This window comes from Bufo bufo, chromosome 3, assembly GCF_905171765.1.
Source record: "Bufo bufo chromosome 3, aBufBuf1.1, whole genome shotgun sequence".
Classification (NCBI taxonomy): Eukaryota; Metazoa; Chordata; class Amphibia; order Anura; family Bufonidae; genus Bufo; species Bufo bufo.
Window position 1 is genome coordinate 566,907,033 of NC_053391.1, and position 236,842 is coordinate 567,143,874.

Genomic DNA, 236,842 nt, shown 5'->3' on the forward strand with positions numbered 1-236,842 from the left:
CCGTTTGCTTCCGTTTTTAGACGGAAAGACGGATCCGGCGTTTAAATTTAGAGATTAAGGATGCTATCTTTTTAAGCAAATATTAAAACTGTCTATAAAAGATAAGAGAAGGTCACAAAAAGATGCAATCTGTTAAGCAAATACTACAACTGGCTATAAAAGACCAGCAAAGTTCACTTACCACTCAGAAGTTCCTTCAGCAGAGTGCAAAGATGATGCCGGACCATATTCGTTTTGGATTTCAGGCTTTAATTCTGGTTTCACGATGGAGAAGACGTCTTCAAGCCAGGCGACGTAAAACGCGTCGCTATTGGGTGCATCCAATAACCTCTGCAAGAGTAAGAAGGGGAGTTTTTGAAACTCTATTTCCTGAATTGAGGGATTATCCAGAAAAATTCTTTACCTATTTACGGATGACGGTAGAAAGTTTCGATGATCTTCTACAACGTGTGTCACCTCACATTCAAAGGCAAGACACCACTTTCCGTCGCTGTGTTTCCCCAGCAGAACGCCTATTGTTGACGATAAGGTAAAGTTTATACTTTATTACATATTATACCAATATTTGGTCTAAATTTTCAAAAGCTGCTGTTTGGTAGTGTGAAGCCATACATTTTTTAATCCAAATCTACTTTTTCTGGGATCACTGTACTTTCTGGGATCACTGTACAAAGTGTTTTGGGCCCAATTGATGCTCATCTATTTTTTTTGTAATTATACATCTTGTTTTGGAAAAGTTTGAATCAATATACTCGTCATTGAAGATTTATGAACTGTGATGAATATTGTTCGCCATGGAGAACAAACATTTATTGTTGAATTTTTTTAAAAATTACATTGGCCACAAAAAAAATCTTGACCAAACTAATATATGTAGGGGTGCACTAAAATTGCGTCCAATTGATATACTGTACCTTGTATATTATCTTGTTTATTAATAATTTTTATACACTTATTTTTTTCTTTTATATTTTAGGTTTTTGGCAAGTGGAGAAAGTTTCAGTTCACTCCATTTTCAATTTCGCCTTGGGATATCAACTGTTTCAATAATTGTAAAGGAGACATGCCGTGTTTTGTGGGAACAACTGCATGATGAATTCATCCCACATCCAACTCGACAGCATTGGAAAGAAATATCTGAAAGATTTTGGGATGTTTGTCAGTTTCCCAACTGCATAGGGGCTGTAGACGGTAAACATATTCGTATCATCAAGCCTCACGGAACCGGATCCGAGTTTTTCAATTATAAGAAATATTTTTCTATAATACTGATGGCCATCGCAGATGCTCAATATCGTTTTGTTGCAGTGGACGTAGGGGCCTATGGACGCGCAAACGATTCAATGGTGTTTAAAAATTCAAATATGGGCCGTAGTCTATATAATGGACAATTCGATTTTCCTCTCCCTCAACCACTGCCAGGTACTGATGGCCCACCCATGCCGTTTGTATTGGTTGGTGATGAGGCATTTCAAATGTGTGGAAATCTAATTAAACCATATTCCAGCCGCGGATTAGATTTAAAAAAACGCACATACAACTACCGCTTGACCAGGGCTCGAAGAATGGTAGAATGCACTTTTGGAATTTTGGTCGCAAAATGGAGGATTTTCACTAAACCTATTCACCTGAAGGTTGAATCAGTAGACGAGGTTGTCAAGTGTGCTGTGGTGTTACATAACTACCTCCTTCATAAAGAACCACTCAATTTGGAACAGGTGCCCGAGGACAGCGAGATCGCGAGCATTCAAAGTTGTCGACATCGGTCAACTGTAGCGGTTGCACGGATGAGAGACTCGTTTGCAGATTATTTTTGTACAGAAGCTGGAAGGGTGGACTGGCAGGACCAATTTTTATAAACTATTTTGGATTAATTTTCAAATAACCGTTAATTTATGTTTGTTGTCCCGTTGGTTGATGGTTACAGTGTGTTGTATTTGATTTCAATAGCATTTTAGGTTAAATAAATATTTTTTATACGTAATTGTGATTTTATTTTAATATATTAATTGTGATTTTATTTTAATATATTGATGTGCTCACGCTGGAGTAGCGACACATACTTGTGTCGCTCCAATCAGTCCTGTTAGGAGACTGTCTGCCTACGCTGGAGGATCGACAATCTGTTTTGTCGCTACGCCAGTGCTGGGAGATTTTAATTGTCTGGCCTATAAGACACCTAGCTTTACAATCTACCAACGCTGGAGGAGCGACAATCTGTTATGTCGCTCAGCCAGTGCTGGGAGATAATGTCTGGCCTATAAGACACCTAGCTTTCTTACCAATCTACCAACGCTGGAGGAGCGACAATCTGTTATGTCGCTCAGCCAGTGCTGGGAGATTATGTCTGGCCTATAAGACACCTAGCTTACCAATCTACCAACGCTGGAGGAGCGACAATCTGTTGTGTCGCTCCACCAGTGCTGGGAGATTATGTCTGGCCTATAAGACACCTAGCTTTCTTACAATCTACCAACGCTGGAGGAGCGACAATCTGTTGTGTCGCTCCGCCAGTGCTGGGAGATTATGTCTGGCCTATAAGACACCTAGCTTTCTTACCAATCTACCAACGCTGGAGGAGCGACAATCTGTTGTGTCGCTCCGCCAGTGCTGGGAGATTATGTCTGGCCTATAAGACACCTAGCTTTCTTACCAATCTACCAACGCTGGAGGAGCGACAATCTGTTGTGTCGCTCCACCAGTGCTGGGAGATTATGTCTGGCCTATAAGACACCTAGCTTTCTTACAATCTACCAACGCTGGAGGAGCGACAATCTGTTGTGTCGCTCCGCCAGTGCTGGGAGATAATGTCTGGCCTATAAGACACCTAGCTTTCAATCTACCAACGCTGGTGGAGCGACAATCTGTTGTGTCGCTACACCAGCGCTGGGAGATTTTAATTGTCAAAAAATTTAAAATATCTATCTTAATTTAAAAAAAAAACAAAAACAGTTCTTGGATTTTTTAAACCAAAAAATAACATTTATTATAAATAACAATAAAATAAATAAAACACAAAGTTACAAATTGAGGAAATGGTGGGGGGTGGAGGAAAGTGATTGGTTTGGGTCCACTCTCTCCTGTTGTTCTTCTGCCACTGTGGACAACAAAGTGCGTGTTGATGCAAGTGGCACAGAGGGAGTGTGAAGACTGGATTGGGCAGGAGAAGGAGTTTCCCGAGCAAGAGTAGAGGGAGTGGTGAAAGAGGAAGGAGCATAGTAAGAAGGAGGAGAAGAAAAGCTTTGAGAAAAGAGCTCGGGGGTTTGGGATGGGGGTGGGTTGTGGGGAGGGGGAGGGGGAGGGGGAGGGTGGGAATGCTGAGCCTGGTGGGGCTGTAAAGTTGGATAGGTGTGGGATGGGGGATAGGTGAAGGATGGGGGATAGGAGTAGGATGGGGGATAGGGCTGGGGTGGGGGAATGGTTGTGGGGCGGTGTGCCAGTTGCCACAAAACGCTGTCCATCTGTCTTCTGGCCTCATACTGCTGGTCGGGTGATAAGCGTTCCAGCGCAGGTAACAACGACACAAGATAGTGATGCATCGGACTCATTTGTGTCGTCAACACCGCCCCCTCCTGAAGACGACGCGAATGATCCTCCACAGATGCAACCCTATTTGTGATCCCCGCCAAGGACTCATACATGAGCCTTGTGAGGTCTTCGTAGTTAGCCTGGCGGCTCCTACCTGACCTCTGGCGACGCATGAGGGCCTCAAAAAGTGGTGCCATGGTTGCCATCGTTACGTCGCCAGAGGGCACAAGTAGGGGAACATGGTGTTCCTGACAAGCAGTAGGAGCAGGGCGAGAGGGACCCGCGGCGGCTTGCTCTTCAGGGACCGCCTCCTGAGGAACTTCGGGCGCAAGAGTGCTGCTTGATGTTCTGTGAAGCAAAGAAAAAAATAAATTTAGAATTTTTAATGGATGGGAGAAACAGTCGGATAGAGGTTTAGCAAAGAGACTTCTGAAACGACATAGGAGGTTACATTCCAAAAAATAGAGAAACATACTGTACATAAATAGAGGCCATGAATTAAATGATTTTTCAAGGAAGTGTCTATGTACAGTATAGCCTTTTTTTTGGAAAACAACTTCTAATGAAAAAATCAGAAGCACACATTGCTACTCTCTACTACACTAAATACAATGTGGATGTCGAAGACAAAGTGCCTAATGACAGTCTGTCTGGGCCATACACCTAGTTTGATATTTTTTTTTTTTTAGAGACACCAAATACCTTACCTTCGCATCTCCAGGGTCCTTCGTAGGAACCCCAAGGCGGCAGAATAGCGGTATACGTGTCTTGAGGCTCCTCCTGACCCACTCGGGCGCCGAAGTTCCTCATTAAAGGCCTTCTTGTAGCGGTCCCTGATTGAGCGCCACCGAACCATGATCGTGTCTCCTAGAAAGAAATAAATCAAATTAGGATCTATAAAATAAGTGATTTAATCAAAGTTGGTTTACAATTGTACTTTAAACAGCCACAATAAGAAAAAAAAATTTTTTAAAAAAAATTAAGTGGCGCTTATAATAAAATTATACTGTAAACCACTTTTGAAAAAAAATTTTTTTAACATGTATGTCTGCTATCTACAAATATATTTATACTTACGGCATTGGCCCTGTTGCCTTTCTCGGAGGTCATCCCAGTTGGGGACAATGGCCGCACAGATCTCGTTCCAGAGGAGCCGTGTAAGATGATGGTCTGCATGGCGGCGGTCGGTGTGGTCCCACAACGGTGTACGTTCCTCCACCATATGGATGAGGAGGTCATTGTCAATATAAAATCTTTCAACGTCCTCCTCATGCCTTCTGGTGGAGGTTTGGGATCCCTAAAAGAAGAAAAAAAAATAGAATAACATTTTTTTGGAATATTTAAAAAAAAAAAAATAGAAAAATTAAAATAATTTACAATACTCACACGACCACGACCGCCACGTGCTCCACGGCGTCCTCTGGAAGATCTTTGATGACCTCTCTCACTGGCAACAGGACGAGATGGCTAAAAAAAAATAATAATAAATAAATGAATAAATATATATATATATATATATATATATATATATATATATACTCAACAAATGACGAGGCACAAAATTCCATCTTTTGTTGCCAGGGTAACGAGCCCAAAACTTTTTGCCCAGCAACGTATCGGCCAACTCAATGAGGCCTTTGTCAAGCTTGACAAAGGCCTCATTGAGTAGGCCGAAACATTGCTGCAAAAAATTTGTTGGGGTCATCAACCTGTCAACAAAAGCGGGAAGTGCTGCCTCGTCATTTGTTGAGTACGTATCGTGGGGAGAAGCCTACCTCTGTGAGGAATTTCAGCCAGTGCACGTGGTCTGATTGTGCTGCTGCGTTATTTGTGATTTTATATATATATATATATATTTTAAAAAAATACAGGCATAAAAAATTTTGAAAAATATAAACCAAAAATTAACAAACCGTTTCTCCTCCACCCCCAACTTCCTCCTCCCCTCTTCCTCTGGTTCTGGCTTGAGCAGGAGAACTCTCCTCCATAGAGTCTGACTGATAAACAAAGAAAAAAATAATTAATTTAATAATAAAATAAATATACAGTTTGGAATGCTAATGAACTTTACATACCACATCCTGGAGGTGTCGTGATCGTGGAGGAGAGCTCCCGGCCTCGCTCGCAGAAGAAGATGTGCCTTTAAAAAAAAAAAAAAAAAGGTGAATATTTGAACTTTAATAAACAGACATACCGACGAAAAAAATACTTACTGGTCATATTTTTTTTCTGCCTGGGTGGCTGGCTGGCTGGCTGGCTGGCAGGCTGCTAGCTGGCTGGCTATCTGGCTGGCTGGCTGGCTAGATAGCTGTCTGGCTGTCTGGCTGGCTGGCTGGCTGGCTGGATGGCTGGCTTGTTGGGTAGCTGGCTGATTTTTTTTTTTGATCAGTCAAAAAAAAAAATTGGACAGGTTGTCATATTGTCGAACGTAAAAATACTACTCCTATTATATTACCTGCAACCCCTATGCTACAGTACACTTAGGGGCATGCAGTTAATATAAGTACACAGTGGATGCTAGGAGTAGCAGCAGACAGGACTACTACTCCTAACATGCACTGGGTAGTTATATTACCTGCAACCCCTATGCTACAGTACATAGGGGTATGCAGTTAATATAAGTACACAGTGGATGCTAGGAGTAGCAGCAGACAGGACTACTACTCCTAACATGCACTGGGTAGTTATATTACCTGCAACCCCTATGCTACAGTACATAGGGGTATGCAGTTAATATAAGTACACAGTGGATGCTAGGAGTAGCAGTAGGAAGGACTACTACTCCTAACATGCACTGGGTAGTTATATTACCTGCAACCCCTATGCTACAGTACATAGGGGTATGCAGTTAATATAAGTACACAGTGGATGCTAGGAGTAGCAGCAGACAGGACTACTACTCCTAACATGCACTGGGTAGTTATATTACCTGCAACCCCTATGCTACAGTACATAGGGGTATGCAGTTAATATAAGTACACAGTGGATGCTAGGAGTAGCAGTAGGAAGGACTACTACTCCTAACATGCACTGGGTAGTTATATTAACTGCATACCCCTATGTACTGTAGCATAGGGGTATGCAGTTAATATAAGTACACAGTGGATGCTAGGAGTAGCAGCAGACAGGACTACTACTCCTAACATGCACTGGGTAGTTATATTACCTGCAACCCCTATGCTACAGTACATAGGGGTATGCAGTTAATATAAGTACACAGTGGATGCTAGGAGTAGCAGCAGACAGGACTACTACTCCTAACATGCACTTGGTAGTTATATTACCTGCAACCCCTATGCCACAGTACATAGGGGTATGCAGTTAATATAAGTACACAGTGGATGCTAGGAGTAGCAGCAGACAGGACTACTACTCCTAACATGCACTGGGTAGTTATATTACCTGCAACCCCTATGCTACAGTACATAGGGGTATGCAGTTAATATAAGTACACAGTGGATGCTAGGAGTAGCAGTAGGAAGGACTACTACTCCTAACATGCACTGGGTAGTTATATTACCTGCAACCCCTATGCTACAGTACATAGGGGTATGCAGTTAATATAAGTACACAGTGGATGCTAGGAGTAGCAGCAGACAGGACTACTACTCCTAACATGCACTGGGTAGTTATATTACCTGCAACCCCTATGCTACAGTACATAGGGGTATGCAGTTAATATAAGTACACAGTGGATGCTAGGAGTAGCAGCAGACAGGACTACTACTCCTAACATGCACTGGGTAGTTATATTACCTGCAACCCCTATGCTACAGTACATAGGGGTATGCAGTTAATATAAGTACACAGTGGATGCTAGGAGTAGCAGCAGACAGGACTACTACTCCTAACATGCACTTGGTAGTTATATTACCTGCAACCCCTATGCTACAGTACATAGGGGTATGCAGTTAATATAAGTACACAGTGGATGCTAGGAGTAGCAGTAGGAAGGACTACTACTCCTAACATGCACTGGGTAGTTATATTACCTGCAACCCCTATGCTACAGTACATAGGGGTATGCAGTTAATATAAGTACACAGTGGATGCTAGGAGTAGCAGTAGACAGGACTACTACTCCTAACATGCACTCAGTACTGACAGCTCCTATGTACTTATAGCTCCTATGAATAAGTACATAGGAGCTGTTTATATGAGTTATTTCTGTCATTATACAAGATATACTCACCTTCTATGGCTTGCACCCGACTCCCTCGCAGGCTGGATCCAGACAGGATGGCGCGAAACTTGCTCCTCCTCTATCCGACGCAGGCGCAGACAGGATATCCGGATCAGTCGATGCGTCATTCTCCGGAAGATTTAAAGTCGGATCCGTCCTTAATACAAATCAATGGGACTTAAGGACGGATCCGGCGTTACGGCTAATGATACGGCTTTTGAGACGGAGAAGAAAATTATGCATGCTACGGTTTTTCATTTCGACGGAAACGTCGAAAAGACTGAAGCGGAGCCATCCTGATGCATCCTGAAGGACGGACTCTCCATTCAGAATGCATGGGGATAAAACTGATCAGTTCTTTTCCGGATTTGAGCCCCTAGGACGGAACTCAACGCCGGAAAAGAAAAACGCAAGTGTGAAAGTACCCTTAGCAAACGTTCACATTGCCGCCACCTGAACTTGAACTGGTTCAGTGGTGTGAAGGGGTCCAGAATGATACTAGGGCAGCACTCTACAGGGAAGGCACACTTAAAGGGGTTGTCTCACTTCAGCAAGTTGCAATTACGTAGAGAAAGTTAATACCAGGCACTTCCTAATGTATTGTGATTACCCATATTGCTTGCTTTGCTGGCTGGATTCGTTTTCCTATCATATTATACACATCTGATTCCCATGGTTACGACGGTCTAATCCAGCAGCAGTGGCCGTGCTTGCACACTATAGGAAATTACACCAGCCGCTCTGGTGGCATTTCACATAGGCTGGCGCTTTTTCCAATAGATTGCAGGGTGGCCGTAACCATGGAAACGAGCAGTGTATAATGTGATGGAAAAATGAATCCAGCCAGCAAAGGAAGCAATATGGACAATCACAATACATTAGTACGTGCCTTGTATTAACGTAGTCTATATGATAAATGCTATTTGCTGAAGTGAGACGACCCCTTTTTCATCTACATAGCAGTATGAGGACTTCTTTTTTTTGCGGGAGAGGTTGTATTTTTTTTTTTTTAAATAGCGCCATGTTTCACCAGCTTACATCTAATGTACAACTATTATCCATTTTTTGAGGGATGATGCAGTAAGAATTCCGCCATTCATTTTGTGCTGTGACATGAGAACTTAATTTTTTGTGGCGGTATGACTATGCCAATACCAAACATACGTACCATACATTTCTACATTTTCCTTCTTTTGCATAATAAAATATCTGTTATTGAAAAGTAGTTTTTGAGTCATCAAATATTCAAAGACCCAAAAGTAAATGTTTCGTTAGGTTCAACCACTTGTGGAGACAAAACAATTATGCACAAATCCGTCCTGTACCCCTAGGTCAGTTGTATCCGAAATTCTAGACTCAAACCTCTTTCACAGGAGCTTATGGAAATCCATCCGTATTCTGGCTCTGTAATACGCATGGATTCCGGATGATATACCATCAGTATGGCTTCAGGATTTATATGCATATTCCTTCCTCCCTGCATTTTTTGATGCACTCCTGTAGACTGTAAGGGATGTATTTAGAAACAAGTCCGCACAACACTCAAATACTGATGGAAATTATAGGCCCATGGGACTGGCCCCATATATTAACATTAGCAGCAGATTCCAATACATAAAATCCAGACTTATATACAGATTGCAAATACGCTCGTGTGAAAGCGGCCATAGAATTTGGCTCTCCAGACACAATAATTCACACAAATTGGAATCAATATGGATATTTAATATACAAATACAGGATAAAAGTATAAGGTGAAAACATATAATGTGTAGAAAAACGTGATGCATGTTCACATCTGTATTCCAGGATCTGTTTGGAATCTGGCACAGTTAAAAATATTGGAGAAAAAACTGTTCTCCCAATTAGAGTCAAAGGAATCTATTCGGCTCCGTTCCTGTCCCCGCTCCTGGTCCCCGCACCACCGCTACTGCTGCTTCTCCCTGTACACGAATGAAAACCTCCGGTATCGGGGGGGGAGCAGCCATTGGCAGACGGGGACGGGGACAAGCCTCCATAGCATCGTGGGTGACGGCGGTGCAGGGACCAGGAGCGGGGCAAGTATATTACCTGTGAGGGGCCCAGCACGTGGGGGCGTTGTTTGAGAAATTGGATAACCCCTTTAAAGAGACCCTCCGGTTCAAGAAATAAAATTGACGTTAACTGGGAATGAACAGAACGTTTACATTTTTAGTTGCAGAGCTGCGAATTTTCAGACTCCTGCCATCCAAGATGGCTGCACGCTTCTTAGTCTATCTGGTGCACTCGGTGTGTCTACTTGTCCAGCTCTGTTCACATGAGCAATGCTGACCAATCCAAGGGCAGCAGGAAGTGTCTCGGGCTACCAAATGCACAGTATACATACATCAGATAGTCTGAAAAGCACTGCAGCCATCTGGGATGGCAAACGAGGAGTTTGGGAACTGATGGATCTAAAGATAAAAAGGAGGGCACCATGGTAAAGAAGTTATTTGGTAATTATTATTGGTGACACCCAGGACCCCTGCCGATCAGCTGTTAGCAGGCTGTGAGGAGGCCATGTGATGTCACCATACATCGGTCACATGGCCTAGTTGTAACTCTGCCCCATTTAAGTGAATTGGGCTGCACTGCAATACCAAGCACTGCCACTATACAACGCACGGCCCTGTGCTTGAAAAAGTTGGCTCCCTGAAACAGCCTGGGACTCGGATTCCCGCCGATCTGCTAATGATGACCTATCCTAAGGATGTCATCATTATTATCCATCATCGATAACCACTTTCATGTTCTATTAGGCCTCATACACATGACTATTTTTTTGGTCATCATATGATCTGCATTTTTTTGCGGATCACACACAGACTTATTCATTTCTAACTTGCAGACAGCACACAGATGTCACCTGTGTTCTGTCCGCACCCATGCGGCCGTTTCATAAACTATAGAGCATGTCCTATTCTTGTCTGTTTTGAGGAACGTCTTAGGGCTCTTTCACACTTGCGTTGTCCGGATCCGGCGTGTACTCCATTTGCCGGAGGTGCCCGACGGATCCGTAACAACGCAAGTGAACTGAAAGCATTTAAAGACGGATCCGTCTTCAAAATGCTTTCAGTGTTACTATGGCACCCAGGACGCTATTAAAGTCCTGGTTGCCATAGTAGTAGTGGGGAGAGGGGGAGCAGTATACTTACAGTCCGTGCGGCTCCCGGGGCGCTCCAGAATGACGTCAGAGCGCCCCATGCGCATGGATCACATGATCCATGCGACACGTGATCCATGCACGTGGGGCGCCCTGACGTCACTCTGAAGCGCCCCGGGAGCCGCACGGACGGTAAGTATACTGCTCCCCCGCTCCCCACTACACTTTACCATGGCAAACAGGACTTTAGCGTCCTGGCAGCCATGATAACCATTCAGAAAAAGCTAAACGTCGGATCCGGTAATGCGCCGAAACAACGTTTAGCTTAAGGCCGGATCCGGATTAATGCCTTTCAATGGGCATTAATTCCGGATCCGGCCTTGCGGCAAGTCTTCAGGATTTTTGGCCGGAGCAAAAAGCGCAGCATGCTGCGGTATTTTCTCCGGCCAAAAAACGTTCCGTTCCGGAACTGAAGACATCCTGATGCATCCTGAACGGATTACTCTCCATTCAGAATGCATTAGGATAATCCTGATCAGGATTCTTCCGGCATAGAGCCCCGACGACGGAACTCTATGCCGGAACCCAACAACGCAAGTGTGAAAGAGCCCTTAAGAACTATGCTAAGCGGCATATGTGAAAGCAGCCTAACTGATGCTCTAAAAACTCATTTTAACATATGGGGATTAAACAGGACACTTTCTTTTTTGTTTATCCGTTCCTCTGACAGAACAAAATAACACAAGTCAATGCAGATGTGAACAAGCTCTAATTATTCTGCGCCAGGGATGCCCAACCTGCGGCCCTCCAGCTGTTGCAAAACTACAACTCCCAGCATGCCCTGTTAGCTGTAGGCTGTCCAGGCATAATGGAAGTTTTAGTTTTGCAACAGCTGGAGGGCCGCAGGTTGGGCATCCCTGTTCTAAGCTAAGGAGTCCAGTGGTTTGATCTACTCAGTGACTTCTCGCTATCTCTGTATTCCCACTCATTGATGGACGGCTGTCAATCACTGAGACGAGGCAGCACGTTCAACGTGACAATTGTGCTTTAAAGTAGTTTATAGCTGATTTCACACCATCTTTTAATGCAGGCTTCACACCCATACCTACACCTGCACTTATTGCCCCAGAAACTCCCCCAGTGGCAACAAATAAAGAATCATAGCCTAGATCAACGGAGGCTTCAATGGCCCTGTCCTCTGCAAGAACAGAGCATCCTTGTGAGGCATAATAAATAGCACTTCCAGCACTGTAATAGCCACTGACCACTGGAATCCATTGCATGACTTTATAAATGTGCAATTCCTTTTCACTCTGGCACTCAGGATCAGTAGAACGTCTCCTCAGGTGTTCACCAATACAGCGATGCAGCCATAACTTTGATCCAGCATGGGGTACGATATACCCGCCGTTCCTTGCCACACTTTTATATTGCGCCAAGGTATCAGAAGAAACACCAGCACAAACTGGACCTAACCTACGACAGTGGGCCTGTGCATGATGTAGGGACGAATGGAACCCAAGAATAAAACCCTTCAGAAGAACGTTCTGCTCCTCTTGTTGGATACCAGAGCAATGCTTGTGGTGTGATGGATCCAGAGCATTCGGATAAATAGACTCTAAATTGAATCTCAGCAAGTCAAACCTGTGAAGATGTTGTTGGCTAATATGAGGGGCAGTGGTTTGGTGAATAGGGGTATTGAATTGCTCAGCCATTATATTAAACAATCTCCTGGCATCGTCATCTTTAATTAAATCCAAAAAGAAACGATCCTGTTCAGTTAAACATCCAACCTGCAAAAAGCCCAGTGCCAGAGCAGGTTCTAGCAGCCAAGATGAAGAAGGCAGGAGAAGGCCAAGAAACTCTTTGCAATCCTCCAAGAGTTGACTGCATGTCTGGTTTTCTTTTGCCCAGGAGAAGTCTTTTGCAGTGACGGCCTGGAGAGGTCTTTCCACAGTCTCAGCAGTCCCAATACCATTTTGTACCAAGCCATCTATGATATAAGGTTTGCTGTACAGATATGGATGTAACAGGAGAAAAATCACACAACGCAACAAGAGATTCATGTCTGAAAGAAACAGCAAAACAGGTGAGCTACAAAAACAAAGAACACAAATCTCAAAACCTATAGTACCTTAGGGGTCGAGTCACAAAAGGATTCTACATTTTTTTAAATCAGCACCTGGGACTGAATACTTTTGTAATTGTATGTAATAAGAAAATTAACATATCCTCTTAGTTATATATTTTTTTTTAAATGTATAGCACCCACCTGCTGTTTGCTCTTTTCCTTATTTCTTTGTCCACCTCACTGAGGTGGTCGCACACGCTCAGTTTAAATCTTCAACTGCCACCAGCCATATCTTCTGTACAGTTAGACGCTTTGACAGTTACAGGCAAAGAGCTGCAGCAGAAAGGGCATGTACCTTGAGCTCGATTAAAATCAATTGGAGCAATGAGTGGGGAGATCCATGGTTTCATGTGAGGTGCAGGGCTGGTTCTAGCTTTGTTAGAAGAAGATTGTCATGTACTAGATGATTTTTTTTGAATTTTTTTTTTACATCAGTCATGGCATAACCCCTTTAGGAAAACTAATGCAAAATGTGAAATAGATAAAATCATCTTATACTCACCACTTTATCCATCTCTGCAGAGAAAAAAGCAGCGGGAGGAGGACCAGACCAGCACCTCAGAGAACAGCGCTGGAGAAAAGGGCGAGTACAACATGATTTCTTATTTTAGACTATTGCCGGGCTGGTCCAAGATTTTTAACTATCTCAGACAATCCCTTTAACACAACACCATACCCAGTGTAGCACTAGGAGCCTGAGTTTGTATCAAACCCGCGCATTATCTACATTCTACAACTCCATGTAGGAGATAGGTTAAATTTGTTGAATCTGTAAGAAAACTCCTTCTCCAAACACAGCCAATCTGGAGATCAGCTGATTGCCAGGTAGAAAGGAACTGGACCCGTGGCAATCAGGTGCTGGCTACAGGGGAAGAGTTATCTGGACACATGTGAGTGAGCAATTGTGTAATACTTGGCATCAGCCGATTATAATTGGGGCGTTTGGGTCTGTAGAACCCAGGCCCGGCATCGCTGGGGGGCCCAATGCCGACCCAAACTGCGGCGGGGCACGGGAGCGCATAGTTCCCTGCCCCGCCGTCGATCACCGCCGTAGGCCTGAAGCCTATGCGGTAGTAAAATCCCGGAGCAGGCGGGCGTGATGACGTCATCGCGCCGAGCCTGTGCCCGGACAGAGCACACTGACGTGTGTGCGCAGCGCGCCTGCACCATCTATGAGTGAGCGCCGACTGAGACACAGGTAAGTATTAGGGGGGGGGGAAGGGGGGGCAAATTATTAGTGTGGGGGAAATTAATACTGTGGGGGAAAATTACTACCATGGGAGGAATTAATACTGTGAGGGCAGTGTGGAGAAATTAATACTGTGGGGGCAGTGTGGAGAAATTAATACTGTGGGGGGCAAATTACTTAATGGATTGCAGTGTCGGGGCAAATTACTTAATGAAGGGCAGTGTGGGGGGCAAATTACTTAATGAAGGGCAGTGTGGTGGCAAATTACTATATGGATGGCAGTGTCGGGGCAAATTACTTAAAGGGAACCTGTCACCGGGATTTTGGGTATAGAGCTGAGGACATGGGTTGCTAGATGGCCACTAGCACATCCGCAATACCCAGTCCCCATAGCTCTGTGTGCTTTTATTGTGTAAAAAAAACGATTTGATACAATGAAAATTAACCTGAGATGAGTCCTGTCCCTGACTCATCTCACATACAGGACTCATTTCAGGTTAATTTGCATATGTATCAAATCGTTATTTTGACACAATAAAAGCACACAGAGCTATGGGGACTGGGTATTGCGGATGTGCTAGTGGCCATCTAGCAAGAAATGCTATGATGTCCACATGCCACTATAGAGTATATAGGCAGGTGCTATGTTCATAAGACAACCCCTGAAAGCCATGCAGTGTGTGCAGGTCACAGCACAGCGTGCAGCATCGACAGAAGACCAGGGAGTGGTAATTACTGCCAGCACAAGATGCGTTGTATACACCGCTCCCTGGTCCTAATGGAAGTGCTCATTAATATTCGCCCTATGAGAGACACTGCCATTTTTCCCTCAATTTCTGGGGGAAAAGGTGACTTATAGGGCAATAAATACAGAATACTGTGTATAATGGTTTAGTTAGGATTTTTATGAATTTTCATATTTTTAAAACGTAATTAGAACATTAATGAAGATAAAATATGAATACTTATATGAGGGGCATTCAAATATAAGCAGGAATTTATGAGCTACACTTTATTTATTGAATTCAACGACTTACCATTTTTCTACGTAGTCTCCTGCCACTGCAATACACTTGATCCAGCTCTGAGGAAACTTCTTACTCCCAGTAGAGTAGGTCTTTTGACTGCATTTATGACCCATTCTTGCACAGCAATCAATAACCTCTTCGTTCAAATTTAATTTCTTTCCTCCTAAAATTTCTTCAATTTAAGAAGATCTTTAAGTATTGTTTCTACGTTTCCGAGACTTAGGCTTAGTTCACACGAACAAATGGCTTTTTCAGTGTTTTGCGGTCCGTTTTTCACAGATTCTTTGTTCCGTTTTTTGTTTCAGTTTCTGTTCCGTTTTTCCGTATGGCATATACAGTATACAGTAGGAAAATGCAAATGTGATCGCACACTACATCCAGCACTCTGCCCTCCATGCTGGATGAGACATTGGTTTATATTTTGGCCAAAGCATAGTAAGCCACTCACCGCGTCAAGGTTGTCTCATGAGTGGTCCCTAACTCTTGTTCCTACCTGTTCATGGGCCATGACAGCCACATAAAATCCAGGGAATGCAGGTCAGCATGCAAGCCAAGTACACTTTGCTTGTAACCCCGTCCGGTGCCATTACAGCTTTCATCGGATCCAGGGATGCAAGTACCAACATGCATGCTGAACCCACCATATACTTCTCCTGGAGCCAGATGGCTAATGGTAGGCAGAGGCGTATCTAGTGAAAATGGCGCCTATGGCAAGCACTGAAACTGCGCCCCTGTCAAAATATTTTAAACCCATCTTTCAGATAACCTTAACAAAAAAAAAAACACGATAGCTCTTTTGTAGAACCCCCATAAAAACTTACAGTTACTTGACTTGGCCCTTGGGGATCTCGGACGCCACTTCCACACTTTGGCCGGGGGCTCGGCGGAGCTGATGTTGTGCTTTAACCTAATGAGAAAGATTTCATAATAAGGATTTGGAGAAGGGGCAGAGGGATAGCAGAGCAGGGAGAGGCTGGTGCTGCTACTAGGGGGTCATACCATGGGGGAGTAATAAAGCCCACCATAATGCCCCCCCAGTAGTAATAATTCTCCTTATAATATGCAAAACATTTGTAATGCCCCCAGTTGAGCTAATGTTCCCATAATGTGCCAATATAAAATACCCCTTCTCAGTGCCCCCGTAGATGACCCCCATAGTGCCCCCCCCTTCCCCATAGTACCCACCATAATGTGTCCCAGTATAAAATGCCCCTATACAGAGCCCCCATATAAAATATCTTCTTTTTTAGCCTCAGTAGATGCCCCTATAGTGCCCCCCAATAATCTGCAGTAAGATGTGCCCCCATAGATGCCCCCAATCATGTGCCAGTAATAAGAGCCCCCCCACCATCATGTGCCAGTAGCCAGAGCCCCCCCATATCATGTGTCAGTAGCCAGAGCCCCCCATATCATGTGTCAGTAGCCAGAGCCCCCCATATCATGTGCCAGTAGCCAGAGTGCCCCCAATCATGTGCCAGAAATAAGAGCCCCCCCACCATCATGTGCCAGTAGCCAGAGCCCCCCCATATCATGTGTCAGTAGCCAGAGCCCCCCATATCATGTGCCAGTAGCCAGAGTGCCCCCAATCATGTGCCAGAAATAAGAGCCCCCCCACCATCATGTGCCAGTAGCCAGAGCCCCCCATATCATATGCCAGTAGCCAGAGCCCCCCCATATCATGTGCCAGTAGCCCCCCATATCATGTGCCAGCCCAGTAGTCCCCCCTTATCATGTGCCAGCCCAGTAGTCCCCCCTTATCATGTGCCAGCCCAGTAGTCCCCCCTTATCATGTGCCAGCCCAGTAGCCCCCCTTATCATGTGCCAGCCCAGTAGCCCCCCTTATCATGTGCCAGTAGCCCCCCATATCATGTGCCAGTAGCCCCCCATATCATGTGCCAGTAGCCCCCTATATCATGTGCCAGTAGCCCCCCTTATGTGCCAGCCCAGTAGTCCCCCCTTATCATGTGCCAGCCCAGTAGTCCCCCCTTATCATGTGCCAGCCCAGTAGCCCCCCTTATCATGTGCCAGTAGCCCCCCATATCATGTGCCAGTAGCCCCCCATATCATGTGCCAGTAGCCCCCCTTATCATGTGCCAGCCCAGTAGTCCCCCCTTATCATGTGCCAGCCCAGTAGTCCCCCCTTATCATGTGCCAGCCCAGTAGCCCCCCTTATCATGTGCCAGTAGCCCCCTTATCATGTGCCAGTAGCCCCCCATATCATGTGCCAGTAGCCCCCCATATCATGTGCCAGTAGCCCCCCTTATGTGCCAGCCCAGTAGTCCCCCCTTATCATGTGCCAGCCCAGTAGTCCCCCCTTATCATGTGCCAGCCCAGTAGCCCCCCTTATCATGTGCCAGCCCACCCCAGTAGTCCCCCCTTATGTGCCAGCCCAGTAGCCCCCCTTATGTGCCAGCCCAGTAGCCCCCCTTATCATGTGCCAGCCCAGTATTGTACCTATATAAAAAAATAAAAAAAAATAATACACTTATACTTACCTCCAGCAATGCGATGCGATGCAGGCCACCTCTTCCGTCTGTGTGTCCCTCGCTATACGGCTCAGGCGACGACGCGATGACGTCATCGCGCCATCACCGGCCTCTGATAGGCTGCCAGCACTAAGCCGGCAGCCTATCAGAGGAACAGGAGGGGACACACCTCTCCCTCCTCTGCCGCAGCACAGACAGGCATCTGTATTGCCGTCCTGAGGACGGCAATACAGATGACTATGGAGATGAGCGCTTCCGCAATGGAGGCGCTCATCTCCTGCTCTGCCCTGCCGCCGGCCGCGGCCGCCCCCACTTGTCACCAGGGCCGCAGCGCTGGGGTGCGGGGCCCGGGCACCCACTGCACCCCGTGTAGGATCGGCCCTGGTCGCCCCCCCCGCTTGGCGCCTATGGCACTAGCCATGGCTGCCATAGCTTGGATACGCCACTGATGGTAGGTTCTATACAAGCAGACTCAGTTTTATACTGACTTTAAAACCAGCCTCAAGGACAGATTAACTATACAGTAATTACATAGAAAAAATTGGGCTGGGCATAACATTTTCAATAGATGGTTCAGCAAAAACGGAACGGATACGGAAGACATACGGATGCATTTCCGTATGTGTTCCGTTTTTTTTTTTGCGGACCCATTGACTTGAATGGAGCCACGGAACGTGATTTGCGGGCAATAATATAACATGTTCCATCTTTCAACGGAATGGAAAAACGGAAACAGAATGCATACGGAGTACATTCCGTTTAATTTTGGGGGAACCATTGAAATGAATGGTACCGTATACAGAACGCAAAAAAACGGCCCGTACACTCGCAAAAAAAACAATCGTGTGAACTAGGCCTTAGTTCAAGTTTTTCAGTGATTTCTCCATCAGTAATTCTCAGTTTTTTTTTGTTTTTTTTTCAAATAAGTGTTTCAACATTAGTCTGCTTATCCTCACTGGGTGAGGTTCTTGGCCATGGGGACATGTGGTTCATTTTCAACTCCATTCTGACCCTCTCTGAATGACGAATTTAAACATGTATGTATTTGCCCAATAAGTCATGTTCACCTTGCACTCTTTATAAGAGCCGAAAATTCCTGTTTATAAGTGAACGCCCCTGCTATTTGGTGTTGTTTGCATTTGTTATAAATACAGTTTGACTTACGGTACTTGAAGCTGGCAGCTGTTCAGCCTTTTTGGGTGGGAGAGGATCCTGTGTGCCAGTCTGCAGCTTTATGATACCTGCTGGTAATGGTCAGTCAACCGCTCACAGGTTTCCACCCACTGTTTAAAGTCCTCGCAGTATCAATTTGGTAAACATGTAAAACGTCATTAATGCTAGTCAAACTCAAATTTCTAGTAACTTAGCAAGCAGTTTTGCAAGAGGTCATGTTTTTTTTTTACAGAAGAACTCCATTGAAAATGCTAAATTCCCATAATATATCAGGTTTTAATTTGTTAACTTGTTCAGTTCGGATCAGACATGGTTCAGACTGCAGCTAGGGCCATTATTGCATGACTATATAATTATTTTTTATTGGTCATTAACCACCTCAGCTCCCCTAGCTTAAACACCCTTAATGACCAGACCACTTTTTACACTTCTGCACTGCACTACTTTCACAGTTTATTGCTCGGTCATACAACTTACCACCCAAATGAATTTTACCTCCTTTTCTTCTCACTAATAGAGCTTTCATTTGGTGGTATTTCATTGCTGCTGACATTTTAACTTTTTTTGTTATTAATCGAAATTTACAGATTTTTTTGCAAAAAAATAAAAATTTTCACTTTCAGTTGTAAAATTTTTCAAATAAAACTACATTTCTATTTAAATTTTTCTCTAAATCTATTGTTCTACATGTCTTTGATAAAAAAAAAAAAATGGTTTGGGTAAAAGTTATAGCGTTTACAAACTATGGTACAAAAATTGGAATTTCCGCTTTTTGAAGCAGCTCTGACTTTCTGAGCACCTGTCATGTTTCCTAAGGTTCTACAATGCCCAGACAGTAAAAAACCCCACAAATCACCCCATTTCGGAAAGTAGACACCCTAAGGCTGGGTTCACACGGGCGTGTCCGGATTAGGTCCAGATGTGTCCCGGTGTGTTGCGGCAAACCCGCGCGAGTAGGAATGCAATTGCAGTCAGTTTTGACTGCGATTGCGTTCCAATGTTCAGTTTTTATCGCGCAATGTTTTTTGCACACGCGTGATAAAAAACCGACTGTGGTACCCAGACCCGAACTTCTTCACAGAAGTTCAGGTTTGGGTTAGTTGTAGTGTTGATTGTATTATTTTCCCTTATAACATGGTTATAAGGGAAAATAATAGCATTCTGAATACAGAATGCATAGTAGGTGATCAATTGAGGGTTAAAAAAAAATAAAAAAATTAACTCACCTCCTCTGCGTAGTTCCCGGTCTCTTCTTTACTTCTTTAATGATGAACTACAGGCTAGGACCTGTGGTGACATCAGATCACATGCTCCAATCACATGGTCCATCACCACTGTGATGGAGCATGTGATCTGACGTCACCAAAGGTCCTTTAGCCGACAGCTCATCAAAAGAGACTGGGAACTACGCGATCAAGAGGAGAAGGTAAATTAATTTGTTTATTTTTTTTAACCCCTCCAGCGCTATTTTACTAAGCATTCTGTATTCAGAATGCTATTATTTTCCCTTATAACCATGTTATAAGGGAAAATAATACAGTGAATAGACTGTCACCTAGCAACCATGCGTGAAAATCGCACCACATCCGCACTTGCTTGCGGATGCTTGCGATTTTCACGCAACCCCATTCATTTCTATGGGGCCTGCGTTGCGTGAAAAAACGCAGAATATAGAGCATGCTGCGATTTTCACGCAACGCACAAGTGATGCGTGAAAATCATCGCTCATCTGAACAGCCCCATTGAAATGAATGGGTCCGGATTCAGTTCGGGTGCAATGCGTTCACCTACCGCCTTGCGCCCGCGCGGAAATCTCGCCCGTGTGAACACAGCCTAAGGTATTCGGTGATGGGCATAGTGAGTTCATAGAACTTTTTATTTTTTGTCACAAGTTAGCGGAAAATGAGGATTTATTTTTATTTATTTTTTTCCTTACAAAGTCTCATATTCCACTAACTTGTGACAAAAAATAAAAACTTCCATGAACTCACTATGCCCATCACGAAATACCTTGGCGTGTCTTCTTTCCAAAATGGGGTCACTTGTGGGGTAGTTATACTGCCCTGGCATTTTAGGGGCCCTAATGCATGAGAAGTAGTTTGAAAATCAAAATGTGTAAAAAATGCCCTGTGAAATCCTAAAGGTCCTCTTTGGAATATGGGCCCCTTTGCCCACCTAGGCTGCAAAAAAGTGTCACACATGTGGTATCGCCGTACTCAGGAGAAGTCGGGCAATGTGTTTTAGGGTGTCTTTTACACATCCCCATGTTGGAAGAGATAAATATCTCTGTCAAATGACAACTTTGTATAAAAAAAAAATGGGAAAAGTTGTCTTTTAGAGAGATATTTCTCTCACCCAGCATGGGTATATGTAAAAAGACACCCCAAAACACATTGCCCAACTTCTCCTGAGTACGGCGATACCACATGTGTGACACTTTTTTGCAGCCTAGGTGGGCAAAGGGGCCCACATTCCAAAGAGCACCTTTAGGATTTCACAGGGCATTTTTTTTACACATTTTGATTTCAAACTACTTCTCACGCATTAGGGCCCCTAAAATGCCAGGGCAGTATAAATACCCCACAAGTGACCCCATTTTGGAAAGAAGACACCCCAAGGTATTCCGTGAGGGGCATGGCGAGTTCCTAGAATTTTTTATTTTTTGTCACAAGTTAGCGGAAAATGATGATTTTTTTTCTTTTTTTCTTACAAATTCCACTAACTTGTGACAAAAAATAAAAACTTCCATGAACTCACTATGCCCATCACGAAATACCTTGGGGTGTCTTCTTTCCAAAATGGGGTCACTTGTGGGGTATTTATACTGCCCTGGCATTTTAGGGGACCTAATGCGTGAGAAGTAGTTTGAAATCAAAATGTGTAAAAAATGCCCTGTGAAATCCTAAAGGTGCTCTTTGGAATGTGGGCCCCTTTGCCTACCTAGGCTGCAAAAAAGTGTCACACATGTGGTATCGCCGTACTCAGGAGAAGGTGGGCAATGTGTTTTGGGGTGTCTTGTGTGACACTTTTTTGCAGCCTAGATGCGCAAAGGGGCCCAAATTCCTTTTAGGAGGGCATTTTTAGACATTTGGATCCCAGACCTCTTCTCACGCTTTAGGGCCCCTAAAATGCCTGGGCAGTATAAATACCCCACATGTGACCCCATTTTGGAAAGAAGACACCCCAAGGTATTCAATGAGGGGCATGGCGAGTTAGTTCATAGAAGATTTTTTTTTTTTGGCACAAGTTAGCGGAAATTGTTTTTTTTTTTTTCTCACAAAGTCTCCCTTTCCGCTAACTTGGGACAAAAAGTTCAATCTTTCATGGACTCAATATGCCCCTCATTGAATACCTTGGGGTGTCTTCTTTCCAAAATGGGGTCACATGTGGGGTATTTATACTGACCTGGCATTTTAGGGGCCCTAAAGCGTGAGAAGAAGTCTGGAATATAAATGTCTAAAAAAATGTACGCATTTGGATTCCGTGAGGGGTATGGTGAGTTCATGTGAGATTTTATTTTTTGTCACAAGTTAGTGGAATATGAGACTTTGTAAGAAAAAAAAAAAATAAATTTCGCCAACTTGTGCCAAAAAAATGTCTGAATGGAGCCTGACAGGGGGGTGATCAGGGAGTCTATATGGGGTGATCACCTCCCCCCGTCATTGATCACCCCCCTGTAAGGCTCCATTCAGAGGTCCGTATGTGTTTTGCGGATCCACGGATCGGATCCGCAAAACACATACGGACGTCTGAATGGAGCCTTACAGGGGGGTGATCAATGACAGGGGGGTGATCAGGGAGTCTATGTGGGGTGATCACCCCCCTATCATTGATCACCCCCCTGTAAGGCTCCATTCAGACGTCCGTATGTGTTTTGCGGATCCGATCCATGGATCTGTAAAACACATACGGACGTCTGAATGGAGCCTTACAGGGGGGTGATCAATGACAGGGGGGTGATCAGGGAGTTTATATGGGGTGATCACCCCCCTGTCATTGATCACCCCCCTGTAAGGCTCCATTCAGACGTCCGTATGTGTTTTGCGGATCCGATCCATGGATCCGTAAAACACATACGGACGTCTGAATGGAGCCTTACAGGGGGGTGATCAATGACAGGGGGGTGATCAGGGAGTCTATATGGGGTGATCACCCCCCTGTAAGACTCCATTCAGACGTCCGTATGTGTTTTGCGGATCCGATCCATGGATCCGTAAAACACATACGGACGTCTGAATGGAGCCTTACAGGGGGGTGATCAATGACAGGGGGGTGATCAGGGAGTCTATATGGGGTGATCAGGGGTTAATAAGTGACAGGGTGGGGGGGGGGTGTAGTGTAATGTGGTGTTTGGTGCTACTTATTACAGAGCTGCCTGTGTCCTCTGGTGGTCGATCCAAGCAAAAGGGACCACCAGAGGACCATGTAGCAGGTATATTAGACGCTGTTATCAAAACGATCGCCGCTGGCAGGCTGTAGATCCACTCGCTTACCTGCAGTTCCTGTGTGCGCGCGTTCACAGGAAATCTCGCGTCTCGCGAGATGATGCGTATATGCGTTTAGGAGGAATGAATCGACCGCCGCCAGGACGCATCCCTGCGTTAGGTGGTCGGGAAGCATTTAAAGGGGTTGTCCCACAAAAAAATATTATATAGTTTTTAAACCAGCACCTGGATCTGAATACATTTGTAACTCCATGTAATTAAAGAATGTTTACAGCTACTGAGTTATTCAATAAAATGTATCCGTATAGTGCCACTTCTTCTTTGACTGGCTCATTAAGAAGGCCGTACATGCTCAGTTTCATCTTTCAACTGAATCCTGAGCTGTGATAGGGAGAGCTGAGACACGCCCCCTTAGCTGCAGCAGAAAAGACACTCCCCTTGAGCTGTCAGCTTGATATATTCTAGCAGAACAATGAATGGGAATATCTCTGGATCCATGTGAGGTGGTTCTAGCTTTCTTCGAAAAAGACTGTCATGTACTAGATGATGTCCGATTTTATATTTTACATTATTCATGGGATAACCCCTTTAAGGACACAGCCAATTTTAACCTTAAAAAGACTGAGCCAAATTTTGCAAATCTGACATGTCACTTTATGTGGTAATAACTTTGGAACGCTTTTACTTATCCAAGCCATTATGAGACTGTTTTCTCAAGACACATTGTACAGTCGTGGCCAAAAGTTTTGAGAATTAGATAAATATTGGAAAAGTTGCTGCTTAAGTTTTTATAATAGCAATTTGCATATACTCCAGAATGTTATGAAGAGTGATCAGATGAATTGCATAGTCCTTCTTTGCCATGAAAATTAACTTTATCCCAAAAAAACCTTTCCACTGCATTTCATTGCTGTCATTAAAGGACCTGCTGAGATCATTTCAGTAATCGTCTTAACTCAGGTGAGAATGTTGACAAGCACAAGGCTGGAGATCATTAGGTCAGGCTGATTGGGTTAAAATGGCAGACTTGACAGGTTAAAAGGAGGGTGATGCTTGAAATCATTGTTCTTCCATTGTTAACCATGGTGACCTGCAAAGAAACGCGTGCAGCCATCATTGCGTTGCATAAAAATGGCTTCACAGGCAAGGATATTGTGGCTACTAAGATTGCACCTCAATCAACAATTTATAGGATCATCAAGAACTTCAAGGAAAGAGGTTCAATTCTTGTTAAGAAGGTTTCAGGGCGTCCAAGAAAGTCCAGCAAGCGCCAGGATAGTCTCCTAAAGAGGATTCAGCTGCGGGATCAGAGTGCCACCAGTGCAGAGCTTGCTCAGGAATGGCAGCAGGCAGGTGTGAGCGCTTCTGCACACACAGTGAGGCGAAGACTTTTGGAAGATGGCCCGATGTCAAGAAAGGCAGCAAAGGAGCCACTTCTCTCCAAAAAAAACACATCAGGGACATTGATCTTCTGCAGAAAGTATGGTGAATGGACTGCCGAGTACTGGGGCAAAGTCATATTCTCCGATGAAGCCTCTTTCCGATTGTTTGGGGCATCTGGAAAAAGGCTTTTCCGGAGAAGAAAAGGTGAGCGCTACCATCAGTCCTGTGTCATGCCAACAGTAAAGCATCCTGAGACCATTCATGTGTGGGGTTGCTTCTCATCCAAGGGAGTGGGCTCACTCACAATTTTGCCCAAAAACACAGCCATGAATAAAGAATGTTACCAAAACACCCTCCAACAGCAACTTCTTCCAACAATCCAACAGCAGTTTGGTGAAGAACAATGCATATATATATAAACTACAGAAAGTTTTGAAAAATTTGTTATTTTCTAGATTTGAATTTCTCTACTTTTAAAGACAGATAGTGATACCTCATCAAATAGTTATTAACATTCACCATGTCTATTTTGAAGATATTACAAAGAAAATCAAGAGCACTCCCGCGCTCCCATACAAAAAATCCACCAACCTCCAATTGGAGGTCCGCTGCACAGTGTATATAATGGGCTTCGCTGCTGCCGCCCAGGACACAAAATTGATTGAATGTTAGTTACCTTACGGTATAAACTTACACTGGCGCTGGTAGGTAGAAATATAACAGATTGAGTACAGTGGCTAGACGAATGTTCCGCTATAATAGAAAATGAGTATCAATTGACGATGCGATGAAATAAATCACCGCGGTGGTAGTTACCTTTTCTTTAGATGTGAGCTGGCAAAACAATCTAGGTTCTTTGGATGCTTACACAGTTCCCGTTCCTGTGTGTAGGGAAGTGTGAGGAAAAGCAAATCTTCACTGCTCACCTACCAGCATTCACACTGCTCCGGCCGGTAGCTGTGTGGTGCGAGGGAGCAGACTACAGATTCGGCGTCACACGCACAGAAGATCCTGGACGCCGAATCTGTAGTCTGCTCCCTCGCACCACACAGCTACCGGCCGGAGCAGTTTGAATGCTGGTAGGTGAGCAGTGAAGATTTGCTTTTCCTCACACTTCCCTACACACAGGAACGGGAACTGTGTAAGCATCCATATGTCTATGTTGGCATAATTTTGTAAATGCCATTTTATTTTTTTTAGGACGTTAGAAGGCTTAAAATTTTAGAAGCAATTTTTAAAATTTGTAAGAAAATTTCCAAAATGCACTTTTCTAAGGACTAAGTCAGTTATGATGTTAATTTGTAGGGCTTACATAGTAAAAACTACCATAAATTACCCAATTTTAGAAACCATACCCCTCAACTTATTAAAAACTGATATTACAAACTGTTAACCCTTTACATGTGTTTTATAAGAATGAAAGTGGAGGTAAAATGTAACTTTTTTTTTTGTTGCAGAGTTTCCATTTTAATAAATTTTCCCCATAAGGCACCAAGGGTTAACAGCAAAACAGCCCTCAATATTTATTACCCCGATTCTGCTGTTTACAGAAACATCCCTATATGTTTGTAAACGGCTATATGGGCACCCTGCAGAGCTCAGGAGGGAAGAAACGCCATATGGTTTTTGGAGGGTAGATTTAGCTGGAATGGTTTTTGGGCACCATGTCACATTTTAAGAGATCCTAAGCTACCCCAACAGTTGAAACCCCCAAAATGTTATCCCATTTTGGGAACGACATCCCTTAAGTAGTTTATTGAAGGGTGTACTAACTGCTTTGATGCCACAGTAGTTTCATAGAATTTAGAAACAAAGGGCTGTGAATATTTAATTTAATTTGCTCTAATAAAATGTTGCATATTTCATTTTCACAAGGGGTTACAGGAGTAAAAGCACCCCAAATTTTAAGCATTTTCTCCTGAATACAGCAACACCCCATGCGTGGCTGTAAACTGCTGTATGGGCACACTGCAGGACTCAGAAGAGAAAGAACACAATGTGCATTTGAGATCTAGTTTGGTGACATACAAAACTAGCTAACAATTGCAGAGGCTCTGAGATAAAAACAAAACAAAACACAAGACTTGACCCCATGTTAGAAAGCACAGCCCTCACAGAATTTACCAAGGGGTGTAGTGAGCATTTTTACCCCACATATGTTCTGCAAAAATGAATGTACAGCAGATGGTGCAAACTGAAAATTGCTATTTTTAAACAGGTATGCCATCTCAGTGCCCAATATATTGTGCCCCGTGTATGCAGTGTGAAAAGTGAGCCTCTTAGTATGCTGTGCTTCCTGGTTTTAGAAACACCAGGGCTCAGGAGTAAATGAGCACCATACACATTTGAGGTCCAATGTGGTGATTTATGCATCTTGTGCCAACAATTAAAGAAGTGAAATAATAAATGGAACCGCCCAAGAAGTGACCTCAATTTGGAAACTACACCCCTAGAAGGTATTTATTGAGGAATAGAGTGAGCAGTTTGAAGCCACATATATTTTGCCGAAATTAATGCACAGTGGACCATGGACAGTGAAAATTTCAAGTTTTCCACAGATATGGCATTTCAGTACTATATGCTGTACCCAGCGTGTACCATCTGAGACACACCATGCACTTTAAATTGTTAGGTGGGCTCTACTGGGTATCAAAATGCCATAAATGTGGATGTAAACTGCTGTATGGGTACACTGCAGGATCAGAATGGAAAGATCATCTTTTGGCTTTTGCAGTGCAGATTCTGATGGATTGGATTATGGGAGCGATGTTGCAACCATACATTTATTTTTCTCTCGACAGCTGTGCTAGGGCTTATTTGGTTCTATTTTGGGACCCATACAACTTTTTGATCACTTTTTTTTAGCTTTTTGGGAATCAGGATAAACAAAAAGGCAGCAATTGTCACCAATGACCTACTAACAGCCAAAACCAAAAAACATTACTCTGTCCTCCTTCTCCTTGACCTGTCCTCTGCCTTCGACACTGTCAACCACTCCCTTCTGTTACAAACTCTCATCTCCTGGCATCACTGACCTGGCCCTCTCCCAAATCACATCATACCTCACAGACAGGACATTTAGTGTCTCCCACTCTCACACCACCTCATTCCTTCTCTGTTGGTGTCTCACAAGGCTCTGTCCTAGGACCCCTGCTCTTCTCTATCTACACCCTCGGCCTGGGGCAGCTCATAGAGTCCCATGGCTTTCAGTATCACTTTTATGCAGACATCACCTTACTATCCAGAATCCCACAATGCCTATATTACAAATCCTCCTTCTCCTCTCGCTTTCTAAAACTTAACATGGATAAAAACAGAATTCATCATCTTTCCCTCATCTTGCTTAACCCCACCCCAACAGACCTATCTATCACGATCAATGGTTGCAAACTGTCCACGGTCAACAAAGTCTGCTGCCTCGGAGTGACCTTGGATTCTGCCCTCTCCTTCCGACCACATATCCAAGCCCTTTCCACCACCTGCCGCCTCCAACTCAAAAACATCTCCCATACCAGCGCTTTCCTCAACATTGAGTCTGCGAAAATGCTTGTACATGCCCTCATCATCTCCCGCCTAGACTTCTGCAACATCCTCCTGTGTGACCTTCCATCTAGCACTCTCGCACCTCTCCAATCTATCCTCAACTCTGCTGCCTGACTAATCCACCCTGTTACTCGTCTGCCTCTCCCCTCACTGGCTCCCCATTGACCAGCGAATTCAGTTAAAAATACTAACAAATACATACAAGGCTGTCCACAACCTGTCCCCTTCCTACATCTCCACATGTAATCTCCGATCCTCACAAGACCTCCTTCTCTCCTCTTATCACAATCGCCTTCAAAATATCTCCAGTGCATCCCCCACACTCTGGAACTCGCTACCCTTAATATATCAGACTCTCACCTACAGTGTAATCCTTCAAAAGAAACCTGAAAACCCACCTTTTCAGACAAGCCTACAACCAGTGACCCTGCTGCCTCTATATTGCTATGACCCTCTCTGTCCTGCTTCCATACCATGTAGATTGTAAGCCCTCACAGGCAGGGTCCTCTCTCCATCTGTACCAGTCTGTAACTCCTTCCTTGTTCATGCATAGTGCAATTTCTGTATTATGTATGTAGACCTCTTATCATATGTACAGCTGGAATGAATGGCGCTTTATTACTAAATAATAATTCTGTCACAGCTTTTTGGAATTTCTTTATTCTGCTAGTCAGTATGATTAGAGAGATACCAATTTTATGTCTTTTTTTTCTTACAATTTACCACCCAAAAGCTTTAGTTTTTGTGTCATTTTCCAAGAGCCATATTTTTTATTGTTTGTCCAATTGTCTTGTGTGGGGGCTCGTTTTTTGCAGGATAAGTTGATGCTTTCATTTATTTTGTAAGACAAAGTGACAGAAAATGGCTGTTTTGACCATTATATATATATATTTTTACAGTGTTCAAATCATGTGCTATTTTGATAGAGCCGGCGGTTATGCACATGGCAATACCCAATATGAGTAAATGTAGGAGAGGATTGCGCTGCAGGAAAGAAATCTTTTTTGTGGATAAAAGTTCCCTTTTGAAAGTCTTCAACCAATGGGATCACAAACCAACCTCACAATCCTTCACTGGTATGGAAACCTGTGGTATAAAGAAAAACGCACTATGGTGTAGCGAGTTCAGGCACCTGACGCACCATGTGAATAGGATATACTCACAAGATTCCAGATAGGTAAGTGCACGTAGAGATCTAAAAGGTGTCTCCTATAGGGCTCTGCTGAAAGGAGAAAACTATAGTGTAGTATGTAAAGACACGGTGCACGCCTGCAAACAGATTGTACTCACAGAACTTCACTGGAAAAGTGCATGAAAGGATCCTGACAAAATCTTCACAGACAGCTGGGCAGATCGAACAAGCGGAGGTCCAGGGGCGTCGGTATAGGAAATCCCAAATATCAATCGACAGATTGAATACCTCTACACCTGGATGGCATCGAATCACAGCTTTCAAAAAGATCTCAGTGGAGGAATCGCAGATGTAATACGCACCAAAGGGTCAGATAAAAATATATTTAATAAAAACAAAAATTACAGCTAAAAACCATATAAAATATCTCTGTAAAGCCCGACCCGGGTTTCGCCGTGATGCTTCGTCTGGGGCATTGATAGGTAATAAGATACCGCTGGGTTAAAATTAGCAGGAAAACCTCCCCCATCCCATGTCATAGGCATCCAAAAAACAGGGCATGGAACAGACATACACAAACAGACTAAAATTGAACAAATAAAATGCAGCAAAGAGACAGAACCTAATAAGCTGGCGGAAAATAAACATTAAAATAAGCAAGCATTAACGTCGCACTCAATATTTAACCCTTGGGGTTGAATGGTGCCCAAAAGGAACATCCATTCCACCTCTTTTTTATTTATTAAGGCAATAAAATCCCCTCCTCGAATAGGGGTATGTACTAATTCTAATCCAAAAAACCGCAGACCTTTAGGATTTTTATTGTGATTAATCTTAAAATGTAATGAGACACTGTGGGTCTCAAGACCCTTTTTAATGTTACGAATGTGCTCCTGCACCCGAGTTTTGAGACTCCGTGTGGTCCTACCGAAATATTGGAGCCCACAAGGGCATTCCAACAAATAAATTACACCAACATTGTTGCAGGAAAAACGGCCTCTAATTTTCAGGGTAGTGTCTTTTGTTTTTTTGGTTGTGATGGTATCTACAGATCTTGCTCGGTCTTTTAAGTTGCGGTTTTTGCATGGTAAGCAAAAGCCGCACCATGTGAACCTGACTTTATTAGTACTAATATGTTTTTTACTAGTAGCAAGACTGGCACTACGAACCAATTTGTTGGTGAGATTGTCGGCTCTTTTAAAAACTACAGGAGGCCTTACTGGCAAGTCTTTACTCAGAACAGGATCATTCTGAAGAATATGCCAATTTTTTTGAATCATATTTTTAATACAGCCCATTTTGCTGTTATATTGGGTCAGAAATGTATATCTAAAATCCTTAATAAATTCTTTTTTATTATTGGTTGTCTGTGGTTTAGTATTGGTGCGTCTTTGTTCTATCTCATCCTTACAGTGATCTAAAAATTCTTTTTCGTATCCTTTTTCCAGAAATCTATTTTTGACCATCTGTCCCTGTTCTCTATAGTCCTCTCTCTACCTTACTACAGTTTTTTGAGATGCGCTGGAATTGACTTTTGGGAATATTTTTAAGCCATGATGGATGATGACAACTATTAAGCTCAATATACGTGTTCACATCCACACTTTTGAAGAAGGTCTTAGTCTTGAATCTGCCATCTTCCACAAAGATGGCCAAATCGAGGAAATCTACAGAAGTAGCACTAATACTGCTGGTGAATTTTAAATTAAAATTATTAACGTTAATGCCCGCTATAAAGGCATCTAGACCCTCCTTCTCACCTGACCAGATGAGAAGGCAGTCGTCTATATACCTTCGCCACACTAATAGGTGCCCCCCTTCTAAATCTTTTTTGAGGATCTGGTCAATATTCTCCCTCTCCCACATAGTCATAAAAAGGTTGGCGAGGCTTGGGGCGAATTTCGCCACCATCGCCACGCCAGAGTGCTGCAGATAAAAAATATCTTTGTAAAGAAAATAATTGTGAGTAAGACAAAAAACTACACACTCCAAAATAAAACTTTTTTGATCTGACCCCATATCTGGATCTTTATCCAATGCTTCCTGGACCCCTCTGATACCCAAAATCTGAGGGATGCAGGTATAAAGAGATGAAACATCAACTGTGGCCAACCACACTGGTCCATGTACCTCACCAATGTCATTTATTAGATCAATGACATCGGTGGAATTTTTGAGGTAAGAGGGAGCCACTGTCACGTATTTTTGCAAAAAGAAATCGATATACTCGGACACCCTACTGTTCAGGGAATTAATCCCTGAAACAATAGGTCTCCCTGGTGGATTGATGGGATCCTTATGCATTTTTGGCAAAAAATAGATGACAGGAGTAACAGGGCATTTGAGGAAAAGATATTCAAATTCTTTCTTGTTTAACACTTTCTTCTCCAAACCCTTCTTTAGGATAACCTCCAGTTGTCCCTTGAACAGAACAAGTGGGTTATTCTTCAAAACTAAATAGGTGTCTCCATCAGAAAGCAGTCTATCCATTTCCCTAGTATATTGGTCAACATCCATTATGACAACTCCTCCCCCCTTGTCAGCCGGTTTAATCACTATCGTATCATTCCTTTCCAACTGTTTTAATGCCTCCTTTTCCCCCCTAGAGAGATTCTGTTTTTTAGGTTTATAATCTATCTTCTCTAATTCGTTTAGGAGGCTACGTTTGAAAGCATCAATGCACTCGTTATTTTTATTTTTTGGGCAAAATTTAGATCTACTACGCAGATCAGTATGCACGACCCCTGTAGTAGTCACAATATTTGCCGGCAGGGATGGTTGTAAATTCAAATGATACTTAGCTATATTCAATTTTCTAATGTATCTATGTATATCAAGAAATATTCAATCTGTCGATTGATATTTGGGATTTCCTATACCGACGCCCCTGGACCTCCGCTTGTTCGATCTGCCCAGCTGTCTGTGAAGATTTTGTCAGGATCCTTTCATGCACTTTTCCAGTGAAGTTCTGTGAGTACAATCTGTTTGCAGGCGTGCACCGTGTCTTTACATACTACACTATAGTTTTCTCCTTTCAGCAGAGCCCTATAGGAGACACCTTTTAGATCTCTACGTGCACTTACCTATCTGGAATCTTGTGAGTATATCCTATTCACATGGTGCGTCAGGTGCCTGAACTCGCTACATCATAGTGCGTTTTTCTTTATACCACAGGTTTCCATACCAGTGAAGGATTGTGAGGTTGGTTTGTGATCCCATTGGTTGAAGACTTTCAAAAGGGAACTTTTATCCACAAAAAAGATTTCTTTCCTGCAGCGCAATCCTCTCCTACATTTACTCACATAGCGGACTTTTCCCACATTGTCTTTTGGATTTGCAGCGCTAGAGAGGACAAGTATTTTCAATAGAGACTTTATCCTTTTATTTCTGCAATACCCAATATGCCTTTAATTACACAATAAAACAATTTTTTCATTGCCATATTTTTTATTTTACTGCTGATCTTCTTGTGTGGGGTGAGTTAATGTTTTCATTAGTACCATTTTGGGGTACATAGTACTTTTTGATTGCTTTCTATTACAATTTTTGTAAGGCAATGTGACCAAAAATGGCTATTTTGTCTTTTTTTTTATGGCGTTGATCTGACGGGGTAGATCATGTGACATTTTATTGTACATGGCTTAATTATGGGAAAGGACACTTTATTTGCTTTTTTTTTTTTTACTTACTTTTTGTGTGTCCCCCAGTATGGGACTTCAACATTTCAGGGTCTGATCCGTTTCAATGTAGTACAATACATGTACTGCCAATGTATTACATAGGCCTTTGCAAGGCTTGAGGCATCCATGGCAAACATCGGGACCACGCAATCACAGCGTTTACAGAGGAAGCCCCCTCTGTCTGCGAACCTCCTATATGCCGCGATCAATGTTGATTGCAACATATAAGGGGTTAATCCACCGGTATAAGTGTTTTCAGTAACAGCTGGGCCCTTGCAGCTAATCGATGCTGCATGTCGGGAAGGGTCGGTTAACGGCAGGACGAGAACGCTCATCCTAATGCAGCAAGGACCCACTGTTTAGTACAAATATTCTCATCCTCTTTCGTCAAACGGTTAAAATAATGTGATGTGCAATTGTGTTTGGGTAACTGGCATAACCCTATGGGGAGTACTACTTCTCTAAAACTGCATATTCTGAACTATATTTAAAGGAGTTATACTGATAGAGATGTGGAAATCATTCTTCAGAAGTTAAGTTGGCTCCCATTTCCTCCAGCTCTCGGACAACGCCTTAGTCAAGTTGGAAACAAAGCACAAAGGGTTTGCCTATCTAAGAGGACTCTCCTCACTGATGTGTCATGACGTAGGCTACACTGCTGTTAGTGTGAAGCCATTACAATATGGCTGCTGGTACCTAGAATGCTTACATTTTTCACATACCAAAGATGCTAAGTGTTATCTCCTTCTTTGCTGATATCTTCTAACCAATGGAACGATGCCATGAGCCTCGGGGGGAAGCCCCCTCAGATGTACATATATACTGCTCATCTTCCTTTAATAAAGAGAGAACTACCTTGACCCTGCTTGGTGTCAGTGTCGTTTCTTCCATGCATGTAAAATCCTAGGATTAAGCTACCAATTTGGAGCAGCAGAGCAAACATCTTTGGCTCTAATTGAGAGCGACTTTAACAATACCATGATTGATGTAAAAAAATAAAATAAAAAAAATAAATAAATGTGTGTCCAAAATAATAACATACGAATGATTACACAAATTAATTTTCTTATGCTAGCATTTGTCAGATTCGGCAGGGAATAGCCTGCTAGATCTCTCTGTATCCAGCGTTGCCAGAAGCAACATGGATGCCGTCCGGCGCAGATCCGGCCGCAACCCAGCAAATATGCCGAGCGGTATTTGTCCGGCTGATTGTGAGCATATTTACCAGGTTGTGGCCAGATCTCCACCAGTCCCCATTATAGTTAATGGGGTCAGACAGCATCCATGTGGCCTCCGGCAATGCTGAAAACAGATCTGGCAGACTGTTCCCTGCTGCAATAGCCTTCCAGATCTGATGAGCTCTAGTGTGAAATTAGACTTATAATTTAATAGTACTTAATATGTAAAGAAGGCATTGATCTGTAAGCAATGACATACAGAATTTTATTGTCATATCCACTAAACATTTAATCCAGTTCAGAAAACGTAACTATAAAAACACAGAAGAACATTCTTGTTTGGCAATAGTAAAACAATTACTTCAATGGTATTAATATTCCAGACATATGGGAAAAATATTTTAAAACCGAACCATAATTTTTTTCGTAAAACACACCCAACTGGTGTTTTCTTCTAAGCAGTTCAAATGCATCGGCTCCCGTTACACGTCAGGGTAAAACATATACATAATGTAAGACAGGAGGCTGGGACATCTAGATAGCACACATTGGTCATCACTATTGCTCTAATAGCAGCAGAAACTAGTCTTCATCTTCATCCTCATCCTCAATGCGAAGACGTTTTTTCTTAGTTGGCTGAAAATCTTCATTTTCTGAATCAGTATCGTCCCCAGATGGCTTTGGTTGTTTGTCTGAATGAATTGAAAAACAAAGGTTTTTGCTCTATTTTCTCACATGACAAGTCTGACAACGTGGAAATAGATTATTCTTTATATAGAATATGGATTATAGAAGAGAGCTTTAGCTCCTTAACCGGGTGCCAATGGCGGATCACAATAAGTCTGTTTTGGGCGGTCATCCAGGGTCTGAGACTCCTGACAGGCCAATGACTGCCCAAAGTACAGATCAGTGTTGGTTCGTAACTTCCTGCAGGAGCAGCAGCAGCTTCATAGGAGGAGAGGTCCTAACCCTTCTAGCCAGCTACACAAAGAATCGGTACTGTGTAGCTGCACAACACCCCTTCTGACTGAAAATAAAGGCTCCAGCACTGCCCCTTGCTCTCCTCCCCATCCAAAGATAAAGGTTCCTCCCTACAAAGTGAATGTGTGCATGTTTGTGTATACATAGATGTATTTATGTAATTTATGTACAGTGCCTTGAATAAGTATTTATACTCCTTGAACTTTTCCACATTTTCACGTTACACCCACAAACTTAAATGATTTTACTTGGATTTGAGGTCATAGACCTGTGATGGCTAACCTCAGACACTCCAGCTGTGGTAAAACTACACCACCTAAGAGTACTTTCACACCAGCATTAAAGTTTTCCAGTATTGAATTCCCTCACAGGGGCGCAATACCGGAAAGAAACTGATCAGTTTTATCCTAATGCATTCTGAATGGAGAGCAATCCGTTCAGTAAGCATCAGGATGTCTTTAGTTACGTCAGTCTTCCGGAATTTTGGACGGAGAAAATACCGTAACACTTGCCATTGAAATGCATTAATGCCGGAACAGACACCGAGTGTTCTGGAAAAACGGATCCGGTTTTCCGGTCTGCGCATGGGCAGACCTTTAAAAATGCAAAAAAATAAATACCAGATTCGTTTTTCCGGATGACACCGGAGAGACAGATCCAGTGTTTCAATGTATTTGTTAGATGGATCCACATCCGGATCAGTCTACAAATGATTTCCATTTGCACACGGATTTCCGTATCCGGCAGGCAGTTCCGGCGACGGAACTGCCTGCCCGATCTTCACAACGCAAGTGTGAAAGTACCCTTAGATGCAAACTTGCTTGGCTGTTCTCAGAACTCCATAGAAATGAATGGAGCATGCTGGGAGTTGTAGTTTCACCACAGCTGGAGTGCCAGAGGTTAGCCATCACTGTCACAGACCAACACAAAGTAGCAAGTATGTGTGAAGTGAAAAGAAAATGATACATGGTTTTCAGAATTTTTAATAAATACAAATCTGGAAAGTGTGGAATGCATTTGTATTCAATACTTTGTAGGACCACCATTTGCTGCAATTACAGCTGCAAGTCTTTTGGGATATGTCTCTACCAGCTTTGCACATCTAGACCCAGAAATTTTTGCCCATTCTTCTTTGTAAAATACACTGCTCAAAAACATTAAAGGGAACACTTAAACAACACAATGTAACTCCAAGTCAATCACACTTCTGTGAAATCAAACTGTCCACTTAGGAAGCAACACTGAGTGACAATCAATTTCACATGCTGTTGTGCAAATGGGATAGACAACAGGTGGAAATTATAGGCAATTAGCAAGACACCCCCAATAAAGGAGTGGTTCTGCAGGTGGTGACTACAGACCACTTCTCAGTTCCTATGCTTCCTGGCTGATGTTTTGGTCACTTTTGAATGCTGGCGGTGCTTTCACTCTAGTGGTAGCATGAGACGGAGTCTACAACCCACACAAGTGGCTCAGGTAGTGCAGCTTATCCAGGATGGCACATCAATGCGAGCTGTGGCAAGAAGGTTTGCTGTGTCTGTCAGCGTAGTGTCCAGAGCATGGAGGCGCTACCAGGAGACAGGCCAGTACATCGGGAGACGTGGAGGAGGCCGTAGGAGGGCAACAACCCAGCAGCAGGACTTCTACCTCCGCCTTTGTGCAAGGAGGAACAGGAGGAGCACTGCCAGAGCCCTGCAAAATGACCTCCAGCAGGCCACAAATGTGCATGTGTCTGCTCAAACGGTCAGAAACAGACTCCATGAGGGTGATATGAGGACCCGACGTCCACAGGTGGGGGTTGAGCTTACAGCCCAACACCGTGCAGGACATTTGGCATTTGCCAGAGAACACCAAGATTGGCAAATTCGCCACTGGCACCCTGTGCTCTTCACAGACGAAAGCAGGTTCACACTGAGCACATGTTACAGACGTGACAGAGTCTTGAGACGCCGTGGAGAACGTTCTGCTGCCTGCAACATCCTCCAGCATGACCGGTTTGGCATTGGGTCAGTAATGGTGTTGCCTGGCATTTCTTTGGAGGGCCGCACAGCGCTCCATGTGCTCGCCAGAGGTAGCCTGACTGCCATTAGGTACCGAGATGAGATCCTCAGACCCCTTGTGAGACCATATGCTGGTGCTGTTGGCCCTGGGTTCCTCCTAATGCAAGACAATGCTAGACCTCATGTGGCTGGAGTGTGTCAGCAGTTCCTGCAAGATGAAGGTATTGATGCTATGGACTGGCCCGCCCGTTCCCCAGACCTGAATCCAATTGAGCACATCTGGGACATCATGTCTCGCTCTATCCACCAACGTCACGTTGCACCACAGACTGTCCAGGAGTTGGCAGATGCTTTAGTCCAGGTCTGGGAGGAGATCCCTCAGGAGACCATCCGCCACCTCATCAGGAGCATGCACAGGCGTTGTAGGGAGGTCATACAGGCACGTGAAGGCCACACACACTACTGAGCATTTTGACTTGTTTTAAGGACATTACATCAAAGTTGGATCAGCCTGTAGTGTGTTTTTCCACTTTAATTTTGAGGGTGACTCCAAATCCAGACCTCCATGGGTTGAAAATTTGATTTCCATTTTTTATTTTTGTGTGATTTTGTTGTCAGCACATTCAACTATGTAAAGAACAAAGTATTTCAGAAGAATATTTAATTAATTCAGATCTAGGATGTGTTATTTTTGTGTTCCCTTTATTTTTTTGAGCAGTGTAGTTCAAGCTTAGACAGATTGGATGGAGAGCATCTGAAGTCAGGCCACAGATTCTCAATAGGATTTACATCTAGACTTTGACTAGGCGATTCTAACACACGTATATGCTTTGATCTAAACCATTCCATTGTAGCTCTGGCTGTATGAAATGGTTTACAGCTCTGTCTGTAAGTCATTGTCCTGCTGGAAGGTGAACCTCCGCTCCATCCATCTTCCCATCAACTCTGACTAGCTTCCCTGTCCCTGCTGAAGAAAAGCATCCTCATAGCACGATGCTGCCACTACCACGTTTCACAATCGGGATGGTGTGTTCAGGGTAACTTGCAGTGTTAATTTCCCACCACACACATAGTTTTGCATTTATGTCAAAAAGTTCAACTTTGGTCTCATTTCACCAGAGCACCTTCCGCATGTTTGCTTTGTCCCCTACGTGGCTTGTGACAAACTGCAAACAGGACTTCCTGCTTTCAAAAATGGCTTTCTTCTTGCCACTTCTCCATAAAGGCCAGATTTGTGGAGTACACGACTAATAGTGATCCTGTGCAGACCGACTCCAGGTTCATGTGAGCCCTTGGGCGATAAAGCCTCAGTGGGTCCTCTTGTGGCATTTTGTACAACACACGCGGCAATGAAATTGCAAGTATTATAGATGTTGCCAAATACAATAGACAGAACACGCTACAGAGTGGATGTATGTGAATCAATCATTATGCCCCTATTTTTTTTATCTACCCAGTGTTTTAATCCCTTAGGTCTACTCACAGTATTCAATTTTTACTGTACACCCTCTAAAGATAAACAGACAGACATTGAATATGAAAATAAATATCAATATGAATGCCAATGGCACAATGCTGCTGCTTGCCCCTGTGCTCTTAATGCCCAAAAACAATAAATATGATGATATTTTAATTTGGGACACAGCAGGGCAGGCTGCAGACTACTATCAGCAGTCCAGCAGCCACAGATTTGCACAGGCAGTGTGCAGCAGAATAGGATTACTTTAGTACCTGCACACAGCTCGCGCCTGTCATTACCAATTACCAGAGGACAGTACTGGTAGAAAGTATGGCAGAGAACTACAAGTCTCAGCATGTCCAGCCTATCATTATGGATTACGAGAGGACAATACTGGGAGGGAGCATAACAGCAAAGAACAACAAAGCTTAGCATGTCCAGCCTGTCACTATTGGTTACAAGAGGACAGTACTGGTAGATACTATAGCTATAGCAGAGAACTACAAGGTTCCGCATGTCCAGGCTGACCTTACTGATTACCAGAGGACAGTACTGGTGGATAGTATAGCAGAGAACTACAAGGCTCAGCATGTCCAGGCTGTCATTATTGATTACCAGAGGACAGTACTGAAAAGAAGTACAAGGGCAGAGAAATATAAGGCTCAGCAAGGAGAGAACTACAAGTCTGTCTGAAACCAGTTAATCACCACTTCCTTCCCTCACAGCCCAGTTCCGCGCCACACACTGATAAGCCCCGCCCCCTCATGTGACTGGTCATCTGATCATAATACAACTCCTGGCTTCTTCGGCTGCTTTGCTGTCTTCTGCTCATAAGCTCCGCCTACTCCCCTGCTGTGATCCGTCTTCCGCATGTAATCTGTGCTTTGTAAATTACTGCTGATCCCCACCCCAGCAGTACAGGCTGTACTCACGCGCAGACGCTCCACCCGCCTAGACATCCTGCACAGTGACATCATGAACAGGCAGCGCAAGGGCAGTATGTCAAGGCCGGGTGATGTTTAAAGGGACTGTGACCGCCAGCAATTTTGTAGTGAGGAAACGAGTGGGCCCCCTAAAGAACAGTGGGCCCCGGCACTTGCCTGGGTATGCCAGGTGCTGACGCCGACCCTAATCCTGTGGACAGATTCTCCCACCTGAGCTGTGGATCTCTGCAGCATCTCCAGAGTGACCATGGTCCTCTTTGTCTGCTTCTCAAATTAGCGCTCACCTTGCCTAGGCTGTCAGTTTAGGTGGACAGCCACATCTTGGTAGGTTGACATCTATGCCATACTCCTTCCATTCTCAGATGATAGATTGCTCCTGGAGATGTTCAAACTTGGGATATATTATTTTTTTTTATAACCTAACTCATTACACTTTGCCACAACTTTATCCTTGACCTGTCTGGTGTGTTCCTTGGTTTTCATGATGCTGTTTGATCACTAATGTTCTCTCTCACTCTGAGGTCTCCACAGAACAGCTGTAGTTATACTGAGAATAAATTATATACAGGTGAACTCTATTTACTAATTAGTTGACTTCTGAAGGGAATTGGTCACACCATTTTATTTGGGGTATGCATGCAATTCTTTTCAGATTTTTATTTATTAAAAATGTAATCTTGTAACGTGAAAAAATGAGGAAAAGTCCAAGGGATATAAATACTTTTTCAGACGCGTCTGCGCGTCTATAGATAGATGTATATAGATCTAGCCCAATATTCCTTTTTCTTTACATTTTGTAAAGAATAAACACACTGGATAAGTTATGTTACTGATTTGTTTGGGAATTGAATGTGTAGCATTTCCAGTGCATTTGCATTTATGAAAATAAAAGTTACTATAATGATCTTGAGATTTATTTTCATTTTTTAAAAACTCACTGCTAATTTTTTGAACACTACTGTACCAACTAAGAGGAGACCATACTGGTCAACATATCAGAAGAAACTTTCTGTTTCAATGGTGATCGATACACAACACAAAAAGAGAAAAAGCTCTTCTCCTTGACGGCAGCCATATACAGTGGATATAAAAAGTCTACACACCCCTGTTAAAATGTCAGGTTTCTGTGCTGTAAAAAAAAATTTAATGAGACAAAGATAAATCATTTCAGAACTTTTTTCCACCTTTAATGTGACCTATAAATTGTACCACTCAATTGAAGAACAAACTGAAATCTTTTAGGTGGAGGGAAGAAAACCAAACAAAACTAAAATAATGTGGTTGCATAAGTGTGCACACCATCTTAAAACTGGTGATGTAGCGGAGTTCTGAATTAAGCAATAACATTCAAAATCATGTTAAATAGGAGTCAGCATACACCTGCCATCATTTAAAGTGCTGCTGATTAACCCCAAATAAAGTTCAGCTGCTCTAGTTGGTCTTTCCTGAAATTTTCTTAGTCGCATCCCACAGCAAAAGCCATGGTCCACAGAGAGCTTTCAAAGCATCAGAGGGATCTCATTGTTAAAAGGTATCAGTCAGGAGAAGGGTGCAAAAGAATTTCCAAGGCATTAGATATACCATGGAACACAGTGAAGACAGTCATCATCAAGTGGAGAAAATATGGCACAACAGTGACATTGCCAAGAACTGGACGTCCCTCCAAAATTTATGAAAAGACGAGAAGAAAACTGGTCTGGGAAGCTACCAAGAGGCCTACAGCAACATTAAAGGAGCTGCAGGAATATCTGGCAAGTACTGGCTGTGTGGTACATTTGACAACAATCTCCCGTTTTCTTTATATGTCTGGGCTATGGGGTAGAGTGGCAAGACGAAAGCCTTTTCTTACAAGGAAAAACATCCAAGCCAGGCTACATTTTGCAAAAACACATCAAGTCTCCCAAAAGCATGTGGGAAAAGGTGTTATGGTCTGATGAAACCAAGGTTAAACTTTTTGGCCATAATTTCAAAAGATATGTTTGGAGCAAAAACAACACCATACCCACAGTGAAGCATGGTGGTGCCAGCATCATGCTTTGGGGCGGTTTTTCTTCAGCTGGAACTGGGGCCTTAGTTAAGCTAGAAAGAATTATGAACAGTTCCAAATACCAGTCAATATTGGCACAAAACCTTCAGGCTTCTGCTAGAAAGATGAACATGAAGAGGAACTACAGCCAGAGCCCAGTCCTGAATCCGATTGAAAATCTGTGGGGTTGATCTGAAGAGGGCTGTGCACAGGAGATGCTCTCGCAATCTGACAGATTTGGAGTGTTTTTGCAAAGAGTGGGCAAATCTTGCCAAGTCAAAATGTGCCATGCTGATAGACTCATACCCAAAAAGACAGTGCTGTAATAAAATCAGAAGGTGCTTCAACAAAGTATTAGTTTAACCTGTTCCGGACATATATGACGTACCGGTACGGCATGATGTCCCGGTACTTAAGGACACATGACGTAGCGGTACGTCATGTGTAGTTCCGATCACTGCCGCCCGGCGGGCGGTGATCGGAACAAGGTGCCTACTTAGGCACCGGCGCTGCCTTCCGGTGACGAGCCTGTGAGATCCAGCCCCCTGGATCTCACAGGCCGGAAGCTGTATGAGTAATACATACGTATTACTCATACAGCCAATGCATTCAAATACAGAAGTATTGGAATGCATTGTAAAGTGGATTAGACACCCAAAAGTTGAAGTCCCAAAGTGGTACCAAAAAAAAAAGTGGAAAAAAAAAAAAGTGGGAAAAATAAAGTCGCCGCCGTTGCCCCCCCCCCCAAAAAAAAAAAATTATAAACATATCACATGACCTAAGCCCTCAGATGAACACCGTAAAAAAAATAAAAACTGCTAAATAAACCATTTTTTTTTTTGTTACCTTAGATCACAAAAAGTACAACAGCAAGCTATCAAAAAGGTGTATGCCCACCAAAATAGTACCAATCTGTCACCTCATCCGCAAAAAATGAGCCCCTACCTAAGACAATCGCCCAAAAAAAATTAAATAAAAAAAACTATGGTTCAGAATAGAGACACTAAAACATAATTTTTTTGATTTTAAAAAAGCTGTTATTGTATAAAACTTAAGTAAATAAAAAAAAGTATACATATTACGTATCGTCGCGTCCATAATAACCTGCTCTATAAAAATATCACATGACCTAACCCCTCAGATGAACACCGTAAAAAATAAAAAAAAGCCATTTTTTGTCACCTCACATCACAAAAAGTGTAATAGCAAGCAATCAAAAAGTCATACGCACCCCAAAATAGTGCCAGTCATATCATCCCGCAAAAATCATACCCTACCCAAGATAATCACCCAAAAACTATGGCTCTCAGACTATGGAGACACTAAAACAGGATTTTTTTTTTTGTTTCAAAAATGAAATCATTGTGTAAAACTTTATGACATAAATTAAAAAAAATTGTACACATATTGGGTATCGCCGCGTCCGTGACAATCTGCTCTATAAAAATACTACATGATCTAACCTGACAGATGAATGTTGTAAATAAAAAAATTAAAACGGTGCCGAAACAGCTATTTGTTACCTTGCCTCACAAAAAGTGTAATATAGAGCAACCAAAAATCATATGTACCCTAAACTAGCACCAACAAAACTGCCACCCTATCCCGTAGTTTCTAAAATGGGGTCACTTTTTTGGAGTTTCTACTCTAGGGGTGCATCAGGGGGTCTTCAAATGGGACATGGTGTCAAAAAAACTGTCCAGAAAAATCTGCCTTCCAAAAACCGTATGGCATTCCTTTCCTTCTGCGCCCCTGCCGTGTGCCCGTACAGCAGTTTACGACCATATATGGGGTGTTTCTGTAAACTACAGAATCAGGGCCATAAATTTTGAGCTTTGTTTGGCTGTTCACCCTTGCTTTGTAACTGGAAAAAAATTATTAAAATGGAAAATCTGCCCAAAAAGTGAGATTTTGAAATTGTATCTCTATTTCCATTAATTCTTGTGGAACACCTAAAGGGTTAACAAAGTTTGTAAAATCTGATTTGAATACCTTGAGGGGAGGCCAGGAAATGTATTATTGATCACTGGGGGGGGGGGGGGGGGGAGAGTGGTGCCCCCACGGTTAAAGAATGGGAGAGCTCCACCAGAGTCTCGCTCGCTAGAGAGGAATTTCATCTGGGAGGTAAAAAGGAAAAATATAGATTTGCCAGATTATGGCAGAAATGGTTAAATAAAAACTAAGCGGATTTTGGGAGAGTGGAGATCATGGGATGTGGTGGCAGGGAGATTGGAGACGATGAGGAGGAAGGAGAGCGGGAGGGGAAAAAACTTTTTTTTTTTTGGAGCATGCGGCGCGCAAGGGAGGGGGGTTGGGATATAAATGAAATAATTGAATATTGAATAATTTTTTTTCAATGATTGTAAAAATTTTATTAATTGTACATAAAGGTAATAATTGAATATTGAACAACTTTTGTAATCGGCTGAAAAAAATCTAATAAAGATTTATAAAATAAATAAATAAATAAAATGAATACCTTGAGGGGTGTAGTTTCTAGAATGGGGTCATTTTTGGGTGGTTTCTATTATGTAAGCCTCACAAACTGACTATAGACCTGAACTGGTCCTTAAAAAGTTGGTTTTTGAAAATGTCAGAAATATAAAGATATGCTTCTAAACCTCTAAGCCTTGTAACGTCCCCCAAAAATAAAATGTCATTCCCAAAATGATCCTAACATGAAGTAGACATATGGGGAATGTAAAGTAATAACTATTTTTGTAGGTATTACTATGTATTATAGAAGTAGAGAAATTGAAACGTGGAAATTTGCTAATTTTTCTAAATTTTGGGCAAATTTGGTATTTCTTTTTATAAATAAAAATGATTAAGTGACACTGGTCAGATTTTCAAAAAATGGCCTGGTCCTTAAGGTGAAAATGAGCCCGGTCCCTAAGGGGTTAAGGGTGTGCACACTTATGCAACCATATTATTTTTATATTTTTTTCTTCCCTCTACCTAAAAGATTTCAGTTTGTTTTTCTATTGAGTTGTACAGTTTATAGGTCACATTAAAAGGTGGAAAAAGTTCTGAAATGATTTATCTTTGTAAAAAAAAAAATTACATCACAAAAACCTGACATTTTAAAAGGGGTGTGTAGACTTTTTATATCCATTGTATATGTAAGATTCATCCCAACCCCCACAATTGTACACGTGGACACTTGTCTCAGTTGTGTATTATGTGCTGCAATGTTGTATTTGGTGCTGCTGGGGAGGTATTTTGTATTTTACTGTGGTTTCTGGCACTGATAGGAAGGTATTTTGTCCTTTGGAGATATTATGTGTTGCATTGTGGTATCTGATACTGATGGGGAGATATTTTGTGCTGTACTGTGGTACCTGACACTGCTATGAAGGTAATCTGTGTTGCCTTGTGGTATCTAGTGCTGCTGGGGAGATATTTTGATATATTGTTACTCTGGAGAATTCTGTGTACCGCATGGTGGCATTTAATAGGTGCTGTAGAGGGCAATAAAGGCACCGCACAGTGACATTTGGCGTTACCTGTAGTACATGTTCACTGCTGAGGGAAAATATGGATTGGCTGGTGACACCAGAGTAGTAGAAGTTTAAGAAACTTTAAGCAATCAAATAAGTTAAAGAGGAAGTCACCAATTAAAGTTAGTGCAATCTGCAGACAACATGTTATAGAGCAGGAGGAGCTGAGCAGATTGATACCATATTCTTCGGTCTATAATAGTATGGAAGCAGTTATCAGCATGCGTGAGGCACAGGGAGGTGAGGGCAGCGCTGCACTGGTTGTACTCGCCCTCCCTAGTCTTCCGGGTCCCACTCTGCACTGTGTTGTGAGCACGTAAGCATCAGGACGTAGTGCACATAGGCGCACACAATGACCTGACGCTGTGTGACGTCAGGTCACAGTGCAGCGCGGGCTGGAATAAGCAGTGCAGAAAGCAGCAAGTCCTCGATTTGCAGGGCTTTTTTCTTATTTATTTTCCTACTCCAAATAAGGTGCGTCTTCTAGTTAAAAAAAAAATACGGTACCGTATTTTTAGCCCTATAAGACACACGATGCCGCGCAGCGGGTGTATCAGCTGTGAGGGAGGAGGGGCTGGGGGCCGGCATCTACTTTTATAATGACAGCGGGGCCCGTGCAGTGACTGTATTCTACTACACGGGCCCCGCTCACTGTATAATCGTATCTCTAATAGTTAATTGTTATGTATATAATCGCATAATCAGCGCCTGTATACTTACAACTACAAGCGCTCGGTAGGTAGCAGAGAGGTGGGAGGCCGGGCGCTGGCAGCGTGAGTCACTACGTCACGCGCCTGCACCGCCCACTTTATGAATGAAGCAGGCGGCGCAGGCGCGTGACGTAGTGACTCACGCTGCCAGTGCCCGTCCTCCCGACCTGCCTCCTCTCTGCTACCTACCGAGCGCTTGTAGTTGTAAGTATACAGGCGCTGATTATGCGATTATATACATAACAATTAACTATTAGAGATACGATTATACAGTGAGCGGGGCTCGTGTAGTAGAATACAGTCACTGCACGGGCCCTGCTGTCATTATAAAAGCAGATGCGACCCCCACCCCCTGTATTGAGGGTCATTCACTACAGGGACACTTATGGAGGGGATCTGTGGATGTCACATATCATAAGATGCTATATATGTCATACACAGATCCCCATAACAGTGCCATCCAGAGACCCCAATAAGAGCCACCCACAGATCCCCCATAGCAGTGCGTCCCCCACAGATCCCCATAACAGTGCGTCCCCCACAGATTCCCCATAACAGTGCGTCCCCCACAGATCCCCCATAACAGTGCGTCCCCCACAGATCCCCCATAACAGTGCGTCCCCCACAGATCCCCCATAACAGTGCGCCATCCACAGATCCCCCATAACAGTGCGCCATCCACAGATCCCCCATAACAGTGCGCCATCCACAGATCCCCCATAACAGTGCGCCATCCACAGATCCCCCCATAACAGTGCGCCATCCACAGATCCCCCATAACAGTGCGCCATCCACAGATCCCCCATAAGTGTGTCACCCACAGATCCCCCATAACAGTGCGCCATCCACAGATCCCCCATAACAGTGCGCCATCCACAGATCCCCCATAACAGACCACAATTAGTTCAAAACCCACCAAAAGCACACCTTTTGGTTCAAAATATTTTTTTTCTTATTTTCCTCCTCAAAAACCTAGGTGCGTCTTATGGGCCGGTGCGTCTTATAGGGTGGAAAATACGGTATATCGTTTTATGGAAAAGATTTAATAAAACTTGCAATTTTATACACTTTCTGAGCTCAAGATGGTCTATTTAGCTGTTATCAGCAAGTTATAGCTGAGCCTTAAATGTTCTAAAAATGTAAAATTTTTGCTGAATATTTTCGCACAAAACTACATATCAATCTGCTCAGTTCTTTCTGCTTTGTAACATGTGCCTGAAGATTGCACTACATACAAAGAAATTATTCTGTGGCGATAGGTTTTCTTTAAAGAGGCTCTCTGGGATTTTGATATGGATGGCCTATCCTTAGGATAGGTCATCAATGAGATTAGTGGGGGCCTGACTCCTGGGACCCCAGCCGATCAGCTGTTTGACAAAGCAGTGATCTCCTCAACTTACCAAGCACAGAGCCATCCATTGGATAGCGGTTGTGCTTGGTGTTGCAGCTCAGGCCCATTCACTTGAATGAGACTGAGCTGTGCCTAAGCCATATGCCTGATTAACTTAATGTCAAGTGGCCTAGGCGTTCATGGAGTACCATGGCCTCTTCAAACAACTGCTCGGTGGGTGTCCCCAAAAGTCCCATCAATCTTATGTTGATAGCCTATCCTGAGGATAGCCCAAGAATATCCAAATCTTGGAGAACCCTCTTTAAGATGGATTCTACAGGTCTGGTTTACAGCAAAGATAAAGTGGTGTAACATCTGCATTTAAAAAAAAGGGTTTAACATACAGTCTTTAAATTCTGACTACAAACCTTGGTCACTCCTTTGTGGCTCATCATCATCACTGTCTGTGAATCGACTTCTTTTCGTGGCTACTTTTGGTCTATACAGGGAATAAAAAAGTGGTTTTCAGATTTTTGCACCAACTGGATACTTTCTAACAATGTAATGCTCTTGTCCATGTTCATGTCTTTAACACAATCAATGCTAGTGACGTCATATGCTTTTAAAGCCACTGACTGATAAGGATCTCTGAAGCGGTCCAGGGGTGCATGCACCTATTGTAAAAGCACCTTGTAGATGCTCCTAATTAAAACACCACAGACAGACTTTTGGGGATGGCTGAATGGGACTTTTAGTAGTGCAGCTGTCAAGAGAACTTTACCTTAGGACAGTAAGAAAGACTTGTATAAGGTCTCTAAGAGTTAAAGAGGACTTTTCACCGCTCCTGATATGCCTGTTTTAATAGCTTCATGCATTCCCAATGTAATAACAATTCTGGAACATCTATTCTTAGGTCTGTATGTTGTGCCATTTTCTACTAGAAGCTATGAATGAATTGCTATTAGCTTTCAGTAAGGGTACAGAGGGGAAGTAACCAGTTGGGGGTGTGTGCCTGCACAGATTCACTCTATCCAATCAGTGCTGCCGTTTTCAGACTGTGCAGGTACACCCCCCCCAATTTGTTACCTCCCCTTACTGCACTCTGCTAGCAATTATTCATAACTTCTAGTAGAAATAATAGAGGAATGGCAGAACATAGAGCCATAAGAATAGATGCTCCAGAATTGTTAGTATGCGGGGAATGCAGGAAGCTATTAAAACAGACATGTCAGAAGTGGTGACAGGTCCTCTTTAATAATATTACCTTAAAATTATTTTTTTTTGTAAAATGTTGACAGGTTTAATTTTAATAACAAAATATAGGGATAAAGAAAGTTACCTTTCACTACTAATGTCTGAAGAAATATCAGGATTCTGCTCCTCAGTTTCTAGAACATCTAAAATATGAAACCAAATTATGAGCCAAAAACACAGTAGAGTATGCAAGTTATATGACACTGGATCTGGTAAGGAAATCCTCATTTCACATACGTCTTACCTTCAAGACATTTATTTTTAATTTTTTTAGCTGCGGTTTCATATTATGACAATTTAGAAATAAATTATATCAAATATAGCTTTTAGCAAATTGCATAAAGCAGTAGTCCAGGTGAATATAAGACTTTGTAATATATTTTATCCTCCTTTATTAGCTCATTCCTTCTCCGGGCAGCAATTAATCTGATCCCTCAGTGAATGGAGTGTTCACCTAGTCCCTCCAGATGTATTTTGCAGAGAATGTTAGTTTTGGAGTTGGAAGAATTTTTACTGATAAGATATATTAGAAAGTTTGTATATTCAACTGTACTACTGATTTATGCAACATTTGCCCAAAGTTTAGAAACCAATTAAACAGCAAAAGTAACATACCCAGAAAGTACACTGACTTTTAATAATGCCAAAGGGAAGTAAAAGTTCGATGTCTGTCCTTACAATAAAATCCCATTGTTGTTGGATTAATTGGAGTACACAGAAATATGGGAATAGGTGCTGCCACTAGGAGGTTAACAATATGAATAAGTCCAGGTAAGCTTCACCCTCTCCACAGACACTAGGCTAATCAGTTGTACTGATCGCAGGAATAACATCTCGGGAGCAGGACAGGATAAAGAAGAGTGGGCATGATCTGTGTCCCTCAATGCATACAATGAGAAAGGGATTTTACAGTAAGTATAAATATCCCTGAGGGGGGAAAGAGAACAGCTATGCAGAACTGCTTAGTACACAGCCGCTGCAGAACTTCATGTTATGAATAGAAGTCCAGGAAACAGCTTTGCAAACCTTAGAGAGGGAAGGATGTCTGATGCCGAATCGCCCAGGAAGCCCTAACTGATCGGGTGGATTGTGCAGTAACACAAAACTACAATGGTTCCTGGAAATGGAAGATTTGGAGGTCACCAAGCCCTAAGCTTGCCTTTCGGAATGACAAATAGGAAGTCCTACTGACTCCACTGCCCTGACATAAAGGTAGTGAATTGAATGCTTCCTAAGGTGAGAGGGACTTGGGCAGAAAGACGGGAGGATAATGTCTTCACAGATATAAAAGGAGGAAAACAGCTTGGGGAGAAAAGACAAGACAGGGTGAAGGACCAACGTATCCTTGTGGATGACAAGAAAAGTGGGAACGTGTTACTCTGCCCACAGAAGAGATTGGGAGGATTCCCACATTGCTGTCCTGCCCTTGGTGTCCCTATGGAAGTTTAGATAGGTCACCAAGAAGGAGTTGCCCATCTGGAACCTGACCAGGAGACCCCAAAGAAAAAGATACCCAGTAAGAGAGTACCATTAAGATGACCCTGAGCTCTAGGTGACTGATCCAGAGAAAACACTCTTCTTGTACCATATCCTCTGGATGTGAGATTGCCAAAGAGTCCTTGTCAGCCATTAAGGATTGTATTGGTGGTGATCAACTGACGGCAAAAGTGCAAAAAAGATTTGCCCAGGGAGAATGAAGGAGAGGAGGGCTACCAGAGAAGGACCCGACAGACCTGGAGGGGAGGAAAAATTGGCTGATCCAGACAGAATGGAGACTTGTTTCAGTGGGAGAGAATTAACAGATTAAGAGAACGTGTAAGGAAATGAGCATACAGGACCGCTTCATATGAAGAGATCATTGTGCCCAGGGCTTTCAAGCAAAAGTGAATGGGACAAGGAGAGTTACTGCAAATAAAGGTCACTCCAGAATGAAGTGCTGCTGCCTGCAAAGGTCTTCCCTGGAAGAGGACGTGAAGATCAAGGATATTGGAGTATGGAAGAAAAAAAGAAAAGAAAAGAAAAGAAAAAATTTGCTTTCAGGGCTAACTTTCTGGACCAAGAAAGAAGATGCTACTGCAGCAGGAAGCTAATTTAGGAAGAACTGAGCTGATGAAGAATGGCAGCAGAGCATGAGCGAGCCCATGCTGGATGCTCATTGTACACAAAGGATCACCCTCCCGACTGCCAATGGGAACAATCGTGCCAACAGAAGTGCCCAAGAAGCAACACGCGGCCAATTGTGACCTACTGCCAACAAAATTCAGGGACTAAAGTAAAAACTATGTAATGTGTGACAAAGACCTAAAAAAATAAAAAATAAAAAAATAAAATAAAAAATAGTGCTCTTGTGGTAAAGCAGAAATGGGGGAGACCTAAGGGAAAAAATAAATAAAAATGTAAGTCCAGTGGGGACGGAAGGAGTCAACAGGGCACAACCCTGTGCTGAATCCAGTGAAAGGTCGGTCTCTTAAGGGCTTAATGCTACCGCTCACAAAATAGTAGAACAGAGCAGTGGAGTAGGGCCTGAAGTAAAGCAGAATTGTAGCAGTCAGGGAGGTGAGGACACAGAAGGGGACAAACGGTAACTGAGAATATGGTGAAGGACCCCAGGAAAGAGAACCCTGACATGGACAAAAGAGACCTGGGGGTCCATACTTACCTGGGCGGTGTTTTCAGGTGCTGCAGGGTCACCCCTCGTGTAAGCTTGCACAGTGTGGGGTCAGCGGCATTCAGGCTGCCGAGGCAGTATAGGAGGATTGGGCTACCCACTGTATAACTGAGCGTCTGCAAGTAGATCAACTAAGGTGGCAGCCTATGATTGGGATACAAAAAAGGGGTATAGGGTGGCTCTCCCTCTGGTTGGTGATGGCAAGGTGCTCCAAACTGATGCTGCACTCTGTTCACCAACGTCTAATAGCAAAAAAGAAAATGAGTGGGCACTCTTATATAGCACCGCTAAAATTAGTTTATTAAATGGATGTGTGTATCAAAGGTAACTAGAAATATAAAATATATGTATATATAAAATGTCCGTACAGATATCTTCAGGTAAAATAGGAAAAATATAGGAAATATATCAAGAGCAAAGCAATAGTAGCACTGCGATTATTCAATAAAAAATGGGTATCAACTCATAGGCTTGTAGGATAGCTACTGGGATGCAAGTTCTAAGATCCAGGCAGAGTTCATTCCGATCTCAGGCAAAAAAAGGTGAATGAATCATCAATGTGATGTGATGAACAAATTACTTGATACCAAAATAGTGTAAGAAAAAATATATATCAAATTCAAACTGTGACCTATAGGTAAATAAATAAATATCGTCCAAATCTGTGTAAATCAAAAAAATACAAAATATATATAAAAAAGTGAAAAGATCCAGAGTATTGCAGAGGAGATACAAGGAGTGCAACAGAAATAGAGGTTGTATACTCTAAAGTGCAGACGTGCTCACGGAAAAAATAAAAATCTATTGATCAAAGTGACGATATAGATATGCTGCCAGTTGTATGAAGGAACTCCGCAATAGTGATACCAAAGTCACTTCTCTGAGGCATGTAGCTTATAGTTCTCTGGGGAATATAGCTTATAGTTACTACTTCATGTTCATATACAATGTTACAATCTGGGACTTGAATTCACAGTATGGTCAAAAAAAGTTCTCTGGGGAATATAGCTTATAGTTACTACTTCATGTTCATATACAATGTTACAATCTGGGACTTGAATTTACAGTATGGTAAAAAAAAAAAGGGTTCCGTAATAAACAGTGCAGTTTGCCGAAGGCTAGTCCAGTACTCACATGTATGAAGGTGAAATACTATTTGTGGCGTCCCACATGGGGTGAGTATAGGGTAAGCTTACCTCTGACTTTTGTCTGTTGTAAATAGAAGGCTTCAATAATACCTCATTGCCGCAGATGCAGTCTGTTATGACTGGTAGCGTCCCTCATGTCTCCGGCGGTGCCTGTACAGGTGATTGAGCTCCGCTAGCTTCCTGCTACTTTCTGTAGCACGCCAATCGCTCTCATTGAGCCACTGAGGAAGAAGACAGTAGAGTCTTCGAAACGCGTTTGGCGTATAGGACAAGATATATCTAAATCTGGCATTATAATAACTGGCAACTGGATATCTAACATCGCTCTCCTAGCTGATGTTAAAGAAAGCGCTTTCACCTAAATAAGCCCAGACATCACGGCAGCAATTGGCGTGCTACAGGAAGTAGCAGGAAGCTAGCGGAGCTCAATCACATGTACAGGCACCGCCGGAGACATGAGGGACGCCAAAGACATACAGGGAGCCTTACCACAAGCTGATTCTGGGACAACTAAAGAACTACGATTTACAGCAGAGTTCTGTCTACCAGTCATAACAGACTGCATCTGCGGCAATGAGGTATTATTGAAGCCTTCTATTTACAACAGACAAAAGTCAGAGGTAAGCTTACCCTATACTCACCCCATGTGGGACGCCACAAATAGGATTTCACCTTCATACATGCGAGTACTGGACTAACCCTCGGCAAACTGCACTGTTTATTACGGAACCCTTTTTTTGACCATACTGTAAATTCAAGTCCCAGATTGTAACATTGTATATGAACATGAAGTAGTAACTATAAGCTATATTTCCCAGAGAACTATAAGCTACATGCCTCAGAGAAGTGACTTTGGTATCACTATTGCGGAGTTCCTTCATACAACTGGCAGCATATCTATATCGTCACTTTGATCAATAGATTTTTATTTTTTCCGTGAGCACGTCTGCACTTTAGAGTATACAACCTCTATTTCTGTTGCACTCCTTGTATCTCCTCTGCAATACTCTGGATCTTTTCACTTTTATATATATTTTGTATTTTTTTGATTTACACAGATTTGGACGATATTTATTTATTTACCTATAGGTCACAGTTTGAATTTGATATATATTTTTTCTTACACTACTTTGGTATCAAGTTATTTGTTAATCAAATCACATTGATGATTCATTCACCTTTATTTTGCCTGAGATCGGAATGAACTCTGCCTGGAGTAGCTATCCTACAAGCCTATGAGTTGATACCCATAATTTTATTGAATAATCGCAGTGCTACAATTATTGCTTTGCTCTTGATATATTTCCTATATTTTTCCTATTTTACCTGAAGATATCTGTACGGACATTTTATATATACATATATTTCTCGCCCAATTCCTTGGGGGACACAGGAAACCTTGGGTATAGCTCATCTCCATAGGAGGCGTGACACTAAGTGAAAGACTGTTAAGCCCCTCCTCCAGCAGCTATACCCTCAGCCTGGAGCGAGCGACTACCAGTTTTTTGCTTAGTGTCAAGGAGGCAAGACACTCTCTGCACTGCAGAGCTGTCTTTGCTAAAGATTTATTTTTTTATTTTATTTTTAAATTTTTTTGCTTTTTTTCAACAGGGACAGAGTCGCAATAGACCTCTCAGTTTTCCCGGGGTTGAGCTGCGCCAGTGCCGGTTATCCGCACTGCTGCCTCCCCCACAGAAGAAAAGGAGGACCAGGGCAGCCCAGCTCCCCTGCATCCTGCCAGCACAAGGGTCGCCCACCTGCAAGCCCCTCTCCAGCTCCCTGCCACTTCGGTGCCAGTGGCTGAAGGGGCGTCCCTGCTGGATGGACAGAGGGTGAAAACGTCGAATGGTGAGGTGGCTGTGCAGCCGTTCCTTACCCCCCCTCCCTCCCCCCCCCCGTTAGGGCCTGATCCTGCTGTCCCCTCTGCCTGACCTTCATGTCGATTACAATATACAGCTCTCTTAGCTGTGAGTCCTGCGGCTCCTTTGTGTGTGGGGCAGAGCGGACCGATGCTCGAGGGGGAGGGTTACAGCGCAGTTTACCTCAGGTGCGGCGGCCGTGGGGCCGCCTTTTGTTATCAGCTGCTGGATAGGCAGGCGCACGTGTACTGCGGCTGTGTTCAACTGCCGGCTGACATTCTGACAAGCGCACGCTCTTGTCCGGCCACCGGTGTGCGTTCGCCTCCGCTTATATGGAGGTGAACGGGGGACAATATTCTGTGGGTTTTTCGGCGGCATGTAATATTTTTGAATCGCGCGCGAAAAGTTTCATCGGTGGGCGGAGCTTCGTTCCGCTTCCACTGTACATGTTAGGCTTCAGTCAAGGGGCGGACGTCTCTTCTTCCCGCTCCTCACTAGCCCCGCCTCCTCTTCGTGCCTGCCTGCTCTCAGGACGGATTACCTCAGGGCTCTGAGGATCTACCTTGTTACCTCTGCTGTTGCCGCTGCTGTGCCGTCTGCTCCCACTGTGACCTGGTAGGACTGTTGACCCCTTCTAGCACTGCAGCCCTCTGGCCTGGACGTTTTGTATATTACTTCCAGCCAACATGTCTGACCCCTCAGTGCCTGCTGGTCCTTGGTATCATACCTGCACCGCATGTAAGGCGCCCCTTCCTCAAGGGCAGCCTGACCCGCATTGCTCGGCTTGCAAAGCCCCATTACAGGGTCCGCCATCTGCTGTGTCACCCCCTGGCCTCTTGGATCCCCCTGACTGGGCTAGATCCCTTTCCCAGGCTGTGGTCAGTCTCACTAATGTTGTGGGCCGCCTTGCAGATGCATTGCCCTTACCGCAGCCGGATAATTCCCCTGCTGGGCCCTCCGGGTCCGCTACCTTAGCTGTCCCGTCTGAGTCTCTCTCTCCAGGCGACACCTCCAGAGCCAGTCAACCCCAGAAGCGGTCTAGGGGGCGGAGCACCTATCATCCTCGGATGCTTCGGTATCACCCCCAAGGGTGCGCCCTCAGTCGGGTCCTTCCTCATTACAGGATATGCCCTCTGAAGGGGAACTAGCCGATTCTGATTGGGATATGGACTCGGCCTTGCCTTCAAAGCTGGCTTCTGCCGTGGGCCATCTTATTAACAATATCCGTGATACCTTTAAGATTCACGATGACCCTCCTAATTCTGAAAAAAACAGTGTTTCCTTTTTTCGCCCAAAACAGGCGTCTGCGGTTTTTCCCCTCCACGCTGACTTCTCGTCGGTGGTTTCTAAGGCCTGGGCCCGTCCTGATGCCCGTTTTACCCCGCCTAAGAAGTTGGATATCTGTTATCCATTCCCGGCGGATTGCATTACAAACTGGGCGTCACCACCTAAAGTCGACCACCCTGTGGCCCGTTTGTCCAAAAGCACGGCTATTCCCGTTGCAGATGGTTCTTCCTTACAATCCACTGAAGATCGCCGGATAGAGGCCATTACAAAGGGTATCTTTGCAGCCTCCGGTTCCGCCCTCAGGCCGGTCTTTGCCTCCGCTTGGGCTGGAAAAGCGGTTTCAGAGTGGGCGTCTCAGCTGGATCAGGAGCTTGAATCCGACGTCCCTATTCAGGACCTCCGGGCTCTGGCCCAACTTATCGTTCAAGCCGGAAAATTTGTCTGTGAGGCATCCCTGGATGCGGGGGTTCTCATAGCCCGTTCGTCTGCCCTGGCCGTTTCGGCTAGAAGGGAGCTTTGGTTAAAGGTTTGGACGGCGGACGCCACGTCAAAGCGGTCTCTTACTGGCCTTCCCTTCACTGGTTCTCGATTGTTCGGGACCCGCTTGGATGAAATCATCTCTGAAGCCACGGGAGGGAAGAGTACACATCTTCCCCAATCCAGGACTAGGAGCACCACTCGAGGCCGTCCCACCTTTTCTCGCTTCAGGTCTTCCCGCAGGGCTCCCACACCTCGCACCGCTTCAGGTCCATCCTCTAACCCTGTCCAAGACAGACGTAAGAAACCTTTTTTTCGGACCCAGCCCTCCTGGCGCAAGTCACAGCCTGCTCGCCCTCCCGGGACCAAACAGAACCCTACCTGAAGGTGCGCCCCCACCCACCCGGGTGGGGGGACGTCTCCTCCTGTTCAGGGACTTCTGGCAGGCGCACGTCTCCGACGCCTGGGCTCTCGAGGTGGTGTCTTCCGGGTACAAACTCGAGTTTGCGTCCCTCCCCCCAGTTCGGTTCTTTCGCTCCCGGGTTCCCCGGGATCCCCAAGGGGCGGCCGATTTCTTTACTGCCACTCGTACCCTTCTGGACAAAGGGGTCATCGCTCCGGTTCCTATGGAGGAAAGATTCAAAGGGTTCTATTCGAACCTTTTTGTGGTCCCCAAAAAAGAAGGCTCGGTTCGTCCCATTCTGGATCTAAAACGGTTAAACCGTTTTCTTCGTCTTCAGCGGTTCCGGATGGAGTCTCTCAGGTCGGTGGTGGCCTCTCTGGAAAAAGGGGAGTTCCTGGCCTCTATCGACATCCAGGACGCCTACCTTCATATTCCAATCGCTCGGTGTCATCAGTGTTTTCTGCGCTTTGCAGTGGGGTCCGACCACTACCAGTTCATTGCCCTCCCCTTTGGGATGGCGACGGCCCCTCGCGTTTTCACAAAGGTCCTAGCCCCTGTCCTCGCCTTACTTCGTTCCAGGGGAGTTTTTCTTCTTCCATATTTGGACGATCTCCTTATCAAGGCACCCTCTCTGTCACTGACATCTGCCAGTGTGGACCTCTCGCTACAAACCTTACGCCGGTTCGGTTGGATTATCAATCTTCCCAAATCCGCTCTTGTTCCATCCAGGCAACTGATCTTTCTGGGGATGCTGCTGGATACAGATGCAGCGGAGGTTCGGCTTCCGTCAGAGAAGCGCCAGCTCCTTCATCGGTCGGTTCGGAGCCTTCTGAACCACCGCCATCCTTCCTTCCGGTTCAGCATGCGGGTCTTGGGACAGATGGTGTCCTGTTTCGAAGCAATCCCCTACGCGCAGTATCACTCCCGCACCTTTCAGACTGCCATTCTGTCCGCATGGGACAAGTCCCAGGAAAGTCTGGATCAGCACTTTCCCCTTCCCCCCCAGGTTCGCTCCTCTCTGCTCTGGTGGTTACGGACCCCTCTCCAAGGGAAGTCCTTCCTACCGATAACTTGGTTGGTGATTACCACCGATGCCAGTCTGCGGGGTTGCCGATCAACGTTCTGGAGCTGAGGGCGGTTCTCCTCTCACTCCGGCATTGGACTTCGCTGCTTCAGGGTCACCCTGTTCGTGTCCAATCGGACAATGCCACGGCTGTGGCATACATAAATCATCAGGGGGGCACTCACAGCGCGGCGGCGATGAGGGAGGTGTCTCTAATCCTTCGCTGGGCGGAAGTTCATGTTCCAGCCATTTCGGCCATTTACATCCCGGGGGTGGACAATTGGGCGGCGGATTTCCTCAGCCGGACGACGATCGACCCGGGCGAGTGGTCTCTGCACCCCGACGTCTTAGAGTCTCTTTGCCTCCGTTGGGGTCGTCCGGACGTGGATCTCATGGCCTCCAGATTCAACCACAAGCTTCCCACCTTCATGGCCAGAACCAAGGATCCGGACGCTTACGGCGCGGACGCGCTCGTCCTTCCCTGGACGGAGTTCTCTCTCCTCTACGTTTTTCCGCCCCTGCCTCTTCTTCCACGAGTCCTTCGGAAGATCGCGGCGGAGGCCACGCCTGCGATCCTAAAAGCCCCGGATTGGCCTCGTCGTCCTTGGTACGCCGACCTTATGTTGCTCCTGGCAGACGCCCCCTTGCCTCTGCCTCTAAGAGAAGACCTCCTCTCTCAAGGGCCGATCTTCCACCAGCATTTAGGGTCGCTACGTTTAGCGGCGTGGCTATTGAAACCGCGGTCCTAACGCGGCGGGGGTTTTCTGCTGACGTGGTCCGTACCATGATTCGTGCGCGTAAACCGGCATCGTCCAGGATTTATTACCGAACCTGGCGGGCCTATTTGAATTTCTGCGAGACCTTAGATGTTCATCCCCTTCGGTTTTCTCTCCCCACGATTTTATCCTTCTTGCAGTCTGGTCTGGACTTGGGTTTGGGTCTCAGTACACTTAAGGGTCAGATTTCAGCGCTTTCGATCCTTTTTCAGCGACCTCTGGCTCCGCTCGGTCCAGTTAAGACTTTTCTTCAGGGGGTTGCTCACTATGCTCCCCCGTATCGCGCTCCCGTTCCATCTTGGGATCTTAATGTTGTGCTGACGGCTCTCCAATCTTCTCCTTTCGAGCCTCTGCGCAGGGTTTCCCTTCGCTTGTTGTCTTGCAAAGTTTTTTTCCTCGTTGCCATCACGTCTCTTCGGCGTGTCTGAATTGGCGGCACTTTCTTGCGTAGAACCCCTCTTGGTTTTTCACCAGGACAAGGTGGTTCTCCGCCCGGTTCCGGATTTCCTTCCGAAGGTGGTGTCCGCTTTTCACCTGAATGAAGATATTGTCCTTCCTTCTCTGTGCCCGTCCCCGTCTCATCCTCGGGAACGGGATCTTCACCGTCTGGATGTTGTTAGGGCTCTGAGGATCTACTTGGATGTAACTAGACCCTTTCGGCGCTCAGATTCTCTATTTGTGGTTCCGGAGGGTCCGCGCAGGGGGCTGGCGGCATCTAAAGTGGTTATTGCCCGCTTCATCAAGATGGCTATTGCTGAGGCTTACCGTGCTAAGGGCAGGGAACCGCCCTTTGGTGTTACCGCTCATTCTACCAGAGCGGTCGGGGCTTCCTGGGCTCAGCGAAATCGAGCTTCGGCTGAACAATTGTGTAAGGCGGCCACCTGGTCTTCTTTGCACACTTTCACCAAGTTCTACAAGGTGAACACTTATGCATCGGCGGATGCTGCTTTGGGCCGCCTGGTCTTGCAGGCGGCAGTGCCTTAATGCCTATGGTGCTTTAATTCATCTTGGGTTGTGGTCCCTCCCTATTTGTGGACTGCTTTTGAACGTCCCAAGGTTTCCTGTGTCCCCCAAGGAATTGGGCGAGAAAACGAGATTTTTGTATAACTTACCAGTAAAATCTCTTTCTCACTCTTCCTTGGGGGACACAGCACCCACCCATTGTTTTGGTTGCCCTGACGGGAGTTTTGACTTGTTGGTGTTAATTTGGTTGATCCTTGCCTTTGTTTTAACTACTTGGGCACATAACTGGTAGTCGCTCGCTCCAGGCTGAGGGTATAGCTGCTGGAGGAGGGGCTTAACAGTCTTTCACTTAGTGTCACGCCTCCTATGGAGATGAGCTATACCCAAGGTTTCCTGTGTCCCCCAAGGAAGAGCGAGAAAGAGATTTTACTGGTAAGTTATACAAAAATCTCGTTTTTATATTTCTAGTTATCTTTGATACACACATCCATTTAATAAACTAATTTTAGCGGTGCTATATATCGAGTCTATGTGAATCCATTTATAAGTTCCCACTCATTTTCTTTTTTATGATTGGGATACCCCTGCTGCCAGGAAATAACTTCTGTAGGCACGAACACAAGAAAAAAAATAAAAAAGCAGCAGACCTGAGCAAACAGGTCATGTCGTCTTCTTAATGACACTAAAGTAAAAGTTAAAATGATTAGTGTAGTGTCTGTGGCTCAGTAGGGCACTTTTTTATTTATTTTTTTCTAGTGTCTGCCTCCTGGTGGCAGGGCCTATACCCATGGTGCTGTGTCGTCGAATTACATTAATGAGAAAAGGTTATATTGTGACCAGGATTAGATACAAACCTTCCTTTCTCTCTTGCTCATCAGCCTCATCATCACTGTCAACCAATCGGCTCCTTTTTGAAAGCTTTGTTCTCCTAAACAGTTAAAATGTAAAATAAAAATATGAAATTGCTTAATATCACGGATATAAACTGACCCAGACTGTCACCCAACTGCAGGACAGCCTTGTGCCCATGGCAGGCAGACAACCTCTGTGCTACAGGTTTCCATTTTTTTAAATTTAGCTGTATTTTCCATTTGAGAAAAGAAAGCAGCAGCTTGCAGGGCAATGCAGAAAGACAGCAGATAATTTCCCTTGTCGATAAAGGGTCACTTAGAATTTTGTGGACCTATCCTGGCAATATTCTTACACGCCAGAGCAATATTTTACACTAAAAAGGCATTTTGTTTCATTTGGACATCAGGAATTTCTGCCTTTACTGGGACAAGGATTGGGCAATGTCTGATTTCAAAATGCCAACCTTTAGTCTACCAGAAGATAAACCTTTGCTAGCAGTGTCTCCTTCAGACATGATTCTACAAATTTGTAAAAAGTCACTCTTACAATCACACATATTACATGTTTACCTTGTACTTGGCATTTCAGGCAATGTAGACAAATCATCCTGCTGTGGTTGTGTCTCATCAGATTCTGTTTAGAATTAAGAAAATACAAATAAATAAATGGTTGTGTTAAAGGGTAAGGTGACAAACTGTCGAATATATTAGGATAGTAACATCTGCATGGATTTGTGTTCTTCCCGTGTTTGCACCTCCAGGTAGTCCAGTTTCTTCCCAAACTCTAAAAACATACTGATAGGATTTACACTGTGAACCCCAATGGGACAGGGAAGAATGTGAGTGATGGCAATGTGTACAGCGCTGTCAATAGGTTGGTGCTATAAAACGAGATTTTGTAAAACTTACCAGTAAAATCTCTTTCTCGCTCTTCATTGGGGGACACAGAGACCATGGGTATAGCTATGTCCTCTAGGAGGCGTTGACACTAGATAAAGCTGTTAGCTCCTCCCCTGGCATATATAGCCCCAACAGCCTGGAGAGAGAGCTTCAGTTTGTGAGAAGCAGTAGGAGAAGTAAACCAACGAAACAATGTGGAACAGCAACAATGCCAAGAACCGAACCAGGTTCTAACCAGCAACAGCCACAACTGGGGCCGAACAACAATACTGGGTGGGTGGTGGGTGCTGTGTGTGTGTGTCCCCCCCCCCCCCCCAATGAAGAGCGAGAAAGATTTTACTGGTAATTTTTACAAAATCTCGTTTCCTCGCCCATATTTATTGGGGGACACAGAGACCATGGGACGTCCGAGAGCAGTCCACAGGGAGGGAAAACCACAGACCCATGGAGCAAGCGCCCGTGCAGGCAACTAAGTGTCGCCTGCAAAGACCACGCGGCTCACGCAGCGACCATCGATGCATAAGTATGCACCTGGTAACTTCTTGCGAACATGTGCAAGGAGGACCGGAGCCACCTTACATTACTGTGCAGCCAAAGCGCGATTCCTCCTAGCCCAAGAAGCGCCCACCGCTTTGGGGGAGTGAGCCGTGACACCTAAGGGTGGAACCCTGCTCCGAGCGCGGTAAGCTGCAGCACTTGCAGACCGAATCCAACGTGCAATCGCCCTTTGGAGGCCGCCAATCCCCAGCGAGGACCCTCCTGAGAGAAAAAGGGGATCCGTACGCAGAGAGGGACTGGAGGCTGCTAATAATGAGTAGAGCACTGACAACTTCCATAATGTAACTCGCTTCCGTAGGGTGCGAAGGAAGGGACCGTGATATGGAAGTCAGAGACCACCTTCGGGAGAAGGAGGAATGCTGAGAAAACCATATTCAGATCCCAAGGCTGTAAGGACGATACAGAGGAACCATATGTGCCGCTCCTTGAAAGAAGATTCCCACGGGCACCAGGGAACCTGGAAGGCTGCCCAAGACGGAAGCGCCAACACCTGACCCATCAAGGAAACAAGGGCTAAACAAAGGTCCAACCCTTAAAAGAAGAAAGGAGAGCGAAAAACCCAAAGTGAGGGGGACGTCTCGGCTTCAGAGAAGCCTCAGAAGGACCTCCAGGTCCCATAATAGATCCTGGCGATGCAGACTTCCTGTCCTGAATCATAGCGCGGAAGATATCGGCCGAAAAACCCTCTCCAGGTTAGAACGGCGGTCTCAATAGCCACGCCGTCATTGAAAAGGTCATGTAAGACTGAACCCCTTGAAAGAAGGACGTCTCTGAGTGGCAGTGACCAAGGGACGTCTCCAAGAGAACGAGGTCGGCGTACCATGCGCGACGAGCCAGTTTCGGAGCGACTAGGATATGTCTGAATGTCCTCCATCCGGATCTTCCGTAGAACCCTGAGAAGGAGGGGGAAGAAACTCCCGCCAAGGAGAATCAGGACCTCCATGGCGGATGCTTCCGGAACTCTGGCTCTGGAGAGAAGGCGGGAAGCCTTTGTGTAGATACCGTTAGCACACCCGGACCAATGGAAGAGTCCCTGTAGGAGGAAGAATGTGGAGGGCGTCACAGCCCACCAGTTGGGACCGGATTGTGTCTGGAATGGAAAGCCACCAAACGAATACCCCATGCAACGCAGGTGAGGGAAGGTAGCAACGTAGGAACTACCAAGGCATACGGGGTGAATATGAACCATGAGCCAGAGGGGGAAAAGACAGGAGAAGCAATAGGCTAGGTCTAAGCCCATACCCTGTAAGAGACCGACGCTATACAGAAGTAGCCAAAGATCAAGTGGCCGTGCAAAAAAAATAACTCTGCCTGATAAGGAAGCCAGGCAAGGGAAGTCACACTGCAATGCTAGCCCCATATCCCAGCAGAGGAGGGAACACCCGTAGAAGCCACCGATCCGGTGCTAAAGAGTCCACCGCCTAGCGAAGGGCCGCACAGTAAGAACCCAAGCATGTAGGGAAAAGTAATACCGCTACCACAGTGGTAGCCAGCGCTTGCCCCGGCAGCGCAAAAACTGAGGGAGAGGCCCGATACTATCCGTAGAAACCACGTGCCACACTGCCCCAGTTACGTGGAGCTAACCTTAAAAATTCTACCTGGAAGGGCACTGAACAGGCACAACTGCCAAGCTAGCTCCAGGGTAGGACCCCTACCAGAGGGGGGATGTCCCACTGCAGCGACCATGAACTCTAACATTAGCGAAAAGCTGCACCTATGGAGGAAAACAAGCTGTAGGAGCTAAACCAGAGTCGCCAGCATAACCACTTCCCCAGAGAAGGGGGAGTGGTGGATAGAGAATACGGAGTCAGTGAAAAGAGTCGACCCGCTGGAACGTACTCACTAGGTAAGTGCAACGGAGTATGTATTACGTATTGACGCGGGCAATATCAGGACCGACTGGAGCAACGGAGGCCCATGGAGATGGGGGGGGGGGGGGGGGGGGGGGGGGGGTTGTGTCTGTAAGACCCACAAGTGATGCTAGGAACCCCCTGGGAAGACAGAGGATGCTATAATCAGGCGCGAAACCAGCACCAAAAGAAGGATGCAACGATGAATAGGCACCAATATAACACTAGGGTAAGAGTGTCGGTCACCTGCGAGAACCAACTGTAGCCACGCCCTCTTGGAAATAAGCGAAGGCACGTAGTGCCGCAGAAGATGTTTAGTTACTCCCCGCTAGTGGATCACTAGCGGAAGGGGGAAATGAGACAGAAGCACGGTGATGTGCAACACTCCGCCTATGGAAGGATAGCGCGACAGTCGGAACCGTATTCAATGGTAGAGAAATTAGCTACCTAAGGAAGGTGTGAGCATACGGCAAGTACTGATCAGTGGTAGGGAGGATACCCCACCTAAGAAGGGGGGCGAATGCCCACAGCGAGAACTAGCGCATATGGCGAGTCCTGTACCCCGTGGAGTGCAATAGTGCACCTAAGCAGGGCTCCAGACAAAAAAAAATATCAAGGAGCCATTGGCTCCTAACCTGAAAAATTTAGGAGCCAAATGAAATTTTTAGTAGCCAAATTTAAAATGCATATAATATAGCTGGGATGCTTAGGACTAGGAGCATGGGGTTTTCTAGGTTACAGCCCACGCAGTTAAAAGGGGTTGTGCACTCATTCCCATGACCTATCAGACTAGGCAGATTCACGTTGGTAATCCCTAGGGGCTGGGTCCCGGCTCATTCGCTTCCCGGCCTCCGCTGCTTGTCTTGGGTTTTTTCTATGAAAACGTTAGACTGCAGTGCCATCAAGACGATTACTGGTCACAGTGGAGATCTGCTTCCCTTGCATCACATGACCATTTAGCATAATGCAAGGGAAGCAGACAGGAGTCCATGTGTGCAGCCACTGGCATCTAATGTGTATGAGGACCTTAGTCCTGAAGAGGGGCGTCACCCGATACAGCGACTGTGACCGGACTATCAGACAGGGCAGAGGGCGGCTATGGCTGTGACCGGACTATCAGACAGGGCGGCTATGGCTGTGACCGGACTATCAGACAGGGCGGCTATGGCTGTGACCGGACTATCAGACAGGGCAGAGGGCGGCTATGGCTGTGACCGGACTATCAGACAGGGCAGAGGGCGGCTATGGCTGTGACCGGACTATCAGACAGGGCAGAGGGCGGCTATGGCTGTGACCGGACTATGAGACAGGGCAGAGGGCGGCTATGGCTGTGACCGGACTATCAGACAGGGCAGAGGGCGGCTATGGCTGTGACCGGACTATCAGACAGGGCAGAGGGCGGCTATGGCTGTGACCGGACGATCAGACAAGGCAGAGGGCGGCTATGGCTGTAACCGGACGATCAGACAGGGCAGAAGGCGGCTATGGCTGTGACCGGACTATCAGACAGGGCAGAGGGCGGCTATGGCTGTGACCGGACTATCAGACAGGGCAGAGGGCGGCTATGGCTGTGACCGGACGATCAGACAGGGCAGAGGGCGGCTATGGCTGTGACCGGACTATCAGACAGGGCAGAGGGCGGCTATGGCTGTGACCGGACGATCAGACAAGGCAGAGGGCGGCTATGGCTGTAACCGGACGATCAGACAGGGCAGAAGGCGGCTATGGCTGTGACCGGACTATCAGACAGGGCAGAGGGCGGCTATGGCTGTGACCGGACTATCAGACAGGGCAGAGGGCGGCTATGGCTGTGACCGGACTATCAGACAAGGCAGAGGGCGGCTATGGCTGTGACCGGACGATCAGACAGGGCAGAGGGCGGCTATGGCTGTGACCGGACTATCAGACAGGGCAGAGGGCGGCTATGGCTGTGACCGGACGATCAGACAGGGCAGAGGGCGGCTGACTGTAGGGACTGTCACCAGGTCCCCAAACGCAGCGAACACTCCTGACTGAACGTCACCTCCGCCCCACTGGCCGTATCCAGCACGGTAGGGGTTGTCAGAGGCACCTTTCAGAGAAAACTTCAGTGGGACACTTTACCTAGCACTGTGGCCCCTTGGGTCTATGGACTGGTGAGGACCCCAGTGTGAGAAAACCCCTTCTTTGCTGTAACACATGGCAGTTATGATGCACCCAGGATTGTAAAGGGGTACTATAAAATAAAAATACACTTAATTCTAAGTCGCATTGGCGACCATTTTGGTCGCCATCTGGAGCACTGCTAAGAGGGTAATGCATACAGCACATAATGTAACCAGTGACAATGTCATCGCGTCACAGATGGATCTGCATATGGCAGGTCCCGAACCCCAAGTCATTGTACTTAGTCCACCTATGGCAGGGGACAATGTATAAGGCAGGCACTGTATCCTGAAGTAGTGCAGTTACACCAAAGGAAGTGGGTAATGCATACGACAGTACTGCTGGCCACCTAGACGCAATCTCTGGAAGATTGCTTTGGACTCATGTCAGGGTCCGAATCAGTGATTCTCCCCTCTTCCTGGACGGACCCGCCGCAGTGAGAGAGGGTGTGTCTGAGCATGATTTAGGGAGGAAGAGTAGGGGAGCGGAAATATTCGAGGAGAAAAATGTCCTGCTGCGGTTCACTTGCGCGTAGAGCTACCCTTCAGAATCTCGCCCCTGGCAGTTGTGGACTGCGCAGGCGGGGACTTATCAACCAAACCACCCAAGGGTGGAACGGAAACTCCCAGATGTCTCTCCACCGGATTGCGAAAGCGGTGCATTATCAACCAAAGAACGGGAGGGTGGCTGGGAGATTCCAGCGGACCTCACTGGATTGCGCAGGTGGAGAATTATCAACCAACAACCAGGAGGGTGGATTGGGAATCCCAGAGGTCCTCCACTGTATGGCGCAGGTGGAGAATTTATCAACCAAACGGCCCCGTAGGACGGATTGGGATCCTGCAGAGATCCTTCACTGAGTTGCGCAGGTGGAGAATAATCAACTAAACGCCCCGGAGGACGGATTGGGATCCTGCAGTGGTCCGTCACTGGATTGCGCAGGTGTAGAATCAGCAACCAAATGGCCCAGGAGGACGGATTGGGATCCTGCAGTGGTCCGTCACTGGATTGCCTAGGTGGAAAATCATCAACGAAATGGCCCCGGAGGACGGATTGGATCCTGCAGGGGTCAGTCACTGGATTGCGCATGTGGAGAATCATCAAACAAACGGCCCGGAGGCGGTATTGGGAACTATGCAAGGTCCCCCTTACTCGAGATAGAACACGGCCCAGTGTGGGACCACACAGACCGGGTGGCCCTGTGGCTGAGGAGGGGGACCCGTATGGATGGACATGTCCTTTATTATTATTATAATTTTTTTTAAAACTAGGAAGCCGGCCTCAATGACAAGAGGCAGGAAGCGGTTAAATCCTCCACTCATGTACAGTGTACTTAGGGGAAGGGCCCCAGATAAACAGGTGCCTGCCTAAAAATGGTGGGTGGCCATGAAGGGTTAACGCAGTGGCTTAGCAGGCGATTGGGGGAGAAGGGCGGGAAGAATTTGCGCCAGAGTGCGCCCCCCCAGGGACGAAGGCTGCGGCCCAGCAAGCCGCAGCGCGGCTTTTCAGAGATTACCCCCCCTCCCCACCACCACCACCGAATGCTGCACCAGCCGTGTCAGAGCGGCCGGACTGAATGGGGGCGTCACCCCACGGGCCAGGCCGTTGATAGTGGGGGTCGGGCAGAGAAGGCGCAGGCCAGGGCACCGATGCGGAGCACGGCCGATCCCGCTGCAGTTAATCCCTTTCGGAGCGGCACGACGACGTCCGCTCCAAGGGGTGTAAATGTGGGAGGTGTCGAGGAGCGGAGTCTCCTCCGCATGTGTGACCATCTGCCCTGTTGGCCGCCATATTTTTTGAGCGGGGCGGCATAGATCATGGCCGGAGCACCGAAGCTGTGCCGGCCGAACGTAGGGTGGTTAACTCCCTCAGGATCGAAGCGCCCGGCGTCCACTCCCGAAGGGGTGGAGAAGGGTAAATGCCACCAAGAGGGAGGGGGAGACCAACCCAGAGGGTTAAATACTCACCTAGTCCCGTGTACTCCTCTCTTCTCTTTCCTGCCGCCATTTCACCCCTCCTCTGGTCCAGCAGGATCACCCCTTCAGCTACTGGCACCGTAGTGGCAGGACGCTGGAAAAAGGGGGCTTGGATGGGTGACCCCTTGGCTGGTGGGATGCAGGGGAGCGAGGCTGCCATGGTCCACCTTGTCTTCTGTGGGGTGAGGCAGCAGCAGTGCGGGTGACCAGCACTGGCGCAACTCGACCCCGGGAGAACAGGGAGGCGAGGCGTCCACTCTTTTCCCATCTGAAAAAGAAGGAAAAATAAATAAACTAGAATAAAAAAATATTCAGGAGATCCCTGCAGAGCAGGGAGGTCTTGCCTCCTATTGACACTAGAAAAAACTGAAGTTCTCTCTCAAGGCTGGAGGGGGTATAGCTGCCAGGGGAGGAGCAAACAGCTTTTACTAGTGTCAACGCCTCCTAGAGGACATAGCTATACCCATGGTCTCTGTGTCCCCCAATGAATATGGGGGAGAAAAAACATTTGAGCTTTCTAACCATCTATTGAATGGCACTTGTAACATTTCAAGTGTTTCAATTGAAAGATTAGAAGGATCAGCACTACTCTGTCATGTCCTGCTCTGCAGATGGGATTACGGTGCGTAGTGTAAGTCTTTATTCACACATCCTTGACAAGACAGTCAGTGTTTCATCAATGAAGATGACCAGGACGGGTCCGTGTGTATGTATTGCTTCATTTCTCCAGCTGCACTGTAATTTATATCCATTTCCCATTGGCTTACCTGTTGGAGCCTTCTTTTTACGAGCAAGTAAAAGTGCACGCAAGGCTTCAGCTCTCTGCTCTAAATGCGGGCCCTGGTCATCAGGCTCTGGGGGTGTCTCAATAGCCTCCTCCACAGATGAGAGAACAAGAGAAGAGGCCAATTTACGCAGCAGCTCTGGGTTTAGTTTTGCTGGAATGCGCCAAAATGATTCCTGCAGGTAGAAGCAAAAGAAAAACATCTTAAAGGAAATTGTTCACCTGGAACTACATTTTACCATATTCCACAACTGAAAATAAATGGGTCACCAATTATTTTTGTATGTCACCGGTGAGACCTGTGAATGATCCCTCTGGGAAAAGGTTAGTGGATTATTTACTTATGTACAACACTGTCCAGAGCTTAATTCAAACCGAATGCTCTCTTGCATAGATTTCTTTAGACATTTTGATTTTCTATTAATAACTGCAACAATAGTAGCAATCAGTACATTTTGCACACAGTAACGTAGGATATTTTAAAACATTCATAAAAACACACATACAATGATAAAGTAGGAAAAGTGGTTAAAAAAAAAAAAAGATAAAGAAAACCAATGTCTTCTACAGAAGAAAGTGGGTAAACATTCTTGTACATCATCTTGAGCAGTAAATATCTTACAAAGAGTAAACCGCAACACTTACCTGTTCGTTTGCTGGAGGACGGATTCCCACAATTTTTAAAAGTTTTTGGAACGTTTTGCTTTCCATGGCATCCTCATTGTCTTCAGTTAAAGGTACAAGAGGAACTGACTGAGATGAGCCTGTAATGCAGACAAGTTCTGTAATACTGTAATATTTAAATCAGCCAATAATTATTCCCAATGTTCACCATATCGTAACCGAGAACAGCTACTCTAAACAGTTATTCAAATCAAGAAAAAGATCCATAGCCATGACATTCCCATTAAAATCTTATTAATAAAATCTTAAAAATACCAAATACAGATAATATGATAAGGGATAAAGCTAGATTCCTGCCCTCAGATGTCCAGCAAGGTGCTATAATTGTTAATATAATCAAAAATCTATTGTCTGTATGGCCGAAATTTGCTACATGCTAATTATCTCACTAGGCTAGAATAATAAAAGGCAACTCCTAACCAATGCCATTATTGTTCCAGCCTAGTGAGATAATTAGCATGTAGCAGATTATTGACATAAAATGGATTGGTCTTTTTTGCTTTTGTAGTGACACGTGATGCATTTTCCAAACCCTTCATTTCCTCCTCACGTTTGGTCTCCTCTATTCTCCCTACAGAATATGCCTGTGTACCCATTATTTTCTTAATACCTTTATAATCCTGGCTACATCCTGTAATAAAAGGGATTGGTAGGGGTGCCAAGTATCAGACTGTTTCAGGCTCCTGTGGCAGTGGTGAAGCAGAAACAGAGGGCTCCCTACACGGTGTAGCTTCTGTGGCTGGCGCACTGAAGCTCAGCTCCCATTCACTAAAAATGCCAGACTTAACACTTTGAGATTTTGGTGGTTAATGTGGAAACATACACTGTAGCGTCCAAATGATGTTAAACCTATTTAAGACGGATGAATACAACACACGTATTAGGCAGTGCTACTAAGGATTATTGTTGTAGGACCATTTTTACAGATTAAGTAAATTACGTTATTCTAGAAACAGCCAATTAAAACTATATTGTGAAAATAAAATTATTTGGAAGCATCCTATTAGAAGCTCATACACTCACCGTCCTCTTCTCGGTCATCAGCAGTCCGATTTAAACAGTTCTGAAGCCACACAACAGGAGGGGCCAAACCTATTGATCACAAAAGCATAACTTTTGAAGGCGATCATATGACAAAGTCCTGACAGATATTAAGAACAGAAGCTGCTCTGTTACTATTGGAAATTTAAACTCATCATACAGCATTTGAGATATCTATCTGTAAACCATATAGATTGTACACAGTGGGAAAAACACTGTGCATACTAATTACACAAATTTGAATGACAAAGGATGTTTTTTTCCCCCCCTGGGATTAGTAAGCCTGTCCAAGGGATTCCATACAGTTGTCACCATTTCACTTTCCATGATCACTTCTTTCTCTAGCAGCACTGTGGCTTAGCATCACGGCATATGAAGCCACAGTTTCCTACCTAGTTTATAAAAGATATTCAAAATAAAATGGCAGATATACTGGCAATTTACAAAAGGGTTATTTCCTGCATTTCAGCACATTTCTGGTTACTGCTTTAAAATGTAGTCACCTTCTTCATGTAAACTCCTTAAAATGGTTTGTATCTTCTTATCCACAAACAATGCACTAATCCTGCCCGTTTTCTCTTTTGGTATATGTTCCAACTTGGTGTGCTCCTCCTCATCCTCTTCACTTTCATAATCTTCTTCCTCTTCATCATCTTCAATATCTACATCTCTTCCATCAACACCAAGATCATTCAGGAAATCCTCTTCAGACTAATAACCGTACAAAACAAATATAAATCTTACACACCATTTTGCTCATGATTTTTAAACAAGATTTTACAGTACAAATTTTTTTTTTTCTTCTTCTTCATTTCATGTTTAACGGACATAAAAGGAGAGGAGAAGAAGAAGAAAAAAAAAAAAAAACACTCCACTTACTATGCCTGAAGATTTTCCTTTTCTCCTCCTCTTCTTATAAAGCTCTTTCCGGTCAGACACTAATCCCATGCTTATTAGTTTTTCTACGATTCTAGCTTTGGAGCGCTTAGCTGTGACATGTTTCATTATATTTCCTAATATATCTGCAAAGAACAAAAACAATATAACCAAATTGGTTAAAAGGACAATAGACATCACCCGAGGTCTAATTGCCGTATACAAAAGTTTTATGGGACTGTCCAACATTATTCAACAAAAGTCCAAGGCAACGAAGACTGCAACAAAAGGTGGATGTTTATTAAAAGGGTATCGGTCAGCAGATTTGTTGTATATATATATATATATATAATAGATAATATATGCAAATGAGCATCTAGGAGCAATGAGGGGGTTTACAGTTACACCTAGAGGCTCTGCTCTCTCTACAACTGCTGAGCCCTCTGCACTTTCACTGACAGGGCCAGGCAGCGTAGACGTCATCACACATGGCCCTGTCAAAGTGCAGAGGGTTCGTCAATTGCAGAGAGAGCAGAGCCCCTAGGTGTAAAGGCAGAGCCCCTAGGTGTAAAGGCAGCGCCCCCGTTGTTCCTAGATAGATATATATATATATATATATATATATATCTATATATATATAACGCATCATTTTCTCAGCAATGCAGACACATATGAACATGGGACCAACACAGAAGCCTTCAGCTGCCAAGTTCACATGTAACAGGTCAGCCAGTGTCATAGGTACAAATCTGCTGACAGATGCCCTTCAATTTATCCAAAATAATTCATTTAGAAAAATCCAACGTTTCATCATGCAGGGCTTTTTTCATGCCAAAAACATCATCTTTTTTATTTGAAAAAGGCCCTGCATGGCTGAAAAACCTAGGACTCATTCAGGGACTGTGCAGTCTTTTGCGCTCCGCAAATTGCGGATCTGCAAAACACGAATACCACCCGTGTGCGTTCTTTCATTTGCGGAACAGAACAGGGAGCCCATGATAGAAATGCCTATTCTTGTCCGCTACTGGATATGGATATCTTTTTTGCGGGGCCTCGGTACAGAGCAACGGATGTGAACAGAATTGAAATTAATGGGTCCGCACCCTTTCTGCAAAATTGCGGAACGGATGCGGACCCATACATACGGTTGTGTGAATGAGCCTTTACCTGTTTGGATTTGAGTGCAGCTCAGTGGAATGATAGACCATGCAGTACAGGAGGGCAAGTTGTGCATGGAATCTTCATATCTAAGTTCAAAGCACAGCCAGGTGGCCAGGAGCAGAAGAATGGAAAAGCAGCTCTAAATTGGCTCATTGACTCTAAGGATTATGAGGCTTACTGATCATAAAGTGACAGAATATACCAGCAATATGCCATAATTTAATAATATGAGAATAACCCTTTGAATCACATCCAAAATGTGTTTATTCATACAAGATGAAACTGCATCTTTAAAATGTGTGCGACGTACCATCAGTCTCTTGAAACTCTTCAAAAAGCCGCTGTAGTTCCATCTCTTGGTCTTCAGTCCAGAGCACAATTCGAGTTCCTTTACTGAAATAATTTGGATAATAAAAAAAGTTATTGATGCAAGACAATAATGAACATATAGCTCCCCAAAATCTTCAGCTATAGCTAATGAACGTCCACATATTCACTAAGGCTGGGTCTACACGTCGACCTTAGATCGCAGTACCCTACTGCACTGAGATCCTTGGTGGCACGACATCTATTGTGCCCAAGATCGCTGTGTAGCCCTAGCCTTATACTAACAAAAATAAAAATATGTCAGTCACTATGTAATGCAATTTCAATTTACAGTATTGCATGTGAATACTCCATGGAAATTTACAGCAGAATCTGCATAAAACTAGAATATACTGTATTACATATGTAAACACTAGCCAAAATACCAGTTTCAGTGGGCTTTTAAGTTGGTGTGTGTAATAAACTCACATCTCTTTTTTAAAATCCTTGACACTATCAGCAAGACCCATCTGCACAAGATGGTTAATAATTTGCTTCCGAGTCCGAGTTCCAGGCTTTAGATTGGCCAAAATATTATCTACCACATCAACACCTGAAAGATATGGACATTACTCATGTTACTCCAGCTGCCAATACTAAACAGAAAAAAGGAGATTTTTGTGAAACTCACCTGTAAAATCTTTTTCTCGTAATTTCCATTGGGGGACACAGACCATGGGTATAGCTTAGAGATATTACTAGGAGGGACACTATGCAAAAAAAGAAGCTCCTCCTCCTCGGGCTATACCCCCAGGCACCTCCAGGAGAACTTCAGTCGTTGCAAAAGCAGTAGGAGAACGGAAATAAAACACTATGGAAACATCACACAGCACACCATAAGGCGTAAACCAAAAAAAAAAAGGGGGCGGGAGCTGTGTCCCCCAAAGGAAATTACGAGAAAAAGATTTTACAGGTGAGTTTCACAAAAATCTCCTTTTCTCGTTCATTCCATTGGGGGACACAGACCATGGGACGTCCCAAAGCAGTCCATGGGGTGGGAAAAAAGAACAAATCCAACACTGCCAGGAATAAACTGCGCCCAAGAACAGCATCAGCCGAGGCCAGAGTGTGTAACTGATAAAACTTTGTGAAAGTATGTAAGGACGACCAAGTGGCCGCCTTACACAACTGGGAAACGGATGCGCGATTGCGTCTAGCCCAGGAAGCTCCCACTGCCCTTGTGGAGTGAGCGGTAATCCGCAACGGCGGAACCTGGCCATGAGCGCGATAGGCCGCAGCAATAGCGGAACTGATCCACCGCGCCACGGTGACGTTGGAAGCCGCCAGGCCCTTACGGGACCCTTCAGGAATCACAAAAGAGAGAGTCTGAACGCCGGAAGGAGGCGGTAGCCCCCAGGTACACCTTCAGAGCCCTGACGACGTCCAGGGAGTGGAGAGCGCATTCCTTGGGGTTCGCCGGAGAAGGACAAAAAGAGGGCAGGACAAGATCCTCGTTAAGGTGGAAGGGAGAAACCACCTTGGGCAAAAAAGAAGGCACCGGTCTGAGCACCACCATATCCTGGTGAAAGACCAGAAAAGGTTCCCGGCAGGAAAGTGCGGCCAGCTCCGAAACTCGCCTGATGGAGGTTATGGCCACCAGAAAAACTACCTTCCAGGTGAGTAAAACCAGACAGACCTCCCTCAGAGGTTCAAAAGGCGCCGCCTGAAGGGCGCGCAGAACCAAGTTGAGATCCCAGGGGGGCAAGGGAGGCACATAAGGGGGAACAGAATGCGCCACCCCCTGCAGGAAAGTTTTCACAGGTCCCAAAAAGGCAATGGACCTCTGAAAAAAGATAGCCAAAGCAGAAACCTGACCCTTCAAAGAACTGAGCGACAGACCCATGTCGAGGCCGGACTGGAGAAAGGACAGCACCACTGGGACAGAGAAACGTAGGGGCGGGTAGCCCGATTTCTCACAAAAAAACAGGAAGGCCTTCCAGGTGCGATAATAGATCCGTGAAGAAGCCGGCTTCCGAGCCCTGATCATGGTTCTCAACACCGCATCAGAGAAGCCTCTCTTCCTCAGGATGGAGGTCTCAACAGCCACGCCGTTAAACGCAGCTGCCGTGAATTCTGGTGGAAGAGCGGCCCCTGAGACAGGAGATCCTCTCTGTCGGGCAGAGGCCACGGAACGTCCGCCAACATACGAGCGACACTGGAGAACCAGGCGCGGCGAGGCCAATCCGGAGCGACGAGAATGGTTGGTATCCCCTACGCCTCGATCTTGCGCAGCACCTTCGGCAACAGAGGAATCGGAGGGAAGACGTAAAAGGAGGCTGAACCGCTGCCATGGAGATACCAGCGCGTCCACCCCGCCCGCCCGCGGGTCTCGAGCGCGGATTAGATACACCGGCACCTTGTGGTTGAGCCGGGAAGCCATCAAATCTACGTCCGGACGGCCCCATCGGTGGCAGATGTCCTCGAACACCTCCGGATGGAGGGACCACTCTCCCGGATCCACCTTGGTGCGACTCGGAAACTCTGCCGTCCAATTGTCGACTCCCGGGATGTACACTGCCGACAATACTGGAACATGAGACTCCGCCCATAAGAGGATCTTCGCTACTTCCCGCATTACTGCCCGACTGCGGGTCCCGCCCTGATGGTGGACATAAGCAACAGCAGTGGCATTGTCCGACTGAACACGCACCGGGCGAGTTGCAAGGAGAGAAGTCCAATGGGAGAGGGAGTGGAAAATCGCCCTTAATTCCAAAACGTTTATCGGGAGACGGGATTCCTCCGTCGACCAGACACCCTGAACTGTGAGGTTACGGAGAACACCTCCCCAACCGATGAGGCTGGCGTCGGTGGTGACACTCGTCCAGGAGAACGGAAGGAAGGACTTTCCTGACGATAGGTTCAGGGAAGACTGCCACCAAGGGAGAGACGCTCGAACTTGCCGGGACAGACGAACAGGAGTGTCTAGACCCCGAGGGTTCTTGTTTCAGAGGGCAAGGATCATCTGTTGTAGCGGACGAGTGTGAAATTGGGCGTACGGAATCACCTCGAAAGAGGAGACCATAAGGCCCAGCACCCGCATGCACTCCCGAATGGTGGGACGTGGAGAGCGTAGAAGGAGCATCACTGCCAGACGAATCTGGGAAGCCTTGGAATCCGGAAGAAACACCCGAGAAATCGGTGTGTCCAAGATCATCCCCAGGAACGAGAGTCTCTGGGAGGGGTGCAGAGAGGACTTGGGGAGATTGATCAGCCACCCGAACCGTTCCAGGGATTGAACCGTGATTCGGACGCTGTCCTCGGCCTGTGGAAGAGACGGAGCTTTTATCAAGATGTCGTCTAGGTATGGTAACAAAGAGTTGCCCCTGGTGCGAAGAAGCGCCATGAGAGGCGCCAGAATCTTTGTAAAAACTCGAGGGGCGGTCGCCAACCCAAAAGGTAGGGCGACGAACTGGTAATGACGCCCCCCTATGGCAAAGCGCAGAAAGCGATGGTGTGACTCTGCAATAGGGACGTGCAAGAGATTGCCTTGACGTTCGGCAGACGGGCTCAAATAATTTTGTACAAAACGATTTGCCAAGTATCTCTAACTTATTAGTTCAGCATTTGATATTATGATGCAATTTTGTACCTTATTTGATTTGCAGTGAGCTGTTGCATTGCTTGTTTTGTTTAACAGTCTTGTTCTCAGCCATAGCAACGTGCCCCTGCGCTTTGGGATGTGCTGACTGACCCCCTTTTTCTTTGCACTCTGCAATAGGGACGTGCAAGTAGGCGTCTTGAATGTCCACAGACGCGAGAAATTCTCCTGGAAGCAGAGAAGCAATAACGGAGCGAAGGGACTCCATGCGAAACTTCCGCACCCGTAGAAACTTGTTGAGAAGTTTTAGATCCAAGATCGGACGCACTGACCCCTCCTTCTTTCGAACAACGAACAGGTTTGAGTAAAAACTTGTCCCTTGCTCTTCTGGGGGAACGGGGGAAATGACACCACGGTCCAGAAGAGAGGAGACCGCAAAAAAGAGGTCCGAGGCCCTGGCCGGATCCCCCCGGAACGCGAGAAGGGAAAAAACGTTCCGGCGGACTGGACGCGAACTCCAACTTGTAGCCGGACGTCACCACTTCCAGAGCCCAGGCGTCCTGAACGTGAGCCCTCCAGACCTGTTGAAAGGAGAGCAGACGGCCCCCCACCACGAGGGGTGGGGACACCCCTTCATGCGGAGGGTTGCTTGGGAGCAGGAGGACGGGCTGACTGCGCCCGAGGCCGCCAAGAGGGCTGGGGCTTGAAGAAAGGCTTTTTGCGGGAGTCCTGGGATCCCCCTGCTGATGAGGACGACGGCGTCCTGGCAGTGGAGAAGCGACGAAAGGACTGGCCCCGGAAACCTGAAGGCCGAGACCGAAAGGGACGCTTGGTCCTGGGCTGGGGTAGAGGAGTGCTCTTGCCCCCAGTTGCGGCAGAAATGAATTCATCTAGTTGAGCCCCAAAGAGCCTGAACCCTTCAAAGGGAAGGTTAGCGAGGGAACGCTTGGATGAGGCATCAGCATCCCACACCTTCAACCAGACCTCCCTGCGCTGAATGACCGAGAGGGCCGAAATACGGGCAAAGAGGGAGCCGATGTCCATTGAAGCCTCACAGAGATATTTAGAAGCTTGAGACATCTGGATGATAAAATCCAGAGTATCTGCAGAGGCGTCCTGCTCTGACAGATCCTGGTGGTGGTGCTGCAACCACGTCGTAAGGGCTCTGGCGACCCAAGCCGACGCAAAGGCCGGCCGCAGGGAAGCGCCCGCCAGGGAGAAGATGGACTTGGAAAGTGAATCCAAACATCTGTCCACCGCATCCTGCAGAGAGGAACCGTCTAGGACGGGAAGGGCCGTGTTCTTGGCTAACCTGGCCACCGGAGGATCTACCTTAGGGGAAGAAGTCCACTTTTCCACTGTGTCAGCTGGAAAAGGATAAAGCGTATCCATACGCTTGGTGGCCGAAAATTTTTGATTAGGTCGATCCCAAGCTTTTGATATGACCGCAGTGAATTCCTCATGAATAGGGAACACAGCGGACTCCTGCTTCTTGGGTGGAAAAAGGGAGAACTCCCGACTAGTGGAGGGAGGAGAATCCCCATGTATATTAAAAGTGTCACGGACAGCTGCCACCAACTCGGTTACCATGGTGGAAAGCTTAGGCAGGGGTTCCCGCTCCGTGACTTCGTCCGATCCGGACAATTCCCCATCGGATTTGCGCTCCCTGAAAGGGGGAGAGTCAACCGGGCATGCCTCAAGGCGAGGGGGAGAAGCGGAGTCATCCGAGGAATGCTGCCGCTCACGCTGCCTTTTAGAAGTCAGACGCCCTCTGTGAGAGTCACAGAGGGGATGGAGTGGTGGATGCCACTGGAGTAGTAGCCGTCATGCGCTCCATGAAGGACATGGCTGCCTTGGCAACTAAGGCCAGATCAGCTGCCGCATTAGACATGGCGGAGGCACAGGCGGGTACCGCTGGTTCCGCAGGGGCAGAGGGAGGACCGGGCTGAGCAAGAGAAGGAGGCTGATCCTGTCCAGGAGCAGGGCATGAGTCACAGGAACCAGTGACAGAAAAAGGCATAAGGCATATCTTACATGACCACAGTGGAGCCTGAGAGGAAGCCTTGGAAGACTTAGGGGCCCCAGGTTTAGGCATGATGGATTCCAAATGTAAACAGATTTCCTACCAGGTTGCTGCAATTCCTACCACCCAGGCAACAGCAGAAGTCTCCGGTCACCGAGAACTGAGGAGCTACACGGCCGCAATCCAGCAGAGTCTCCGGCGTAGGGAGAGAGAGCGGGACGCCGAAGCTCCGCCCCCTTGAACGCGTCATTGCGGCGCGAAATAAGCGCGCGCAATTTAAAATACACCCCTTCGCCTGATACGGCGCAGCGGGGGTTAATATAAGAAGGAGCGGTCCGGCTGGAGCTGCAGAGAGCGCAGCGGCCATAGTCTAAGTGAATACACCATCTGCAGAGGCGTCCTGCCTCTGCCGATACCAAGTTGCAGTTGAACTGTAGGCAGGTAGGAAAAGCATAAGGAATCACCAGCCCTACCCAGAAGGCCCCCTCCATAGGAAAAAATGCCCTCAGCAGGTCCTTTTCTAGCTCACCCAGGCGGCCTCAGAGCGCCAGACAGACGACATGAAGAGAGGGGGGAGGGGAGAGAGAGGAGGGAGATTGAAGCAGGCAATACTTATCTGCTCAGCATGCTCCCTCGATGTCTAGACCAGCAGGGATTCACCTCTTCAGACATCTGACCCCAACCTAGGAGAACAGTGCTCTGGTGGAGGGTAGGCAGCAGGTGTCCCAGCAGCTGGTGGGATGCCAGAGCTAACATGTCGAGCCTGGATCCACTTTTCTTCTGTGGGGGAATGGGAGGTAGCCAGGAACCTTCAGAAGACCGTGGCAGACACTCCACAGGGGCCAGGAAAGCGCAATGCTGACCTGCGTCCCCATCTGAAAACAGAAAATAACAAACAGGAGAAGAATAAGCGTCAACCTCCTTGAACGGACACTAAGCAAAGACTGAAGTTCTCCTGGAGGTGCCTGGGGGTATAGCCCGAGGAGGAGGAGCTTCGTTTTTTGCATAGTGTCCCTCCTAGTAATATCTCTAAGCTATACCCATGGTCTGTGTCCCCCAATGGAATGGACGAGAAATACATCATACTATCCTAATATTGTTAGGTTGGATTTAGAAGTTAGTTCACATAAACATGATTAACCAACAGCAATTTGGCGATTATGATAACATGCAAAAAAAATGAACCTAGACCATCTTCCAGGCCAATTATCAGGAATGCTTGCCGCAGATAACTGGCCCATATCATCATGCAACACATCAGGCAATAAATGAGCAAACGCTCATTTGTTTGCTGACTTGCATCTTTCATCAGCATAAGTATCAGGCAGCACATCTCTCTTTATAATCAGGGATGTGCAGCTAATAATCCATAGAACTGAATAAGGGAGGAACGACTGCAGTCAACTGTCCATCCTCCTAATAGGACAGTGCAAATGAGCACATATTGACATGTCTATTGTCCATTGGCGCTCATCCTGCTCGATCAAGCATTCTAATAGGGGGACAAACTACAGCAGAAAACACTGCTGTGGAAAAATCATGACAAAATCTTGCGTTGCAACACCAGCAATGGAGACCTCCTGCAAAAACTGACATGCTGCACATCTGCAATCAGCACTTTATGCCAATTTACGCAGATTTTTTTTTCCCTCTGTGTGGTTAAAAGTTCTTAAAATTTCATCCCGTTTGCTAGTACTGTGGAACTCTGCAGATTTTTCGCACAAAATATCTGCAACGGTAAGTCCTCAGCCACATATGTGCCATGTGTGAACATGCGTAAGGAGTCCGCTACTACAGGCAGTGTTGATGTGATGTCTTTACTGCAACTAGGTAAAAAAAAAAAGCCTAGCGCAATGAAATGGAGCGGCGGTACTGGAATCACTAGCTAAGCAATACTATATTTATTGTTTTAGACCATTTCCAGTTTATTAATTTTTTTCGCTGAAACCAGACAACCCTATTAATGGTATCCAGAGAGGACAGGTTGGATTATACCTGCCCATACCTGACCTAATCACTGACAGTTATTCTATGGATGATTAAATTGTTCATATGAATTTAGCCACAATTAAAATAACCCAAGCTTCCTTCAACAAAAACTACTTTGGAATGCTCACCTTCAACCTCTTTATATTGCAAGTACAGGCTTTGTAGCTCTTCTTCCTCCTGTGGTGTCCATTTTATACGTTTACGACCTACATCACTGTAAGAAAATATTAATCAGTAAGGAATGCCATGTATTCCACTGTTCTCTAATGACTGAACCAATTTCTCACCTCTCTTCCTCACCACGTTTTTGGTAGCCCTCAGTTATTTCTCTTATAATGTTGGTATTTTTCCAGAATAGCAGCTCCACATAGGCTTTGTTGTTTGTAGCAGCAAGTGCAAAGAACTTATTAATAATGTACTTGGAAAAAGCTACCAGCTCCTGGAAAATAAAAAATGCATATTATTACTGCTGTACTGAGACAGAAGCAGTTTCATGATGTTTTTTCAAGATCTACTGCATGTTCAAGTGTATTTAGGGTTTTATTTTTTTTTTTACTGATTCAAGGGTAACTAAACCTTTGTTTTAAAAAAATAATTACAAAAAAAAAAAAAAAAAGTGTCAGAAGTGCTGCTCAGGGTGCTCTGCCCCTTCGGGTTGCATTGGGACTGCCATTTCTGTGGAATACGGATCCATACTCAACACTATGGAAAAGCCAAGGAGAACCAATGCCAATGTGTTTTTTTTTAAAGGTTTAAGTACCACTTGAAACAAATTAAAGGGCACCTCCAGTGAACAATCTGAACTTCAAAGTGTTCTCATGCACAGTACCTTGTGAGGTCTTTCCCTTCCAAGATTAGCTACTTGAGCTGGACACAACTGCTTCCTAATTCAGGAGGTTGCCATCAGTATCTCCCATGTCACAGATTCAGATGCAGCCTAGTAACCAATTTTTACAAGCCTGCTAGCTCCCATCAAACTTTCCACTCCTCTGTGTTTACACACGCGGCTTGTAAATTAACTCTTTCCCAAAAAGGAAAGAAATCTGAGCCACCAGATATAAGGTAGCTAACCTATAAATCAGTATTCAACCTTTTAAACAGGCCTTGAGACATAATTGAGGATTATGGCTAGACTGCAGACTTTTCATCAGTGCAGATGACAGACCTGACAACCAGGTGAGGGGCCTCTTTCAGGATCCAGGGGGTACTATTTCTCCTTGTGGAGAGCACCCAATAGGCGAAAAGGTGCACTCCATAAGGAGAAACAGTACCCCGCAGATACACAGTGCTGAGGCTTATGTAATTTATTTACAGTACAGACCAAAAGTTTGGACACCTTCTCATTCAAAGAGTTTTCTTTATTTTCATGACTATGAAAATTGTAGATTCACACTGAAGGCATCAAAACTATGAATTAACACATGTGGAATTATATACATAACAAACAAGTGCGAAACAACTGAAAATATGTCATATTCTAGGTTCTTCAAAGTAGCCACCTTTTGCTTTGATTACTGCTTTGCACACTCTTGGCATTCTCTTTATGAGCTTCAAGAGGTAGCCCCCTGAAATGGTTTTCACTTCACAGGTGTGCCCTGTCAGGTTTAATAAGTGGGATTTCTTGCCTTATAAATGGGGTTGGGACCGTCAGTTGCGTTGAGGAGAAGTCAGGTGGATACACAGCTGATAGTCCTACTGAATAGACTGTTAGAATTTGTATTATGGCAAGAAAAAAAGCAGCTAAGTAAAGAAAAACTAGTGGCCATCATTACTTTAAGAAATGAAGGTCAGTCAGTCAGCCGAAAAATTGGGAAAACTTTGAAAGTAAGGGCTATTTGACCATGAAGGAGAGTGATGGGGTGCTGCGCCAGATGACCTGGCCTCCACAGTCACCGGACCTGAACCCAATCGAAATGGTTTGGGGTGAGCTGGACCGCAGAGTGAAGGCAAAAGGGCCAACAAGTGCTAAGTATCTCTGGGAACTCCTTCAAGACTGTTGGAAGACCATTTCAGGGGACTACCTCTGGAAGCTCATCAAGAGAATGCCAAGAGTGTGCAAAGCAGTAATCAAAGCAAAAGGTGGCTACTTTGAAGAACCTAGAATATGACATATTTTCAGTTGTTTCACACTTGTTTGTTATGTATATAATTCCACATGTGTTAATTCATAGTTTTGATGCCTTCATAGTCATGAAAATAAAGAAAACTCTTTGAATGAGAAGGTGTGTCCAAACTTTTGGTCTGTACTGTATATTAAGCACTTATATAGTGCTGCTATATTCCGCAGCGATTTACAGACATTAGCATCACACTGTCCCCAGTGGGGCTCACAATCTAAGTTCCCTATCAGTATGTCCTTGTGGCATGGGAGGAAACCGGAGTACCCAAAGGAAACCCACGCAAAACACGGGAAGAACATACAAACTCCATGCAGATGTAATCACATGACTTTACTAACCTGCGAGAGTTCCCTCTATATACAGCTTGCAATTCCCTGTTCAAGTGATTTTCAGCCCTCTCTCTCATAACAGGAAGAAAGGGCTGCAGTAATTCAAGACATTTCCTACTCTACCCGATACTTAAATTAATGGAGTATGCAGTCTGCCTGCATGCAAGTAAATTAAGCTACCAAACAGCATAGAGCACTCACTTCATAGTAACCTAGTATATAAGCCCAAAAAAACACATTTGCCCATCCAGTTCAAATACTTTAATTTACACCCACAGCGGTATAGCCAAAGAGGGTTTTAATTGGATCAATAACACATTTACTGAACTCTGAGTAAAAGTAACTATCCATCCTCCAACACGGCCGCTGATGCATGCGCTAATTAGCCAAGCCGTGCGCAGTGTTACTCTATGGGGGCTGCTGATGGACTATCCTCCATCAGCAGCCATGTTAAGGGAAGAATCGTTAAAGTCACACAGAAGCAGACTGTCAGCACAAGGGGCCAGTGTTGCAATAAAGGGGACAGCAGCAAAGATGCTCTTGTTCCAGCCTACCAGAAAGTCGATGATAGTGCTGGTTCTAGCACATTTCTAAAATTAACCATAAATTATCCAACCCCTTTAAACCTTATTGAACAAGCCCTTTTGAATAGCTGCAGTATATAAGAAAGGAAAGAACAAGAAAAACACTAGATTGAAATTTAGATGATTGATTAAAGCAGGTTATGGCACACATGGCTTACAGTGCGCACTAAACGTTATGATGTAGAGTTGGACAGCGTCTTCACTTCTCCTACCTTGTAGGCACTAGCAGCTGGATCACTGAGAATACGATTGAAAATGCAAAATACTGAAAGTTGAAAAAGAAATGCCTCCATTTTCAGATCATACGCAATTCGGTGTAACATTTTCACCGCACAGTGATTAGTGTGTGCGCCATTATGCTGATAGTTCTTTAGAAGAGCAACATAGGTCTTCACCACATTGGCGTTAGCAAACCTGAAAAAACATTCACAAGAAAACCTTGTAATAACAAAAAAAAAAAAACACATTTTCTTTGGAGAGACAAAAGAGAACATTTAAACAAACACAACACTGTTAAACCAGGCAGAATACCTTGCTAAATGTAATGATAGTTTTCACTTTGACCGATCCACTGCTTCATTCTGGAGTAAAAGTACTTTTAATCCGTATGCAAATGAATAGTTAAAAAGGTTTTTTCGAGAAGGTAACAGTATATGATCGATAGGCGTCCCACACCCAGGACCCATGCCGATCACTGGCACTCGCAGTAGCGTTGAGGCCATCTTGCAGCTTTTCCTAGTTCGTGTGACATCACATTCATTGGTCATGTGGCCTAGACACAGCTCAGCACCATTGAAGTGAATTGGAAAGAGCTGCAATACCAAGCACAGCTGCTATACAATGGATGGTTCTGTGCTTTGTGAGCTGAGAGAAGGCCACAGCACTCACAGGCGTGCCTGTGCCACCTAAAACAGCTGATCAGATACTGATGACCTATCCAGGTATCCTCACTTAAAAAAAACTCAACAAGAAAGAGATTTTACAAGGGGACACAGGACAATGGGTATAGAAGCTGCCACTAGGAGGCCGACACAAAGCCAAAAAAGTATTAGTACCTGCTAGCTATACCCCCTCGAACCAGGAGAGCTAAACAGTCTGTACACCAGCAGTAGAAGCAGTAAAGAGAAGCTGAGTAGAAAAAAGCCTGAGACAGGATGGAAACTAAGAACTGACAACCCGTACAGCGAACCATGAAAAAAAATAAAAAAAATAAAAAAAATAAAAATATAATGAAATATGAACAATACAAGACAATCGTGCAAAGGACTTGGAGAAAATTTTGCAGATGAGTACACAAAAAAATGTAAATTAAAAATCTCCTTTTCTAGCCAGTATCATTGGGGGGAAACAGGACTGTGGGACATTCAAAAGCAGTAAAGCAGTCCATGGGGAAAAAATAAAAAAGAGACCTAACAGACGTAGGCACACCAACAGACACCTAGAGCACAGTGGCGTGCAGTACCTTGCGACCCAGGGAAGCATCTGCAGATGCAAAAGTATGCATGTGGTAACATTTTCTATATGTGTGTGGAGGCAACCAATAGCTTGCACAGCTGATGCGTGATGGAGCACAGCCCAATAAGCACAATCTGCCCTGGTCGAATAAGCTGTGACTCGGAGAAGGAGTGTATTTGGTGTGATAGGCCTCAACAAATGGGCAACTGAACCCACTGGGCGATAATGGTTTTGGAAGCAGCCAAACCTTTCCGACGACTGAGGAAGAACGAAAAAAAAAAAATGAGTCTGTGTGGCAGAATTAGGCCATTAAGGACAAGTAAATCAGGAATGCCTTGACAACATCCAGTTGTTGGAGACAGCATTGCCTATTTGTTAAGATGAAAAGAGGAAACAACTTTTGAGAAAAAGGACGGCACCGGATGGAGAACTGCCTTATTCTGGTAGAGAACCAATTAGGAGGCTTTGCGGGAAAGGGCCACCAAGGATCAAGTTTAAATCCCATACAGAGATGAGGGAATGAGCTACCCTCTGGTACTTTTGAGGCCAGTGGATGTTGAACAATACAGAGGGCAGTTACCTGCCGTTTGAGGGAACTGAGTCTAAGGCCCAGACGAGAACCTATTAAGAGAAAATTGAAGTAGTGGGAGACGACGCTCCTGACGAAAGACTTCCAAGTCCTATTTTAGCTGAAGCAAGTTTTGTGGCCTTCATCATGATCCTTACCACACTATTGGAAAAACCATGATTCTTTAAGAAAGTGGAGTAACATCCACTCTGCTAAATGTAGTGACTAAATTCTGGTGGAAGACGGGTCCCTTTGAGAAATGGTAGTCTCAGAGGAAGCCACAATAGAGTTACCAATGAGAAGGATGAGGTCCGCATACCATGCTCAATGAGACAAAAAACAGTTCACCCAGAACAGTTAAGATGTTCTCCATTTCTTTGAAGAACCCTGGGCAGTAGAAGAAGAGGTGTCAATACATACAAGAGGCTATAGTCATCCCAAGGAGGTACCAGGGCATCCATTGCACAGCCCAGTGGGTTGCGCATTAGAGTCATGACAGTGGGAAATTTGTGGTTGAGGCTGGAAGCAATTAAGACTATGCCATGGTAACCCCGCCCAAGACATTGCCAGATCTATTCTTTCCCTGCTCAGGAAGTCCACTGTCCAATTGTCTAGTCCCGGAATGTGGATCATTGATAAGACCAGCACATGCTTCACCGTCCACGTCAGGATTTTGACCAATTCTGCCATCAGACCCCGGTGTGATGAATGTCCAGGATATGGGAAGGACTTCCCTAACCGCATGGCTGGATATGAGAGCTGTGTGCACCTTGGGAGGAAGTAGTATCAAGCTGTCTATGGGGGCTGGAGAAACATCCCATCGATCCAGGATTGCAAACTGTGCGTGTGTGGAACTGGGCAAATGGAATTGCCTTGATGGAGGAGACCATGGATTCCAGGAGTCTCATGCAGAGATGGATGGATACCTGGTCCAAAGAAGTTTGATGTTCGGCTGGAGTAATATCCACTTGTCATGTGGCAGGAGAACCCTGGCTGTTGGTGTGTTAATGTCTATACCTACATAAGAGATCCATCTGCTCAGGTAGAGAAACTTCTGGAAGTTGACTCACCATCCAAAAGGAGCCCGGACTTCCAAAGTGATGTGTATGTTGTCCAATTCTGGGAAAACAGAGCTTTGATCAATTTGTCATCCAAACAGGGAATCCGATATCCTGGTGGACTGAAGGAGGGGCAATGACTGAGGTGAGGACCTTTGCCAGAGCTGTCATCAGGCCACAGGGCTGCATAACAAACTGGTAATGAGAAAAACAGACTGTAAAACAAAGAAAAAGCTGGTAGGTGGGAGCAATAAGCAAGTGGAGGTAAGCATCCTTGATATCCACGGAAGAAAGGAATTCGCCCTGTTATATGGGGGCAATCACTGAACTAAGTGATTACGTAAAAAAAACAAAAAACTAGATTTTGTGAAACTCACCTGTAAAATCTGTTTCTCGCTTGATTCATTGGGGGACACAGACCATGGGTATATAGCTGCTTGCTGCCACTAGGAGGCGACACTAGGCTGAAAACTGTTAGCTCCTCCCCCGCCAGCTATACCCCCTTCGGCCAGGAGAGAGCCCTCAGTTTGTGCAAAAGCAGTAGGAGAAGCAGAAAGATATTACAACATCAACAAACTCCACGGTCAACAGACCCAAACGGGGGTGGGTGCTGTGTCCCCCAATGAATCAAGCGAGAAACAGATTTTACAGGAGAGTTTCACAAAATCTCGTTTTCTCGCTTATATCATTGGGGGACACAGACTATGGGACGTCCCAAAGCAGTCCCTGGGGAGGGAACACAAAACAGAGTGAAGGTAGAGAACCTCGTGACAGTCATCACACTGCGGCCTGCAAGACCAGGCGGCCCAGAGCGAGAGTGTGAACCCTGTAATACTTCGTAAAAGTGTGGAGCGAATCCATCGGGAGATAGTCTCCTTCGAAGCTGCCAATCCCTTCCTAGAACCCTCTGGAAGGATGAACAAGGCGTCCGAGCGCCGAAAGGGGGCCACGGCCGAAAGGTAAATCCGCAGAGCCCGCACCACATCCAAAAAGGTGTAACGACACCTCTCTCAGATGGGAGGGCCTAGGACAAAAGGACGGCAGGACAATGTCCTCATTGACGTGAAAAGCCGACACTACCTTGGGTAAGAAGGAAGGGACCGGACGGAGGACCACCTTGTCCTGATGAAAGACTAGGAATGGTTCACGGCATGACAGAGCTGCCAGCCCTGAAACTCTTCGTATGGATGTGGCAACCAGGAAGGCCACCTTCCAGGACAGCAGGCGCAGGGGTTCGAAGGGAGAAGCTTGAAGAACCCCCAATACCAAGTTGAGGTCCCACGGATGTAGCGGGGGACGGTAGGGTGGAGCGGTGTGCGCAACGCCCTGAAGGAAGGTCTTAACAGGACCCATTCCCGCCAAAGATAGTTGAAAGAAAATAGAAAGGGCCAACACCTGGCCCTTCAAGGAGCTGAGCGCCATGCCCAGTTCCAGTCCGGACTGAAGGAAGGCCAGAAAATACCGGCAGGGAGAAGGATCTGGGAGACAGGTCCCGCTCTTCACAGAACCGAAGGAAGGACTTCCAGGTTCTATAATAGATCCTGGAAAAGGTAGGTTTCCTGGCCCGAATGAGCGTCTGAACCACCACATCGTAAAAACCCCGCTGCTTTAAAAGGAAGGTTTCAAGAGCCACGCCGTCAAACGTAGAGTATCTAAACTCGGGTAGAAGACGGGCCCTTGCGACAGAAGATCGGGTCTGAGAGGGAGCGGGTACGGATCGTCCCCTAGTAGGAGGACAAGATCCGAATACCATGCTCGGCGCGTATACCACGCCCTCCCACTTGATCCTGCAGAGAATCTGAGGCAGGAGGGACAACGGCGGAAAGACGGAGGAACTTGAACCCGTCCCATGGCGCCACAAGAGCGTCCACCCCGCAATCTGTGGGATCCCTTGCGCGGGCGAAGTATCACGAGAGCTTGTGATTGAGGCGGGAGGCCATCCGATCCACATCCGGCCGTCTCTAGCGACGACAGAGGGCATTGAATACTTCCGGATGGAGAGACCATTCCCCGGGGTCCATCGTCGTCTGGCTCAGGAAGTCTGCCGTCCAATTGACAACGCCGGGAATGTGGACCGCCGACAGAGCCGAAACATGGGCCGCCCCCACCTGAGGATCCTTGCCACTTCCGACATGACGGTCGAGCTGCGTGTCCCCCCCTGATGGTTGACATACGCCACAGCTGTGGCATTGTCCGACTGGACCCGGACATGAAGGCCCTGCAGGAGGGGAGACCAATGGCGCAGTGAGGAAAATCGCACGAAGCTCCAAGACATTGATGGACAGTCTAGACTCCGACGGAGACCATACGCCCTGGACTGTCCGAATGCCGAAGAGCCCTCCCCACCTCCAGGTGAGTTGGGGAGAGCCACCAATGGAGGTCCGACCGAACCTGTTGAGGAAGGGAAAACAGACGATCCAAGGACTCCTGGGACTTGTCCCAGGCCGAGAGGATCGCTCGCTGAAAGGACCGGGTGTGAAATTGAGCGAATGGCACCACCTCGAACGAAGCCACCATAAGACCCAACACCCGCATACAAGCCCGGATGGAGACTGTGCGCTGCCGAATCAACCGGAGCGCTGCGAAGGTCCTTCACCTTGTCCGCTGGAAGACGCACCCGGGCTGCCCCGGAGTCCAGAATCATACAGAGGAACCGAATCCGAGTGGACGGGACCAGGGAGGACTTCCGAAGGTTCACTATTCACCCAAAGCGGGCGAGAGCGTCCAAGGTGATCTGCAGACTCTCCTCGCACTGCCGTAACGACGACGCTTTGATGAGAATGTCGTCCAGGTACGGAAGCAAGGTGATGCCTCCGGAGCAAAGAAGGCCCATAAGCGGAGCAAGCACCTTGGTAAACACACTCGGCGCAGTCGCCAGACCGAAGCTATAACGGAGCGAAGAGACTCCATGCGAAAACGGCACACTGGAAGGAAACGGTTTACCATCTTGAGGTCCAACACCGGGCGGACCGCTCCCTCCTTCTTGGGCACAATGAAGAGGTTGGAGTAAAAACCAGAAAACTGATACCTCGCCGGAAGCGGGGAGAACTCCCCTGACGAGCAGATCGTGAACCGCCTGAAAGAAGGCCCCCGCCCGAGACGGCTCCCTGGGGGACGGGACAGAAAAAAAAAAAACTGTTTGGAGGCATGGATTTGAACTCCAACTTGTAGCCCGAAGTGACCACCTCGAGCGCCCAGGCGTCTGAGATGTGGGCCTGCCAAACCTCCTGAAAATGAAGGAGCCGACCCCCCACCCAGGAAGGTGGGGGCGCACCTTCATGCGGGGACTGCTTGCCAGAGGAAGAGCGCTGAGGCTGCGCTCGGGAACGCCAGGCAGGCTGTGGCTTGAACGAAGGCTTCCGCCTTTGTTCCTGGGTGGGCTGCCTCGCGGTCAAGGGAGCCGCCGGGCGGGTGCCCGTGAAGCGGCGAAAGGACTGGCGTTGCGCGGAAGTACGCGGTCGAGAAGAACGCTTGGGTTTGGGCTGCGGAAGATGGGTGCTTTTGCCACCCATGGCCTCAGAAATGATTTAGTTAACTTTGGGCCCAAAGAGACAAGAGCCAGCGAAAGGAAGAGATAGAAGGGAGCGCTTGGAAGAAGAATCGACCTGCCAGGCCTTTAGCCAGAGTTCCCGCCGAATGGAGACTGCAAAGGCGGAGGACCGCACGACCATGGAGCCCGCGTCCAGAGCTGCCTCGCAAAGGTACTTCCCCACCTGGGATATCTGGACCGCCAGAGCCTGGAGTCCTGTGCGGGAAAGGTCCGAGTCTAAGTCCTGATGTAAGCGCAGAGCCCATTCAGAAACCACCTTAGCCACCCACGCCGAAGCGAAAATGGGACGGAGTGCCGAACAGGTGGCTGAAAAGACCGACTTCGCAAGCGATTCAACCAGTCGGTCCACCGGGTCCTGCAGAGAGGAGCTGTCCGCAATCGGAATAGTGGTATTCTTGGCCAGGCGAGCCACCGGCAGGTCCACCTTTGGAGGGGAAGACCACTTACCCACCCAATCTGGGGGGAACGGATAAAGAAGATCCAGCCGCTTGGGGATCAGGAAAAGTGAACCTGGCTGTTGCCATGCTTTAGTGGTGAGAACGGAAAAGTCGTCGTGGACCGGGAAAGATTTTGGAGTCTGCTTGGTACGCAGGAAAGAAACTCCCTGGTGACTGGAGGCGAGGTTCTCATCTTGAAGTTGGAAGGTGTCCCGGATTGCCGAGACAAGACTGTCCACTAAGGCAGCCATCTGGGACGAGCGGTCCGGATCCAGATCCATATCAGACTCTGAGAGTTCCACTTCGGACGAAAGGTCCCCAACCAACGAGGACGCCTTGGACAGCGAACCGGGGGAAGGAGGCGAAGGCGATGCATCCGAGGAGGAGAGGCGTTCCTGCCTGGGTGTCTGCTCCTGGATGGTACGCCCTGAGAGAGAGCAGGTTGCGCAGGTGACAACGTCTCTACCAAGCGACCCATTAAGGAAGGGGAGGATTGGGAGATCTTGGATAGGTCAATCACCACCCGGGACAGGGATTTGGCCCATTCCGGCTCCATACTTCCAGCAGAAGGGTGCACGTCAGTGAGCTGCGACTGAGGCGGCACCCTCTGTGTGGCCTGGCATGAGGCACAGAGGGTGTCCCCCTGACCCCTAGGAAACTTCACATTACATGAAGTGCAGGCATAATGGGTAGCCCTACCGAGAACCTGGGGCGCGGGATCCGCTGGGTTCGACATGACAGGAGTCAGGGAGCCAGAGAGGGTACAGAGGAGGGGAGCAGCGCTGGTCCTACCTAATAGGAGCAGAGTTAACCCTTGCTGGACGTGTCCCCAGGAGCAGGATGCAGCGGGTTGAGGTGGTCTGCGGCGAGCTGGACAGTGTGGAGAGGAGGGCTTTACACAACTGAGCCGCCGAGAAGATGTCCCCTCAGGCTGGGAAACCGCATGCACGGCCGGGTACTTCCGGATAGAAAGCAGGCAGGAAGGGAAGCGCGGCGGGAAAAGAAGGCTCCGCCCCCCTCCAGCCTCCCAGCGGAAGAACTGGTGGCGCTCCGATCCCACAGCTGAATCCTCTTTAGTAGAAGATCCTGTCGCTTGCTGGACTTTTTTGGACGCCCTGAAGCCTTCTTAACAAGAATTGAACCTCTTTCCTTGAAGTTCTTGATGATCCTATAAATTGTTGATTGAGGTGCAATCTTAGTAGCCACAATATCCTTGCCTGTGAAGCCATTTTTATGCAACGCAATGATGGCTGCACGCGTTTCTTTGCAGGTCACCATGGTTAACAATGGAAGAACAATGATTTCAAGCATCACCCTCCTTTTAACCTATCAAGTCTGCCATTTAAACCCAATCAGCCTGACAATGATCTCCAGCCTTGTGCTCATCAACATTCTCACCTGAGTTAACAAGACTATTACTGAAATGATCTCAGCAGGTCCTTAAATGACAGCAATGAAATGCAGTGGAAAGTTTTTTTTGGGATTAAGTTAATTTTCATGGCAAAGAAGAACTATGCAATTCATCTGATCACTCTTCATAACATTCTGGAGTATATGCAAATTGCTATTATAAAAACTTAAGCAGCAACTTTTCCAATATTTATCTAATTCTCAAAACTTTTGGCCACGACTGTACACTGGAAATGATTGGCTGAGTGGGCACTCCATAATGGTTTCAAGAAAGGCCAACCCTTTAAAAGGTTATGGATACCTTCAGGGGCAATGTTTTTAATTATTACATTTAACTCAGTTTGGTTTAATAATATATATTTTTTTCAATTGGTCTTTATTAGGAGTTTAGCTTATTAAGGGCTTATGTCCGCAAAACACAGATCTGGAATCCGGATGACATCCGCGTGCATTTCATATTTTGCAGAACGAAACAGCTGGCCCCTAACAGAACAGTCCTATCCTTGTCCGTATATAAACACAAATTACCGTTTCATGTAGTCTAAGAAGTTAAATTCCCTTTCAGACACTTGTACAGAAGTAAGCTCCTCTTCTTCTACTTCTTCCTCATCCTCTTCATCTTCGTTCAGATCTGCTTCTACTTGAGTAGATCCTGTAGCAATTAAAAATAATTGTATATAAATCTACCACAAATATTTTTACATTTGTTTCAAAACTGTATTATTAAGCCTACATAAAGACTTACCCCATGAATCATTTTCACACCTAAATTTCTCAAAGCAGTTTCTAGCATACAGATGTCATTTTTTGCTTCCATGTTCCCTTGTTGCTGCTAATAATCTGTGCTACTGAGGCTGCAATTAGGACAGAATTAGTCTTCTTTCCCCTCTGACAGCTGACACTATAGTGACAGACGGGAAACTGGTCTAAATAAGGAGATTTTTTTGTGAAACTCACCTGTAAAATCTTTTTTGCGTCTTTTCCGTTGGGGGACACAGACCATGGGTATAACAGGCCATTACTAGGAGGAGACACTATGCAAATAATAAAAAACAGCTCCTCCTCCACTGGCTATACCCCCATGCTCCAACAGGAGGACCTCAGTGCGTGCAAAAGCAGTAGAAGGAGATCAAAAACCAAATATGAACAAAGAAAAGCAGAACCAAGGAACACCGCCATCGGGCCGTTAACCATAAGGTCCCACTAGAATAGAACCAACCCCTCCTGCAACAGACAAGAATGGGTGGGAGCTGTGTCCCCCAAGGGAAAAGACGAGAAAAAGATTTTACAGGTGAGTTTCACAAAAAATCTCCTTTTCTCGCCCATTCCATTGGGGGACACAGACCATGGGACGTCCTAGAGCAGTCCATGGGGTGGGAAGACCAGCACCTCCAGAGGGAAGACGTCCAACGGTTAAACAGGAACCACAGCCTGCAATACCTTGCGCCCTAGAGCAGCATCAGCCGACGCCAAAGAGTGCAGCTGGTAGAACTTTGTAAAAGTATGTAAGGACGACCAGGTGGCCGCCTTACAAAGTTGTGATGTAGAGGCTCGATTGCGCCTAGCCCAGGAGGCCCCACCGCCCTGGTGGAGTGCGTGGTAACCCCCGCTGGGGGAACCCTACCCCGGGACCGATAGGCCATGGCAATAGTCGACCGAATCCACCGAGCCACAGTGACCTTGGAGGCAGCCAGACCCTTAGACCACCTTGGGCAAAAAGGAAGGGACAGGGTGCAGTACCACCTTGTCCTTGTGGAAGACCAAAAAGGGCTCTTTAGAGGAAAGGGCGGCCAGCTCAGATACCCTCCTGATAGAGGTGATGGCCACCAAAAAGACCACCTTCCAGGTGAGAAAACTCAGGGAAATGTCCCTCGGGGGCTCAAAAGGAGCCGCCTGGAGAGAAGACAGAACCAGGTTCAGATCCCAGAGGGGCAGAGGAGGGATATACGGAGGGACCGAATGCGCCACCCCCTGCAGGAAGGTCCTCACCGGACCTAGCAGAGCCAGAGAGCGCTGAAAGAAAATGGCAAGAGCAGAGACCTGACCCTTCAGAGAGCTCAGGGACATTCTCATCTCAAGACCCGACTGGAGAAAGGAGAGGACCACCGGAACGGAGAAATGAAGGGGAAAAACGCCCTTCTCGCAAAAGGCAAGAAAGGTCTTCCAGGTACGATAGTATATCCGGGAGGAAGCTGGTTTCCTGGCTTTGATCATGGTCTTCATGACAAAGTCCGAGAAGCCCCTCTTCAAGATGGTGGTCTCAACAGCCACGCCGTTAAACAAAGTGGTTGTAAAATCTGGTCCTTGAGAAGTCCTTGAGACAGCAGGTCCTCCCTGAGAGGAAGAGGCCACGGAACGTCCGCCAGCATCAGAGTGACCTCCGAGAACCAGGCGCGGCGAGGCCAATCGGGGGGCGATGAGGATGGTCGGGATTCCTACTGCCGCAACCCTGCGAAGAACCTTTGGGAGTAGAGGCAGTGGTGGGAAGACCTAGAGGAGTGCGAAGTCTTGCCACGGAGATACCAGAGCGTCCACCCCGTACGCCTCCGGATTCCGAGCTCGGGCCAGGAACATGGGAACCTTGTTGTTGAGCCTAGACGCCATCAAGTCCACGTCCGGGCAGCCCCAACGGCGACAGACGTCGTCGAATACGTCCGGATGCAGAGACCACTCTCCCGGATCCACCCTGTTGCGGCTGAGAAAGTCTGCCGTCCAGTTTTCGACCCCTGGGATGTATACTGCAGACAATATTGGAACGTGAGCCTCCGCCCACTGGAGGATCCTCTTCACCTCCTGCATCACCGGCCGGCTGCGGGTTCCGCCCTGATGATTGATGTAGGCCACGGCTGTGGCATTGTCCGACTGGATCCTTACTGGGAGACCCGCTAGGAGGGGGGTCCAATGAGACAGAGGGAGGAAAATTGCTCTGAGCTCCAATATGTTGATCGGAAGGCAGGCTTCCACTTCTGACCACACCCCCTGAACCGTCCGAGCACGGAGAACGCCACCCCACCCCAGGAGACTGGCATCGGTGGTGATGACTGTCCAGGAGATTGGGAGGAAGGATTTCCCCGATGTCAGATTCTGAGGGGACAGCCACCACTGGAGGTCCATGCGAACCCGAGGAGGAAGGCGGATCCGAGAGTCCAGACCCCTCGATGTCCTGTCCCAGAAGGACAGGATCGCCTGCTGCAGAGGCAGAGTGTGAAACTGGGCAAAGGGGACTGCCTCGAAGGAGGCCACCATAAGCCCCAGAACCTGCATGCACTCCCGGATGGAGAGAGACTGGGAATGCAGAAGGCGAGACACCGATTCCCGTATCCGTGAGAACTTGCAATCCGGGAGGAATACCCGGGCTGCAGTAGTGTCCATAATCATCCCCAGGAAGGTCAGCCCTCTGGGAAGGTTGGAGAGAGGACTTCGGGAAGTTGATCAGCCAACCGAACTGTTGCAGAGTCTGAACAGTGATCCCGACGCTGTCTTTGGCCTGGGGACGAGAGGGAGCCTTTATCAGAATGTCGACCAGGTAGGGAAGCAGAGATATGCCCCTGGTACGGAGAAGCGCCATGATCGGCGCCAAGATCTTTGTGAATACCCGCGGGGCTGTCGCCAGCCCAAAGGGAAGGGCGACAAACTGATAATGACGGTCGCCAATGGCGAAGCACAGGAACCTGTGGTGAAATTCTGCGATAGGGACATGCAGATAGGCGTCCCGGATGTCCACCGACGCGAGGAACTCCCCTGGAAGAAGAGAAGCAATAACAGAGCGGAGGGACTCCATCCGGAACCTCAGCACCCGCAGGGACTTGTTTAACAGCTTCAGGTCTGATCCCTCCTCCTTTGGCACTACAAAGATTTTTGAGTAGAAACCTGCCCCCTGTTCCTCCAGAGGAACTGGGACAACTACTCCCCTGACCAGAAGGGAAGAAACCGCTTGTAAAAGGGCCGAGGCTCGGGCCGGATCCCCCGGAACACGAGACGGAAAGAAACGTTCCGGAGGTCTGGAAACTAATTCTATCTTGTAACCGGAAGTTACAATTTCCAGGGCCCAGGCGTCTTGAATGTGAGCTCTCAATACATGCTGAAAGGATAGCAGACGGCCCCCCACGACAAGCGGTGGGGGCGCCCCTTCAGGCGGAGGATTGCTTGGGAACCGCGGGGCGGGCAGAACTCCCCTGGAACTGTGCCTGCGGGCGCCAGGAAGGTTGAGGCTTAAAGGAAGGCTTCTTGCGGGAGTCCTGAGAGCCGCCGGAGGAGGGGGCTGTAGCAGACCTGGAGGAAGAGAAGCGCCGAAAGGACTGGTTTCTAGAGCCAGAGTGGCGAGCTCTGAAGGAACGCTTGGATCTAGATTGGGGCAAGTGTGCACTCTTGCCCCCCGTAGCGTCAGAGTTAATCTCATCCAGCTTCGCCCCGAAGAGCCTGGAGCCCGCAAAGGGGAGGTTAGTGAGGGAGTGCTTGGAGGAAGCGTCGGCGTCCCAGACCTTAAACCCGGCCTCCCTGCGCTGCGTGACAGAGAGGGTCGAAATCCGCGCAAAGAGAGTGCTGACATCCAATGAGGCCTCACAGAGGAATGTTGTCGCCTGGGACATCTGGAGGATGAAGTTTAGGGTGTCTGCAGAGGCATCCTGCTCCGCAAGGTCCTGATGATGGCGCTGCAACCACACCGAAAGCGCCCTGGCTACCCAGGCAGAGGCTAACGCGGGCCGCAGACCTGTGCCCGCCAGAGAGAAGATGGCTTTGGAAAGAGTCCAAACGCCTGTCAACTGAGTCCTGTAGGCGGGTCGACCTTAGGAGGAGAAGACCACTGCTGCACGTTATCTACCGGGAAAGGATAAAGAGTATCCATGCGCCTTGTAGCAGAAAAACGGTGATTAGGGCGTTCCCAAGCCTTAGAAAGGACCTTGGCAAACTCGCCATGAATGGGGAATGTGACTGCCTCCGGTTTTCTGGAGTGGAAGAGGGGGAATTCCTGGCTACTAGTAGAAGGAGGTTCCCCCTGGATGTCAAAGGTGTCACGTACCGCCGTGACCAAGTCTGCCACCATGGTGGAGAGCTTAGGTGAGGGTTTCCGGCTTTGTGTCCTCGTCCGAGCCGGACCTTTCCCCTTCAGACCTGTAATCCCTGCGAGAGGGAGAGGCTGAACACACCTCCAGGCAAGGCGGGAGGGGGGGGGGGAAGCAGAGTCATCCGAGGAGGGATGCTTCTGCGTACGCTGCCTCTTAACGGTCGAGCGTCCTCTGTGGGGGTCCTCTGCGGTGCTAACCACAGGCACCGCAGGCGGTGGATCAGTGGCCGCCATGCGTTCCATAAAGACCATGGCCGCGCGCGAGATTTGGGCCAAGTCCGCGGCCGCCCTAGCTATGGCAGAGGCCCAGGAGGGCTCCGAAGGGGCGGAGGAGGGACTGGGCTGGTTTGGTGGAGGGGGAGGAGGAGGTGGATGATCCCATCCTGAGGCAAGGCAAGAGTCACAGGAGCCTGTAACCGACAGTGGCAAGCAGCAGACCTTACAGGATCCCAGTGGGACCTGAGGCGTCGCTTTAGATTTTTGGGGGGCCCCAGGTTTAGGCATGATGGCGGCAATCCCGGAGTCAGGGTCTCCTACCGTTTTGCAGAACACTGCCTGTCCTACCGTGACCTATGAGGAGCTGGAGTAGCAGTCAAGCGTGGAGAGGCGCTGAGGCAAAGCGGAAGCGTCGGAGCTGACGCGATAGGCTCCGCCCCCCAGACGCGTCACAGATCGCGCAAAATAAGAAAAAATGCTGACCCCCGACTCCAAAAATGGCGCCCACCGCCAGGATGCATGGGACAAGAAGGAATCCCTCCTCCCTCTCAACCAGCCGGCCCTCCCAGATCCACAGGTAAGCCCTAAAGAACCGTGTCACAGTGTGAGTCCTGCAGTTTTCACCCTCTGTTCCGGACCAGCAGGGGTTCACCTCTTCAGTCATCTGGCACAAGGAGTGGCAGTGCACTGGATAGAGGGCAGGACTAGGTGACCCCAGATCTGGTAGGCCACCGGAGCTGCTGGACGAGCCAGGTTCCACTTATCTTCTGGGGGGGAAGGGGAGGTAGCCGGGGACAGTCATTCGACCCCGGCGCTCGCTCCACTGAGAGACCAGGGACGCCCCATGCGACCCTGCATCCTCTGTTTAGAAAAAAAACAAACAGGAGAAGACAAAACTACAGGGACAACCCTGCAGGAGCGTCACCTCCTTATCAGACACTAAGCTAAAACTGAGGTCCTCCTGTTGGAGCATGGGGGTATAGCCAGTGGAGGAGGAGCTGTTTTTTATTATTTGCATAGTGTCTCCTCCTAGTAATAGCCAAAGCTATACCCATGGTCTGTGTCCCCCAATGGAATGGGAGAGAAATTTGATGTGCCTATGTTCATTCTAATCTTGTGAGTATAATAAAAAGCTGATATAAAACCTCTATTGCGGTGCTACACTATTCTTTGCTCCTTTCATCTTAACCACTATAGGAGAAACGAATGACAGTAAAGTGTGGAGCACTGAAACAGTGATTGGTGCATTTCTGAAAGCCTACATTTGCTGAAGTGGTCGGAGTGGCATTCGTTGGAGAGCAGCGTGGTTTTTATCTTGTGAAGTGAAACTCTGTGTGAACAGTACTCACCACACCTGTGACGAAAGCACCTTCGTCACTGGGATTTGAAGAGGCCTGCTTGCCAGCCTCTTGCCCTGTGACTATGGCCCCTGGGACACTATTTGGGCATATTGGATTTTAAAGGCACTGTTTCTGCCCCTTGTACTTTTAACGAACAGATTCACACGTGGCGTCGGCCATCTTAAATTGTCCAGCAGTGTTTTGCCGTCGAGTGTATGGAACTATTTTGGGCATGGGACCATGAGCACGGTGGGGCAAAAATAAGACTTCCAGGAAATTCCTGAACCGATCTGGGTGATTTTTGGATAGTTTGTTCACCCAGATCAAGGCCATCAGGGGATGTGACTTTTATGGGGATATGTGGTGTTTTCTGTGGTTGGGAAAAATGTGTGTTTTCTGCCTGTGAGTGATTAAGTTATCTCATGGTGTTTGTTAATTGTATCACAGGCAGAGCCCATTGTATTTTGTTATTTGTGTCACAGGCAATGCCCATTGTATTTGTTGATTGCGTCACAGGCAATGCCCATTGTATTTGTTGATTGCGTCACAGGCAATGCCCATTGTATTTGTTGATTGCGTCACAGGCAATGCCCATTGTATTTGTTGATTGCGTCACAGTCAATGCCCATTGTATTTGTTGATTGCGTCACAGACAATGCCCATTGTATTTTGTTAATTATATCACAGGCAGAGGGGGGTTTGTGTACATTAGCTGGGAGTGTCTAACTGTACAATACAGAGTTGATTGGCTGTTGTGACTTTGTGTCCTGTGCTCCACAAGGTACACGTGGGTGGTAACCTTGTGGGGAAAACTGGATATAAGAAATGCCTTTGTGCTCATTAAACAGACCTACTTTACCCCTTCATGAAGTCTTGGCTCATGTTTGGGGGATGGGATAACTACACTCTTGGGGATTGCTATATTACAATACTCCCCTGAGTATAAACTCTTGTAAGAGCTTGTTCCTGCCCTCTGGATTTAGGAGAGGTTCATCCACTGGGAGCTGAAGCCCGGTCTTAGGTCTTGTTATTAAAAATAACAAGTGCCCCAATGAGGGAAGTAAAGATAATTGCTCCCTTCAATCTACCGCAATGGATAAAATATAGTTAATGAAGGAGCAGTAGCCATTATAAAACTTTAACTTTTAATACTATATAAATAAAAGAATAATTGAAAGTGACACCCAACAATAATGAGGGTGTGCAAGTCTTTCACAGGGAGCGGAACAGAGCATGTCTACTTTATATGTGACTTCATTAATTGTCAGACTTAAAGGAGTCGTATATCTGATCACCTGGGAATGTGGGCTACAATATGTAGGCAAGACACGTAGGGAACTCTGCCGCCGCATTGGCGAGCACCTTAATGAAGAGACCGCAGTGGCCAGGCATGTGAATGAAGGAAGGACAACAGTTATCAGGTTCAAAGGAATTGAACACGTGAACAGGTCACCCAGAGGTGGTGACTGGGACAAGTGTACCGTATATTGAAGAGGGAAAGTTAGTGTATTTAATTTAAAAATCCACCAAGTCCTCATGGCCTGAATGAACAATTAAACTGTGGGTGCTTTCTTTGATTTATTATCCCTTTGTCGCTTTCTGTATTTTTCTATATTTATTTTCACTTTGATTTTTGTCTACAGCCTCTAAATTAGCTAGAAATGTCTACTATATGCCCCGCATATGTGTTTGGAAAAAGAGACACTACAGCTTCTGTATATACCTAGATATCACGAAGAGCCAAACTTTAGAGGATTTAGGTTGCGATCACACAGCAAGCTCTAGGTTGAGTCACATACTGTTTTACCACCAAACGAAGCGTGAACGAATTTTAAAATATGAAATTCTCTCATCTCTAATTGCTATGGTAGCGCCTCTGTACATCGCACGCCATAACCACGCCCCCATCTGTCCTCCTCTCCCTGCGCGTGCTCCGTTGTGGCGTCAGCGTGATGACGTATCAGACCTTCCTTGCTGCATTGTACGAGTAGAAAACCCATCAAAAGTTACAAGCCGGGGGTTCTATATAGATATGATACTCCAGCCTATGCACCCTATGTGAAACGCATTGTCTAATTTTTTTTTTCCTCCCTGGAAGTTTACAGGCTCCTCTAGATAGGGCCTCCTTAATAGGGATAGGTTCCGGACGGGGCCGCTCTTGTTAGGGCGATGACTCCATATTAGGAGGTCATTAGGGTGTTTTTTTTACTGCATTGGCCCCCTGCATCCTGATGGGTGAGAATAACTTCGAGTAACTTCCAAACAACTTTGAGCTACTTCTACCTTAACCCCTTCTACCCCAGGCCAGTTTTAGTCCTTCTGCCCTGGCCATTTTTTGCAAATCTGACATGTGTCACTTTATGTGGTAATGGCTTTGGAACACTTATTTATCCAAGCCATTCTGAGATTGTTTTCTCGTGACACATTGTACTTCATGACAGTCATAAATTTGAGTCAATATATTTCACCTCTTTATTTATGAAAAAATCCCAAATTTACCAAAAATTCTGGAAAAATTCGCAATTTTCTAAATTTCTATTTCTCTGCTTTTAAAACAGAAAGGGATACCTCATAAAATATTTATTACTTAACATTCCCCATAGGTCAACTTTATGTTGGCATCATCTTGTACATGTAATTATTTTTATTTTTATTTTTTTAGGAAGTTAGAAGGCTTAGAATTTTAGAAGCAATTCTTAAAATTTAAGAACATTTCCAAAACCCACTTTTTAAGGACCAGTTCAGGTCTGAAGTCACTTTGTGCGGCTTACATAGTGGAAACCCCCTATAAATGACCCCACTGTAGAAACTACACTCCCTCAAGTTACTTAAAACTGATTTTACAAACTTTGTTAACCCTTTAGGTGTTCTACAAGAATTAAAAGGAAAATGGACATGAAATTTCTAAATTTCACTTTTCTGGCAGATATTCCATTTTAATCCATTTTTTTCTTTAACACATTGAGGGTTAACAGCCAAACAAAACTCAACATTTATTACCCTGATTTTGCAGTTTACAGAAACAACCCACATGTGGTCGTAAACTGATGTAAGGGCACACGGCAGGGCGCAGAAGAAAAGGAGCGCCGTATAGTTTTTGGAAGGCAGATTTTGCTGGACTGGTTTTTAGATGCCATGTCCCATTTGAAGCCCCCCTGATGCACCCTTACAGTAGAAACTCTGTCAGAACTATTGGATATAAAAGAATCCATATTGTAAAAGGCCTCTATATAGATTACAGTTAAAGATGAGGATATGGAAAGTCTGGCAGCCATCTTGTCTGTTTTCTAAGGGCATTGTGAGTTCAATCTTTTTCAAGACAGAGAACTATAGCCAAGAGTAAGGAATGGTTGTATAAACATTCCCCAGATCGTAAATTGAGATGCAGAGACATACCATAGAACGTACAGGCCCTTACCAAACAATGGACTAAAGTTTTTTTCCATCCCCATAATTAGAAGAGGATAACTATCATATTCATTGTAATAATTATAAGTGATTGTATTGTGTATTATATGTTATGTCTTCTATAATCTGTGTATTTTAAGAAACAAATCTGTATGTAGAATCTTGTAATCCTGGTATATTCTTTGAATTGATCGCTTGGTGTTGCACTTTGTGATGTAAGGTGACGAAAATGGCTTTTTTTGACAGTTTAAAAATATTTTTTAGGTGTTTTATCGAATGGTTGGATCATGTGATATTTATGAGAGCAGTCATTATGGACGCGGTGATACCTAATGTGTTTTTGCCCATTTTTTTTTATTATAAAATCAGAGGAAAGGGGCTTTTTTTTTCTTTGATTAAAAACACTTTTTTTTTTTACTTTACTGTATGTAATGCATTTGCCTGTTAGTGTATTACACTGAGTAATACACTAACAGGTTGCCTAGGAGGACCCAGCTTGGAGCTGTATCTCCTCAGCCTCTGTAGAAGGCAAGTCCCGATGCCGTGCAAGGCGTTGGGCAGGCCTGGGTGTGGGGCATCAGGCTGCCTTTTCACCCATCTGGTCCCCGCCACAGTAGCGCGGGGACCCGATGGGCTCCCTCACCCACCGCAAACCCCTTCTATGCCGCGGTCAGCGCTGACCGCAGCATAGAAAGTGTTAATCCACCAGCATCTGCTTTTACAGCAATGCCGGTGGATATAGCAGGGGCCCGGCTATTAGGGACTGCCGGGCCCCTGCAGTGATCGGGTGCAAAACGCTCCAGTGCCCGCCCAATCACCATGACGCAATAGTATGTAAAAATGCGGCAAGTGACTTGCCGCCATTACGTACTATTACGTCATATGTCGGGAAGGTGTTAAGCAGACTCTTCTCACTAGTAAGATCTACCTATATTGTACCGGCAATTGATACTCCGGAACTGGGGTTATATTTTGTTTTGTTAATTTTTGTTTGGGGTACTGTCTTAGATGTGTGCACACCATCATAATTGTTGGGTGTCACTTTAAATTATTATTTTATTTATATAGTATTAAAAGCTAAAGTTTTATAATAGCTACTGCTCCCTCATTAACTATATAGTCCCTTATTACCTCACCTACATAATCTTCTCAGCTATACTGCCTTGTATCTGGAGAGGCTCAGGTCCTTCTCTGACAGGTAGGACAAAAGCTATTTAAATCACCATTAAAGAGGTATTGCGGCTGCATAATTTTAAATAAAAGTGGGGTTGTAGAGGTCTAAAATAACAGTTAGTACTCACCTTACAGATTCCCTGCATCTCTCCACCTTGGGCTTGACATACCAGGAATAACTTAAATCGCCACTCAGCCAATCACAGGTTGAGGTAGGGTCACAGCTGTGGGTAGTCCCAAGCAGTTTTTGGCATGTTGAGTTTGATATGGAGAGGATGGAACCCAAAGCAGTGACCAAACAGTATTCACGGTCCTGTTCTTTCAGCTCTTACCAACTCAATTTTCATTAAAAATTATGCTATTGGAACACTGAATTTTTAGTTTATGGGACAAAAATAAATAAAAAGAACCTAGTATTTAGGTGTGTGAATCAAATTTTATCTAATGTATTACTTACTGGGAAGATCAGCAAAAAGAATTTGCTTAAGGAGCGCAACCTCTTCATCAGGGCTAGACTCTGGAGAGCCAAACACATCCCCCTCTGGCCATACTTCTCTGTAGAAAAGTTACAGCTAGTTAAAATTCCTGTTAAAATTTGCTGCTCTGTTGTGTGATGATTATCACAAATTGTACCTTGCAGAACGAAGCCAAAACAAGCACTCTCCAGCTTGACCACTTAGAAGACCGTTCTGTATTCGCACCAGGGCTTCAGTTCTTTGCTCCTCATCTGGTATCTCAGAGGCAGCATCAAAAGGCACAATTTCATCTGGCAGACTTCAGAGCCCTAAGAAATTTACAGAGCGAGATCACAATAGGAATCACAACCAAGTCCTAAGTAGCCTCTCAACTATGGCAGACATTACCATTGCACAGCTCTTTAGCTTTTCTGAAAGAGTTTGCCAGGTTCCCTCCAACTCTTCAGAACTCCTAGGTTGTTCCTCGCGTCGACTTTGTTTCTTCTTCTTCTTTCTTCTCACCTTGCGGTTCTTTAAACAAAAAAAATTTAAAAACTTAAAAACACGGATATAACAAGCTTTTATATTTAGTCTACTTCATTCAATTACATCCATTTTTGTAATATGGCCCAAGACTGTCAGCCAATGAGACCAATGAATAGTTATGGGTTACCGCACATTATGACATTTTCTTCCATCCTTGTTATACATTTGAGGCAAACATTTTTAAACAACTTGAAACACACAATACAAATGAACACATTAGAACACAAAAACAACTAGATAATTTGCACATTTACAGATCAGCATGAAATCTATTTAGGTAGGCATAAGATCAAACAAATTAGAAGGACATGTCCTGATTAGCGTTTCAAGTTCGGCATATAAGGTTCGGGTTATCTAAGAATTCCGTTATGGATTCCTCTAGCACAGACCATAATAGAATTCTTAGATAACCCGAGCCTTGTACGCCGAACTTGAAACACAAAGTTCGCTGATCCCTAGTCGTGATGGAAAGCTGTGTAGAAGCATACTTGCTCAGCTCCCACCTAATCCTGTGGACTTTCCAGCTCATTCCTGTCTCCTCCAACCACAGACCAGAACAGGGCGCTCCCACCTGGTACCTTTGCCCAGATAGGGCAGCAATCCCAGTGCCATCTCTTCCTGGGCAAGGTACACCTTTGACATTAACCATAGCTCTCAGATAAGGCTACTTTCACACTAGCATTTCTATTTTCTTGTATTGAGATCCGTCATAGGGTCTCAACACCGAAAAAACTAGATTTTTGTACTTACCGTAAAATCTGTATCTCTTCCGTTCATTGGGGACACAGGCTAAGCACAAAAGTGCGAGCTCCTTTCTCCAGCTATACCCTTCCTAAGCTAAAAAGTTTGTGCAAAAGCAGTAGAGCCACTTGGCGGTGGAGAAGAGCAAGAGGAGCAGAGGGGATCCAACTGACCAGATGGGAATTTTGAGCAACAAGAAGCACATGCAAAATGTCACGGGGAGAACTCATGCCCAGCTAGCAGCAAGTGCCGCTTGGTAGATGGATGCCCTGGGAAATAGGGGTGCAGGAAAGAGTGCAACAGCACTGAGGGAAAAGGCGCCTTGTATTATACAGCTGCACTATCCAATAAATACCTATTCTTTTTGCATCATAAACGCTGGAGTATTTATCGTTACTTTTGCGCTTAGCGTCACCTCCTAGTGGCAGCAGCTATACCCACAGTCAAGCCTGTGTCCCCCTAATGATACGGATGAGGAAAAACAGCTTACGTTTTGTTCCCATTCATTGTCAATGTGGGACAAAACATAACCTGAACAGAATGCTCCAAAATGCATTCCGTTCTGTTTGGTTGCGTTCTCATACCAGAGAGCAAACTGCAGCATGCTGTGGTTTTCTTTCAGTCATGGGATGCGGCGCAAGAAGGATCCGTCATGACCCACAATGCAAGTCCATGGGGGACAGATCTGTTTTTTCTGACACAATCTGACAACAGATCCGTCCCCCATTGACCTTTCAATGGAGTGCATGACGGATCCGTCTTGGCTATGTTAAAGATAATACAACCAGATCCGTTCAAAAGCGTTTTTTTTTTAACCCTGCTGGATCCGGCAAAAACGCTAGTGTGAAAGTAGCCTAAAAAATGAGACTTCGAGAACCACGGCGGCTGGTAAGTGATCCTAACACAACTCACCCCCTGTATCCCTCCAGCACTGCTGTGTGAAATCACAGATTCACCATCTCTAAAACTTAACCTTTAATATAAATGATCCTTAGAATAGGGACATCTCAGGGAAAGGGATTAGGCATATTAGGACTGTTCCCCCAGCTGACGGCTGTCTTGTCAGTTCTGTGATTTGTAACAGTGCTGCAAGGCCTGTGGCCCATTAGATGGCCAGCTTCTCTATGTAATGTCCCTTCATTGACAGCTAACTTCTAGGTATTGAGTAACGGTTCCAGGCCTACAAATAGAAAGCCCACCAGGGTCCATATTCAGACAACTGCTGTAAAACCCAGAGCTCCATCTGCTAAAAACTTCTTTCCATCCGTGCTGAATCCGTTTTTTCTCAGACTGCATTACGTTTGTCTGCTTTCCCCCCCCCCCCCCAAACTGATTTCACTTTCAGCAACTCTTTGCAGCGATCCATGAAAAACACACCACACATGGGTGGCGTTCATGTACTGTTTCTTTTACTGACCCATTAACTTGAATAGGTAAGTCTAGGAGTAAAAAAAAATAGGACAAAATGGTCCATTCTATGATTTTCTCAGTACGGACCAATGGTATATTAAGTACATTAGACATGTGAATTGGCCCATTGACTTTAATGTGTCAGTGCTCAGTTGGTGTGCTGTCCGTTCTACCCCGACAGCACATGCACATTAGTAATCTAAATGAGACCCTTATTAACGGCACAGACCTTCCCAGGTCACCTGGATGACCAACTGCCTACCTAAAATTCCCCTGCCCGTCTCTCTATAGTACCAAAATGCCTTCAGTTCAAACACTAATGGACATGAGTCCCTCGAGATAAAGGATGCACAAAGCCCTTTTAACAGGCTGTTCACGTGTCCAATGGCCTGAAAAGACCCTGCTCATAAGGCCTATTGCACATTTTATGCGGCTCAAGTGCGGACCCATTCACTTCAATGGGGCCGCAAAAGATGCGGGCAGCAGTCTGTGTGCTGTCCACATCCGTTGCACCGTTCTGTGGCCCCGCAAAAATTATAGATGGTGTCCTATTCTTGTCCGTTTTACAGACAAGAATAGGCATTTCTATAATAGGCCGTCTTTTCCGTTCCGCAAATTGCGGAAGGCACACAGGTGGCATCCGTGTTTTGCAGATTCACAATTTGCGGACCGCAAAACACGGCACGATCGTGTGCAAGAAGCCCAACAGGACGTCTAAGCCACGGGACAGGAGTCCATTTGAAATACAGTCCTACAGTTCATGTCTTACCCAAAGAACTCTGGTTGTACTCTGCATCTCAAACAGCATCGCAAATTTCTTTGACCAATGGACTGGATATAGGGAATATTCTTCTGGTCTCCTCCCTATTCCAGCAGTAGTCCTAATATATTCCACTCTTCTGTGCATCATAGCTCACCCGTGCACATATAGCTAATCCTTTGAATTCACAATATCTTGTAGGTATTAAATTTATGGAGCCTCCAAAGAGATGTATTAACCCTACAGAGCTTCTAGTGAGGTTCGGGATAACTGCGGCACCTGACAACAGGGATCACCAGCCTGCATCGCAAGCCCTGACCCTCAGCCTACTACAGACATCAATATGGACACACAGTGTTATTCCTGACATTCAGCAGTGCCAGTCTGCTCTACCATCGACAGGGTGAGGAACCCACAGCACACATTTTGCTGACACATTTCCTACTTACAGCAAGTGTAAAGGCTTACCTGCACCATAACCGTGCTCTTTCCTTTACAAAACTTTTCTAGCATTCTGAGAAACAAATGTGCAGTTTCCACCAGATCTTTTAAGAATGACAGTGGTTGTTTGGTCTCATCAAACTTACGAAAGAGTGCCAGAAACAGTTCCCGATACTCCATCATGTAAAATATGTTATCTGGGTAAAAAATAAAAAAATGCATTAGAGTTATTTAAAAAGCTGGACAAGCATTAAGTATTTGTAAAAATCTCATAACATGAAGTAAAAAAAAAAAAAAAGCACAGAAAGACTCACTTTTAATGACTTTGCTACTTTCTCGCACAGATGGGTCTTTTGAATGATCCATTTCATTAATAGTCATCAGAAGTTCTTGATAGGCTTTTAATGCAAGATGCATTCTGTATTATAAGAATAAGTACAGATCAGCAAGCAGAACAACGGGCGGGTCAACTTATGTCCAGTCCCCAAGAAATTTCTGGCCACCATCCAATGCAAAACGCAGGGGGAAGAAGTGGTGGTGGCAGCACAACTTAAAATGTCTACCATAAAGAAGGAGATCATCCTCAGGATAGGTCATCAATATCAGATCGGCGGTGGTCCGACTCCTGGCACAACGTGAATCAGCTTTTTGAAGAGGAGTCCGCGCTTCTGCGAGCGCAACCTACTCTTCATTGTTTACCTGCTCACCGTTGCAACCACAGCGGTGAGCAGGAGTAATTACATCTCAGCAGACCCATTAATTTCAACGGGATGGCTCCTTCTAATGCGCTTAAGATGTAATTACACTGCTTACCGCTGCAGTTGTGATGGCACGAAAGTAAACGAAGAGAAGGCAGCGCTCGCAGAAGCACGGCCTTCTCTTCAAATAGCTGGACAGTGAGGTGCCAGGAGTTAGACCCCTGCCGATCTGATATTGTTGACCTATCCTGAGAATAAATCTTCAACACAAATAAAGTGAACGTCCCCTTTAAGGCAGCTGGGGACAGCATAGCAATGTACTATATTAAAGATCAAAAATTATACTGATAACTATTAACATTACAGCACTTTGAAATCCCCTTGTAAAATAACTTACATAAAGTGTATAAGCTCCAACCCCGAAAGAAAACTATCCAGTATCACCGCAATTGTAACAAGTGTGATAAAGTAGGGAGATATTACACTTACTAATATATCTTCTTAACCACCTCAGCCCCCAGTGCTTAAACACCCTGAAAGACCTTTCAGTTGTAAAATTTTGCAAAAAAAACGACATCCATATATAAATTTTGCTCTAAATTTATTGTTCTACATGTCTTTCATAAAAAAAAATGTTTGGGTAAAAAAAAAAATGGTTTGGGTAAAAGTTATAGCGTTTACAAACTATGGTACAAAAATGTGAATTTCCGCTTTTTGAAGCAGCTCTGACTTTCTGAGCACCTGTCATGTTTCCTGAGGTTCTACAATGCCCAGACAGTACAAACACCCCACAAATGACCCCATTTCTGAAAGTAGACACACCAAGGTATTCACTGATGGGCATAGTGAGTTCATAGAACTTTTTATTTTTTGTCACAAGTTAGCGGAAAATGATGATTTTTTTTTTTTTTTTTTCTTACAAAGTCTCATATTCCACTAACTTGTGACAAAAAATAAAAACTTCCATGAACTCACTATGCCCATCAGCGAATACCTTGGGGTGTCTTCTTTCCAAAATGGGGTCACTTGTGGGGTAGTTATACTGCCCTGGCATTCTAGGGGCCCAAATGTGTGGTAAGGAGTTTGAAATCAAATTCTGTAAAAAATGACCAGTGAAATCCGAAAGGTGCTCTTTGGAACATGGGCCCCTTTGCCCACCTAGGCTGCAAAAAAGTGTCACACATCTGGTATCTCCGTATTCAGGAGAAGTTGGGGAATGTGTTTTGGGGTGTCATTTTACATATACCCATGCTGGGTGAGATAAATATCTTGGTCAAATGCCAACTTTGTATAAAAAAAATGGGAAATGTTGTCTTTTGCCAAGATATTTCTCTCACCCAGCATGGGTAAATGTAAAATGACACCCCAAAACACATTCCCCAACTTCTCCTGAATACGGAGATACCACATGTGTGACACTTTTTTGCAGCCTAGGTGGGCAAAGGGGCCCATATGCCAAAGAGCACCTTTCGGATTTCACTGGTCATTTTTTACAGAATTTAAACTCCTTACCACACATTTGGGCCCCTAGAATGCCAGGGCAGTATAACTACCCCACAAGTGACCCCATTTTGGAAAGAAGACACCCCAAGGTATTCGCTGATGGGCATAGTGAGTTCATGGAAGTTTTTATTTTTTGTCACAAGTTAGTGGAATATGAGACTTTGTAAGGAAAAAAAAATAAAAATAAATAAATCATCATCATTTTCCACTAACTTGTGACAAAAAATAAAAAATTCTAGGAACTTGCCATGCCCCTCACGGAGTACCTTGGGGTGTCTTCTTTCCAAAATGGGGTCACTTGTGGGGTAGTTATACTGCCCTGGCATTTTCCAGGGGCCCTAATGTGTTGTAAGTAGGTAAATGACCTGTGAAATCCGAAAGGTGCTCTTTGGAATGTGGGCCCCTTTGCCCACCTAGGCTGCAAAAAAAGTGCCACACATGTGGTATCGCCGTATTCAGGAGAAGTTGGGGAATGTGTTTTGGGGTGTCATTTTACATATACCCATGCTGGGTGAGATAAATATCTTGGTCAAATGCCAACTTTGTATAAAAAAATGGGAAAAGTTGTCTTTTGCCAAGATATTTCTCTCACCCAGCATGGGTATATGTAAAATGACACCCCAAAACACATTCCCCAACTTCTCCTGAGTACGGAGATACCAGATGTGTGACACTTTTTTGAAGCACAGATGCGCAAAGGGGCCCACATTCCTTTTATGAGGGCATTTTTAGACATTTGGATCCCAGACTTCTTCTCACGCTTTAGGGCCCCTAGAATGCCAGGGCAGTATAAATACCCCACATGTGACCCCATTTTGGAAAGAAGACACCCCAAGGTATTCAATGAGGGGCATGGCGAGTTCATAGAAATTATTTTTTTTTGGCACAAGTTAGCGGAAATTGATTTTATTTATTTTTTTCTCACAAAGTCTCCCTTTCCGCTAACTTGGGACAAAAATTTCAATATTTCATGGACTCAATATGCCCCTCACGGAATACCTGGGGGTGTCTTCTTTCCGAAATGGGGTCACATGTGGGGTATTTATACTGCCCTGGCATTCTAGGGGCCCTAAAGCGTGAGAAGAAGTCTGGAATATAAATGTCTAAAAAATTTTACGCATTTGGATTCCGTGAGGGGTATGGTGAGTTCATGTGAGATTTTATTTTTTGACGCAAGTTAGTGGAATATGAGACTTAAATAATAATTTCCGCTAACTTGGGCCAAAAAAATGTCTGAATGGAGCCTTACAGGGGGGTGATCAATGACAGGGGGGTGATCAGGGAGTCTATATGGGGTGATCACCCCCCTGTCATTGATCACCCCCCTATAAGGCTCCATTCAGATGTCCGTATGTGTTTTGCGGATCCGATCCATGTATCCGTGGATCCGTAAAAATCATACGGACATCTGAATGCAGCCTGACAGGGGGGGGTGATCAATGACAGGGGGGGTGATCAGGGAGTCTATATGGGGTGATCACCACAGTCATTGATCACGCCCCTGTAAGGCTCCATTCAGACGTCCGTATGCGTTTTGCGGATCCGATCCATCTATCAGTGGATCCGTAAAAATCATGCGGACATCTGAATGGAGCTTTACAGGGGGGTGATCAATGACAGGGGGGTGATCAATGACAGGGGGGGTAATCAATGACAGGGGGGTAATCAATGACAGGGGGGTAATCAATGACAGGGGGGTAATCAATGACAGGGGGGGTAATCAATGACAGGGGGGTAATCAATGACAGGGGGGTAATCAATGACAGGGGGGTAATCAATGACAGGGGGGTAATCAATGACAGGGGGGTAATCAATGACAGGGGGGTAATCAATGACAGGGGGGTAATCAATGACAGGGGGGTAATCAATGACAGGGGGGTAATCAATGACAGGGGGGGTAATCAATGACAGGGGGGTAATCAATGACAGGGGGGTAATCAATGACAGGGGGGTAATCAATGACAGGGGGGTAATCAATGACAGGGGGGTAATCAATGACAGGGGGGTAATCAATGGCAGGGGGGTAATCAATGGCAGGGGGGTAATCAATGGCAGGGGGGTAATCAATGGCAGGGGGGTAATCAATGGCAGGGGGGTAATCAATGACAGGGGGGTAATCAATGACAGGGGGGTAATCAATGACAGGGGGGTAATCAATGACAGGGGGGTAATCAATGACAGGGGGGTAATCAATGACAGGGGGGTAATCAATGACAGGGGGGTAATCAATGACAGGGGGGTAATCAATGACAGGGGGGTAATCAATGACAGGGGGGTAATCAATGACAGGGGGGTAATCAATGACAGGGGGGTAATCAATGACAGGGGGTAATCAATGACAGGGGGGTAATCAATGACAGGGGGGTAATCAATGACAGGGGGGTAATCAATGACAGGGGGGTAATCAATGACAGGGGGGTAATCAATGACAGGGGGGTAATCAATGACAGGGGGGTAATCAATGACAGGGGGGTAATCAATGACAGGGGGGTAATCAATGACAGGGGGGTAATCAATGACAGGGGGGTAATCAATGACAGGGGGGTAATCAATGACAGGGGGGGTAATCAATGACAGGGGGGGTAATCAATGACAGGGGGGGTAATCAATGACAGGGGGGGTAATCAATGACAGGGGGGGGTAATCAATGACAGGGGGGTAATCAATGACAGGGGGGGTAATCAATGACAGGGGGGTAATCAATGACAGGGGGGTAATCAATGACAGGGGGGTAATCAATGACAGGGGGGTAATCAATGACAGGGGGGTAATCAATGACAGGGGGAGAGTAATCAATGACAGGGGGGTAATCAATGACAGGGGGGTAATCAATGACAGGGGGGTAATCAATGACAGGGGGGTAATCAATGACAGGGGGGTAATCAATGGCAGGGGGGGTAATCAATGGCAGGGGGGTAATCAATGGCAGGGGGGGTAATCAATGGCAGGGGGGGTAATCAATGGCAGGGGGGTAATCAATGGCAGGGGGGTAATCAATGGCAGGGGGGTAATCAATGGCAGGGGGGTAATCAATGGCAGGGGGGTAATCAATGGCAGGGGGGTAATCAATGGCAGGGGGGTAATCAATGGCAGGGGGGTAATCAATGGCAGGGGGGTAATCAATGGCAGGGGGGTAATCAATGACAGGGGGGTAATCAATGACAGGGGGGTAATCAATGACAGGGGGGTAATCAATGACAGGGGGGTAATCAATGACAGGGGGGTAATCAATGACAGGGGGGTAATCAATGACAGGGGGGTAATCAATGACAGGGGGGTAATCAATGACAGGGGGGTAATCAATGACAGGGGGGTAATCAATGACAGGGGGGGGTAATCAATGACAGGGGGGGTAATCAATGACAGGGGGGGGGTAATCAATGACAGGGGGGGTAATCAATGACAGGGGGGGTAATCAATGACAGGGGGGGTAATCAATGACAGGGGGGGTAATCAATGACAGGGGGGTAATCAATGACAGGGGGGTAATCAATGACAGGGGGGTAATCAATGACAGGGGGGGTAATCAATGACAGGGGGGGTAATCAATGACAGGGGGGGGTAATCAATGACAGGGGGGGTAATCAATGACAGGGGGGGTAATCAATGACAGGGGGGGTAATCAATGACAGGGGGGGTAATCAATGACAGGGGGGGTAATCAATGACAGGGGGGTAATCAATGACAGGGGGGTGATCAGGGAGTCTATATGGGGTTATCAGGGGTGATCAAGGGTGAATAAGAGGTTAATAAGTGACAGGGGGGGGGGGTGTAGTGTAGTGGTGCTTGGTGCAACATATTACTGAGCTGCCTGTGTCCTCTGGTGGTCGATCCAAACAAAGGGGACCACCAGAGGACCAGGTAGCAGGTATATTAGACGCTGTTATCAAAACAGCGTCTAATATACCTGTTAGGGGTTAAAAAAAAATCACATCTCCAGCCTGCCAGCGAACGATCGCCGCTGGCAGGCTGGAGATCCACTCTCTTACCTTCCGTTCCTGTGAGCGCGCGCGCCTGTGTGCGTGCGTTCACAGGAAATCCCGGCTCACGCGAGATGACGCGTATATGCGTCGCTGAGCGCAGGGCTGCCACCTCCGGAACGCGAATCTGCGTTAGGCGGTCCGGAGGTGGTTAAGCAGATCCCCTGGTTGCCCTGCTCTTGGCAAACCACGCCCCCTGGTTGCCCTGCTCTTGGCAAACCACGCCCCCTGGTTGCCCTGCTCTTGGCAAACCACGCCCCCTGGTTGCCCTGCTCTTGGCAAACCACGCCCCCTGGTTGCCCTGCTCTTGGCAAACCACGCCCCCTGGTTGCCCTGCTCTTGGCAAACCACGCCCCCTGGTTGCCCTGCTCTTGGCAAACCACGCCCCCTGGTTGCCCTGCTCTTGGCAAACCACGCCCCCTGGTTGCCCTGCTCTTGGCAAACCACGCCCCCTGGTTGCCCTGCTCTTGGCAAACCACGCCCCCTGGTTGCCCTGCTCTTGGCAAACCACGCCCCCTTCATGTGCTCGGCCGAGCACCTGAGTATAATGGAAGTCAATGGGAGACAAGCAGGCGCCCCCTGCTCTGAAGAGGGGAGGGTGCCTGGTCCATTGGAAAAGGTCAGAAAGTGACAAACACCAGCAAAATGGATTGGGAACAGCATGGGGAGGATGTCAGGATGCATCTTGGACTCCCAAGTTGCTGCTGGGAAGCATGTTGTCCGAGTTGTACGCCACTTTTACAGACTGACAAAAATACGCACAAAACCCCCCAGAAATCAATTTTACAAGAAAAATAGTTAGGAAACATTCTTTCCTGTATATTCAATTGTATATAAAGTGCAAGTGCTGCCAAAAATTACAAGGAACCGGTGCTCCAAAAACACCCTTTGTTACACAGAGTATGGCATTATACACACCCTTGAAAAATTATGATTAATGGCCTGCTGGTGACACTCAAAAACATTTGGAGCAAGGGCCTGCTGATCTGACCATCTAAAACCTTAGGGGCAAGGGTCTGCTGCCGCATTGGTGACTCTAACCTCTGGGCGATTGCACGTCCCCATGACGATCCATTTGGATGTGTGCCCTATCAACTTTCGATGTTCTTTTCTGTGCCTACCATGGTGATCACAGGTAACGGGGAATCAGGGTTCGATGCTGGAGAGGGAGCTTGAGAAAGGGATACCACATCCAAGGGAGGTCAATGGCTGAAATCTGATTGGGTGGGTCAAGTTATTAAAGTTCATAAATCAAAGGAAGGCAGCAGGCGCGCGGCAATTACCCACTCCCGACTCGGGGAGATAGTGACGATAAACAACAATACAGGACTCTTAAGATGCCCTGTTATTGGAATGATTCATAAAAAATTACAGGGAATGTCACTGCGGGATTTTGGATTAGGAAACGTTATACAGGAGAGGCCTTGCTGCCGCTTTGTTGACTCTACATAACTTCTGCCTGATCGCACGTCCCCGTGACGTCTACAATCCATTTGGATATCTTGCCTATCAACTTTCGATGTTCCTTATCCTTATGTGCCTACCATAGTGATCACCGATAACGGGGAATCATTGCTCGATTTCGGAGAGGGAGCCTACAGCTACTACTTCAAAAAGCAAGGCAGCATGAGTTGCGGGCCCTGCATGTGAGCTGACCCTGTAAAAGATTTTAGGTGCGAGCCTGCTGGTGAGCAGAGGTGGAACTGACAAACCCAACTTGAATTTGATGGCTGCATTATTCTGCAGGTAACGGTGATACAGCTCTACAGATTGTTTCCATCTGCATCTAAGAAATCTGTGGCCTGAGTCTTTTATCCAGACTCAGTCATTGTGCCGCTATGTGGGCTCCTTATGCTGCCATCTCCACACCATGTCATCTTGCCACTCATTTTTATCACCATGCTGCTGCTGATGCAGCTTAAAAGGGCTTAAAGTGTTTACCAGGCCCACAATCTAATTAAAGGTTTTACGCACAAAACCAAAGTAAAAAAAAAAAACTATTTTATATGAACAATTGATTGAAAAACATTCTTTCCTGTATATTTACTTGTATATAGAGTGCAACTCCTGCCAAACATTACAATGACGAGGCATTCGATACAAACTGTATATCACATAAGGAGGGCCCCATTCACATTGAGTTGCAGGCCTGCTGGTAAGTGATCCTGTAAAACATATATTAGTGTGGCCGACACGGTAAAACATTAGGGGCGGAGGAATATAGTCAATCTGGATGAGGAGGAGGAGGAAAACAAGATTCATCCATATACTCTTTGTGGTGGAAAAGGTGCATGGGAATACACTACAGTAGATTGAGTACATTATAAATGATAGATTGAAATTGTCTTTTATGTTTCTCATCAGCTCAGCCCTCTGGTGGACGTTGAGAAATCTGGGGCAATCCAGGACTTGTTCATTTTTATCTGAGTCAACTGTCAGCATTGCCAGTGGAAAGTGGATACGCTTATCTGTTAGGATGCCACCAGCAGCACTAAATACCCGCTCAGACAAAAACGCTGGCGGCAGCGGCAGGCAAGCACCTCCAAGGCGTTTAGAGAGCGCAAGTTTGTGCCACGTGTCCAGCTTGGACACCCAGTAGTTGTAAGGCACTGAGGGATCATTTAGGACGCCGACACGGTCTGCTATGTATTCCTTCACCATCTTCCAAAACTTTTCCCTCCTTGTACCACTAGGCGGCGCTTCAGGGTGAGGTTGCTGGCGGGGTGTCATGAAAATGTCCCATGCCTTGGAGAGTGTTGCCCTGCCTTTGTTGGAACTGCTGTGTGTTCCTCTTGTCTCCCTTCCTCGGTTGCCTAAGGAAGTATGGACTCTGCCGCCAGCGTTGTCAGATGGAAAATTTTGGAGCAATTTTCCAATAAGGATCTTCTGGTATTGCACCATTTTGCTCGTCCTCTCCACCACAGGAATCAGAGATGAGAAGTTCTCTTTGTAGCGGGGGTCGAGAAGGGTGAACACCCAGTAATCCGTGTTATCTAAAATGCGTATAACGCGAGGGTCGCTGGAAAGGCAGCCTAACATGAAGTCAGCCATGTGTGCCAGAGTACCAACAGACAAGACGTCGATGTTGACATCAGGATGACTCTCCATCTCCTCCTCCTCTTCTGCCCATCCACGCTGAACAGATGGAATTAAAGTTTCATGGGTACTACCCTCGGTAAGCAGAGGTAACTGTCTCCAGCTCCTCCTCTCCATTTCATGCTGAGAAGACGAACTGAGGGTGAGCCATCACCCTGTGTAATGCCCTCCACCATTTCTTCGTCTGCCACATTCAGAGCAGCGTCCTAAATTGTGAGCAGCGATAGTTTGAATAGACACAGCAGTGGGATGGTTACACGGATAATAGCATTATCGCCACTAACCATGTGTGTGGATTCATCAAAAGTTTTTTAAAACCTCACAGAGGTCAGACATCAATGCCCACTCCTTGTTTGTGAATAGTGGCAGTTGACTTGAAAGGCGACGACCATGTTGCAGCTGGTATTCCACAACTGCCCTCTGCTGCTCACAAAGCCTGGCCAACTGTGGAACGTAGAGTTCCAGCGCCGTGCTCACGTCGCACAACAGTCGGTGAGCTGGAAGCCGCAAGAAGCAGCGTTGACAGACCGGCTAAAGCTGTGGACGACTTGTGGAAACGGGCACACACGCGGCGTGCCTTTACTAGTAGCTCTGGCAAATTGGGGTAGATTTTAATAAACAGCTGAAGCACTAAGTTTAAGACTGTGTTATGGACATTTGGATGCTGGGCTGGGACAAGGACGTGGATGTTGTTGCTGATTGTTCATGCGAAGGTCCAGGTGCAGGGCGAGGGGCATCCGGGCCTGCACCATCGACAGGGGATTGGCCAGCAGTGCTTAACACAGGGGAAGAGGAGGCAGTGGTGTGACCCGTAGACCCAGATTGTGGACCCAGGCGTTCAGCCCACCTATTAGGGTGCTTGGATGCCATGTGGCGGATCATGCTGGTGAGGTTACTAGTGTTCACGCCCCGGCTCATTTTGGTACGGCACAGGTTGCAAACTACCACTCTTTCGTCGTCTGCACTTTCCTCTAAAAAAAAAAAAAAACGCTATACTGCGGAACACCTACCCCTTGGCAAGGTAGATTTATGCATAGGGGTGCTATGTGTAATGGTTGCTGGCCTGTTTGGTTGGGCCGACTTCTCCCTTTTGCAACCCCACTGCCTCTTTCAGCCTGTTCCGGTGCTGCGGATCCCTCCCCCTCTGTACTGCTGTCCTCGCTCGGCTTTTCACCTTCCCATGTTGGGTTAGTGACCTCATCGTCCACCACCTCCTCTTCCACTTCCTGACTCTGCTCATCCTCCTGACATGACCTAACCACAACCCCAGTGATTGGTAACTGTCTCATCATCATCCACCTCGTGAACGAATGATTGCCGTTCACCACTGTCATCTTCTTGAGACTGAAGGCTCAAGAGGTTGGGAATCAGGGCACAATATCTCAGGTCCCTCTTCAAGCATGCTGGGCGCAAGGGCCAAATGTAAAAGTGGCGCTGGATAGAGCTCCTCGGAATATTCGAGTGTGGGATCACTCGTTTGGCAAGCCTCTCCATGGTGGGAGGAAGGATGATCAGAGAAAGTATTCGGTTGACCAGACTCTTGGCTATAGAGACTGGACTTTGTGGAAGAGAGGGTGGTGCTTAACAACTGAAAGCATTATCTTCAGCAATCCAACCTACCAACTGTTCACACTGGTCCGACTTGGACAGTGTTGTCCTGCGCCACCCAGCTAAGTTGGACATAAAGCTGTGTACGGTGGATGTTTTAAATTTTTTAAATTTTTCTGGTGCACTGGCAGCAGGCAGTTTCATTGCGCCCAGGACCACGGCCTCTGCATGCACCATCAGCATCACGCTGACATCCCCGTCCGTTAGTGCTCGCCTTCTTCATATTAATGGTTTTGTCACTAGATGTGGGGCAGATTGTTTTACAGTCTGCTAAAGGCAGTTTTTGGATGCAGGACAGTATATATATCACAGAAACACACAGAATATGACACTAGATTAGGCCCAGATTTTTTGGGAATCTGCAGTACAGACACTGTTTTCTGATGCAGTTTATATTTTTCCCTATATCTGGGCCTGACAATCACACAATGTATTGAAGCGCAGATCATAAAATTCACGGATTATACCGTTGACAGCAAAAATGTGGCTAGATTATGGGAGGAAAAAAAATAGTGTGTTTTCTGTATTATCATTTTTTCCCTATATCTGGCTCTGACAACAACACAAGGTATAGCAACGCAGATCTGACAACTCACGGATGACAGTTTACAGCAAAAATGTGGATAGATTATGGGGAAAAAATTGTTTTTACTAATATTCTTCCTATCTCTGCCCCTGACACACAGAAGGTATTGCACAAATGTCACAAGTCACTGCAGACACCCTCTATAGAGAAAAAGAATCGCTATTTTGCAAAGTACGTAAAAAAAAAAAACATTTGAGTACCACTTTGATAAATAGCTGCCAACCACACACACAATAGTCCTTAAAAGGACTTTTGGGTCTTTGAAACGTTATTCACTTGAATAAAATGCGATAAACTCCCTACACTATCTGTCCCTTCCTAAGCACAGCTCTCCCTGACTCTCAATGAGCCGAACCTGCGTCATCGGGTGCTATATAGCACCCAATAACGCGTTCCGGCCAGCCAATCACTGTAATGCCAGTAGCCAACATGGCTACTGACATTACAGTGATGGCAGTACTTACCTGCACATTTATTGGTTGCTTAGCAGCCACAAAACGTGTGGGTAGGAGACTCGAGCATGGTGCTCGAGTATATGTGGTACTCAGCCGAGTACCGCCATTTGCCGAGCATAGCGATGCTCGAGCCAAACAAGTATTCGGCCGAGCATGCTCGCTCATCACTAAATGTGTGTCCTCTTCTTCCGGCACTCTGTATATGGTGATATGTGACCCCCACCACTGCATATAGAGATCCGTGACCCGCTGTACACCATATTCAATGATCCGTGCTAACGCTAGCCCACAAGTGCCGCCGGAAGTCCTCTCCGGCCCAAATCACATTCACTTATGCCAAGCACGCTGCGTTTTTTGTTTCATTCACTTTAATGGAGACAGGTCGGAGATGCGGGCGCAGCACGGCAAACATGCCGAGAGGTGGCCGGACAAAAAACGCAGCGTGCTTGGCATAAGTGAATGTGATTTGGGCCGGAGAGGACTTCCGGCGGCACTTGTGGGCTAGCGTTAGCATGGATCCGGCAGGGGAACAGCCTGCAAAACCCTGCTAATGCTAGTGTGAAAGTATCCTTAGTTGTGTGATAGACAGGATGCTCCTCTCTATCTGAGCAGATCGATTTGTACAAATATATTCATCAGAGCTCTTGTGCAACAAAGATCTGTCCCCCCGCTCAACAGCCCCCCTCCTATGGCAGTCCATTTAACTCAACAGAAATTTATGACAGCTCAGAGCTGCTGTGGATTTCTGGCTTCATTTGAGTCAGAAAACTGTCAAAAATTAACACAAATTTGTTGGTGCGATTGGTCACACCCCCTCCCTGCCATTGTCTTTTTTTTTTTTTTTTTTTAAAGGCATAGTTAAAATGTCGCAAACACAGTTTGCAACTTACTAACCACTTAAGGACCACAGGTTTATACCCCCCTAGTGACCAGGCCCTTTTTTACAAATCGGCACTCCACAACTTTAGCAGTTTATTGCTCGGTCATGCAACTTACCACCCAAATTAATTTTACCTCCTTTTCTTCTCACTAATAGAGCTTTCGTTTGGTGGTATTTCATTGCTGCTGACATTTTTTTTTATTTTTTTTTTTATTAATCGAAATTTACTGATTTTTTTTGCAAAAAAAATGACATTTTTCACTTTCAGTTGTAAAATTCAGCAAAAAAAAAAAACATCCATATATAAATTTTTCTCTAAATTTATTGTTCTACATATCTTTCATAAAAAAAAATGTTTGGGTAAAAAAAAAAATGGTTTGGGTAAAAGTTATAGCGTTTACAAACTATGGTACAAAAATGTGAATTTCCGCTTTTTGAAGCTGCTCTGACTTTCTGAGCACCTGTCATGTTTCCTGAGGTTCTACAATGCCCAGACAGTAGAAAAACCTCACAAATAACCCCATTTCGGAAAGTAGACACCCTAAGGTATTCGCTGATGGGCATAGTGAGTTCATAGAACTTTTTATTTTTTGTCACAAGTTAGCGGAAAATGATTATTTTTTTCTTTATTTTTTTTTCTTACAAAGTCTCATATTCCACTAACTTGTGACAAAAAATAAAAATTTCCATGAACTCACTATGCCCATCACGAAATACCTTGGGGTGTCTTCTTTCCAAAATGGGGTCACTTGTGGGCTAGTTATACTGCCCTGGCATTTTAGGGGCCCAAATGCGTGCGAAGTAGTTTGAAATCAAAATGTGTAAAGAATGGCCGGTGAAATCCGAAAGGTGCTCTTTGAAATGTGGGCCCCTTTGCCCACCTAGGCTGCAAAAAAGTGTCACACATGTGGTATTGCCGAACTCAGGAGAAGATGGGCAATGTTTTTTGGGGTGTCATTTTACATATACCCATGCTGGGTGAGAGAAATATCTTGGCAAAAGACAACTTTTCCCATTTTTTTATACAAAGTTGGCATTTGACCAAGATATTTATCTCACCGAGCATGGGTATATGTAAAATGACACCCCAAAACACATTGCCCAACTTCTCCTGAGTACGGCAATACCACATGTGTGACACTTTTTTGCAGCCTAGGTGGGCAAAGGGGCCCACATTCCAAAGAGCACCTTTAGGATTTCACAGGTAATTTTTTAAACATTTTGATTTCAAACTACTTACCACACATTATGGCCCCTAGAATGCCAGGGCAGTATAACTACCCCACAAGTGACCCCATTTTAGAAAGAAGACACCCCAAGGTATTCCGTGAGGGGCATGGAGAGTTCCTAGAAGTTTTTATTTTTTGTCACAAGTTAGCGGAAAATTATTAATTTTTTCTTTTTTCTTTTTTTTCTTACAAAGTCTCATATTCCACTAACTTGTGACAAAAAATAAAAACTTCCATGAACTCACTATGCCCATCACGAAATACCTAGGGGTGTCTTCTTTCCAAAATGGGGTCACTTGTAGGGTAGTTATACGGCCCTGGCATTTTAGGGGCCCGAATGCGTGAGAAGTAGTTTGAAATCAAAATCTGTAAAAAATGGCCGGTGAAATCCGAAAGGTGCTCTTTGGAATGTGGGCACCTTTGCCCACCTAGGCTGCAAAAAAGTGTCACACATGTGGTATTGCTGTACTCGGGAGAAGTTGGGCAATGTTTTTTGGGGTGTCATTTTACATATACCCATGCTGGGTGAGAGAAATATCTTGGCAAAAGACAACTTTTCCCATGTTTTTATACAAAGTTGGCATTTGACCAAGATATTTATCTCACCCAGCATGGGTATATGTAAAATGACACCCCAAAACACATTCCCCAACTTCTCCTGAGTACTGCAATACCAAATGTGTGACACTTTTTTGCAGCCTAGATGCGCAAAGGGGCCCACATTCCTTTTATGGAGGGCATTTCTCTAGACATTTGGATCCCAGACTTCTTCTCACGCTAAGGGCCCCTAAAATGCCAGCGGCAGTATAAATACCCCACATGTGTGACCCCCGCCATTTGGAAGAGACACCCACAAGGGTATTCAATGAGGGCCATGGCGAAGTTCCTTAGAATTTTTTTTTGCCATAATGTCTAGCGGAGATTGATTTTATTTTTCTCACCAAGTCTCCACTTTCCGCTAACTTGGGACAAAAATTTCAATCTTTCATGGACTCAATATGCCCTCAGCGAATACTTGGGGTGTCTACTCTTCAGAAAAGAAGTCACATGTGGGTGTATTTATACTGCCCTGCATTATGTATGGGGCCCTAAAGCATGAGATGAAGTCTGGAATATATAATGTCTAAAATTTTTACGCATTTGGATTCCGTGATGCGGTATGGTGAGAACATGTGAGATTTATTTTTTGACACAAGTTAGTGGAATATGAGACTTTGTAAGAAAAAATAAAAATAAAAAATTTCCGCTAGGGCTCTTTCACACCTGCGTTATTGTCTTCCGGCATAGAGTTCCGTCGTCGGGGCTCTATGCCGGAAAGAATCCTGATCAGGATTATCCTAATGCATTCTGAATGGAGAGTATCCGTTCAGGATGCATCAGGATGTCTTCAGTTCCGGTACGGAACGTTTGTTGGCGGAGAAAATACCGCAGCATGCTGCGCTTTTTGCTCCGGCCAAAAATCCGGAACACTTGCCGCAAGGCGGATCGGAATCAATGCCCATTGGAAGGCATTGATCGGATCCGGCCTTAAGCTAAACGTCGTTTCGGCGCATTGCCGGAGCCGACCATTTAGCTTTTTCAGAGTGGTTACCATGGCTGCCGGGACGCTAAAGTCCTGACAGCCATGGTAAGTGTAGCGGGGAGCGGGGGAGCAGTGTACTTAACGTCCGTGCGGCTCCCGGGCGCTCCAGAGTGACGTCAGGGCGCCCCAAGCGCATGGATCATGTGATCACATGGATCACGTCATCCATGCGCATGGGGCGCTCTGACGTCACTCTGGAGCGCCCCGGGAGCCGCACGGACTGTAAGTATACCGCTCCCCCGCTCCCCGCTCCTACTATGGCAACCAGGACTTTAATAGCGTCCTGGGTGCCATAGTAACACTGAAAGCATTTGGAAGACGGTTCCGTCTTCAAATGCTTTCAGTACACTTGCGTTTTTCCGGATCCGGAGTGTAATTCCGGCAAGTGGAGTACACGCCGGATCCGGACAACGCAAGTGTGAAAGAGGCCTAACTTGGGCCAAAAAAATGTCTGAATGGAGCCTTACAGGGGGGTGATCAATGACAGGGGGGTGATCAATGACAGGGGGGTGATCAGGGAGTCTATATGGGGTGATCACCCCCCTGTCATTGATCACCCCCCCTGTAAGGCTCCATTCAGACGTCCGTATGTTTTTTACGGATCCACAGATACATGGATCGGATCCGCAAAACACATACGGACATCTGAATGGAGCCTTACAGGGGGGTGATCAATGACAGGGGGGTGATCAGGGAGTCTATATGGGGTGATCACCCCCCTGTCATTGATCACCCCCCCTGTAAGGCTCCATTCAGACGTCCGTATGTTTTTTACGGATCCACGGATACATGGATCGGATCCGCAAAACACATATGGACATCTGAATGGAGCCTTACAGAGGGGTGATCAATGACAGGGGGGTGATCAGGGAGTCTATATGGGGTGATCACCCCCTGTAAGGCTCCATTCAGACGTCTGTATGTGTTTTGCGGATCCGATCCATGTATCAGTGGATCTGTAAAAATCATACGGACGTCTGAATGGAGCCTTACAAGGGGGTGATCAATGACAGGGGGGGTGATCAATGACAGGGGGGGGGGGGTGATCAGGAAGTCTATATGGGGTGATCAGGGGTTAATAAGTGACAGGGGGGGGTGTAGTGTAGTGTGGTGCTACTTATTACTGAGCTGCCTGTGTCCTCTGGTGGTCGATCCAAGCAAAAGGGACCACCAGAGGACCAGGTAGCAGGTATATTAGACGCTGTTATCAAAACAGCGTCTAATATACCTGTTAGGGGTTTAAAAAAAAAAAAAATCGCATCTACAGCCTGCCAGCGAACGATCGCCGCTGGCAGGCTGAAGATCAACTCGCTTACCTTCCGATCCTGTGAACGCGCGCGCCTGTGTGCGCGCGTTCACAGTAAATCTCGGCTCACGCGAGATGACACCAATCAGCGTTAGTGTAGCCTGGGAGCGCCGCAGCAATGACGCCTTTCGGCGTTAGCATAGCGGGAAGTGGTTAATACCACTTTTCAGAAAGAAGGGAAATAAATCTCCCCCTCTCTTCATTCTGTTCATGGCTTACATCCAATGGTGCAACTATAAATGACTAGGCCCTACAGCAAGTTTATGAACAGGGCACCCTCCCCCCAAGTAATGTATAATACATTAGCATCTTATTCCTGTGTAGGGTTGAGCGAACCCGAACTGTAAAGTTCGGGTTCGTACCAAACTTTAGGATTTTTGGACCCTGGACCCGAACATTTCAGTAAAAGTTCGGGTTCGGTGTTCGGCGAGTTAATGGCGCTTTTTCAAAAGGCTGCAGAGCAGTCAATCAACAAGAGTTTTTACTCTGTGCCCTTAGAAGCCATCACAGCCTTGCCTACTAATGGCATGGCTGTGATTGGCCAGTGAAGCATGTGACCCAGCCTCTGTATAAGCTGGAGTCACTTAGTGCTGCACGTCACTGTGCTGTTACTAGTGTAGGGAGAGGATGCTGCTGCTGTGAGGGAGAGAATAGGTCAGAATCTTTAATTAGAAGTGCTTGTTAACTCAGCGATCTACCAATATTTTGTTTTGTGGGTACCCTGCCCTGAGCCCAGTGACCCAGAATAACAACTTTTATCCGTCTGTTAGTTACATGGGCGGTGGCCATTTTATGCAAGTTCTGTGCAACAGCACAGCATATGTGCATTTGTGACAGTCAAATAGAAGCTTGAACTACTGCAATTATATTCTGGGTTTAAAAAAAAAAAAATTTGGGCAAGACCCTACATCTGTGGCCTTTGCAGCATTAGTCAGTGTGCAATTTAAGCTAGAAATACAGGTATAATTTTCTGGGTTAAAAAAACAAATTTTGGGGAAAAAAACTCAAATTTTACAGCCCTTGCTGCATCTGTCAGTTTGAGATACACGCTTTAGATACCGCTGTCATATTCTGTTATAAAAAATTAAAATAAAAACACCTTTTGGGCAAAATACTTAATTTTGCAGCATCTGTCATTGTGAGATACACCCTTTAGATACTGTTATATTTGGTTATTAACCACCTCCGGACCGCCTAACGCAGATTCGCGTTCCGGAGGTGGCAGCGCTGCCCACAGTCACGCATATACGCGTCATCTCGCGAGACGCGAGATTTCCTGTGAACGCGCGCACACAGGCGCGCGTGCTCACAGGAACGGAAGGTAAGATAGTGGATCTCCAGCCTGCCAGCGGCGATCGTTCGCTGGCAGGCTGGAGATGTGTTTTTTTAACCCCCTAACAGGTATATTAGACGCTGTTTTGATAACAGCGTCTAATATACCTGCTACCTGGTCCTCTGGTGGTCCCCTTTGTTTGGATCGACCACCAGAGGACACAGGTAGCTCAGTAATATGTTGCACCAAGCACCACTACACTACACCCCCCCCCGTCACTTATTAACCCCTTATTCACCCTTGATCACCCCATATAGACTCCCTGATCACCCCCCTGTCATTGATTACCCCCCCTGTCATTGATCCACCCCCTGTAAAGCTCCATTCAGATGTCCGCATGATTTTTACGGATCCACTGATAGATGGATCGGATCCGCAAAACGCATACGGACGTCTGAATGGAGCCTTACAGGGGCGTGATCAATGACTGTGGTGATCACCCCATGTAGACTCCCTGATCTCCCCCCTGTCATTGATCACCCCCCTGTAAAGCTCCATTCAGATGTCCACATGATTTTTACGGATCCACTGATAGATGGATCGGATCCGCAAAACACATACAGGCGTCTCCCTGGAGCCTTCCAGGGGGGGGTGATCAACCCATATAGACTCCCTGATCACCCCCCTGTCATTGATCACCCCCTCCTGTCATTGATCAACCCCCTGTCAGGCTGCATTTAGATGTCCGTATGATTTTTACGGATCCACGGATACATGGATCGGATCCGCAAAACACATACGGACATCTGAATGGAGCCTTATAGGGGGGTGATCAATGACAGGGGGGTGATCACCCCATATAGACTCTCTGATCACCCCCCTGTCATTGATCACCCCCCTGTCATTGATCACCCCCCTGTAAGGCTCCATTCAGACATTTTTTTGGCCCAAGTTAGCGGAATTAAATCTCACATGAACTCACCATACCCCTCACGGAATCCAAATGCGTAAAAATTTTTAGACATTTATATTCCAGACTTCTTCTCACGCTTTAGGGCCCCTAGAATGCCAGGGCAGTATAAATACCCCACATGTGACCCCATTTCGGAAAGAAGACACCCCCAGGTATTCCGTGAGGGGCATATTGAGTCCATGAAAGATTGAAATTTTTGTCCCAAGTTAGCGGAACGGGAGACTTTGTGAGAAAAAAATAAAAAATATCAATTTCCGCTAACTTGTGCCAAAAAAAAAAAATTTCTATGAACTCGCCATGCCCCTCATTGAATACCTTGGGGTGTCTTCTTTCCAAAATGGGGTCACATGTGGGGTATTTATACTGCCCTGGCATTCTAGGGGCCCCAAAGCGTGAGAAGAAGTCTGGGATCCAAATGTCTAAAAATGCCCTCCTAAAAGGAATTTGGGCACCTTTGCGCATCTAGGCTGCAAAAAAGTGTCACACATCTGGTATCGCCGTACTCAGGAGAAGTTGGGGAATGTGTTTTGGTGTGTCATTTTACATATACCCATGCTGGGTGAGAAATATCTTGGTCAAATGCAAACTTAGTATAAAAAAATGGGAAAAGTTGTCATTTGCCGAAATATTTCTCTCACCCAGCATGGGTATATGTAAAATGACACCACAAAACACATTCCCCAACTTCTCCTGAATATGGCGATACCACATGTGTGACACTTTTTTGCAGCCTAGGTGGGCAAAGGGGCCCATATTCCAAAGGCACCTTTAGGATTTCACAGGTCATTTACCTACTTACCACACATTAGGGCCCCTGGAAAATGCCAGGGCAGTATAACTACCCCACAAGTGACCCCATTTTGGAGAGAAGACACCCCAAGGTATTCCGTGAGGGGCATGGCGAGTTCCTAGAATTTTTTATTTTTTGTCACAAGTTAGTGGAAAATGATGATTTTTTTTTTTTTTTTCTTACAAAGTCTCATATTCCACTAACTTGTGACAAAAAATAAAAACTTCCATGAACTCACTATGCCCATCAGCGAATACACCTTGGGGTGTCTTCTTTCCAAAATGGGGTCACTTGTGGGGTAGTTATACTGCCCTGGCATTCTAGGGGCCCAAATGTGTGGTAAGGAGTTTGAAATCAAATTCTGTAAAAAATGACCAGTGAAATCCGAAAGGTGCTCTTTGGAATATGGGCCCCTTTGCCCACCTAGGCTGCAAAAAAGTGTCACACATCTGGTATCTCCGTATTCAGGAGAAGTTGGGGAATGTGTTTTGGGGTGTCATTTTACATATACCCATGCTGGGTGAGAGAAATATCTTGGCAAAAGACAACTTTTACCATTTTTTTATACAAAGTTGTCTTTTGCCAAGATATTTCTCTCACCCAGCATGGGTATATGTAAAATGACACCCCAAACACATTCCCCAACTTCTCCTGAATACGGAGATACCACATGTGTGACACTTTTTTGCAGCCTAGGTGGGCAAAGGGGCCCATATTCCAAAGAGCACCTTTCGGATTTCACTGGTCATTTTTTACAGAATTTGATTTCAAACTCCTTACCACACATTTGGGCCCCTAGAATGCCAGGGCAGTATAACTACCCCACAAGTGACCCCATTTTGGAAAGAAGACACCCCAAGGTATTCCGTGAGGGGCATGGCGAGTTCCTAGAATTTTTTATTTTTTGTCACAAGTTAGCGGAATATGAGACTTTGTAAGAAAAAAAAATCTCATCATTTTCCGCTAACTTGTGACAAAAAATAAAAAGTTCTATGAACTCACTATGCCCATCAGCGAATACCTTAGGGTGTCTACTTTCCGAAATGGGGTCATTTGTGGGGTGTTTGTACTGTCTGGCCATTGTAGAACCTCAGGAAACATGACAGGTGCTCAGAAAGTCAGAGCTGCTTCAAAAAGCGGAAATTCACATTTTTGTACCATAGTTTGTAAACGCTATAACTTTTACCCAAACCATTTTTTTTTTTTACCCAAACATTTTTTTTTTATCAAAGACATGTAGAACAATAAATTTAGAGCAAAATTTACATATGGATCTCGTTTTTTTTTGCAAAATTTTACAACTGAAAGTGAAAAATTTCATTTTTTTGCAAAAAAAATCGTAAAATTTCGATTAATAACAAAAAAAGTAAAAATGTCAGCAGCAATGAAATACCACCAAATGAAAGCTCTATTAGTGAGAAGAAAAGGAGGTAAAATTTATTTGGGTGGTAAGTTGCATGACCGAGCAATAAATGGTGAAAGTAGTGTAGGTCAGAAGTGTAAAAAGTGGCCTGGTCTTTCAGGGTGTTTAAGCCATGGGGGCTGAGGTGGTTAAAAAATAAACACCCATTTCGGGCAAGATCCTATATTTGAGAAATATGAGGAGAGCTTCAAATAAGGGTCATGGTGCTGCTGGTGGAGCTCCTGTTGCAGAGAGAGGACGTGGTAGATCTGTGCCAGCTACACGCACAAGTGAAACACCTTCCTCAGGTGAGAGTAGGCGACAGAACCTTCAGCGATATTTGGTTGGGCCTAATGCGGCTCTACGAATGGTAAGGAGAGAACAAGTAAAGGCGATAGTAGATTGGGTTGCTGCCATGCCTCCAGTTCCTTCACATGGTCTCCCACCCAGTCTCCTGCTAAAAGATGATCAGAGTTGGCACCTCCAGCCAAGTGAGTCACCCCCTTGCAAATCAGCCAAGCAGTCTGAGCCCTAAGTCATGCTGCAGTCTCTTCTGCTTTTTGATGACTCTGTGGGTGGGGGGGGCATCCGTGGGGGGGGCAGCCGTGTGGGTGGCACTGCCGTGGGGGGGGCATGTGTGGGTGGCATCTGTGGGTGGCACTGCCGTGGGGGGGGCATCTGTGGGTGGCACTGCCGTGGGGGGGGCATCTGTGGGTGGCACTGCCGTGGGGGGGGCATCTGTGGGTGGCACTGCCGGGGGGGGGGGCATCTGTGGGTGGCACTGCCGTGGGGGGGGCATCTGTGGGTGGCAACTGCCGTGGGGGGGGCATCTGTGGGTGGCACTGCCGTGGGGGGGGCATCTGTGGGTGGCACTGCCGTGGGGGGGGCATCTGTGGGTGGCACTGCCGTGGGGGGGGCATCTGCGGGTGGCACTGCCGTGGGGGGGGCATCTGCGGGTGGCACTGCCGTGGGGGGGGCATCTGCGGGTGGCACTGCCGTGGGGGGGGCATCTGCGGGTGGCACTGCCGTGGGGGGGGCATCTGCGGGTGGCACTGCCGTGGGGGGGCATCTGCGGGTGGCACTGCCGTGGGGGGGCATCTGCGGGTGGCACTGCCGTGGGGGGGCATCTGCGGGTGGCACTGCCGGGGGGGGGCATCTGCGGGTGGCACTGCCGTGGGGGGGCATCTGCGGGTGGCACTGCCGTGGGGGGGCATCTGCGGGTTGGCACTGCCGTGGGGGGGCATCTGCGGGTGGCACTGCCGTGGGGGGGCATCTGCGGGTGCACTGCCGTGGGGGGGCATCTGCGGGTGGCACTGCCGTGGGGGGGCATCTGCGGGTGGCACTGCCGTGGGGGGCATCTGCGGGTGGCACTGCCGTGGGGGGCATCTGCGGGTGGCACTGCCGTGGGGGGCATCTGCGGGTGGCACTGCCGTGGGGGGCATCTGCGGGTGGCACTGCCGTGGGGGGGCATCTGCGGGTGGCACTGCCGTGGGGGGGCATCTGCGGGTGGCACTGCCGTGGGGGGCATCTGCGGGGGGCACTGCCGTGGGGGGCATCTGCGGGTGGCACTGCCGTGGGGGGCATCTGCGGGTGGCACTGCCGTGGGGGGCATCTGCGGGTGGCACTGCCGTGGGGGGCATCTGCGGGTGGCACTGCCGTGGGGGGCATCTGCGGGTGGCACTGCCGTGGGGGGCATCTGCGGGTGGCACTGCCGTGGGGGGCATCTGCGGGTGGCACTGCCGTGGGGGGCATCTGCGGGTGGCACTGCCGTGGGGGGCATCTGCGGGTGGGCACTGCCGTGGGGGGCATCTGCGGGTGGCACTGCCGTGGGGGGCATCTGCGGGTGGCACTGCCGTGGGGGGCATCTGCGGGTGGCACTGCCGTGGGGGGCATCTGTGGGTGGCACTGCCGTGGGGGGCATCTGCGGGTGGCACTGCCGTGGGGGGCATCTGCGGGTGGCACTGCCGTGGGGGGCATCTGCGGGTGGCACTGCCGTGGGGGGGCATCTGTGGGTGGCACTGCCGTGGGGGGCATCTGTGGGTGGCACTGCCGTGGGGGGCATCTGTGGGTGGCACTGCCGTGGGGGGCATCTGCGGGTGGCACTGCCGTGGGGGGCATCTGCGGGTGGCACTGCCGTGGGGGGCATCTGCGGGTGGCACTGCCGTGGGGGGCATCTGCGGGTGGCACTGCCATGGGGGCATCTGTGGGTGGCACTGCCATGGGGGCATCTGTGGGTGGCACTGCCATGGGGGCATCTGTGGGTGGCACTGCCATGGGGGCATCTGTGGATGACACATATATAGCATCTTATCTTATGTGTCATCCACAGATCCCCCCCCCCCCCCCCCCCCCTTAACAGTGTCCCTGTGTAGTGAATGGGGGCCGGCATCTGTTTCTGTAATGGCAGCGGGGACCGATGCCTGCTTCATTCATAAAGTGGGCGGAGCAGGCGCATGACGTAGTGAGCTACGCTACGAGCGGCCACCTGACTGTTAAGAAGTTAGTAGTAAGTAGTACAGCGCTAGATTTAAGATGATTGGAATACTTTAACAATACCCACAAGTTAGATATGATTACCGTATACTACAGTGAACGGGGCACAGTGTAGTAGAATACAGTGACTGCACCGGGCCCTGCTGCCATTACAGAAACAGATGCCGGCCCCCAGCCCCTCCTCCCTCTCAGCCTATTCACCGGACGGTTGCAGCATTGGCCCCCATAAGACGCACTGCTATTTTCCCCCCACTTTTGTGAAAAATACGGTACTTCTCTACTGTAAGAATAAAGGCCAATGCATGCAGTACGTCACGTTACCGCAAAACGAACACGTTAAGTGATCATGAAGAAGCATGCTTTTCATATGCTTCACTATATGGCACGCAACGCACAGTTAAGGAGCGGCAATACTTATACTTTCCATTGTGTTGTGTTCCGCTGTTACAGGGAACGCAACGCCCATGGTTAACCTAGCCTCTCACTGATAACTGATTAAGTAAATGTTTTTTGCAGGACTAGACACTTGTATAACTGAAGGGAATGGGTAGTCAATAGTTCAAGACTGAAGCTGTAAAGCATTTGAAAAACTGCTGTCATTCAGCTAAGGCTATAAAAACTTGTAAACTCAGATTGTTAGCTTAAACTTTAAACATGACTATGGGATTCTACTAGGGAAATAATGTTTTAAAATAAATGCCCCTTCCTGTATCCTCCCACTGCCCTATCTTCAGCAGAAGATCAGCACACAAAGGAGAAGGCAGCAGCTTCCTAGCCAGTAGTTCTGTGGTAATGACATGTATGTTGCCTTTCTTTCCTTCAAGGAATGTATAAAATACATTTGCATATTAAATACAAAGGAGTCAGAAGTACCAAAAACTGAGGAGTCGGAGTCGGACCATTTATCTACCGACTCCACAGCCCTGCTCTGGAGTGACAGTGGCACCTGCCACCCTGCAAACAGAGGATCTGACAGCAACACCACCACATGGGTCACCAAGCATCTCCACAATGTCCCACGGAAGCGTTCAGCTCTCAATCTCCCAAACACTGGAGCGGAAGAGGAAGTACCCCCTACCCACCCGCAATCCCTGGTCTTGAATGCCAGCATTTCAAAATTACTGGCCTTTGAAATGCTGTCATTCCGTCTGGTGGAGACTGCGAGTTTTAAAAGCCTTATGGTGGTGGCTGTCCCACAGTACGTCGTGCCCAGCCGCCACTACTTTTCCAGGCGTGCCATCCCTTCCCTGCACAACCAAGTGGGGGGGGGGGGGGGGGGGGAGAAATCAGGTGTGCACTGCGCAACGCCATCTGTGGCAAGGTCCACCTAACTACGGATATGTGGACCAGTAAGCACGGTCAGGGACGTTAGATCTCCATAACAGCACACTGGGTAAATGCAGTGGTGGCTGGGCCTGAGGCAGATAGCAGTTTGTCGCATGCCCTTCCACCATCGAGGATTGCAGGGCGCTTCTCTTTGCCTCCTGTTGCTTCCTCCTCCTCTACCGGCTCCTCATCCGGTCAGCTTAACACCTTCACCACCAACTTCAGCACATCCAGGGGTAAACGACAGCAGGCAGTTTTAAAACTTATCTGTTTGAGGGACAAACACCACACCGCACAGGAGCTGTGGACGGGCCTTGAACAACAGACCGATGAGTGGTTGGTGCCAGTGAGCCTCAAGCCCGGCCTGGTGGTGTGCGATAATGGGCGAAATCTCGTAGCAGCTCTGAGACTAGCCGGTTTGACACACATCCCTTGCCTGGCGCATGTGCTGAATTTGGTGGTGCAGAGGTTCCTTAAAAATTACCCCGATATGTCAGAGCTGCTGCATAAAGTGCGGGCCGTCTGTGTGCGCTTTTCAGCGTTCACACCCTGCTGTTGCTCACCTGTCAGCTCTGCAGCGTAACTTCGGCCTTCCCGCTCACCGCCTCATAGGCGACGTGCCCACAAGGTGGAACTCCACCTTGCACATGCTGGCCAGACTGTGCGAGCAGCAGCAGGCAATAGTGGAGTTTCAGCTGCAGCACGCACGGGTGAGTCGCTCTGCGGAATAGCACCACTTCACCACCAATGACTGGGCCTCCATGCGAGACCTGTGTTCCTTGTTGCGCTGTTTCGAGTACTCCACCAACATGGCCAGTGCTGATAACACAGTTCTCAGCGTTACTATCCCACTTCTATGCTGCCTTGAAAAAAACACTGCTGGCGATGATGGAAGAGGATGTGGCACAGGATGAGGAAGAGAGATCATTTCATAGGGTTTCCGGCCAGTCATTCACAAGTGGCTCCGAGGGTGCGGTCCTGCACCCACAAACGCCAGGTACACAATTGTCCAGCCAGGGCACAGTTCTGGAGGATGACGAGGTGGAGGATGAGGAGGAGGAGGAGGAGGAGGAGGAGGAACCGTGTTCACAGCAGGGTGGCACCCAAACCAGCTCATGGCCATCACTAGTGCGTGGCTGGGGGGACACGGACGATACACCTCCCACAGAGGACAGCTTTTCGTTGCCTCTGGGCAGTCTGGCACACATGAGCGATTACATGCTGCAGTGTCTCCGCAATGACCGCCAAGATGCCCACATTCTAACTTGTGCCGATTACCGGGTGGCCACGCTACTGGATCCCTGTTACAAGGACAACGTACCGTCCTTAATTCCGTCACTGGAGCGTGATCGTAAGATGCGCGAGTACAAACGCGCTGCTGGTGGCATTCCCACCCGACAGTGGGGGCACAGTGGAAGCACAAGGCGAAAGCAGAGGAGGAGGAAGAGGTCGCCAACGCAGCTGGGGCACCACCAGCACCTCAGAAGGCAGGGTTAGCATGGCCAAAATGTGGAAAAGCTTTGTCAGCACGCCACAACAACCAGCACCACCAGCTGATATGGAACGTCTTAGCAGGAGGCAGCATTTCACCAACAAGGTGGAGCAGTATGTGTGCACACACCTACACGTACTGAATGAGGGGTCTGCCCCCTTCAACTTCTGGGTCTCCAGATTGGGCACATGGCCTGAGCTTGCCCTTTACGCCTTGGAGGTGCTGGCCTGCCCTGCAGCCAGTGAATTGTCTGAACATGTGTTTACCAATTTTGCTGTATACAAAACCCCTGCTCTGCATAGGTGACAGGGAATTACATTTCAAATATTCTTCTTTAATTGATGCGCGCCCCCTCCTTTCATTCAATGATTAAACTTTAATAACTTGTCCCACATTTGCGCTTCAATAATTTGTCCCACTTTTCCGCTCGATCATATTTAATTTTTTTTTAAATTAACCTCCCTTGGATGTGGTCTCTCTTTCTCACACTCCCTCTCCGCCGTGAAACCCTGATTCGCCGATAACTGTGATCAACATGGTAGGCTCAGAAAAGAACATCGAAAGTTGATAGAGAAGATATCCAAATGGTTCGTGGACATGGTGCAACATGGTGGTGCAGTATGGGTGCACACGCCTACGCGAACTGACTGATGGGTCTCCAAATTGGGCACATGGCCTGAGCTTGCCCTTTACGCTTTGGAGGTGCTGGTCTGCCCTGCAGCCAGTGTATTGTCTGAACGTGTGTGTTTAGCATAACTGGAGGGGGTTATCAAAGGTTATATTTCCCAATGTTTTGGGGGTGTACCCCAATAAAAAAAAATAGGTAAACCAAAAAGCAGTGTAGGCTACCTCCTCTACCGCCGTTTCCACCTACACCGTCACATCCACTGCCTCCTCAACCTCCTACTCCCATATGGACCCTCGTCCTCCTAGATCAAGATTATTATTTTTTATTTTTACGTATTTTGTGTTATTTAAAGTCATTCCCTATCCACATTTGTTTGCAGAGCACATGCCATGCTCTTAAACCACATTTTGATGCCATTTGCAGCTCTCTAGCCCATTCCATGAACATTTTTAGAGACATTTAGTGCTCAAAAGTTCGGGTCCCCATTGACTTCAATGGGGTTTGGGTTCGGGGTCAAGTTCGGGTCCCGAACTCAAACTTTTTTTGTGACGTTCGGTTGAACCCGAACATCCAGGGTGTCCGCTCAAACTCTATTCCTGTGTGCTGCTGGGACTGGGGCGCACTTCCTATTGCTATGTCTGTACAGCAGTTATTCCTTGATGACTGAGTTATTGATATTATCTGAGGGGCTCTCGTCTCTATGGAAACACAGGTGGGCGGGGATGTCATGTGACTGCTCCTCTGAACATGCTTACTGCAATGCATGCTGGGATTTTTACTTTCACTTTACAGCTGCTCCTCCCACACAGCTGGTCTGAGGGAGCTGCTCCAGGGAGGCGTGCCATGGTGAACAGGTTAGGGTACTTTCAAACTAGAGTATCTTTTTCGGCATAGAGTTCCGTCACAGGGGCTCTATATCGGAAAATAACTGATCAGTTTTATCCCCATGCATTCTGAATGGAGAGCAATCTGTTTAGGATGTCTTCAGTTCAGTCTTTTTGACGGATCAGGCAAAAGATAAAACCACAGAATGCTACGGTTTTATCTCCAGCCAAAAAAACTGAAGACTTGCCTGGATGCGGCATTTTTTTTCCCATAGAAATGTATTAGTGTCAGATCCGGCATTCAAAATATGCAGACCGAAAAAAAAAATTGAAAAAAATAAATGCTGGATTCGTTTTTCCGGATGACACCGGAAAGACAGATCCGACATTTCAATGCATTTGTAAATGGATCAGGATCCTGATCAGTATTACAAATTCCATCAGTTGGCATACGTTCTGACTGATACGGCAGGCAGTTCAGGCGACGGAACTGCCTGCCGGATTCCTCTGCCACAAGTGTGAAAGTACCCTTAGAAAAATGATATATAGCCAGTACATGTCACATGATATAATACTCAATAAATCACTCCAATAAATCACGACAATCGCCAAAGGAAGGGCTACACACAACGGCACAAACACAACCATTTGAGCAATCACCGACCAGAGCACCTCAATGTGAGAACATTACCCAACACATATCAAAACTCACGACAGTTAAAGAAAATACGTAGAGGGAGACACTCCCACAAGAAGAGACAAACACAACTATCACAGGTAATGCCAAATGTTGTAAATTTAAGTAGTCACAACTCACAGAAGCACAAACCTCATTATTGAAAAAAGGGTTAAAATTTGCCCCCACTAAAACAGATACATTTTCGACTTATATTGGGGTGGAAACGTTTGAGGAGACTCGTGCCTTTAAAAAAATATTTTCTGAAAAATCCCTGGCTAACCATCAGGATATAGATTGTTTATCAAAATATCCCCACACATTATTAAAAGAAAAATCAAGAAATATCCTAAAACAGGAGATGAGTGATTATATGACCACATTTTAAAGTGAATGTAGATAAGGAATAAGAGTCTAAAATAACTGTAGAAATAAAACAAACAATCTAACTTGAAAAGAGACCATTCCCATCTAGCGAGTGCCCTCCACAATCTCATTTATTATTGCTTTCTTTGGGATGGGCGAGTCCAGTGAGGTGTGCACCCATTTTTATTGTGCCCATTTGGTGAGCCATACGTTAAAAGGGTTGTCCAGGCATTCCTCCTGCCCTAACAGCAGGCAAAGAGAGACAACCATGCTGTGGGTGGGACAGATGCCAGGGGGACCATCTGATGCCCAGTGAGTATCATACACAGGTTCTATTTTAATTATTGGGACTGACACACAATACTCGCTGGGTATCTAACAGCTGCCCCAGCAACCTGGCCCCCCAGTGTGCTATCAAGACTCTTCACAACAGATAACAGGTCATGTGAGTATGTCAAGACAACCCCATTTAGTCTCCAGAAGCACTCAAAAATATACAATTTAGGGTGGGTTCACACTAGCGTTATGGAGTCCGTTATGGCTTTCCGTTATAACGGAACATTACAGAATCCATAAGACGACAAGGACGGATCCGTTTTGCTGCCCCATAGACTTGCATCATGACGGAATGCAAAACGGACGCCTTTAACCACCTCCGGACCGCCTAACGCAGGATCGCGTTCCGGAGGTGGCAGCCCTGCGCAGAGTCACGCATATATGCGTCATCTCGCGATGGCCGAGATTTTCCTGTGAACGCGCGCCACACAGGCGCGCGCGCTCACAGGAACAGAAGGTAAGAGAGTTGATCTCCAGCCTGCCAGCGGCGATCGTTCGCTGGCAGGCTGGAGATGTTTTTTTTTTAACCCCTAGCAGGTATATTAGACGCTGTTATCAAAACAGCGTCTAATATACCTGCTACCTGGTCCTCTGGTGGTCCCCTTTGTTTGGATCGACCACCAGAGGACACAGGTAGCTCAGTAAAGTAGCACCAAGCACCACTACACTACACCCCCCCCCCCCCCCCCTTATTAACCCCTTATTAGACCATGATCACCCCTGATCACCCCATATAGACTCCCTGATCACCCCCTGTCATTGATCAACCCCCTGTAAAGCTCCATTCAGATGGTCCGCATGATTTTTACGGATCCACTGATAGATGGATCGGATCCGCAAAACGCATCCGGACGTCTGAATGAAGCCTTACAGGGGCGTGATCAATGACTGTGGTGATCACCCCATATAGACTCCCTGATCACCCCCCTGTAAAGCTCCATTCAGATGTCCGCATGATTTTTACGGATGCACTGATAGATGGATCCGATCCGCAAAACGCTTCCGGACGTCTGAATGAAGCCTTACAGGGGCATGATCAATGACTGTGGTGATCACCCCCCTGTCATTGATTACCCCCCTGTAAAGCTCCATTCAGATGTCCGCATGATTTTTACGGATGCACTGATAGATGGATCCGATCCGCAAAACGCATCCGGACGTCTGAATGAAGCCTTACAGGGGCATGATCAATGACTGTGGTGATCACCCCATATAGACTCCCTGATCACCACCCTGTCATGATCACCACCCCTGTCATTGATCACTCCCCCTGTCATTGATCACTCCCCCTGTCATTGATCACCCTCTGTAAGGCTCCATTCAGACATTTTTTTGGCCCAAGTTAGCGGAATTTTTTATTTTTTTTCTTACAAAGTCTCATATTCCACTAACTTGTGTCAAAAAATAAAATCTCTCATGAACTCACCATACCCCTCACGGAAACCAAATGCGTAAAATTTTTTAGACATTTATATTCCAGACTTCTTCTCACGCTTTAGGGCCCCTAGAATGCCAGGGCAGTATAAATACCCCACATGTGACCCATTTCGGAAAGAAGACACCCCCAGGTATTCCGTGAGGGCCATATTGAGTCCATGAAAGATTGAAATTTTTGTCCCAAGTTAGCGGAACGGGAGACTTTGTGAGAAAAAAATTAAAAATATCAATTCCGCTAACTTGTGCCAAAAAAAAAAAATTCTATGAACTCGCCATGCCCCTCAATGAATACCTTGGGGTGTCTTCTTTCCAAAATGGGGTCACATGTGGGGTTATTTATACTGCCCTGGCATTCTAGGGGCCCCCAAAGGTGAGAAGAAGTCTGGTATCCAAATGTCTAAAAAATGCCCTCCTAAAAGGAATTTGGGCACCTTTGCGCATCTAGGCTGCAAAAAAGTGTCACACATCTGGTATCGCCCCGTACCTCAGGAGAAGTTGGGGAATGTGTTTTGGGGTGTCATTATAACATATACCCATGCTGGGTGAGAGAAATATCTTGGTCAAATGCCAACTTTGTATAAAAAAATGGGAGAAAGTTGTCTTTTGCCAAGATATTTCTCTCACCCAGCAAGGGTATATGTAAAATGACACCCCAAAACAATTCCCCAACTTCTCCTGAATACGGCGATACCACATGTGTGACACTTTTTTGCAGCCTAGGTGGGCAAAGGGGCCCATATTCCAAAGAGCACCTTTAGGATTTCACAGGTCATTACCTACTTACCACACATAGGGCCCCTGGAAAAATGCCAGGGCAGTATAACTACCCACAAGTGACCCCATTTTGGAAAGAAGACACCCCAAGGTATTCCGTGAGGGGCATGGCGAGTTCCTAGAATTTTTTATTTTTTTGTCACAAGTTAGTGGAAAATGATGATTTATTTTTATTTTTATTTTTTTTTTTCATACAAAGTCTCATATTCCACTAACTTGTGACAAAAAATAAAAACTTCCATGAACTCACTATGCCCATCAGCGAATACCTTGGGGTCTCTTCTTTCCAAAATGTGGGTCACTTGTGGGGTAGTTATACTGCCCTGGCATTCTAGGGGCCCAAATGTGTGGTAAGGAGTTTGAAATCAAATTCTGTAAAAAATGACCTGTGAAATCCGAAAGGTGCTCTTTGGAATATGGGCCCCTTTGCCCACCTAGGCTGCAAAAAAGTGTCACACATCTGGTATCTCCGTACTCAGGAGAAGGTGGGGAATGTGTTTTGGGGTGTCATTTTACATATACCCATGCTGGGTGAGAGAAATATCTTGGCAAAAGACAACTTTTCCCATTTTTTTATACAAAGTTCGCATTTGACCAAGATATTTATCTCACCCAGCATGGGTATATGTAAAAAGACACCCCAAAACACATTCCCCACCTTCCCCTGAGTACGGAGATACCAGATGTGTGACACTTTTTTGCAGCCTAGGTGGGCAAAGGGGCCCACATTCCAAAGAGCACCTTTCGGATTTCACAGGTCATTTTTTACAGAATTTGATTTCAAACTCCTTACCACACATTTGGGCCCCTAAAATGCCAGGGCAGTATAACTACCCCACAAGTGACCCCATTTTGGAAAGAAGAGACCCCAAGGTATTCGCTGATGGGCATAGTGAGTTCATGGAAGTTTTTATTTTTTGTCACAAGTTAGTGGAATATGAGACTTTGTAAGAAAAAAAAAAAAAAAAAAAAAAATCATCATTTTCCGCTAACTTGTGACAAAAAATAAAAAGTTCTATGAACTCACTATGCCCATCAGCGAATACCTTAGGGTGTGTACTTTCCGAAATGGGGTCATTTGTGGGGTGTTTGTACTGTCTGGCCATTGTAGAACCTCAGGAAACATGACAGGTGCTCAGAAAGTCAGATCTGCTTCAAAAAGCGGAAATTCACATTTTTGTACCATAGTTTGTAAACGCTATAACTTTTACCCAAACCATTTTTTTTTTACCCAAACATTTTTTTTTTATCTAAGACATGTAGAACAATAAATTTAGAGCAAAATTTCTATATGGATCTCGTTTTTTTTGCAAAATTTTACAACTGAAAGTTATTAAATGTCATTTTTTGCAAAAAAATTCGTTAAATTTCGATATTAATAACAAAAAAAGTAAAAATGTCAGCAGCAATGAAATACCACCAAATGAAAGCTCTATTAGTGAGAAGAAAAGGAGGTAAAATTCATTGGGTGGTAAGTTGCATGACCGAGCAATAAACGGTGAAAGTAGTGTAGGTCAGAAGTGTAAAAAGTGGCCTGGTCTTTCAGGGTGTTTAAGCACTGGGGGCTGAAGTGGTTAAAAAGCATTCCGTTTGCTCTCCGTCCTAATAGAAGTCTATGGGAATCAAAACGGATCCGTCTGGTTCCCGTTATGCAAGACGGAAAACAAAGTCCTGTCAACAGGACTTTGTTTTCCGTCTTGCATAACGGGACCCAGACAGTTGAGTTATGTTTTCCCATAGACTTTTATTAGGACGGAGCAAAACGGAATGCCTCTTAAAGGCTTCTGTTTTGCATTCCATCCTATGGATTTCGTTATAACGGAAAGCCATAACAGACTCCATAACGCTAGTGTGAACCCACCCTTACAAACAATTACAAAACTGATCAGGGTATACTCTGCTTATAAAAAAAAAAAAAAAGCAAAGTTGAAAACCTCACTCTTAGGCCTATTGCACACGACCGTATGGCTTTTTCAGTGTTTTGCGGTCCGTTTTTCACGGATCCGTTGTGTTTCCGTTTCTGTTCCGTTTTTCCGTATGGCATATACAGTATACAGTAATTACATTGATAAAATTGGGCTGGGCATAACATTTTCAATAGATGGTTCAGGAAAAAATGGAACGGGAACGGAAGACATAAGGATGCATTTCCGTATGTGTTCCGTTTTTTTTGCGGACCCATTGACTTGAATGGAGCCACGGACCGGGATTTGCGGGCAATAATAGGACATGTTCTATGTTAAAACGGAACGGAAATACGGAAACGGAATGCATACGGAGTACATTCCGTTTTTTTTGCGGAACCATTGAAATGAATGGTTCCGTATACGGAACGCAAAAAACGGCCAGTAAATGGGAAAAAAAAACGGCCGTGTGCAGGAGGCCTTAGAATAATCCATTGGGAAAAAACACCAATTTCATTAGTCCTACCTGCGAGCCCAAGATGTAGCCTCTTTCTTGTCCATTAGCATCATCTCATAGTAATTGGTGAGGTTTTGCTCTATAAAATGGAAAGTCCTTATGCTAGCTGTTTCAGACACAAGCTCTGGTCGAAACTGATGCACACGATTGAAGGCCATGAAAAAAGCCATTGACCAAAGGTAGTACGTTTCATCATGCTGCTGTGCCTTCTCACGAATCAAGTGATCCTTAAAATAAAAAAAATAAACAAAAGAGAGGTCAAGTGAAATCCAAAACCATGTATATGTCCTCAAAGAGGCTGTCAAGCATATGCATGCTGCAATAGACAAACAATGCAACTTTGTGTCTTGAGAATCTCTGCTCTAACTGACAGAGGCAAATCTCTCCATTATCCATGTCTCAGCGAGTAAAGCTTATTCATGTATATTATGCCACTTTCTAAGATACTGTATGTAAAAATTCCTTAGTTCTCAAGACATCAGATTAAAGTAATTCAATTTGAGCCTTCATGAAATGCCCCAACCAGGCAGTGTCAACTGCAATTTACCTAACACTGTAAACTCATTATAGGCTTCAATGGGGCCCTAATAATCAGGCTCCCATCAGGTCATTTCATTTCTATATATTTCTGCTCCTTTAATATTTACACGTCTCTGACTACATTAATCACCTTCACAATGTACATGAGTCGATTATAACAGTTCTCCAAGAAGTCTATGCAGAACTCCTTCAGGAAGAGACGGACATTTAAAGCTGAACGACGGCGTGTCTCTGTATCTTTGGCTTGTTGCTTCCTCTTTGAGACTCTCCTTAAGTTCTTTCCAAGGTCATGGGTGTAATTCTGAAACTGTTATTCACAAAGTAAATCTTTCAATACACATGAAAAATCATTCAAAAGAACAGTACACTTACATGGTGTGTAGAGGGAAGTGCTGTGTAGGTGTAATATATATATTACACACACATCTAAATGTGGTCAATAATACCCACCAATCGCGGGCCCCGATTGTGTTATCGTGGATTTGCACCCAGTTCATCACGTCTGACTGTGCTGCTGCGATGTGTGTGTGTGTGTGTGTGTGTGTGTGTGTGTGTGTGTGTGTGTGTGTGTGTGTGTGTGTGTGTGTGTGTGTGTGTGTGTGTGTGTGTGTGTGTGTGTGTATATATATATCCAACCTTTTAATAATAGACTGTAGACTTGTATTTGTTTTAATAAATATTTTATTGTACAAAACAGTTTATAGTCGTTTGTAGTCGCGGCCGCAAGTCAACGCACGTAGTTCAGGAAGGGCGTATAGCAACAGGTAGTTAGTATTTATAGTCTAGATAGGCGGAGTCCTCAATAGACTCACGCCTATTTATGATTATTAATATCAACCCAAAATATGAATAAATATATTTTTTTTTAACATTGTGACCTTCTTTTCAACTCTTTAGCTGCAGATCTGCTAATTTAAGAGCTCCTCTTCCGACATCCAAGATGGCTGGACTGCTTTTCAGACTTTATGATGTGCACTGGTAGCCCAAGAAATTTCCTACTTGTCCAGGTCTGTTCAAGTTGATAGTACTGGCCAATATAAGGCAGCAGGAAGTGTCTTGAGCTACCAAATTCACAGTAGGCATCATGTAATCTGAGAAGTGGCGCGACCATCTTTGATAGCAGAAAAGGAGAGCAGGAACTAGCAGACCTGCAGCTAAAAGGACGGAAAGGAGGTAATGAGGTAAGGCTTCTGTTCGTTAACCAGCTAGTGATTTATTTATTTTTTCCTGGAAACTGGAGGGTTTCATTAAATAAAAAAAACGAATTGCTTCATTGGGAAAAAAAAAAAAAAATTTGATATTTCGTATAACTATGAAAACAAATGAAGTATCCTTCAGCTCAGGAAGGGCCCACTTAAGGATGGGGGGGACCCACACAGGTTCTCAGCTACACTGATTTATATTAGGGTTAAGCGAAGTGTGCGATGTATTTTAGGTAAAGAAGAGCAAATACAGTAACTTTTAAAGTTAAGCTTACACATAGCAGATCCACCATCAAATCCAAAGTGTAAGATCTGCAGCGTAATGCAAAGTGGATCAGATGCTAACAAATACTATATCCACACTACAGAAATAAAAAATTTGCATAGGTACTGACATGCATAGCAAATCTTAATCTACTTGTTGGAGCCACACCATCTTTACCATGCACATGAACTTAAATATCCAGCTCCTATCACTTTAAATGAGAAATACTTACATTATGAAGCCCCTGGTGGTAGATGACATCATTATCTCCAATCGATTTTAAACCCTCAATTACATACGAGCCACCAAACCGAGAATGCCTAGAACAAGAAAACACAGCTTAGTAAATCCAGTTGATGTATATTATAAGTTAAAAGGCTACTCCATCCTCCGACATTTATGGCATATCCTCGACACACAATTCTGCTTCCAGCGCCTCTCGACAACAGGGTTCCAGCAACCGCCGTCCCACAGCTGCTGTAAATGGTTAGGAGGCCGCACATGCATGGGTCTCATCCATGAACTTCTATAAGGGTTCTCTAGATAGGCGTGGGTCCCATAAGACCTGCACCTATATTGACATATCCTGTGGCTATGCCATAACCGTTTGAGATGGGAATAACCATCAAAATCAATTTAAATCACACAAATACTCAATAGACAACATAAAAAATATCCAGTGTTTAAGATTTTAGTGAGGAGACTTTTTGAAGAGGATGCATCACCTCTCCTGACTGTTAGCCAGTAAGTGTATTCTTCATTTAAAACACATGGAGCATTTTTTTATTCTTAAAACTCTGTATTGGTAATTCTGTCTGGACCTTGAAATTACCATTCCCTTTGACTCTACACATTGAGACACTGTAAGCATTCACTGGACAGTGAGTGTGTACAGGGGCACACTGGGAAAAAAATATCGGCCAGTAGCCAATTTGCTTATACAACTACAAGAAACATTACAGAGGAAGAACACTGCATAGCTCCAGCTCTCTATTTAGGGGTTAGCGTGTAGATCCACTTATTTCCAAAGCTATCCTTATATGCTCAAATTACCTGGTACCACGCTGAAATACTCTGCTCTTTTTTTCTGCCATTTCTTTTTGCCGAAGAATCTCTAAGTCTTTAAGGTCTGTTACTCTTTCAGCCGAAAATCGTCCCTGACCAGTTGCAGCCAACTGCTCGGCATTCTGTAAAGCAGTTCATATATATTTATATAAATAATTTTTTTTTTAAAAAAACACACACACAGAATGTTTCAATAGTTTAACAACGTTAATTAGCAGATTTTTGCACTTACCATAAAATGTTTCTCTTCTGTTCATTGGAGGATACAGGCAAGAGCATAGTATAACTGCTGTCACTAGGAGGTGGATACTAAGCAAAAAGAGTGAACTCTTTCACCAGCTATACGTACTAAGCTAAGACAAGTTCGTCTTAGCAACCCCTACAGGATGTGGGGACTGCACAAATAGACATCAAATTGCACTGATATAAAATGGAAAGGAATGAAAAGCCCATTAAGCGAACTCCGAGAGTGACAATCCAAGGGAAAAAGAATGCCTTGAATGGTTGGACGTTCGGCCCTTTATCGTTAATGCTCATCACGGGAGCCTATCGCAATTTCCTCTGAACTGGAATGGGCCACATCTGACCTCAGGGATCTATATAGCCCAGAATCACCACATTGGTCGCATCAGTTTAAGAGACAACCTGCATCCTCTTGACCAGTGAATGCGGCCACTGGAGACACAAGGGCAGATGGACTGGCTTCACGGGCGCTAGACACTGGGGTAAGCAGGCGGGGCAAAGGGGGCCTGACTGACTGCACGGAAACTTTGTGTGGTAGAAACAAGCAAAGTGCTACACTGTGGCCACAGTATCTGGGGGGGGTTCAGCCCTTGAATCTGAAATGGTGCTGATTAACAATCACAGGAGAGAAGCAAGAGTGAGGAACTTGAGGCCCAGTAGGAAGGGTAGTGTGCCAAATAGTTCAGATCTTCTAGAATCTACCACTGGTGAGGTCCCCCAAGGCAAGGAGAAGAGCATGTGAATATGACGATGTCTAGAATAGGGAGAGGAGGAATGATAAGACACAAAGTTTTCACATCAAAGAGGAAGAAGGCAGCACAATCCAAGCTGAAGCACTAGCAACTGAGCACTAATCCTGACCCCTTACTACCTCGTCTCCAGGGAGAGGCCTAGGCCCAAGGACTAGCAGCGCATTGTCCTGCTCACATGTATGTGCTTCACCTGAACAGTGAGAAGCAAGAAGCAGAAGTGAAATGCTCACCCAGTGAGCCCAGGAGAAAGTCCAGGCTCAAGGCTAAGCCGTTTGCTAAAGTGGTTCCAGCGCCCGCAAAACTCTCACCTGCACCGAGCGAACATAAGTCCTGGAACGAAGAGTGTGGCGTGTGGTAAATCCAGTGAACCAGCTATCCATGTGACAGGAAGGCTGTGGTAGGGGGCTGCAGCATAGGTAAGCCAGGACTCTGCCTAATGGAAGTGCCAAAGGGCGGGCGGGTGAAACAGCATCCACAATGGATATAGTGAAATTGGCGACTTCATAGAAGAGATAGGGTACCTATACATACTTGCCTGTCTAACTTTTTCAGCCCACCCATATTCCAGCATGTAACCTTCGCTAACATGCTGCCCCCTTGGGGACAGAAGCTATGCTGGAAATAAGGGGCATAAAAGTGGAAAGGTGACCCAATTGCTGGCAACCTTACCATTTCTCCTTGCCTTCCAGCGGTAGGAAGTAGTGACCAGCTGGTCTCCCTCCACGTGTGGGGAAACAGGTGGCCTGTAGCCCCAGAGAGTAACAGAAACAAAAATAAATAAATACATTTTTAGCAGACCTGCCAAGCAGGTACATCTGCTTCCTACAAACACTAAGCTATAACTGTCCTAGCTTAGTCCCTGCAGAAAGGGCATAGCAGGTGGGAGAAGTTTACTCTTTTTGCTCAGTTTCCACCTCCTACTGGCAGCAGCTATACCATGGTCTTGCCCGAGTCCCCCAATGACACAGATGAGAAAAACGAATTAAATGTTCCAGCACTCTTGCTGATCAACTATTCAAAGAGGCCGCAACATCAGAAGCCAGTGACATCACCATACATCGGTCACATGACCTAAACGCAGATTAGTCCCATTCAAGTCAATGGGACTGAGGTGCAAAAGCAAGCATATCCGTTATACAATGTATGGCGTTGTGCTTGGCAAGTTGTAAAAAGAGCACCGAGCTCATCAGTGCTCTGGGGACCACAGTAGCCTCATCAAACAGCCGATAGCCAGGGCTGGTGAAAGTCAGACCCCTGCCATGCTGATATTAATGATCAAAAACGAAAACCGGCATGAAAAAAAACACGAAACCTATATACATAAATAGCAAATCAGTATTCGGCTATTAAACCCTAGACATTGGTGCAGATATAAAACATGGGTTCCAGTAATGCAAGATATATTATCTTCTGATTTCCCTTCAGTTGTTTCCTCTGTTTTTGCTGAGATTAGGCTACTTTTACATTAGCGTTAGCAGGGTTCGGCAGACTGTTCCATGCCGGACCCTGCTGACACTAATGTGAAAGTAGCCTTAGACCTCAGTACTTGCTACGTCAATAAAATATTCCTGCTGTGGCCCTAATAAATCAGTAGCAAAAGTCTATAAAATCCTTGTATAAAAAGTTTGGACAACAGCCCAGCAAAAATTATTGTTTTCAGTACTGCATTTGGTTGTACAAGTCAGAGATGCAACCTTTTTTAAGTACAGTGGGAATCTGCTTTCTCAAGCATATTGTCCATTTTCATCTACTTTTCATATGATATAGCGTTCAAGTAGATGTGACCACTGAGGCCAATGACTGGCTACAGCAGTAACTGGACCAAGCCAATTCATGGTCCTGGGCAGACGGTAAGCTGCCTGGAGCGGAGCTGGAAAGGCTGGACCATGGGCAGGTCCAGCCTTTCAGTTGTTTCAGAAATTCTGCTCGACAATATAATCTCCCTGCATATATTATTTATTGACATACCAAAGTCTTTCAAGTGTAATTACCCACTAGAAATGTTTGTGGCATATCCTACTGATGTGTGATCAAGATACTGGACTGTTTGAACTGCTATCAGATTTCCAGTGAAGATGCATGCTCCTCATTATGTTGAGTTAGCATTCACTCTTCTATATCTCACGTTCACCCAGGCAGAAAGTCACTTGACTGCGCTCATTTCCTCTGGGAGCAGGTAACTGGGCCATTCCATTCTAGGGATGGGTAAGAACAATCATATCATTTCTTGCTGATGTGTGGCAGTCACTCACCTGATCTCGGAACATGAGAGACACTGTTTCTAAAACATGCATGCTCCATTGCTGCTCCGTCTCTGAACTAGCCAAGAACTTTACAAGGTCATCCATACCACTCATGTGGACTGCCCACAATACTCTGTCATGAATGCTAGCATCATCATCCACATTCTGAAAGAAGCAAAACATAATGAGCAAGAGACACATGCTTAAAAATGTAGTCATTTTACAGAACCCCTAAAGGACTGAGCCAACTTTGTTTTTTTCTTCTCCACCTTCCAAGAGCCATAATCGTTTTACTTTTCTATTTATATAGCCTTACGAGGGCTTACAGTTTGTGGGACAAGTAGATTTTTTTTAATGGCGCTGTTTAATTTACTTTACCTCATACTGATATATACAGTGCCATGGAACGAATGGTGCTTTAATAATACTTAAAATTAGGAAAAATTCTTTGTGGGCCAAAATAAAAAAATAAAAAAACATTTTTGGCTTTGTTTTTACGGCATTCACTTTGAAAAAAAAAATTATTTAAAAAAATTAGGCCTCATGCATGCGGCCGTGCCCGTACTGCAGGCCGCAAACAGCGGGTCCACAATATACGGACGGGTCCGCAAACCAGAAGGCACGGTGCGGAACAGATGCTCGGAACCACTACGAAGTGCTTCTGTGGAGTTTCTCTCGGTGCCTCCACACTGCAAAAATAGAACACGTTGAATGCGTCTGGATCTGTCTGCGGCAGCCACACGGATGGTGCCCGTGCATTAGGGACCGCAAATTGAGCATGAGGCCCTACTCTCAGAACTCTATAAAAAGTTAATGTAGAAAGTTGTGCATGTCCTCGCCATATACTGAAAATGGGTCCGTTTTCAAGATACATGCAGGTCCCAGAGGTGGGATCATGTGGATCTGCCATAACGATCCATCATGAGAAAACCCTTTTAAAAGGTGTTAAAATAGAGCTCTGTACCTGCAAAATATAGTTTCACAAATTCAAACACATTTTGCTGTAACAAAGAATGATAAAAGACCTTTTCCTCATCTGGATCTGCAGGTACATGAAGTATATTTCGTACTAATAAAAGGATCCTTTCAATGAGCAAGTTATGATCCTCTTCACGTTGCTCCCAGTCCTATTCGAAAAACAGACAAAAATTAAGAATTTTAAATGAAGTGTAAAAATATCAAGCCTCGTGCAAAACAGATTAAACAGTTTGTTTTGAGAAACTTAACAGATTTATCATAACTCAAGAGGTATACCTGCAGTGCAATGCAACCCAAATATAGCATAAGATTTTGCAAGTGGCAATTCCAGATGAAACAGACAAACAAAACAAGACAAAAAAAGAACAATACAAACAAAAAATAAAGTGACTAAAGTGAATAAACGTGACTTACCATCTGCAGCAAATCATAGAGCTTTTCACTCAAGACTACAAACAGTCTTTCATTTGCAAAGGCCTGAGAACCAGAAACAAAATAAAAAAACTGAGACCAGCTTGGTATTTACTGCTACTAAACAACTTAAAGGGTTTGTCACACGAAAATAATACTATAGTTTTAAAACCAACTCCTGGATCTGAATACTTTTGTAATTGCATGTATTTAAAAATTTTGTATAGCCACTGAGTTAATGAATATAATCTCTGTATATCGCCACCTGCTGGTTGTTCTTTTTCTTATTTCTTTGTCCTGCTCACTTAGATGGCCGCACATGCTCCGTTTCATCGTTCAACTGCCTCTTGAACTGTGATAGGTAGAGAGCTGCAGCAGAATGGACACGCCCCCTGAGCAGCAGCAGAAAAGACACTCCCCTGAGCTGTCAGCTTGATATAAATCTAGCAGAGCAATGAATGTGGAGATCTCTGGATCCATGAGAGGTACAGGGCTGGTTCTAGCTTTGTTAGAAAGATTGCTATGTACTATATTTTGTTAATTTTTTAGATTATTCATGGGACAATCCACTTAAAGGGGTTGTCCGGGTTCAGAGCTGAACCCGGACATCCCTCCATTTTCACCCCGGCAGCCCCCCTGACATGAGCATCGGAGCAGTTCATGCTCCGATGCTCTCCTTTGCCCTGCGCTAAATTGCGCAGGGCAAAGGCATTTTTTTGGAGATCCGGTGACGTACCGGGGCTCTCCAGGAACTGCCAGGAACCCCGGTGACGTCACCAGCACTGATGGGCGGAATTTAGCTCTGCCCTAGCCAGTAAAACGGCTAGGGCAGAGCTAAAGCCGGCCCCTCAGAGTCGGTGACGTCACCAAACACACTGCCGGCGGAAGTTTACGCCCGGCAGTGTGTTATTGAAAACAAAAGAGCCCGTGCCCTGCGCTATTTAGTGTGGGGCAAGGGAGCGCATCGGAGCATGAGATGCTCAGATGCTAGCCTCAGGGGGGCTGTCTGGGTGAAAATAAGGGTATGTCCAGGTTCAGCTCTGAGGGAGAAGGAAGCAGTATTTACATGCCGCAGTCATCTCCTCTGCATATAAACGGGTATTTGTCACAGCAATTGCTTGTCTCCATATAGTTTTATTGTTTATCTGTAGCGGTTCCTGGTTGGAGCTGATCTGCTCCACAGAAACACAGATTTTGGGTACTGACCGAAAGACTTGATTATCCAATGAAAGACAGTTTGCATCTCTTTCAATACCAGGTTGCCCAGCCGAGCTGCTATTAGCCACCTTGCCGTAGCTGCTTTTGAGGGAACACTTAGAAGCCCTTATCATTGCATTGTCTACAAAATAGCGGGAGAGGGTAATGCGCAAGTTATTTAATTCAAGAAACATGTCAGCAAGAACACAAAGTGTGATGATGCTACGGAGATGCTAGTTAACCCGTTCCCTGCCGAGGATGAACGCAATAACTCGTGACTTTAAACACTTTTCAAGGGTAGAATATAACGGCCTAGATCCAGTACTTATTGCACAGCATGAAATATTTTAGTTCTTGGTTTGGTGAGTGAGCATGGAAGCTGAATGCAAGAAAGATCACATCTTGCTACTGTCATGTCTTCCCCTCCAGTGACTGAACATCTGGATCTTGAAAGGTTTTGGTCCCTTCAGTTCTGAGGGTGTTGTGCTTGGATCAGACTCGTCAATGTCAATATTATTTTTTTTACAAAAGGTTACATTTTGATTTAAAATGGCACAAAGGCACCCCAACTGTTAACGGCTGGATGGCACTCTCACACAGACAGGCATCTTGTTTCATTAAATAAATGTGTATAGTTGTTTAATACGACTTTTTCAGGCTGTGTGTTTGGCAAAAGCGTCAAAGCCTGACTGGACATCAGCCATGTCAGGATGTAAATTGCACACAAAAGTCACAGCACCAGAAACCCCATAGAAATGTTGTTCCTGTGTTTTATTTTAATGTTTATCACCAGAAGAGGTTATGGAATCAAAACGGGGATAATAATATAACCTCACCTCTTTATAAGTCTGTAGGTAGGACACAACCTGCAGGAAATGATGGCGAAAAGTAGGGTCTTGTGGAACTTTCCCAAAACACAGAAGTGCTGGTTGGGTTAAGTTCACCGTTAACCTGTAAAACATTGCAGTCTGGTTATGAAACATCCCAATCTGCTCCTGTGCATTCATGTCAACCTATTCATGCTGGTTACCTAATAACAGCATCAAAGAGTTGCTTGTCATTGTGGTGCTGAATGACTAGAGGTATAAGATCATTCTGCAGGATTTGGGCAGCACCCAGCTGTTGTCGGATATCTCTGGTTTCATCCTCATGACGAAGGTAACGGATTAAGTCTTTCACGCTTTCTGGAATGGATAACGAGAAGAGAGACTTAGGAAACAAATGTACAGTAGCAGTTTTCTCAGTAAAGTCAATTAGTGATGTTCATAAGGAAACACCTTAACAGGAAAAATGGTGATATCCCCAGCACATGCCTTAAAATGTCTAATCATCCAATTATAGTAAGTAACCCATTATTATAAGCTGAACTACCTGCATATATTACTACAAATGCTTTAAATCAAATCGCTCAAAAAAAATATGTACTCACCAAGGCAATCAGGTTCTTTGTGGTAGGTATCCCCCTCCTGGTACCCCAAGGCACTACACGTTGCTAATAACTCGCAGTTCATCATGTACAAGTCCATAAATTTCTTGCCACCTTAAGGAAGAATGGTGCTCTTCACCTGACAATTAGAAAGAAAGGTCAGGACCTCACTGTATAAGCGCGTGATCACAGTGTAAAATAGAGTAAACAGCTGAGCTTCCATGCACAGTGCTCATGTAGCACATTAAAGAGCCTTTCTACATTACATCTAATGCTTTCCTCTGCCTCATCACCGCCCAGCCAATTAATAAATGTGTAGTTGAACCCATCAGGCACTTATTACACCGAGCACAGGGCCTGAAGGAGGGGTTCACGACCCATGGATTCGCACTGGTGCCCTCTCCTCAGCCTCTGCACTTGGCATCAGATTTACCCAGGGCCTTGAATGATTTGCTTCAATACAAAAATAAAAAGTATATTCCAAACATCCATAACTCATGCAGCAAGTTCTAGCCCAGGGATTAGCAACCTCCAGCACTCCAGCTGTTCTGAAACTACAACTCCTTTCACGTCTATGGGAGTCACAAGAACTGCCAAGTGTGCATACTGGGAGTTGTAGTTTCACAGCAGAAGGAGTGCCGAAGGTTGCTGACCCCTGTTCTAGCTCTTTACTTTATATACAAACGCAAGGAAGATTGTTATTTTTCATGTGCGCCCCCCATCAGACTGTACTGCAAACCGCTCCTAAGGGCCCCTTCCTGAAGCAGCCCCTGAAATGTCATTCTGCTGTGTGAACACGTCAGACTCTCCCCTCCACGTGGAATATACTATGTGCATGGACATTTGGATTTAGGTCTCATGCACACAACCATATTTCCAGACGTGTGCTACAGACATTTTCTGTGGATAGCACCACGGACCCATTCATTTGGAAGGGTCTGCCCAAAAAAATGTAAAATAAATGGGAGGCACACGGATGTCATCTGTCGGTCTGATCTGCAGATTATATAACATGTCCTGTTGATATTTCAGAAAATTATTATATTGATGGGAGTGAGAAAAATGCAGAGAGCACACGGAAGGTACCTGCATTTGACAGATCTGTGGTTTGGGGGGGGCCACAATATGTACAGTCGTGTGCATGCAGTCCTAATATGGCCTTTTATGACATAACCGCCGGGATTTTGTTTGTAAGTTTGACATGGTTTCTCATCATGAAAAGAATTTGCCCACAATAAACAAACTTCAGTGGATTCCCTGCACGTGATCACGTTGTGTGGGTGACTGACGTTTTTAGGAGACCCTCCCAGCACAAGTCTGACCCAGGTGATTACTTATATTTTTTGGACAATCTATTTCGGTGGCTGCACATTTGCAGAACAGCAGTTTAGCTCCAAAACCATACAACTTAGGGCTCTTTCACAGTTGCGTTCTTGTCTTCCGGCATAGAGTTCCGTCGTCGGGGCTCTATGCCGGAAGAATCCTGATCAGTTTTATCCTAATGCATTCTGAATGGAGAGAAATCCGTTCAGGATGCATCAGGATGTCTTCAGTTCCGGAACGGAACGTTTTTTGGCCGGAGAAAATACCGCAGCATGCTGCGCTTTTTGCTCCGGCCAAAAATCCGGAACACTTGCCGCAAGGCCGGATCCGGAATTAATGCCCATTGAAAGGCATTGATCCGGCCTTAAGCTAAACGTCGTTTCGGCGCATTGCCGGAGCCGACATTTAGCTTTTTCAGAGTGGTTACCATGGCTGCCGGGACGCTAAAGTCCTGGCAGCCATGGTAAAGTGTAGTGGGGAGCAGTATACTTACCGTCTGTGCGGCTCCCGGGGCGCTTCAGAGTGACGTCAGGGCGCCCCAAGCGCATGGATCATGTGATCACATGGATCACGTCATCCATGCGCATGGGGCGCTCTGACGTCACTCTGGAGCGCCCCGGGAGCCGCACGGACGGTAAGTAAACTGCTCCCCCGCTCCCCGCTCCTACTATGGCAACCAGGACTTTAATAGCGTCCTGGGTGCCATAGTAACACTGAACGCATTTGGAAGACGGTTCCGTCTTCAAATGCTTTCAGTACACTTGCGTTTTTCCGGATCCGGCGTGTAATTCCGGCAAGTGGAGTACACGCCGGATCCGGACAACGCAAGTGTGAAAGAGGCCTAAGGCTACTTTCACACTAGCGTTCGGGGTTCCGCTTGTGAGTTCCGTTTGAAGCCTCTCACAAGCGGCCCCGAACGGATCCGTACGGCCCCAATGCATTCTGAGTGGTTGCGGATCCGCTCAGAATGCATCAGTCTGGCAGCGTTCAGCCTCCGCTCCGCTCAGCAGGCGGACACCCGAACGCAGCTTGCAGCGCTCGGGTGTCCGCCTGGCAATGCGGAGCCAAACGGATCCGTCCAGACTTACAATGTAAGTCAATGAGGACGGATCTGTTTGAAGTTCACACAGTATGGTGCAATTTCAAACGGATCCGTCCCCCATTGAATTTCAATGCAAAGTCTGGACGGATCTGTCTGACTAACTTTCAGACTTAGAATTTTTTCTGAAAGATAATGCAGACGGATCCGTTCTGAACGGATCCCATCGTTTGCCTTATAGGAGCGGATCCGTCTGAGCAGACACTAGACGGATCCGCTCCGAACGCAAGTGTGAAAGTAGCCCAAGCTAAGCACATCAGCAGCAGCACAAATCTCTTATTATCCCAGGGTGCTGGGCTCGGAGTGTACCCACTTCTCAGATGAGGGCAGGACTAGGTCTTACCTGCATGGGATGGAGCAGTAATGCCACCCACCCACAGGCAAGAGTGGCGGGATTACTGGGGGGGTGCAGACCTTTTTCTAACCTCAGTCGACAACCCCTATATGTTACAGTACAGACCTCAATACACAGGAAAATATGATGTCTCCACCCAAACAATGTGAACTTATCTTTATTGATAAATTGTGACTATTGGTCTTAGAAAAACTTTGCCTAAGGCCATATTTTTCATCCGTGTGATTTCAGATTTTTTTTTTCAGCTGGCACACAGACCTATTCATTTCTAGGGGGCCATGCACACATCCATGTTCCACATATTATAGAATATGTCCTATCATGGTCTGCATTAATGAGGATTAATGGCTCATGCACACAATCATATATTTTGCAGTCTGCAAAAACATGGATCCGGATTCTGTATTTTGCGAATCGGAACAGCTGGCCCCTAATAAAACAGTACTATCCTTGTCCGTAATGCGGACAATAATAGGACAGGTTCTATTTTTTTGCGGAATGGAAATACGGAAACAGAATGCACACGGAGTAACTTCCGTTTATTTTGCGAACCCATTGAAATTAATGGTTCCGCATACGGTCCGCAAAAAAAAAAAAAAAAACAACGTAATGGACACAGAAAGAAAATATGTTCGTGTGCATGAGCCCTAACAGTCATTTCTATAGACGGAAGTGATGAAAATGCAGAAAGCACGCAGAAGGTACTTGTTATTTTGCCGATCCTGGATTTTCAGTCCAAAATACAGATCCGTTGTGTGCACGAGTCCTTAGCGTTCAGGCACACTACCAAATTTTTCATCCGTGTGCTATCCGCCTTTTTTTTCCAGATAACACACTGACCCATTCATTTATATGCCGTCATGCACACATCTGTATCTTTTGTGGATCCGTGTGGCTGTTCCTCAAATTATAGAATTTGCTGGAAAAAAAACTTTCTATTGAAGGGAGTGAGAAAAATGCAGAATGCATGAGGATAGCAATATCAAGGTCCTGTGAAAAATGAGAGCTGGTAGCTGACGGGTTGCCATAGGCAACTACTCTATTTTCTTTTGCACTGGCCCGTCTCCCATAATGGCCGCTCAACCCACTGATCAGGCCTATCAGGCCAAACACTTACTGTCACTGAACTTTCAAAAAACTTTGCTGTAGATTCTGCTGCAGCGAAAAGAGACAGCACGATATGTGAGCACTTCTCTCACCTCGTTCTAGCGATCAGGGGGTCCCCGGGCTCAGACCTCCACCAATCAAAACCTCCAATATACGTCACTATGACATCAAGTTTTTTGAAAGCTCAGTGACATACTAACGATGTGACATGTGGGGACTGAAAAGTAACTAGAATTAAAGTTTGAATTATTAAAGTGGTTCTCCAAGAATTAAAAAAATGAAAATACTTAAATATTATTTTATAATAAATATATTTCACAAATACCTTTCATTACTTGTTTTGTCTAGAGAGCAATCATTAGGAGAAATAAAATGGCCGCCGTCCTATTAGTACACACAAAACCTGTCCTAATCACACAGGAGGACAAGTTACTTCACCACAATGAGCCATAGTGCTGCCTCATCCTCCTCTCAGGAATCATAATCCTGAATACAGGTGAATCTCTGTGGGAATGGAGAAGATGAGGAGACATGAGAGGAGGGTGAGGTGTGGCTAATGAGCAGCAGCTCTTGTATGTAGTCTCCATTACCACAGCAACACATTACCACAGTCTGTCCTGTCCGTCCTCTCAGTACTTCATGTCTTCTCATGAACTAAATTCACCAGAGATTCAGCTAAAGTTCTTATCAGCTGTATTCAGGATCATAATCCCTAACAAGCAGAGAGGAGGAGGAGGCAGCTCTTTACCTCAGTGTTGTAAAGTAGCTTGTCCTCATGTGTGAACTAATGGGACAGCGGCCATTTTGTTTCCCCTGATTGCTCCCCAGACAAAACGAGCCATTATAACTAATGAAAGGTATTTGAGACTATATTTATAATAAAGTAATATTTAACCCCTTAAGGATACAGGTACGCCCTGATGTCCCGGTACTTAAAGACACAGGGCGTACCCGTACGTCCTGTGTAGTTCTGATCACTGCCGCGGAGCCGGCAGTGATCGGAACGGGGTGCCTGTTGAGATCATTCAGCAGGCACCCTGTGACAATGCCTAGGAGGGTCCTGTGACCCCTCCCCCCCGCATTGCCAATCGCTACAAACCACAGGTCAATTCATACCTGCGGTTTGTAGCACTTATGCAAGTTTCTGATCACTGCGTTCTGTGACCGCAGGGATCAGAAACCTCAAAGTGCCTTGATTTCAAAGTTAAGCCCCCCCCTCCCCCCCCCGCCCTCTGTGTTTTTGTGCCAGGGGCAAGGGGGGGAGGATTGCGGGCGGTGCGGGAGGCGGGCGATCTTCCGCCTGCCCCCCCCCCGATTATTCTCAGGATGACCGAGTGGTTGACTCAGGATGACACTATGATTCAAACGGTTGACATCTGTGCAGATGTCAGCCGTTTTAACCCCTTCCATGCCGCGGTCAGTAGGAACCGCTGTATGGAAGAGGTTAACAGGGAGGGAGCTACCTCCCTCTCCCATCGGGGGGCTGCTATGCCTTTGCAGCCCACGGACAGGATGGGGTCACAGAGGGCGGGAACCCCCCTCCCTCCCCTTCTGCTCAGTTGTGGCAGACTGGGAAGGTTCCCATGGCAACAGGACACCTTCTCAGGCATCCTGCTGTCCATGGTGCTGAACAGATCTGTGCTAAAGGCAGAGATCTGTTCAGACAAAGTGTAAGTGAAATACAGTACAGTACACTATATAGTGTACTGTACTGTATTTTACAGACATCAGACCCACTGGATCTTCAAGAACCAAGTGGGTCTGGGTAAAAAAAAAAAAAAAAAAAAGGGAAAAAAGTGAAAGTAAAAAAAAATAAAACATTTATCCCTGATTAAAAATAAATAAATAAAAATTCCCTACACATGTTATATATCACTGCGTCCGTAACAACCTGATCTATAAAACAGTCATGTTACATTCCCCGTACGGTGAACGCCATAAAAAATAAAAAAAATATATGATGAAATTGAAATTTTGCCCACCTTACTTCCCAAAAAAGGTTATAAAAGTGATCAAAAAAAGTCGTATGTACGCCAAAATAGTACCATTCAAACAGTCGCCTCATGCCGCAAAAAATTAGCCCATACATGAGACAATGGCCCAAAAAATAAAAAAAACTATGGCTCTCAGACTATGGAGACACTAAAATGATTGTTTTGTTTCAAAAAGGATAGTGTAGAACTTAAATAAATAAAAAAAAGTATACATATTAGGTATTGCCGTGTCCGTAAGAACCTGCTCTATAAAAATATCACATGATCTAACCCCTCAGGTGAACATAAAAATGAAAAATAGTGTCAAAAAAGCCATAATTTTGTCACCTTACATCACAAAAAGTGTAATAGCAAGCGATCAAAAAGGTATACGCACCCCAAAATCATACCATTAAGACAGTCATCTCATCCTGCAAAAAATGAGACCCTAACTAAGACAAATCGCCCAAAAAATAAAAAAAAACTATGGCTCTCAGACTATGGAGACACTAAAATTATTTTTTTTGTTTCAAAAATTATAGTGTAAAACTTAAATAAATTAAAAAAAAGTAAACATATTAGGTATCCCTGCGTCCGTAACAACCTGCTCTATAAAAATAGCACATGATATAATCTGTCAGATGAACGTTGTAAATAAAAAATAAAAACTGTGCCAAAACAGGTATTTTTTGGCAAATTATCCATTCATTTTTTCCCGTAACAAAGCAAGGGTTAACAGCCAAACAAAACTCAATATTTATTGCCCTGATTCTTTAGTTTACAAAAACACCCCATATGCGTTCGTAAACTGCTGTATGGCCACACGGCAGGGCGCAGAAGGAAAGGAATGCCATATGGATTTTGGAAGGCAGTTTTTGCTGGACTTGTTTTTTGACACCATGTCTCATTTGAAGCCCCCCTGATGCACCCCTAGAGTAGAAACTCCAAAAAGTGACCCCATTTAAGAAACTACACCCCTCAAGGTATTCAAAACTGAGTTTACAAACTTTGTTAACCCTTTGAGTGTTCCACAAGAGTCAATGGCAAATGGAGATGAAATTTCAGAATTTCTATTTTTTGTTACTTTGCTTCACAAAAAGTGTAATATAGAGCAGCCAAAAATCATATGTACACTAAAATAGTACCAAAAAAAATGCTACCTTATCCCGTAGTTTCTTAGATGGGGTCACTTTTTTGGAGTTTCTACTCTAGGGGTGCATCAGGGGGCTTCAAATAGGACATGGTGTAAATAAACCAGTCCAGCGAAATCTGCCTTTCAAAAACCACACGGCGCTCCTTTACCTCTACGCCCTGCCGTGTGGAAGCACAGCAGTTTACGACCACATATCGGATGTTTCTGTAAACAGCAGAGTTTTGTTTGGCTGTTAACCCTTGCTTTGTTAGTGGAAAAAAGTGATTAAAATGGAAAATTTGGCAAAAAAGAAAATTGAAATTCTGAAATTTTATCTCCATTTGCCATCAACTCTTAGGATACACCTAAAGGGTTAATGATGTTTGTAAAATCAGTTTTGAATACCTTGAGGGGTGTAGTTTCTAGAATGGGGTCACCTTTGGGTGGTTTCTATTATGTAAGCCTCACAAAGTGACTTCAGACCTGAACTGGTCCCTAAAAAGTGGGTTTTTGAAAATTTCACAGAATTTTTATCTAAGCCTTGTAACATCCCCAAAAAATAAAATGGCATTCCCAAAATGATCCAAACATGAAGTAGACATATGGGGAATGTAAACTAATAACTATTTTTGTAGGTATTACTATGTATTATAGAAGTAGAGAGATTGAAACTTGGAAATTGGCTAATTTTTCCCAAATTTTTGGAAATTTGGTATTTTTTTTATAAAAAAAATGTTTTACTCCATTTTACCAGTGTTATGAAGTACAATATGTGACGAAAAAACAATCTCAGAATGGCCTGGATGAGTAAAAGCGTTTTAAAGTTATCACCACATAAAATTACACTGGTCAGATTTGCAAAAAATGGCCTGGTCCTTAAGGTGAAATAAGGCTGTGTCCTTAAGGGGTTAAGTATTTTCATTTTTTAATTCCCGGAGAACCCCTTTAAAGGGTTTCTGTCTTGAGAAATAACTTTAGTTAGCTGACTGACATTAGCGATGTGCTAATGTCAGCAGTACATAACAGTGGGCTTTATAAGTCTCTGCCTCCAGCCGTTCTCTTAAAATAAAGACTTACAATATGCTAATGAGCCTCTAGGTGCTATTAGGGCATCGCTTTAGCACCTAGAGGCTCGGTCTACTCACGCTTTGGCACGCCCATGTACACTTGATTGACTTTCGAGTTCTCCTCATCGTCCCGTAAATCCCGCGCCTGCGCCACCCGTTTAGTATTCGGCGCAGGCGCAGTGAGTGAAGGACGCGCTCCTGCTACCGACTTCACTCACTGCGCCGAATACTTGGGCGTGCCAAAGGGTGAGCAGACCGAGCCTCTAGGTGCTGAAACAACGCCCTAATAGCACCTAGAGGCTCATTAGCATATTTTAAAAGGTCTTTATTTTAAAAGAACGGCGGCAGGCAGGGAGTTATAAAGCATACTGTTATGTACTGCTGACATTAGCACATCGTTAATGTCAGTCAGCTACATAACGTAATTTCTCATCACAGAAACCCTTTAAGCACCACTAATAATTACTCAGTTCTCCCAGCTTCATACACCCCCATCCACAAGTGTCCTACGTGAACACCGCGAGATGCAGTTACAAATAAGTGTCCAGCACCAGATAAGCAGACAAGAATGACAACTGACACTGCCATACAGGTTCACACAAGCACAAAACATACAAGCCATGCCATCAGCCTCTCAGTCTGTACCTCATTTGCCCATTAGAAAAATGCTGGAAGGGACCTTTGTGAAAGTCTTCTGGTGCCTCTTAACTGGAAGCCTTCTGACAGCCAACTACTCCCAGCAGCTGCTGCACTGGAGAGGCAAAGCAAGTAGTCCGGAGCGGACAAAGGACTGGGAGTAGGTGAGAACAGAGGGAGTGCACATAACCCAGGTTATGCAAGTGGTCCATTTACCCAAAGGCCTCCACTGAACTAACCTACATCCTTATCCACTCAACTAGAAGCAGCACATCATTGTCAGCAAGGGCCAAGCTGACAAACATTCAGGTCAGAAATGTACAACTGGGATACAAGCAAGTGAAGCCGAATCTCCCAATAAGAAACTTGACTAAAAACAATCCTTTCAGGTAAAATGAAGAAGTGATAAAGCAGAAAATCACAGCGACTTCCACCTATGAAATGGGAACAAGAAGCTTGAATGTCTTTTTTTCTTCATGCCCTCTACAACACACGTGTTTGGTGATGTATCTGCATGATCTGTCATGTATGTCAGCGTACAGTGCATCCCTGTAGTACAACGTGTGGCTGTAACACCTAAATGGCACATCTTATTCTTTCTGAATAATACTTTTAAAACTAATGGCAAATGTGGTGAAAAGTATTGGCGTAGACATCTGAAATAGAATGGGTGGTTCAGACACAATGTAAACTGTACATAGCAGCCAGCATTTCTAGTAGGAGATGCTGACACACACACATAAGAAAAAACCGTTGAAAATATAAAACAAAAGAAAGAAAAGTACAGTAATAGGATTTTTTGTTGGCAGTAAAATCCTTTTCTTGCCAAGTTAACTGGGGGACAAAGAAAACATTGGGTACAGCTGCTGCCACTAAGCAGAAAAGGTATTAGCTCCTGCGACGAGCTACTCCCCTCCTGCAGACACTGGGCTAATCAGTGTGTATGGAACCAGTAGGAGAAGCCAAACCATAGAGAACTCCAGATGAGACAGAACAGGTGGGACCCATCAATAATAACTGGGCGGGTGCTGTGTCCCTCAGTCAGCTTAGCAAGAAAGGAGGAAAATAATATTATTATTATTATTATTAATTCATTTTCCCGCTCGTGTCACTGGGGGACACAGAAGACCTTTGGGTGTCCAAAAGCAGTCCTGGTGAGGGAACAAAAAAAACGGAATTAGTCTTACCGGTAATTCTGTTTCCATGAGATCATCACGACGGCATACAAGGAGATGGACCCCTGACCTCTGTAGGGGCAGGAACAGAGAAAGGTTAAATACCCTCCTCCCACCACCAACACCAGTGTTTCCAAAATCACACAGAGCAACCCGGTGGTGGAAAATAGTGAAACAAAGGTATTACTTCATACCTTCTAGAGACCTACTAGGTCAAAAACGATTTAAAATCATAGGGAGGGAATAACGTGCCGTCGTGATGATCTCATGGAAACAGAATTACCGGTAAGACTAATTCCGGTTTTTCCATAGCATCATCACGACGGCATACAAGGAGATATATTTTTTATATCAGTTAAGGGGGGGCTACAGCCTGGAGGACTTTCCGTCCGAAGGACAGATCAGAAGATCTGGAAAGATCCAGGCGATAGTGCTTTATAAATGTATGAATGCTGGACCAAGTGGCAGCACGACAGATTTCCTCCAGAGAAGCCCCAGCTCTCTCCGCCTGAGAGGAAGACATGGCCCGAGTGGAATGGGCCCTAATGTTGACTGGACATGTAAGGTTTTGTATTTGGTAACAAAGACTAATGGCTTCTTTGAGCCATCTAGCTATAGAGGACCGGGAGGCTTTTTGGCCCTTAAATCTTCCTCCAAACAGGACTAGAAGATTGTCAGATTTCCTAAACTTCCCCGTCACCGTGATATAGTTTAGGACTGCCCGTCTAACGTCCAGAGAGTGAAACGCTGATTCTTTATTATTAGAGGGGTGCTGGCAAAAAGGTAGGGTAACCTCCTGGCTCCGATGAAAATTGGATACGACTTTGGGGAGAAATCCAGGATCCAAACGGAGAATAATTCTATCCTTAATATGAGTTTCCAATTCTCCCAACCAAAGATACATGGATCGGGCAACTGAGGTAGCCGCAATATTGGTTTTAATATTGTACATGGACGCCTCCCAGGATTTCCTGAGAAGACTGTCCGCTTTACGATCCATTGAATCTTTAAGTTGGGAGGTATCTTCAAATGGGAGAGATGTTTTCTTGTTCACTTTGGCCACCTGTACATCGATCTTGGGAATTTCATTGAAAATTTTAGATTCCTCTGGATCAAAAAGCAACCTATTTTTGAACGCAGCCGGGACTCCCAGACGTCTTTCTGGATCTGCCCACTCATCAAGGACCATATCCCTAATACTCTCGTTAATGGGGAACACACGAGTTTTCTTGACCCTTAGGCCCCCAAACATTTCTTCTTGTACTGAATGGGTACGTTGCACTTCCTCCACGCCCATGGTCGACCTTACTGCCTTTAATAGGTCGGACATTTCTTCTGTAGAAAAGTAATATCTACGACTGTCATCCACTGAGTCTGTATCAGAGACTCTCTCCCCCTCTTCCCATGACTTAACGGAGTGGGCACTTTCATCCGCCATAACTTCTAGGTCCGGAGGGGACGGAGACCTAGCCCGCTTCCTCTTAGGTTGCGGCAAGTCGGGGGGATTAGTTGACAGGTGGGCCAGGGATGAACGGATCTCTTCCTGAATCATAGTTTTCAATTCCTCTTTTAAGGAGGGTGCTTCATCCCGTACAATATTAGAAATACAAGACTTGCACAACTTTTTAGGGTAGTAGTCAGGAAGTCTGCTATTGCAGGAGATACATTTGAGTGTTTTTTTGATTTTTTTCAGGGCTTCTTTAGCCTAAAAGAGAGGAGAAGGCAGGGCATCAGGGTATGACCACTAGAGGGAGAGAGAGAGAGCAAGAGGGGGGTCAGCAGAAGCGAGCTAGCTGCCCCTGGAAATAACTTCCTCTCTCTCTTTTTTCCCCCTGCCACCTATTACAGCAGGAGAGGGGGATCAACAGACTCCCTGACCTGCACAAACAATACCCCCGAAGGGGACTCACAGTTGGTAGCAGTGCCGGTGGCTCAGCTCTGGGGGATCGCTCAGATGCCGACATCGTCCTCTCTGCAGGCAAGGGTTCCGCACCAGTGGGGACCGATCCTGGGAGCGTTTTGACACGGGCGGTAACCAGCGTTTATGCCTCGGTTTTAAACTGGGCTCCACGCTGCTGCCGCGACGTCACTTCCGGGTCGCCGGCCGTGACATCATAAACATGCGCTCCATGCGCCGGCGCGCACCCAGCTATCGCCCAAGTAGGCTAGGAGGGAGTCTGCGCCAGGGAACAGGCCCCGGAATAACCAGGACGAGATAGGCCCTGAACCCCCTGCCCAGCGTTAGTACTTGGACCGCGGGAGGGCAGGGGGACGCCATGCTGGATGCCGGCGTTTTCCCAAAGGTAACGGAAAAATAAAAAATAAACAGGTTCCATTTCCTTAGCTTCATCTCCCTGCATACAGGGAGACCTTTCTCTGCCCTGTCCTCTGTAGGGACAGGAAACACTGGTGTTGGTGGTGGGAGGAGGGTATTTAACCTTTCTCTGTTCCTGCCCCTACAGAGGTCAGGGGTCAATCTCCTTGTATGCCGTCGTGATGATGCTATGGAAAACCAGAGCAAAAACTCAACCCCTGTGGTGAACTGCTGCAGGATTGTCACACCCTGTGATGGAAGTCTGCACAATTATGGACTTAATATACAGAATTCGGTATGAAACCTCTTTTGCATATTGGATTTTATACCTGAACAAGCGACTTTATATGAAAACTTTTTAGTCCCGTGAACTTTCAATTGTATACTCTAGCTCAGGGGTGGCCAACCTTACAGACACAAAGAGCCCAAAAAAAAGTATGCTATACATTTACACGAGTCACCGTATTTTTCGCCCTACAAGATGCAGGTTTTAACTAGGGAAGGGGGGAATTTCATCTGATCCGAGGTCTAAAATATATATATTTTTCATCAGACCTTAGATCAGACTCCTAAATCAGATCCCCAATCCTCATCTGACCTCCAAATAAGACCCCCAATGCTCGGATCAGACAACACAAATCAGACTCCCAGTGACAGACCTTCAGTGCTCAGATCTCCTCCCCCCCCAATGCTCAGACAAGACCAACCCATGCCCAGATCAGGACCCCCACCCCCCCATGCTCCGTTCTATAATAAAAAGAAAACTCTTCCCTCTCCTGATAAGGCACTGGGCCCCTGCTACTCTAGGTCTGACACACTCTCCACTGTGACCTGATGAGCACGTCGTCAGGTCATAGTCCTTGTCTCCAGGTACTACGTTCTCAGTGAGATGGAAGCTACAGTGCCCGATCAGGAAGAGAGATCTGAGCATGGGGTGGACAGTGAGCCGGCCGGACTGCTTCCCAGCTCCACAGCTAGAGCCGCACTTGAAGAAGCAAAGAGCCGCATACGGCTCAAGAGCCACGGGTTGGTCACTCCTGCTCTAGCTGGAAGGGATGGATTCCATGTGCATGAAGCTTAGGACTCTCTGGTGGTTACGCTGTGTGCTCTGAACTTTCATTTCCCGGATAGTGGAGCAGCTCCTGGGCTTCCAGACAAGGCCATCCACCAACAAAGTCAGAAAAAATCCCGGAAAATACAATTGAGTCGACAAACGGGATCCTGTAACTCTCCAGTGACAAAATCTTACCCTGAGAATATGGGAACCAGCGCAGACACCTATCTAGAGAAGGGTGGAAGAGGCAGGCGTGGAGCCTCGCGCAGGTTGGGTATAGTAGGAGGAGCTAACACTTCCTGCTTAGTATCGACTCCTAGTGGCAACAGCTATACCCATGGGTCTTCTGTGTTCCCCAATGACATGAGGTTCTGGGTCACAGACAATACAAAGTCGATATCTCCCTGGCCATGTACGGTCATCAAACACTGACACCGTGGACTGCTTTTATGTTTGCATCATAGGCTGTTTAAATTCACTGCCGGTGTAAATACAGAAAAGTGTCCAGAATGTACAGTGCACCCAATAAAGATTAACCACTTGCTTACTGCCCCAAGACTTTATACGTCAATGAAGAAAGCGGTTAATTGTAACCTGCAATATAAAAGCAGCTGGTTACATTACGGTCTGCCAACGCCTTGTGGCCATCTGAAGTGGTCTCCAGAGATATGATCTAGGGATGAGCGAAGTGAGCTTCACCCTCACGAGAGTTCGATAAATAACTTCAGGATTGATTTTGAACTTGAAAACCATTTTAAAACTTGGTTCCAAAGTGGTCTTTGGTAAACCGGGGTACCAATTGGTACAAAAGCTGACTTCAGACTCCCGTGTCATGCCTCAGACCAGACCCCTCCCCCCCTGATCAGATGCCCATCTCCTGCTCTGCCACTACAGTGCAGCACGGCGCCGGAGAAGATCAGAGAGGGGAGTACCGGCAGCACTCGCTAGTATTTGCTTTATAAGACGCACTCCCATTTTCCCCAACTTTTGGGGGGGATAGTGCGTCTTATAAAGCGGAAATACTGTATGTATTAGTTTCAGCAATAGTATAGTGGACTGTGTGTAAAATATGAAACACATTTTCTTTCCTTTTCCTATAACTTTATAGGTATTCGTTTTAGTTATATTTAGTGTAGTTTTTGTGCATAAAATATAAATACATGCATATTTTTTTCATTTATAAAAAATGAAACACTTAAAATGTCCACCCAAGATTAATATTTTAGAGCTGTGATGGCTAACCTCCGGCACTCCAGCTGTGGTAAAACTACAACTCCCAAAATGTACACTTGCTTGGCTGTTCTCAGAACTCCATAGAAATGAATGGAGCATGCTGGGAGTTGTAGTTTTACCACAGCTGGAGTGCCGGAGGTTAGCCATCACTGTCTGGCAGTATGGCGACATAGAACTAGCAATAGAAAATAGGTTGCCAAAATCTAAAATGCGGTCCAGTACTTTGAAGTCTTGTGGTGAGCCCAGCAAGTAGATAAATTATCCAAGTGGCATCCATTTTCACAGTAATGGTATTAGAAATGTTTTGTATTGAAATCTTTTGTAACAGAAAAAAAAAAAACTAAGGAAAACAACATTGCTTACCGGTAATCGTTTTTCTCGATACCCATGACGGCACCCTGTGCGACTCAGGACCTCCCATCAGGACAGGAAACCTGAGAAGATAAAAAGGACACACCTCCACACAACACCAGTAGAAGAAATAAATTGTTCTCCGGAGAGAAGTGACAAAGGGTTAAAAACCCCCTTTTTTTTTTTTTTTTTTTTTTTTTTTTTTTTATCTATATTACGTCATATAGACCTGGCAAAAAGCCATCAACAAATATATATATATCTGCTTGGGAAGGGAAATATCGGGTGCCGTCATGGGTATCGAGAAAAACGATTACCGGTAAGCAATGTTGTTTTCCCCTCACCCATGACGGCACCCTGTGCGAGATAAACTATAAGTAGAACCTAGGGGGGGGCCACAGCCTGAAGGACTTTCTCTCCAAAGGAAGCATCAGAATGGAGCTGTAATCTGTAATGTTTAAGAAAAGTATGCGGGGAGCTCCAGGTAGCCGCCCTGCAAATCTGGGCTAACGATACATCAGCTTTCTCAGCCCACGAAGTAGACACCGCCCTCGTAGAATGGGCCCCAAAACCTGAAGGGGGGGGGGGAGACCCAGGGAAATATAAGCTCTAGCTATGGCCTTCTTCACCCATCTAGCAATAACCCCTCGGGATGCTTTTTTCCCCCTATTTCCTCCTAAAAACTGAATCAGGAGGTTCTCGTCCTTTCTCCAAGGAGCCGTAACATCTAAGTAGACTAACAAGCATCTCTTGACATCCAAGCAATGAAACTTTTCCTCCAAGCTATTGGAGGGGTTAGGAAAAAAGGAAGGCAACACAATGTCTTGGCTCCTATGAAAATCGGAGACAACCTTGGGAAGAAAAGAAGGCAAGGGCCTAATAACTATCTGGTCATCCTGGATGATCGTATAGGGCGGAAATGCCGAGAAGGCCTGGATCTCCGATATCCTCCTAGCCGAGGTAATAGCCAGGAGGAAAGCCATCTTAATGGATAAGATGTCAATGGGAACCTCTAGTAAGGGTTCAAAGGGTCTATCGGTTAGGGCCGTCAAGACCCTATTTAGGTCCCAAGGAGGGGAAAGAGGTCTAACGGAAGGACAGATTCTGGCAGCGGCAGAAAGGAAACGCTTGACCCACGGGTGGTTTGCTAATTGGAAGTCAAAAAAGTAGCTCAAGGCCGACACCTGAACTTTTAAGGTGGAGGCCTTGAGCCCTTTGTCTAACCCTGCTTGTAGAAAGTCCAAAACCTTAGGGATTTCAGGAGGACTAAATGGATCAGGGCTAGAACCCAAAAAGGAAGAAAAGACATTCCACACCCTATTATACTTCCTAGCTGTTGACGCTTTTTTGCTACCTAGAAGGGTGGAAACAACTTTGCTAGAAAGCCCTCTCTTCAACCAGATGTCCCTGTCAATCTCCATACTGCCAACTGAAGAATCCCCGGATTGGGATGCCATACAGGCCCCTGGGAGAGTAGATCCTCCCTCGGAGGGATCACCCAGGGAGGGCCCCTGGCTAGACTTAAGAGGGTGGGGTACCAGATTCTCTTGGGCCACTTTGGGGCTATCATGATTATGGTGGCTCCCTCCGTCCGTACTTTTTTCAGAACCTGCGGGATTAGGGAAATAGGTGGGAAGGCATAGCCGAGTTCCTGGCTCCAATCCTGAGCCAGACTGTCTACCGCTGTAGGATTCTCTGTGTAATCTAGGGAGAAGAACCTCTTTGTCTTCCTGTTCTTCCGGGTGGCAAAGAGATCTATAGTTGGGGTCCCAAACATTGTTACAATCTGGGAAAAAACTTCCTCGTTCAGACTCCACTCTGCCTGCCTGAGTTCTACTCGACTTAGAAAATCGGCCACCGTGTTCTCTTTCCCTTTCAAGTGTATTGCGGATAAGACCAGGTTCCTGTCTTCCGCTATTTTGAAAATTTCCTGGCAGAGGAAGATTAGGGATGGTACTTTTGTCCCGCCTTGATGATTTATATAGGCCACTGTTGTTGAATTGTCCGAGTAAAATACCAACTTTCTGTTGGAGACCTCTGGAACTGCCACCTTTAGTACTCTTTCTACCGCCTTGAGCTCCTTGTAATTTGACGTGCAGACCCGGGTTTTTAAATCCCATCTTCCCTGCCAGTATTTTCCTTCTGAATGAGCTCCCCAGCCCCACGGACTGGCGTCTGTCGTTATCAGCATGGGTTCTATGAAGGACCAAGGCATTCCTATCGAGAGGTTCTTCTCGGACGTCCACCACAGAAGGGAGTACCTTGCTCTGGAGGAAAGATGAAATTTTCTCTCTAGTGTTTGTGGAAGACCATTCCAAATCTTCAAGATATCTGACTGTAACGGTCTCGTGTGGATCTGAGCGAATGGTACGGCTGGAATTGTAGCCGTCAGGTGCCCCAGTACTGCCATCGCTTCCCTGATGGAACATTGGAAGGACCGGAAAAGGAACCAAACATGCTCTATTGTCGAGGACACTTTCTTCTGAGGGAGGAATGTCTTCTGAGCCGTAGAATCTAGCTGCATTCCTAAAAAGGTGCAAACTTGAGAAGGGGTTAGACAAGATTTTTCTTGATTCATTTTCCACCCCAGATCCTTCAACAGAGAGCACACCAGGGCGAGCTCTGCTTGTAACTGCTCCCTTGTTTGGGCTATGAACAAAAAGTCGTCCAGATATGGTACTACTACTATCCCAGATGATCGAAGGAATGCCACCATCTCCGACACGACCTTGGTGAAAATTCTCGGGGCTTGAGAGACCCCAAACGGCAGTGCCCTGTATTGTAGGTGCAGAAGTTGGCCCCGTACTTGGACAGCCGTCCTTAAATACTTTTGGGAGGAAGAGTGAATTGGGACGTGATAATAGGCATCCTCTAGGTCTATACTTGCCATCCAGCAACCCTGGTATAACAGGTCTAAAGTTGTCTTTATAGTTTCCATCCGGAATTTTTTGTATCTCAGGAATTTGTTTAGACGCTTTAGGTTCAGAATCATACGAAAGGAACCATTGGGTTTCTTTATTAAAAAGAGTGGGGAGTAAAACCCCCTGCCCTCCTCCCTCCCCGGGACCTGGCAAACCACTCCTTTGTCCAACAATAACTGAACCTCTCTCTCCAGAACTGTGGATTTTAGAGGATCCTTTGGAGTTGGAGTGTGGGTGAAAAAGACTTGGGGATAGGAGCGGAACTCCAACCTGAATCCCTCCGCTATCCCCCCCAAAACCCACTTGTTTTGGGTGACGTTCGCCCAAGCCGGGAGAAAGGCAGAGAGTCTCCCCCCAACCTGGAGTCTGGCGTCATTGCTTGTCTTTTGGTTTGTTATCCTGGGATTTAAACAGGAAACCGCTAGTTTTTCTTGGAAATCTATCCCTTTCCTTCCTATCATAGGGCTTACCCCTCTGTTTTCTAAAGCCCTGCTGGGGTTTACGAAAAAAGGGGGGTTTTTGAGGGACAGGAAACCCTTTTTTCTTGTCAGATGCCTTCTCCAAGATGTCATCCAGGGAGGATCCAAACAATCTATCACCCTCACACGGAAGGGCACACAGCCTGGCCTTAGACCCCTGGTCACCCTTCCATGACCTAAGCCAAATGGCTCTTCTAGCCGCATTTGTCATAGCTGAGGACTTGGCAGCAAAGCGCATAACATCCGTAGAAGCATCCGTTAAAAAATCTGCCGCTTTAGCAAAGGTGGGAAGAGAAGCTAAGATTTCCTCCCTGGGCTTTTTTTCCCTCAGATGTTTCTCTAGCTGTTCAATCCACAATCTTAAGGACCGGGATACCCAAGTGGCTGCCACTGCGGGTCTAAGACAAGTAGCGGAAGTTTCCCATGCCCGTTTAAGGTATATATCTGCTTTCTTATCTAATGGGTCCGACAGGCAACCCAGATCATCAAAGGGGAGGGCAGATCTCTTAGCTATCTTAGCGACTGGAGCATCTACCGTAGGAGCCCTATCCCAGCTGGAGGAAACTTTCTCTTCATAAGGATATTTCCTTTTCACCGAGGAGGGTAAGAAAAACTTTCTATCAGGATTCTTCCATTCTCTATTGATGATCGCTTGCATGTTATCATGAATAGGGAAGACCCGATGTTTTTTAGGGCCTAATGCCTGAAAGGCCTGGTCCGCAACTGATCTGGTCTGCTTAACTTCTTCTAATTGCATGGTTGCTCTGACCGCTTTTAATAACGGCTGCGTGTCCTCTGGGGAAAAGAAGGATCTCCCTGAATAATCTTCACCCGAGGAGTCCGAATCACTAGACAATAGTTGTCCGGATTCTCCGCCATCTTCGGAAGAGTCCAACTCAATACTGTCGTACTCTGTATCCTTTCCTGGTTTATCTGGGGACCTGGCACGGCTCTTACTGAATGCTTTAAAGGACGCCTTAATAATAGATTTCATGGATTTAGTAAGGGTCTGGGATTGCTCTGCTACCAGATTATCTATACACGCTGAGCATAACGCCTTCTGATAAGATGCAGATAGGGGCACTTTACACTCCGCACATTCCTTGTGTCTTGTCTTAGAAGATGATTTTTTAGGTGGTTTAGGGATCTAAAAACAATCATAAGAAACACCATATTAGAATAAAAAGGAACGCTCTCACCCTGAAGCTTTTCCTTTTTTCCCCATCCTCAGACCGGTACCGGACTTGCAGGCCTCAAGGGTTCCTGGGGTTCAGCGCGTCCTTCTGTAGGCTCCGACATGATTGCCCAGGATCGCTACGTGGCACATCCAAATTGTGCCCCAGCTGGCTGCCTGAACCTGCCGCCGTATTTGTATTTTAAAGGACGCGCTCCGGCCTCTACTTCCGGGTCCTGCACGGGCTAAGCCCCGCCCCCCCCGACGTCATCTCCAGGAGACGGCCCCGCGCATGCGCATAAGCGCACGGACGCGCGGGCGCCATCTTGGAACTGGGCAGAGCGAGGAAGAGCATGGGGAGCCGCCTGGACACGGCCACAGCGGCTCCCCGCAGGGCCGGAGAGAGGGCAAGCGCAGGCAGACTTATGGGGAGCGGCTTCCGGCACGGCCACAGAACTACCGCTCCCCAGGGATAGGACTTCCCACGGCACTCAGCCACAGACCTTCCCCAGCTCCGGTGTCTTGGAGGTACGTCTTCAGCAGTGCTGCTTCTCAGGATCTCCCATCCGGAGGACAGGAAACCTGAACTGGTGTTGTGTGGAGGTGTGTCCTTTTTATCTTCTCAGGTTTCCTGTCCTGATGGGAGGTCCTGAGTCGCACAGGGTGCCGTCATGGGTGAGGGGAAAAAATATACTTTCTCATAATTTTCCTTCAATATTATATTATATATCTGTCCTCTAATGGGACAAGACAAAAATCTAAGGCACTGGTGGCAAACCAGAGGCAGCACTCAGGGCCCTCTCTGTGGGCACCCGCACCCTGTATAGTCTATGGTGTACCAATATCCCTTAGACTTTTCCTGCCATACATCAGCGCAGGACGCACTATGGACGGCACAGACAGCGAACTGAATGTAGGCAGGCGATTACAGCTAAGGCTACTTTCACACTCGCGTTTGGGGCGGATCCGTCGTGCATCTGCACAGATGAATCCGTTCAGATAACTCAAGTGTCTGCATCCGTTCAGAACAGATCTGTTGGTATTATCTTTAACATAGCCAAAACGGATCCATCTTTCATTGACTTTCAATGGTGTTCAAGACGGATCAGTTTTCTATTGAGCCAGATTGTGTCATAGAAAATTGATCCGTCCCCATTGACTTACATTGTGTGCCAGGAAGGATCCGTTTGGCTTAGTTTCGTCAGACGGACACCAAAGCGGAATGGAGACGGAATGGAGGCAAACAGGCACTCTGAGCAGATTTTTTTCCATTCAGAATGCATTAGGGCAAAACTGATCTGTTTTGGACCGCTTGTGAGAGCCCATGACGGATCTCAGAAACGGAAGCCAAAACACCAGTGTGAAAGTAGCCTTAGTGATAAAGTACATGGAATATATACTATATTGGTATTCAGGTTACATACGTGTTGGCACTTTGCAATAAATAAGTGGGTTGTAGTTTGGACACTCTGTCTGTAAAAGGTTCGCCATCACTGCGATATCAGTTTCATAATTAGCGCTGTATTTTAGTGGTGTCATAGGGGCGGTCGGATTATGCGCACACATTTGTATGGAGTGGGCAGCTGTGAGCCCGCACCAAACGTTCCCATAAACTTTATATAAAGTGATGGCATACTGCTAGGAGAAAGACAGAAGAGAACAAGTTCATTACAGATACAGAATTTGGTGAAGAAATAATAGGCTACAATCAGCAAAAGCTGAAAATGAATAAGGCCACTTGCAAACGATGCAGGTGATCGCTTATACGATTCGCATGAATTTCCCTGAGGATTTGTGTGTGCTTCTGCCACATATCTGCACCAAAATTTGCAATTTCTAATTGTGGATTTGATGTGGTTTTACCGCAGTACTCAAACTTTATTGGAAAATGGTGAAATTCATACAAACATAATTGACATGCTGAGGATTTGGAAATCCGCACTGCAAAGTGTACATGAGATTTCTGTAATCTGTGCAGAAAAACTGCACCTATTCTGCAATGTGTGCAGGTGGCCTAAAGGAGCTGTCTGGGCGACAGATATTGATGACCTATCCCTAGGACAATTTCAGATCAGTGGAGGTCATGCCCACCGACCAGCTGTTTCAGGAAGAAGTGTCGCCACGTACATACATATAGTGTTTGGAGCAGAAGGCACTTTCCTGGCTCTCTTGCTGGTCTCTATACAAACCGGCCTCCTGCACTGACATCTCATCAAATGTGACTGTTGCAGCCAATCTCGGTACATGCACACTGCGGAAATTTTTGTACACATTTTCTGCCGCCCAAATAGTCACCAAATTGTGTGAATTTTTATACAGATTTGCTTGGCACCTGTGGAAAACAGGTAAGATGTGAGAAGAAAAAAAAAGGAATACTTACCTCCCGGGGAACTTCCCCCTTGACTGATATAAAAAATTGAAGTAAAAAGGGAGCGCCCACATCAAATCCGGATCTGTAGCATAAGTCAGCACGATGTGGATAAATTCAGCACCACCGCTCAGTTTACCCAAGATTTGGCAAATCTCATTGTCTCTAAGGCTACTGCATTACAATGCAGATTAGACGCACAAAAAGCCGCCTGTATTATGCCATGTGTGAGTGTGGGCAAGCATTCTACCTCTCGGGCCTTCATTTCCCTGTCACATGTCAAGCAGGATAAAGAAGCATTAGTACCCTGCGCCTTCACACTTCTTCCTGGAATCCTTTCTCGGGGTCATGTTTTCAGTAGTTGCTGCAGATGCTGCCGGACGACTTCTTGAGGTGAGCCTTTACGTAAGAAGCCTTATTTTACTTGTAGGGATTTAACTGAATGAAAATGAACTGAGCAGTCACTGGGGAAAAACAGGTCAGCAACTTGAGACGGTGAAACCAACGCACTTGTCTGCAGATAGACAGCAGTCTTCGCTTTGAAACACGTGAGAAGAATATTAAACCTAGCGAGCGCTGACATAAGGGGCTCCGGAAACTGCAGCAACTTTCCATAAACTCAGTAATCAGCAGCCCAGATAAGAGGGGTTGTCTCACCTCAGGCAATGGGGGCATATCGCTAGAACCTGCATCTATCTTTAGAACGGAGCCCGCAAATTGCAGGAGGGTGCACCGGGCCACCCTCTATTCATTCCAATGGGTTTCCATCAGTGATTTTGAGCCAAAAGCGGGTGCGGCTGTAAACACAGAACAGGTGCAGATTTTTCCCTTATGTCTGTGGAGGCTCCAGTCCTGGTTTTGGCACACAATCACTGAAGTGTGAATGAGGCTTTACTCTGATGCCAAACTATCTAGCATATGGGCAATTTTAGACTATTATGCACATGTTACCGTATTTATCGTGCCACTTATTTAATGAGGAGCCGTCACCTCTCCTGATAGTTACCAATGCAGACCTATTTGCAGGGTGGATTTCATTTACGGTAAATCAAAATGATTTAAATCACTAGTCAGTAAGGCTTGATTTAAATCATAGTTTTCTACAATAAAGACAAATTCTTGCTGGTATAACTTATAATATACAAGTAGATGACGATTTTTAGAATAACTTTTCATATTAGTTTGATTCTGCATTCATAGGTTTGTAGAAGTTAGGATTAAAGGGATTCTGTCATGAGATTTGAGGCCTATAACCTAAACATATTGCCAGGTCCGTACTAATACCCTGAATCCGAAACTGACCTTTTTAAATGTGCCTGTGGCTCTATTAGCATATAAACCAGGTTTTTATAACCTGTCACTCACGTACCAAATGTGTCCAAGGGGACGTCTCATCATGCAGGGTGCCCGGCAGCCGCCTTCCGACTAGAAATCGCGTGAGAAATAGTTTGAAATCAAAATCTGTAAAAAATGGCCGGTGAAATCCGAAAGGTGCTCTTTGGAATGTGGGCCCCTTTGCCCACCTAGGCTGCAAAAAAGTGTCACACATCTTGTATTGCCGTACTCAGGAGAAGTTGGGCAATGTGTTTTGGGGTGTCATTTTACATATACCCATGCTGGGCGAGATAAATATCTTGGTCAAATGCCAACTTTGTATAAAAAAAAAAAAAAAAAAAAAAAAAAAAAAATGGGAAAAGTTGTCTTTTGCCAAGATATTTCTCTCACCCAGCATGGGTATATGTAAAAAGACACCCCAAAACACATTGCCCAACTTCTCCTGAGTACGGTGATACCAGATGTGCGACACTTTTTTTGCAGCCTAGGTGGGCAAAGGGGCCCACATTCCAAAGAGCACCTTTCGGATTTCACCGGCCATTTTTTACAGATTTTGATTTCAAACTACTTCTCACGCATTCGGGCCCCTAAAATGCCAGGGCAGTATAACTACCCCACAAGTGACCCCATTTTGGAAAGAAGACACCCCAAGGTATTTCGTGATGGGCATAGTGAGTTCATGGAAGTTTTTATTTTTTGTCACAAGTTAGTGGAATATGAGACTTTGTAAGAAAAAAATAAAAATAAAAATAAATCATCATTTTCCGCTAACTTGTGACAAAAAAAAATATAAAATTCTAGGAACTCACCATGCCCCTCACGGAATACCTTGGGGTGTCTTCTTTCCAAAATGGGGTCACTTGTGGGGTAGTTCTACTGCCCTGGCATTTTAGGGGCCCTAATGTGTGGTAAGTAGTTTGAAAATGAAAAAATGACCTGTGAAATCCTAAAGGTGCTCTTTGGATAGTGGGCCCCTTTGCCCACCTAGGCTGCAAAAAAGTGTCACACATGTGGTATGGCTGTACTCAGGAGAAGTTGGGCAATGTTTTTTGGGGTGTCATTTTACATATACCCATTCTGGGTGAGAGAAATATCTTGGCAAAAGACAACTTTTCCCATTTTTTTATACAAAGTTGGCATTTGACCAAGATATTTATCTCACCCAGCATGGGTATATGTAAAATGACACCCCAAAACACATTGCCCAACTTCTCCTGAGTACGGCGATACCAGATGTGTGACACTTTTTTGCAGCCTAGATGCGCAAAGGGGCCCACTTTCCTTTTATGAATGCATTTTTAGACATTTGGATCCCAGACTTCTTCTCACACTTTAGGGCCCCTAAAATGCCAGGGCAGTATAAATACCCCATATGTGACCCCATTTTGGAAAGAAGACACCCCAAGGTATTCAATGAGGGGCATGGCGAGTTCATAGAATTTATTTTTTTTGGGCACGAGTTAGCGGAAATTGATTTTTTATTTTTTCTCACAAAGTCTCCCTTTCCGCTAACTTGGGACAAAAATTTCAATCTTTCATGGACTCTATATGCCCCTCACGGAATACCTTGGGGTGTCTTCTTTCCGAAATGGGGTCACATGTGGGGTATTTATACTGCCCTGGCATTCTAGGGGCCCTAAAGCGTGAGAAGAAGTCTGGAATATAAATGTCTAAAAAATTTTACGCATTTGGATTCCGTGAGGGGTATGGTGAGTTCATGCGAGATTTTTTTTTTTTTTTGACACAAGTTAGTGGAATATGAGACTTTGTAAGAAAAAAAATAATAATTCTGCTAACTTGGGCCAAAAAAATGTCTGAATGGAGCCTGACAGGGGGTGATCAATGACAGGGGGGTGATCAGGGAGTCTATATGGGGGTGATCAGCCCCCTATAAGGCTCCATTTAGATGTCCGTATGTGTTTTGCGGATCCGATCCATGTATCCGTAAAAAACATATGGACATCTGAATGGAGCCTTACAGGGGGGGTGATCAATGACAGGGGGGTGATCAGGGAGTCTATATGGGATGATCAGGGGTGATCAGGGGTTAATAAGTGACAGGGGGGGTGTAGTGTAGTGGTGTTTGGTGCTACTTATTACTGAGCTGCCTGTGCCCTCTGGTGGTCGATCCAAACAAAAGGGACCACCAGAGGACCAGGTAGCAGGTATATTAGACGCTGTTAGGCTCCATTCACACGTCCGCAATGTATTTTGCGGATACACGGAGACACGGATAGCGGCAATGTGCGTTCCGCACATTGCCGACATAATAGAATATGCCTGTTCTTGTCCGCAATTGCGGACAAGAATAGGACATGTTCTATTTTTTTGCGGAAACAGAAGCACGGATGCGGAAGTGCGGATCCGCAAATGTGGATGCGGACAGCACATTCCATCCCCATAGAGAATGAATGGGTCCGCACCCTTTCCGCAGAATTGCGGAAAGGATGCGGACCCATTTTGCGGACGTGTGAATGGAGCTTTATCAAAACAGCGTCTAATATACCTTAGGGGTTAAACAAATCGCATCTCCAGCCTGCCAGCGAACGATCGCCGCTGGCAGGCTGGAGATCCACTCGCTTACCTTCCGATCTTGTGAACGCGTGCGCCTGTGTGCGCGCGTTCACAGGAAATCTCGCGTCTCGCGAGATGACGCATATATGCGTGACTGTGCGCAGGGCTGCCGCCTCCGGAACGCGATCCTGCGTTTGGCGGTCTGGAGGCGGTTAAGGTCTTTTTCTCAACTCTGTTCATGTTAACATTTTTGCTGTGAAGAGGCATGTGATCTCTGCCGAGTCAAATTCAGTTTTGAGAACTGCAAAAGTAAACCAAGCATCTGTGATAATATCTTGTAGGCAGAGAAACTGCCCAATAATCTTACAAAAACCTATGGAAGAGCATGACATTGCGAATGGATTAATGGAATTTATTTACCAAAAAAAATGACACATAGAATGTGTCGGCAGATAAGAACCATTTGGCTCATCTAGTCTGCCCAATATACTGAATACTATGGATAGCCCCTGGCCCTATCTTATATGAAGGATGGCCTTATGCCTATCCCATGCATGCTTAAACTCCTCCACTGTATTTGCAGCTACCACTTCTGAAGGAAGGCTATTCCATGCATCCACTACTCCCTCAGTAAAGTAATACTTCCTGATATTACTTTTAAACCTTTGCCCCTCTAATTTAAAACTATGTCCTCTTGTAGCAGTTTTTCCTTCTTTTACCTTGTTGATTCCCTTTATGTATTTAAACGTTTCTATCATATCCCCTCTGTCTCTTCTTTCTTCCAAGCTATACATGTTAAGGTCCTTTAATCTTTCCTGGTAAGTTTTGTCCTGCAATCCATGTACTAATTTAGTAGCTCGTCTCTGAACTCTCTCCAAAGTATCAATATCCTTCTGGAGATATGGTCTCCAGTACTGAGCACAATACTCCAAATGAGGTCTCACTAGTGCTCTGTAGAGCGGCATGAGCACCTCCCTCTTTCTACTTGTAATGCCTCTCCCTATACATCCAAGCATTCTGCTAGCATTTCCTGCTGCTCTATGACATTGTCTGCCTACCTTTAAGTCTTCTGAAATAATGACCCCTAAATCCCTTTCCTCAGATACTGAGGTCAGGACTGTGTCACTGATTTTATATTCTGCTCTTGGGTTTTTACGCCCCAGGTGCATTATCTTGAACTTATCAACATTAAATTTTAGTTGCCAGATTTTTGACCATTCCTCTAGTTTTCCTAAATCCTTTTCCATTTGGTGTATCCCTCCGGGAACATCAACCCCTGTTACAAATCTTCGTGTCAATCAGCAAAAAGACACACCTTACCATCGAGGCCTTCTGCAATTTCGCTGATAAAGATAGTAAACAATATGGGTCCCAGAACAGATCCGTGAGGTACCCCACTGGTAACAAGACCATGGTCTGAATATACCCCCATTGACTACAAACCAGCTCTGTGTCCTGTCCCTCAGACAATGCCTAATCCATTCAACATTATGGGAGTCACACGTACCGCCTTAGGCCTCATGCACACGACAGTATTTTTTCATGGTTCACAAAACGGGGTTCCGTTGTGCCGTGACCCGTGTCCGTTTTTTTTTCCGTGTCTTCCTTGATTTTTGGAGGATCACCAGACAAGAAAAGTGAAAAAAGTAAAGTCTGCCTTGAAAATGATAGAAAAAAAAAAACAGACACTGATCACGGACGCGGATAACAATATTGTGTGCCTCTGTGTTTTTTCACGGACCCACTGACTTGATTTTTTAGAGCAGATACCGATAATCTGAACTTTCAGGCCGATAATTTATACCGATATTCTGTGCATTTTCATTTTTTGAAGAAAAAAAAATATTCCATACACAATCTGCTGAAATTGAACATGTTTATTGTTTACGTTTAGATTATTTTTTTATTTTTTTTGTAAATCTCTTATTTATACATATTTTTTTTGTTTGTTTTTTTTACTAACTTTAGCCCCCTTAGGGGCTAGAACCCTTGTCCTATTCACCCCGATAGATCTCTATTCGGGTGAATAGGTTTTCACACTCTCCCTGCTGACTTGTGCATAGTACACACAGCAGTCAGTAGCATCCTGGCTGCCATGGTAACCAATCGGAGCCCCAGGATTACACTGCTGGGGATCCCATCAGAAGCTGCCACTGACATCAATGAGGAGGGGGGGAACCTGTGGTCACTGCCACCAATGATTAATACTGGGCTTGGGTGGGGGGGGCCCACTGGGCCACCAATGAAGATAACTCGCCCATTAACTCATATACAGGAGGCGGGAGCTGGCTGCAGAATCATATAGCTGCACCCGACCTCTATGAGCGGTAGCTGCGATCCACGGCAGGCGTTAACTGCCGCAGATGGCAGCTACTTGTCATAGAGGTCAGGTGCAGCTATATGATTCTGCAGCCAGCTCCCGCCTCCTGTTGAATTTGAATGAATGAGTGAGTGAATGAGTTAACATCATTGGTGGCGCAGTGACCACAGCCCCTCCCCTCCTCTTCTCATTGGTGGCAGTGGCACAGGGGGGAGGGAGGGAGACACTGTTTTCTTCTCCCCTGTGCTGCTGAGGGAACACGGATCACGATGACGGCGGAGCGATCCTTGTTCTCGATTCGTTTCGGCATATCAGCAAAATAGATGCTGATAACTTTGAAAATCCTGAATATCGGCCGATAATATCGGTAAAACCGATAATCGGTCGATCCCTAGTTATAAAGCCCCTTTCACACGAGCAAGTATTCTGCGCAGGTGCAATGCCTGATGCAAACGCATTGCGCCCGCACGGAATCCGGACCCATTCATTTCAGTGGGGCTGTGTACATGAGCGTTGCGCATTGCGTGAAAATCACAGCATGTTCAATATTCAGCGATTTTCCCCACAGAAGTGAATGGGGCTGCGTGAACATCGCATCGCTTCCGCAAGCAAGTGCTGATGCGTTGAGTTTTTCACAGCTGGTTGCTAAGAGATGTTGTTTGTATACATTCAGTTTTTTATCAAAACGCATTGCATCTGCAAGATAAAAAGTGAACAACTGTATGCGACCGCAGGCTAAACTGAATGACTGCCTGCGAAAACGTGCATTTTTCACTCAACACATTCGCAACGCATCCGGACACTTGTCTGCAAGTTCCTAAGAGAACGTTCTAGAATAATTTCATAAGGAATACAACATTTACTAAGGTCCGCTTTAACCCCCTTACTGGCTATACGAGCTGTGCTCAAACAAGAGGAAAAAAACATTAGGCTAGAGCTACACGGCGACATTTCATGTAATGTATTTCAATGGTGTTGCAATGTGACATGCAAAGCAAGAGTCGCAAAAAATCCATCCAAGTCCAAATACATTACATGTCGCCATGTAGCCCTAGCCTAGTTTATTTTTGTGTACATAAGATTTTTGGATCATTCAATATTATTCATAGCTTGATGAATGGGGAATCTTTATTGTAAACTTAAAAAAATATATATTTTTTTTTATTTTTTTTTAGTGGTCTAAGCCCTACCCCGAAAATAAGACCTACCCTATTTTGCAGGGTTTTGGGAGTAGGGCTTAAATAATAAGCCCTACACCAAAATTAAGCCCTAGATAAATTTTATATTTATGGAAGTGTGCTTAATTCAGCAGCGCTCACTAATGGCTCCTGAGCTGCAGGACCTCGGCGCCGGAAATCTCCGCTCTCCCAGCTGATCGGAGGCGGGCAGGAGTTACAGCAGCGCAGGCTGACAGCACTTAGCCTTCAGTGAAGCCGCTAACACACATACATCGCAGCTGGCGGCTTCACTAAATGCAAAATTATGCCGGCAGCCATGCTTCCATCTACCGTACGGGTACATCGCTGGGCGGGCTGGACGGCTTCTCTACCCTGGTCTGCCGCCAGCCCCCACGTTCTAACAATGAGGCAGCAGGAGGATGTCCTTCTCCTCTCTGCTGCCTGGAGCTGGAGGTGCTGATTGGTGGTGAGCGCGTCCTGCTCCCTACCCGGCCTCCACCAATCAGCACCATGTCATCTCTCGCACCGGATCTCCCTGGTTTTTTGTTCAAGCATAAATATGTGATTGTTGTTCGTGGAGCCAAAATAAGCCCTACCCCGATAATAAGCCCTAATCCTTTTTTTAGAGAAAAAAATAATATAAGGCCCTGTCTTATTTTCGGAGAAACACGGTAGTACGTCAAATGTCACCAGGGGGTTAACGTCTCGGATTTACACTAGGTTCACACTGCATTTTGTGTATCTTTAAAGGGGTTGTCTGGGTTCAGAGCTGAACCCGGACATACCCAGAATCAGAGGTCGCAATAACTCCTGTACAAGCGTCAGACGCGGCTTCAGGCGATTTTACTCCTTAAAAAAAAGTCTAAGGCGTACCAATACGCCTTAGACTTTCCCTGCCTTTCATCAGCGCAGTGAGCGGCACAGGCAGCGCAGCAATGCTGCCTGTGCCTGAAATGACCAATAACAAAGCTCCTTACAGCAAGCAGCTTTGTTATTGGTCGGTTTGAGCGGGCAGCCATTCTGCACACCGCTCTGAAGTGAGGAGGAAGAGTCCTGCAGCGGTGAGAGATTCTCACTAGGTGGCGCCTGGCGGGGTAAGCGGTCTTGGGCTGTGGGTCACTTCCTCCGTGTGCTTACGGCGTCCTCTCCAGTGAAGAATGTGCGCCCAAACTCCACAGCAACTAGATACCAACAAACTCTCCCAGGGCACTATATGCTGGAGCATGCTTTCCCTGGTCGGATTAATAAAATGATCGGGTCCGTGCTAGGCCAGTCGGGCGCAGCGCATGTTGACATGGAGACTGGGGGGACTGATGGTGATGGGTGGGCTATAAGTTTGGGCGCACGTTCTTCACTGGAGAGGACGCTGTGAGCACATGGAGAAAGTGACCCGCACCCTGACCGTCCAGAACATGAAGTGAATGTGACTATTGGAAGACTTATGATTGGTGAGCACATTAAATTAATTTCTCATAATTAGACGGCACAATTTGTGATTGGTGCAATGTTATATATGTCCTGCTGGGATCTAAGAGGGCTTACATTTTTAGGGAGACTCCAGAAAAACCAAGGAGGGTTGGCAAATAGGCAATAGATTGTCGCAGATATACGGACAGCCATTTTGCCTCCATTAGGTCTCATGTACACGACTGTATCCATTTTGAGGTCTGCAAATCGCAGATCCACAAAATATGGACATCCGTGTGCTATCCACATCTCCATGTTACAAAAGATCGAGCATCTGCTGTGCTGGCGGACCCACTTAAATCAATGGGTCCGCAAGAAAATGCGGATTGCACACGGACCGCATCCGTGATTTGCGTACCGCAAAATGGATACAGTCGTGTGCTTCAGACCTTTTAGTGAAAGCCACAGTGCTCATAGATGTAAAGTACAGAGACGCCAAGTACACTATACTGTGCAATAGTCCAATATACCGACTGTCCTATAACTGACTCCTGTGCATTCGTCCCAGACCGCCACAACCACCAGACGTCCCTGTTCAATTCTTATTGCATTGTGTTTTGCACAGTCTACCGCTCCAATCTCTACGTGACAGATTTGGTGCTTCAAGAAAGGTAGGGATTCAGTCTTCTGAGACATAAATTTAAAAAGGTCAAAATTTGCTATTTCTGCATGGAAGACATTATAGAGGAGACTGGTAATGGTTGCCGAAATAGCAACATCTTAACATTATTTAGGCCTCCTTTAACCCGACTGAACGGAAAACTGCAAACAGACACTGCCGCAGCTTCAATCTGCACACCACACAATGAAGGGACACATCCTTACTTGGCGCGGTTGCAGCTTTAAACTCCTGACCATGTAAATGGCAGTTTCCCACTGAAAACTACATGGCCGCCAACAGAATGTGGTGCAGAAAAAGTGCCAAAATCCGGCATGTCAACATACCCATGGGGCACATTTATTAAGATCTGCTTTTCGTAGTTTCCCCCTTGCGCTGCAGTAAGACTTATGTATTTATGATGAGGCGTGCACCTTGTCATAAATTACCGGTAGGCGTCACACAGCCAATAAAAAAAGGGACTTGTGACTATTTGTACAACTAAAAGTCACAAGTCTCATAATAAATGACCCTCATAATCTGCTGGAATGATGGAAACTAGACAGAGCCTATTACAGCTCTTCCAACTATTTTATCGTTTTCGCGTTCCTATACCAGAACAGAAAAACTGTGCCACAGATGTGAACTTGGGCGCGCTTCACAAATCACTTTTTGCTGAATGTCAAGCGGATACATTTGTGAACAGAAAACGTACAGAAACATACGGCTCGAGGTACGCATCGACTATAAAGGGGCAAACCGTTCAAAAGTGCATACTATTGACTCAGTTTGTCATTATTTAACCACTTCCCGCCACGCTAACGCCGAAAGGCGTCATTTCTGCGGCGCTCCCAGGTCACACTAACGCCGATTGGCGTCATCTCGCGTGAGCCGAGATTTCCTGTGAACGCGCGCACACAGGCGCGCGCGCTCACAGGAACGGAAGGTAAGAGAGTGGATCTCCAGCCTGCCAGCGGCGATCGTTCGCTGGCAGGCTGTAGATGCGATTTTTTTAACCCCTAACAGGTATATTAGACGCTGTTTTGATAACAGCGTCTAATATACCTGCTACCTGGTCCTCTTTGTTTGGATCGACCACCAGAGGACACAGGTAGCTCAGTAATATGTTGCACCAAGCACCACTACACTACACCCCCCCCCTGTCACTTATTAACCCCTTATTCACCCTTGATCACCCCATATAGACTCCCTGATCACCCCCCTGTCATTGATTACCCCCCCTGTCATTGATCACCCCCTGTAAAGCTCCATTCAGATGTCTGCATGATTTTTACGGATCCACTGAAAGATGGATCGGATCCGCAAAACGCATACGGACGTCTGAATGGAGCCTTACAGGGGCGTGATCAATGACTGTGGTGATCACCCCATATAGACTCCCTGATCACCCCCCTGTCATTGATCAACCCCCTGTAAAGCTCCATTCAGATGTCCACATGATTTTTACAGATCCACTGATAGATGGATCGGATCCGCAAAACACATACAGGCGTCTCCCTGGAGCCTTCCAGGGGGGGTGATCACCCCATATAGACTCCCTGATCACCCCCCTCTGTCATTGATCACCCCCCCCTGTCAGGCTGCATTCAGATGTCCGTATGATTTTTACGGATCCACGGATACATGGATCGGATCCGCAAAACACATACAGGCGTCTCCCTGGAGCCTTCCAGGGGGGGTGATCACCCCATATAGACTCTCTGATCACCCCCCCTGTCATTGATCACCCCCCTGTAAGGCTCCATTCAGATATTTTTTTGGCCCAAGTTAGCGGAAATTTATTATTTTTTTTTCTTACAAAGTCTCATATTCCACTAACTTGTGTCAAAAAATAAAATCTCACATGAACTCACCATACCCCTCACGGAATCCAAATGCGTAAAATTTTTTAGACATTTATATTCCAGACTTCTTCTCACGCTTTAGGGCCCCTAGAATGCCAGGGCAGTATAAATACCCCACATGTGACCCCATTTCGGAAAGAAGACACCCCAAGGTATTCCGTGAGGGGCATATTGAGTCCATGAAAAATTGAAATTTTTGTCCCAAGTTAGGCTACTTTCACACTAGCGTTCGGAGCGGATCCGTCTGATGTTTCATCAGACGGATCCGCTCCGATAATGCAGACGTTCGCATCCGTTCAGAACGGATCCGTCTGCATTAAAACTTAGAAAATTTTCTAAGTATGAAAGTAGCCTGAGCGGATCCGTTCAGACTTTACATTGAAAGTCAATGGGGAACGGATCGGCTTGAAGAGTGAGCCATATGGTGTCATCTTCAAGCGGATCCGTCCCCATTGACTTCCATTATAACTCTGGACGGATCCGCTCGCCTCCGCACGGCCAGGCGGACACCCGAACGCTGCAAGCAGCGTTCAGGTGTCCGCTCACTGAGCGGAGCGGAGGCTGAGCGCTGGCAGGCGGATGCATTCTCAGTGGATCCGCCTCCACTGAGAATGCATTGGGGCCAGACGGATGCGTTCGGGGCCGCTCGTGAGCCCCTTCAAACGGTGCGCACGAGCGGACACCCGAACGCTAGTGTGAAAGTAGCCTAAGCGGAAAGGGAGACTTTGTGAGAAAAAAATAAAAAATATCAATTTCTACTTGTGCCAAAAAAAAAATTTCTATGAACTCGCCATGCCCCTCATTGAATACCTTGGGGTGTCTTCTTTCCAAAATGGGGTCACATGTGGGGTATTTATACTGCCCTGGCATTCTAGGGGCCCCAAAGCGTGAGAAGAAGTCTGGTATCCAAATGTCTAAAAATGCCCTCCTAAAAGGAATTTGGGCACCTTTGCGCATCTAGGCTGCAAAAAAGTGTCACACATCTGGTATCGCCGTACTCAGGAGAAGTTGGGGAATGTGTTTTGGGGTGTCATTTTACATATACCCATGCTGGGTGAGATAAATATCTTGGTCAAATGCCAACTTTGTATAAAAAAAAATGGGAAAAGTTGTCTTTTGCCAAGATATTTCTCTCACCCAGCATGGGTATATGTAAAATGACACCCCAAAACACATTCCCCAACTTCTCCTGAATACGGCAATACCACATGTGTGACACTTTTTTGCAGCCTAGGTGGGCAAAGGGGCCCATATTCCAAAGAGCACCTTTAGGATTTCACAGGTCATTTACCTACTTACCACACATTAGGGCCCCTGGAAAATGCCAGGGCAATATAACTACCCCACAAGTGACCCCATTTTGGAAAGAAGACACCCCAAGGTATTCCGTGAGGGGCATGGCGAGTTCCTAGAATTTTTTATTTTTTGTCACAAGTTAGTGGAAAATTATGATTTTTTTTTTTTTTTCTTACAAAGTCTCATATTCCACTAACTTGTGACAAAAAATAAAAACTTCCATGAACTCACTATGCCCATCAGCGAATACCTTGGGATGTCTTCTTTCCAAAATGGGGTCACTTGTGGGGGTAGTTATACTGCCCTGGCATTCTAGGGGCCCAAATGTGTGGTAAGGAGTTTGAAATCAAATTCTGTAAAAAATGACCAGTGAAATCCGAAAGGTGCTCTTTGGAATATGGGCCCCTTTGCCCACCTAGGCTGCAAAAAAGTGTCACACATCTGGTATCTCCGTACTCAGGAGAAGTTGGGGAATGTGTTTTGGGGTGTCATTTTACATATACCCATGGTGGGTGAGAGAAATATCTTGGCAAAAGACAACTTTTACCATTTTTTTTTATACAAAGTTGTCTTTTGCCAAGATATTTCTCTCACCCAGCATGGGTATATGTAAAATGACACCCCAAAACACATTCCCCAACTTCTCCTGAATACGGAGATGCCAGATGTGTGACACTTTTTTGCAGCCTAGGTGGGCAAAGGGGCCCACATTCCAAAGAGCACCTTTCGGATTTCACCAGCCATTTTTTACAGAATTTGATTTCAAACTCCTTACCACACATTTGGGCCCCTAGAATGCCAGGGCAGTATAACTACCCCACAAGTGACCCCATTTTGGAAAGAAGACATCCCAAGGTATTCGCTGATGGGCATAGTGAGTTCATGGAAGTTTTTATTTTTTGTCACAAGTTAGTGGAATATGAGACTTTGTAAGAAAAAAAAAAATCATCATTTTCCGCTAACTTGTGACAAAAAATAAAAAGTTCTATGAACTCACTATGCCCATCAGCGAATACCTTAGGGTGTCTACTTTCCGAAATGGGGTCATTTGTGGGGTGTTTGTACTGTCTGGGCATTGTAGAACCTCAGGAAACATGACAGGTGCTCAGAAAGTCAGAGCTGCTTCAAAAAGCGGAAATTCACATTTTTGTACCATAGTTTGTAAACGCTATAACTTTTACCCAAACCATTTTTTTTTATCAAAGACATGTAGAACAATAAATTTAGAGCAAAATTTATATATGGTTGTCGTTTTTTTTTGCAAAATTTTACAACTGAAAGTGAAAAATGTCATTTTTTTGCAAAAAAATCGTTAAATTTCGATTAATAACAAAAAAAGTAAAAATGTCAGCAGCAATGAAATACCACCAAATGAAAGCTCTATTAGTGAGAAGAAAAGGAGGTAAAATTCATTTGGGTGGTAAGTTGCATGACCGAGCAATAAACCGCTAAAGTTGTGGAGTGCCGATTTGTAAAAAAGGACCTGGTCTTTAGGGGGGTATAAACCTGTGGTCCTTAAGTGGTTAAGGGCACATGCAGAGGGTCGTAGTTTTGGAACATATCCGATCCACGTTTTTTGCGGAACGGATTTGGACCTATTCATATCAATGGAGCTGCAAAAGAAGCAGACAGCACACCCGTGTACCGTCCTCATCAGTAAGTCCGTTCCGGGGCCCCGCAAAAATATAGAACATGTTTCTGTAGGAGTAAAAACACATGGCGGCATGCACTTTGCAGGTACCGCAAAACACTAACGGCCGTGTGCACAAGCCCTAAGTTTGTGTATTTTTTTTGCAGGACAGAAAAGTGTAGTATACCACGCTATTCGATCCTGAAAAAATTTTTTAGAAATTTTAAAAAAACTGATACAAAAGGTTCACATAGACACACTGTTCTGGTTACTGTAACCGGCGGACATGCCGGCTTTTAGCCGGACCAAAAAAAAAAAAAAACACTACACACAGCAATTTTTGTCCAGCTAAAAATTGATATATACACGCTGACGGATCCTATTACAGTGAACGGGTATCCACCAGTACAGGTTCGGGTTATCGGAGGATCCCGTTATGGATTCCGCTACCACAGACCATAACGGAATTCTATGACGGCGTGCAGCACGGAAGCCTATAAGAAGCATTCCATATTACTGGCCAGCATAGACTTATAATACAGAATGCCTCCTTTAGGCTTCCATCGTGCACGCCGTCATAGGATTCCGTCATGGTCTGTGGTAGCGGAATCCGTTACGGAATTCTTTGATAAACCGACCGCCAAACTTGAAAACACAAGTTCGCTCATCAGCTATGCCAGATACAGTGAACTCCAGCAGTCTGTTCCTCCAATGGAGTTCACAACACAGATGTGAACACGACCCAACCACAAAGCTGCATATGTTTGTAGACTTTTTTTTCCTGTATGTCTAAGGGTCCATTCACACGTCCGCAATTCCGTTCCGCATTTTGCGGACCCATTCATTTTTATGGGGCAGCACGATGTGCTGCCCGGATCCGGAATTGCGGACCCACACTTCCGGGTCCGCAATTCCGTTCCCAAAAAAAAATAGAACATGTCCTACATGTACATGCAATTGCAGACAAGATTAGGCATTTTCTATCAAGTGCCGGCGATGTCTGTGATTTGCGGACCCTAAACGTACCCGCTAGACGCAGAATAAAAACAAGATACAGCCCTAGACCATACCAAACCATGACAGACATGCCACATCCGTTTTTTGGGGGGATTTTTCTTTTCTAAGGGTACTTTCACACTAGTGTTCTTGTTTTCCGGTATTGAGTTCCGTCACATGGGCTCAATACCGGAAAAAACTGATCACTTTTATCCTAATGCATTGTGAATGGAGAGCAATCCGTTCAGGATGCATCAGTTCAGTCCCTCTTAGGGCTCTTTCACACCTGCGTTATTGTCTTCCGGCATAGAGTTCCGTCGTCGGGGCTCTATGCCGGAAGAATCCTGATCAGGATTATCCTAATGCATTCTGAATGGAGAGTAATCCGTTCAGGATGTCTTCAGTTCCGGAACGATTGTTGGCCGGAGAAAATACCGCAGCATGCTGCGCTTTTTGCTCCGGCCAAAAATCCTGAACACTTGCCGCAAGGCCGGATCCGGAATTAATGCCCATTGGAAGGCATTGATCCGGATCCGGCCTTAAGCTAAACGTCGTTTCGGCGCATTGCCGGAGCCGACATTTAGCTTTTTCAGAGTGGTTACCATGGCTGCCGGGACGCTAAAGTCCTGACAGCCATGGTAAGTGGAGCGGGGAGCGGGGGAGCAGTGTACTTACCGTCCGTGCGGCTCCCCGGGCGCTCCAGAGTGACGTCAGGGCGCCCCAAGCGCATGGATCACGTGATCGCATGGATCACGTCATCCATGCGCATGGGGCGCTCTGACGTCATTCTGGAGCGCCCCGGGAGCCGCACGGACTGTAAGTATACTGCTCCCCCGCTCCCCGCTCCTACTATGGCAACCAGGACTTTAATAGCGTCCTGGGTGCCATAGTAACACTGAACGCATTTGGAAGACGGTTCCGTCTTCAAATGCTTTCAGTACACTTGCGTTTTTCCGGATCCGGAGTGTAATTCCGGCAAGTGGAGTACATGCCGGATCCGGACAACGCAAGTGTGAAAGAGCCCTTACATTTTTTTGACTGAGAAAATACCGCAGCATGCTGCAGTTTCTCTCCGGCCAAAAATACTGAACACTTGCCGGATTAATCCGGCATTAATTTACATTGAAGTGTGTTAGCGCGAATCCGGTTTTCCGGTCTGCGCATGCGCAGACCTTTAAAAATGCAAAAAAAATCATTAATACCAGATCCGTTTTTTCCAGATGACACCAGAGAGATGGATCTGGTATTTCAATGCATTTGTCAGACGGATCCGCATCTGCATCCGTCTGACAAATGCCATCCGGATGCCGGATCCGGCAGGAAGTTCCGGCGACTGAACTGCCTGCCGAAATCCTCTGCCGCAAGTGTGAAAGTACCCTAAGGACACCGACAAATCCTGATGAGCCCCACTGACTTCTAAGCGCTCTGTGCCTGTGTTGCGGACCACAAACAGCGGGGCCGCAATATACGGGCACTGGCCGTGTGCACCTATTGACTTGAATTGGTCCGCGATCCGCAAGACACGGCCAAAGATAGGATATGTCCTATGTTTTGCGGAGGCATGGATCGGAAGCTTACGTGGGATTCCAATCCGTGCCTCTACACCGCCAAAAAATATTTTTAAAAAAAATAAGTTCGGACATGTCCAATCTTTGGCCGTATCTTACAGATCACGGACCAATTCAAGTCGATCGGTCTGCATCTGTGGAACGGCCGGCAAACGTGCAATGCAGACCGCTACTGGAGGTTCTCAGCACGGGCACGGCGCCCTTGGCTCCATTTACACGTCCGCAATTCTGTTCCGCATTTTGCGGAACAGAATTGCGGGCCTATTCATTTCTATGGGGCCTCACGATGTGCTGTCCAAATCCCGAATTGCGGATATGCACTTCCGGGTCCGCAATTCCGTTCCTGAAAAAAAATAGAACATGACCTATTCTTGTCCACAATTGCGGACAAGATTAGGCATTTTCTATTAAGTGCCAGAGATGTGCGGTCCGCAAAATCCGTGGATCCGCAAAACACACACGGACGTGTGAATGGACCTTTTCTTGTCCGCAATTGCGGACAAGAATAGTACATGTTTAGTGTTGAGCGAACTTGTGTTTTAAGTTCGGCGTATCTTAGAATCCCGTTATGGATTCTAAATTCCGTTATGGTCTGTGGTAGCGGAATCCATAACGTGATTCTTCGATAACCCGAACTTAAAAACACAAGTTCGCTCAACACTAGACATGTTCTATTTTTTGCGGAACGAAAGGGTGGATCCGCAAATGTGGATGCGGACAGCACATTCCGGCCCCATTGAAAAAAATGGTTCCGCAAAATTGCAGAACGGATGCGGACGTGTGAATGTCATGTGAATGAGCCCTAATGGTCATAGCTTCTATATTCCTGACAGCACATACATAAAAATACACTCATTTCTAAGGGGAATCCTAACAACTACAGACAGCAGTCCTGAGGAGACACCCACTGAAAGAGTGCACAGCCCCCGGACATTACTAGTGCTTGTCCCTCACCACACTGCCAGGAGAGCCCGACATGCTGGGACAATCACTGACCTTCATGGTTATTGTCCCGTGGATAAGTTACTAGAGCCCCCGCCAGTCCTCCACACTCTCGGACCCTCACACCCCGGCACCAGGACTGGAGCCTTTCCGGGCGCTGAGTGTTTTCCAGCTGCTGCTCTCTGCAGGCGCGCGAAACTCAGGCACCTTCCTGTCAGATCTGCGCAGGGTCATACCAACTTTTACCGGAAAGGAGGGGGGACATAATGTTAGCTCGTAACACTTTGCTTCATTGAACAGTCACTTGTTATCCCAGACTGTTTGTACTACGTGTATTAAAATGAGGGACGGAAAAGCCCCTCGTGTTTTCTCTTTAACATTTATAATACTGGATAGCCGCCAGTAGTTGTAATCAGCCGGCCGATGGAAGCGTCCAGTTGGCGGGTAATTCGCGCTTATTTTCTGAAGCAGCTGAGAGCGGTACATGTGCTGCTGTGTGACCAGGCTGTGCCCTAATGCGCTGGTGTCTGCAGGGAAATAACAGGAGGCAAAAAAAAGTCTTTTTTAAATTTATTGGCAGAATAATAAAACGCTAGAGCCAAATTAATGTGTGCAAAGTATTTCGTGATGGGCATAGTGAGTTCATGGAAGTTTTTATTTTTTGTCACAAGTTAGTGGAATATGAGACTTTGTAAGAAAAAAAAAAATCATCATTTTCCGCTAACTTGTGACAAAAAATAAAAAATTCTAGGAACTCGCCATGCCCCTCACGGAATACCTTGGGGTGTCTTCTTTCCAAAATGGGGTCACTTGTGGGGTAGTTATACTTCCTTGGCATTCTAGGGTCCCTTATGTGTGGTAAGTATTTTGAAATCAAAATCTGTAAAAAATGGCCGGTGAAATCCTAAAGGTGCTCTTTGGAATGTGGGCCCCTTTGCCCACCTAGGCTGCAAAAAAAGTGTCACACATATGGTATCTCCGTACTCAGGAGAAGTTAGGCAATGTGTTTTGGGATGTCATTTTATATATACCCATGCTGGGTGAGATAAATATCTTGGTCAAGAAAATGGGAAAAGTTGTCTTTTGCCAAGATATTTCTCTCACCCAGCATGGGTATATGTAAAATGACACCCCAAAACACATTGCCCAACTTCTCCTGAGTACGGCAATACCAGATGTGTGACACTTTTTTGCAGCCTAGGTGGGCAAAGGGGCCCACATTCCAAAGAGCACCTTTCAGATTTCACCGGCCATTTTTTACAGATTTTGATTTCAAACTACTTCGCATGCATTTGGGCCCCTAAAATGCCAGGGCAGTATAACTACCCCACAAGTGACCCCATTTTGGAAAGAAGACACCCCAAGGAATTTCGTGATGGGCATAGTGAGTTCATGGAAGTTTCTATTTTTTTTTCCGCTAACTTGTGACAAAAAATAAAAAGTTCTATGAACTCACTATGCCCATCAGCGAATACCTTAGGGTGTCTACTTTCCGAAATGGGGTCATTTGTGGGGTGTTTGTACTGTCTGGCCATTGTAGAACCTCAGGAAACATGACAGGTGCTCAGAAAGTCAGAGCTGCTTCAAAAAGCGGAAATTCACATTTTTGTACCATAGTTGGTAAACGCTATAACTTTTACCCAAACCATTTTTTTTTTACCCATTTTTTTTTAATCAAAGACATGTAGAACAATAAATTTTGAGAAAAATTTAGCCGGCAGTGATCGGAACGGGGTGCCACGCATTGCCAATCACTACAAACCGCAGGTCAATTCCGACCTGCGATTTGTAGCACTTATGCAAGTTTCTGATCCCTGTGGACCGCAGGGATCAGAAACCTCAAAGTGCCTTGATTTCAAAGTTAAGCGCCCCGCCCTCTGTGTTTTTGTGCCTTCGGGGGCAAGGGGGGAGGATTGCAGGCGGTGCGGGAGGCGGGCGATCTTCCGCCTGCCCCCCCGATTATTTTCAGGATGACCGAGTGGTTGAATCAGAGTGTCAGCTCATTGCTGACACTCTGATTCAAACGGCTGACATCTGTGCAGATGTCAGCCGTTTTAACCCCTTCCATGCCGCGGTCAGTAGGAACCGCTGTATGGAAGAGGTTAACAGGGAGGGAGCTCCCTCCCTCTCCCATCGGGGGGCTGCTATGCCGTTGCAGCTCACGGACAGGATGGGGTCACAGAGGGAGGGAACCCCACGGAACCCCCCTCCCCTTCTGCTCAGTTGTGGCAGACGGGGAAGGTTCCCATGGCAACAGGACACCTTCTCAGGCATCCTGCTGTCCATGGTGCTGAACAGATCTGTGCTAAAGGCTATATATGGATGTCGTTTTTTTTTGCAAAATTTTACAACTGAAAGTGAAAAATGTCATTCTTTTGCAAAAAAAAAACGTTAAATTTCAATTAATAACAAAAAAAGTAAAAATGTCAGCAGCAATGAAATACCACCAAATGAAAGCTCTATTAGTGAGAAGAAAAGGAGGTAAAATTCATTTGGGTGGTAAGTTGCATGACCGAGCAATAAACGGAGAAAGTAGTGTACCGTATAGACTCGAGTATAAGACGAGTTTTTTGGCACATATTTTTGTGCTCAAAAAGCCTCCTCGTCTTATACTCGAGTCTAGGTCTTAGCTCCGGTAATACAGGCAGTGCGGGGGGCGGCGCTCACTCACTGACGTCACGCGCCTGCGCCGCCTAGTGGGAGAAGGCGCGTGACATCAGTGAGTGAGCGCCGCTCCCCGCACTGCCTGTATTACCGGAGCAAAGACAAAGTAAGATATCGTTTAAATATACTGCTGTGAGCGTCGGGGAGGGGGATCTGTGGATGGCACTGTAGGGGGATCTGTGGATGGCACTGTAGGGGGATCTGTGGATGGCACTGTAGGGGGATCTGTGGATGGCACTGTAGGGGGATCTGTGGATGGCACTGTAGGGGGATCTGTGGATGGCACTGTAGGGGGATCTATGGATGGCACTGTAGGGGGATCTGTGGATGGCACTGTAGGGAGATCTGTGGATGGCACTGTAGGGAGATCTGTGGATGGCACTGTAGGGGGATCTGTGGATGGCACTGTAGGGGGATCTGTGGATGGCACTGTAGGGGGATCTGTGGATGGCACTGTAGGGGGATCTGTGGATGGCACTGTAGGGGGATCTATGGATGGCACTGTAGGGGGATCTGTGGATGGCACTGTAGGGGGATCTGTGGATGGCACTGTAGGGGGATCTGTGGATGGCACTGTAGGGGGATCTGTGGATGGCACTGTAGGGGGATCTGTGGATGGCAGTATTTAGGGGGGAGATCTGTGGATGGCTCCCTGTATTTAATGCAGAGTGTGTGTGTATATAATGCACACACTCTGCATTAAATACAGGGAGTCACCCTCTTGCAGATGTGTGTATATAATGTAGAGTGTGTGCATTATAGCTGCATTTCCCACCCTAGTCTTATACTCGAGTCAATAATTTTTCCCATTTTTTTGGGGTAAAATTAGGGGCTCGGCTTATACTCGGGTCGGCTTATACTCGAGTATATACGGGTAGGTCAGAAGTGTAAAAAGTGGCCTGGTCATTAAGGGTGTTTAAGCTATAGGGGCTGAGGTGGTTAAACATAAACATTATACAGGCAGAGTTCATCCACAATCTCACAGTACTGTAGGATGGGAATCTCATGAGACCTTAAAGCAAGGGTGTAGATATTGGGGAAGCATCTGCTTTGGGGTCCTAGCTCAGAAGGGGCCCTGGAGCAGTAGCAGGTGTGTCACCAGCAGGGAAGCCAGCAAGTCAACGTATTTATTTATTTTATAATCCCCCTCTCTTCCTGTGGCGCACTCGTTAGCACAAAGCTAAAACCAGCCCTGTACCTCACATGGATGCAGAGATTTCTCCATTCATTGTTCCAACAGTTCTGTTAGATTTATATCAAGCTGACAGCTCAGGGGAGTGTCTTTTCTGCTGCAGCTCGGGGGGCGTGTCCATGATCTCCCTATCACAGCTCAGGAGGCAGTTGAAGGATGAAACTAAGCATGTGCGACCTTAGCAGCGAGCAGAACAAAGAAATAAGGAAAATTCAATACAAATTTTTTAATTATATGCAATTACAAAAGTATTAAGATCCAGGTGCTGGTTTGAAAACTGTAGAATATTTTTCGTGGGGCAGGGGAAAGGGATTCTCCTCCCCCTCCTCTGCACTGCATTAACAGATTGGTGAAGCAGCAGTGGGTGGAAGCTACTGCTCTACCAATCATTTCAGGGACACTTCAGTGACAAACAAGCTCCAAGAGGAAGCACTAGGAGGACCCTGGATGTATTGGCTTGCCCACCCACCTCACTGTTGGCGCTGCTGATCTCCTGTTCCTGTGAAAGACACTGCTCGCCAATGAGAAGCACGAGCGTCCCTGAGCAGCGCTGTCTTAGTCCGCGCCCACCTCTGAGAACTGCAGCTGCCTGCCAGCCAGTGCCACCGACCTCCTGCTTCCTGCTGTCTGGTGGAATATGGATCTTGGTGGCCAGCCTGACCAACATTGGTGAGTCTGATACCCTATACCCGTGGTGGCGAACCATTTAGAGGCCGAGTGCCCAAACTGCAAACCAAAGTTCCAACACGGCATATTTAACCTGAATACCAATATAGTATATCTTCCATGTATTTTATCACTTAGCTATAATCGCCTGCCTACATTCAGTGCGCTGCCTGTGCTGTTCATGGTGTGCCCTGCGCTGATGAATGGTACACCATAGACTTTTTTCCAGGGAGTGGGTGCCCACAGAGAGGGCTCTGAGTGCCGTCTCTGGCACCCGTGCCATAGGTTCGCCAACACTGCCCTATACTATGCCCCCTACCCTGTACTGTGGCCCATACCCTGTACTGTGCACTATATCCTGTAGTGTGCCCTCTACCTTTTACTGTGCCCCTTTATACCCTGCATTATGCCCAGTTATTGTACCCTGTAGGAGGCACAGTACAGGGGTATTAGGGGATACTCCTGTACTGTGCCTCCTAACCTGTAGTATGCCCCCTTATACCCTATACTGTGCCTCCTAACCTGTACTATGCCCTCTTATACCCTGCATTGTGCCCTCTTACCATACACTGTACAGTGCCCCTAGTCATACCCTGTACTGTGCCCTCTTATACTCTATACTGTGCACCTGGTCATTTACTGTACTGAGCCCCCTTGTACATTAACCAGTCACTGTATGGCAGTGTTATCCAGTCACTGTATGGTGACTAGAGTTGAGCGGACACCTGGATGTTCGGGTTTGACGGGTTCGGCCGAACTTCACAAAAAACTTTCGAGTTCGGGACCTGAACTTGACCCGAACTTGACCCCGAACCCCATTGAAGTCAATGGGGACCCGAACTTTTGAGCACTAAAATGGCTGTAAAAATGTCATGGGAAGGGCTAGAGGGCTGCAAATGCCAGCAAAATGTGGCTAAGAGCATGGCAAGTGCTCTGCAAACAAATATGGATAGGGAAATGCCTGTAAATAAAATACGGAAAAATAAAAAATAATAATCTTGATCTAGGAGGACGAGGTCCATATGGAGTAGGAGGTTGAGGAGGCGGTGGATGTGGCGGTGTAGGTGGAAGCAGCGGTGGTGGAGGAGGAGGTAGCCTACACTGATTTTTGGTTTTAAATTTATTTTTATTTTTTTAAATTAGGGTACATCCCAAAACATTGGGAAATATAACCTGTGATAACCCCCTCCAGTGGTGCTAAACACACGTTCAGACAATACACTGGCTGCAGGGAAGGCCAGCACCTCCAAGGCGTAAAGGGCAAGCTCAGGCTATGTGCCCAATTTAGAGACCCAGAAGTTGCAGGGGCTGACCCCTGTCAGTCAGTTCGTGTAGGCGTGTGCACACATACTGCCCCACCATGTCGCACGTCCCCGTGATGTTCACGATCCAATTTAATATCTGCTCTATCAACTTTCGATGTTCTTTTCTGCCCCTACCATGTTGATCACGGTTAGCGGCGAATCAGGGTTCCATGATCACGGTTAGCGGCGAATCAGGGCTCCACGCCGGAGAGGGAGCGTGAGAAAGAGAGACCACATCCAAGCGAGATCAATGGATGAAATTTAATTGTGATCGAGCGGAAATGTGGGACAAATTATTAAAGCAGAAGAATTGAAGGAAAGGAGGGGGCGGGCGGCAATTTCCCACTCCAGACTCGGGGAGGTAGTGATGATAAATAACAATACAGGACTCTTAAGATGTTATTGGAATGATTAATAAAAAAATTATAGGGAATGTCACTGGGGTATTTAGGATTTGGAAACGTTAGCCAGGAGAGGCCCTGCTGCCGCTTTGTTGACTCTAGATAACTTCTGCCTGATCGCACGTCACCGTGACATCCACTATCCATTTGGATATCTTCTCTATCAACTTTTGATGTTCTTTTCTGAGACTACCATGTTGATCACGGTTATCGGCGAATCAGGGTTCGTGATAAAGGGAGACCTCATCCAAGGGAGGTCAATGGCTGCAATGCGATGGTGCAGAAATGTGGGACAAGTTATTAAAGCAGAAGGATCGAATAAAAGGGGCAATTAAAGACGAATTTTTGAAATTTAAGTCCCTGTGGGGTTTTTCATCACCAGAAATGGGTTAATGTCACCCACCAATGGAACAGATTATTTTTAAGAATTTCGGTCCCTGTCACCTATGCAGAGCAGGGGTTTATTCACGGTAATGATTGTAAAATGTCACCCAAGAATGTAACAGAAAAATTTGTTAAATTTATTGAGCTGTCAACTAGGTAGAGCAGGGGTATATCACAGTCAAAAATTTGTGAATTTCACCCGAAAATGTAACAGACAAATTAGTGATTTTTTTTTTACTTGTCTACTAGGTATAGCAGTGGTATGTCACACCCAAAAATTTGTGAATTTCACCCGAAAATGTAACAGACAAATTAGTGGTTTTTTTTTTACCTGTCTACTAGGTATAGCATCGGTATATCACACCCAAAAATTGGTGACCCGAAAATGTAACAGACAAATTAGTGATTTTTTTTTTACCTGTCTACTAGGTATAGCAGTGGTATATCACACCCAAAAATTGGTGAATTTCACCCGAAAATTTAACAGACAAATTAGTGAATTTTTTTTACCTGTCTACTAGGTATAGCAGTGGTATATCACACCCAGAAATTGGTGAATTTCACCCAAAAATGTAACAGACAAATTAGTTCATTTTTTTTTACCTGTCTACTAGGTAGAGCAGTGGTATACCACACCCAAAAATTGGTGAATTTCACCCGAAAATGTAAAAGCTTGTTTCAACAATAACAGATGCAGCAAAGACTGCAATAATAAGTACTTTGCCCAAAAAGGGTGTCAGAATATGACAGCAGTATATAACGCTTAAATTTCACACTGACATATGCAGACAAGGCCGCAAATTAAGTATTTTGCCCAAAATAGGTGTTTTTTGAATAACAGAATATGACAGCAGTATATAACGCTTGAATTTCATACGTACAGATGCAGCAAGGGCTGTAAAATTGTGTATTTTGCCCAAAAAGGGTGCTTTTGAAAACCCAGAAAATTAAAGCTGTATTTCTAGCTTAAATTGCACACTGACTAATGCGGCAGAGGCCCCAGATGGAGGGAATTGCAAAAAATTGGTGTTTTTTAAAACCCAGAAAATTATTGAAGTATTTCAAGCTTGTTTTAACAATAACAGATGCAGTAGACTGCAATATTAAGTACTTTGCCCAAAATGGGCGTTTTTTTTACTAACAGAATATGACAGCAGTATATAACGCTTGAATTTTACACGTACAGATGCAGCAAGGGCTGTAAAATTTAGTATTTTGCGTAAAAAGGGTGTTTTTTAAAACCCAGTTTAGTTTGAGAGAGGTTATTACTTGAGTGATTTAATCAATATCGATATCTGCGTTTAATATATCTAATTGTTCTGACGATAATTGGGGAAGAGAGATTTTTTTCAGGAAGGTGTTAATTACTTTTTAAGTAGGTTGAGGAGTATCAGCGTCTAGGGCAAGATTATACAATTTAGAGTAGTATGAGGCAAATTCATCAGCTATTTCTTGTGGATTTATAATTTTCTTACCTGCTGTGCCATATAAACAGGGGATCCTAGATTTGGCAGATTTATCCTTAATCCTGTTTGCTAAAGATTTCTGTTTCCGCAATATTAATACATGGATTTGGATTTGCTGAGGTAGAACTCAAATCTGGATTGCATTAACGTATGTAGCTCATATCTTAAATTTTTGAATTGGGTAATTTTGGGATATTTTTGGTTGTCACGCTCTACTTGTCTAATCTGACCTATGAGTAGTTCGAACTTTTGATTTCTCTTTCTCTTTTCCAAAGCAGAGTATTTTAGAAAGATACCCCTCATGACCGCTTTGTTAGCGCACCAGATTGTGGACAATGAGACCTCAGATGAGTTATTAAGTGTAAAACATTCCTGCAGAGTGGTGCGGAATAAAGGTAAGTATTCAGGGTTATTCAAAATGGAATTATTCAATCTCCATGGGGCTTGCAAGGGAGAGTATTGTAGGGTAATGATTATAGAGGTAGGGGCATGGTCGGACCAAGTTATGGTACCGATATCTGATGAAATTATATTTTGTAGTAGTCTTTTATCCACTAATACCATATCTATGTGGGAGTATGAGTTATGGGGGCTTGAGAAAAAAGTTAAGTCTTTTTCAGGCCCATGGAATATGCGCCATGGGTCAAAAAATCTCCTCTTTGTGCAATAACTCTCTTAATGATGTCTCTGTCCTTACTGTCCACGGGTGTCTTGTCAATCATAGGGTCAATAACTTTATTAAAGTCGCCGCAGAGTATTAAAAACCCCTGTCTTATTGGTGTCAGTTTGTTAAAGAAGCGGTGAAGGAAGTGAAGCTGTGATTTATTAGGTGCATATATGGATGCTATAGTGTAAAGCTGATTATTGATTAGACAGACAATGATAATGTAGCGGCCTGGCTGTCTGTAGGAGTAGATATAAGTTTAAAAGAGACCGTATCTTTAATGGCTAGCATTACCCCTGCTTTTTTCTTTTCAGGGTGGGAGTGAAAAATATGAGGAAAGCGCCTATTTTAAATCCTGAAACTTTCTTTAGGCAATAAATGAGTTTCCTGGGCACCTATAATGTCACAATCTTAAAGGCTACTTTCACACTTGCGTTAGGAGCGGATCCGTCTGGTGTCTGCACAGACGGATCCGCTCCTATAATGCAAACGCTTGCATCCGTTTGAAAATTGAGCCATACTGTGTCATCTTCAAACGGATCCGTCCCCATTGACTTACATTGTAAGTCTGGACGGATCCGTTTGCCTCCGCACGGCCAGGCGGACACCCGAACGCTGCAAGCTGCGTTCAGGTGTCCGCCTGCTGAGCGGAGCGGAGGCTGAACGAAGCCAGACTGATGCATTCTGAGCGGATCCACTCAGAATGCATTAGGGCTGGACGGATCCGTTCGGGGCCGCTTGTGAGAGCCTTTAAACGGAACTCACAAGCGGAGCCCCGAACGCTAGTGTGAAAGTAGCCATAGTTAGATATTTCTTTCCAGAAGCATGCTCTTTTGAAAGGACTTCCCTTTGACATTTTGTGATGAGATCTTTAATGCCATATCAGGTACCTAAGAACACGCCCATAAACCCCTGTAATGCCATATAAAATGTACAATGCTACATAGAACAATAGAGTGCAAAGATGCGTCAGTAAATCAGAAGCGGGTAATGACATGTAACCTTCAAAAAAAATTTAATAAACAAGGAAAGTAAAACTTTTAAGAAGCCATACAGTCTCTAGTAGATCGCCAAACCCAGTCACAATTGCCATGTGTAGGGTTGAAGAGAGAGGGGTAGATCCAGTTCGCAATGTAAAAACAACTACATTAGCTGAGAAAAATAAGAACAAAAATACCAAAAACAGATAAAAAAAAAAAAGAATAATATTTGGCGAAAAATCGGAATTTTATCTAACAGCTGACGTCCAACAGCCACCGCCAAGACATGACTTATTGGATGTCCCAACAGGCAACCAACAGCTCGTATATGGGGGAGTCTCCGAAGTAGATGAGAAAGTCAAGGACTATAACATTTGTGTGTTTCGAGATATATAGATTGGTCAAGAGTGGAGAAAAGATGTAGAATGGTGTAGGCAGGTGAGGTACCTTACATTGTTGGCACCTATTGAGGTTATCACTTCGTGGATTTCACCACAGTCCATTCTTGGGTCAGCATGGGTGGCTTCTGTTTCACTGGAGATCTGGCTACCTCTTGAGGCTGGAGTAAGGACCACCTCTCCAGAAGGTTTGCAGCTTGAGATGGAGAAAGTAAAATAAAGTTAGTTCCATTTCTACTGACAATAAGTTTCACTGGGAAACCCCAGCGATATGGGATTCCATTCTCTCTCAGGATTAGGGTATATTTAGCAAACTCCCTCCTCCAGGCTAGAGTTGCTGGAGAGAGATCAGCATAGAAAGAAACTTCTTTAACCTGTTTAGGAACACATGACGTACCGGTACGGCATGTTGTCCCGGTACTTAAGGACACATGACGTACTGGTACGTCATGTGTATTTCTGATCACCGCCGCCCGGCGGGCGGTGATCGGAACAAGGTGCCTGCTCAAATCACCTTGGCTAAATGCGCGGGGAGGTCCCGTGACCCACCCGTGTCGGCGATCGCCGCAAACCGCAGGTCAATTCAGACCTGCGGTTTGCGGCTTTTCAATGTTGCGGCGGCGGTGCCATCGGGTCCCCGTGGGGCTGAAGGGGGGAACCCGATGGCATGGAAGGCAGCGCGATGCCTTCCTGAGGCATCGGCTCTGCCTTCCTGTGACGAGCCTGTGAGATCCAGCCCCCTGGATCTCACAGGCCGGAAGCTGTATGAGTAATACACACAGTATTACTCATACAGCCAATGTATTCCAATACAGAAGTATTGGAATGCATTGTAAAGGATTAGACCCCAAAAAAGTTGAAGTCCCAAAGTGGGACAAAAAATAAAGTGAAAAAAAAAGTTAAAAAAATAAAGTTTTCCCACCAAAAATTAAAAGTTCCAAGTAAAAATAAACAAAAATTTTATTTTCCCCAAATAAAGTAAAAAAAAATTAATAAAAGATAGGGGGGGGGAAAAGTTGACATATTAGGTATCGCCGCGTCCGTATCGACTGGCTCTATAAACATATCACATGACCTAAGCCCTCAGATGAACACCGTAAAAAATAAAAACTGTGCTAAATATACCATTTTTTGTCACCTTACATCACAAAAAGTACAACAGCAAGCGATCAAAAAGGCATATGCCCACCAAAATAGTACCAATCTAACCGTCACCTCATCCCGCAAAAAATGAGCCCCTACCTGAGACAATCGCCCAAAAAATAAAAAAACTATGGCTCAGAATATGGAGACACTAAAACATATATTTTTTTGTTTTAAAAAAGCTGTTATTGTGTAAAACTTAAATAAATAAAAAAAAGTATACTAATTAGGTATGGCCACGTCCGTAATAACTTGCTTTATAAAAATATCATATGACCCAACCCCTCAGGTGAATACCGTAAAAAAAATAAAAACGGTGTAAAAAAAGCAATTTTTTATCACCTTACATCACAAAAAGTGTAATAGCAAGCGATCAAAAAGTTATACGCACCCCAAAATAGTGCCAATCAAACCGTCATCTCATCCCGCAAAAATCATACTCTACCCAAGATAATCGGCCAAAAACTGAAAAAACTATGGCTTTCAGACTATGGAAACACTAAAACATGATTTTTTTTGTTTCAAAAATTAAATCATTGTGTAAAACTTACATAAATAAAAAAAAAGTATACATATTAGGCATCGCCACGTCCGTGACCACCTGGTCTATAAAAATACCACATGATCTAACCTGTCAGATGAATATTGTAAATAACAAAAAATAAAAACGGTGCCAAAACAGCTATTTCTTGTTACCTTGCCTCACAAAAAGTGTAATATAGAACAACCAAAAATCATATGTACCCTAAAATAGTACCAACAAAACTGCCACCCTATCCCATAGTTTCTAAAATGGGGTCACTTTTTTGGAGTTTCTACTCTAGGGGTGCATCAGGAGGGCTTCAAATGGGACATGGTGTCAAAAAACCAGTCCAGCAAAAAAATCTGCCTTCCAAAAACCATGTGGCATTCCTTTCCTTCTGCGCCCTGCCGTGTGCCTGTACAGCGGTTTACGGCCACATATGGGGTGTTTCTGTAAACTACAGAATCAGAGGCATAAATAATGAGTTTTGTTTGGCTGTTAACCCTTGCTTTGTAACTGGAATTTTTTTAATTAAAATGGAAAATCTGCCAAAAAAGTGAAATTTTGAAATTGTATCTATTTTCCATCAATTCTTGTGGAACACCTAAAGGGTTAACAAAGTTTATAAAATCAGTTTTGAATACTTTGAGGGGTGTAGTTTCTAGAATGGGGTCATTTTTGGGTGGTTTCTATTATGTAAGCCTCTCAAAGTGACTTCAGACCTGAACTGGTCCTTGAAAAGTGGGTTTTTGAAAATTTCTGAAAATTTTTAAGATTTTCTTCTAAACTTCTAAGCCTTGTAACATCTCCAAAAAATAAAACGTCATTCCCAAAATGATCCAAACATGAAGTAGACATATGGGGAATGTAAAGTAATAACTATTTTTGTAGTTATTACTATGTATTATAGAAGTAGAGAAATTAAAACTTGGAAATTTGCTAATGTTTCCAAATTTTGGGCAATTTTGGTATTTTTTGGTAAATAAAAATGATTATTTTTTTACTCCATTTTACCAGTGTCATGAAGTACAATATGTGACGAAAAAACTATCTCAGAATGGCCTGAATAAGTCAAAGCGTTTTAAAGTTATCAGCACATAAAGTGACACTAGTCAGAATTGCAAAAAAATGGCCTGGGTAATAGGTCAGTGATAATATTGTACACTGGGAAAGCTGGGTAATAAGTCTGTAATAATATTGTACACCGGGAAAGCTGGGTAATAAGTCAGTGATAATATCTGATACCGGGAAAGCTGGGTAATAAGTCTGTAATAATATTGTACACCGGGAAAGCTGGGTAATAGGTCAGTGATAATATCTGATACCGGGAAAGCTGGGTAATAAGTCAGTGATAATATCTGATACCGGGAAAGCTGGGTAATAGGTCAGTGATAATATTGTACATCGGGAAAGCTGGGTAATAGGTCAGTGATAATATTGTACACCGGGAAAGCTGGGTAATAAGTCAGTGATAATATCTGATACCGGGAAAGCTGGGTAATAAGTCAGTGATAATATTGTACACCGGGAAAGCTGGGTAATAAGTCTGTAATAATATTGTACACCGGGAAAGCTGGGTAATAAGTCAGTGATAATATCTGAGACCGGGAAAGCTGGGTAATAAGTCAGTGATAATATTGTACACCGGGAAAGCTGGGTAATAGGTCAGTGATAATATCAGACACTGGGAAAGCTGGGTAATAAGTCTGTAATAATATTGTACACCGGGAAAGCTGGGTAATAAGTCAGTGATAATATCTGATACCGGGAAAGCTGGGTAATAAGTCAGTGATAATATCTGATATCGGGAAAGCTGGGTAATAGGTCAGTGATAATATCAGACACCGGGAAAGCTGGGTAATAAGTCTGTAATAATATTGTACACCGGGAAAGCTGGGTAATAAGTCAGTGATAATATCTGATACCGGGAAAGCTGGGTAATAAGTCAGTGATAATATACTTTGTAGCTTTCCTGGTATTGACTCGGTCCGTTCACGTCCTGTTGTTTGTCTGTCTGTCATCCCTGCACTTATTCCAAGTTAGGGATTGCCGTCCAGTTGTCCCCTGTCATTAGGACTCGCGAGGCAAGTAGGCAGGGCCAGGGGTAAGGGTGGAGCGCAGTGGTCACTTCCCTTCTCCCCTGTGTGTGTGTGTACGCGACCGTTACAGATTAACAGGCCCAATAACCACTGTATTATGAATCCTCTGGTGACCCTGACTGACTATGTCTCTAATCTGACGCAGATGGTGCAGGAGTTAGGGGAAAAACTCAGCTCTTTTGAGTTAGGGCAAGGCTCTTCCACTCCTCAGGCCTCCAGTCCGCATTTTGAGCCCCAGATTAAGCTCCCAGAAACCTTTTCTGGAGACCGGAAGAAGTTTCTCTCTTTTAAGGAGAGTTGCAAACTTTACTTCCGTTTGCGCCCCGTGTCCTCTGGGCCCGAGAGTCAACGCGTGGGCATTATCATTTCCCGATTACAGGGTGATCCCCAGGACTGGGCGTTTTCTTTACCTGCTGGCGCCAGTTGTTTATATTCTGTGGAGGGGTTCTTTCAGGCCCTAGGTACCCTCTATGATGAACCAGACAGGGCTCTAGTAGCCGAGACGGCTCTAAAGGCACTGGTTCAGGGCAATTTACCAGCGGAGGATTATTGCACCCAATTCAGAAGGTGGTGTGTCCCCTCAGGATGGAACGAACCAGCCCTTAAGAGTCAGTTCAGGTCAGGTCTGTCTGATAAATTAAAGGATCTTCTGGTCAGTTATCAACTTCCAGAGACCTTAGAGGAGATGATGACCCTTGTTGTCCGACTTGACCGACGGGTTAGAGAGAGACGACAGGAACAACAGTTCTCTTCCCAGATGGTGGTCCAGCCAGAGGCCTATCCCAGAGACAATGCTGAGGTCTCCACCGAGGAACCCATGCAGGTTGGCATGACCCGAGGGAATCTTCGCCGCAGACGTGGAGAATGCTTTTACTGTGGAGATTCTGACCATTGGATCAACCAGTGTCCTAAGAAGGTCCTCTCTGTCAAGTCTCCTAAGGCAAGGCAACCTAAAGACCAGGTACACCCTGAATTTTCTAAATGTAAGCTTTCGGTACCCATTACGATTTCTCTGGGAGTAGATAAATGTCCGGGTAAGGCCTTTATTGATTCTGGCTCAGCGGCTAGCTTTATTGACTCTGAGTATGTGTCACGGCTGTATGTGAGCAACAATAGTATACACAGTAAAAGAGCTACTGACCGGACCCAAACTAGGGAGGATAAAGGGTGACCCCTGTCAGACCCTCAAAGCTCTCCCTATGCTGCTAAAGCACATGCCCGGATCCAAATGGCGGAACGAGGCATGCCCACGTGCCTAAGACTGATGACCACTGTAACCCCTACAATAGTGGAAGGGGCACGGCCACCGGTGCCCTACTCAGTATATGGAGGGAACCGTGGCCACCTCAGATCCAGTCAGAAAATAATCAGGTACACAACAATGTCTGTACACTTAGCTGAAGGTGTTGCAGCCGCAGAGAAGACGGATCCAAGGACAGCTGGCAATATCCGGAGTGCTTGCTGCAGCAGAACACAGGTCCAGTGAACTGATAGCTACAAGTGAAGATACTAAAGCAAGAGCTACAAGACTCTAAGAGCAGTGAGCTAGCGGCATGACGTAGGTGTGCCGCGCTCCTCCTCTGGCCGCCCTCTCCCCTCTCTCCTCACCTCGTTCCTGGATGTAATCGCTGGTGGGAACGCTGATTCAAGACCAGCCCTGACTAACTGAGCCCAGATGTGACTGATGGATTGCGATCTGCCTGTTGCCTGCCGCTCCGTCACCTGTCTTTAGCGGTTTCTGTTACCTGATGTGCCACGCTGCTTGCCGCTCTGTCTTGCCGCCCGCCGGGATCCGTCTGTTACCTGCCCTGCCCTGAGCGGTCTCCAGCTACTTGATGTGATCCGCCGCCTGCCGCTTCGTCCTGCCGTTTGTTGCCTGCCTCACGGTACCTGCCTTGCTCCACTGCCTGCGGTCCGCTGTATTGTGTTTCCTCTGCCCTTCGTTTGCCTCCTGGTTGTGACTCGCCTCATGCTGTTTTATGTCTTCTGACCGGTGATGTCCCTGTGTCTTGCAGCATGTGGTTTGCAGCCTGTGAAGTATTGGGGGCGCTGGAGCGGGGGAGCTTGATGGATTACTGAGCAGCGGTTTCCGTGGGTGGAGTGGAGACCCTGGGCTTGGTGACCGGTGGGTGAATTCGGTGATTTTTTATCTTTACTAACATACTATCATACTATCCTTTCTTTGGGACGCGGCAGTGGTCTGGTGTGGTTGGCGGGGGGCGCTGTGGTGGCTGGGAGACAATCTACTCCACGATATCTCTGTGGTCCTAGCTGGATCCTCGTATGACTGTCAGCTGTATGACTCCTAGTGGTCACTGGAGCTGGGCCCTTTCAGCGGGGAACGTTTTTTCACAGATGAAGTAACAAGGCCCAAGAGGATCCCTTTCTACTGATAGATGATAGGTCCCCCTTTGTCTTTTTCTATTTGGATGCATTACCTAGATGGCCTGACTTTTTGAAAACTGCACTTGACAGGGGGAGCCTTTCACTTGGGTACTTGTGTCATTATAGCGGGGTGGCGAAAAGCTATATTTTCGGGGCTCTAATCAGGAAGCAAGAGCGGCGTCAGTACTGGGTACCTTGCTGTTGTATTTGTAAACTGGATTCACACACTAATCCTAACTGTAACAAGTTACTTAATTTCAATAAGGTATCTAGTTATTTAGTGGTCCTGGCACACTTTTATGAATATGATTCTCATAGAATGATTAACAATTATACAGTCGTGGCCAAAAGTTTTGAGAATTACATAAATTTTGGAAATTGGAAAAGTTGCTGCTTAAGTTTTTATAATATCAATTTGCATATACTCCAGAATGTTATGAAGAGTGATCAGATGAATTGCATAGTCCTTCTTTGCCATGAAAATTAACTTAATCCCAAAAAAAACTTTCCACTGCATTTCATTGCTGTCATTAAAGGACCTACTGAGATCATTTCAGTAATCGTCTTGTTAACTCAGGTGAGAATGTTAACGAGCACAAGGCTGGAGATCATCATGTCAGGCTGATTGGGTTAAAATGGCAGACTTGACATGTTAAAAGGAGGGTGATGCTTGAAATCATTGTTCTTCCATTGTTAACCATGGTGACCTGCAAAGAAACGCGTGCAGCCATCATTGCGTTGCATAAAAATGGCTTCACAGGCAAGGATATTGTGGCTACTAAGATTGCACCTCAATCAACAATTTATAGGATCATCAAGAACTTCAAGGAAAGAGGTTCATTTCTTGTTAAGAAGGCTTCAGGGCGTCCAAGAAAGTCCAGCAAGCGCCAGGATCGTCTCCTAAAGAGGATTCAGCTGCGGGATCGGAGTGCCACCAGTGCAGAGCTTGCTCAGGAATGGCAGCAGGCAGGTGTGAGCGCATCTGCACGCACAGTGAGGCGAATACTTTTGGAAGATGGCCTGGTGTCAAGAAGGGCAGCAAAGAAGCCACTTCTCTCCAAAAAAAACATCAGGGACAGATTGATCTTCTGCAGAAAGTATGGTGAATGGACTGCTGAGGACTGGGGCAAAGTCATATTCTCCGATGAAGTCTTTCCGATTATTTGGGGCATCTGGAAAAAGGTTTGTCCGGAGAAGAAAAGGTGAGCGCTACCATCAGTCCTGTGTCATGCCAACAGTAAAGCATCCTGAGACCATTCATGTGTGGGGTTGCTTCTCATCCAAGGGAGTGGGCTCACTCACAATTTTGCCCAAAAACACAGCCATGAATAAAGAATGGTACCAAAACACCCCCCAACAGCAACTTTTTCCAACAATCCAGCAACAGTTTGGTGAAGAACAATGCATTTTCCAGCACGATGGAGCACCGTGCCATAAGGCAAAAGTGATAACTAAGTGGCTCGGGGACCAAAACGTTGACATTTTGGGTCCATGGCCTGGAAACTCCCCAGATCTTAATCCCATTGAGAACTTGTGGTCAATCCTCAAGAGGCGGGTGGACAAACAAAAACCCACTAATTCTGCCAAACTCCAAGAAGTGATTATGAAAGAATGGTTTGCTATCAGTCAGGAATTGGCCCAGAAGTTGATTGAGAGCATGCCCAGTCGAATTGCAGAGGTCCTGAAAAAGAAGGGCCAACACTGCAAATACTGACTCTTTGCATAAATGTCATGTAATTGTCGATAAAAGCCTTTGAAACGTATGAAGTGCGTGTAATTATATTTCACTACATCACAGAAACAACTGAAACAAAGATCTAAAAGCAGTTTAGCAGCAAACTTTGTGAAAACTAATATTTGTGTCATTCTCAAAACTTTTGGCCACGACTGTACTTCCTCTGTTAATGGCTTTGTACCGTTCTCTGTTCTGGGTGTTGAGTGTTATATAATTACCTGTAATCGTTTATAGCCCTTTATTTGGGGGATGTAATTATTTAGTTAGTCTGTAATTATCCTGTGTTTAGGGGTGTGTATTTATTCTGTACTCGCTCCCCCTGGGGGTTAGGTTTACTTGTAATTTATCTTCTCCTGTTCATGTTTATCTGATACTGTTAATAACCGGCCTTTTGAGGGGTTGAGTTGGGTCCATAGCTGGGGTGGTGAGTGTGTTTATAACGGTAGCTCACTTATTTAGATAACAATGCCGCCAAAGTTTCGTAAATCAGGAGGAGTGACCTTCCCAAAAGGAGGATCAGGGGGGAGCCCACAGGCCCGATTAGATAAATTCCTGAAGTCACCACCACCCAAAACTAGAGGAGGTGTACATAGAACCGCCTCTCAGATCGAGCCAGGAGTGGATAGTACGGATCAGTTAGAACGGGGTTTATCAAAGGCCAGTTCTTCCCAAAGTGAAGGTTTTGACAGTATTAATAAAAAAACTCCAGGATATATTGGGAGTAGTAAACGCTACTAATACTTCGGTGGCAGAGTTGACGTCTTCCCTTGCAGTAGTTCAAGGCGATGTCACCATAATAAAAGACGAAATGTCGAAGTTGAGACTGAAGGTGAAGGAATTGGAATCTGCAGTTAACTCTGTCACCGTAGAGAATGTTGCATTAAAGAACAGATTAGAAGAGATAGATGAAGATCGCTCTTGGTTAAGAAGAAAAGTGGTAGAGCTAGAGGATAGATCCCGTAGATATAATCTGCGGTTAGTAGGGTTTCCCGAAGGGGCAGAGCAGGATAACCCCTCGAATTTCATCCAGAAATGGCTGGTAGAAAGTCTGGGACCAGACTATGATGTGTCTACCTTCTGTGTGGAAAGAGCCCATAGAATCCCCTTTAAAAAACCCCCTCCAGGGGCCCCCCCCAGGGCTATCCTGGCTAAGTTTGTCTGCTCAAAGGATCGGGACTGGGTCCTTAGACGCAAAAGAGAAGTAGCAGACATACAATTTAATGGTAATCTGATATCAATCTTTCCCGATTTTTCGCGAGAGACCCAAAATAAAAGAAGATCCTTTTTTGACGTGAAAAAAAGATTGATTGCAGCTAAGATTAACTACTCAATGCTATATCCCGCTAAATTGAGAGTGGTATATAATGATTCTGTGCAGTTTTTTTCCACACAGACGGAAGTGGCGCAATGGTTGGACCTAAAGGACCTATGAAATGTACGCAAGGTGGGTGAGGTGGGAGGTTAATGAGGGGAGGTGGCGGGGGGGAGGTTTGGTGGAAGGAGAGAGGTTGATGGGTATTGTGAAATGCCCTGTCAACCAGGTAGGGGGGGTTTCTGGGGGTGGGGTTAAGGGAGGGTTTGGCTGCCGTCGTTTGCTGTGTAGATATGCGTGCCTCTCCGTTAAGGAAAGGGGTTTTTGGAATTCCTTTATAGGATATGCCGTGTAACATTCTATTTTGGAATGTGAGAGGGCTGGGAGACAGGGTGAAGAGGATGGTGGTATTTGACCTTGTAGTCCGCCATCTGCCGGCGATTGTGGTTCTATTGGAGACCCACGCTACAGTAGATAGGATTTATACACTGAAAAGGAAATGGGTTTCTCTTGAGTATCACGCTTGCTACTCTTCTTATGCAAGAGGGGTTAGCGTATATATTCATCATGGGATGGAGTATCAACCGCTAGATAATCTGATTGATAAAGAAGGTAGATTTGTATTTCTTCATGGTTATTGGAAAGGGCAGGAGGTCATATTGGCCTTTATTTATATCCCCCCACCATTTAATGCTACGGTGTTCGCACAGTTGGGCCAATATATATCCACAAAAAATCAATGTGCGCTCTTAGTGGCAGGTGACTTTAATGCGGTACCTGATCCTGAGTTGGACCGGTTCTCGTCGGTCTCCGGGCGCGGCCGCGCGGGATCCCCCTTGACAGCTATTTGCCAGGAGCTGGCGTTGGTTGATATCTGGCGACATCTCTACGGCAATAAAAAAATCTTTTCATGTTTTAGCCAGTCATTCCGGTCAATGTCCCGTATAGATCTGGCGTTCGCAAGTCGGGATCTGTGCGGTCGTGTCCTGAGAATGAGGTATGAACCTCATGGAATTTCGGATCATTCCCCAGTTCTTGTTACATTTGAGGAGGCTCCAAATACAGCCTTTTTAAACTGAATTCGCATTGGTTTGATGTGATAGGGGAGCAATCCCGAATAGACCAAGATATTCAGGAATTTTGGGACCTTAACGTAGGATCGGCACATATTCACTATGTGTGGGATGCTTTGAAGGCTTTTATAAGGGGCTTATACTTTACTAAAATTAATAGGTTCAGAATGGAAGCACGGCGCAGGGAACAACAATTGACAGATTTAATAAGGAGTTTAGGCACCGCATTAATTGACTCCTATACGGAGCAATCCATTAATCAGTTAAAAGAGGCCAATTTACAGCTTAAGACGCTCCTATATAAAAAAGCACAACATAAGCTCCTATTTCAAGGCCAGAATCGTTTTTGCGAATCTGGTAAAACGGGCAGGTTTTTGGCTCGTCTGGTGGCTAACTAGAGAGAGTCTACCACTATAAGAGAAATCAGGAACTTACAGGGTGCTGGGGTGAGATCTGCAGAGGAGATAAGGAAGGAATTTGCGAGATATTACGCTACTCTGTATAAATCTGAGTCTATGTTTAGTCGCGTCGATATGGAGCAATATCTTCAAAAGTTAGAGCTCCCCCAGTTATGTTCTCAAGATAGAGAGCGTTTGGACTCCCCCATTCTCTTAGAGGAACTCCAAGCGACTCTCTCTTCTCTAAAATATAAATCAGCCCCTGGATCGGATGGATTGCCGTTTGATCTATATAGGTACCACGCTAGAGTACTTTTGCCGATCCTGCTTCTAGTCCTGAATGAATCTCGTGCATGCTGCTCATTACCTCCATCATTTGGTGAGGCAGTGATTATCTTGATCTTAAAAAAGGAGAAGGTTCCGTGTGATATGGGGTCATATAGACCCATATCACTCCTAAATACGGATTATAAGATTTTCGCAAAAATTATGGCCAATCGTTTAAAGAGGGTTATAGCGGGTTTGGTACACCCTAATCAGACGGGCTTTATCCCGGGACGGCAAATACAGATGAGTCTATATAGGGTTTATTTGAATTTGTCCGTTGGGGGTAGTATAGACCACTCCATTCTGTCCCTAGACGCCGCAAAGGCGTTTGACAGGATGGAGTGGCCTTTTTTGTGGGCTACAATGTCCCATTTTGGTCTCGGGAATCCTTTTTTGGAGATGACTCAAATGCTATATGCACATCCAGTTGCATATATCAGTGTTAATGTTATTAGTTCTTCCCCCGTGACGATGCAGAGAGGGATGCGACAGGGTTGTCCCCTGTCTCCTCTCCTCTTTGCTCTTTTTATTGAACCACTGCCTTCCCGGATTCGTTTAGATAGTCGTATAGACGGTTTTGGGGTGGCGGGAGTGGGCGATAAAATAAGTCTGTATGCCGATGACGTGATTTTGTTTTTGGATCAGGGATGGAAAATTCTCCCGTATGTCATAGAGGTAATAGAGGATTATGGTAAACTATCAGGCTATAGAATTAACTGGTCAAAGTCATCGCTCCTCCCGCTGAACCGCAAAGCTGTAGATGAGGGGAGGCGAGTTCGTGTTTTGGTCCCCAATGACACCTAAGATTATTTGGGGGTTAAGATTGGGGTCCCTATAAATAGGTTTTATGATCTTAATCTGGCCCCGGTTCTGAATAAAGTCAAGGACAAAATCAGTGCTTGGAGGAAATTGTTATTGGCACAGACGGACCGAATAGCTTTGATTAAAATGATTATTTTACCGATGGTTCTGTTTCCGTTGTGTGCCTCCCCCATCTGGATAGATGATATTTTCTTTCATAGGTTAGAGGCCATGATCAATGACTTGATTTGGGGAAGGAAGAGGGTTCGTATAAAGCAGAGATATCTATGGTTGTCAGAGGCAGATGGTGGGCTGTCACTACCTTTTTTTCAAGGTTATTATTTATGTGCACAGATTCAGCGTTGTTGCTACTCAAAAGAGAGTTTACTTTCACAGTATTTGACAAAACTCTTTGATAAATCAGTTGATAATATTTTTGCATGTTTGGAGACTGGGTATATGGGAATGAGGAAGTCCTTGCTGATCCCGTGCTCACTGCAGAGGGTCTGGAACAGACTGAAGAAGGTTCTTAAATCTTCTGGTCCGTTTGTTTTCACCCCTCTCTGGGAGAATAGGGGGCTGGAGGAGTTCTTCAAAACTACAGATTTTGATTATTGGGTATGTAATGGCATCAACAGGGTGTCTGACCTTTTTTATATGGGTCGGTTTAAATCACTTTTGGAATTTGGTTTTACTGATAGTTCACCATTAGATTTATTCATGTATTCACGTTTGAAACATATATTTGAAGCCTCTAGGAATAGGGGCCTCATTTTTCCACGAGAGAATGTGTTTTTTGATTTTTGTGACGCTCAGAAGTATGAAAAAGTGAAGTTATCTAGACTTTATGCAAAACTCCGAATGGCACTGGCAACTGTAACACCTTTCAAAAGTACAGATAAGTGGGAGCAAGAGTTGAATTGCCCTCCACTACAGTGGTCTACTATTTATAGGAATGTGAGAAGGGCGACAGTTTCCAGTGCGCATAGGTTAATTCAATTTAAGATCCTCCATAGACTCTACTATACGCCTAAAATCCAAGGAAAATTTCCCCAAAATAAAGATCGGGATTGCTGCTGCTCTAAATGTGGATATGTTAATGCAAATTATGTCCATTTGCTTTGGAGCTGCAGCAAAATAAGAAATTATTGGGATAAGGTTTTCGCCACTCTACAAAAGGAGAGTTCAATGAACTATAACCCGGGGATTTTGATTGTGATCTTTGGAGATTGTGGGTCAGAAGCGGAAGTCCCGCCTCAGGTCAGACGGATTTGGATGCAGGGTTTGATGGTCGCTAAAGCTATATTGATCAAGCATTGGGGCTCTGTCTCCCCGCTCTCAACAAGGGAGTGGAGTTCATATCTTCAAAAAATTAGAGTATATGAGGAAATTGAAAGGAAGCGGAGAGTTGCACGCAGAGCTACATAGCTATAATTAATAATGATACTATTCTATACATTAATGAATGGAGTGGACGGCAGCCAATGGGGGGGGGGGTTGATATAGTTATTATTATATATTGTCGTGAGGGTGTTCTTAGGATGTTATATACAATTTTTTTGTAAGGATGTCTGTGATTGCTATGCTAGGCATACCGTTGTGATTATTATTGTTTTATGTATTAATACTATGATCTGGAAAATAAAAATATATATTTATAAAAAAAAAAGAGCTACAACTGAAATGAGAACTATAATCCACGCCCTACAATAGGAGGAGGGGTGATATAAAGAGAGGGAAATCAAACGCATGAGGAACAGCTGGGAGGAAGGAAACCAAAAGTAAACAGAGCAGTGAGAACTCCTCCCAGCTCTAGTAGTGACATCATCACAGGGGTGGAGAAACAGAGCTGTGAGAACGTCCCAAAGCTCTGGTAGTGACAGTACCCCCCCCTCTACGGGTGGACTCCGGACACCCAGGACCCACCTTCTCAGGATGAGCCCTATGAAATGCCCTGATGAGGCGAGTGGCTTTAATGTCCGACACCGGAACCCACATCCTCTCCTCAGGACCATAACCCTGACAATGAACGAGGTACTGAAGAGAACCGCGGACAATGCGAGAGTCCACAATTCTGGAAACCTCAAACTCCAGATTGCCATCAACCAAAATCGGAGGAGGAGGCAAAGAGGAGGGTACCGTGGGCTGGACATATGGTTTTAAGAGAGATCTGTGAAATACATTATGTATCTTCCAAACCCGTGGAAGATCAAGACGGAAGGCAACAGGATTGATGACTGACAAGATTTTATAAGGCCCAATAAACTTGGGACCCAATTTCCAGGAGGGAACCTACAGTTTAATATTTCTTGTAGACAACCACACCAGATCACCCACATTCAGGTCCGGACCAGGCACACGTCTCTTATAAGCCACACGCCTATACCTCTCACTCATCTTTTTAAGATTACTCTGAATCTTTTGCCAAATGGTAGACAAAGACGAGGAAAATCTCTCCTCCTCAGGTAAACCAGAAAGAGCCCCTCCCGAGAATGTCCCAAACTGCGGATGGAACCCATATGCACCAAAGAATGGTGACTTATCAGAAGATTCCTGACGACGGTTGTTCAGAGCAAACTCAGCAAGAGGGAGAAATGAACACCAATCCTCCTGGTTCTCTGCCATAAAACAGCGCAAATATGTCTCCAGATTCTGATTGAGGCGCTCAGTCTGACCATTCGACTGCGGGTGAAAAGCAGAAGAGAAGGACAGCCGAACCCCCAGGCGAGAACAGAAAGCCTTCCAGAACCTGGACACAAACTGCGTGCCTCTATCGGAAACAATATCAGAGGGAATGCCGTGCAATTTAACAATATGGTCGACAAAAGCTTGCGCCAACGTTTTAGCATTGGGTAAACCAGGGAAAGGTACGAAATGAGCCATCTTGCTATAACGGTCCACCACCACCAGGATCACCGACTTCCCCGAGGAACGAGGAAGATCCGTGATAAAGTCCATGGACAGGTGTGTCCAAGGACGGGAAGGTATGGGTAACGGGAGAAGGGAACCTGAAGGCCGTGAACGAGGGACCTTAGCGCGAGCGCACGTCTCACAAGCAGCCACAAAACCCTCCACCGACTTACGAAGAGCCGGCCACCAAAATCTCCGAGCAATGAGATCAACCGTGGCTCTACTCCCGGGGTGACCAGCAAGAACCGTATCATGATGCTCCTTAAAGAGTTTGTGACGTAGCTCAGGAGGCACGAACAACTTCCCAGAAGGACAACGGGCAGGTGCCTCAGTCTGGGCAGCCTGGACCTCGGCCTCCAAATCGGAATATAGAGCAGAAACAACTACCCCCTCCGCCAAAATGGGACCCGGGTCTTTGGAGTTTCCTCCTCCCGGAAAACAGCGAGAGAGCGCATCAGCCTTCACATTTTTTATCCCAGGTCGGAATGTAACAACAAAATTGAATCTGGAGAAGAACAGAGACCATCTGGCCTGTCTCAGATTCATACGCCTGGCCGACTCCAAGTATGCCAGATTCTTATGGTCGGTAAAAACGGTGATAGGGTGCCTGGCCCCCTCCAACCAATGGCGCCATTCCTCAAAAGCCAACTTGATGGCCAACAACTCCCTATCTCCCACATCATAGTTTCTCTCTGCCGGGGAGAGTTTTTTAGAGAAAAAGGCACAGGGTCGCCATTTGGCAGGAGAAGGGCCCTGGGACAAAACCGCACCCACACCCACCTCGGAAGCATCCACCTCAACAATAAAAGGCAAGGAAACATCGGGATGCACCAAGACGGGAGCAGACGCAAAACTCTCTTTAATCTTAGAAAAGGCTGCAAGTGCCTCCTCCGACCAAGAGGAAAAATCCGCCCTCTTTTTTGTCATGTCAGTGAGGGGTTTGACAACAGAGGAATAATTCAAAATGAACTTTCTGTAATAGTTCGCAAAACCCAGAAAGCGCATCAATGCCTTCTGATTCTCAGGAAGCTCCCACTCAAGTACAGCACGGACCTTCTCCAGATCCATGCGAAAACCAGAAGCAGTGAGGAGAAAACCCATAAATTGAATCTCCGATACCATAAAAAGACATTTCTCCAGCTTGGCGTACAATTTATTTTCCCGCAGAATCTGCAGAACCTGAAAAAGATAATCCTGATGGGTCTGAACATCAGGGGAAAAAATCAAAATATCATCAAGATACACCAATACAAATTTCCCCATTAAATGGTGGAAAATACTATTAACAAAATGCTGAAAGACGGCCGGAGCATTCATCAGGCCGAAAGGCATAACGAGATTCTTGAAATGCCCGTTAGGGGTATTAAAGGCCGTTTTCCATTCATCCCCCTCTCTGACCCTGACCAGGTTGTACGCGCCTCTCAAATCCAATTTGGAAAACACCTTGGCCCCAACAATTTGGTTGAAGAGGTCCGGGATCAGAGGAAGGGGATAGGGATCGCGAATCGTGATACGGTTCAGCTCCCTAAAATCTAGGCTGACAATGGCAGGACAGAGAGGTCTCGTTTCTTTCTCTTAGACGCCTGTCAAGGCGTACCGCCAATGACATGGCAGACTCTAAGGACGTTGGTCTCTCATGGAAAGCAAACGCATCTTTCAATCTCTCTGAGAGACCATGACAGAACTGACTCCGGAGTGCAGCATAATTCCAACCCGAATCAGCTGCCCATCTCAGAAATTCAGAACAATAAAGCTCCGCAGACAGTTTGTTCTGGCATAAAACACGTAAGTTAGATTCGGCCAGAGCAACACGATCCGGGTCATCATAAATCTGCCCCAGCGCCACAAAAAATCTTTCCACGGATCGAAGGGAGGGATCCCCTGATGGCAGCGAAAAAGCCCAAGTCTGAGCATTACCCCTGAGCAGGGAGATGACAATCCTCACCCTCTGCTCCTCCTTACCAGAGGAGTGGGGACACAAGCAAAAATGGAGTTTGCATGCCTCTCTGAAGCTAACAAAATTCTCACTGCCCCCGGAGAACGTTTCCGGAAGTGAGACCTTTGGCTCGCAACAGACTCCATGAGCCAGAGCAGAGCCCAATGCTTGAAGCTGAGTCATAGATTGACGGAGATCCGCTACTTCCAAAGAAAGACCCTGCATGCGGTCAACCAGGCCAGATAGCGGATCCATGTCGAAAAAGGACGGTTGCGGTGGATTATAATGTCACGGCTGTATGTGAGCAACAATAGTATACACAGTAAAAAAGCTACTGACCGGACCCAAACTAGGGAGGATAAAGGGTGACCCCTGTCAGACCCTCAAAGCTCTCCCTATGCTGCTAAAGCACATGCCCGGATCCAAATGGCGGAACGAGGCATGCCCACGTGCCTAAGACTGATGACCACTGTAACCCCTACAATAGTGGAAGGGGCACGGCCACCGGTGCCCTACTCAGTATATGGAGGGAACCGTGGCCACCTCAGATCCAGTCAGAAAATAATCAGGTACACAACAATGTCTGTACACTTAGCTGAAGGTGTTGCAGCCGCAGAGAAGACGGATCCAAGGACAGCTGGCAATATCCGGAGTGCTTGCTGCAGCAGAACACAGGTCCAGTGAACTGATAGCTACAAGTGAAGATACTAAAGCAAGAGCTACAACTGAAATGAGAACTATAATCCACGCCCTACAATAGGAGGAGGGGTGATATAAAGAGAGGGAAATCAAACGCATGAGGAACAGCTGGGAGGAAGGAAACCAAAAGTAAACAGAGCAGTGAGAACTCCTCCCAGCTCTAGTAGTGACATCATCACAGGGGTGGAGAAACAGAGCTGTGAGAACGTCCCAAAGCTCTGGTAGTGACAGTATGCTGTAAGATTGGGTATTCCTATGTTTGCCTTACCAACTCCTATCCATGTCATGGCTATTGATGCTACTCCTCTTATTGGTGGTACGGTGAGCTTATGTACCTCGGAGATTTCTCTAACCGTGGGTGTGTGCCACTCAGAGAGATGTTCGCTTCTAGTCCTGGAGAACCTACCTGCTGAGGTGGTACTAGGGTTGCCTTGGCTCCGACTACATAACCCCACTATAGATTGGTCCAATGGGGAGTTGGTGAGATGGGGGCCTAAGTGTGACTCGTGCCTGTCCGTGGTACAGGCTGGGGTCTCAGTAAAGTCTGATACTTTACCCTCTGTTGTTAGAGAATATTCTGATGTATTCTCATCACCAACCCCGGAGGTTCTACCCCCCCATAGACCTTATGATTGTACCATAGAGCTAGTAGAGGGGGCCAAGTTTCCTAAAGGACGAATTTATAATCTTTCTATGCCCGAACGCAAGGCCATGGAAGATTATATTAAGGAGAGCCTTGGTAAAGGGCATATTAGACCTTCTGTCTCTCCTATGGGGGCGGGGTTTTTCTTCGTTAAGAAAAAAGATGGTGGTCTTAGGCCATGTATCGATTACCGGAAATTAAATAAAATCACTGTCCAGAATAGATACTCCCTCCCATTGATTCCGGATTTATTTAACCAGGTCCTGGGGGCAACCTGGTTTTCCAAAATTGACCTGAAAGGGGCATACAATCTAATCCGAATCAAGGAGGGAGACGAATGGAAGACGGCGTTCAATACTCCGGTAGGACACTTTGAATATCAGGTGATGCCTTTTGGACTCAGCAATGCCCCAGCTGTGTTCCAAAATTTCATGAATGACATTCTTAGGGAGTTCTTAGGTAAATTTGTTATTGTCTATCTTGACGACATTTTGATATTCTCTCCTGACTTCGAATCCCATGTGTCTCATGTTAGACAAGTATTAGAGGTGTTGAGGGAGAATCAGCTATCCGCTAAACAAGAGAAATGTGTCTTTGGTGTGCAGGAGATTCTGTTTCTAGGGCATGTTCTGACTCCTCACGCCTTCAAGATGGATCCTGGTAAGGTACTAGCAATTAAGGAATAGGTAAGACCTTCATCCTTAAAGGCCTTACAAAGGTTCTTAGGTTTCGCCAATTACTATCGTAAATTTATTATGAATTTTTCCGTAATTGCTAAACCGTTGACCGACCTTACTAAGAAAGGGGCGGATTTGGAGAATTGGTCTACTGAGGCCATTTCTTCATTCTAAAAATTAAAAAAGGCATTCAGTAGCGCTCCCATTCTGATCCAGCCTGATCAGGAGAAACCTTTTATTGTGGAGGTGGATGCGTCCGAGGACGGCGCAGGAGCAGTCCTTTCACAAGGTCCTGCTAGCCTCACTAATCTGAGACCATGTGCCTTCTTCTCCAGGAAATTCTCTCCCACGGAGAGAAACTACGACATAGGGAATAGGGAGCTGCTGGCCATTAAATGGGCATTTGAGGAGTGGAGGCATTTTCTGGAGGGGGCAAGGCATTGTGTAACTGTTGTCACTGACCATAAAAACCTTATGTTTCTCGAGTCTGCTAAGAGGTTGAATCCCCGTCAAGCCAGATGGGCTCTGTTTTTTACTCGTTTTGATTTTTCCATCACGTTCAGGCCGGGAAGTAAAAATGTGAAGGCGGACGCATTATCTCGGAGCTTCCAGGCTTTTCAACCTACTGAGGTACCACCTGAATACATCCTACCAGCAAAAATCTTCTTAGCAGCTCTTACCCAGGATATCTCGGCTCGCATTAGGTCGGAACAAGATCTGGCACCGGTATCCACCCCAACAGATAAGTTGTTTGTTCCCGTACAATTTCGTCTCCAGCTGTTGGGTGAGTGTCACGATTCTGCCTTTTGTGGACATCCGGGTGTTGAGGGCACTAAGGATCTGGTTTCTAGATCTTATTGGTGGCCCACTCTAACTAGGGATGTCAAGTCCTATGTGTCAGCCTGTGAGGTTTGTGCCAGGTCCAAGACACCTAGGACTCGCCCTGCTGGTAACCTACGACCCCTACCCATTCCCAGTAGACCCTGGTCCCATATCTCGATGGACTTTATAACTGACCTACCGCCGGCGGAGGGTAAGACTGTAGTGTGGGTAGTGGTGGATAGGTTTAGCAAGATGGTCCATTTCATTCCCCTGTCTAAACTCCCGAATGCCAAAACCCTGGCGTCTATTTTTGTGAAAGAAATTGTTCGATTGCATGGTATCCCGGAAAATATTGTTTCTGACAGGGGTGTGCAGTTTGTGTCCAAATTCTGGAGGGCCTTCTGTCAAAAATGTAAAATTTCATTGTCTTTTTCCTCTGCCTACCACCCTGAGAGTAATGGGCAGACTGAACGCCTTAATCAGTCTGTCGAACAATTCTTGAGGTCGTATGTTGCTGATGACCAGCAATTATGGGTGAAATTTCTTCCATTGGCTGAATTTGCTTTGAATAACCGTGTCAATTCTTCCGCTGGGGTCTCCCCTTTCTTTTGTAACCATGGTTTTCATCCCCGTTTTCATTCTGGGTCATCCGTCTCCTCCTCTAACCCTGAAGCGGATAAACTCTCCTCCGAACTGTGCACAGTTTGGGCCCGGGTTCAATCGAACCTAGAAAAGGCTCAATGTTCTCAAAAACTCAAGGCCGATAGGAGACGTTCAAGGGGGGTAAACTTTCAGGTTGGGGATAAAGTATGGTTGTCCTCCAAGAATCTATCTCTCAAGGTAACTTCTAAAAAATTTGCTCCTCGTTTTATTGGACCATATAAGATCACGGAAGTGATTAACCCGGTATCTTTTAGGTTGGAGCTGCCCGAGTCATTCCACATTCATAATGTGTTCCATAAATCTCTGCTTAAAAAATATTTTGAACCGGTAGTACCATCAAAAGCCTCGCCTCCGCCGGTTCTTGTTAATGATGCTGTCGAGTATGTGGTGTCTAAAATAGTGAATGTCCGGAAGGTGCGTAATTCCTTGGAGTACCTGATTCACTGGAAGGGGTATGGACCTGAAGAGAGATCTTGGGTACCTGCCAGGAAGGTTCATGCTCCTAGACTTGTTCGTAAATTTCATTTAGAACACCCTGAAAAGCCATCGCCTGAAGTCTTGGGTCCGGTGGCCCCTCGTAAAAGGGGGGGTACTGTCACGGGGTTCCGAAGGTGCACTCGGTCCCCCATCACCCGCAGACCTGTTGCTTAGCTTTGGGAATGAGGATCTGTGTTTGACCTCATTCCCAGGGCGGCTTTACTAGCTGGGTGGCTCCCTGCTCCTAAGTCTGCCTTGAGCGCCGAGCTGATCACTCGGTGCTTGACTGGTTGGTCTGTCGGTCATGTGACGCAGGCCACGTCAAATGACCCTCACTCCCCACTATAAATACAGGCAGCCTGCTGGCTACAGGTTGCCTGTTAATTTCTAGGTTCCTGGCTATTTGTTGGACTGCTGAATACTTACCTGATCCTGTTCCTTGACCATCCTTTTGCCTGATCCTCCTGTACTGCGCATCCGTCCTGGTATTGTGACCTCGGCTCCCACCTGACTACTCTCTTAGGACTCCTCTTGTACTTCTCTGCTCTCCTGGTATTTGACCCCGGCTTCTCCTGACCATTCTTTGCTTATCCTTTGTACTTTGTAGCTTTCCTGGTATTGACTCGGTCCGTTCACGTCCTGTTGTTTGTCTGTCTGTCATCCCTGCACTTATTCCAAGTTAGGGATTGCCGTCCAGTTGTCCCCTGTCATTAGGACTCGCGAGGCAAGTAGGCAGGGCCAGGGGTAAGGGTGGAGCGCAGTGGTCACTTCCCTTCTCCCCTGTGTGTGTGTGTGTGTACGCGACCGTTACAGTGGGACAACCCCTTTAAGGTGAAAATGAGCCCGGTCCCTAAGGGGTTAAAACACTCAGGAATGTCTTTTTTTCTTCCTGCTTCCCTGAGAAGCTTGTTTTCAAAATGGAGAAGTGAAGGCGAGCTAGTACATCCCTTGGTGTGCTGACTGGCATAGATTTGGGCTTAGGGACTCTGTGTGCCCTATCTATAAGTAAATCCCTCTCTGGGGTGTCTGGCAGGATTGATGTAAAGAGATCTATCAGAAAATCATGGAGAGAGTCCTCTTTAATGTCTTCCGGGATATTTCTGAGTCTGATATTATTCCATCTAGACCTATCCTCAAGGTCTGCTAATTTCTGTTTCATAGCAGCAACCTCATCCTGTGTCTCATTATAGGAATCCACTAGGGAGTTGTGTGCTTCCTTAAATTCCTCCATCTTTTCCTCAAGATGCGCACTGCGATCCCCAATGGCCATGATGTCTGCCCTTATAGTGTTCAAGGCTGACTGAATATCTGAGTGTATAGAACTTTTCAGGTCTGCCATTAAATCTTGCATAGCAGATAGGGTGATCCTATCATGGTTAGACCTTGTATTAGGGCTCATGTTAAAGTCAGACTTTGCCTCTGCTGGAGAGCTTTGGGCAGACCCTCCACTCACATGACTAGCTGTACTTTCAGGGGAAATATGTTCTACCAGCTCCTCATGGACCTGCTGCCTCGTGGTGCGCTTGTTGCTAGAGTTCATTGGTGTCTGTGCTGCCTCCTGCATGTGGCCGGGGCCATCTTGGATCGGTGCTGCTGTGAAGAAAGAGGTAAGTTTTGTGGGGGAACCAGGGTTTTTATTCGTCCTCGTCATCTCCAGTGTCTTCCTGGGGGTGAGTGGGTGGAGAGGGGTCTGCTCCAGCCCAGTTTGGGTGCCTCTGGGGCGCTTTATAATGCTGTACTCAGCTGTGGCTGCTGGCTATGCTGCTTCTGCATTTTGAAAATGTCATTTTATTTTTTAGGACATTAGAAGGCCTAGAATTTTAGAAGCAATTTTCTAAAATCCACTTTTTTAAGGACCAGTTCAGTTATGAAGTCACTTTGTGGGCCTTACATAGTACAAACCATCTAAAAATGGCCCCATTTTAGAAACTACACCCGTCAAGTTATTCAAAACTGATGTTACAAACTTTGTTAACCCTTTAGGTGCCTAACAAGAATTAAAGGTAAATGAAGATGTAATTTCCCTTTTTTCGCAGATTTTCTATTTTAATAATTTTTTTCCTGGACCACAGCAAGGTTTAACAGCCAAACTAAACTCAATATCTATTACCCTGATTCTTCAGTTTACAGTAACACCCTATATGTGGTTGTCGACTGCTATATGGGTGCACGGCAGAGCTTAGAACAGATAGAGCACAATATGGCTTTTGGCGGGCAGATTTCACTGGAATAATTTTCAGGTGCTGTGTCACATATGATGGTACCCTGAGGTACCCCACAGTGGAAACCCAAAAAAGTGAGCCCATTTTTGAAACTACACCCCCAAGGAATTTTTCCAGGGGTGTAGTGAGCACTTTGCCCCAATATGCTTTTCATAGAATTTAGAAACCCTTGGCTGTAAAAAAGAAAAATTACATATTTTACTGAAAAATTTCACTTTAGGCCCAAGTTTTTTTTATTATTCACAAGGGGTAACAGGAGAAAGTCACCACACAATTTGTTACCCGTTTTCTCCTGAATATTGCAACACCCCATATGTGGTTGTCGACTGCTGCATTGGTGCACGGCAGGCTTAGAACAGATGGAGCACGATATGGTTTTTGGAGGGCAGATTTCACTGGAATAATTTTCAGCCACTGTGTCGCATTTGAAGTTACCCTGAGGTACTCCAAAATGCGACCCCATTTTGGAAACTACAACCCCTAAAGTATTATCTAGGGGTGTAGTGAGTATTTTATTATTTTACAGTATTTATCTAGGAGTATAATGAGAATTTATTTTTATATTTTCGAGTTTGTCTAATTTTCCAAATTATAATTGGCTAATAATATAATGAAATGTGGAGTGTTAAAAAACTGTGGATTGCATAATAAATAAAAAATGGCCAAAAGTGCATAAAAGAAGTAAAAAAAAATGTAACTTGATTAAATTAATAATCTAGGGAAGTATGGTAAATGCGGAAACACTGCTTAATGCAAAGTCGAGGCTTATCTAGACAGGTGTCACATTGATATATGGCATCCCGCCGTATCCCATTCTTGTAACAGACCCTACATCTCTTTTGGTCTCTGCATTTTTACGTAGTAGAGGGCACCTCTGATGTTGCCCTGGGATAATTCTGCTGGCATGACTAGATGACGCTATCCTACTGCTATCCTGGCACTGCTCTCCAAATATAAAATTTTTAATGATTTGTTCTTGAAAATCAAGATATGTTCCTTGGTTCCCTGCTTTTTGGAACATGACAAAGTAATTATACAGGGCTACTTGCATAAGGTGGGCTGCAAGTTTCTTACACCAAATGCGGAATTTCCTGACTGCGCTATAGGGTTGCAGCATTTGGTCTGCAAGGTCCACCCCACCCATATATTTATTGTAATCGTGTATGCAGACAGGCTTACAGACGGTGGTATTTGTGCCGCGCACAGGAACAGGGCTGTTACTGTCTGGATGTATAGATGTCATTATGAGGACTTTTTTTTTTGTCTTGATATTTTACAAGCAAGATGTCACTATTGCAAAGGCCCTTTATTTCCCCAAAGTTCAATTTTTGGTTTACAAAAGGCTTGGGCAGGTCTATTTTATTGCGGCGTATGGTGCCACATGCCACTGTCTTTCTGACTGAAAGGCACCTGAAAAGGGGTACGCTGGTGTAATAATTGTGCAAGTGGTACCCCTTATCTAAAAGAGGGTGAAAAAGATCCCACACTATTTTACCTGCCACATTGAGGGAAGGGGGCATTCAGGTGGGAAAAACTGGGTATCTTTGCCTTCATACACTCTAAATTTATAGGTGTAGCCAGATCTGCTCTCACAGAGCTTATACATTTTTATCTTCCTTGGCAAATATTGGCGAAATTGAAGCCTGCCTTTAAAAAGGACAAGTGACTCGTCCACGGCAATATTTTTTTCTGGGGTGTAGGCCTCTTTAAATTTTTCATTTAAATAATTTATAAGGGGCCTAATTTTATAAAGCCTGTCATGGCTGGGGTCATCACGTGGGGGGCACTGTATGTTGTCAGCGAAATGAAGAATTCGCAGGATTGTCTCAAATCGCTGTCTTGTCATTACTTCCCTGTATATGGGGGTATCGTACAACACATCAGATGACCAATAAGATCTCATAGTGTTTCTTTTTATGAGACCCATATTTGGAAGGAGGCCCCAACAGGGCAACATATGCCATTCTTGGCGTAATATGAGGTGCGGTGACTAGCGATGAATTGAGCAGCATATAAATTGGTCTGCTCAACCATCAAATTTAGCAGTTCTTCTGATAAGAAGATTTTAAAAAATCTCACCCACCTAAACCCGATGACATCATAACAGATGCCTGTGACAGAATTAAATTCTGGAACAGATGGAGTATATGACTCTGTGGGCATCCATTCAGGGTCAATGTTGCTAGTGCCAGGCAAAGAGTCTAGTCTGCAACTTTGCTGTGGCAATTCATCCCTAGTGTTAGCGGACGATGATGAAATTTGAAACTGTTCTGTCTCGCTTGCACTTTCTGTATCAGAACAGATAAATGCGTATGCCTCCTCTGCCGTATACATATGCTCAGCCATTTTATATGATGCAAACTACAATTTTTTAAATATATATATATATATATATTGATATAGTGGATATAAAAAGTCTACACACCCCTGTTAAAATGTCAGGTTTCTGTGATGTAAAAAAATGAGACAAAGATAAATAATTTCAGAACTTTTTCCACGATTTAATGTGACCTATAAACTGTACAACTCAATTGAAAAACAAACTGAAATCTTTTAGGTAAAGGGAAGAAGAAATAAAATTATATGGTTGCATAAGTGTGCACACCCTTAAATTAATACTTTGTTGAAACACCTTTTGATTTTATTACAGCACTCAGTCTTTTTGAGTATCAGTCTATCAGCATGGCACATTTTGACTTAACAAGATTTCCCCACTCTTCTTTGCAAAAACACTCCAAATCTGTCAGATTGCGAGGGCATCTCCTGTGCACAGCCCTCTTCAGATCACCCCACCGATTTTCAATCGGATTCAGGTCTGGGCTCTGGTCGGGCCATTCCAAAACTTTAATCTTCTTTTGGTGAAGCCATTCCTTTGTAATTTGGATGTATGCTTTGGGTCATTGTCATGTTGAAAGATGAAGTTCCTCTTCATGTTCAGCTTTCTAGCAGAAGCCTGAAGGTTTTGTGCCAATATTGACTGGTATTTAGGACTGTTCATAATTCCCTCTAGCTTAACTAAGGCCCCAGTTCCAGCTGAAGAAAAACAGCCTCAAAGCATGATGCTGCCACCACCATGCTTCACTGTGGGTATGGTGTGGGTATGGTGTTCTTTTGTGCAGTGTTGTTTTTGCGCCAAACATATCTTTTGGAATTATGGCCAAAAAGTTCAACCTTGGTTTCATCAGACCATAACACCTTTTCCCTTTTGGGAGACTTCAGATGTGTTTTTGAAAAATGTAGCCTGGCTTGGATGTTTTTCTTCGTAAGAAAAGGCTTTCGTCTTGCCACTCTACCCCATAGCCCAGACATATGAAGAATATGGGAGATTGTTGTCACATGTACCACACAGCCAGTACTTGCCAGATATTCCTGCAGCTCCTTTAATGTTGCTGTAGGCCTCTTGGTAGCCTCCCAGACCAGTTTTCTTCTAGTCTTTTCATCAATTTTGGAGGGACGTCCAGTTCTTGGTAATGTCACTGTTGTGCCATATTTTCTCAACTTGATGATGACTGTCTTCACTGTGTTCCATGGTATATCTAATGCCTTGGAAATTATTTTGTACCCTTTTCCTTACTGATACCTTTTAACAATGAGATCCCTCTGATTCTTTGGAAGCTCTCTGTGGACCATGGCTTTTGCTGTGGGATGCGGCTAAGAAAATTTCAGGAAAGACAAACTAGAGCAGCTGAACTTTATTTGGGGTTAATCAGAGGCACTTTAAATGATGGCAGGTCTATGCTGACTCCTATTTAACATGATTTTGAATCTGATTGCTTAATTCTGAACACAGCTACATCCCCAGTTATAAGAGGGTTTTCCCCCCTTATGCAACCACATTATTGTTTTTCTTTTCTTCCCTCCACCTAAAAGATCAGTATTACACTCACCGGTAATCCGGTTTCCTGGAAGTCTCCATGACAGCACAACCTGAGATTGACTTCCTCTGATAGGACAGGAAAAAACACAGAGAGGTTAAGAACCCCACCCCTTCCCCTCATCACCAGTGTGTTTTTAACAGAACCAGGAAAGGGGAAAGGAACTGTTAAAGGAATCTGAAACCAATAAAGAAAAAAGGATGGGATGTATGTGTGCTGTCATGGAGACTTCCAGGAAACCGGATTACCGGTGAGTGTAATACTCATTTCCCCAGTCGTCTCCATGACAGCACAACCTGAGAACTAACAAAGTAACCTTATTTGGGGGGGACAATAGCACCCAGGACCTTGTGTCCAAAGGTCATGTCTTCGTTAACAAAAACATCTACTCTGTAATGTTTAGTAAAGGTATGGGCCCTCTTCCACGTGGCTGCTCTGCAAATCTGCTCTAGTGATGCAGAGCCCCTCTTAGCCCAAGAGGTGGAAACAGATCTTACAGAATGAGCTTTGAGAGACTGAGGAGGCTCCCTGCCGGAAGCTATGTAGGCCTCAGAGATGGTACACCTGATCCAACGGGATATAGAGCTCCTTGCTGCCTTTTTTCCCTTATTGGGGCCACAGAACTGCACAAATAAATTCTTATCAATTCGCCAACTTTTTGTGACCTCCATAAGTAGTAAGGGGGTATATGTTCTTCCATATAATGAAGAACACATCTTCTAACGTCTAGGTTATGAAACTTTACTTTCTGATCATTCCTAGGATTGGGAAAAAAGGAGGAAATAACAATATCCTGGGACCTGTGGAAGGTGGACACCACCTTGGGGAGGAACCCAGGGTCTAATTTAAAGATGAGTTTTTCCTCTAAAATGGAAAGAAACGATTCTTGAATCGACAGTGCCTGAAGCTCACATACTCTTCTTGCAGAAGAAATGGCCACTAGAAAAATGGTCTTGAGGGTGAGCCATTTAATGGATAGGAAATCCAAAGGCTCAAAGGGAGTATCTGATAGGCCTGATAGTACGGTATTCAGGTTCCAGGGAGCGACCAGGTTTTTAACTGTGGGTCTAAACCTATCAGCTGCCTTTAAAAATCTAGACACCCAGGCATTCTCATAAAGACTGGTGTTGTAAAGGGCTTCTATGCCAGAAATCTGTACTTTAAGAGTATTAGGGGAGAGGCCCATATCCAACCCATCCTGGAGGAACTCCAAGATGAGAGGGATATCTGGTGAGGATTGGTTAAACCTTTAATTCGCCCAGGCAGCAAACTTCTTCCAGACTTTAAGGTAGGACCTACAGGTATTTGTTTTCCTTATAAGTAGGAGAGTATCCACTACCCTTTGAGAGAGGCCTCGGCCTAAGAGGATGGATTTCTCAGTAACCAAGCTGATAGACTGAGGAGTCTGGGATTCGGGTGAGGGATTGGACCCTGCATCAGAAGATTTTTCTCCAGGGGAAATAGGATTGGGTCCTCCTGACTGAAGGATCTCAGGAGACCGAACCAGCCTCTCCTGGGCCAGAAGGGAACGACTAGGATCAGGACGCATCTCTCTGCTTGGAATTTTTGGAGGACTTTTGGGATCATCGGATTTGGGGGGAAGGCATACACCAGCCCCGACGTCCAGTCCTGGGTGAAGGCATCCACTGCCACACACGGATCCCTCGGGTTTAGAGAGAAGTAATGTGGTACTTTGTGATTTATTTTTGAGGCAAATAGGTCTAGAGATGGAATGCCCCACTGATTTTGTATTTTCTGGAAGGCTGGCTGTGGCAGAGACCATTCGCCTGGATCCAGCCTCTGCCGGCTTAGGAAATCTGCTTGAGTATTGAGTGAGCCTTTCAGATGTACCGCCCCTAATGATTTCACATTCCTTTCTGCCCAGAAGAAATATCTGTCTTGCGAGGTTCTGAAGATAACCGTGCCTCGTCCCTGCTTGATGTTGTATGAATGTTACCGCTGTGGAGTTGTCTGAATGTAGTAGAACATGACGGTTTTTGGCCTGAATCTGGATTGCTTTGAGGCCTTCCCATATGGCATAGAGCTCCCTGTAGTTGGATGACATTCTCTTATGAGTTTCTGACCAGGCACCCTGAAAGGAACCGATGGCAGCAAGGGCACCCCAACCCCAGGAACTGGCATCCGTCGTTAGTGATAGTACCTTTTCTTGGCTCCAGGGAACCCCCGTCTTCAGGCTCCTGTCTGAGAGCCACCATATTAACCACCTCAGCCCCTATAGCTTAAACACCCTGAAAGACCAGGCCACTTTTTACACTTCTGACCTACACTTACCACCCAAATGAATTTTACCTCCTTTTCTTCTCACTAATAGAGCTTTCATTTGGTGGTATTTCATTGCTGCTGACATTTTTACATTTTTTGTTATTAATCGAAATTTAACGATTTTTTTGCAAAAAAATGACATTTTTCACTTTCAGTTGTAAAATTTTGCAAAAAAAAACGACATCCATATATAAATTTTGCTCTAAATTTATTGTTCTACATGTCTTTGATAAAAAAAAAATGTTTGGGTAAAAAAAAAAAATGGTTTGGGTAAAAGTTATAGCGTTTACAAACTATCGTACAAAAATGTGAATTTCCGCTTTTTGAAGCAGCTCTGACTTTCTGAGCACCTGTCATGTTTCCTGAGGTTCTACAATGGCCAGACAGTACAAACACCCCACAAATTACCCCATTTCGGAAAGTAGACACCCTAAGGTATTCGCTGATGGGCATAGTGAGTTCATAGAACTTTTTATTTTTTGTCACAAGTTAGCGGAAAATGATGATTTTTTTTTATTTTATTTTTTCTTACAAAGTCTCATATTCCACTAACCTGTGACAAAAAATAAAAACTTCTATGAACTCACTATGCCCATCAGCGAATACCTTGGAGGTGTCTTCTTTCCAAAATGGGGTCACTTGTGGGGTAGCTATACTGCCCTGGCATTCTAGGGGCCCAAATGTGTGGTAAGGAGTTTGAAATCAAATTCTGTAATAAATGGCCGGTGAAATCCGAAAGGTGCTCTTTGGAATTTGGGCCCCTTTGCCCACCTAGACTGCAAAAAAGTGTCACACATGTGGTATCTCCGTACTCAGGAGAAGTTGGGGAATGTGTTTTGCCCCTCACAGAATACCTTGGGGTGTCTTCTTTCCAAAATGGGGTCACTTGTGGGGTAGTTATACTGCCCTGGCATTCTAGGGGCCCAAATGTGTGGTAAGGAGTTTGAAATCAAATTCTGTAAAAAATGGCCAGTGAAATCCGAAAGGTGCTCTTTGGAATGTGGGCCCCTTTGCCCACCTAGGCTGAAAAAAAGTGTCACACATCTGGTATCTCCGTATTCAGGAGAAGTTGGGGAATGTGTTTTGGGGTGTCATTTTACATATACCCATGCTGGGTGAGATAAATATCTTGGTCAAATGCCAACTTTGTATAAAAAAATGGGAAAAGTTGTCTTTTGCCAAGATATTTCTCTCACCCAGCATGGGTATATGTAAAATGACACCCCAAAACACATTCCCCAACTTCTCCTGAGTACGGAGATACCAGATGTGTGACACTTTTTTGCAGCCTAGGTGGGCACAGGGGCCCATATTCCAAAGAGCACCTTTAGGATTTCACCGGTCATTTTTTACACATTTTGATTTCAAACTTCTTACCACACATTTGGGCCCCTAGAATGCCAGGGCAGTATAACTACCCCACAAGTGACCCCATTTTGGAAAGAAGACACCCCAAGGTATTTCGTGATGAGCATAGTGAGTTCATGGAAGTTTTTATTTTTTGTCACAAGTTAGTGGAATATGAGACTTTGTAAGGAAAAAAAAATAAATTAAAAAATCATCATTTTCCGCTAACTTGTGACAAAAAAAAAAAATTCTAGGAACTCGCCATGCCCCTCACGGAATACCTTGGGGTGTCTTCTTTCCAAAATGGGGTCACTTGTGGGGTAGTTATACTGCCCTGGCATTTTCCAGGGGCCCTAATGTGTGGTAAGTAGGTAAATGACCTGTGAAATCCTAAAGGTGCTCTTTGGAATGTGGGCCCCTTTGCCCACCTAGGCTGCAAAAAAGTGTCACACATGTGGTATCGCCGTATTCAGGAGAAGTTGGGGAATGTGTTTTGGGGTGTCTTTTTACATATACTCATGCTGGGTGAGAGAAATATCTCGGCAAAAGACAACTTTTCCCATTTTTTTATACAAAGTTGGCATTTGACCAAGATATTTATGTCACCCAGCATGGGTATATGTAAAATGACACCCCAAAACACATTGCCCAACTTCTCCTGAGTACGACGATACCACATGTGTGACACTTTTTTGCAGCCTAGATGCGCAAAGGGGCCCACATTTATTTTATGAGGGCATTTTTAGACATTTGGATCCCAGACTTCTTCTCACGCTTTAGGGCCCCTAGAATGCCAGGGCAGTATAAATACCCCACATGTGACCCCATTTTGGAAAGAAGACACCCCAAGGAATTCAATGAAGGGCATGGCGAGTTCATAGAATTTTTTTTTTTTGGCACAAGTTAGCAGAAATTGATTTTTTATTTTTTTTTCTCACAAAGTCTCCCTTTCCGCTAACTTGGGACAAAAATTTCCAGGGGGGTGATCAATGACAGGGGGGTGATCAATGACAGGGGGGTGATCAGAGAGTCTATATGGGGTGATCACCACAGTCATTGATCACGCCCCTGTAAGGCTCCATTCAGACGTCCGTATGCGTTTTGCGGATCCGATCCATCTATCAGTGGATCCGTAAAAATCATGCGGACGTCTGAATGGAGCTTTACAGGGCTGTGATCAATGACAGGGGGGTAATCAATGACAGGGGGGTGATCAGGGAGTCTATATGGGGTGATCACCACAGTCATTGATCACGCCCCTGTAAGGCTCCATTCAGACGTCCGTATGCGTTTTGCGGATCCGATCCATCTATCAGTGGATCCGTAAAAATCATGCGGACGTCTGAATGGAGCTTTACAGGGGGGTGATCAATGACAGGGGGGTGATCAATGACAGGGGGGTGATCAGGGAGTCTATATGGGGTGATCACCACAGTCATTGATCACGCCCCTGTAAGGCTCCATTCAGACGTCCGTATGCGTTTTGCGGATCCGATCCATCTATCAGTGGATCCGTAAAAATCATGCGGACATCTGAATTGAGCTTTACAGGGGTGTGATCAATGACAGGGGGGTAATCAATGACAGGGGGGTGATCAGGGAGTCTATATGGGGTGATCAGGGGTGATCAAGGGTGATCAAGGGTGAATAAGGGGTTAATAAGTGACGGGGGAAGGGTGTAGTGTAGTGGTGCTTGGTGCAACATATTACTGAGCTACCTGTGTCCTCTGGTGGTCGATCCAAACAAAGGGGACCCCCAGAGGACCAGGTAGCAGGTATATTAGACGCTGTTATCAAAACAGCGTCTAATATACCTGTTAGGGGTTAAAAAAAATCACATCTCCAGCCTGCCAGCGAACGATCGCCGCTGGCAGGCTGGAGATCCACTATCTTACCTTCCGTTCCTGTGAGCGCGCGCGCCTGTGTGCGCGCGTTCACAGGAAATCTTGCGTCTCGCGAGAGGACGCGCCGGCGCGTCCAGTCGGAATCAATCAACCACCTCCAGGACGCGTCGCTGCGTACGGCGGTCCGGAGGTGGTTAAGGAGGCCTTCATGTCTCTGGTTACCGGCATCCTCTCTTCTAGGGTCAACTAGGATCTGTTCCACCTTTTGAGGACAAGGCTCTGCAGAGGTCTCATGTGAAATTGGGCCCAGGCAACGGCTGGGATGCAGGAGGATAGGAGACCTAGAACCCTCATGGCCTGCCGGATAGAACAAGAACGCATCTTTAGGAATTGTTGGGTTCTTAGTTTTAAATCCTGGATCTTTGTAGGAGGAAGAAAAGATCTCTGGAGTGTCGAATCCAGTAGAATACCCAAGAACACTCTCCGGTGACTTGGAGTCAGATTGGACTTTTCCCTGTTGATGATCCACCCCAGGTTCTGAAGGTGAGAGAGGACCACCTGTAGATGTATGAGAAGAAGATCTGACGATTCTACCACTACCAGCAAGTCGTCGAGATAAGGGACCACTAAAATTCCCCTGCGGTTTAGGGAGGCCACGGCTTCTGCCTTAACCTTGGTGAAGATGCGAGGTAGACAGGTGAACTGATAGTGGCGGATCTTTCCCTTCAGCTTCACTGCAAACCTCAGGTACCTTCTGGAGAGCATCTTTGAGATCTATTGAAATCATTTGAGCCCCCTTCTTGATAAGTTTTACTGCCGTCTTGACAGTTTCCATTTAGAATTTGTGGAATGAAATATGTTTGTTTAGTGGTTTTAGGTTTATTATGGTTCGGAATCTCCCGTTTGGTTTCCGGACCATGAATAGAGGCGAGTAGTGACCATTCCCCCATTCCTCCCTGGGGACGTCTTCTATTGCCCCTAGGGACAGGAGTTCTTTTACACTTTCGGACAGGGAGGACCTTAGAGATCCCTGGAGTTGGGTTATTACAAACTTTTGCGGGGGAAGGGAATCCAACTCTAAAGAATACCCATTTTTTATGATGCTGATAATATACGGGTCTGTGATGGTCTGTTCCCAGAAACTTAAAAAGGAACTGAGCCTTCCCCCGACTCTGATGACGTCATTGTTTGGAAGAGGAGGCGGAGGGACCACCCTTGTTGGGATTAAAGAGAAAGCTTTTCCCTTTATTCCCCCTGGTATAATTCCGTCCTCCCGACCTTCCACGGTCAGGTCTGGAATCCTGCTGCTGCTTGCCAAAAAACTGTTTTCTATTTCCAGATTTATCTTCGGGGAAGCCTCATTTACGGTCAGTAGCCTGCTCTAATCCATGGAATGGTAAAGATATCAGCTTATTCTTAGAAGCCATATCTCCTGACCAAGCTTTTAACCACAGGACTCTCCTGATGGTATCGGAGAGCACTGCAGTGCGAGCCGACAGTCTGACCGACTTAGCGGAAGCATCCGCTAGGAAATTTGTGGTCTTCCTGAGTAAGGGGAGACTATCTAGGATTTGCTCCCTAGGGGTCTTGTTAATTAGGTGTAGCTCCAACTGTTCTAACCATATGGCTAAGGTGCGGGCTACACAGGTCGCAGCAATCTCTGGTTTTAATAGGGCTGCAGTGGCTTCCCAGGTTTTTTTGAGTAAGCTCTCTGCCTTTCTGTTCATGGGATCTTTTAATTGGGCTGCATTCTCAAAGGGCAGGACCATACGTTTAGCGACCTTGGCCACTGGAGCATCGACTTTGGGGATGGACTAAGGCCGTGCAATCCGCCTCTTCAAAGGGGTACCGTCTTTTTATGCCACGAGGAATAAATGAACCTTTTTCAGGTTTATCCCATTCTGCCTTTATGAGTTTCTGTACATTATCAGGAACAGGAAAAACAGATCTCTGCCTCTCCCCCAGCCCCCCAAAAATTTCTTCTTGGACAGACCTAGGTTTCCTGGGAATTTCTATCCTGATCGTGGCTCTTATGGCCTTAATTAGATCATCGATACCTTCAGGATTGAAGAGAAACTTTTTGTATTCATTATCTTCATCAGACTCTTGAGATTTTTCCAATATCTCAGAGTCTGAGAATTCCGGATTAAGAGAGTCTGAATCACTACCAACATTCATAATGTCCTTAGAAGAACTCGGTCTATGTGGGGGTGGGGTGGGGGAGGGGGTGGGCTCCCGGGCAGCCATGGCAGACTGGACTTCCACTCTAACTATGGATTTTATTTCCTCAAGCAAACTGGATGACCCAGACTTGACTACTGAGGAGGTAAACTCTTTACATAGAAGTTTAGACCCAGAGGAAGGTAAGCGCTTAGCACAGAGGGTTTAACTTTAGTGGAAGAGGAGGACTCCTTTTCTCCAGAACCCAAAGTAGTGGGGGGCTCCAATCCAGAGCCGGCGGTGGTAGGGGCACTCATCGTCGGTCCCATCCACAGCAGGTAGCCAAAAGACTGCAGGCAGGTGAGGAGACGCTGGGCGCACTCTGAAGGCCGCCATGGCAATTTAAAATTTCCCCGCCAGGCTCCCAGCCGTGCGCCGCATGACGTCATGACGCTAAGCCACGCCCCCTCAGCGTCTGACGTCATCACCCGGCGGCCGGAGGGAAGAGCTTCCTAGCCTCGCGCTGGCCGCCTATCCACTCCGCATCAAGCCCCACTGGACCGCCGCAGGAGGGAGCTTCGCAGGGGCCACCAAACACAGAGGGGCCCGGGCACAGGCCGCATATAGAGGAGGGAAGAGCCAGACCTCCGGAACCGACCTCAGGTCTGGAGAAACAAAAAAAAAAAAAACTTGTAGAGTTAAGCTAAGGAACCCAGACGAGCTCCCAGCACACCTCTCTGGTATTCCTTCCTTGACAGGACAGGAAAAAACACTGGTGATGAGGGGAAGGGGTGGGGTTCTTAACCTTTCTGTGTTTTTTCCTGTCCTATCAGAGGAAGTCAATCTCAGGTTGTGCTGTCATGGAGACGACTGGGGAAATATATATACAGCCAGGTGCATAAATATTGGGACATCGACACAATTCTAACATTTTTGGCTCTATACACCACCACAATGGATTTGAAATGAAACAAACAAGATGTGCTTTACCTGCAGACTGTCAGCTTTAATTTGAGGGTATTTATATCCAAATCAGGTGAACGGTGGAGGAATACAACAGTTTGAATATGTGCCTCCCACTTGTTAAGGAACCAAAAGTAATGGGACAGAATAATAATCATAAATCAAACTTTCACTTTGTAATACTTGGTTGCAAATCTCTTGCAGTCAATTACAGCCTGAAGTCTGGAACGCATAGACATCACCAGACGCTGAGTTTCATCCCTGGTGATGCTCTGCCAGGCCTCTACTGCAACTGTCTTCAGTTCCTGCTTGTTCTTGGGGCATTTTCCCTTCAGTTTTGTCTTCAGCAAGTGAAATGCATGCTCAATCGGATTCAGCTCAGGTGATTGACTTGGCCATTGCAACATTCCACTTCTTTCCCTTAAAAAACTCTTTGGTTGCTTTTGCAGTATGCTTAGGGTCATTGTCCATCTGCACTGTGAAGCGCCGTCCAATGAGTTCTGAAGCATTTGGCTGAAAATGAGCAGATAATATTGCCCGAAACATTTCAGAATTCATCCTGCTGCTTTTGTCAGCAGTCACATCATCAATAAATACAAGAGAACCAGTTCCATTGGCAGCCAT

General features: G+C 45.7%; 2 protein-coding genes across 2 annotated transcripts; both read right to left on the minus strand.

The window, feature by feature from the left end:
• Positions 1-11,448: 11,448 nt before the first annotated feature.
• On the minus strand, positions 11,449-18,920 carry APOF (apolipoprotein F). The gene is made up of 2 exons (XM_040425613.1): positions 18,831-18,920; positions 11,449-12,900 (listed from the first exon to the last, which is right to left on the minus strand). The coding sequence occupies exon 2, from the start codon at positions 12,896-12,898 to the stop codon at positions 11,861-11,863; it is 1,038 nt and encodes a 345-aa protein (XP_040281547.1). The 5' UTR covers positions 12,899-12,900; positions 18,831-18,920; the 3' UTR covers positions 11,449-11,860.
• A 15,528-nt stretch (positions 18,921-34,448) lies between these two features.
• Positions 34,449-190,951, minus strand: TIMELESS (timeless circadian regulator). The gene is made up of 32 exons (XM_040425614.1): positions 190,837-190,951; positions 151,316-151,451; positions 150,917-151,070; positions 150,723-150,837; positions 148,693-148,755; positions 148,326-148,427; positions 147,310-147,465; positions 144,051-144,184; positions 143,230-143,317; positions 141,661-141,837; positions 141,000-141,217; positions 107,171-107,274; positions 106,884-107,053; positions 103,344-103,489; positions 103,137-103,277; positions 102,961-103,058; positions 91,830-91,953; positions 83,036-83,237; positions 80,078-80,229; positions 79,919-80,004; positions 72,670-72,793; positions 72,185-72,267; positions 70,717-70,859; positions 70,341-70,548; positions 69,820-69,888; positions 68,758-68,876; positions 68,098-68,288; positions 60,470-60,538; positions 59,903-59,976; positions 48,490-48,547; positions 47,579-47,649; positions 34,449-34,892 (listed from the first exon to the last, which is right to left on the minus strand). The coding sequence occupies exons 2-32, from the start codon at positions 151,410-151,412 to the stop codon at positions 34,783-34,785; spliced, it is 3,846 nt and encodes a 1,281-aa protein (XP_040281548.1). The 5' UTR covers positions 151,413-151,451; positions 190,837-190,951; the 3' UTR covers positions 34,449-34,782.
• Between the last annotated feature and the right edge of the window lie 45,891 nt (positions 190,952-236,842).

Excerpts from the sequence above, each read along its gene's own strand:
- APOF (XM_040425613.1), bottom strand. The coding sequence starts at position 12,898 with ATGAATCTCTTGTTGCGTTGTGTGATTTTTCTCCTGTTACATCCATAT.
- TIMELESS (XM_040425614.1), bottom strand. The coding sequence starts at position 151,412 with ATGGACTTGTACATGATGAACTGCGAGTTATTAGCAACGTGTAGTGCC. Across the intron at positions 83,238-91,829 it reads TTCTTAGACTACATGAAACG|GTTTGCTAACGCCAATGTGG; the intron begins GTAATTTGTGTT and ends ATGTTTTTTCAG. Across the intron at positions 68,289-68,757 it reads GTCCTCCAGCAAACGAACAG|GAATCATTTTGGCGCATTCC; the intron begins GTAAGTGTTGCG and ends TTCTACCTGCAG.